The following is a 230,027-nucleotide window of genomic DNA, read 5'->3' on the forward strand; positions in this document are numbered from 1 at the left end:
ATGGTGTATACCTTTGCCTCCTCATGGGTCTGCTTGAGGGTTTCTTCGTCCCACTCTATGACTTCCACCTGACCCCTCAGGAGTTCGACCAGAAAGTGCACAATGTGTCTTTCGCGTTTGAGCTGATGCAGGATGTTGGACTTGCTAAGCCTAAAGCAAGACCTGAAGGTATGTTATATCACTATCTCTCTCTTTGTATCGTATTCGTTTTCCTTATTACTGAGGGTTGTGCCCACTTCCATCAATCACATAATGGAGCCTTTGGTTCATCAAGATCCTACCGCATGACTCGTCCTTAGCCGTAAGCAACGCGCTTACGGTGCTATGACGTCCTAATCGCGAGCTAAAATGTAAAATTATGATACAGTGCTCGGCCAACAATTTGAACATAGATGCGATTGGCTGGCGAATGCCGGGTCCACAGGTTAGTTGATCAGTCAAAGCGGGTGCAAACCGTAGTTAATAAGTCAACCCTTGCTTTCTGGATTCGCCAACTTTCCTACATTATGCTGCAAGTTCAAAATGTTTGCCGGGCACTACAAGTAAATAACTAAATTTTAGAAATTCTTTAGTGCGCCTCTTGTGAAAGTCGAAAATTATAAGACTATTATTGTTTCAGATATCGTGAATCTCGATTTGAAGTCAACACTCAGAGTTTTGTATAATCTCTTCACGAAATACAAAAATATGGCCTAACTCCCAAGTCATTGTCTTGACAATATACTTGCTTTAATAATTGCTTTTAATTAAATTGACTTCACAAATGCACGTTAATTTTTACATTTGCACACAAACATAATAATCTGGGAGGCAGCATTGAACATGATCGTTTTATTTGTTTAATAGTCTACTATATTTAAACAAAGTGTGGTATAATGCAAAAATTTAAAGCGGTAGAAACACTAAACAAGATACAACTCTGCCTCCCGAACTATTTTATTTAATAATGTAACTATAGAATGCGTTAAAAATACACTCATGAGCAAATAAATTGCCCAGGATTCAGGAACCAAGTGAGCCAAGCCTGGCTGTGAGTCATAGTTGAACATACATTACAGGCCAGGGCTGAAATAAAGCGATTACTGGCCGAGTCATATTGGAAGGCCGAGGCGAAGCCGGGTCCTTTTAAACTAAAGGAGGTCGGTAATTGCTATTTCCGCCGAGACTTGTATAGTGCTTTATTTACCTCCATTTGCGATGAAACAATAAAAAACTTAAACACAAAAACCATACAGTCTGAAACACCAATTCGAACATGACGATCTTGTTTGAAAGAAAGTTAAATTTTTTTTAAAACAAAATATACATATAAGCAATTTCCATTACAGTCCTTTTGGAAATGCGACCAGTAAAGGCCCGGTTACAGTCCTCTACATTGAAATCCTTTCTTTTGTAAAGTAACATTTTACGAGCAAGTAGAGGTAAAACTACATTAAACTATATACTACTATCTGCTGGAAAAAGTTGGTATAGGTCTCTCTCTGTTACGTAATCCCATACTTTTATAGGCAACAAATTCAATGGGTGCTAACCATTTTGAGTCACCAACTCTACGACTTATGTCAACTGTCAACACCATTTGCAACATGCTGCAATGAAAGATCCTTAGGAAATTACTAAATTACTAAAGCCTGGTAATTTTTTGCTTAGGAGTGTACTTATAGTAAACAAACAAATATGTACAAGATTTGAAATCATCACAAAAATATGTAAGAGTAAGTCTTTGCATTTTGTGAAATTGATTTTAATTTAAAAGTTCATATTAAAATGCAGACATTTTTTTAGGCTTGCTATAATTATTATTTTTATGTGTCATCTATACTTTATAAAATACTAGGCGATGCCCGCGACTTTGTCCGCGTCAAAGCTATCTTTATATTATTATTATATGAGCTGTGAAAAGCTAGCAGACGGACAGACAGACACACTTTCACATTTGTCATCACATCACACTTAATATTATAAAGGCGAAAGTTGGTATGTGTGTGTGTGTATGTTTGTTACTCCTTCACGCAAAAACTACTGGACGGATTGGGCTGAAATTTAGAATGGAGATAGATCATACCCTGGATTAGCACATAGGCTACTTTTTATCCCAGAAAATCAAAGAGTTCCCACGGGATTTTTAAAAACCTACATCCACGTGAACGAAGTCGCGGGTATCAGCTAGTATGAAATAATATGGATTGTGATGTATCTAATTAACTGTAGTACTAATATTATTTTTATGTAACAAACTAACAGGCATAATGTTTTTTGTGTTTTACATAGATACCATAAAAATGTTGCAAGCCTAAGCCTAGTACTATTGTGTTCATAATAGACTAAAATTTGAGTATAATTAGATTTAAGAAGAAAATACTAACTTTAATTAATTATTTATTAACAACTAGTTCTGCTGCCCTGACTTCGCACGGGGGCCTATCTAACCTATTCCATAGACAAATATGAATATGTTAAGTATACTCATAGACATACGAATTTTCGCTTAGTATACTTAAATATCATAAACTTTCCTGGTGAATGTTCTGAATGACAACAAAATATGTATTAAATTGCTTATTGTGTATTGCTGTTCAGTTAGTTTTATTATATTACCGTAGAGTTCCCTAACTTCGTCTGCTTTTGACCGTTTTTTCAAATTTTCCGCCAATCGGATCTAAAAAAATCTGTTATGTCTGACAAACATCGTTTAATGGTAATAGTTCTTTTTATGTGTGTATGAAAGTGTACCTACTGTTTATAGTTTAGGCAAGTTAATGACCGTTAAAAAAATAGACGAAGTTAAGGCGAAATTCCAAACTTCATCTATGCATAGGAAATTAATTTTAAACATAATGCCAATTTTATCAAAAAAATATAAATAAGATAAAATTATTCAAAAGTCCAAATACACTATCTTAATGCCTTTTAATTTTATATATTTTATACTTTTATTTAGGTAGACGAAGTTAGGGCGTACTTTGTCCAAAATCGTTCTTAAATTCAGGGGTGGCACAAAGGTATCGTAAATAAAAATGAAATATGATGAATGAATTAAACACTTTAATCGTAGTAAACTTTAATCGTATAAAACTGTCTTTTTCTTAGGCATTCTAATGCTAAATCCAACATGTCTTGGCTGTGAGCAACTGTATATGATCGTTTTTTCTTTTTTACGAATTCTCGATTCATGTCTAGAGTTTTTGGATTACCTGTAAATAAAATTAAAATAATCGACTATTGCAAATATAAATTTATAGTGGTATATTTTGTAATCGTTAATTTTCTTCAAATACACTGGACAGCAAATAAACCGGGCCACCTGCTACCTTGGCAGTCTGATTCGATTTTCTCAAAAAGTATAAAACTTACAACTATCAAAATTATACCTGCAGAAAGTGCATTTTATGATAAATAAAATGAATGGAAATTCATTGGGATTAATCAATTAATTAAGTGTTTATTAAGGATTTTAGAAAGAAGAGTCGTTTTCCAGCCATATTAATCGTTAGTAATCATGAAATGAAAACAAAAATTAAAGCCAGAAACAAAAATAAAATTAAAAAAAAAGTTTTTGGTCAGTATTCAGTATTCCTTCCCCTTGCTCGGATAACTGCCAGCATCCTCGTATTCATCCACCTCACGAGCCTGACGATGAAATCTCGAGGATTGCATTCCGCTCCTCTTTAATTGCGATTCGCAGCTCTGGAAGCTCTCGGGAAAAATAAAATGATAGAGTTAAAACAGATATTTTAGCAGTATAAAAATATGTTTTCTTCATTATTATTATGTTAGATTTTCAATATGGCGTCGCTGGCGTCGTATGGTTTGACGTAGAACTGACAGCAGAAAGTTTTCGAGCTTCAAATTAACCATCATAGGAAAGACTTCCACATAATTGAATACATGTTTAAAACATAGACGTACAATTAAGTCTTTGGTTTAAAATTCTTCTCAATCTTTCGTATTGACAGCATTGACAGTTAATGTAATATTTTTGCGAAAACTATTTTATTTATTTTGTAGTGATCAATCTCCCGCGCCTAGTTTTAATGAAAACAGTAACAGACTCAATTTTGAACCCCTAAATCTGTTCTTAGAAATCATCTGATTTACTGGAAAAATATATTTAAGTATTAAAATATAGTCTCATTGACACATAATGAACTAAAATATGGATTTTTAATCACAATAATGAGTAAAAAAAAGAACTGTTGCCAATTTTTGCAAATTATATGGATAGTTTAACACAATTTTTTGTATTGAATAAAGCATAACTTCATTCAAAAATTTATGCGAAAATAAACTATGTTCTTTAACGAATCTTTTTATGTAGTTTTGATAACAATCCATTAATTTGATCTAACATAAAAATAATAATAAACATCACTCCAAATTGCAATAAGCAGCCACGCAATAAACAAAATAGTCTTTTTAAATATGATACATTAAATGTCAATACGAAAAATTGGTTTATTTTAAACATGTATTCAATTATGTGAAATTTTTTCCTATAATGGTAAATTTAGCGCTTGAAATCATAAAATTTTTGATTTTTGTGAGAGCGCGGCCTTATACAAGCGTGGGAATTGAGGAAGCTTAATATGTGATGACTTTGGCATAACGGCGGCAGATACCTCGGCCTTTGGTCTCAAATGTGTCTTGTTTCATTAAACTGATTTTACCTTATCATTATTATGTCAATTAATAAAGCTGAGCTTAAGATGCTGTCAAAATAAACGCTTTGCTTTACTCCACTACACTTTACTCTGTAGGTAAACGTCGAACCTTGTTCGTAACGGACCTTACGGATCGAATCGTTTACGGATGGAGCTATGGGAGCGCACTGTATTACTAACTCCAGAAACCCTATCCAATCCAATGGAGCCTGAGGCATTTAGTAGCATGAGAAAATAGGAGGCAGAGACAGTCAATACTAATAATAACTATTCAATGTTTTTATTGTTTCTAGATACCAGGATGTGGTACAAAACAAGATTCAGCATTTAACCCTATGCATGCAACTCAGGGATGCCCTCTTTGCAATGACTTAATCTGACAAATATCGAGGCCTTAAGGAAAACATGGAAGGTCATCCTTTGACTGAAAAAATGTTAATATCTCTTCAAAACCAACGTTATGGCATTTATCTCCCCTAAATTAGTGCTAAAAGTTTAAGGTAGGGTTAAACTGTATTTATATTTTCTCGGGATACCAAAAGAATGTTTTTAATTTATTCAATGATGTTATTAAAATTTTACCAAATAAACTTGGAGCAGGTATCCGGGCTCGAATCCGGCATTTCAGCTCATCCCATAAGTGTTCTATCGGATTCAAGTCAGGGTTTCGAGCTGACCAGTCCATTGTACGAATGTCCACGGCGTGTACATACTGGGCCACCACATGAGTAACATGAAGCCGTGCATTATGATGCATAAACTGACATATTCTGCCCGATATATCCTGCGTAAGGTACCACATGGTCAGTGAGGATTTCAGTAATTTATCAATGACATCAATCCACGTGTACAACCCCGTGGTTCGATGAAAACTTACGCTGTACGTGTGGTTAACGAGATGCCGCCCCAGATCATTACAGATCCTTCTCCATAAGCAAGTTTCCTCGATGCAACACTGAGAATAACGTTCTCCAGGGCAACGATATTCTCTCTGAGGTCGATCATCTCACTCTGGTCTCATCAGTGAAGAGTACATTACCCCACTGTCCTAACGTCCAGTCCCTATGCTCTCGAGTAAACTCAAGTCGTGCTTCACGGTGGGCTACCGTCAATGCTGCGCCTGTAGCAGAACAGAAGTTGGATATCGGGCGTCGGCATTCGTACAATGACTGTTCGACTGGTCAGCTCGAAGTCCGGACTTAAATCCGATAGAACACTTATGGGATGAGCTGAAAAGTCGGGTTCGAGCCCGGATAACTGCTCCAACAAGGCTTCCATAGCTGGAAATTGCAATTGAAGAGTATTGGAAGGCAATTCCTCGAGATTTCATCGTCAGGCTCGTGAGGTGGATGAATACGAGGATGCTGGCAGTTAGCCGAGCAAGGGGAGGGAATACTGAATACTGATCAAAAACTTTTTTTAATTTAATTTTTGTTTCTGGCTTTAATTTTTGTTTTCATTTCATGATTACTAACGATTAACATGGCTGGAAAAGGACTCTTCTTTGTAAAACCCTTAATAAACACATAATTAATTGATTAATCCTAATGAATTTCCATTCATTTTAATCATCATAAAATGCACTTTCAGCAGGTATAATTTTTATAGTTGTAAGTTTTTTACTTTTTGAGAAAATCGAATCAGACTTTCAAGGTAGCGGGTGGCCCGGTTTATTTGCTGTCCAGTGTATAAAAAGTGAGTTCATTTCTAGCACTTTTAGTTGGCGCATGTCTGTTACTAAAAGTTTTTTCTTATAAAATTTCTAGGTTTTGCCCGCGGCTTCGCTCGCATGAATTTTGGTTTATCATAAATCCCGCGGAAACCGTGGATTTCAGGATAAAATATACTCCTTCAGGAGTTCTCCTACATCACAAGTCTCAACTGTTTATCCTATTTGGCTGAAATTAGAAATGGAAATAAATTATACCCTGACTTAATACACAGGCTACTTTTTATCGTGATAAAGCCATGGTTCATGCGGAATCAATAAAAAAAAACAACATTCACGCAGGCAGCGCCGCAGGAAAAACCTAGTAACTTTATATTTAAAGAAACCTTTTATTATCAAACATTAATTTAAAACACCTTAAATGCGCCAGAAATCAACTCTTTTATCAACTTACTTTACATTTTGTTATGTAGGAAATACATAGTTATTTATACAATATACTTATGTACGTTTTGGTAATTATTCAGATACATAACAGTTTTAAATAGGTATAGAGGGTATAGAGTAAGAAAAAATACAGACCAGGTACTTTTTCATATAAGTAAAAAAAAAAAAAAGTTCTTATTATAATTTTGACGACCCTAAGGGCAGACGAAGTTAGAAAAACATCACATTACAGATTGTATCCTAACATTGTCTGCCCTAATATTTCTGTAGTTAACGAACATATCTGAATGATTTTTTTAATTTTGGTAATGGATTATATGAGTAAACTGTAGTAAAGATTTAAAAAACTTACCTCCAAGCAGTATTGAGTAATGACACAAATTTTCGGGGTCGGTGTGCCGATCACTACAATTACTGTTTCCATAAAAGGAAAAAAAATATTGAACTTTTTAAATTTTAGCCGATGTTAGGCTAAGTTGAAGTTAGGAGACTCTACGGTATTAAATGATTGATAATGTGCCCTACTAATTAATCGATTGAATATACTTAAATTAACTTTTTAACTGTTGTTTTATTGCAAAACTATGAAGTTTTTGAATGATTTATCTGATCTTATCTTATAGTTTTTGTCAGGTACTTGTAGGCTTAATAGGTAGGTAGTTCCTGAGATTAGTTGGCGAGTGGTAGTGGTATCTTACGCTGCTTGATGTTTTTAATTAACTCTGCCTTCTCTATAACCTGTATCGGGCAAGAACCTCAGCGATAGACACCCTAGCTGTCCAGTTTATGTGGAATATCCTGCTATACATCCACATTTCAAAGGCTACGATCTTTTTCCGCAAGACCTCCACAAGGGTCGACGCCTCACAACTATATATAAAACTACGGGCGCAATGTAGCATTGTAGGAGTCCTATAGGTACATAGTTTTGAAGAAAGTTCACGACCACGAACAATTTTCTTCATCTTCATAAAAGATGTCAGAGCAGTGTTAGTATTACTTACATATATAGTCATGTATCTGAATATAATGACAATTTTGCATTGTATTGGTGCACCCATGTTAAAATCACAAGCTGAGATTGGTTGTTTCTACCCATTAAATCCATGGGGTTGAAGTCACATAGTCATCTTCTAGTAATATAAATGTGGAGTTTTGTTTCCTTTCTTTTGTTTGGGGTGTGTACTGTGTAGTGATCTAAGATTTTTACGCAATAAAATAATAAAGTATCCAAGCACAGCTCAAGGAATACTATTTATTGTTTGCCTACATTATAAATATGCCCAGTTTATTCATTTCTGGAGGGTAAATATAAAAATAATACTTCAATTCATACAGTTAATATTACAAGAAAATTGCTAAAAATCATCTAAAAATAATGTTTTTAATTTTTAGTTTTTACAAGTTTATAACCTTAAAACTTTCACAATGACAGCTTACTGGTCTGTGTTGACAGCAACATGACATTTATTCACAGAGTGTAAATCGTTATTTTTTTCAACTGGCTTTCCGGCTCTGGGGTTTAACTTTTTGAGAATGATTATATATTGCTTTATTAATACAGTAGAAAGTATTATTTATTTTGGTCTAGGTCTAATATATAGGTGTTTGTAACTAAAGCTTGTTTTGTCTGAGATAGTCAGTTCTCATGCTCAAAAAGATAGAGTCCAGAACCGTAGAGCCAATTAAAAAAAAAAGATAAATACTCTGTGAATAAATGTCATATTGCTGTCATCTGTCAAGAAAACCTATAGGGTACTTTACTTCTCATAGACCTAGAAATACACTATTTGGTAGGTATAAAAAAAATTTAGGTGGGTCATATAGCAGCTGTCGCCAGTTGAACACGGAAAGGAAAATATACAAGCACAGCCGATCGTCATAGGAATGCCTTAGAATTTCGTTCTTTTTTTGTTGATAAAAGTAAGTAAGTAGGTAAAAATAAAGCAAAAACACAAGTATAGCAAACAAACTAATTTTATTTTTTTATATAACACAAGGTTACAGCTCAAAAGACGTTAGGTATATGTATATACCAACATTTTGTCACACTTGTTACGAGAACATGTCAATTTATTGCAACCTTACTATAATCTATTTTTCCTTCAATGATTTAAAAAGTAAACAAGTAGTTTCTTGCTGAAGTGCGTAAGATGCGCACTATACCCGGCTCATTGGACTTTGTTACCGCGAACTGAATGGACTCATAGACTCAAAAACCTCCTCTAATAAACTCCAGAAGGTCTAAAGTGCCTTCGAAAAGGTTTCTGCGATTTGTTTACCTTTTAAGTCAGCGAAGGAAAGGTAAAGTATAACAAGATTAAACAATTTCGGTATTGAATTGATTAATATTATTTTTTAAGTATAAATCCTGCCGTCTACTCCATGATTACTGGAAGATGACGCTATAATTCAATACCGCTATTTATAATCTCTTGGAAAAAAATCACTATCACAGTAATTCAATAATATACTTTCCTTATTGCACAGGTACATACATATTTTCAGACACACTGTTGAAAAAATGGTTTATCAAAATGTATATGTATATTGAAGCGTCAGGCATATGGGTTCCAGCTACAATAAATTTAAAACTCTTAACGTAATTGACGTTTCTTATTTATTATGAACTTAGGCATATTATAGAAGTCAAATGCCGCATTTATACATTCGGTCGGACACAGATGCAGACCGTATAATCGCCTCTCGTCACTCGCCACTCGTCAATCGACTCATGACGTTTGCGCCGGGTGAAGGGTACTGGCGCAATTGCTAAGACGAATGCGGAGTTTTCTGCGTTTTTTTGACGCCGATCAACACAAATGTATAAATGCGGGGATACAATTTTTTTTTAAATATATTATGCGGGGATACATTTTTTTTAAATATATTAATATGTTTTAGTTTTATTGACCTCAAAAAGAATCTCTACAGGGGTCAATTACAAACCTCGTTCAAGGTCTCAAAAAATAAAGCTATAAATTATTAATTTATTTCTTTACATAAAAAATCAGCAAAAGTAACAATAAATAGCTGCCAATAATATTTGTTTTTCTTTTCTAAAGTAACAGTAGCTATAAATATACTTATCTACTATTAAACTAAGTATAAATTATATTTAACTATTACGAACTAAGTATAAAAAATATGATGCGCTTAAAATTAATTAATAATTCGAAAATAGAGATTATTGTGGTAGGTAAATAATGTTTTAGGAAAGTATTGCTATATTGAAGTTGATAAGTTGTAGAATTTGTTTTCGCTGATAGTGAGTAGATATTATATTATAATGATATTGCCTCTGTGATCTTAATTGACTCTTATTGTTTATTAAAAAACCTACGTATTTTTTATTATTAAATTGTTTTTGTTGTGTTTAGAATGTAGAGGTCAACGCGCTGTGGTTTTTTTTTATAGGAAATTAGAGGGCATTTGATTTACATAAGTTTGCAATAAAGTGACACTGTGTAACTTTATAGAAAAAAAAACTATTAAGAGGGCTCCCTCCGTCACTCGCTTCTACTCGCTTCATGCAATCGTAGTTCCAATTTCATTTGAATATTAAGCAACCAAAGTCCATGAAATTTTGCAGACATATTCTAGAAACTAATATCTATGTCTGTGGTTTTCCAGATTTCTGTTAAAATATTCGGTTTCAAAGTTACGCGGTCTTAAAAATTTACATACAAATCTTTGAGCCCCTGTAATTTTAAAACTACATATTTTTAGAAAAATCTAAAACACCACAGACACAGATATTAGTTTCTAGAATATATCTGCAAAATTTCATGGACTTTGGTTGCTTAATATTCAAATGAAATTGGAACTACGATTGTATGAAGCGAGTGGAAGCAAGTGACGGAGAGAGCCCTGTTAAATGGATTGAAAAGTACAAAAAAAAAAGGTATTTTTACCGAAAGATTCCTAATCCTAAACAAAATTGTGATTACAAAAAATAAAGCTACCTGAGCTCAAAAAAATGATTTAAAGAACTGTTTTTTACTAATACAAAAATGTGTCTATGTTAATATTAATTTTTTGGAGTATTACAAAAGTCGTCATTTAACATTAAGTCTTAAAATTACCATCCAAGTACCTACATTTCTTTGTAATATTAAACTAGGTAACATATCGTCAAAATGCTACGTCTCTGTAAAAGATTCCGCGTTCACTACAAAACATGTAGGTACCTAATTATTGCACGATGAACGAACATACGAAATTAATTGGTTGCAGGTTGATTTCATCCAAAGATCCATGGGCACACCTTCCAACAGATAAAACCTACATCAAATGAAGGGTTTTTGTTTGTACTTAATCAAATTTTTGTTTATTTCAATAGTAGAATAGTAATATAAGTGACCGTTTCACTTAATAAAATCAAAAATAGGCCAAAAACCATTGCGCTCTCGATTCTGAGCTGCCATACCTACTATAAAATCCATACACTCTAGCTTTTGGCATCTGTATTATAACAATTCTGGGTGAGTCTAAAATGCCCATAAATCATTATTGGATAAAGTAGCAAAAGTGACAAAATATATTTAAAAAAAATAATATGTTTTAATCGAGGATATTTAAAAGTTTTTAAAGCTGATAATGTTTCTTACATTTTTTGTGTTTCAGTGTGAAATTCAGGTTCAGCTGCTTATCTGATAAATCTTTACTGCAAAACAGGGTGAGGATGCAAAATAAACAAATTAACCTGTCCTATCTAAAATTAGTTATTTACTTAAAAATATACAGGTCTAAAGTACACGTTAACAACTTAATACATCAAGGCAGTAACTTAAGTATACATATAAATAATACGTGTTATGGAATGTTTATTAAAGTAAATATAATGTTAATTATACATTACTGAAAACATTTTATACAAACATGTATTTTGAAACTGCATAAAAATATCCAAACGTAATGTTTTAGGAAATAAAAGTTAATACTGAATTATCAACTAAAATTTGGGACACCTGCCGGGCGATTCAGAACACTCGATTCGGTAAGTTATCGTTCGATAAGATGTATTTTTCAATGGAAAGTACGTCTTATCGAACGGTAACTTACCGAATCGAGTGTTCTGAATCGCCCGGCAGGAGGCCTATATGGACGTTAATTGATAGTACCTACTGTTACTATTAGTATTACTTGTCTTGGTCAATAGTTTCGATGCTGCGTCATGTAAAGATTTCTTGCGATTCTTCTAAATTGGCATCACAAATTGGACACTGAGGTACCTTTACTACGTTAAATGATCTATCTCTACTGGTTATAGTTATTTTATCCTATTTGCTAAATTTTTAGAAAAATCTACATAAATACAGTTGCTTTTTATTACGCTTTCGCTATGAATATATAAGTAAGTATAACCGCAACATAAAATTGAAATCAAAAATATACATTTAGTAATTTTACACTTAGTAAATTTAGTTTAACTAAGTAACTACTTAAAACTGGTTTGCTTTTCAAAAAAAAGTTTTTTTTGCATGTAATTTTATAATTGAAACCTGTACAACCTATTTTTGCTGTATCAAAAAATTTAACGACTTATTATTTAAAATTGACGAACGACGAATCCAAAGCAAGTTGACTGTATGTTCTGCATACCTATAGGTTCTAGTATAAAAACTTAATTTATAGCCATCCTGTATTAAAGTATTTTGTTACTTACAATTGCCACTGAAGAGGTACTCGTTTTTATAAGGATTTTAACCTTATATAGGTAGTTCGACGACCTATTTCTTTTATATTTTCTATATTAAAAATGTATATTATATAGAAAGTATATATACGAGAATATAGACTATATTTGAGATTTCTATTCTAGTCTCGCGTTGACAAGTCAAGCATACCCTTTATTAATAGCCACTATTAATATCTAACTATACTATTTCTACCCAGTGTTTACCCACGTTTTACAATATCAACACTGAAGTGATGTGTAATTCTAGCAGACTACCTACTAAAAACTCTACAAAATACAATCAATTTCAGGATGATATTACTAATTTAGTTGATTTATGAGGTATCGATTAGTGATAATAATCTAACAGACTATGAATATTGTAAGTGCTACTTCATAACAATTTTCAGCGGAGTTAAACAGTAAAAGGGAAATAAGAAATAGGATTCCTTAATGTAGGCATAAAATTGTCTTATCTAACAATCGGGCATGGTGCAAGAAAATGGCCATTGACTACCTATACAAGACCGACAAACACTCAAAAATTATTTAAACATTTTTTGCGCTTCCTCAAAATTGGCATCACTCCTGCATATAGTATGCACTGCACTGGTTATAGTAATTTTATCCTATTCGCTAAATCTTTAGACAAATCCGAGACAAACATGTACTCAGTCGCGTCAGTATTGCGTATTATTCAAATTGCACATTACCGGAATGAAATAACGTCTTTTGAGTGATTTTGTTACTGCTATTCACAATGCCGCTGAATTTGTTTAAGGATTGAAGAATAGTCTTCTTGTATAGGAAATCAATGCCCATGGCTTAGTTTCTTGTCAACGCGGAACAAGATAAGTAATTAATTGAAATGCAAAAAGATTAAACAACAGAAAAAATATGAATAACGATAAAGATTTAGTTAAAAATAAGAAAAATACTACAAAAGAAACGAAAAAGTGCTTTAATTTTTAAAGCAGGCTGTAAAGTTGACAATGGGTTTGATTCAATGGTAGTCTTTTAGATATGAAACCAATTACCTTTATGTACTACGCACTAGACGGGTCGAACAGAACGAAAAATTTTACTAGCTGCAACTCACTTTTGCTTATAACTTGATGGCCAGGTGTCATACTAATAATTGAAATGTTATCGTCATCGATTGAGACATAATCATAAGCAGTTACTCGTAAAGTATCGTCCTCCAGCAAAACACCGCCATCGTCTCTAGCATTTGGACTAGGTTCTAGTGCCAGCGTCTCCTTTACTATCGAATATTCGAAATTCGGTGCTGCAAGCTATTTTTATTTTATAAATTATTATTTGTATATTATGTAAATATGATACATACATTTTGGGAACACACTCGTCATATACACACTATGTGTCAACTTCTATGTCAAAGTATGGTTCCCCCTAATATATAGAGAGCAGGGCTTTATGAAGTCATAAAGCTATCAAAATAATCAAGATATCATCATATTCTGTGGAATATGATTTTTGTTCGCAATTCCCGTCTAGTACGTAGTACATACCAGATGTCGTTGTATAAAAGTATGTGCAACGAATACATAACTCATAGGCAATACTTTTTATAAGTTAAAAGACGACAAGATAAACATCGCTACATTGATGTAAAAAATATAGCAAAATATTAGAAAATAAAGTTTAAACTTAAAGTTAAGTGGAAGTAACTAAAAACTAAAAAAAGTTAAACAACTCTTTCTAAAAAAAAAAACTGCGCAATACTTTAATGCGGCATGAAAAAATGTTTTTTAATACTAGAAAATCTTCTGCAATAACTACGTAAACTAATATATAAATAAGTAATACTTGAAAAGGGGCATGCAAAATAGTGGGTCCTCAATTTACAACGCATTTTTTAAATAACATTGTCATAAATAACGTTTAACTGCAGGCGTTTTGTCGTGGCTGGTTACCACTATCTGTTCGCACATTAAAGTAAACGCTATCTCAATTTAAAGTACACCATATGTACAACCGCACGCATCGAATAAATGTAACGCTGTCAAGTCAACGCTAATACGCTGGAAATATTCTAGCGTGTCGTTATTATCGTCACGCGTTTGAAGCATATCGGTTTCATAAACGAAAGAATAGAGAGAGATGGATAGAGCACTCCTAATACTTATCACTATCCCACTTCGACTTCCGAGCGAGAGTAAGAGGTACTTCACCACTGGGACTCGACCTCTCGCTCTAATTCATTAGTCGAAGTGAAATAGCGATAACTAGATATTTGCCTCAAGAGGGTATTAGGAGCGCCTGATCCATCTTTATTATACATTCATGCTCTAATCATACTAAATGTATGAAACCTATATGCCTTTGACGCGTCACGATACAACATGATACGCTGATATATTTCCAGATTTGTTATTAGTTTTAGTACTTTCGTTGCGAAAGCGTTACGTGCGCTTGCTGTAATGTGCGATCAGATTAAGTCTGAAACAAGACACAACGGAATACGCGTCTAATGTGGCTGGCTCCGAGAAGTCGTTAAACAAGGGACTTCATACGGGATCTGTCATTTCCTGTCTTGCCACACATTGTGTTTGTTTCAGCCTTAACAATATATGACGATGTAAATTAAGTACGTGCTACAAGTTCTTAGTGTTGAGATCGACAGACGTTGATGATTCTCTTCGGAAGGTAAGTTTAAGTTTGTCGTCCTCTTCGAGGTCTTCCTCAACGGAGACTTCGCGGCTTAGCGTGTGACCCAGCAATTTCGCCCGCCACGATTCTAGCCTCAGAACCTATAGTACAGAATATTGTGACTTTACCCCATGGAATCTTTTTAAAATCCATACTAATATTATGAATGCAAACGTAACTTTGTCTGTCTATCTGTCTGTTTCTTACATATTCAACTGAACTGCTGAACTGATCTTGGTGGAAGTCATACAGCCTAGCTTGCATGCTGGAGATGGATTGCTTTAATGTCGGAAAATCTAAAAGTTCCAATGGGATTTTTGAAAAACATTATTTACGTGGACGAAGTTCATTATATACACATCCTTGGCTATTAATTATCACATCTAATTGAAAGTGATGATGTGGCCTAAGATGGGACGCTGGTCAGTCTTGTACGTACTCTAACGTCTTAGGTACAACAAATTGTAAATTGCGATCTAGGGTAATTGCAAAAAATACTAAAATGTTTAGGTATTTAGTCTGTTCTGTAAGTCGAGTCTGACAGATTTGGAGATCAGGGATTTGGACCAAATGGTCATCTTATTAATTAATATAGATAATACTATAGAAATAGGTATGAAAATTTCACAAATGTGTAGAAATACAAAATATAACATAAGAACAGCTGTATAATCTTACAACTATTATGGCCCAAGAGCAGGTGGAAATCTTACCTTAGGAAGTTAGGTATCTAAATCTTGTTGTTACAATGGCAGGTGACTGAGGCGAACTGAATTAGCTGATAGATCAACCTAAAAAGTTGTGAACTAATACCCCCTTTTTACCAAACATCTTAACAATTCCTACAGGCTTTCGGGATTCTAAAAAAAACTGTTACACAAGACGACATTTCGACTATTTTACTATGAAACCCCTTGTTAAAAGCAACCAAGATAAACATTATAAATGCGAAAGTCTGTCTGTCTGTTTTCACGTGACGAACTTTGATAGAGAGATAGCTAGCACCCCAGAGACGGACGGACTACTTTTTATCGCAGAAAACCAATGAGTTGCCATGGAATTTAAAAGCTACACTCACGCGGACTAAGTCGTGGGCATCGTCTTGTACAACATAAAGAGTGCATTGGTGTTAATTAACGTCACACAAGCTTATTATACAACAACTAGGTATTTTTAAGGCCTGTCACTTCAATGACGCCGCGACAGAGCGGCAGATTATTGTACTATTAATACAATTCATAGTATACCATTAATGCTGCACTTGAATGAGGTTCGCTACATTTGCATATTACATTAATCTGAAACTCTGTCGCAGTGTTTCTGACGCTACAGATAGTTAACTCGAAAGTCCACGTTAAAGCCGATCGCATATTACGAAATGAATTGCTATGAACAGTTTTATTAGTAGTAATGGAATTGCGTGCTGATGATGTCATGTGCATTTCTCTGGCGTATTCGACTTTATCCCATTGAGTACCTTTCAATTGTAATGTGTGATCAGCATTATTATAGTTTAACAAAACACAAACATAAAACTGTGTGAAAGCTAATGTACCTGTTAATGCCGATTATAATTTCGGTTAGTACCAACACCCACAATCAACATTACAGTCAAAGTAATAATATACATATTATATATACAGGGTGTCCAAAAAGTCGTGGATCAAACGCAAAAGGACAGAAATTCTTCACTACCACCACGTGCCAGAACTACCCAGAACGCCTGTCTTGCAAGTAGTTCAGGTAGCGATATCTTTTCTAGGAAACAAAAGGATAAAGAAACTATGCCTCTCTTTCACACTAATCATCCTTCCTTATTTCAACAATGCAAATAGGAAGGATGATTAATGTGAAAGAGAGGCATGGTTTTTTTATCCTTTTGTTTCCTAGAAAAGATGAATTACTCGCAAGACGGGCGTTCTGGATAGTTCTGGCACGTGGTGGTAGTGAAGAGTTTCTGTCCTTTTCACAAATTTTAAGTGTGACAAGCACAGTGATCTTTCTAGCATTCCAACGTACAAAAAACTAGCAGTTTAAGTAGCAGCATGATAATCTTCAAAATTATTTTGAATTAAACTAATCTACTGAAATTTGCACCTTGATATGAATAAACGATTATAATACCAGAATTACGAATCAAGGAGTAATGTGTTATACTTCATTTGAATTGGCATTAAATCAGCAAATTTTTCTGATACAAGGTCACGTTTCTGTACTACATTTTTCTCACAGTGCGCTTTTAAAGTGACGTTTAATTTTTGGTAACGCTTTAAAAGTTTTGGAAAAAAATTAATTGCTCTTGTAATTTGGTATCCAGAGCCTCAATAGAAGGTTTGTAGTGCTGATACATTATCTAGTAATGACACAACATCGTTTGTTTTATTGTTTTTTGTCACACTTTTTTTTAATTAGTCTAATTGTAAGAGAATTTGGTATTTTGTTAAAAAACCCAAAAATATTCATAACTTTTAGGGCAATGTAAATAAGGCCATGCTGTAGAAAAAAAAAAGTTGGAAATGACTTCTTCTATCTCCCTATTGCGTTTGATCCACGACTTTTTGGACACCCTGTAAAATAAGCATGCGAATATTATAAGACACAAGAGACGGCCCGAAGATTTCTTGCGAAAAAAATATCGCAACGGGAAAGTAAGAAAAAAAAGAGATTTTTTGATAACTCTAGTGAAAACTTCTTCAGGCGCGTTAGGCAATTTAGGGATGGGTACAAGCTTCAAAGTTGCTTTAAGGTTTTAATCTTTAAGGTTATAATCAAAATTATACTGAAAACTAACTTTTAATCTAATTCTATTATGTAGGTACTGAAAATTGGTTTATTGGATGGAGATCAAAAATTAATTTTAACGACTGAGAAATAAAGCTTATATTTAATTTCAGAAAAATTAAAAGAGTTTAAATTCAAATCAGACATGGCAAAATACATGATTCGTTATCTGGTCAGTAAAAATCGAACTTTATTTTATATGAAATTTTTGCTACCAGTTTTACAGAAAAATTTCCACGGCTCTTAATGTGTTTTGGTGATTCGACACAACCGCCACTCGTCTAAGAACAAGAACAATCTGGCATCGAACCAATAGTTGACCTTAGTAACATTGCTCTTGGAATATGTCAATCGATAGATTTATTAGGTAGGTTCAAATATTTTTGATTTTTGAGGTCAATATCTCGACATGGTGACAAATATTGAGGTCAGATTGACCGCCTAGTGGCCATCACTCAACATACAAGAAATCTCACAGCCGTCTCTTATTCTATGAAAGAGCAAAATTGTACAACGATCAGACTAGCAACACAAGATCCCCTTTGCTGTGCTAAACTTTACTTGCATAAACTTTTACGTTTACCAGGATATTTTTTATTGAAGGAACTTGTTAGCAGTGCTTTTATAGTTAGGTTCATTCTTTTTGGCGGTTGTAGAATAAGTGAAATGCTAAAGCAGGTCCGTGCAGGTAAAGTTTATGGAAAGACAGTGACGGAAAATACAGTGTGGCCCTCGATAGCGTGCCACATCCTTTTATGGTCTAGTAACTAGACTTTTCGGGGTTTTACGTTGTCTAGGAGCATACTGTATATCATTGGACTAAAATACATCATTGCGACTTGGCTTGGACTAATTTTTCAACCGCCAAATAGGTCTGAACCCTATTGTTTCTAACGAAAGTAAACTTAGCAATGCAATGGGTGTTGAATAACCAAACCAATAAAAAACGACAATGAAGCATAATTCATACTACCTAACCTTCCTCTTTTAATGTTACCTAAACCGCTATGAGTAGTTAAAAAAAAACCATAAAAAACGAGACAACACAAATTCGATACTATTTTATACATTTTAGTTTGTTCAAATTTCGTTCACGGCACCAGAAAACCTTCCCTACATTCAACTTATTTCGGGTTTAAGTAGGTAAATCTACGGATTTCCTGTTGTTAGTTTTACACATATATCATTACAATTTTAAAATACTAACCAATCTAGAATTGCTCATTTATGATAAAAATACTAACATCTGGTGCTATCAATGGTTTATGTTTTCTCTGAAAATTATAAAATTTTGTATTATCATCACGGTGGTTAAGTATGTAATCTTGAATATAGGATTTCTAGTAAATTTAAGGGCCTGCGCAGAGGAGGGACTTTTGTCAGCGGAGGACAAAAATCCCGGAGGCGTAGATAAAATGTTCACCGAGAACTTGCCAGTTGGCACGGACTCAACGCACTGGTGTGCGATCAATTGTACGCAGGAAGTTATAGAAGCAAATATTTTGAGATTATGACGTTGTGTTGTAATTTACTTGAAGTTTAAGAAGAAGAGAAGACCTTTCCAAAGAGAGTTCTGGGTCCATTACTTTATTTCGGGTCGCGGACTCAACGCAGACTAAAATCCGCTGTGTGCGTTGATGCACCTTGGAACATTAGTCCTATTTTTTCGAGGACTCTCCCGTACTGTTGTGTGGTCTGGCATGTCGATGTCGTCGGTTACTTGAAGGAATTTTTCTGCGGGATATTTTTATCCCTTCGAGTTGAAGTTTTTAGCGATCTATTTGTCCCTCGTCTGTGTAGGCTATAAATTTACAGTGTAACGTCTGTCATTTTCTTTTGCCTTGTGTCAAAATATTTTCTGACACTTACAGAAACGCAACAATGGCCGCGTGCCTAGCGGAATTTTTGACGTGTCGATCTTAGTGATTAAAGAAAAACTTCTCTAAACGCCCGATATTCTGCATTAAAATCTATTGAAATCATATTGAAAGTAGCAACGTGTATAGAAAAACAAACAAGCCTCTAAAGTTCTGCAAAGGCCAACACACAAGATCGTAACATACTATGTAAATACTATCGGTGAGAACGATTTGGTAAGTCGTCGAAACACCTCCACGGCTCGGCGTCAGGCGTGGTGACGGGTGTAGGGTACTGTGCAAAGATAGGGTATCAGACACCGCATAAAAGTAACGCCAATATACATTTCTTTGACCGCCTTCGTAATACATCACAGATTAACTAAGATAGTTCGCATAAATTTTATGTACAATGCAAATTTTATGAAATAAGCCCCATTATGTTCACGAAGAATTAGTAATTTCATAGTGATTTATTTACAAAGCATGTATTTTTATACTTAGGTGCTGAACCACTGTGCCATTTAGTTGAAGCAACTGTTAACAATTTGTACAGATCTTTAGCAAAAAATGTACATTTCTTCACAAAGTTAAACATAAACTATACAAACTTTAAAATTGGATGAATAAACTTACAAATTAAATAACTTGGTATAAATTATAAAATTACAAAGTGTTTTGTCTATAATCCGAAATATTGTACAATTTCTTTTAAACGATCCAACGCCAAATAATCTCTAACGCTAACTGTCAAGCCTCGCGACTTTAAGTACCAGTCTTGAGCATAGTTTTTAAATTTGTAGAGCGGCTCTAAAATTTCAAGTTGTCAATTTTATAAAAAAAAAAATTCGTTCTTTTTTTAGAAATATAAAAAAAAGATGTAAATGCTCTAAATTTAGTTTAGAGAAAGGCATCAGAATCGACGTCTCTGTCACAACGTTTATATCAATTCGCGATTGAAAAATCAAATAGAGTATTATAACAAATAGGGAGTAAAGAAAAACAAATGATAGTACAAAGTGTATATAGTGTTAGTTCAACTAAACAGCACTTGGTTCTAAGCAAAGCAAGGCACGAGATGTTAGTTTCATGACTTTTGTGACACACTCTTAGTGCAATGGCGTGTTCCTTCTTATTAATAACTATATATTATTATTTCATTTGTATTCCTAAAAAGACGGTTTGTTATCAAAACTTTTTAACGACGTTCTTACGAGTAAGTCTCTTTCAATGATATATAACCGCACCCTTAGTAGTCATTAGAGTCATAAAGGATTCTATCAAAGAATAGAATCCTTTAATGCCGTCAATATGCATATCGTTTGACTGAGACGGTTTTTGAACTAACAGCGCAGTAAGGAGTGGCATTTGAAGTTATAGCACAGTTCACGACAATCAGGGAACTTCTAACAAAGCGTCGAGGCACCGACGTCACTGGCAGGCGTCAAAACATTTGATGCAGGTAGCCTTAAACTAGCCCTATTTTTCTTTGGTTTTACGTCACCATAGCCTAGTACATATTTGACACACTGTCGAGTCAGAATCAAAGCGAGAGTTCCTTCACTCTAGTTCATTCTGGTTAAGGGGTCATATTGAACACACAAGTTAAAAAATTACTATAAAAACAACAAATTTATATGATGGTTGGTTTCTTAAAATGGTTAACGCTCACAGACTTTTTTGTTTTTATCATTTCTATGGGATTACGTAACAGAGAGAGCGCTATATTAACTTCTTTCCGTGGACAAAGTAAAGCCCCTTAGATTGATCTTGCCCTATCGCAACGTGCAGCTACGAGTATCTCAGAAATCGTCTCAATCAAATGGCATGCCTATAATATCCACAAGATTCGTACTAAAGGATTGGTATACATATTATAAACTAATTGGTACGTTAATAATGAATCTTAAAAACTACAAAAGTTGAAACAAGATTTGTGCCTTGTAAAAAAAGGATTTGAGGGCAATTCTATGTTAAAGTTATTTTAAATATTCGACTTTTGGCAAAAGGAGATACGAAATGGTCAATTACAATCTCTAGTACTGATTTCAGCCTTCAATTTCGTTGATAATCCCTTTTTAATTACGGGATTTTACGGACGCACTGTATGCCGCACTAAAGCTGCGTGCCTGCATAGCTGCATGAAATGTATTATTATCAGTGTCATAATTAATATATTATACAAGAAATTATACGCGCTACGGACATACGCGACTGATGTACGCGTGAGAGGTCTTCAGTCCTTAAATCCCTCAATTAAAAATTTCGGTGACTTTCGGAAACAATAACTGAACGTTTTGTATATACTCTAAAATGATTGTTATATATGTATATTTTGAAACTAGTTTTTTTGGGTATGAAAGAAATGCTCAACGAAATTGAAGGGCTTTGATGTAGAACTGGGCAAATTGAATCTCATATTTATGTTTCATTTACCTATTAACCATATCTAAAACACTGAAATAGACTTATACAAGTAAGCTGGAAGAAGTATGCAATACAAAATGCCAGTTACTTTCTGTGCCGAAGCGCCCCACCAAGCCTGCAGAAAATTTGACTAGTGTCAAATGGTCTCCGCTCCGCGTACGCTCACATGACACCCACTGCTGCAACCAGCGTTAAAATGGCGAAAAACAAGTTGCTTCAAAAGCAGGTCGGACAATCGCAATTCCAGCGTACTTGTATTAGTAGAGATCAGTGTCTAAAAAGTTCGTGTTTTAGGTTGTTTGTCGTGTGTGGTTTACCTCGGCCTTAAGTTCAGTGACCTGGTCCTGCAGCTCACGTACCCTGTCCGAGTCATCCATACTGTTGTTGCTGCGGAGCTCACCCTCCGTTGCCATAACTTCATTCTGAAATACGCATTTGTTTTTTTTAATAATCCGATGATTGATTGACTGATTAAATGATTGATTGATTGATAGTTAAAATGCCTAGAGGATGCCTGAGACTTCAGCCGCGTTGATTTAGATTTTTAACCCGTGGGAACTCTTCTCTTATAAGGCCCATAAGTATATCGTACCAAATTCTATATTATAAACTAGTATTTCGCTCGGTGCGCTTTCTCAAAGCTCAGAGTCACTCAGCGGGCATTAAGGAATGGAGAAGATGCTTGGAGTTTTCCTACGTGATCAAATTCAGGAATGAAGAGATCCATAGAACCAGAGTTACCGACATAGCTCAACAAGTTACAAATCTGAAATGGCAATGGGTGGGGCATATAGCTTGAAAAAACGACACACACTGGAACGTCGAAAGATCCTCTACTAGGCTTTCCTTTTGATACAGGACTTGAGGGGTTGGTTCCTGGATGACTAAGTAACTAAAATAGTAAGTAAAGTAAATAGTAAATAAAATAGTAAAGTAGTAAGTAGCTAAAATGTATAACTTTACTATTTACAAAAATTTCTATATTCTTTATAATTCTTATACCGTGTTATGTTAAATATTTTTTTAACTAGCTGATGCCCGCGACTTCGTTCGTGTGGATGTAGGTTTTTTAAAATTCCCGTGGGAACTCTCTGATTTTCCGGGATAAAAAGAAGCCTATGTGCTAATCCAGGGTATAATCTATCTCCATTCTAAATTTCAGCCCAATCTGTCCAGTAGTTTTTGTGTGAAGGAGTAACAAACAAACACACACACATACAAACTTTCTCCTGTATAATATTAGTGTGAAGTGTGATTATTAAGAAGTTTTTATCTATACTTACTTTAATTTTATATTCCGAAATTTCATTTTCTAACTCGGCTATTCTTTGAGCGTCTTCCATATTACGAATGTTGGCTTGCATCGACTCATATTTGGCCTGTTGAGATAATAAATCGAAATATAACAAACGAAATGGCGCTTACTGTATAAACACCAAGATTTGTTTATTGTTAATTTTAATTTAACGTTCCCTATTGGTTTTTACACATTTATAGAGATACTATTTATAGCGTAAGATCGATATTTATCTTAAAATTTGTAGCACGCAGCGAGCTTGCGTGCAACCTCGTTAAAATAATATAAATCGATTATTTTAGAACATACTATATACCAAAATTGCGTTTGTGTGAATACGTCGGAAGAGTTTCCATCCTTATGTCGCCGACATTCCATCTACACGCACGAAATCTTTTGCGTCATCATTCCTCATACGCATGACTATGGTTTGGAATACTCTTCCGCGATCTGTGTTTCCTACCAATTACAATCCTTACAATGTACAATCTTTAAAACAAGAGTGAATAGGCACCTTCTAGGTAAATGGGTCCCATCTAAGACCACATCATCACTTTCTATCAGGTGTGATTCTGGTCAAGCGCTTGCCTATAATGAATAAAAAAAACCTGTGAACGTTCAAGCCTTTGTTAACCGACATGTAATATAAGTCTGGAGCCTGGAAGTCCGAAGATAGCCTGAAGCACCGACAGACGTAAGGTCCCTTTGCGTGTTCAGTGTTGCATGCGGAGTGTTCAGAAAGGTTGTTTGACCTCCTTTTACTACAATCGCACCGCAGGCCAACGTAAGCAATTTCACCCTCACCACGTAGGTTCCTGGTGCACTTAGACCGCCCCTTGTGCCAGATCTTTTCTTCCATTCTCTTCGGTGGTGTTCCCCATTACATTTCAACACGGGATTATAAGATCAGGTGACCCACCTGCCCACTATTTTTTTAAAGTCAGTACTTAAATCCTCAATAGCTCAACAGTTGAGGAGTGGACTGAATTCCGAAAGGCCGGCCGCGGCGGTTCAAACCCTACCCGTTGCATTATTGTCGTACCTACTCCTAGCACAAGCTTTACGCTTAGTTGGAGGGGAAAGGGGAACATTAGTCATGATTTAGCATGGCGATTGTTCTTTAAAAGAATGTAGTGAACGCACCTTGCTCTCGAGGTCAGAGTACTTGTGCTGGAATTCACGCTGTCTCGCCTGCAGCGCGCGCTCCCGCTGCAGCGCGGCGTCCAGCGCCTCCCGCAGCTCTCTCAGCTCCTCGTCCTGCCTGCGCAGCTGATTCGTCGACACTTGCACTTGCGTGCGCAGCTCCATTTCCTGAACCATTTATACTCTCTCAAAGATGTTCTATTTCACGAAGACCGTGAATTTCACACACACACACAGTAACACAATGTTATAGTGTGCGTGGCACTCAGTCTCGATCGTGACGCAGTTACGCACACAAATGCGTTAACGACTATCGCTACACTACTACAACATACTTGGTAGTAGTAGTTGGCGAAACCCCTTTTATTTACTGGACATTTTACTTTGTTACTGACTCTCTCAACTTGTTATTGTTTTAGATTATGTTTATTTAGTGTGACAAGATGTAAGAGCCCCTTTAAAAATCAGATTAAAAAAATTAATATGCTGGACATGAGAAAGTCTTAAAGCACCCACCTTAAGTCTGAGCTCCTTTAGCTCCGTCAGTGCCTCCACTTCTTTGATTTTTATGGTCATCAACTCCTCGTCAAGTTTCTGCATGTCCTGGGACCTGCCCTCCCATGCCCTTAAAAGTTTCTTTGGAGTTGCCATTATATCGGAGACCACGTTAGACTGGGCGGGCGGCGGCGGTACCTCCTGCCTGTGCTCCTGTTTGCAATTTTCAAATAATTTCATTTTCTTCCATTTGTTCGGGAATGGGTTCATTGTTAAAAAAAAATCTCTTCCAACACGACAGTTTAATGATTCATAGTGCAAAGAAAACTTAAAGTATTTGCATCTTTTTATTACCAATGTAATAAGAAAAGGACAGACTAAGCTAATTTAATTCAGAGCTGTCAAACCAGGTGACTTTAGCTGCCAGTCGTGAGCCTATTGTTTTGTAGCGTGCACTGGAATTTGATCTTTGAATGTGAAATTCGTTTTTCGTCCTTTTTTAGCAATATTAAAAACAAAGAGATGCAGATACTCTAAACTTAGTATAAAGAAACACAACGGAATCGGCAGCTGGTAGCAGGTATTGCTGGACAGTTACATACTGCTGATGAGAGATTTTATAGATCTCACTTATTTTTAATCCATTAAGGTGTCCTACTTAAAAATATTTAAATATCACGCAGTGAAGCAGCAATGCAGACCCGACCAATGTAAACTGCTATGGTTATCATTCAATGTTGAACACTGATTTGGCGAATCACCATCCAGGTGAAGAAAGTGCTTGATTCCGGCATCTACTTTGCTTATCACACAGCAGAGAATTATTAGACTACGTTGGAAAAATATTATTAAGAGCATGTTATAAGAAAGAAGCCACGATCCTCAGTGACGCAAAGGGGAGGATTTGAATTTTAATAACTAAGTTTACTAACAATTCTGGACATTTACCTGTAAATGCTTTTGCCAAGTCTCGGACAGTTCTGTGACGCGTTGTCGCAAATCTTTGAGGGAAAGATTCGCTTCGGCTTCGCGCAGTTTAACGGCAATCAATTCGTCCTATTGACAGAAACATTAATTTTAGTATGAATTAAGTCAATATAGACAAATATATTTATTTAGCCACAATCAGAAATGTATAATAAAGATGGATCAAGAGCTTCTAACACCTACTTAAAGCAAATACCTACTTATCGCTATTCCACTTTGTCTGCTTAGCGAGAAAGCGAGAGGTTGGACACTACTCGTAGCTGAACTCTCGCTTTAATTTGTTAGTCGAAGTGGGATAGCGTTAAGTGTTCCATCCATGGATAGGTATATGGTAGATCTATAGATTCCTAACAAGAAATGACCAAGCATTACAATAAAACTGTAACTTTTCCATTCTATAACTGGTTGAAGCCTGTTTCTGTGATATCTGGTTCCTTATTTGGAAATGAGAAATATGTTGCAGTTATTATTATTATAGTAGTGGTCTATACTTATAATAAAACTCCGCAGCGTCGAGTCTGGCTCACTCATATTCGCATTGTTAATAAACGACAAAGCTAACCTGCAAGTGGGCGACGTTGTTATCAACCCGCTGTTTGTTAAGAATCTTGTTCTCGTTATCTAGTTCCGCTATTCTCGCATTGAGCTACCTTTCGGTGGCTTGTCGCTCCGCAGCGTCAAGTCTCGTTCGAAAACGTTCACGTTAGAAACAAAGAGCAAGCCCTTCATCCTTAAAGTTGTTAATAAACGACAAAAGTAACCTGCAAGTGGGCGACGTTGTTATCAACCCGCTGTTTGTTAAGAATCTTGTTCTCGTTATCTAGTTCCGCTATTCTCGCATTGAGCTACCTTTCGGTGGCTTGTCGCTCCGCAGCGTCAAGTCTCGTTCGAAAACGTTCACGTTAGAAACAAAGAGCAAGCCCTTCATCCTTAAAGTTGTTAATAAACGACAAAAGTAACCTGCAAGTGGGCGACGTTGTTATCAACCCGCTGTTTGTTAAGAATCTTGTTCTCGTTATCTAGTTCCGCTATTCTCGCATTGAGCTACCTTTCGGTGGCTTGTCGCTCCGCAGCGTCAAGTCTCGTTCGAAAACGTTCACGTTAGAAACAAAGAGCAAGCCCTTCATCCTTAAAGTTGTTAATAAACGACAAAAGTAACCTGCAAGTGGGCGACGTTGTTATCAACCCGCTGTTTTCTCAGAATCTTGTTTTCGTTTTCAAGTTCAGCTATTCTAGCATTGAGCTCTCTTTCTGTAGCTTGCCGCTCCGCAGCATCGAGTCTGGCACGCACGAGTTCGCGTTGGAGGCAACGCGCAAGCTCTTCGCCTTTCACGTTGTTGCCTTCTGTCCCCTCGAGAGACGATTGCCTCGAATTATTCTGGAAAAAAGTTCCTGGATAACTTCACCACTCTGTTATGACATATAAAAAGAAGTACGCCATGAAAGTTAAATATAACCAAGTTTCATCTAAATATATAAAAGGAAGAGGTGACTGATTCACTGACTGACTGATCGAGCAACGTACAGCTCAAACTAGTGGACGGATCGGGCTGAAATTTGGCGCGCAGATAACTTTTATGACATAGACATACGTTAAGAAAAGAGTTTTGAAAATTCAAACCCTAAGGGGATAAAATAGGGCCTTGGAATTTCATTTAGTTATATTTACCTCAGCAATTGTCATCTCCAAGCTGCGAATCTCATCTTGTGCGACCGCCAGTCTCTGCTGCGCGTCCATGTTTGCCCGTCGCAAAGCTTGCACCTCGCGGGCCAAAGCGAACGTCTCCTCTTCTCCCTCTGCTCTATCCACTTGACCCTTCACCAGCCTCTCCGCTAGGGCAGAACTCTCCTTTTCCAACAATTCTACTCTCTGCTTGAGCAAACGGTTCTCTTGACGAAGACACTGTAGACAAAAAGCCGTTCATCGTATAGGTACGCAAAAGGGTCAAACAAACATACTTTCATTTTTACTCAAATGCGGCGAAGTCCAAAAGAAGGGATGTATGCATGTCCGTTATTTTGTCTGCTCGTAACTACTCAACGGCTCTATCGATTTTGATAAACGATACGTCGATAGATACGTCTTGATATCGCAAGTGTCACTGATTACATAAAATGCTTAAAAAACAAAATGATGAATTTTAAATGCGCTTTACTGTGCGAGCTAAAAGAGATGCAATGCAAACCGCAGTCGGGGTTTTTAAAAACTTTTTAGATACATAATTAGATAAATAAGAATAATTTCGTATAACTTACTCTGAGTACAGCGATATCTCCCTGCTCCTTAGTCTTAATAACCGTGTATTCCTTTTCTAACTTCTTCATTTTCTTAGGGTTAACTTTGATAGAGTAGGCTAGATTCATAAAAGCGTCTTGATCCGCTTCAGCTTTCAATGGTAACTCCTTCTGTATGCACTGTGATCAAAATTATTATCATTGCGATAAAACTGATAACTGTTATCATTATTCGAAACACATGTGTCATTCATAAACACGTTTGTTTAGAATGTTTATTATTAATAACTAGCTCTTACCCGCGGCTTCGCTCGTGTGACTCAAGGTTTTAATAATACTTGAGGTTTACTACAATATTTTTTGGTGCAACGCCTAAGTTATTTTATCATGTGTTATAACATGCTATCCTGCGGGAACTATTTGTTTTTTGAAAGGAAAAGTAGTCTATTTTACTTTTTTCCTCGAATCCTATCCCGTGGGAACTGTATCTTTTTTTTTTCGGGAAAAAGTAGCCTTTACTACGTAACTATCACTTGCAAGGTCTTCAACTATGTTTATGCAAAAAATGACTTCAATTCATAGCTCTGTTGTGCCGTTATTGAATGACAAATGCGTGAAAAGTAGTATGCTATAATATTTTGTTTTCGGGCGAAAAACTTGCATTTATTACTTATTAAGTTCTCAGCTATGTCTGTGCAAAAAATGTTGCCAATGCGTTGCTGTTGCAGCGTTATTGAACGACAAATGCGTGAAAGATAGCGTGCTATCCCACGGGAACTGTTTGTTTTTTCCGGGGGAAAATAGCCTATATCACTCGTTAAATCTTCAATTATGTCTGTGCAAAAAATGTCGTCAATCCGTAACTCTATTGCGACGTTATTGAACGACGACAAATGCGTGAAAGATAGTGTGCTATCCCGTGGGAACTGTTTGTTTTTCCGGGATAAAAAGTAGCCTATGTCCTTCCCCGGGAAATATTCTAAGTCAGTACCAAATTTCATTAAAATCGGTTCAGCGGTTTAGCCGTGAAAGCGTAGCAGATAGACAGACAGACAGACACAATTTCGTATTTATAATATTAAGTATGGATAATCCATCCTAATATTACAAATGCAAAAGTATGTCTATCAGACAGACTAGCATCCCACGGCCAATCCATTAAACCGATTTTTACTAAAGGTACAGACATAACTTGCATCCAAGGAGGACATAGGCTATTTTTATTTTTTTATTCATTACTAGGGGATGCCCGCGGCTACGCCCGCGTGGATTTCGATTTTTTTAGATCCCATGGGAACTCTTTGATTTTCCGGGATAAAAAGTAGCCTATGTCCTTCCCCGGAATGTATTCCAAGTCTGTACCAAATTTCATTAAAATCGGTTCAGCGGTTGGGCCGTGAAAACGTAGCAGACAGACAGACAGACACACTTTCGCATTTATAATATTAGTATGGATTATAGGTAAGTGCTTGACGACAATCACACCTGATGGAAAGTAATTATGTGGCCTAAGATGGAACACGTTTACCTAGAAGATGCCTGTTAAGTCTTCTCAAAACATCAAAGAATTTCCACTGGATTTTAAAAACCTAAATCCACGTGGACGAAATCGCAGACATCATCTACTTGGTAAAGTGATAGCTGGCATCCTGGAGATTGACATAGGCTTCTTTTATCTCGGAAATCAAAGAGAACCTACGGGATTTAAATAAAGCGGACCTAATCTCATCAAAAGAAAACCCTGACTCTAACACCCAGCCCAAATCCTTGGACCTAGAAAGTTGAAATTTTGCACAGTGGTTCCGCGTATAATGTAGACTAGGTATTGTAGTGGATTTTTCGACATTCCTACAGAAGCGCAGTCGCGGGCGGTCACTAAAAAACAAATAATATTCTAAGCTTACTTTCAGGATATTTTCCATATCGAGGGACAAAAGGTCTTCCTTGCCCAGAGTGAGCAGCGCGAGGGCAACTTTGAACACAATTTCTATGCCCTCCGACAGGAAGACGTCCATAATGCGGCACGCAAGAGGAAGCGATAGGGTTGTCGTGAACAGCGTCAGGAACCAGCTACTGGCGTACAATGATGTACTGAAGTTCTGTGGACAAATCATACAATCATTAAAAAACAAAAATAAAATTGTGCATCTACATCAGCTATACCTATGTAATAAATGTTGGAGTATGTCTGTTTGCCTGTTACCTTTTTCTCCTGTTTTTGTGTTTTTCACAGTGACTCCTTTTTATCCAGATAAATCAGATTTCTCACAAGATTTTTAAAGGCCAAAAATTCAATTCACTTCAGGCCGATGATCTAAGTCAGAGAATCATAATAAATTCGATCAGGAGAACAATTTTATTAATGTGTATACTGACCTGCGACTGGAAATGCACGTGTAAATCAGGGATCAGCTCTTGAACGAGGTTTTCCAGCTGGAACATGCAAAGGCCCAGCTCAGCCATGCTAGGCTTGAACATATCTCGCATACGGTGATGCTGCATGATCTTCAGCAACACTGCAAAAGCTTCCTCCTCGGGCATCTGTTGACAAAGTTACACCTTTATCACATGGGTATTGTTACATTACGTATATATGGTTATAGTTAAAGACCTGGAGAGTGACATAGGCTACTTTTTATTACGGAATATAAAAGAGTTCCCATGGGATTTTCAAAAACCTAAATCCACGCGAATGAAGTCTCGGGCATCAGCCAGTCATTTATAACTATCATAATCACAATCTTCTCGAAGAGCCTCAATAGCTCAACAATTAAGGTGCGGACTGAATTCTGAAAGGTCTCCGGTTCAAATACTAAGGAACATCGTACATGCCTAAGAGTTCTCCACAATGTTCTTAAAGGTGTGTGAATCCCTTCTTATTCTGAGAAGAACGATGCTCAGTAGTGAGCCGGCAATAGGTCGATCATGATGAAATGATGATATTTACCTGCATGAGCAACAATCCAACAATGAACCCTGATCCCTGGCAATACCCAACTTCTCTGTCGTGGAGCGAATAGGCCTTCATCACATTAAACAGCGATTCCTGGCCCAGGCCGTCCTTCTCTTTGAAGAAATCATGCTCCGGGTATGTACGCGCAATGTCACGACGAATCACTTTTTCACAGGCTGATTTCGCCTGTACAAGAAACCATTACAAACTTAAGAAATAGTTTTGAACCGAGCCTCTACAGGTGTCTGTACTGACTCGCGGGAAAGAATAACAATTACACCTGTCACTTTAGAGTTTAGAGATTTACACAACACAAGTGTAAATTAAAAATTTATAACACCCCCGACAAGTGACGGTTACAGTAACTAGAAAAAAGCTGATAACTTTCAAACGGCTGAACCGATTTTCTTGGATGATAGCTAAGAACACTCTCGATCAAGACACCTTTCAAACAAAAAAAACTAAATTAAAATCGGTTCATTCGTTTAGGCGCTACGATGCCACAGACAGATACACAGATACACACGTCAAACTTATAACACCCCTCTTTTTGGGTCGGGGGTTAAAAATTAACCACAATGTCAATTTGTATTGATTGTATTGAATTGTATTTTTTTCTTTAATTTTATCTATCTAACAAATAAACCTGATGTTATGACAGTTTATCGAGCGGTTGTGAAACAGGCGCTAAGTAAATAAAATTAATATATAGTCTATAGATTTAAAATAGCACAACAGTTATCGTTTTTAACCGGATCTATGTCTGTGATCGTTATATTAATATCGTCTTATTTTCTGGTTTTGTTCACTAACCTTAATGTAAGTGGCATAAAGCTTCTTGTCCGGCGATGAATCAACCCCAGCCAAAAGTTGCCAAACTATACCCCTGAAGTGATGGGGTACTCCTTGCCGCACCATATCGCGGACGAACTGGTTGCGGCGTCGCCACTCCGACTCCCAGTTGCTGACGAGTCTTCCCCATTGAGTCCACAAGTCCTCCTCACCATTGCTCCCCAATCTAGCTTCTTCGGGGCTGTGACTTGTGGCTGGGGGTGTCAAACGAGGTTGTTTAACCAGGTGGCCAAACATTGTTTTTTTTATAATCCTAATCACACTGATATTAACAAGTGTAAATTAAGAATTTATAACCCCCCCGACAAGTGAACGTTACAGTAACTAGAAAAGAGCTGATAACTTTCAAACGGCTGAACCGATTTTCTTGGATTATAGCTAAGAACACTCTTGATCAAGCCACCTTTCAAACAAAAAAAAACTAAATTAAAATCGGTTCATTCGTTTAGGAGCTACGATCGCGTCAAACTTATAAAACCCTTTTTTATTGGGTCGGGGGTTAAAAAGAAAGACAAAGTGGTCAGGAAAGCAGTTATCTCTTTAAGAGATCTCTACCAGTGACACATGGCAGTGCCAGAGGTTGTAAAGTGAGTAGAATAGGTACAACAAAGATAAGCTAAATATGTATTCATGAAAAAAAGCTTAATAGATAGTACTATTCAATCCCTCCACTCCTCTTTATCTTAAATAACGATTTGAGTACCTATGTGATACACACTCCGTTTCGCTTCGTTCTCAAAATAATCTACGGCTGAAAATACCTACACACTCCTCGTCCTAATATGCTAACACTCGTATTCACAAACGTTACCATGAGGTCTCATAGTGGGCTCGAACGCATAGGGTACAGAAATCTTATTCATAAACAACACTTGAGGGTCGGCCGACACTATGCGTCCGTCAAGACGAGCGCTCAGGAAAAGTAGCTCGCTAGCTATTTTAAGCTGCGTACAGACCGGCCCAACGAACGCCCTACGATGGATATTTATCGTTCGCTAGCGTTGGCTTCCGCACGCGCGTTGGAGTTCGTTAATACATCCATATACATTTAGAGCTCGAACGAACGTTCGTTGGCACTTGATTCCGGTTCTTTTCTCTTTCATTCGCAATTTAATCATGGACGACGACGACATCATTATAATTGCTAGTTTTATAAACCAAAACGAGTTAGCAAGAACAAGAAAAAATAAACGATAAGAAATATCCAAGTAATTATCAAATTGGACGTCTACACGCTACGCACTCTTGCTTCAACTGAGCGTTCGTTCGTTGGCCTTCGGCGACCGTCCAAACAGAGTTCGATCAAATAGCTCGATTTCTTTGATGTTACCGCCACGCTTCGGATCGCCGGCACACGCCAACGAGCGATCGTTGGCATTCGCTAAGCCGTCCAGATTGCAGCAACGAAGGTCAACGAAACCCGTTCGTTGGCGTTCGTTTGGCCGGTCTGTACGCAGCATTAACCTACGCATAGCAAACGTCAAACAGTAGTCAAACTAATAACAGGTACCTACCTAATATAGGTTATGTTTGATTGTTTTTGCGTTTTTTAAGGGTAAGTACTTACTTACCCCATTTTCGGTCAAGATATACTGTAAGGACATGCTAGGAATTTAATTTGTAATGTAAAGAAGACAACGAAACTAGATTTTTAATACAGCTAAAAGAAAGAAGATATAAAACCTTATCAACTACAAATTAATAAATTGTCTTGAGTAATGTCAGTGGATTTTTTTGTGACGTTTGTATCTATTATCTGACCTGTCAGTCGACTCGAGTGAAGTTGCGACACAACGGTAACCAATCACAGCGGTCCATTTAATGCTATACGTCCGCGTAGCAAAGAGTCCTTTAAGTATTGTTTATGAAATAAATAGCTTGGCATAACGAACGCAAAGCAAAACATCGTACTTAGCATAGCATTGCTGCTTCCCTCAAGCAAGTAACGTTTGTGAATACGGGTGTAAATCATTGTCTATTTTCAAAACGAAACTGAAACTATTCTATTTATCCTCAATTTGAAGTGTTTAAATTATTATTACATACATACATACATTATGTGTATTTAATTTATTTAATTAGTACACCCCTTCCACTTTCTTTAATTTTTATTATATCCTTTACTCTAAGGTTGCCTGGAAGAGATCGCTATTTTAGCATTAGCGAAAAGGTCGCATATTGTACAAAAATCTATATTTTTAATACATTTCTATGTTTTGGTGTACAATAAAGAATATTTTGCTTTTACTTTATGTTACTATTTAGACTTTATTTAGATAAATATATCGCAATGTTCGCTTAGCAATAACTGAGCCTTAAAGTATATAATAGCAATAATTATGTGTTAGTATAGGTAGTATAGTTATAAGTATAAGTTATAAATAGTACCTATATTTGAAGAGCATTACAAGTTTAACAATTATTTGACACGAACAAAGTTTTACAATCGCAGTAGCTGCACTAGTTTCACTAAAGACCTCGGTAATCACGCATGTTACAACATTATAAATTGTATTATTGCATTATACGGGTATTTAGTTTGTATAATAATGATAGCTCACCCAAAACAAAAGTTAGAAAATGAATTGAATTGTTCCATCTTATTACATCACGAATGTTTTCACGATTTCAATTGAAACAAGTATAAATGTTCTATGAAACATTTCTCATCGGAAATAGCGTGACAGCAGTTGCAATAAAAGTGCAATAATTTCAACCGTTCCATAAAAGTAGATATATTAAATGTAATTAATTAAAATTTAACTACAGAGTTATTGTCACTTGTTCCACTGTTAATTAACTTAACCTTATTAGCGTAGAGGTTGAGATATCGGTTTGCTAATCAGAGGGCGCGAGGTTCGATCCCGCGGGCACGCAACGCAAACTTGTCGCAATTATGTGCTACTAGCTGATGCCCGCGACTTCGTTCGCGTGGATGTAGTTTTTTAAAAATCCCGTGGTAACTCTTTGATGTTTCGGGATAAAAAGTAGCCTATGTGCTAATCCAGAGTATAATCTATCTCCATCATAAATTTCAGCCCAATCCGTCCAGTAGTTTTTGCGTGAAGGAGTAATAAACATACACATACACACACACATAAAAACTTTCGCCTTTATAATATTAGTGTGATGTATAACTAGCTTTATTGGTGAAGAAAAACACGGTGAGAAAAGCATTTCTGAGAGTTCTCCATTATGCTCTCAAAGGTGTGCGAAGTTTACCAATCTGCACTTGGGCAGCGTGGAATACCAAACCTTTCTTATTCTGAGATGGGGTTCTGATGATGATAATGGTGAATACTATACTTAGTTAATTATAGATTATTTAATACAGTCTAGCAAAAAACTTTCGCTAGTGCTTTTGCTAGCATGAATATTTAATTAGCTAAGTGTATTTGCTCTCGTCTCCGAAGTAGTATAAAAAATCATAATGAGCCAAAATGTCCAGTGGTCTGCAATAACTTCTGCACTTTCATACGGAAGTTTTTTCTTAATATATGTATGTGAGTTAGCCCAAACAGTATTTCTGTGTGCTGTGTACCTACCTATTCATAACGTAACTCGGGCACTACTCGTCAAATTAAAATTGCTTTAGTGGAAAATCTCTTTGTAAAGCCTTTGAGCTGGGGCTTCAAAATTTAAATATTGAATCACATTAAAAATGTGCGCCGTAAAACACAGCTAGCATAACCCTATTCAAACCCTAAGAGCAGGGCCGGCTCGGAACAGTTTTGCTGGTGACATTCTTCTCCTTACGCACTCAAATCCGTGAAAATACGGATATAAAAAACTCAAACCGAAGTTGTAAACACAAATCCGATCTCTGATCCAAATCCAAGCTATCCAGTAAACATTTTGACATATTTACGTCATATTTCCGATTTGAATCCGAGGCACATCCGAGATATTTTCACGGATGACGGAGAGAACTCGGATGATGGAAGTCAGAGCTGGTACGTTAGCTACCATACAAATAGTTCTAAGACTACCTCGGAACGTATTTTTACGGATTCGGATCAGATGCAGTGCGTAATCGCCCTTCTTTTGTATAATTTTATTTTTAAATATTTTATATTTCAAAAAACTCAAACTGAAACCGAGAAAGTAGAAAAAGTATCATAATAATTAGTGTACTAGCAGGAGCGCAGCGAGCTATCTTTTTAATAACATGAATAAGAATAAGAGCTACATTATAATAGTAATATATCTGAGATGTGAAAATTGCATGGCACTCGCAAGCTGATAAATTTCGAGCGGTGCGAGCGTTAAGGTTTTTAGATATTTGTGTTAAATAGAAAAAAAAGTGTTATACCTAAACTAAAGCGAGTTACATTCATAATTGCACAAGTGCGCGAAGCGAGCGTAATTTTTTTCTTGCTTTAAGAGGCTTAGCGTTTCGGTACGATGCCGTGTAGAAACCAAAGGTGTATAAGTTTAATAAAACACTTTCAGGTTAGCCCACTTCCATCTTAGACTGCATCATCACTTACCACCAGGTGAGATTGCAGTCAAACGTTTACTTGTAGGCTAATCTGAATAATAATAAAAAATCGCCTTCTGTATATCTTTCGCCTTTTCGCCTGTCGCCTTTCATTCGCATCGTTATGTTAGCAAAATTTTATTATTAAATTTTCTAAGGGAGATTCTGAGGCTTGCTATTGGAAAATATCGAACATCAATATTATTCACCATGCAATCATATATTACTCAAAAGTTATAAAAAAACTAATATAGAAAAGGGCGCCAATCCTAGGCAACATTTGATAGGAACACTTACCTAATATATTTTCTATGACACTCGAGATTAAAAATTCCAAAACACTTTTACTCGATTCACTTTTTGAACTCATCTCAAGTTATAAAGTAAGGCTAAAACGTATAACCACATTATCCTAAATCTTTACTATCGCCGTGTAATGAGATAAAGATAACGGGTCGTATACAATAACGAAAGTGGCACAACTCAAATGATTTAATATTTTAAGCTTGAATTAGGTCAGTTGGATAGCTAAAATCTGTTTTCAATTTTGATGGTGATGTTATTTTCAATAACAAGTGTAAATTAAAAATTTATAACACCCCCCGACAAGTGAAGGTTACAGTAACTAGAAAAGAGCTGATAACTTTCAAACGGCTGAACCGATTTTCTTGAATTATAGCTAAGAACACTCTCGATCAAGCCACCTTTCAAACAAAAAAAAACTAAATTAAAATCGATTCATTTGTTTAGGAGCTACGATGCCACAGACAGATACACAGATACACAGATACACAGATACACACATCAAACTTATAACACCCCTCTTTTTGGATCGGGGGTTAAAACTGACATTTTTTAAAAATAAATAAGACCAGCGTTGATATTGCAAAAACAAGAAAACTTATAACACACACGAACAATGAAAAGAAAGTTACAATATATATTTGCATATATTATAACAAACTATAAACCGCGATGTTATGTAATAGGAGCCTTTTGTGAAAAAAATAATTTGACTGGCATAATATGTTTTAATTACAGATTTGTTATAATTTAATATAAAGTTTTGAGTTACACCACTTTCGTTACATAATATACATATTATGCGACGTATCTATGAGTCTAACTAGACATAGGTATGAACAGTTTTCGAACGTAGTAAATTTATTTTGCAAGCAATGCAATTCTAAAATTGCGCATAAAAGTAAATGTAAGGTAATAAGTAAATATAAGAAACGCAACGCATGTCGCAAGGCTCACACTAAATGCAAGTATTTATGTCGATACCTAAACTTAAACGAGTCAAATGACGGCGTAGATATCTAAACTTGAATTAACGTGTCATAACATGGTCATAACTATACTAGAGTACGCTTTGCACATGGTAGTAAAAATTTTTGAATCTAAAATTTATCCGATCTAAACACATAGCAAGCGAGAGCGTGGCGTTTCATACGTAAGAATATGAACCAGGATTTTTAAGTATATGAAATTTAGCTAAATAAAGTTATCAAGTTTTTTTCTATGGTATCAGTTATCATCAGTACTGTTTTTGCTAGCATTCTAATTACACCCTGTATCGTAAATAATAATAACAACGCGCAGATTCGTGGCCAGGGTTCTTATTTTATTTAATTATTTATTTAAACATCTCTATTGCTTAATATTATGACAAAGAATACAAGTGTAAATTAAAAATTTATAACAGCCCCCGACAAGTGAAGGTCAGTAACTAAAAAAGAGCTGATAACTTTCAAAGGGCTGAACCGATGTTTTTATATTATAGCTAAGAACCCTCTCTATCAAGACACCTTTCAAACAAAAAACAAAATTAAAATCGGTTCATTAGTTTAGGAGCTACGATACCACAGACAGATACAGATACACACGTCAAACTTATAACACCCCTCTTTTTGGGTCGGGAGTTAAAAATACAGGAGGGACTTAAAAACAAAGGGCAACCTTATCACTACTATATTATGATCTCTTCCAGGTAACCCATATTTAAGAACTTATAGAATTGTAAGACAAGGAGTCGCAATGCAACTATACAATTAAATACATAGGTATACACAAACATACACTCTAATAGGTACATAGTATAACATACGTTATATATACATATATTATATAAATATATATTATGATAACATAGGTATATATCTTATTTTGTGATGCCAACTATAAATCGCAATGTTTGAAACTATGAATGTTTAAACCAATGCTCACCTGAGCTGAGTGACACTTGTGACGTGTTCGAGCTCTTGCGACTGTGCCCTTTTATCAATGAGGGGGACTTGACGTCCGCCTCGATCCTTCTGTTCTCTTCCTCCAGTTTGGCTAGCAGCGTCAGCTCGGGAGAGACAACCACCCCAGACACGGGTGTGGAGCAGCCTGTCAATGCACACAAACACGTATCACATCACATCATACAAACAAACATTTGATTCGAAAACAGAATCCTGGATGGATTCTGTTACAGGTCTTTCAAAGAATGAATTTTTTTATAAATATTTATAACCTGACATGAAAATTGGTAATTATTTAGGCTCACAACATCTCGGGCAGCATGTGTTTAAGTATATGACACGGTTATAATTAATATATTTTGTCAATGTGTTCATGTTTCTTGTTATTTGTACACTTTGTTAAAGAGAGCCCTACTTTCTTATTGGCATCCTCATGTGACAATTTTATTACATATATCGTAATTCGTAAATACTTAGAGGAAAGGGGCACACGATCAATCGATCAATGATCTGTCAACCGTATATTTACTTTTCGCAACCCTCTTCAAATTTCACGTAGGTATATATGTATTTTGTTTTCTTGTAGGTGCTTGAAGAACGATGATAATATACCTACCTACCTATACTATAGGAGTATTTCTCATTTTTTTTATAAAAATCATAAAATGTTCATAAGATTGTTACGCAGAGTCAACTTTTTAAATGTAAAAACTTTATACTTGCGAATGGATTTAATATGATTAATCAGTAACTAAAACTAAAATCTAAGGTAAATTCTAAAAATACATCGCTTGTTGTCCATTTTAGTTGGTGGGTGAAACTGTAAGCGGTGGTTAGGTTATGTAGGTTACGGAGTTAAATGCAATGCAGGCGTTTATATAAAGTGCAAGGTTTGAAGTGGAATGAGAATTTCTGTCTTCCTTCTTTCTCGAACATGTATATTATTAGGTAGAAGAGAGAGAAAAAATATATTGAAGCAACCTCGATAAATGCTAAAATAATGTTGATAGCGAACTACCAGGCATGACAAAAAAACTGCTTTTAAAAAATAAATTTCGTATTCTACCAAAGGCAAATTTTAAAACTATTTGATAAATTAAATTAAATACGCTTTTGAATCTTAAAATTACGTCATTATACTCAGAAGCAAAATGCTTTTATGCAAACTTTTAAGTATCTACTCGTTCCACCATTATTCCTCTCAGTGTGCAAAAGTCTATAAAATAATTAAATAAACCTTAAAACAATAAAATTGTACTCGCAGGTACTTTGGCAACATCTAATGATGATCATAAAAATATAACTGTGAAACTAATTTACTAACAATTCACAAAATAAAGTCGTCTAGTCTTATGTTAAAGACTCCAACTAGACTATTACAATCTCTATTTGCAGTATTTGGACTCTTATCTGTTTTCCTAGATCGCGTTATACATATATACAAGTCCGGATAAGCAGTCAGGCAGACCGAAATCCTCACAATCGTTAGTATGTTAGTAATCAAACAAACCGTCAGGAAATCCGACAGGCGAGTCAGTGCTACCAGCAGGAGAACGGCTGGCAGCAGCGGCTTCCCCGGCTTCCACGTCCACCTTCATGTTGAACCCGCGGCCATTAAGTGGTGAATATCGGCCATGTGCCCGCCCGCGATCAAGTCTCTCTGCTACAATCCAACTTCGTCAGACCCACAGGTTCACAGATTGTGACTTTCAGAAGGCCCTCTTAAGAGCCGGAAGCACTAGACGCTAATCATAGTTCATAGATTTCATAAAACGTAAACTGATTGAAAACTCCTATTACAATGTGAAGGATTATTTAACTGGTAAGAAAGCTTGGGAACGAGTTGCCAAACAGCTTGGATAGTTCTAATAAGTACAAGTGATTTTGTAAAGTGGTGATTAAAAAAAAAGAATACCCGTCTGAGTTTTTTGTAGGCTCTTCTCAGACTTGGGCGCGTTTGGAACCCTCATAGCTTTAGTTTTAAGTTAACGTTCTTAATTATCACCACTACATCATTGTTTGACAATTAGTGTACAGAAGTACCCAATTTTAATAAATGACTTTGGCTTTGTCCCGGAATGTTAGTTCTGTATCTTTATTTATAAAAGGAGTTAATTAAGAGATTGGTATATAAGGTATGGATTGAGCCAGTGGGTCTAGAAATTTTAGGTTTTGTATGTTTTTATAGATCGGTTAAGAATTTTATAAAATTCCACACGAGAGAAAAAAGTTATTTAAAATCTATCTGCATATTCGTAGATCTTTTAGATTAAGTACATACTTTTATTAGTCTCTAGAAATGTTTGCGGTAAATATTAGTTTTTTCAATAAGTATAAGAAATCTGTATCTTGCTATTTTAATGAACGAATGACTATTTTCTTAAGCATTATTTTAACGTAACGTCAGGGAGAAAACTGTTTTGACTGTTAGGGGTTCTATCGTATTCCAGGAGGTCTCAGAGGCAATTAATTAGCAGAGACACCCTTATCAATTTACCATTTCTATGTTCTTTTTATCTTGAATTCATAAATTTCATGAATTGAAAAATCTTCTTATTATTATAATTATGCTTGTTTGGGGTTGCAGCCAGCTCAATTAAAAATAATCTCCTCTATGAATCATTGTAGTACTTATGTGGCTGTATACCTACCTACATAATAAATATATAACTCCAAGTGATTTATGAATGACAACTCTAATGTTCAACGAAAACTATTACTATACCTATGGTAAATTCTATTTCGGTTCATATTTACTAAGCCAATACCAAAAATGAGATATTTTAAAAGTGCACCCATGCATTTGGAGAGCGTTTAACATATGTATGATAAAATGGTATGATGTAAGGATTCAGAAGCACAATCACCGTTGGTAAATGAAGGTACGTATAGTTGAAAAAATAACAAACTGGCATGCCAAATGGACATAAAAAGGGCGCGTCAAAAGCAAACTATGTATTTATTTGGTATTTATAATACGACTCCTGAACGTCATTTGTTCTGATCATCAGCAACAAATATTGGTGCCTAAAGTTGCCTTCAAATTACAAAAATATAATATATATATTTTATTATATTCCGTAGTTTGAAATCAACTTTATAGCAAAAAATATATTTCTATCTAATTTAACGGCAGTGGTCTCTCCGTCACTCGCTTTATAACACAATCGTAGTTTGGTAATCATTTGTATATTAACCTATCAAACTTGATGTAATTTTGTAGAAATTAATACCTTTATGACTGTGGTTTTCCAGGTTTCCGTAAAATAACTATAGTTTTATAATTACACGGCTTTAAAAATTTGTATGTAAATCCTTTAGACGAGTAACTTTAAAACTGATTGTAACGGAAATCTGGAAAAGCATAGACGTTCCCAGAACGTATCTACTTATGGAGTTTGATTATTTAGTATTAAAATGAGAGCCAAACTACGTTAGTTTAGAGCGCGCAACAAATAAACCCCTATTAAGTTCTGATTCAAATAAGTACTTACAGAGATGTTTAAGTGGATACTAATTAAGCCGTCGGAGCAAGCCTTTCTCCGGGGAAATTACACGGTTTAAAATGCTAGACATTCAAATTCCCACAAATTCCCGTGGCATTTTCAATGCCAGATCATGCACAGCACGGGAGAGCATAACAGACTCGTAATAATTTTAACGCGGGACAAAATTGCCGAGGGATTTGGAGATACACGATGAGATCGTATTTCGCGTTTGTTTAAACGGAACCGTGTAGGTGAAAGTTGCAATACGCGCGGCAGTCTGCCGACCACTAACCATGAAGGCCGGCCGTCACATCGGCATCGCAGCAAGCGCGCGCACCATCCTAATTCCCAAATGATATAATAAAACGTTAACAGTATACCTATGACTAACAATAATAATGAACCCACTTTACACTACATTTTAGGGAATGATTTCGTAAAGTATTCTTTTGTTACAATTCGAGCCATTGCATTGAATAGTTTTTTAGCTCATTGGCATATAAAATACTTAACATTATTTAAGTTTCAAAAGTGACCGCAAAATAAGTTTAAAACAAAAAAGCTTTTTAAGTAATTTTTTTTTATTTATCAATAAAAACCGGCTAAGTGCGAGTCAGACTCGCGCACTAAGGGTTCCGTACTCGGGTATTTTTCCAACATTTTGCATGATAAAACAAAAACTATGATACATAAAAATAAATGAAAATCTGTTTTAGAATGTGCAGGTAAAGCCCTTTCATATGATACCCCACTTGGTTAGTTATCTTACTTTGAAAATTGAAACACATTTAATTTTTTTTTCTGTGATGTAACCACAAATTCACGGTTTTCGGATTTATTCCTTTACTTGTGCTATAAGACCTACCTACCTGCCAAATTTTATGATTCTAGGTCAACGGGAAGTACCCTATAGGTTTTCTTGACAGACACGACGGACGGACAGACGGACGGACAGACAGACAGACAGACACACAGACAGATTCCTTTACTTGTGCTATAAGACCTACCTACCTGCCAAATTTCATGATTCTATGTCAACGGCAAGTACCCTATAGGTTTTCTTGACAGACACGACGGACGGACGGACAGACGGATAGACAGACAGACAGACAGTCAACAGAGTGGTCCTATAAGGGTTCTGTTTTTCTTTTTGAGGAGATACGGAACCCTAAAAACACTGAAAATTATTAGTGATAAAAACAAAATATATACGCTGAACACGACTATCCTATTACATATAATTATGTTAAATAAGGTAGTTTCAGTACCCGCCTTGTTGTGTATTTTTGAAAAGTAGTCATAAAAACAAAGCGAGCCAAAAGCTGCACTGCTATCATGGCTTATCAGAGAGATCCAATATCCACCTCCCACCTCCATCAGACACTCAATGAAGTCATACCTAAATACCTAATGCCATCCAAATTACACGTGTCTGCATACTTTTAACTTAATTAACCTTATAAACCTTAGTAAACAAATTTCGACGGAATAACAACATACAAATAGCAACCTATGAAAAGCTTCAAAAATAGATACTGCTCATTAATCAAAACTGAACTATAATATTATCTAAGTGAGCTACCTGTACGCTTCAAAATATGTGAAGACAATGCAGGTACTTTGTAACTATTGTAGTTAGGTATCAATCTTTTACGTTTACAGCGCTTACAATATTTTTTTACGTTTGCTTTGTATATTATTCTTTTTTATTTTTAAAGAAAGTCTGAAAACTAGATCATTAAGTAAAAAAATATAGGGAATATTAAACAAATTTCAATTATTATAAGTTCGACATTTCAAATGCGCCGGCGCCATATTTATGTGGCCATCGTATTTTGTAGATAAAAACTTTTAGAACAAACAACTTTTTCGCTCGGATTGCATTTTACTGTTTTAATTTTTGAAGAAAACCTTTAAAAGTGTATGAATCACGTAAAAAATAAGCAGAATAGTAAAGAAATTTCCAAGTTAATAATATGTTGTTATAAAGACAATATGGCGTACTAGGCAGATTTTAAAGATGGCAATGGTTTTCACGTTCGAAGCAAAATTACTATCAATAATATCTTCTTCTTCTTTGTCGTTACACTCTTGGCAGAGCGGTCGTGGTCATCATGAAGTGACGTTTTGGGGGGCAGATGTTACACGCCTCACGAGCATTCGCCACTTCTCCCATTATCAATAATATACTGATAGTTTAATCTACACTGTACAATTTTTCGGGAGATTTTTTAATTAAGTAATGGATGGTAATAAATGTGACATTTTTTAGTCTTTTCTTCTTGGTTTAAAGGATGATTGGATAATAATCTAACTTCGAAAAGTGCACGTGCACTGACAAATAATCTCACACGGTTAACAAGTAACCATGAAAGTTTATATTCGATTCTATTTTAATATAATTTCTAATTTACTTACCGCAACGGAAACAGTTTATGAATTGCATAAGATGCGGCATTGCAAGTTTTTCTACACTCAAATTTAAAGAAAAAGTGTGCCACTCGGCGCTAATTAGAATAATCAGTAGCCGCGATGACGGAACAACCCTCGACTGAATTCAGTTATAGTACATAACAGGTTAAAATTGCGATCGGGACGAAATGCCCCGCACACCCGCACATCCCCCCGCCATTGCCATCTTAACCTATCGCGTAATATTGCATTTGATTGGTTTTCCTATGTTACATTTGAAATATTTAGATGAATCTTGAACTAAAATTGATTATAATAATTTCCTTTGCATTTTCCAAATGTAAAATTTGAAATAAATAGGTGTAATTTTTTATTTTTAGTTCTGAAATAGGTATTTACTCGTACATATTAAAACAGGATACGGAAAAAAGTTGTAAAGAGTACCTATCTACTAAATATTAAATGCAAAAGAACGGAACGTGTTACTATTTAGGTACCTGCCTGCTGGAACTTAGGTTTTTATAAGCAACTAGCTGATGCCCGCGACTTCGTTCGCGTGGATGTAGTTTTTTTTAAAATCCCGTGGGAACTCTTTTATTTTCCGGGAAAAAAGTAGCCTATGTGCTAATCCAGAGTATAATCTATCTCCATTCTAAATTTCAGCCCAATCCGTCCAGTAGTTTTTGCGTGAAGGAGTAACAAACATACACACACACACATACAAACTTTCGCCTTTATAATATTAGTGTGACTACTTAGTTAATGTCTGGCATGCGTTGCAATGATTCGCGCGCAACTTATTCTTATTGTGCGTTGATGTTACGTTGTCAGCAGCCTTTACGCAAGTCCCAACAACAACTGTACAAGGCTGAGTTAACAATCGGATTAACGATGAGCAATTGAAAATAAACAGGCAGCCAAACATTAATTTTCAATATGAGAATATTCTATACGAATACTACGAATTTTCCTCAATGGAAATTTAAAAACGATTGATTCCCGACTTCAAAAGTTCCGTTCAACTTTTTAAAATTAATGATTTTAAATATCGGCTTCTCGGTGCTTTTGAGTCTGCTAATATGAGAACATATAATATGAATTTGGCTTCAATAAGTAGATTCGTGGGTGTGACCAGACGGGGCGTAAGTATAACACTAAACATTCATTTATTGGAAAGTATTTCCAGGTCATTGGTCTATTATTTAGTAGGTTAAATTAAAATTGTAAGGATATTTTTGGTAAAAACTCAAAGTTAGAATATAGGTTAGTATCTAAAAACTATTCATAAATAATGTTCAACGACAATGTTAGTTCTAAGGCGCAACGCACACCGGCCGAGTGAAGTGCATTCTTTCTTCTTTCTTTTCTTTCTTTTTTCTTCTTATGTGTGTGTGTATTTTTCGAACCGCGTTTTTTGATTTAGTATGTATAGAACATAGGTGCAAAACTCAGGGTTAATGCATTGCCTATGATGCAGTATTATTCCCGCGGCACCTAACTACGCAACGTTCGTAGATTTCTAGCGTCAGTCAGATATTTTATTTACGAATACATTGCGAATATTAAATATTAAACAGGTTTTTTACAGGTTTTTTTTGTAATATCTTATCAGTAATCATCAGTAGATACAGTCACCTGTCTTCGTTTTTGCTAGCTTTCTAATTACATCCTGCAGGTATATATTTTTATATTTTTAACCATTATGTGTTTTGGTGCAAAAGACGGCCTCGCGCAATGCGCCCAATAGCGCCCTTTCAGTTTACCTCCAGTTTTGTTTCCAGTATACCAATTCCAACCGTATGTATTTAAAGCTAATTTTAAGCTATTTTCTATTAGATTCAGCTCTAATCCACTCTGTTTGTATGCGCTGCTCCTAAGATTGTCTTGATTTCATAAGGCAATGATGGTGAGATGGTAGGTAGTTCAGAGTTCCGCGTTGTAAAGTGCCACCAATACCAAAGTGACGGATTCGATTTAAAGCTACCTATGAGAGTGTGTGTTTATGTTGACCTATGTACGTCATTGTATAGGCATTGCGACTCCCCGTCTTACTGTTCTGCCTGGAAGAGGTCGCTGTAGTGATAAGGTCGCCTTTTGTTTTTGAGTCTATCCTATATTTTATAACTTTATTTATAATATACTAAACAATAAATAAATAAACTAATTACAAGGAAGTATATACTTGCCTAATTTCTTCACAAATAACTCCGAAAATATAGACTTTATTTGTCTACTAGCCGATGCCCGCGACTTCGCCCGCGTGAATTTAGGTTTTTTGAAATCCCGTGGGAACTCTTTGATTTTCCGGGATAAAAAGTAGCCTATGTGCTAATCCAGGATATTATCTATGTCCATATTGAATTTCAGCCAAATCCGTACAGTGGTTTTTGCGTGAAGGAGTAACAAACATACACACACACACACACACACACATAGCACACACATACAAACTTTCGCCTTTATAATATTAGTGTGATGTGATTGCGTATTGCAACTCAACGGTTAGAGAATATAAGAGAGAAATATATAACGGTTAACCGTATTACCCGACAAACGGTTTACCTTTTGCAACGTATGATTTAACACGCATCGAGATAGCATTGAGCTAGGAATTCCATACTCTCAATCCATATCCTATTATTGTTATAAATGCGAAAGTGTGTCTGTCTGTTTGCTACCTTTTCACGGCTCAACAATTTAATCGATTCTGACGAAATTTGATACAGAGTTAGCTTATATCCCGGAGACGGACATAGGCTACTTTTTATCCCAGAAAATCAAACAGTTTCCGCGGGATTCCTAAAGACCCATCCGCTTAACCGATTTGTATGAAATTTGGTACCGAGGTAGCTTGCGTCCCTGTCATTGACATGGGCAACTCTTTATCCCGGAAAATCAAACAGTTCCCACGGGATCTTTAAAATCCTAAATCCACGCGGACGTAGTCGCGGGCATCCTCTAGTCTAATATATTATCACTTCAACTGCTAAGCTGCAATATCACTCTGTACCCGACATAAACATGTAATACATTCTGAAGTTGCAGCATGACGGTTCGCGCAGGTCATAAACAAACAAAGAGAAGATTAAATGCACAAACCCGGCTGAGATCTGTCTTGTACAAGGCGCAGTCGTACGCCTCGTGTTCAGATTGAACTACTTATTTTGCGCGCACTAAACAATGCAAAATTGTACAGTCAGCAACAAAAATTTTTGTGTGTGGATCCATACGTACAAAAAACAGTGAATTCATACATACAGTCTGTCTGTCTGCTAGCTTTTCACGGCCCATCCATTTAACAGATTTTGTCATTATTTGATACAGAGATAGCTTGCATCCAGAGGAAGGATATAGGCTAATCGGAGTGAGGACGCCCCGAACACCCGCACAGCCACCGCGCTAACCCGATGCGGCATAGCAAGGATGATGTGCGGGTGTGCGGGGCGTCTCCCCGCCTCATACCCTGATTGCCATCTCGACCTGTCGCGTACTATAGTGACACTCGCACTAGATGGTTGAGCCGTTGAGTAGACAACACCACTACATACAGATCAATCGCACAACCCTCTTTTTGGGTTTCGCGGCAGTCGGGTAAAGAGATTGGCCAGAAAAGTGCATGGAACTGATTGTAAGAGTCATGTTTTAACATTTGAACAACTATACATCGTCATGCGTATCGCAGCAGGATTTCATTTGAGAGCACTTTTGGCATACGCTCCAATCAACTCCATATTATGCCACTTCGAACTCGTTTCAATTAATAGGTACTTTGGTGCAGTACATTGACCTTACCTTTTTTACCTTAATTAAGTCTTCATTTCGACGAGTAGAGTAAGTACTTAATCTACATTATTAACCGCCTAACTTATGTAAAACACTAGCTGATGGCCTCGACTTCGTCTGTGTGGATTTAGGTTTTTCGAAATCCCGTGGGAACTCTTTGATTTTCCGGGGAAAAAGTACCCTAAGTGCTAATCCAGGATTTTATCTATCTCTATTCCAAATTTCAGCCAAATCAGTCTAATAATTTTCCCCCTTCCAGGTTAGACCGGATCATCAGTCATCACTTACCAGCGGGTGAGATTGCAGTCAAGGGCTAACATGTAATCAAATAAAAAAATACTTTCATACTTAGTTGCGCAGTTATCTTCTATCTAAATTTAATAAAAGAAAACGTTGATTGGCTGACTGATGGATCACAGCTCAAACTATAGGACCGACCGGGTGTGGCATACAGGTATCTATTATGACATCTACTAAGAAAAAATTTGGAAATTCATCCCATAAGGGAGTAAAATAGGGGTTTGAAATTTGTGAAGTCCACGCGGACGAAGTCGCGGGTTTAAGCTAGTTTAGTGATAGGTACATTTATTTATTTGTTTGCCCATGTTGCTGGTATGAATTCAACTCTCAACTCGTCCGTGTTGCGGCCTCTTAAAATAATTATTTTGTTGAAAAGGTTTTCCCCAGCAGCGTGACTATTGCTGGCGAAAAAACGTGGTCTTTTTTTACGGCTGCACTTTGTATAAAATATTCACAAGCACGTCTAGTCTGACTGAAGGACTTCTCTGAGGTGAAAAAATCGTAAAGAATTTGAAGTGACCTAAACATTAACGGTCTTTCCATCAGTGTGGGACCACCTCCAACCCGTTGGACGCTATCTTTGTATCTATATATGTGGATGGATGAGGAAGGCAAAGGATCGTGTGTGGTGGCGCGCTCTTGGGAAGGTTTATGCCCAGCAGTGGTTGCAAACAGGCTGATTTATTGATTGATTGAAACATTAACACTGAAATTCATAGTCAAGATAGGGGCATCTTTAGAGGGCGATTCAAACGACGTGTGTCCTATTCAATGCATTAAGGTTGTGTATGATGTCGTCTGTATATGCTCGCTCCCAGCGCTTTCCTTACAATAATAGTTCGGTTCACATTTGAAACCAATCTTTTAAACGTTCCTAAACAAAATGTTCAAATATTATTATCGTTGGTCAACTGTACAAACTGCAATCTAAGTTTTTTCTTGAATTCATGTGTTTATTGTTTCCTCGCAAATGGGAGAAAAGTACTACACAAGTCTCGGCCGAAAGAGCAATTAGCACCCAAGTGTAGTTTTAAAAGACTGGGTTGTCACGTCATACTTTCAAAATCACTCGTCCTTCCGTTACTCGGCCGTAAAGGGCTTCATTTACAGCCTGAACAGTGATGTACTATTAATTAACTCTATATAATTTACACGTACTATAGCTAACCAGACAGGGATCAAAGCATATACTCTCGGAAAACGACGATATACACTATCGGAAATTCCATCTAACACTAGCAAGGCACTTTAGTTTCATGAAAGTCTAGACAATTCATGCTAATATTATAAACGCGAAAGTGTGTCTGTCTGTCTGTCTGTCTGCTACCTTTTCACGGCCCAACAGTTAGACCGATTCTGACGAAAGGTACAGAGTTAGCTTATATCCCGGGGACAGACATAGGCTACTTTTATCCCCTAAAATCAAAGAGTTCCCACGGGATTCCTACATAGTACAGACCCATCCGCTCAACCGATCTGTATGAAAGGTACCGAGGTAGCTTGTGTCTATGTTATTTGATATAGGCAACTCTTTATCCCGGAAAATCAGACAGTTCCCACGGGATCTTTAAAAATCCACGCGGACGAATTCGCGGGTATCCTCTAGTAATCAATATTTGTTCGCCAAAGGACAAAAGCGGAACCAGGATTGAATCTAAACTATCGAGTGCAATATTCTAAAAAGCTTGGAGAGTTTATTAAAAAGCCAAGACAAATAAAATGAAAAAAAAAAAACATTCTCGTAGTACTTCATAGTCTATTGTCATAATAGTGTCAATGATAGGGCATAGGCCTCCTCTTAATTCAAAAGGTTTGGACCGAATCCAATTGTCTCATTGCCAATCAATGAAATTTCATCCAGTCCATAAGATGCATAGAAAAATGAATTGTATAGAAGCTTTAGTTTCCACCACGTAATTGAGGGGCATACCAACACACTTTGTATTTTTAATCAAGTAATGATTAGTATGCATGTTTTTTGTATGTAGGCCCATATCGAAATATATAAAATGTAAGAATGCGGCCACAAACCTAAAGTTATATGAAGTCGAAGGCACCAAAATACCGTGTTGTGATCCTCTTTATTTATAAAAGATTCAATACACTCGAGTCGGGGGCTATTTTAGACACATCTTGATATTCTTGAGTGTTCTCGGATATATGGAACAAGTTGGTCTGTACTTATCTTGTTCGTATGTTTACTTATGAACTTGCGGATGCTCTATATTTTTATATGTGTTCAATTTAACCGCTCAAACTCATATGTAAGTAAGTAAGAATGAAAAGTAGCTTACTACAGTGTTCAGCCTCAAGTAATTCTAATACTTTCAAGGTTTATCAAACTTCAATTGATAAAAGAAGAATCTAGAGATAGCAAGTTGAAGTGTATAATCAATGTCTTTGAACGCTAAGCTGTATCCACTACAAATAAACTTGCAGTAAGCTCTGGCAAAATAATTTTCAATGAGTGAATACGCGAACAAGTCACTCTCTGAAAGTTTTAATTTTTTTTTATTCAGACACAAGTTAGCATTTGACTTCAATCTCACCAGGTGGTAAGCGATGATACAGTCTAAGATGGAAGCGGGCTAACCTGGAAGGGGTGTGGCAGTTCTTTATTATACCCAACACTTTTCGTTTCTACACGGGCTCGCATCAGAACTATAAATCGCTTGGCAGCACGGCTTTGCCGGTAGGGTGGTAACTAGCCACGGCCGAAGTCTCCCACCAGACCAGACCAGAGATTAAAAAAGTACAAAATTTCAAGCCCCTGTCAGGAATCGAACGCGGGAGCCTCCACTAATAAGGCTACAGCACTCAGAAAGAGAAACGTCAGAAAAGTGTTGCGAGTGTATGCCACAGTGCGAGGGACTTACCAGAACTACTTATGCAAGTTTTATCGTTAGTGGGCATTTCGTTTAGCTCTTAATTTACATAATTCTTGAAAAGGAATTGAAAACTACACAATCATAGTTCTTTTACGGACTATGATTATACATATAGGTTCTCAGTTTTTATTTGTATAGCCGTTTAAGCATAAAACAGTGAAAGAATTTCTAATATATTTGGAAATAATAGAAGCGCAAACGACACAACACGAGAAAATCAAACCAACAATAGAAATCAATGCATCAAGGCTTACCGAACTTTATAAAATAGGCTTATGAACCGACCGCGCACTGAGGGTTCCGTACTCGGGTATTTTTTTTTCGACAGTTTGCATGATAAATCTAAAACTATTAGGCATTTAAAGGCCCTCATATGATAGCCCATTTTGTATAGCCTATATCTTACTTTGAAAATTGTAAATACTAATTTATTTGTTCATGAACACATATTTTTTTTGTGATGTAACCACAAATTCGCGGTTTTCAGATTTTTCCTTTACTTGTGCTATAAGACCTACCTTTCTGCCAAATTTCAAGATTTTATGTCAACGGGAACTACCCCATAGGTTTTCTTGACAGACGCGACAGACGGACAGATAGGCAGACAAGGAAGTGTTCCTATAAGGGTTCCGTTTTTCCCTTTGAAGTACGGAACCCTAAAAAAGCGGTGAAGTGCGTTTCGAGCCACTCGTTGTTAGGGTTCCGTAGTTGTCCGTCACAATATTGTACTACTATTTTTACTCGACTAACACATTTTAGTAATTTTCAATAAACATGCGACTCTAATTAGTTACTCTATAATTAATTTATAAGTTGGTCGACTATTACTCGTTAATTTGTAAAGCCTACTGAGCTGAGATAGTTTACCTTTTAACTTCCTTATAATATAATAATACATATATACTAGGTACTTTATCTAAAAGCAAATATATATTTTAGCCTACAGCAACCATTTAACTGGCAGGGTGGAAGAGGACTTGACTTACAAAAATTGGCACTAGATAAATTAATAAACGGATGCCTGAATCGAAAAATGTTTTTCACCTACCCGCAATATTTTTGAAAGACCTATGCTATATCATGAGATAGACGAGGAATAAAAATTCGTCTCCACATTAAGTGTAGGGGAAGTAGGTACCTATACAAAATAGTTTTTTTTCAAGTTTTTATTTTACCACTTTGTGGGCGTGGTTAATATATATTTATATCATGCCGATTTACAGCTTTCTAGTACTAAAAGTGTCTGAGCTAAGCCACGGACGGACGGACAGACGGACACAGCGAAACTATAAGGATTACTTGTTGACTACGGAACCCTAAACAATGGTTTAACAGACCGACAGTACAATACAAGAATGCATTGACTTCTATATGTTACAATATAAGTACAATTGAAAAGCGAGCAAATAATAATTCATAATAATTATTCCACTTAAAGAATAACTTACCTTTAATTAGAGTAAAAGTCGGTGTAAACGTCACGGTCGGCACCGACTCGAACATTAACTGAAAAAAAAAAAAAAACAATTATTTATAGCAATTACAGTAAGTTTTACAGCTGAAGCTACATTTTCCTGTAAAGGGACCGATATTTAATTAGTTTTGCGAAGTATTTAATTGTAAAAGAGGTGTGGTTCACATTAATATGGTCAACCTATTTTTCGCCCACTTCCGAGTATTTTTTTTTAATTCACAGACTAGCGATAGGCTGCAAATCAGACCTGAGATTAAGATGGAGGGCGCTTGCCTAGAAGATGCCGATTGACTCTTGGCTTGAAGGTACTCATATTAAGTGGAAGGGAAAGCTGATTCCGGGTCTTCAATCAGGATGAGTAGATTTTAGGTCATAGTCTGCCACGCACACACTAGAGAAGATTATAGAGACCTCTCAAACAAGAAGATGCTGATCTCATCATTTAAAAGATGCTGTTAGAAGCTGTGATAGCCTAGTGGTTAGAACGTCAGGCTCCTAATCGGAAGTCGGGGGTTCGATCCCGGGCACGCACTTCTAACTTATCAGATATGTGCGTTTTAAGCAATTAAATATCACTTGCTTTAACGGTGAAGAAAAACATCGTGAGGAAACCTGCATGCCTGAGAGTTCTCCCTGGTTCTCATGTCTAAAATCTGCCAATCCGCATTGGGCTAGCGTTGCAGACTGTGGCCTAACCCTTCGCACTCTGAGAAGAGACCTGTTCTCAGTAGTGCGCCGGCAATGGGTTGATCATCTTCATCATCATCTCATACATACAAGTTTTCTTATGATGTTTTCCTTTAAATCAAGTGATATATGCTTTTAAAACGCACATAACTCCAAAAAGTTAGTTGATCCCGGGTACGCACGCACGTTCGAACACCAGACCTGCCAAATAGACGGCCGACGTCTTAATCACTAGACTATAACCGCTACCTACTGCTACCGGTAGGTACTGGTTTTAGATAATTAGGTATAATAATTATTTATATATCGATAGAGATTATGGTATTGTGGACAGAAAATATCGGTACGTAACATGTTTTTCAGAGACAAATAAAATATAATATCTTCAATGTTTAGGGTTTACAAAGTATTAAATAAATCTAAATAGACTATTGCGATCATGGCTTCACAATTTCATAAGTATATTAGATGGGTTTTTATTCTAAGATATTAGAGCTCTGAAATAGTAATAGTAGATTATGCAACATGGGGATAATGGAATGTCTTACGTCACGGGCACCTGGATAAATCCCAAGCGAACGAGGGATTTTAGAGTAACTCCCGAGTGCAGCGAGGGTGCTACATCTAGAATCCTGAGTGAAGCGCGGGGTTTAGGGGCGCCCAAGACTAAGACAGCATTATCCCCAAGTTATATACTCTGCTTTTCACACCTCGCAATAAAATCAAAATCTTCTTATGCTTATATAGACCTATCTGCTACCTATTATATGCTACCTATCTGTCTTTAGAAATATCTGGGAGCAAATCGTTTATTACACTTTGAGCACTTTTGAACACTTAATAGTTTCCGGAGTTAGATTATTGCTGCCATCATCGTCATCATTCGACATTTTAATTTCAAGTTAAATAAATAATTTATTTCAATAACACCATAATATAACGTTTCGCACAAGATTTTGCAGATATGTTTTGAAGGAAATTTTCAATATTCTTTAATCTATGGTTTGTGAAAGAGACGCCATCACTCATCAAAGCAAAATAGAAAATTTAAACCGCGCGTGTGAGAGGGACACCATCATACGTCGAAGCGAGATAGTTGATAACTTTATTTTTTTATGATAACTAAAAACTTTTTAGACGCTACATTACGCCCCATGGGCTTTCCATACAACATTACTGCCCGGCTAATTCATAGGAATGTAATGACGTATATTACCTTTAGAATAAGAGGTCAGTAATAAGGCATTCTGGAGCGAGTGGTGTGAAAAACAATTTAAACTTAAAATGAAAAGAGAGTGATTTTCTATTTTCGTATACTTTTTGCACCTAATTTGAATGTTAAAGTCTGAAAAATACAGCTCGCAAAGAGCGTCTGCGAGGCAATTTAAAAACCTTGTTTCTTTCTTCTCTCTTCTCTCTGGGCTTGTTTCCGCACTTAAACGCTTTATACAAGTCTAAATTAAAAATTTATAACACCCTCGACAAGTGAAGGTTACAGTAACTAGAAAAGAGCTGATAATTTTCAAATGGCTGGACCTAGGATGCCACAGACAGGTACACAGATACACACGTCAAACTTATAACACCCCTCTTCTTGGGTCGAGGGTTAAAAAGCTAAGATTCCAGGTAATTAACTCATTAATCTCTTGCCGACACTAAACCTTTATGCGAAAATATTTCATTAATTTATTTCATGCCTGCGAAAAATACGGCAGTGGTATGACAAGCTGATTCCCTGTTTTTTGGACGAACGTTACCCAAATGAATAAATACTCGTGTATTTGTTTGGGCGTTTCTCTTTGTTGACATGTGGGTTTGAACTTGAAGGTTGACATTAACCTTTTGCTATATAAAGCGACTCATACACTGTGTACAGTATACCAAGCAATACACGAAGCAATCAATACTGGTTTTTCGTCATGATCGACTATTTGAAATGCAAACAAGAGATTTCATAATAAAGCTCAACTTTACAAGATTTTCCACACACACACACACATAAAGCTCATTTCAGGAAATTTAACTGAATGAATTAAATCTGATTGAACAAAATTTCATGGACTTTGGTTGCTTATTATTCAAATGAAATTGGAACTAAGATTGTATGAAACGAGTGACGGAGAGAGCCCTCTTAATAACTCAAAATTTAAAAAACCCCCGACACAAAAACCTCTATAAGAAAATTAGAAAAGAGCTGATATTTTTCAACCCGATTTTTTTCAATTATAGCTAAGAACACTCTCGATCAAGTCACCTTTCAAACAAAAAAAAAACTAAATTAAATTCGGTTCATTCGTTTAAGAGCTACGATGCCACAGACAGATAAACAGATACACAGATACACACTTCAAACTTATAACACCCCTCTTTTTGGGTCGGGGGTTCAAAAAGACCACCGCCAAACGCTGCGATAGGCCGAATTATTATTTTGCTTTTAACTATCAATATTATGGTTTGCAGTTTAATTAACTGTGCATATGAAAATAAAATATATGATTGACACAAAAGATTCGTTTATTCGCCGGACATAAAATTGTGTACATCCACAGTACACAAGTACAAAGGTTTGGAAAATATTAATTAGCCTTTACGGTAAATCATTGACCGCCTCGCAGCACTTTTTAATTGTTCTGATATTTCGCATGGAAGATTTTGCTTCATAATTAATTAGCACGTTATGAATTTTTTTAAACTAATAATGATTTTTGTCAATAAGATATTTTTGTTGTATTAAATTATGAGCTCTTTTGATGACCCATATAATCACAAGAGTACAAAATCAACTATAGTGACGATGCACTACTTAAACTTAGGCTGAAATCTATAGAGAACACATAGACTTTGCTCAGATCTTCGAGCCTTGAAACTTTAGCTACATACTTTTAGAGCAATCTAGAAAACCACAGGCCCAGATATTCGTTTTAGAATATATCTGCATATTGTAGACTTTAGTTACTTAACATTCAAATGAGAATCAAACTACGATTGTATGGAGTAAGTGACGGAGAAACCTCTGTTAAGACAGTGTTAAAACGAGACAAACTTATACCTCTGTATAAATCTGTCTGTGTGTGATTTGTCTAATTCAAAGTGCGCTCTATAGATTTTAACTTAGGCCGCGTATATACCTGTATGTTTTACTTACGAAAGTAATTTACATGATTGACTTACGACTTTACAGTGTTAACACTTTGATAAGTACATTTACCTTAGTTTTGTTGTCAATTAATTACGTAAGCTACTTGTGTGAGTAAAACTTACAGGTGTAATCGCGGAATTAGTCTAATATGGTGCTAAGATAGATACACAGCATGTAAGATAGTGATGACGTGATGCGAGAGTTATAGGTTTATAGAGGGTGTAACGAGAACACTAGCAATAACTTAGCTTATTATACTACCTAAACACAATCAAATGCCAATATCCATTTGCCTTATCTCGTAGTTTTAGTGATTTAGAATTTTTCAAACCCGCATTGTATAGCGTGCAAAACTCGGGTCAATGCCCGACCTACGACGCGGCATTGACTTCGAGTGACCTATTTGCGGAACGTCCGTTGACCTCTAGCGTCAGTCAGAAGTTTTCTTTGCAACATATTGTGAACTTTTAAAAAATACAGGTTTTTTTGTTGTAATTTGTTTTATGGTATCTTATTAGTAATCATCAGTACTATAACCTGTCTTCGTTTTTGCTAGCGTTCTGGATACACCCTGTTATAATGTGTTGGTGTAAGACAGTGACTAGCTGCGGTGGAAACATCACCAGTCATCACTAAAGTTAGGTATAGGTAAGTTATAGGTAATACCAAAGCATATAATATTGGTATGACGAACATAGATTTGGATTGGGTTTGACGACTAATATCTCTGACTAGCGACCGCCCGCGGATTCGCTCTATTAAAATATCCTGTTACAATTATGAAAAATACGGCCTTATTTTCCTTGTCTATATTATCAAGGAAACTTTTGTGCTAAATTTCGGCTTTCTAAATCCAAACGTTTGGGTTGGGCATTGATGAGTCAGTCAGTGAGTGAGTCAGGGCTTCTCTTTTTATGTTAATTATTATGTTTTGATTTTTTTAGGGTTCCGTACCTCGAAAGGAAAAAAGGAACCCTATAAGGGATCACTTTGTTGTCTGTCCGTCTGTCGTGTCTGTCAAGAAAAGAAAGAAAAGAAACATAGTCTAGTTCCGATAGAGCATAAGTCGATTGCACTGGGTACAATGTTCTATAAGTCAGTAACGAGATGGGTGGCACTTTGGAGTTCCGAACTAAGCCCGTAACTACATTCAGCAAAATAATATAATTAAGTCCTAGCTCGTTGGATCCTGTTATTATTATCATACATCACTTATAAACTATACCTGTTACAAAATGGTCAAACTGCTGGACACAATACAAACAACGGTGAAGCGTTTTTGTGCGTTCAAGTCGAGGGCAACTCCACGTGGGTAGCGTGACTCATATACTAGTTTCCATCATCGACTCGACGGGTCACACTCGTTTGCCTTGTAGATGAAATAATAAACTTCTAAGCGATAATTCACTTTTAAAGCTATGCCTATAGAAATGTAGCCTTTTTTACCCGACTACGGCAAAGCCAAAAGGAAGGGTAATGATTTTAGCAGTCTATGTATGTATGTATGTTTGTATCCAGATTTTGTGTCTTCCACCGTAGCGCCTAAACTACTGGGCCGATTTTGATGAATGATGTGTCAATTGATTCGTTGTGAAGGTCCGGATGACATAGGCTTCATCAAAACACATTGTTACCTCAAAAAAGTGGAGTCTCTAAAAATTTGTTTTTGCTTTTGCATCGAGAGGGATGTCGAATGAAAGAGGAGAAAATTTTGAGTTCATGAATATACGTAGATGTACCTACTACAACATTAAAATATACTTACCAAACGACAGAAAAACAATCCTCAATCTAATAATAATTAGGTAGGCATATTGTAATTTTTTCAGTTTAGCACACGAAAACTTTAGCAGTTGTTTAAGTTCAGTAAAATTCATAAATATTGAGTAGGTATTAATATAAATTGATGAGTTGATAGCTTGAAGGTGGGTATAGCAGGTAGGTACTACATACGAATAGAGGTCAATGCTTGAATGTACTTTTGGCTTATTAAGTAATTAATTTAATTATAATAGATTTTATACAAAGAATGTCTTAGGTTAAGTTTTACTATTTAGAAGTTTTAGATTAAGCATGTTGAGTTAGCCTGTAAGTGAGTATACGTTGATAGTCCTAAGTTTATATAAGTCGTCATAATTACTTTTCTTTGTATACCGTTGGCTTCCTATTAAATTAAAAAAAAAATGTAATTTATGAAATAACAAGGTGCATCAAAATAATGATTTGTTACGAACATAATTTTCTTACAGGGAATTTAATTGTAGCGCACTCGAAACAAACGTAGTTTGGTTTTTAATTGACTTCAAAAAAGGAGGAGGTTCTCTTTTTGAATGTATGTTTTTTTTTTGAATGTGGAGTCACAAACAATAATATGAAGAGTAGACGGTTCGGTAACGGCTCCGAAAAATGTTAATATAGAACTGCACTAACTCTTGTATATATGTATACAATAAAATCATTTAATAAGTAATAAATTAAATTATTTTTACTTTTTAGTGTTTGTGGTTATTGAAGTTGGTTTTTATTTTTAGGGTTCTGTACCTCAAAAGAAAAAACGGAACCCTTATAGGATCAGTTTGCTGTCTGTCTGTCTGTCTGTCCCCCCTCCGTGTCTGTCAAGAAAACATCATTTAAATATTTCAGATTAGACAGAGATAGCGATAATAGCATTACGACGTCACTCCGTGCTAATGCCACAGTAGCTTTCTGCGGTTTCAGACAAATTTTCGTTTTGCGAGAAAGGGATAGAAGACCCTCCCACTCCAAAATGCCTGTAGTAAAATACGCAATTGTTTCTAGAACATATCTACATTGATTGCCTGATTGATTACATAATTGAGTTTGATTGGTTAATATTCATATTAGAATCAAACTAAGTTTGTGTGGAGAGCGCCGGGGAGTGCGCTAGGGAAACCTCTCTTGAGTGATACTTTTTTGCCACTAGGATTTTGTTAAGATTACGTATTATTCTATAACGGATATACATGGTTACTGGTTAAACTTGGTAGATTAAAAAAGTTAAAAGCTTATAAATTCAATCTTAGATAAAATCAATAGAGTACCTATTACAAGGTCATACTAGATCACCCTTTAACTTTATGATGTTGTAATGACTGGTTTGAATGAATTACACTAGCAGAGTAGGTATGAGTATGTAAACAGTGTGGTATGCGACAATGCTGACTCACTTCAGACAATACAACGATCAGCTTGAAGTAAGATTTCGGCAAATCTGTCCTATTAATTATTATTTTTAACCCCCGACCCAAAAAGAGGGGTGTTATAAGTTTAACGTGTTTCTGTGTATCTGTGTATCTGTCTGTGGCATCGTAGCGCCTAAACGAATGAACCGATTGTAATTAACTTTTTTTGTTTGAAAGGTGGCTTGATCGAGAGTGTTCTTAGCTATAATTCAAAAAAATTGCTTCAGCCGTTTAAGAGTTATCAGCTCTTTTCTAGTTTTCTTGTAGAAAAGAAGGTTAGATAACCGTTAGGTTCATAATATTATGTCAATTGACAAATGTCAAGCTGTCAAGATGGACGTTGCCTAGATACATAATTATTCATTTGAAAATGATGTTTTGGAAAACTCAGATACTTTGGATCGTAGGCGCGGAATAGTCCAAGGAAATCGGTTCAGCCGTTTGAAAGTTATCAGGTCTTTTCTAGTTACTGTAACCTTCACTTGTCGGGGGTGTTATAAATTTTTAATCTACACTTGTTATTAACTAAATATATGAACTTCACTGCAATCACACCAAATAGTAGGTAAATGATGATGTAGCTAAGGTAAGGCGTAGGTAGGCACCTAGAAGATACCTATTCACTTTTCTATTGAAGGTCTCAATATTGTAGTTGACGGGTAAAATAGAAGCCGGAAAGGTATCCAAATTCTAGCAGTGATATAAGAAACGAGGAAGTAAATCACTTCGTACCTAAAAGTTGAAGTTATTTCTCTTACCATTGTACGGAACTCTTCGTGGGATAGTCGGACTCGCACTTAGCCGATTTTTTTATCACTACGCTGCATCTTTTAATTTAGGTCTACAATCATTTTACATATGCATTTACACATGCATATAAATAAATAAAAACATTTGCTAAGCGATAAGGAAGTAGTATATAGTCGTTATTTATTGCAACTAATGATATCGCAAGTGCAACAAAATGTAGGTTTTTCTTTCATGCAATATTTTACCTACATTTCTATAACTAACACAGGCCTTAGGCATCGTTCGTTAAGGTATCCCTCTGGAGAAATAAACTGCAGGATCCAAGCTACCTCTGCACCTACCTACCTACCAAGCAGACAATACTCACAACTTCGTCCGCCTGGATTAATTTATTTTAAACCCGTGGGAACTCTTTGGTTTTCCGGGATAAAAAGTAACCTTTGTACCTTCTTTTACAAGTTTCTGGTTTTCCATGGATTCGGATTTTTTTTCAGTAACGACCTTTTCATTTAAAGAGCACCTTCTTTAAGTTAAGATTATTTTAGGATTAAATCAATACAGAATATGTTCTTACACTGCATGCACTAGAACATGCCTTAATTATCACAGTTACCGCCACATCTCGTCTATAGAGATCGCAGTCATAACACGGGCGAGTACATCGACCTAAAACCACACTCCATCCCTCTTACACTCGGATGCGAAAACTATTTCCATCTCGTTCCGACCAATTAATTTTTCGTGTGGCATAGCTTTTTCTCTGATAGTACGTATTTCCGCACGCCTGGCTCTGTTATTCTTTGGTACTGATCACGCAACCTTTCCTACCAACGAACGTAATAATACCGTTCGTTCTGATTTGTCAGTGGAATGCACCTCTACTAGTAAATAGAGTGATATAAACTGAGGGAACTCTCGGTTTGATCCTGAATCGACGATACGTCAAATATTAGGCTATAGCGACGTTAAATCTAAGAAAAATAGGGCTATGTTAGGCCTACTTGCGTCAAATGTACCTACTAACATTTGACGCTTGCCAGTGACGTCGAAGCCTCAACGTTTTATTAGAAGTTCCCTAACTGTCGTGAACTGTGCCTCTACCAATTTCTTAGGATTCCGTATCTCACAAGGAAAAAAAACCCTTATAGGATCACTTTGTTGTCTGTCCGTCTGTCGTGTTGTCAAGAAAACCTATAGGCTACTTCCCGTTGACTTAGAATCATGTTTGGCAGGTAGGTAGGTCTTATAGCACAAGTAAAGGAAAAACCGTGAATTTGTGGTAACATCCCAAAAAAAATGTGTTCATGAACAAATAATTAATATTTTCAATTTTCAAAGTAAGATAACTATACCTAGTGGGGTATTATACGAAAGGGCTTTACCTGTACATTTTTATTTATTTTTATGCATAATAGTTGCGAATGTAGTAGGTATGCAAAATTTCGGAAAAATACCCGAGTACGGAACCCTCAGTGCACGAGTCTGACTCACATTTGGCCGGTTTTTTTGTCAGCAGGAGTCAAGACTTTGTATTTACTACACAATGGTCGTTGTTGTGCGGCAGAAATAGAGGTGTGATAGCCTAGTGGCAATGGTTAAGACGTCCACCTTGCATTCGGGAGATCGGGGGTTCTATCCCGGCACGCACCTCTAACTTTTCTGAGGTTTAACATGATTTTTAAACAATCAAATATCACTTGTTTTAACAGTTAAGGAAAACATCGTGAGGAAACCTGCTTGCATGAGAGTTATCCATAATGTTCTCAAAGGTATGTGAAGTCTGCCAGTCCATACCTGGAGATTGTGGTAACCTTTGGCTCTACCCTTATCAGTCTGAGAGGAGACCCGTGCTCAGTAGTGAGCCGGCGATGGGTTGATCAAGATGATGATAATATTGTGTTACAATAATTAAAACTTTTTAAATAGTAAAACAACAATGTTGTTAAATTATAACTTATCAATCAACAGATAAATTATAAATATAGAAAGAATATTGAATAAGGTTGTAATTATTATTTGGAAAAAATCTCAATTCTCACAAATTATTATGGTTTAAGTAATTTAAATACAATTAAAAAGAAATTTTCCTTAGTTGAATTTGAAAGTGTTGGTTAATTTAAGAGATTTGTCTAAATAGTAAATTAATTAATAGGCTTTTTACTAATGCCCATAATAGAGACTCCGAGTAGGTATATTGTGTTAACAAATTAATTACACTATTGCATGTTAACCAAGTATTGAGATCTAAAGGTCAACATGATTTCAATATTAACTAGTAAATGCCTAGCACACAATGCATGCCTCTCAATTTGTTTGAACAACTATTCGGTGATCAACTATGCAGCTCCTGGGAATGCACATCTAACTTTTTGGAGTTATATTAATTTTGAGAAATTAAAACTCACTTGCTTTAGCATTGAAGTAAAACATGCCTCTCCAAAATCTCTCTGAAAGTTACAATAGGTATATGCAGACTGTCATTCCACACTTGGTCAGCATGATGGACAATGGCTTGCATCCTTTTCATTTTGGGAGGAGATCTATACTCAGTAGTGGCCTGGCGATGAATTCAGAGGATAATGATAATGAAACTTAGGTGTATTTAAAAAAAAAATATTTAGAGTTCTTGTTTCAAATAAACACAGGCGCATTTTGGCTCGTCAATTCATCTTGTTTGTGAACTGAACACCGATGTAAATACTGATATCATGGGACAGATAATAATGGGCTAATAATATGAGTGCTGCATGTTTTTGGATCTAGAACCTTAGTAACCACTAGGACTTGGATGTTACATATTACTTAAGTATTTATATTATGAGTCATAGTTTTTTTTATGATTTTGTAAATAACACTCTTTTTGTCACGGTTATTTCAAGATATGTTTTAAGTATAATTTTGTCATGGTGCATGAAAATTTAATGGTGCATGGTGCATTAAGTGATATCAGATGCTTATTTTATTATGGAATATAAGAACAATACTGTGATCCCAAATATGACAATTGTACTAATAGTCACTATAAAAAAAAACAATAAGAAGAAGAATAGAAATGTCTTATACTGTACATTTTTATTAATTACAGTATAATATACTGTAAAATTTCTGATAAATCCTATTATCATCATCGTTAACAGAAAGATTTCCACTGCTTGATGTAAGTATCTAGCTGTAGGGAAGTTCAGATGCTGCAGTTTTGCTCCATATGTAACCATATGCGGCTTCTTGTGTTATTAAAATTTGTAATCTGTACACCAAGTATTGGAGATCACACTGCGCTTGCTGGTGTCAGGTCATTATTCTAAATATTGACTTACAAAATTCAACAAAGTACATTTAGTAGATAGAAAACAGAGAATGAACTTGGGAAAGAGCACAGGAAAACACAGAGTACAGAAAAACTCAACGGCCAGGCTTCCTAGAAAAGTATCTCCAGTTGTGATTATGATTGATGATCAAACTTCAATAAGTGAGAGTTCTTTGAAATCAATCATTTCTCATTAATCGTAAAATAGTAATAGTATAGTATAGTAGTAAAATAGTAATCAATCATTTCTCATTAATAATAAAATAGTAATAGAAAATAACATCCTCAAGAAACAAAATATCACTTTGGCCCCCTTGTAACACAGATAACTATTTTATCATATTATTAGCAAGCTTTAAAATACATTGAAAAATAAAAAGGTTTGTGTCTGATAAATAGAGAATGTAGAGATTCATGAATCACATAGTATGTCATTAAATTATATACTTAACTAGCTGATGCCCGCGACTTCGTTCGCGTGGATGTAGGTTTTTTAAAATCCCGTGGGAACTCTTTGATTTTCCAGGATAAAAAGTAGCCTATGTGCTAATCCAGGGTATAATCTATCTCCATTCTATCCCAATCCGTTCAGTAGTTTTTGCGTGAAGGAGTAACAAACATACACACACACATACAAACATTCGCCTTATAATATTAGTGTGAAGTGTGATGATAAATAGCCCCAATACTAAGTACTCTCAGCTATTAATGTTTATTGTATTAAGAAATTAGAAATAGATCACCTATTCATTTTATTAACATTAAATGTGGCTAAATTTAATTTTTCTTTATAATCACAAAATAAACGAATTGCTTGTCCTACAAATTATAAGGATGTTTAACTTAATAATTACTTATTAAATTATTATTATGTTTAGTTTCGTCAGGAGATTAAAATTAATATTTTTGAGCCTACTGAGTTCTTACTCTACCAATGCTCTACCATTAGAAATTTATTCCAACAAAAGCGTTGGAATAAATTTCTAACAGGGTACTGTTACTTTCGCAACTAACTTCGTGTAACGAGAAAATACCTGTCGATCACAAAAAAAAAATCACAAGCGTAATATCTAAATGAATACTTACATCCCGTTGCTTGTGCACGAAATTTTGAGGTATCAAAAACACTACTTTTCACTTCTTTTAGGTACAAAAATTAAAAATATTGGATCCGCCCAGCTGGCAGAATTCTGAACATACCATAGAGTAGATAAATAATCAGACTAGTGTCAATTATTGTCATAGAGAGCAATGAACTGTCAAAACATAGAGTAAACATAATACTGTTTTCGGGTAAATTTAAAATAGATAGACACAAAAACAAAGTACCTGCTTATTTAAAAACGTTGAGTATTTAATTGTATTAAAGTATTTATTTTGTGTTATGTTAACTTTCTAACTTCTAGCGAGTAGAGACATCTATTTTAAAAAGGAAAAGTAGCAAATATTCAAACATCCAACGTTGCTAGAAGATGGCAGTACTTTCGACAATAGTTGTTGCTTGTAGAGTTTATATGGACGGAACATTGTATAGGTAGAGCACGAAAGAAAAACTATACTTTAGAGGTGGTAGAGTAGAAATCCAAAAGGCACTAGGAATAAAAGTGTTTGATAAATACCTACTTTTTATTATTTTGATTTCGATTACCTACTTATGAAAGTATGCTAATTGCTTACATAGATAATAAATACTTAATAACTAATACAGCAACCTCTACTTACATTACACATATTTCGTCTCTACATAATATTATTATTAGGTACTTACTTAGTAGGTATAAAACGAAATGATAGAATAATTTTAATGCGATGGTAACAGATCACTTCAGATAGGTGTCAAACATTGTGAGTTGAGCTGCTATGTACTTACGAGTATCCTACTGTAGGAAGACGATTCAATGCACTGGCTCTACCATAGGCTCGGGCTAGCTCTTCCAACATCAATGGGCTCTACAGTGCCACGTGTCTGACCGTCTGTCCGTCTGTTGTGTCTGTCAAGAAAACCTATAGGATACTTCCCGTTGACCCAGAATCATGAAAGGCAGTTAAGAAGGTCTTATAGCACAAGTAAAGCAAAGGCGTACCGCCAAGCGATTTAGCCTCCTTAGTCTTCAAATAAAAATCTAGAAAACAGTAAGAAAAGGCTCTTTGGTATATACTATGTACCTACACAGCATCGTCTTTTTTGCATGTAAATTATGCCTTTGTCAGCAACATGGCGCTACATCGATTCAAATGCAAATTGGGAATCGACCCCCGTTCCGTCATTCCTTCAACGCCATACACCCTTAATTACCGACTTGGTCGATAAGAGTCAGTCACTGTCTAATTCACTCAGCCTTTTTTGTCGCTTCTTGCATTCTCCTTACAAAGGAAAGGTTTTGCGCTTTTGACGGATGAAAAATGTTCCGAGGAGCCAAAATTGTAAATCTACGTCCGCGATGGTTTGTTTTTAACGCCCGTCGCAAACAGAGGGCTGGATATAACTTTAATGTGTGCACTGTGTAGGTTTCTGTTTCTGTATATCTGCGTGTCTTTCTGCGGCATCGTAGCTCAAGCTCAAACGAATGGACTTTTTTGAATGTGGTTTATTTAATTCGAAAGCCCGTTTAATCGAGATGATTCCTATCTTTGTTTGATAAAAATCTGTTCAATTGTTCGAGGATCATCAGCTGTTGTCTTATTCTTTAGATCGTATCGAATCGCAGCAATCCAGTCATACAAATTATATTAATATTACTTATACTTGTCTTATAGATTTGATCCCGTCTACAGTGGAACTTTGATCTGTCGAGGATGATCTTTTTAATTTATGTTTTAGTTCAGTTTTGTGTTTGGGTCAGGCGTAAAAATTTTGGTTGTATAAATCACACACCGTACATTCTGAGAGATAATATAATATTTTTGGAATTGTGTGATTTTTATATTACGAGACCCGAGATACGCGATAAGGATCAGCTGATAATAATCAGGAAAATTCGTAATATTGTCTTACATTGTAAATAAATAAATATCCCTTCCCAAGACTGCGCCACCACATACTTATAAGATCCTCCGCCTTCCTCATCCACCCAATCACCGATACCTTCTTAAGGTCGTCAGTCCAGTAAATATACCTACCTAAGTGTAACTTTCTATAGCAAACACAATTTTCGGTCTATATACAAAAGCTTTCTTGAATAGACAAATATTTCACCAAGCCCCATTAATTTTGTCAAGTTAATGAAAACTTTACCCCCGAAACTGGCCGATAGTCGTCTGCAACTTAATTACAGCCAAAGTTTATGAACATGTAAATTAATTTAGGCTCTATCTGGCCAAGACGGCATCCAAAACTTCTGGTAGTGTCATAATCATTTAACAAGTTATCCGTCAAATATTTGGAAAACGTTTCTATGAATAGCATTAAAATCCCCCGACAATATTATACATAAGTACCTACTTCAAAATATGCAGAATAATTAACTGAACCACGTAAGTTTCAGTTTTCAAAAACCCAGAAGGAACACTATGTTTTTCCGGAATTAAAAGCAGCCTAATTAATTATATTTAACAAAATAGTTTAAATAATTATGGTCAATTTTGTTAGTTACTTTTAATCATAATTCGTGACGAACTAAGAAGTGCTAAATAAGTATACACGATTGTACCTATTTAGAGTTAAAAATAAAAATAAATTTCAAAGTCAAAGTCAAAATCATTTAATCAAAGTAGATACAATTGTACTCCTTTTGATGATCGGAATTGTTAAATTTGTACGATGTAGTGGTGATAATTAATTAAGTAACTTAAAACTAAAGCTACGAGGGTTCCAAACGCGCCCAAGTCTGAGAAGAGCCCACAATAAACTGGAGACATAACTTAATCAAGCAACAAAAAAATTTTTTTTATCATTTACATAATAAAAAGTCGGTCAGATTTCATAGTCTGCTATTCATAACTTTGCCAAGTCCAACAAATAGTGTTAGCGTGGTAAAAATGGTGCAAGTAAAAAGTTTAAAAGTGTCTCGGAAGGGGTAATTGCGTTGTTGGCAGCCCTGGCTGGTGCAGAGAGCGCACAACTCGCAGAGTGAATATAAATCAGAGTTTAGCGAGCACTGATAAGCCGCGCTCAGCCGACTGTAGTCAAATAACCTGATGACCTCCGTGCTATGTGGTGGAACTCGCACTTTCTACATCACTTTGTTTTTACGACGTTTTATTTAATCTCTTTCTCTCTCTCTGCGTTGTACGACGAATCCATTCTCCATTAATCGCAATATACTAGCAGTGGTTTTGTTGGAATAATAATGCTGCGGCAAACGGTACGTATCGTCTCATTTTAAACGATTTTACAGGATATAGGAAAAATTGTCTGTCTGTCAGTATAAGTAGGTACTTTTAGGTAGGTACGAAAAAATGACAAGAGAAATCGAAATTGTTAATTTTAGTGAAATCATCAAAAAGAGTAAGGAAATGCTATGCATGTTGCTAATAATAATTAGTCAATTAAATAATTATTCACAGTCGATCGTCTTGACGGCCTCCCTGGCGCAGTGATCACCATCATCATCAGCCTGTGGCCGTCCACAGTTGGACATAGGTCTTCCCTATAGAGCGCCACCACACCCGGTCCTCAGCCTTCCTCATCCAGCCACTTCCCGCCAGTCGCTTTATATCGTCGGTCCATCGTGCTGGAGGGCGTCCCATACTACGCTTGCTTAAACGCGGTCTCCACTCAAGGACTTTCTAGCTCCAACGGCCATCGCCTCTACGACAGGCATGGCCTGCCCACTGCCACTTCAGCTTGCTAGTGATAAGCGCTGTCGTCTTATCAGTGGGAGGTCCCGGGTTCGATACCCGGCGGGGATTTGAAATTTTATAATTTCTAAATTTCTGGTCTGATCTGGTGGGAAGCTTCGGCCGCGGCTAGTTACCTACATACCGGCAAAGCCACTGTGTGCTGTGCCCCTTCCACGTTAGCTCGCTTCCATCTTAGACTGCATCTTCACTTACCACGAGGTGAGATTGCAGTCAAGAGCAAACTTGTATCTGAATAAAAAAAACGATAAACCTTTTTTCCTGCGAGTTAGGCTTGCTCTTGACCACAATCATGCATAATAAAGAGCAATGATGAGAGGTTGGAGAAGATGCCTTTGCCTATGCATCCTTACCTTGCAGTACCTACCTATATACGTTTTATTGGCAGGAAACACGGACGCAGGAAAAGCATTCCACGTTTTATCTATACTTCTACAATGTGATTCGTATTTCATTAGGCAATCCATTCCCGGAATGTTCAGTTATACATAAACCGTAATTGATAAAAATATTTTCATCGGGTCAACACGACCATGAATATATAGGTTGATCTCAGACTAAAGGTACTTAGGATTGATAAATAATCTAGAATCCGAAGCTTGGTGAAAAAATTCTATACTTTGTATCGATCAAGTATGAATAGGTACTTTAATCTGCAATCTGTATCGGTATTTCATGTTTTGGGTGGATAGTACCACTGCAACTAACAGCTCGGCTCGGCTGTTAACCTCAGGATTTGGGAGTTGGAATCTGAAAGTCATATATTAATGTTATATTATCATAGAATTGGCCATACGTGTGCGAAGTTCCAAGAGAATTGGTTCTCTAGAAATAATTGAAAAATCCGTCGCAAGATTTAAATGAAATCACAACGAAAGTGAAGCTAAACAAAACTGTTAATACGGTTGAACGGAAAAAGGGAAACATTTCATGATCACTGAAGTTGCGTCAGTTATTTGAACAGATACATTCACGTGGAATAACACAGACGATATTGAATGTCTGAAATAAAAATAGAATAATGCATGTGAACTCGATTGTTTCTCGCTGCTCTTATCATATTCAGATTTCAGAGGACGCGATCGTATTTAAATGTTTATTGGCAACTCAAGGTGAAACCATTTTAACCCCCGATCTGAAAAGAGGGGTGGAATAAGTTTGACGTGTGTATCTGTGTACCTGTCTGTGGCATCGTAGCTCCTAAACTAATGAACCGATTTTGATTTAGTTTTTTTTGTTTGAAAGGTGGCTCGATCGAGAGTGTTCTTAGCTATAATCCAAGAAAATCGGTTCAGCCGTTTGAAAGTTATCAGCTCTTTTTTGAACTGTAACCTTCACTTATCGGGGGTGTTATAAATTTTTAATTTTCACTTGTATCCATTACAGCACTACTAAAAGCACGTTGGACTTGCGATGGCCGATTCGTTTTTAAAGTAACTTAATTTTCGTCATTTCAGCGCTGATAACAGCAGTGATCTGTTAGCATACTCGGAACTAAATGTTAGAAGATGATGTTATTCAACACTTAATCAATACGAGAACAATACCTACTATACAAATGTTACCTACAATTTTAATTTCCGGTAATTACGCTCGGTGGGCGTAATTGGCACAAAAATAACCAGTCATTTGTTACTTCAGCTAGTCTATCTGCGCCAGTAGGTAAGTATCAAAGTAAGAGTCTACGTTGAGATTTGAGTACCACTTACCCAAGCCAAAGTAGGTACAGTGCGCAAAGGGTACCTAGCTGAAGTCAACTACGTTAGATACCTTCCTATTTTTATTTATTCCATCACAAGTTAGCCTTAGACTGCAATTTCTGCTGGTAGTAATTAATATATGGCAGATATGGCAGATTTTTATTAAACCGACAAGGGATCGCCACCTCTTACTATGCTAAGTAAAGAGAATCGAAAATGTACAAGTGTAAATTAAAAATTTATAACACCCCCGACAAGTGAAGGTTACAGTAACTAGAAAGGAGCTGATACCTTTCAAACGGCTGAACCGATTTTCTTGGATTATAGCTAAGAACACTCTAGATCAAACCACCTTTCAAACAAAAATAATTAAATTAAAATCGATTCATTAGTTTAGGAGCTACGATGCCATAGACAGATACATAGATACACAGATACACAGATACACACGTCAAACTTATAACACCCCTCTTTTTGGGTCGGGGAAAACTTCAAAGTCATGTCAGTAACATGCTAATTATTATTTTATTAGTATTTACAATTTGCTTCTTCACAATTGCTTATTACTGTCGAATTTTGGAAATATCAAGTACCTATAGGTACCTACTCACGATAGTCGGATTTCCTCCTTATACTTAGCTCCAATTTTTTTCATAGTTTAACTTTTCGCTTTTGCCGACAGTCGCCATTCGCCATTGACTGTCCATTTTTGTTTCAATTATGTTGACTCTACAATGCACAGTCGCACGTTCCTTAACAGGGCTCTCTCCGTCACTCGTTTCATACAATCGTAGTTCCAATTTCATTTGAATATTCCATCCATGAAATTTTGCAGACATATTCTAGAAACTAATATCTATGTCTGTGGTTTTCCAGATTTCTGTTAAAATATTCGGTTTCAAAGTTACGCGGTCTTAAAATTTTCATACAAATCTTTGAGCCCCTGTAATTTTAAAACTACATATTTTTAGAAAAATCTAAAACACCACAGATACAGATATTAGTTTCTAGAATATGTCTGCAAAATTTCATGGACTTTGGTTGCTTAATATTCAAATGAAATTGGAACTACGATTGTATGAAGCGAGTGACGGAGAGAGCCCTGTTAACCTTTATGAATTATAATAATAACGCTTCTTTCATGGTCATCATGGCGAAGTAAGAGATTAATTATTTATTATTGGTATAGTTATATTATAACTAAACAGAATAATAAATTAATTAAAATATCCCCTTGTTTTTCATCCTCTTTTATATTTGCTCTTTGAGCTTCGCAGCTTTGCGCTATCCGTTTTCTTAACAAATAAACAATACGAAGTGAATTTTATCAAGACAGACGAAGAACTTTCATTACTGTAATAAAAAAACCGGTCAAGTGCAAGTCAGACTCGCGCACTGAGGGTTCCGTACTCGTGTATTTTTTCCGACATTTTGCACGATAAATCAAAAACTATTATGTATAAAATTAAATAAAAAATCTGTTTTAGGATGTACAGGTAATGCCCTTTCATATAATACCCCACTTGGTATAGTTATCTTATTTTGAAAATTGAAACACATTTTAATTTTTTTTTATGATGTAACCACAAATTCAGATTTATCAACCACAGATTTATTCCTGTACTTGTGCTATAAGACCTACCTACCTACCAAATTTCATGATTCTAGGTCAACGGGAAGTACCCTATAGGTTTCTTGACAGACACGACGGACAGACAGACCGACAACAAAGTGATCCTATAAGGGTTCCGTTTTTCCTTTTGAGGTACGGAACCCTAAAAAACCGGTCAAGTGCAAGTCGCACTCTAAGGGTTCCGTACCATCTACAAGATATTATAATACTACGTCGGTCCGTCGGTGTTTCTATAAGTGTTACGTTTTTCACTTTTGAGTACGGAACACTAAAACAATAATTATTTTACGGCGCGCAAAGAGTGCCCTGTCTGAAAAGGATACCTACGACAATAAGATCTGGCAGGTTTATTAGAAACCTGATATATTAAAACGTAAAAAGGGAAACCTAGCTAATACTGAAGTGCAAAAGCCTAATTTGATATTCTTGTAATAATTTTATTCTCTCATTTATTAATTTCTCTCATCTTACCTTATTTTTAAAAAATGTTCACAAAACTAAAATAACAGAAATAACAAAAACAAAATAACAGAAGCAACAAACAATAAAATAACAAAAAACAACATAAAAAATTACAGAAACAACAAAAAATTAAATAACAGAAACAACAGAAAACTAAAGTAACGGAAAAAAATATATATAATATTATTATTAGAAATATCATTAGTAAGTTCTCCAGTTGTTCCGCTAAGGGCTATAACAGACACGAAGCGTTTAGAATCAGTGATCGGCTACTACTACTAGTTTCTTATATGATGGTGAAGTAATAGGTAGGTAGATAATCTATAAGACTAATTAGGACCTCCTAAATCAATGAAAACTACAAGGTATTGTTTGCCCAAAATATAAAGACTTACTTACCTTCTTATATTTTTAAACTAGCTGATGCCCGCAGCTTCGCCCGCGTGGATTGGTCAGATCCCCTGCAGCATCAGGATTGAGGAGTTGCACTCCAAATTTTTTATGAAACAATGTCGCAAAGTTCCTCTATCGATTAAAAAAGAAATGACGCAAATCGGTTCAGAAATCTCGGAGATTTCGGTGTACATAGGTAGAAAAACACAACTCCCTTTTTTGAAAGTCGGTTAAAAAATAGCCTATGTTACTCCCTGGTTAATTCTCTACTTGTCTGTGAAAATCCCGTCAAAATCGGTTCAGCCGTTCCAAAGATTAGCCTTTTCAAATAGACAGACAGACAGACAGACAGACAGACAAAAATTTTAAAAACGTGTGATTCAGTGTTGGTATCGTTCAAATAACCATATGAGCTTAATATGAGGTAGTTATTTCGAAATTACAGACAGACACTCCAATTTTATTTATTAGTATAGATTCGTTTAAACAATTTGTTCCAGGATCTATCCAGATCGAATGGAAAATAAAGTCTTATACTTTGTTTCACTCTGTTACGTATGCAAAGTGATTTATTATTCCGTAAGGTAAAGGTAGACTTGCATTGTATTGGTTTGTGCCCTGTTTCTAGGGGATAGAACAAGATTTGCATTTTTATTGATGGCTTTCCACTCGTAATTCAGATTCGAGTGTCGATTTTTACTCTTTATAGTTTATTTGTTTCGCTTGATTGCGATATTCTCTCCTTGTGGTGCCATGGGACTTTATTGTCTGAGTCTTCGCTATTCCCACCGGCACACCCGATTAATTCAGTAAGATTTTTTCCCAGTAGTTGAACTGCGTCTAAATCCTTTTAACAGAGGACTTTCCATCACTCGCTCTACACAAACGTAGCTTGATTTTAATACGAATATAAACCAAAGTTATGAAATCTTAGAAAATAATAACTGTGATTTATAATTTTTTATATTTAAGTGTTTTTAGTATTTCTGAATATTGTTATTAATTATTATTTCATCATTATTAAATTCTTCAGAAATCACACTAATATTATAAAGGCGAAAGTTTGTATGTGTGTGTGTGTGTGTGTGTGTGTGTGTGTGTGTGTGTGTGTGTGTGTGTGTGTGTGTGTGTATGTGTGTGTGTGTGTGTATGTTTGTTACTCCTTCACGCAAAAACCACTGGACGGATTTGGCTGAAATTTGGAAAGGAGATAGATAATATCCTGGATTAGCACATAGGCTAATTTTTATCCCGGAAAATCAAAGAGTTCCCACGGGATTTCGAAAAACCTAAATCCACGCGGGCGAAGTCGCGGGCATCGGCTAGTATACTATATAATAACTGTGTCTGTTTTTTTTATAATATAATAAAATAGCGAGCAAACGAGCAGGCGGGTTAGCAAAAATGTTGTAACGGAAATCTGGAAAACCACACATACAGATTAGTTTCTAGAATGTATATACTTTTCAATGAATTTGATTGGTTGATACTTAAATGACAGCCAAAGTACTTTTGTTTGGAGTGTACTACTCCCCCTTAGTAGTTGAACCACTGGTGCCAAATAGTTGAACTTGTGCCTACTGCGTTACTTTTATGATTGTAGTACTCGTAACATACTTACGCATTTATATCAAAATACTAAATAGATGATACCCTCGACTTTATCTACCTAAGTATATGTGTTTTTTGAAACTGTATTTTCGAATAGTTGCTGACCGCGAATTTGCCAGGAACTCCTTGATTTTCCGTAATAAATAATAGCTTATTATAATATCACTCTCCAGATCTTTAACGATACCCTCGCAAAAAATCACGTCGATCCGTTGCTCCGTTGAAGGATAAAACAACAAACCAACACTCATTCGCATTTAATAATAATATGGGTAGCGATATTAGATACATAATAATATGTCTGTTCACACTTTTTACCCGATTGCGGCAAAGCCAAAAGAAAGGGTAATGATTTTAGCAGTCTATGTACCTATGTATGTAAGTATGTATGTATGTTTGTATACAGATTCTGTGTGTTCCACCGTAGCGAGTAAACTACTGGATCGATTTTGATGAATCAGGTGTCAATTGAATCGTTGTAAAAGTTCGGATGACATACGCTATATTTTATGTGAAAAAAAAATTAACTCAAAAAGAGTGGGGGGTCTCTAAATTTTTTTTGTGCTATTGTTTTGAGTAGGATGTAAAATGAAAGAGGAGAAAATTCTGAGTTCATAAATATAAATGTCCTACAACATTATTTAATTCTAATATTTCAGCGTGGCAATGGGCAGGTCATGTCTGTCGCAGAACCGACGGCCGATGGGGCAGACGTGTTCTGGAGTGGAGACCGCGTACCGGTAAGCGCAGTGTGGGACGACCTCCTGCCCGCTGGACCGATGACCTTAAGAAGGTGGCGGGGAGCGGGTGGATGAGGAAGGCGGAGGACCGTGTTTGGTGGCGCGCTCTTGGAAAGGTCTATGTCCAGCAGTGGACGCATACAGGCTGATGGATGGATGGATGGATTTCAGCGTTTATTAATTACGATGATCGCAGTCGGGTTTTAGCTAAATAAACTCAATATCATTAAAAGCAATAATTATTTTCTGTATAAACGAGATTACTGCTCCGTCTACCAATACTTCTTCTTAGTAACGAGAATCCGGATGCTCGGTTAAATTAGTGGAATAGTTTCAGCAAACATTTTTCTTCATTTTGCAGAGCTGCTGAAATCTTTATTTCAACTCTTCAGGGTGAACTGCTTTACTGTGGCAGCGAGGATTTGATTTACCTATATATAATATCTAAATGTTACTTCTAAAATCGATCAAGTGCGAGACGGATTTGCAGACGAAGGGTTCCGTACCATCGTATAAGATACTAGCCGATGCCCGCGGCTTCGCCCGCGTGGATTTAGGTTTTTTGAAATCCCGTGGAAACGCTTTGATTTTCCGGGATAAAAAGTAGCCTATGTGCTAATCCAGGATATTATCTATCTCCATTCCAAATTTCAGCCAAATCCGTCTGGTAGTTTTTGCGTGAAGGAGTAACAAACATACACACACACACACACACACACACACACACACATACAAACTTTCGGCTTTATAATATTAGTGTGATAACTCTATGAACTTTTATACACGAGTACGATAAAGTCTAAAGGAAGAGTTATGATTTTGATGGACTATTTGGAGGTCTCCAATTTTTTTAAATTTGCATGGCGGCCATTTTGAAATTGGCCATCATGGTTTTTTTTTGTCATATGTTATGGGCAATAGAAATATACAGTATACACTCATATTTGTTCTTTAAACGTATTGAGTTTGATTAGTTAGTATTCAAATGGGAGCCAAATTGCGTTTGTTAGGAGCGCACTACTAATAAACCGCTCCTAAATGCATCCGAATAAGAATGTGATGGTATTGCAATAATGCGCCCGGAAATTACAGTTTCCTCGGACATAGCTTTTCAAATTCTTGACAGGTCCAAGGCGAAATCTTACTCAAGCACCTTTACAATTCGTGCTATCTCTGAAAACGAGATATTCTAGAACTTAAATAATAATTTATGCAGTCTTGATACAGAATGTAGCGTTTTATTATCTTTACATAGTATAAAATAAAGTCGCTTTCCGCTTTCTGTATGTACGCTTTTTTTTTTTTTTTTATTTAAAATATTACAATAAAACTTAAAGCTAGCCTTATCTAATTACTATACAAATCATGCCCGCGTGGAATGGTGCCAAGAATACTGGCTGCATTTCCGCGTTGGACAGCCAGGCTGATCCGTTGCGCAAAAAATGAGCCAGCCCTTCTGTCACCCGATGAGGCTATTAAACGCGGTGAAATGTCTCGTAAAAATTTCTTTGCACTAAGACTCCATGGCCCCAGGGTCTCCACGGCAAACGGAACAAAAATGTAACTCTCAATAAGAGAGGTACGCTTAGATTTTTTAAATTACGCAACGGATTTTGATGCAGTGTTCACCATTAGATAGAGTGATTCAAGAGGAAGGTTTATATGTACAGATCAATAGTGTTTTGTATTAATTTGTACAACTCTAAACACCTGTGTAAAGCGGAGTGGGAAGTAATCAAATAAAGTTAGAACCCCTAGTTTGCAATTTCAATTGCTAATGTAAAAATACCATAACTATTTTTGTCTCTGTTTGATCCTGTGTCGACGATAAAAATTCTAGCTATGGTGACGTGAAATCATAGAAAAATAGGACTTTTTTGGGGGTTGCCAGTGACTTCGACGTTTTGTCGTGAACTGGGCTGATATTAAAGGTTATTTGTGCGACGCTGGGGCATGACAACAACTATCTAGTGTCTAAATTCACAACATTTACTCGTAATATTAAAGCCGTTAGTGATACTGTTTCTTTGTTGACCACCATATAATGGTCGACTCCAACGCAAGTAGATTAAAGAGAGAGGAAAAAGTACTAATTTCTCTGTGAGTCGTATTCCTCATTGTTGAGGATCGTGGCCCCTTTTCAGTAGTCCTAATCATAGAATGGTTGGTAGGAGTTTTCCTGGGATAATATTACAGTGAGTTCCCAGATCCTTTAGCAAACAATTCTATTAAGAGAACGTGATTTCAACTTAGTTTTTATAATAGTTGATATTTTTTTTATTCAGATACAAGTTAACGCTTGACTGCAATCTCACCTTGATGATGCAGTCTAAGATGGAAGCGGGTTAACCTAGAAGGGGTATGGCAGTTTTTATTAAACCCATGCCCCATTGGTTTCTACACAACATCGTACCAACCTAGCGGCAGGGCTTTGCCGGAAGGGTGGTAACTAGCCACAGGCCAAACCAGAAACTAAGAAATTATAAAATTCTAAGTCCCTGACGGGAATCGAACCCGGGCATCCCACTAATAGGGCCAGTTCGCTTACCACTGAGCCACGAAAGTCGTCAAATTCTTCAGGTCGTTAAGTCCATATTATTATTATCATGTGATAATAAATATAAAAACCTATTCAATCTATAAGATGGCATCCTAATCTCGTTAAGGATCACCCCTTTGACCAACGGTCTTCTTTTTATTAAACGTAGTTTATAAAATGAGAACGAGGTTAACAAGTTTCAATTTGAAAAGAGGAGATTTTAATGGGTTTATTCAGCCAAAATAGAGCGTTCGCCATCTGTGTGTATTCAGTAAAAGACACCTTTCATCCAAACCAGTTCTATTAGAGGACATCGCTGATCCATAATTGAAATTCATATAAACTAAATGGACGAATTTCCAAAGCAAAACCGGCTCCGAGTTGTAAGAGAAACTCCCTGATTATTCGTGTATATATAAAAATTAACGTTTGTCTGTTTATATGTGTAAAAGTCGCAAGAATGTGTTTTGCTGTACCTATTGCTTCAGAAAAGTTTTTTTATTATTATATCTCTATTGTTTATTATTAGATACCATTATTGTCTCAAAGAGTTACGTGTATTTAACAATAAAAAATTCATATAAAAAATCTTATTTCCAAGAATATAGCTCGCTGAAACAAAGTCTTTATGGGTTTCATACCAAATTTCACATTGAAATGGTTCAGTCTTCAATTTCGTACAAAGACATCCACCACAAAAACACCAACTCGACCGTAAAAATTTTTGTTTCTGAATTTTTTTAGGACACACTGTTTCTTTTATATAACGGGTAACTTTTATATTATGTTGTATGAAAAACTCTGACGCTATGCAGTAAATAGTAAAAAGGTAAATTTTATTCACTAGTGTGCAAATATTGTGAGGACAGCGATAGACAGCGGTTGCCCTGCCATGCTAATGAAAAAACGCTGGATATTGATCGAAAGTTTATGGGTAAACAATTAAAAACTTGAAGTTAAAACGCACATAACTGAAAAGTTAGTTGTGCGTGCCCGGGATCGAACCCCCGACTTCCGATTACAAGGCGGACGTTCTAACCACTAAGCTATCACAGCTTTTTTTTTAATGATAAAATTTCCAACATTGAATATACAAGTAGTGGCTTTTGTGATGCCGTAGTAGGACCTACGCTTTTCCCACCATTTGAAATGGGTCATGGGATAAAATAAATCCACAAGGATGACGTTGTATATAAGCAAGTTTAATTAATATTAGAGAAAGTAATTAAGTCTTCGTAGCATTATTACTCGTCCGATAAGTTGCCCAATATTATTGAAGAATTAATTATTATTTTTGATTAACGTGGTGAGTCTAGATCATATTATTATAGCCTTCATTGATTTTTACACTAAGCTGAGTTTATTACGTTATCCCTTTGATGTTAAGTCCCCTTGTCGATATACCTACTCATATAAGTTTATAATATACAAAATATAAATTGTACTTTGGATTTGATGGCTGTCAATAACAAAACATTTCGAGGTAGCCAATTAATTTCCCCTAACCGTGCTGTGTGAAAATATTAGGTACATAGATATCATTAGGAACAAAATCCACGTCAGAACCGGATTGTCTGGATTATGTAGGGTGCCTAGGGTGTTGCTAGGTTTCATGCGAGGGGGTTGATCAAAGGGAACGCATGCTGGGGTCGTAAATGCGTAATTTAGAAACGGTATAAAAGGCGAGAGTTTAATGTTATGACCCATTCCAGCTACAGTCGCGGTGGCAAACGAACGTTCAAACGGCCCGGGGCTAGATATATGCCTCGGGCCAATCATATTAAACCCAGACTATTGATCTGCTTTACAATTTTCAACTGCACCGATCTCCTTTACCGTTGGCATTACAGAGTTAAAAGGATTAAGTTCAGGCTCATCAAATATTTGTTTTCGACGAGATATGAAATGAACAAGTACATCAAATGAAACGCTGCAGGATAAATAAACATCCAACCAAACAACAACAACAATAAAGGAAAGCTGGAATCGCCACGGCCAAATTTAAATTCATGAAGAATCAAATATCAACCGTCAAAAACATAAAATAAAAGGTATTCACAGAAAGGAGATCATTCTAGCTCCATACATTTTTGGGCCTTTTCTGAAAGTGCCGGCCAACGAAAAAAAATGGTACGGATCGTTAGAACTAGCCATTTGGAGTAATAGTTAATATGGCAGAAAAGTTGTAGGATTGCTCTGAACCAAGATATACAGGGTCGAAGATTCGTCATTTTCATACATTTTATTGATTTCTAAAAGTGCTGGGAAACATAAAATAATGTTAGATATTGCTAAAACTAATGATTTGAAGCAATTAGTCATTATGACCCGAAGGCTGTGGGGCCATTATATGTCGTGTTATACAAGGTATACAAAAAATGAATATACTTTGTATAATTAATTGTAACCGATTTTATGATTTTGTTACTGTTTTGATTGTTTTATATGAATATGAATACACGTACAATTATTTTGACTCCCACGAAGTGCTGGATCAGCTGCAATGTGGACAAAATTCGTTTATACATACCCTGATTGTATGCGGCCTTGTAATACTAGGTGATCTCATCCAGCCATCTCCCAAACTTCTGCCACTGGGAATTGGGATATCTCCGGCGAGCTCTGTGATGAATGCACCATTTGGTTATACGTACTGTTCACCATACTTGCTACGGGCTTGCTTCAGTCGATAGCTGCCCAAAGCAACCTGCGTCAATTCTTCTGTGAATCTAGGAAAGTCATTGAACTGAGGATGTTGGCTTCCATAGCCTGGAAATGAGCTCTCCTTCTATTATAATTACATATTGTTTGTGATAACAAGTTCTGCTGAACTGTTTTGCTCACTGACCGTTCATGGATTACGTCAAGAAAATCACGTGCATGCACGTTGTTGTCTATGAGAACATGATAACCGTTCAGCAATGCTGACAAAATCCTGAAATTATCGATCATGTTACTTAATGTCCGGTTACAAATCCTGAATAACCCTGAGTAAACAAAAATCTCTTCCAAAGCGGTCGTTAATCATTTACATTATCCAGCAGCAAATGGTAAAAAGTCTAGATTTATTGGCTTGGTCAGTAGTTAGCTGGGTTTTTTACTGATGTTTTGTTACTGGCATTTGTGCCACATAACTGCACACCTCAAGAAAGAAAGATTACCTCAAGATTGTTTATGGTATCTCTAAAACCATGGACTAAGATAAAAATCCAGTAAAAATCTTCTATATCATTTAAGGTATCATTTAAAAGTTGCTGCAGCGTGTAGATTATTGTTCCATATCAACAAATAGTGGTTTCGGCTTTTAGTGGTTTCGGAACTTGTGGTTAGGGTATGATTTTCACTGGAAAAAGTAATTAGTGCTTTTCTGAAGATATATGTACATGCCTGTATCTGTCTGTACATGCCCTTTATAGATAGCATTTCTTTCTTGAGGCATGCGGTTATGTGACACAAATGCTAGAAACAAAACATTTAAATGAAACCCAGCTAATTACTGACCAAACCAATAAATCTAAGCTTGTTACCATTTGCCGCTGGATGGTGGAAGTGATGAACAATTGCTTTAAAAGAGATTTTTGTTTGCTCAGGATTGATCAGAGTGACCGGGCATTAAGTAACGTGATCGATTATTTCAGGATCGCGGTAACATAGCTGTTTAACAGCTATCATGTTCTGATAGACAATAAAGTGTACTACAGATTTCCTTGACAAAATCCATGAACTGGTCAATGCGCAAAACAGTTTAGCAGAACTTGTTATCACACACAAAAATTATAATAGAAGAAGAGCTCATTTCTAGGCTATGGAAGCCGACTTCCTCCGTTCAATGACTTTCCTAGATTCACAGAAGAATCGACGCAGGTTGCTTTGGGCAGCTATCGACTGAAGCAAGCCCGTAGTTACTATGGTGAACAGTACTTATAACCAAATGGTGCATTCATCACAGAGCTCGCCGGAGATATCCCAGTGGCAGAAGTTTGGGAGATGGCTGGATGAGATCACCTAGTATTACAAGGCCGCATACAATCCAGGTATGTATAAACGAATTTTGTCCACATTGCAGCTGATCCAGCACTTCGTGGGAGTCAAAATAATTGTACGTGTATTCAAATTCGTATAAAACAATCAGAACAGTAACAAAATCATAAAATCGGTTACAATTAATTATACAAAGTGTATTCATTTTTTGTATACCTTGTATAACACGACATATAATGGCCCCACAGCCTTCGGGTCATAATGACAATTGCTTCAAATCATTAGTTCTAGCAATATCTAACAATATTTTATGTTTCCCAGCACTTTTAGAAATCAATAAAATGTATGAAAATGACGAATCTTCGACCCTGTATATCTTGGTTCAGAACAATCCTACAACTTTTCTGCCATATTAACTATTACTCCAAATGGCTAGTTCTAACGATCCGTACCATTTTTTTTCGTTGGCCGGCACTTTCAGAAAAGGCCCAAAAATAATGATCTCCTTTAAATGAAACAAACAATATCCGGGGCAAAAGATGAAATTGATATCATTTCCCGAAACGCTGAAACTCATACCTGGATAACTACTAAAAACCAAGAAAGACAACATCAAAAGGTACAATTTCTTTTTAACACATTTTTATTTACATTTATATAATAATAATAATCATTGAGTTCATAAATCAGGTTCACTCAGCGATTTGAAAAAGTTCTATTTTTTAAATTAAATTAAACTTCCATAACTGTAAAAGACATCTGAAACTGAATTTAATAAAAGCGGACACATCTGCGAATTTGTTTATTCGAACTGTTTAAGAGATAATTTGTTTTTAAGAATTCATATATTACTGTGTCTTTCATTATTATGTTTCATCCTTTGACACCATGATGAACCAGATTTTTTGAATTGTTTATTCAAATTGAATTATTTTTTATTACTTGTCAAAAACCTAATCGACCAGAATACATAATATTAAAGTAAGGATTATTATTAAATATTCTTGAAAATGATGACTATTTGTAAAACATGGAATTTTTCTTTTTCAAATTTTTTACCACACAAATGTGAATTTTAGCCAAGCACTTATTACAAGTTCTTGCGTAGCGAGATTAATTTTAAGATCTGTTTGTAACGAAACTCATTGCTCAAAAATACCATAATCGTTCAGAAAAAAGGAAAATTCTATAGTACCACATGGAAACCAACCTGTAAACATTCTGTAAATGGAAATTGGATTTTAATAATATGCAAGAACATTTTTATGAAGTACTGGACAGAGTTGTATACATTTGCATCAAAATACCAATACAATATCAAAAAGACCAATATCAAATAAACATGTTTAAAAATTCAATATAATATTATTTGAATTTAATAATTCTCACTAAAAGTAAAATATGAACTTCTTTATAACCAGTAACTGTTATTGTAAAATTATCTATCACAACAATATGCAGATCTTGAGCCTATTGTTAAATGTTTAAATTCATTTTCATAGCAATTTTAATATACAACTGCGCAATTTTTCCCATTCGGTTTTGTTTTATAAATTCGATTTAATTTTTATAATATTAGACAGTTTACAATAATTTAGACAGTTCTGGACCAACTTATTGCTAAATTTATCAATGCTTTTTTAAGAATTTTATCAATACATACTCTTGATGCAACTCTTGACGCAATAAGTAGGTATCCTGCTTCTAAAAAAATCTAAATTCCTATCACATTAACAATGCGTTGGTCTTCTTGATAGCACACATTTTAGTATTTAAAATATAACTCAGTTCTAATAATGTTCAAAAGCACTGATTTTACATTTGTTTTTAACTTAAGCATACCCGTATGTATTATTGTATCACAAAACTTTTGCACTCATTTCATGTTTACTTAATTTTAATAAAATAAATATTGTAATCGCATTTATTCACATCGAATCACAGATGTTATAAGGGTAGAAAACATAATTTCTTAATGCACCATTCCACCATGTTACGTACTTTCATTAATTTTCAGAACAGTCTAGTTCTGCGCAAGATGACAAAAAGTTCACATTGCACTGGCGAATTGTAAAATGGTCAATTTTTATAGTTACCCCTACAAAAGGCACGTTCAGAGCTCCCAAACTTTTCGCTAAGATTTTGTATGTATGGTTGGACGTTGCAAAGCGAAATGTCCCAAAATGAGTTTAAAATTGACGGCCCTCATTTTGGGGCGTTTCATTCGCCAGTAATAATCATATGACCTATGCATGCATTATGCGGGACCCTTTACAAATCATAGATTATGATAATAATAATAAACGCATTTAACCAGAAAATGTTTTTCATTTTCCTTCCCAAGAGATCCCGAACGATTACGAAAAAGCTGCATTAATAATTGCTGCAATTTTAGTTGCTGTGATTGGCCAATTTTATGGCATTATTTAAATAACAGCCAATAGTGAGAGAGTTTTGGGCAGTGAGGGTAACCTCGCTCATCTTTCCGCAAGATTTTGTGTCATATGAACAGTGTACGAAGCTGCACGCACTCGTGAAAAACTACGTACAAATTGCGTCCTGTAATTTAAATGCCAATGAATTGCGGGAAAATTCACGCGGTGTCATTTCGCAGTGTGCAGTGTAGGTCAACCCTAAGAGGTGACTGCGATCATCACCCTGTAGCTATTATTCTACTACATAATTAGGCCTCTGAAGGCTAGCACCGTAGAACTGACAACAATTGTGTAAATCGTCGCAATCGCTTGATTGCCAGCACTCTCAGTATTGCCTGAAATGCGCAGTTGCAGCAACAAACACATACATTCCACTGACCTCTACTACTACAAGTGTTGTAAAGTTATATTAAATTCTGATGCCCATTATAAATGAAATAAAATATCGTTTTAGTGGCGATATAAAATTTTAGTAAGTATTTGTTGTTCAAGTACAGTTTATACTGAAATTACCAATGGAAATTATACACAAGTTTCAGTTTCTAATATAAAGCCATTTTTGACATATAGCGTCAAATTCAATCTGCACTTTGTATGAGAGCCGCCTGAAATAAAGATTTTGTTATTTTTCAGACAATTTTTTTTACAAATTATGTGAAGTAATTACGTACAGTAGTTCAGAAGTTATAAGGTTTTGACAGACGGACAGCCGAACAAGTGCAATTTCACTCAAGTAGACTCGGAAACCTTGCTTGACTCGGTCAATAAGTAGATCAACTCTAGGAAATTGTTGCACGCGAGTTAGCATAGCGTTATTATTTTCTCTAAAAAAAATACTGATACGCTAGAAAGCACAAACTCATTGCATTTCCGAGTTAGGATTTGTTATTTTCCGTTATAAAAATTCAGTCACCATTATATTTTATGAAAGAGTTTCTGTAGGTACAAGTACTTCTTTCTAGAGTATGGGTCAGAGTACGATTAAAATACTGGGTTACGAAGTTAGGCATTATTATCTTTCTCCGCGTCATATTACTCAGTAGGTACCGATGATTTTGACTACTTTCAATTAATTACATTATTTTAGAGGGTTTTTTTGGATAATAATGCGGTTTGCTCTTAGGAGTTAGACAGATCCTTTAGCATAACGGTTGAAGATTAGACGACTAAATATGTAATTTTATTTTTTATAGCTAGCTACTTATAACTAGCTTTTGTCCGTTACTTTGTGTGTGTATAGATAGATAGATAGAACACTTTATTGCACACAAACACATATAAAGTAACAAAACAGAAAGAAGAAAACAGAAAAAACAATTGTGTGCAAAGGCGGCCTTATTGCTTGGAGCAATCTCTACCAGGCAACCTTTGCTGAAAGGAGAAGCTAAGCTAGTGTTTGTCTGTGTATTTAATTCTCGCGATGAAAAGTACGAGCAGCTTGAGTCCTTTACTTGGTCATGTACTTTCCGTAATTCCCCTGAAAATCAGTAAGTAAATCCATTGTGAAAATTACGGACAAACAGGCAAACCCGACCGACAGTAAATGACATAATATAGTATAATAATAACAGTAAATAACCTGGATGTATTAAGCATTATTTCGAACTACAGACAGTTTACAGACAGATACTTTAATTTCGTTTATTTATTACTATGGATTTTTAACTGGATTTTACGGGCCCGAATGACTTTCTCCGGGATACAACTTATACCGTAGTTAAACGGATGACCCTTAAAAAGCTAGTACAGACATACAGACACACTTTTGTATTTATAATACATATTAGTATGGACGAAATATAGTTTTACTATATTTCGACATTTTACTATCTATATTTGTATTGTCTATTTCACTCAATGGAATATTATATCTCAAACAAAAGCATCTATGACTCTTATCATTTGATGTAGTTATTTTTTATTTGTTTGGCACAGAATTCGGACCTACTAATACAGCCGGAAAATCAGCGCTTTTCCGGGCTTATATTATGCTTAGCACTGTCCTATTTTCTGGCAGCTGAACCACTATTATCTTTTTAGTTATCTTTGTGCATTTTTTGTTCATGAACTACTAAACTGTACCTATATGTGCCTGTACCCTGTAAAAGCAACGTAAATATCGTAGGGAAGTGATCAAAACTGGGGTTTGGTCAAATACCTTGATTCGCAACACTTTGATATTATTCGCATGGCATCCTTCAGTAACACAGTAGCAGCAACTAAGGAAAGGATTAGGTGAATTATCTGAATAGGTTCATGGGTTATACAGCTGTTTATGCTAACAAGAGACATGAGACCCTCGTCGTCCGCACGTGTGGACACACCTATTACAATACCAGTTTTATTTATCAAATCCTCACATCTGGCTGATGAGAACGCATTAAGCTGGCTCTGCACCCTCAGTCTGCATTATACTAAGTTAAAAAGGGTGCCTGGATGGATGGTCGATAAATAATGCTTAAACCCTAAAATGGATTTCAAGGTCTCAAGCTTAGTACTTAGTACAAAGGGGGTCTATTCAGATTCACCCCGATGTGCGCTTAAAATCCAAGGACACTTTCGACCCTTCGTTACAGTTACACATTTTATTATGTATGTTCAACTTTAGCGCATTCAAGGATAAAATGACCGGCCAAGTGCGAATCAGACTCGCACACAGAGGGTTCCGTACCCGGGTATTTATTCCGACATTTTGCACGATTGATCAAAAACTATTAGACATAAAAATAAAGACGGACAGACGGAAAGACGGACAGACAGACAGACAACAAAGTGATCCTATAAGGGTTCTGTTTTTTCTTTTGAGGTGAGGAACCCTAAAATTAATTATTGTATTGCAGCTTAATATCCAGTTTTACGTTTTGTTGCGCTCACTTAATGTGAGTTTCGAAGTAGGTAGGTACAATGGTGTCAATAAAATATTTTATGTCCTCAGAAATCCTTGTGTATCCTCTACTAAAGTTGTGGGTAATAGAAATTGTACAAGAATTATTTATTGTATGACTTGCATGCCCTAGTTTCAGTTTATATCATGTTCTCAGTTTTAATGCAAAGATTAATGTCTTGGAATACAACTGTTAATTTGAAAATGTAGCAGTATTTTGTCGTATGTGTCTCTTTTCTCATTAAATAGGTGCGTGATGACCACAATCTTCAATGTAGTAGAGAAAATAGGAAATAATTTATAGACTACTACTATAATATTATGATGTCCGCGTGGATATAGGTTTTAAAAATCCCTTAGAAATTCTTTAATTTCCTGGCATAAAAATTAGTCTTTGGCGGTCTCAAAATGCAAGCTATCGGTGTATCCGTGTACCATAGTTCATTAAAATTAGTTGAAGGGATGGACCGTGAAAACAGACAGAAATACATATATATTTATAATATTTTAAATTAATTAATTCTATAAACTAGAAACACGATTCTGTTAGATCAGTATCTAACATTTGCTTTTTGTATTAAGTTATTATACCTACATACAAAATATACAAAAAATACTAATAGTACTTTGGAAAAAATACAAGTAAACAGTTCCAACGGAATGGGCTTAGGGGAATGGTAATGGTAAAATAGGTAGGTATATTTCTTCCTGTCTTTTGATGTTGTTTTGATTACCTACCGTGAGTAAAACGAAAAAGCTGAAATACCCAAAGTTTATACCTGATAAAAATAACAAAAAAATCCTCAAAGAAATCATTTCCCTTTCAAATTCAATTACAAGAGTAGGTATCTAAATTAACGGAATGTAAGCCAAGGAAGGTGGTAAATTTTACTTCTGAAGTTGCTAATTAAAACTCTGGTTTTTACTGTGTTTTGTTGTACGTACGGGCTTAACAGCGACACCGGATGGGGGTGGCAAGTATTGAAACTCTTCCGACGAGGGGAGCCCTACGGCTCAAAGGAAAGCCTTTCTAGGGGTGCCTTCCACGAAGCCGAACCACATCTTAAATATTCGTCTACGGAAGAATTGATTTACAAATTACCATGGATGCCTACGCAGCGTAATTTATATTGTAACTGAGTGTTGTCCATGACTTCATCCGTGTGGATATAACTTATCTTTATCTTAATTTGAATTTGAAAATGATATTGAATATCCCAGCCAAATCGGTTCAGTTATTGTTGTATGATTGAGTACTTTCCACCTATTACGATTCATGAGAAGTAGCCCGCTCACAGACAGACGTATGGACAGTGGAGGCTTAGTAGTAGAGTTCCGTAAGCATCCTTTGTATACGGAACCCTATTAAGTACGTTAGAACGTTGCTGACAATAAATTTTGTAAATAAGTTGTAGGTAGTTAGTAAAAAGTAGAGCTTATAATTCTGTGGTAGGTACTAACTACTCGGTACAAACACTTCGATTCGTATCGAAAGCGGCCTCAAAATAGCTGTTCTGTTTGGTGGCCATTTACTAACAAGTCATGGCTAAAGAAGTTTTACTTCAAACAAATTTTAAAAACAAGATTTTCATACAGACCAATGTAGCGTCCGCAAAACTTCCATATTGTAATACTTGGCACAATTTCGAATTGCGTTATTATTATTGTGTTTTTGTGCTAGTTTTCACCGTTCATTGTGTTGAAGATTTGTCCATTGAGGCAAATGGCGTTCATCCTTTTATTCTTTTTACTAAGCATAGTAATAGGGACATATTTTTTTCTACTTTCTTACCTCGTAATACTTGACTACTACTAGTTTTTGCTGAATAGCATCAATAAATTTCAGATGTTAATATTGAATATTAATTATTAACAATATTCTGTAAAACATATATGAAAATCTTCAGTTAGACTTTAAGATATGTGAGTAATTATTTTAAATAGGTTCTTTCAGTAGGTGTTACCTATAAATTGACCAACTGCATAAACTAGCACATATGCGTACGTTAATTGTACACGCTATCACTACTTTATCCCACACATTTTGTTTCTCAGAAATTAAGAGGGCTCTCTCCGTCACTCGTTTCATACAATCGTAGTTCCAATTTCATTTGAATATTAAGCAACCAAAGTCCATGAAAAGCAGACATATTCTAGAAACTAATATCTATGTCTGTGGTTTTCCAGATTTCTGTTAAAATATTCGGTTTCAAAGTTACGCGGTCTTAAAAAATTTCATACAAATCTTTGAGCCCCTGTAATTTTAAAACTACATATTTTTAGAAAAATCTAAAACACCATAGACACAGATATTAGTTTCTAGAATATGTCTGCAAAATTTCATGGACTTTGGTTGCTTAATATTCAAATGAAATTGGAACTACGATTGTATGAAACGAGTGACGGAGAGAGCCCTGTTAAGGAAGGTCTCGCGGCAGTGGGATGCAGCTCTATTAAATAAGTTTTACCTACTACTTTTACCATACTTACGATTCGTAAGTATAGTACAAGTGGTAACTAGGGATGTTATGGATATATAATTTCGGATCCGGATATGGATATGGATATTGGTAAAAAATAATATCGGTTTCGGTTTCGGTTATGGATATTAAATTATTTCGGATTATCCGATAGTTTCGGTTACGGATATTATTTTTTTAAGGAACTGTAAAATGTGAACTGATGAAGGTGTCGCATTCCAGCGGAGTGCACAGTTAATTCGTACGAGTGTAGTATTTAGTTAGACTCCGCCCTATCCGAAACTATCCAAAACTTTTATTACGAATTCAGTTACGGTTACGGATATTTTTTTTATTTCGGATATCCGATAGTTTCGGTTACGGATATGGATATCCATAACAACACTAGTGGTAACTCATAATACGTACTACAAGTAACTCATAACCTATGAGTTCTTTGTAGTAGGAGTAACTCGTAAGTTATGAGTTAAAATAATTTACTCAGCTACCTCATAAAGAGCTTAAATGATTTTCACCTGCTTCGTGAGTTGTGAGCGATTCCCAATTTCCGATAGACGTGATGCAATCTTTTTTCGTCAATCACGAACCAATCACGTTTATTTTATGTAGGCCTGTTTTAGGGGATCGTACCCAAAAGTGTCAGTCAGTCTGTCAGCCTATCCATCCGCACGGATCTCCAGATTGTTTTTAACCCCGACCCAAAAAGTCTTATAAGTTTGACGTGTGTATCTGTGTATCTGTCTCTGGCATCGTAGCTCCTAAACTAATGAACCGATTTTAATTTGTTTTTTTGTTTGAAAGATGGCTTGATCGAGAGTGTTCTTAGCTATAATCCAAGAAAATCGGTTCAGCCGTTTGATAGTTATCAGCTGTTTTCTAGTTACTGTAACCTTCACTTGTCGCGGGGGTGTTATAAATTATTAATTTACACTTGTTTCGTTTTTTCTATGACATTTGGCCAATATACACCAGCCGTTATCTAAAAACTATAAAAGTTTTTGTGAGGATAGCGAGCTCACGCTATTCTACATTATTATCAACTAGCCGATGCCCGCGACTTCGGCCGCGTGGATTTAGGTTTTTCAAAATCCCGTGGGAACCCTTTGATTTTCCGGGATAAAAAGTAGCCTATGAGCTAATCCAGGATATTATCTATCTTCATTCCAAATTTCAGCCAAATCCGTCCAGTAGTTTTTACGTGAAGGAGTAACAAACATACACACACACACACACATACAAACTTTCGCCTTTATAATATTAGTGTGATAAAGTAAAACTGAAAACTATTTCTTTTGCCTTTCTATTACCTACTGTTTAGTAAAAAAATAAGTATTCCTGCAAATTAAAATACCGTAGATGGTTTGAATTACAGATTTGAATGTTACAATAATTATCGAATATTTAATTGGAAATACGACTAAATTATATTTTATTAGCATAAAATAAGCCGGGTTTTATTTTTTTATTTTTAGCTTACGGGATGTCATTATTTGGAGTTCATTGAGTTAGAACCCAATAATATTACCGATTTTTTCTTCAAAAATAATGAAATGGGGCACTATATTTTCTTACGGGTCTATTTCAAATATTAAACTAGTCAGGAATTTGGAATTTCTTTACGTTATGTACCCCATGTCTACTATGTTTTTAACAATACATACCGAAACCGCCAATAATATAAATAAATATATTTTTTAAACTGTGACCGTAACAGTTAGTCATGTGTACAGAACCCTATAATAGAGCGACAGCTGACTCGTTTTGGCCGGTTTTTTACAGGCTCATTTGGAACGTCAAATCTATCTATTTGTAATGTCTGTCACCGGGTTGATTCGCAGATTCTACTAAGGATAAATTTAAGTACTTATTTTTTAGGCTACATGCTGTTAGTTGGTCTTACTAAATAACTTGGTACCTAATATAACACGCAACAATGTGAAATCGGCGATGGTGCCAGTCAGAGGACGCCGTGCATCAGCGTTAGACCAAATACCTACCCATCATAATAAAACATTCATCGAATGTGGAATGATCTTTGTAAATAGGAAATTGTTCCCTGAATTCATAAACTTTTTGCATTGACTTTGTTTCTTGGAAACATCTTCGCTTATCTTGGTGCTTGAAACTTGGTAATTGGAGTGCTTCTCAATTTGCGATCGACACGATACAGGCTTCTTTCGCCGTGGGAAATAACTCTTTTTCAACGAAAGGAATTCAAAGGAAGGCAAAAACCTTACGTAACTTGGAGAACTGCGTAGACGTTTTTGAAGTTTTAAAATAATAAATGATTACGAGGGGTCTCTCTGTCACTCGCTCCATACAAACGTAGTTTGTCTCTCATTGGAATACTAACCTATTATACTCAATGGAATTTTGTAGAAACGTTCCGGGAACTAATATCTATGTCTGTGGTTTTCCAGATTTCCGTAAAATATTCGGTTTCAAAGTTACGCGGTCTTAAAAATTCACATACAAATCTTTGAGCCCCTGTAATTTTAAAAGTACATATTTTTAGAAAAATCTAAAACACCACAGGCACAGATATTAGTTTCTAGAATATGTCTGCAAACTTTCATGGACTTTGGTTGCTTGACGGGCGAGGGAGATGTTGAGGATGGGAATCGTGGAGATGGAATTGCCCTCCCTGTGAGGCCTAGCCTTCGAAAGGATTTGTTGATCCATCATTCAAAAGTCCTCCCGAGGGCTAGAACTTGCGGGGCGGTCTATTGCTCACAGTTTCGGCCTCGGTTGAGTCGGTTGGTTGGCTTGCTGTGGTTCCGGCATGACTAACGGCGTAACCCACCCTCTGCTCTCTGCTGTCTGCTGTGGCGTAAATCCGCTTGCGGAGTAACGAGTCGTTGTTGGTCCCTTGTGCTCCGTCGTTAGCCGTGGGATGGAACTTCGTGAGGATTTTAGTCGGTAGGAGTCCGACATAACCACTGTGCTCCCCCGTAGACAGTGGTATCCTTGATGGGTTTTCCTCACAAAATAAAGACGTGTTTATTAGGTACGAACTAACAGCATTTATAATGAAATCTTACATGCTATTGTTTGGGCGTTTGTGCACTCATTCGTATTCGTTTTCGTAGAAATACGATCTGAAGTGGCCGGCTGCAAAACGTGCATATTATGCTTGTGCACTCATTTGATTCGTATTATGAAGGACTCGTATATAAAATATGAGCCAAATTAATGCACAAGCTTATATTCAATCGAATCGAATACGAATCAAAAACGCCTAACCTTCGTAAGTTTGTATCAACTTTTTTCCAATTCTATGCGTAGTTTGCATACTCATCAAATACATCAATTTATTGAGGAGTTGCTTTATGTTACAGTTAGTATGTGAACATGTTTCGTTCAAACTATGAACTCGTACATAACATTACATGTCGTAGATTAAATTTCTAGCGAAAAGCAAAGTCCGGTATGCATGGTCTACAACCAGCGAGTTTTATGAGGCCTATTATAACTCATATTTCAGGTATAATCTGCTTCCTTTGAGTTCGCCCTGTAGGATTATACGGGAACAGGCGGTTATTAAGTGTATACTTCTGTGCTTCTATTATTTTATTCAAATCTGTTTCGGAATTTGTTACAAAGGTAATAACCACAGGAAGGCTTAAAACCGTAATCTACCGGTCTGTGAAGGCTGGCTGGCAGGTTGCTTTTTATATTAATTGTACTTTCATCAGCTATTTTGTCTTTGAAACCTTTTCACGCACAATTTTTTTAAGTGAAAACATCTTTAGGTGCATTGGGTGATTTTGGGAACTTCATGAAGAAACTTGCATGCCTGAGTTTTTCATGATATTCTCAAAGGTATGTCTACCAATCCGCACTAGACCAGCATGGTAGACTATGACCAAGAGGCAGGAACCTTGTCATTCTAAGAGAAGACCCGTTCTCAGTAGTGGGCTGGCAATGGAATTAGTTTGTATGGATATGGGTGTCTCATTTTTACAAATGCTCGTTACGCCAACAAAATACAAAAATATAGAGAGTAGGTAAGTACGACAAAAGGGTTACACAAAAGGTGTATGAAATATTCATGCAAAGGATGAATATATGTTTTGTGCGAGATGTTTTAAAACTACGAGTAGGTGTGTACTTTAACACACTATACATATAGTACGCGACAGGTTGGGATGGCGATCGGGGTATGAGGCGAGGGGATGCCCCGCAAACTCGCACGTCACCCGCGCTATCCCGCACTGGATTAGCGCGGGGGCAGTGTGTAGGGCGTTCCCACCCCGATTGCCATCTCGACCTGTCGTGTACTATACAATAGATGACACCAATGACACGAACGCGCCATAGCCCCTTGTTACGCAGGCATAGTCAGGCCGCAACGCTAGACGTGCCTGCTAACCGTTCCCACAGTCGCCGCGTAACCTGACGCCTGACGCGGCGAAATTGAGGATCACCATTCACCATACGCGAGGACTGGGCACGGATACATATTAAACCAATGATATTAGATATCATTGTATTAAACACATCACAATAAGCTTTAGAAGCCTCCGCCACAAATCGGCAGAGCAATTAGGGTTATTTTATGTAATAACTAGCTGATACCCGCGACTTCGTTCGCGTGGATATAGGTTTCTTAAAATTCCCGTGGGTACTCTTTGATTTTCCGGTATAAAAAGTAGCCTATGTGCTAATCCAGGGTATAATCTATCTCCATTCTAAATTTCCATTCGAAATTTAGAATGGAGATAGATCACATGGAATCGTGTTATTGCGTGAAGGAGTAACAAACATACACACACACACACACACACATACAAACTTTCTCCTATATAATATTAGTGTGATTAGTTTATAATATGTAAATTTTTAGTAATAAAATTAGGATAAGGAACTGGTGTTTTCTTTCGCACCCCCTGCAGCCGCCCTAATGTAACTCCCTAGTAAACACTATGTGGTTTGAATCTCTATTTTTTTTAAATACAAATAGCGAGCAAACGAGCAGGCGGGTCACCTGATGTGAAGTGATAATATTTGCAGCGCCGGAGGAACCGCAAGTGCGCAAGAATTTGACGAATGATGCAGCAACGGTGGTAGCTGCATCATTCCAGGATTCCGTTCCGTTTAACGGACCCAATGGAAACAAGTTTTACACTATCGGAGGGATAGGAAGAATTAAGTGTGCTTTTTTATTGTGTTGTGATTTAACAGATGAACATGACTTGAGTTATGGATCTACTAGAGAGTAACATAGAGCTACTTTTTATTTCGTGAAATCAGAGTTCACACGAGAGTTTCAAAAATCTTTAAAAACCTAAATCCATTCCCTAGTAAATAATAATAAGGTGCCTACATACAGAGAGACATGCAGCTATATAACGATAGGTAAATTATCATTAGGTAAGGTAGCTAGGCGACACATGCATTAATATGGAACTCAATAATACAAACTAAACTTAGTTGCAATATTCTATGCACATGCCGTTCAATTAAACCCCCGCTGCAAGCGTCCCTACAAGGCGGCTTCGCCCTTGCCTCCCCTACGCTAAGGGGTCCGTGGGGTGCAACTCTACTCTCTAGCACCCTAGTCCCGACTCCCTACGTACGTTCACGAGTCCGATCCGCGAACGCAGTCTCGGTAAAACCGTCCTCGCGTGAGCACCTTCCCAAGTGGTCGAATGCAATGAGTTCGGTTAAAGTTTATTTCGTCTGTAAAATATAACAGTGCGAAATGTATGCTGAGTTTTCACGGAAAAGGTGAGCGGACTATTATTTTTTCATTTGTATGTTTTTGCAAGGCGACCAAAGTTCTTTGCGAAGTGTTTTGTTTACCGCGCGATTGTTCGCTGTGCGTTTTTTTTGGTAAGCACCTAGGTATATTGGGGTGGCTTCAAATTGTCGGGGTTTATTTTTTATTACTTTTTGTATCAGTAGAAAAAATTAATTATTTTTATCGAATTAAAAACAAATGGGAAAAATAGAATTATTAACTATTTTAAGTTCATAAAGTGACTTTAGGTTTTCCTACATTTATTGTTTACAAATTTAATTTTGATTTATGCAATTAACCGAAATACAGTATTTCCACTTAATTAATTTGATTTAATTAATATTGTTTCATTCAAAAAGTAATGAAACACCTTGAAACTGCTCCAATATATTATTTAATTTAGCAGAGGTCCTAGTGTAACTTTTCAGGATGAAAACATGACGCTTTTCTGTCAAAGTACCTATTTAGACATAGAGATGTCAAGGGTATTGTCATTGTACAAGATGATGACGTCATGGAGTCTGGAGATGTACCATAGAATTAATTCTTACATCCTTGGTGGTTATTATGGTTTACGCCAACACCTCTGTAACAAAAGTTAAATCCAGAGTTTTGTATGGTAAAAATCATTTTAAAAAATCGGTCAAGTGCGAGTCGGTCTCGCACACGGAGGGCTCCGTACCATCGTACAAAGAAATAACAATTTTTAAAATTTTTATGGCAACAATTTTGAGATTTTTTGTATTTGTTGTAATAGCGGCAATAGAAATACACATTTTGTGAAAACTTCAACTCTCTACTTATTACGGTTCACGAGATACAGCGCACTGACAGACAGACGGATGGACAGCGGGGTTTTAGTAATAGGATCCCGTTGGCACTCTTCGAGTACGGGACCCTAAAAATATCAAATAATTAATTAAATGAGTATCTTTACAAAAGAAGTTAGGTATAATAATTGTGGGAAGGCGCGAGGAACTTTAAATTGGACAACACCCGTCTTAAGGCACTGCTTTGAACTCTCGACGAGCGCTGGGAAGGAAAACTTTACGTAATTCTGTTGTTTTTTGTTTTCTTTTACCTAATTAGGATAAAAGGATTATTTTCATAAGGTGAAATAAAAGCCTACGGATCGATTTTTCAGTTCTCATAATTGTATTTTGAAAATCAGTGAAATAGTGCGCTTGCATGGGCAATAATTGTTACTCGGCAACACGTATGGATCAATCTGAAGCAATAAATGGAACAATCTGGAGAAATTATTTCGCATAGCATTGCTGAAATTTTCAGGTATTGCTGGGTATTGCTGTAAATTGCTTCATGTGGTCGTGATGTCATAACTGACTAAATGACGTGTAAGCGTAGGCGTACCTTAAAATGTATTTCTCTGTAATCAGCAGCCCAGTGGTTAAGATGTCCCCCTTCTACTCGGGAGATCATGGGTTCGATTCCGGGCACACATCTCTAACACCCTAGAGTTAGGTACGTTTCAAGCAATTAAATATCACTTGCTTTAACGGTGAAGGAAAACATCGTGAGGAAACCTGCATGTGTGTGAAATCTGCCAATCGGTACTCGGTCAGCATCACAGGCCCTTCTCATTCTGAGATGAGACCCGTGCTCAGTAGTGAGCCGGCAATGGTAATGATCATGATGATGTTGATAATGATGATAACAGTATTAAACTCAAATAATAATTAGGTACGTTGTCGTCTTTTGGCAAATAACTTTTAAACACACTTTTTCGAAGCGGCGCGGTAATTAAACAATATTATTATGTAAATGCGATTTTTTATGCTAATGTTTGTTGTGATTATATCGCGTTAGACTAAAGAATGTGGCCTAAAATTTGACGTTTATTAATCAGTGTTCAGATGTATTCAGACGGGCCTTATGGTCTAAGGTTCGGTATAGGGCCTTAACCAAATCTACCTATCTTTTAACCAATTGAACACACCGCGAATGGATTACTAAGGCTACACAATAAAAGTTAGAGTAAATAGGTTTTTTAAAAACAGGAAGTATAGGAACAGGACAGTATAGGAATTAGATAGAAAATATCACGATTAAACTTAAAGGTAGCCTTACTTATCGTACAAATCAAGCCCACGTAGAATGGTGCTAAGAATTTACATTTCGCCGCACTTTTATAATCATTCGAAACATCCGATACTTTTATAATTATCATGATATGACAATAAGTACTTGGCACATGTCCGTCTCAGAGATGCAAGCTGTCTGTCAATTATGAAAAGCTGCTCCGGTTAGGTTGTGAGAAACAAGTGTAAATTAAAAATTTATAACACCCCCGACAAAGTATCTGAGTTTTCCAAAACATCATAAATAATTATGTATCAAGGCAACGTCCATCTTGACAGCTTGACATATTATGTCAATTGACATAATATTATGAACCTAACGGTTATGTAACCTTCTTTTCTACAAGAAAACTAGAAAAGAGCTGATAACTCTTAAACGGCTGCACCAATTTTTTTGGATTATAGCTAAGAACACTCTCGATCAAGCCACCTTTCAAACAAAAAAAAGTAAATTAAAATCGGTTCATTCGTTTAGGCGCTACGATGCCACAGACAGATACACAGATACACAGATACACAGATACATAGATACACAGATACACAGACACACAGATACACAGATACACACGTCAAACTTATAACACCCCTCTTTTTGGGTCGGGGGTTAATAAAAAGATGGTGGACAGACAAATATACATAGTTTCTCATTATTAATATTAGATAGTATGGAAATATAGATTAAAAACATACACCGAAGCTCATTTGCCGAAAGCTTGCCTAACAGAAACTTCCTTCGACGCTACTCAGACTTGTGAAGTAGGCACTTGAAAATTATTGGATACTTCACTTACAGAAAGGCACTTGCGACGCTTCTCAATTGGCAGCATATTGGTTTGTGAAGCCAATGACAGCTTTCCTAAATTCATTTAAATGCAATATAATTTACAATAATTATTATTTCAACTTACTTATATTAGGATTAATAATAATTTAATCCTAGATAAATGATATTCAATAGTCAAAATATTATCTCGAAATAATATCTTCTTCAATCTTTATAGTCTCTAAGACCGGCAGACAGATTTTGAGAAAGCTCAACGTGATCTTTGAGAAACGGAATTCACACAAACGAAGTCGTAGAAATAAGCTAGACTCATGTAAAAAGCAAGCAGTAGGTATCTATTCTATACTAATAAATGAAATTGAAGTGACTGTCTGTTTGAACGGGCTAATCTTTGGAATGGCTAAACCTATTTTGACGGGACTTTCACAGACAAGTAGAGGATAAACCCAGGAGTAACATAGGTTACATTTTTAACCGATATGTACACTGATATCTCCGAGATTTCTGAACCGATTTGCGTAATTTTTTTTTAATCGATAAAGGAACTTTGGACATTATTCCATAAAAAATTTGGATTCCAACTTTTCAATTCTGATTCTGCAGGAGATCTGATCAATCCACGCGGGCGAAGCTGCAGGTTTCATCTAGTTGAATTATAAAACTCACGCTGTTTTGATTCCGAAAGGGGCGTTTCTTATACAATAGGAGCCAAAGTAAATAAAGGATTACTTATTTTGAATATAACAATTTTGTCTGTACCTAATAATGAATATTAGGTCCAGAGAGTTGTCATAGTACTAGAGCAACAATGGCCTGTAAAATGGTCTTCGCCTGATTGGTGGTAGGTTACAGTTTAGTAGTCAAGTTTTTTCATCAGTGTGCGGTACTTATTTTTACATTGTCTATTGAGCCGTTTTGAAACGACATTTCTGTCATAAATCATATCATAAATGCGAAAGTATGTTCGTTTGTTTTTTATTTGTATTGAAATGTTAAAGTATAACTTAAAGCTAGCACGTCGTAAGTGCAACGGAGCAATGGACTGATGTGTTTTTTTGCAGTTTTGCTTGTGGTTATAGTTAAAGACCTTAACCTTTTAACCCGGAATTATTCTTTATTCCGGAAAATCTATCTGAATCCACGCACACGAAGTTTCGGGTATCAGCGTGTTTTATATATCCAGAAATTGTGCACGTTTTTTGATTGTTTAGTTATTGGTACATAAATAGATCATGGTCAGTTTGTTATGTGCCAACCCTACGGCCAATCGACAGCCCAACGAAAAATGATAGCGCAGCATTCTGCTAACTCGAGACCACGTCGGCACACCTGCGCTGACATCACCGGCTTGCATTCCCACACATTTGGTCTTTTCACAGGAACTCCGTACCAAACATTTTTTTTTAAATTATGAGATAGGCTTACGCTTGACGACAGTTTCAGCCATTTGTACTGCGGCTCCCGTCATTCTTAAAATTTGTCAATAATCGCACATTATTGCGTTTTGACGATTCAAAAGCATTTGTAAAAGTCTACTTGAATAAAAATCTATTATTCTATTCTATTAAAATGGCTCTAAGAATCGGTTGCTCCATTACCCAACTCAATGAATATTATTGTAATAAAAAGAGGCCTACAAGTCTATACTAATAGTAGATGGAGTCTACAATACTTTGTAGAACTTTCTCGATATAAAAGAAGCTTTTCGCCCAGCAGGAAGACGTAAATGGACCATTACTTTTCTTTTCTGTGCTTAAATTCTTGCTCGTACAGAATAGTTTAAAATAAAAATAGAAACCGTTAAGTGTTACTTTGGCTACCGTTTTGGGGGTTCTCATAATAATCACTTACTAAAAACCTATTGTTTTAAAGGAATAAGTTAATTAAATAGGTGCATCTTTATAAGTAATGCTTTCGTCTTCATCCGCATCCGGAGACTTCTTCAAAGTGACATTGGAATTCTATTTTCCGGCATAAAAGTATGTGGTTTATGTTACTCTCTAGTAGGTATCTAGGCCTAAAATTACGTCAATCCGCAGCTCCGTTGCAGCGTAATTAAAGAACAAACCAACAAACCGAAGATCGAACCAGATAGCACCGTAAAGTTTCCATAGGATTTTAGAAAAAATATTAATCCACGTGGACGAGGCAACGGATAGGTACTTTCTTTTTTGAACATTAGGTATAGCTTACATCTTCGAGACGGATATAGACTAATTTTGTCTTGGGAAATAAAAAACGATTCCCACAGAATTTAATACTAAATCTACGTGAACGATGAAACATTATTGATAAAAACACTATTATAACTTATGAGTAGATGGAATGACACACATGTAATCCTTCGTGGTTTTTCGCTATATCAGACTTGTTCAACATACTATATGCTGATAATTCAAAAAAAGGTAACGGGTACCTTCTTTCTAGTCTTATCTAGAGTCTAGATATATCTTATTTCCTGGAGACGGATATAGACTACTTTTTGTCTAATATCTGAATCCATGCGCCTGAAGTCACGGGCATCATGCTGTATATTTTAATATGACTGTAGAGATATATAAAGGCGTGCTCATTCAGGAGTTATATTTAAGACAATTGGGTGGCACAGTAGGACTCTCTCATAAATTTTAAACTCTGGAAAAAACAACACTTATTTACCCATATTGAAACTGTTGGGAAATCCACAACGCCGGACAGTCGAATAATTTACGTTTCCGTTTTATTAAGTCACTTCCTATATGCATTTTTATCCCCCACTGACAGATTCCAACAAATAACAATTTCATCCTCATGAAATTCCTCGGTAACTTACGAGACCACTAGAAAAGATTCAAATAAAACATCCAAACATAAAGCGAATAACTTTTATCATACTAAGTATTGTAGTACTCGGAAATCGCGGTTTTATTAAATATCAATTTGATCTTAATGTTGCCCAAGTATTTATTTATAATATGTATAAAATATGTAGGTAATTAATCGCCAAAACATAGTTTTTTCTGGTCCATAATTTTGATCTGTATTTATTCCTTGTTGTGTTTATTTTAGAACGTTGGTATTTATTCAACCTAACGATTATTTGTATAAATGTTGGTTAAACTATTTTATTTGTTGCGGTATTGCCACTTTTACGAGCGCTTTTACAACGAGTAGAGGAAGGAATATTTGTTTTAGTCACTTTTTAATAAATACTTAAATATATAATTGTAAGTAAGTATAGTAAAATATAAAACCAGCAATAACAGCATACTGCTTGGTAATTTCTTTGTTTCGGTACAGGAATGCCAAATCGCTTGGCAGCACGGTGGTAGGGTGATAACTATCCACAGCCGAAGCCTCCCACCATACCAGACCAGATTTAATTTAGAAAATATAAATTTCCTGATTGCCGCTGCCAAGTATTGAACCCCAGTCCTACAGAGCTCATCACTATGCTAGGGTAGTCGTCAAAGCTTTGTTTTTTTCTGGCCTCTGAACTAAATAATACTTTGTAGGTGTGGTGCAGTGTATACGCGGCATTACAGCATTCAGTGATTATAGAGAGATTTTGAGGTCATGCTGCAAATTGCTACCACAGTGCGCCACCTGCCTGCAATCTGCATCTTTTATCTTTTTTTTGTGTAACATCATCTGGCATTGCAAAAATGTTAGAGACTTTTCTAATATTTTCTCCGTGCACAAAAAAAGCACAAAATGGGAGCATCATTCATCAAAATGATAACAAAAGCAAAAACATTATAAAGCATAGAGTACTTTTTTGAGCATTGAATTTGGAATTAAACCTAACTAAACGTATGCGTATTCTCCATGAAGCTCGAGTAGTATCAGTTTAGATTATAAATTAATCGTATTATATTTTATGCAAACTAGCACATGATATTCACAGAAATTTTAAACTACCATTATAACGTAAGATGTGTTCAGGGAACTTTTCAGAACAAAATTAGTTCTGAAAAGTTTTACTAATTAGTAGATTTTGTGATTTAAATTTCGCATAAATTATAAAAAACCACTCATTTTCGCTTCTTGCTCAGGCAAACCAAATTTTACTGTATTAATTTGGAACAGTCATGAGTTTATTTAGTTCAAAGTTTAAAAGAAAGTGAACTTATCAAACAACTTATTATTATGTCAAGTATTATTTTGAATGATATTATGAAATAATGATAAGAAACAAAAACCAGGAACTTTAGTTTTAAGTTTACTTAATTAATTATCACCACAAATTATAATTATTATAAGTATTACAAAGTAAACAATTATTAACAAATGTAGAATGACCCCTATTTTAAATAAATGACTTTGACTTTGACTACTTATGATGATGAACACTAGCTGCACTAGGAGCATGATATGTTTTGACAGAGATACCTATTCTTTAGATATTTCTCAGTCCAAATCATGTCATGCGATAACGCAATGTCACAACACGAGAGAGAGAAATGTATTGAACTGATTATGCTTACTCTGAAAAAACCATAAACATTAACCGGTTAAATACAAGTGATAACAACATTCGCTGTACAAGTAGTAGAGTAAATCGATATTTAGCTAGCTGCTACATAAAGCGAAACTACAATCGTTTAAACATTAGTGACTAAAACTATCGTGTAAAACGACAAAGCCACAACACAGAATTCGCGACAGTAAAGTTGCTCATATTCGTATTATCTAGATAAAAGCGAGCCTCAATTTCACCACAGATTTTGTGAGAGCATTAAAGACACGAACACATCACTGTGTTGTGTTGAGAGACGCGGCAGAAGACGATCTGAGTCATGCATTATTAAGGACATGCTTTCTATGTTGTAGAAACTTAGAACCACTTACTATTTAACTTTGTATGGGCCGCTACATAAATTTTATTATTCTACACCGACATGCCTTGAACAAAGACGTTAATACTTTATAGAATGTTGATTTTCTATAATAACAATATTAAAGACCTCTTATTTCAATTCTTTAACGTTATTATCAGCTTATATCAGTATATATTTGTGAAACCTAACCACACTGTAAGGTTATTTATGCTGATTTAATGAACCTAAGTATACTGATTTAAAAAAATACAAATTAAACAGTATTCTACTTGAACACTGATTCAATAAGGCTAGGCTTAAGCTAAATAAATAAAATTATTTCTAAATAAATTTTTACATCATAAACCAATTGTTATACATTCTTGATAACTGTCAAAGGTGACTTTTAAAAATAGATTTTCAATTTTTTATAACTACTACTACTACTACTAAATACTCCGTTGCAGCCAAGTTGTAGCGCTCCAGCACCGGTGTTGATGCTCGTAGCGCATTGCCATAAGACAATCGTTGTGCTTAACTGCGTCTCGACACATCACTACAGAAGGTAATGTGTTTGCACCTTAAAACTAGCAAATTCCAACTACGTAAAGACTTTGTATGGAATGGCTAGCGGCACGTTTCCGCTTTGCGAAATATTATGAACAGCGTGGGAAATAATAAACAGGATAGAGTTACCTTTCACGTTTAATTTTTATACTAAGGTTAACCTGAAAGGAAAAGCCTTTGTGCCCACATGATTTTATTATGAGTTAACTTATAGCATAATTTTGCTCATGTTTTAAACCTGAACTAAACGTGAGTTTGGGAAGAAATTTTAATCTTTATAATTCTTGATTATAAAGGTTGATCTTGAGGTTAGTGTACAGTTGGCGCATTATATAGTTTGCGTTGGTTAAGCTACATTGCCCCAAACCGGTAAATAGCTTTTGGTGTATTTTGTTTTGTTTCAATTTCGACCAAATAAAATGCAGTCACAAAGTAACCATCACTATCTCACTGCTGAGCTCATGTCTCCTCTCAGAACATGTAGGGCTTAGGTCATAGTCCGCCACGCTATCTAACTGCTGAGTACACATATTAAAATATGTTTTCAAATTTTGAAAACATTATGAAGAACTCTCATACGTGCAGGTTTCTTCACAATGTTTCCTTTCACCGTTAAAGCAAGTGATATAAAAAACCGCTCCGAAAAATGAGAGGCCCGGGATCGAACCCGCAACCTCCCAATTATGAGGCGGAGGTCTATACTCGTAGACTATCTCGTAGGTTTTTCAAAAGTATATTCATTTTTATACACTATAGTGATCTAATTATAATACAATTTATTGTTCGTCGAATATTAAATAATAATGATATCGTACAGCTGAATTTGGAGGCATTAAATGTTTCCGAAATGTCATTTAACTGATGTGCAATTATCGTTCATGAATCACTATTGGTAGATCGTAATTGCCCCGAAATTTTCGAGCTTTCTGTGTTTTTGTATGATGCGTGTAATTGATTGACATTATAATTAAATGCCCTTTAGCTACCGATTGCATTATAGTGCTCTTATATTATTTACTTCATTGAAATTTGAAGTTTACCTTTAGAACTTTTAAGAGGCTAGAACTACAGAAACTATCAATTTAAATCGTTAAATAGTTTGAAGCACTCTCAAATATTGAAATGCTTAAAAACGTAATTAATACTTGCTGTCTGATTTTTAACCCCCGACCCAAAAAGAGGGGTGTTATAAGTTTGACGTGTGTATCTGTGTGTCTGTGTATCTGTGTATCTGTGTATCTGTCTGTGGCATCGTAGCGCCTAAACGAATGAACCGATTTTAATTTACTTTTTTTTGTTTGAAAGGTGACTTGATCGAGAGTGTTCTTAGCTATAATCCAAAAAAATTGGTTCAGCCGTTTAAAAGTTATCAGCTTCTAGGTTCTAGTTTTCTTGTAGAAAAGAAGGTTAGGTTCATAATAATAAAGTGTCAATTGACAAATGTCAAGCTGTCAAGATGGACGTTGCCTAGAGATACATAATTATTTATTTGAAAATGATGTTTTGGAAAACTCAGATACTTTGGATTGTAGGCGCGGAATAGTCCAAGAAAATCGGTTCAGCCGTTTGAAAGTTATCAGCTCTTTTCTAGTTACTGAAACCTTCACTGGTCGGGGGTGTTGAAAATTTTTAAGAATAAGAATAAGAATAAGAAGTGTTTATTTGCTAGAATATGGTATAATATACAAGTACATTGGTCTTAAATATTATGTGGAACCGCATATTCTTAATTTACACTTGTTACAGATTTTGTTATTTTTTTCTATACAACAAATATGTCAAACACAGTCATTCAGTAGCACTTGGAAATAGGAATAGAATGATTTTGATTCAAATAAACTTTTACAAGTTTACTCGTAGGTAATTATTGTCAACGGCAAAACTATGAGCGATGACCTATTTCAGTATTTTTATGTATTTTATTGAGTCATTCTATATGGAAGTTGAATCTAGAGAACTACTAGATATTCTAAGTATATGCTGTACTTGGAACTTTGATAAACAAATTGCGCAAATGATCTTACCAATTTATTATCTGACTCTCGGTTTAACTACTGATTTTAGTTGCGTGATTATATTTAATTGCCACCCTTTTACTATCACTGGACCCAATTCTGCATAATTGTACAGATAGATAAACACAATGGTGTTCAAATACAATAGGACACAATTTGATAATCGATAAATAGTTTTCAAATTGGCTTAAAGTGAGCTAAATATTCAAATATTGAATATGACAGCGTGAACGAACATAATGTGATATTTAATAACTGAATAGTAAATTACATGATTATCGTTTTATCTATATAATCGAATATTTTTAAAACCTATCCTGTATGTTATGTCGAGTGATGTGTAAGTCTGTTCAGTAGTTTCAGCGTTAGAATTAAAAATAGGTATCGTAAGCTGATGGATATTGATGTTCCCACTAGTTCAACGGTTGAACTAATCAGTTGAACTAGTGGAAACGAGCGAATATGTTGACGGCTAGTTAATGGGTATAAAATTCATGAAGGTACTTTGATTCCTACCTAATGTCAGCACAGTTTGGCAGTTTTATAGGCACGAAATAAAATCTCAGTTGGTAGTGAAAAACAAGCAATGGCGCGGAAAACATAAAAACGGACGGTATCCCATAAAACGTCACTAGCTTTCGGTTTTGCCATTTCGTATCCACCTCTTACTTAGGTAATAATAATATCATAAGTCTTATTATGTTATAGGCATTGTTATAAAGCATAGTTCAAACTGCGCTTCTAGGAATTATCATTCGATAAGAAGAGTTACTAACAAGTCTGTTAACACTTAACTTTAACCAATTAAATTAGCATAAATCGCAATAGGACCATGATTGGTTCGTATTGGATATCATGCGTTTCATACAACATTGACCGCTGCCGTGATTGGTCGACTCAAAGTAATAGTTACGAAGTTACAATTAAATTAAAAATACAATTAAATTAAAAATGCGTGCGGTAGTGTATAATATTATGCATCGCCATCCGTGGTACAGGATTCAATACGCTATAATGGAGCATACGGAATATTTCTCGTTCTGTCGTTCACTGTTTTTAACCCCCGACCCAAAAAGAGGGGTGTTATAAGTTTGACGTGTGTATCTGTGTATCTGTGTGTCTGTGTATCTGTGTGTCTGTGTATCTGTGTATCTGTGTATCTGTGTATCTGTGTATCTGTGTATCTGTCTGTGGCATCGTAGCGCCTAAACCAATGAACCGATTTTAATTTAGTTTTTTTTGTTTGAAAGGTGGCTTGATCGAGAGTGTTCTTAGCTATAATCTAAAAAAATTGGTTCAGCAGTTTAAGAGTTATCAGCTCTTTTCTAGTTTTCTTGTAGAAAAGAAGGTTAGTTAACCGTTAGGTTCTTAATATTATGTCAATAGACAAATGTCAAGCTGTCAAGATGGACGTTGCCTAAATACATAATTATTTATTTGAAAATGATGTTTTGGAAAACTCAAATACTTTGGATCGTCGGGGGTGTTATAAATTTTTAATTTACACTTGTAGTACAATAATAGCTTTAGTAGCCCAATAACATGCCCTATACACGTACGCTTAATATACTCCAAGTTTCCATCATGTTTCTAGCATTATTATGCACCATGCATCCCACCACAGGTAGGTCCCTATTTCTGTTACCCTTCAACTAAATTAAAGGTAAATAAAAAACGGGTCATAAAAAACGGGTCAAGTGCGAGTCAGGCCTCGCTCTTTTAGGATTCCGTACATAATAATGAAGATCATATTTTAGGTGTATGAAATATTTAGAGCGAGCTAGACGATCGCAATAAACCGTGAAAGAAAAACCCAAAAAATGTTCGTTTATTTTAGTCACAACTTACAAACTATTTTAAATCGTTGTTTTCAGTATTTGTTGTTTAAATACAGTATATGCTTCATAATGTACCGAAATTGCATATTGCTAACTAGTTTAGTTTTTGAGATAGCCCCCGTCACAAAAATGTTCTAAAACTGACAACTTTGATGGCCATCAATGCCCATTTCGTTGTTTTTTAAGTTTGAAAATAAAACCAAACCACCAACACCCAAAATTTCGGGTTTGTAACTCATTTCATCTATGAACTAGAGACCTGTGACATGATCCGGAAAGACGGACGGACAGACAGTGCTCCGTTTTTACCCTTGGGTACGGATCCCTAAAAATTAACTCTACTAGCTGCTAGCTGAAACACGTAAATCCTTCTGACCTTGACCCTGACGGAGAGACGGACAAATTGAAATTCAATTTCAAAATATTTTTGTTCAATTAGATGAATTAGATTTACAAGTACTTTTGAATCTCAACAGACAGACAACAAAGTGATCCTATAAGGGTTCCGTTTTTCCTTCTGAGGTACGGAACTCTAAAAATGTACGTCAGTCATTGTATATTTATTAAGTTTGAACAGAAGGACAACGTTTGTTATATGTTGTTATTTATGTAAGTATACCTATTTACATCCGAAAAGTAGATTTTTAGGTATATCATTACATTAGGACGTGAAATCATAATATTATGACGACATTTTTTACCGGTCGTGCTTGAGTAGGTATATTTGAATTTGCACATAAGAGAATAAAACACTAAGTCACGTTAAGAACGTCACAGTTAGTGAACAGCTTGTCTAAAAGTTGGTTCATCCATTCATATCAATAGAATCTCTTTTCTAAAGGCAAGAATTTGCGAACAAAGACTCTAAACTCAATAATCCCGAAGCCGGGTGAAAATATACAAAGTTATTACACCGTATATTTGTAAGTAAAATGATTTGCGGTTCGAGTGTTTTTCAGCTTCAGCCAATTGACTTTCAAATATGTGTTCGATGAATTTCAATATGAAATGGGAAATGAAATGGGTTATTAAGTTACTTTATCGTCGATCGCTCTCAGTCTCCAGTCTAGTTTGCGATAACAATTACGATACTTGTAAGTACCTACTATATTAAATTAAATTTTATACAGTCTCCAATTAATATTATAAATGCAAAAGTATGTCTCTCTATCTGACTGATTATCCCTTAGCTTTTCATAGCCTATCTGCTTAAGAGATTTTGACGAAATTTGGTATAAATATGTCTTGCATCCCAGAGAGGTTAGGCCGCTTTTTATTCCGAAAAAATCAAAGAGTTCCCACGGGATTTTTAAAAGCTTAAATATACGTGGACAAGTCGTGGGCATTATTTAGTCCAATAATACAAGAGGTAATATACGTTATCGTTGATCAAACCATTTGTATGCGACCAGTGAAACTCGCCACACAAACAATGAAGCTCAGCAAAATGGAATACGTTTTTGAAACCTCTGGCACTCGAAATGCTCTCTTTGTCGATAAATATATATGTTTCCTCATATGCAAGCATGTGTTTTAGAACGAAAATGTGTTTAAATCTCCTAAACTTATACTAGTAACGCCTACTTATGTTACTAACGCTGCTGTTATTTCGGGCACATCATGCGACGAGGGAATGATAGCTTGGACAAACTTATTACTGGCAACAGAGGGCAAAAGATCGAGAGGCCGCTCACCAACCAGATGGGTAGACCATCTGACGGACTCCAAGTGCCACACAATTGCAAGACTAGCCGATAGAAGCCGATGGAGCAATTAATCCACACGAGGTTGCAAGCACACAAGGACCACGAGCTTCAGAAATGAAGGAACGACTAGTGAGAGAAGGATACTTAAACTGCCTACGAAATAAGTGCGCCAAGTATGGATTCATAGTACGCGAGAACACTTTCATTTCACACAAAGGGTACTTTGCAGTTTATGTAGAATATGCATGCTTCGCTCTGTTGCATTCAGATTCACGTTTCCACCATATATTCAGTATTAGGCGAGAATTGTGTAACTACAGCGTGCAATATTAAATTTTCGCCTAAAATCACAGCACTTTGACTACTACTCGACCAATAAAGTTTTGAGTAACTTTCCTTCCTCGAGTTTCGTACCTGAAGTTAATTACATACTTACTTACATGATATATGATCATAATATTATGATTTCAGTTTCGATTTCTATAGCTATTGTTTTTTTAGTCCAGTACCTTAGATATTTAATAGGAAAGTGCAACATCCACATAAAATCAAGAGAGTTTCAGGATGTCAAGTGGAATTATGTACAACAATATTATGTAGTTTAAATACCTAAAGAATTAAATTAAAAAAAAATTAATCCTGAACTGAGTGGGTTTCTGTTGGTGTCATAACAACAATTAAAAAATCCAAGGGCCAGCCAATGGGCTGGCTCGTTTTTGCGTAAAGGATCAGCCTGGCTGACCAGCGCAAAAATGCAGCTAGTATTCTTGACACCATTCCACGCGGACATGATTTTTACAGTAAGATAAGGCTGGCTTTAAGTTTTTTTGTAACTGTTGCTTTACAAAATAAGAAAAAAACAAGGATAGCGAGTTTTAAAATGTCAGCTATCTGCTAACTAAAAATAAAAGAAACCGAGGTAGGAAATTTCCAAATGACGGCTACGAAATTAAAAATAATTAAAACTAGAGGATGCCCGCGACTTCTTCCGCGTGGATTTAGATTTTTAAAGATCCCGTGGAGACTGTTTGATTTTCCGGGATAAAAAGTAGTCTACGTCCGTCCCCGGGACATAAACTGACTCTGCACCAAACGCCAGAATCGGTTCAACTGTCGGGCCGTGAAAAGGTAGCAGACAGACAGACAGACAGAGAGACACACTTTCGCCTTTATAATATTAGTATGGATGACATATCTTGTACAATGATACGGAATCCTTCATCTGCGATTAAAGTACCAATAGAACGACTCTTGAAGAAGGCTCTTAGAATAGTACATTATTACATATCAAGTAGATAATTTTAAAAAAAATCCATAAAACCCTGACTGCGATTTGCACTGCATCATTTTAGACCGCACATCAAAGCTCATAAAATCCGCCATTTAGATTTTTTAAGTAATTTATGCACCCACTACCCAGTGACACTCAAGAAAAATCTAATGACGTTTAATTTATCAAAATCGCTTCAGCCGTTCAGTAGTTATGAACAGACATACCTACGTACAGGGCAAACACTACCCTGCCACCTTTATATTTATAGATGTTAAGTTCTATTCAAAATATATACCAATTTACTCTCTGATAACTAATTCCGCGCCAAATCTGTGTATAGAATCAATTAACTAGTGGAAATCATTGTTACAATACATATAGGTATAGGTGTACAGTATACACCCAAGCTTCACAAAACGTATTGGTTTGGCTTGCGTAAATCAGTAATGGTCAAACCTCTAAGCTCAATGTAAAACCGTAAGACTATTTATCGTTCAATATTTCACTCGGTATCACAATGTTGTTATAGGGTTGTGACCTTCACAATTTTTTTTTCGTAACGGACTTTATTTTCATATTTTGTTCTATAATATTTAATATCAACCGTTTTCTTAAAGCTAACTTAGGACCGATATTTTAACCGTCAAATAACTTTTATTGGAGGAATGAATTTGAGGTTTTGACAGTTTTTGTGTAGGGAACCTGTCAAAACGTCAAAATCCCTCAAATAAAAGTTAATTGACGATTGAAAAATCGGCCCTTAGCTCATCAACTTTCTATCTATAGAGATGGGCATTATTGCTACTTTTAAATCACTTCCATTTTGTGAAATTATTATTATTATTAAGTGATTTTTCAAGGAAAGTGATTTTTTCTATTTTTGATCATTAGCTACATTGTTTTGACTAGAAACTATGACTAAGATTAATCTCACTGACTTTTCGTGGATGGATTTTCACGAAAAGTGAATTTTCGCGCTTATAGATTGTAAATGCTAAAATTCACTTTCTATGAAATGCAACATACGCTCGTTGCATTATTCCAAAAAGAATACAACAAATTAAGCCTATCACGACTATTGAGATTGTAGCTAGCAATGATTGATGCAGCTTTTGTAAATCGACCAGCTGAGCAGTAATCCAAGCTGTAACAGCAAACACGTGACAAGCCTATTTATCGACTGCACAGCTCACGACAGTTATGGAACTGTAAAAAAATTCGAGGCTTCGACGTCACTGGCAGTCGTCATTTGTTACTATATTTGACTCTAGGTAGCTTATGAATCGCCTGTTTTTCTTTGATTTTACGTCACACATAGCCTAATATTTAACATTTTGTCGATTCAGGATCTAACCGAGAGTTGTCTCACTCCAGTTCATTCTGGCTATAGTTCCGGACAACAAGATCAAATATTCCATTTCCACACACAACTAGAGTATCTGCCGTGACGCAGCCCTGCGCTACGGTATTACACAGAGGGTCAAAGCTAAGAGAATTGCAAATGTATGGAGTTCCATTTGGCGTGGTAGTATGGGTGCCGCTTGCGAGTTGCCAAGCCGGTGCCTCTATTAGTACGAAACTCGCAACTAATTTATGATTTTGCAACTCGTCGTGTTTGTTTGTACTAATTATACTTGTGAACTAGTTTTTTTCGTTAGTAAATTTAAATGCGTGTCGTAATTAACTGACATTAGGGGTGATTTATTTTTGGCCGAGCCCCTGCAAATATGTGAAATTGTGAAAAGCATGATTGTGTTTTACAGTGGAGTATTTTAACAGTCCTTAAGACGTCGCGTCGGTCTCTTATTCAGGGGATCGGCGGTTCGATTCCGAGCACGCATAAGTATCTAACTTATCGGAGTTATGTGCGTTTTAAGCTAAAAACTAATATCACTTGGTTTAACAGTGAAGGAAAACATTGTGAGGAAACTTGCATGTCTGATCGTTCTTCAAAATGTTCTCAAAGGTGCGTTAAGTATGCCTATACACACTTGGTCAGCGTGGTGGATTATGGCCAAAATGCGTCTCATTCTGAGAGAGCACCCGTGTTCTGTAGTGGACTGGCGAATCGTTGACGGTGATAACGATGATGATTGGGGTGTGTACCTGCTTAAAAGACCGCGACGATCCGTGCCCTAATGTATCTACTGAAAATTGCAAGGCTGACTCTTTGATCTGTCAACGAACCATAACCTAAGCCGTTTCGGGCTGAATCTTGAAATTTTGTCAGCAGATTTTTTTATATGACCTAGACACAAAGAAATAATTTTTGTGAAATTTCCTTCTCTAAGAGAGTCAAGTAAGATAAGCTGTCTGCAATGATTATTTAAATGAACTTCATTTAATTTCAATAAATAGACAGATTTTGGTCTACCTACCAATACACATTACATTTGGGTGTATCAAACATAAGTACTTAATTAGGTATTCATTTGGCTTTTGACGAACCACCGCAATTACGTTTATGTAGCGTCAACTTCAAAACATGACGGCTCTATGTAATTATGGTATCACAGGTATCACGAATCCAATTTTCGAAATGCAACCTATGTATATTTAATGAACACGGTTTATTCTAAAGGTACTCACAAACAACGGGACGATCATCAAAACACATATTATTCTCTCTTCTGAAGTGGAATCCATAACAATGGAAATAGTACTTTTAGAAAAATAATGGGTTGCGGTCCAGAATGTTGCGAAGTAAAGAGACGGATGGGAGAAGAGATACTGAAGCTCATTTCAGATTATGGAATGTTATATAATATATAATATAAATTATATCCCGCGATTGACGTTCACACTATGAGATATATATTTTAACCACTTCAATTGCGACCGTCATGAATTGACAGCGACTGACGTCTCTTCGAACAAATTTAATAATGCGACGTGCGGCAGATGTAATTTATATCCTTGACGATCGGTCGACAAAATATCTAAAGTTTGGGATGTAATATATTATACTACATCTCAGTGTGAACAGTTCAATTTCAAAGTAGTGTGAGCGATATTGATTTATACGTCATGATCTAATGTATATTATATTATGTTCCGTAGTTTGAAATGAGCTTTACATGTTGCTTACATGTGACCAAAATGTTAATGTTGAAATGGATGTGTGGTGTGACAAGAATGTGTAAGATAAGGATTGATAATAAGGGGAAGTTTGAAAGTAAGTCAATCAGTACCATTGGCTGCCCAAAAAACGATGTCGTCCCACCCAAATGGACGTACGAGAAACTTCGTTGGTTGAATTGGTTTAGTCAAAATGCAAAATTAATTGGTATAAGAAGTTGAAAATGAGTCCGAATAACAGAGATAGATGGAGGAGTTTTTTAGAGTAGGTAAGTGGTTCACTAATTTCATAGCCTGTATTTGACGTGAAGCCTCGACGTTTTGTTACAACTTACAAGTTTAATAACTGTCGTGAATCATGACTTTAGTTCATCATCATGATTAATTCATCGCCGGCTCACTTCAGAGCACGGGTCTTCTTTCAGAAAGAGAAGTGTTTTGACCGTAGTCCACCACGCTGGCTAAGTGCGGATTGGCAGACTTCACACATCTTTGAGTACATTATGTAGAACTCTCGAGCATACGAAAACGCACATAACTCCGAAAAATTAGAGGTACGTGCCCGTGATCGAACCCCCGACCTCCAATTAGGAGGTGGACGTCCTAAAAACTAGACTTTCTTTACCTTAAATACTCAGTCTAATTTATTTACTGGTATTTTTTTATTTTACTTTAATTTTTAACTGAGAAAACGTGGAGTTATAGAACAAGATAGGTTTATTGGTACAAATGTCACTGAGCAAACACAATAGTTTAGTTTCTAAATTCACTCCAAACTTTCTTTGAGTTGTAAATCAGAGATATAACGAGCATTCATTGAGGAAAACATGAACGTAAATTTAGCCTAAATATTTGTTCAAAGTTGTGAAGAAGGCAAAGGTTATTCAATATTTTTCTATTCAAAGTTTATTGATCTTTTCCGAATCGAACCTAATTTAATACCTACTCAATATCTTATCGTTTAAAATCTAGTTTCGAACCCATTTGGGTCCTTATAAAGATATTTACTCATATATTATTTATTTTATTTTAAAACTAGCCTTTATCGTTCATCGGTATGTTATAATTTGTAGTGTTATAGAATTGAGACGCTATAGACGAGTAGCTATCTACAAATATTAGTGTAGTTTAAATCTAAAACTAGATATTTTTACGAAATTTTGACAAACTCCAGACATAGATATAAGTTCCAAAAACGTGTCTACAAAATTTCATTGTGTTCGATTGGTCAATATTCCAATGAGAATCGATCTACGTTTATATAGAGCGAGTAGTAGATGCTTTTGACGATTCAAAAGAACTTGTAAAAGTCTAATTGAATAAAAATATTTTGAATTTGAATTTGAATTTGAGTAACGGAGAGCCCGTGCGTTGTTTAAACCAAAATTTACTTTTGAGATTTTGCACTTAATATACAAGTGTAAATTAAAAATTTATAACACCCCCGACAAGTGAAGGTTACAGTAACTAGAAATGAGCTGATAACTTTCAAACGGCTGGACCGATTTTCTTGGATTATAGCTAAGAACACTCTCGATCAAGCCACCTTTCAAACAAAAAAAAAGTAAATTGAAATCGGTTCATTAGTTTAGGAGCTACGATGCCACAGACAGATACACAGATACACACGTCAAACTTATAACACCCCTCTTTTTGGGTCGAGGGTTAAAAATACAGTTAAATTATCACGTACTGTCTAGTAATGATTTTAGCTCGGCCTGGTCTTGACTTGGCTCGTTACTTCTTATCAAAGGAACCGCAACGAAACTCTATTTAATATAAGGGGGGAATAAGGTTGAGTAAATTTTAACGAACTCATTTGATGAAGATCATGTCAGGAATCCCTAATTACTTACTACAATCTTTGAATAAAATGCTAGATTAGTTGAATATAAAATGTTGTTGGAGTGCATTTAAATAAACAAACATATTTTCTGGGAAAGGTATTTACAATTTGTTGATACCTAGGCACTATAAGATTTAACTAGGATTTTAATAAAATCGGTAGGCAGTCCATTCTAGAGACTAACTCTACGTCGCTACTACGCACGTATATATATGTTCATGTACGAAATTGACGCCTAGCCAATTATTTGTTCCTTTCTTTGAGAGTGGTTTCACAGCCCATCAGTTTAACAGTTTTTGATGAAATTTACGACACGTTTACAACGATAGCTCGCATTCCGGGAAAGGATGCTTGCTAGGTACTTTTTGTCCCCAAAAATCAAAATTTTCCTACGATTTAAAAAAACCTTAATTCCACACCGAAGAAGTTTCAAGCATCATCTATTTGGTACAAAAAGCTTGCATCCTGGAGACGGATACCTTTAGTCTACTTTTTATAGGCCAAAATAGAGAATCTTTATTATGTATTATGCGCTTATGTTTTTCCGCTGTGAAGAGATCGTTGTATAATAAGACCAATTCTAACGACAACAGAGTTGTAGAATGCGGAGAGTAGGTACGAGTACTTAGGTAAGATCGCCCCGAGAAGTTCCTCTTTAAATAGCTTAAGAGGGCTCTCTCCGTCACTCGCTTCATACAATCGTAGTTCCAATTTCATTTGAATATTAAGCAACCAAAGTCCACGAAATTTTGCAGACGTAGTCTGGAAACTAATATCTTTGTCTGTGGTTTTCCAGATTTCTGCTAAAATATTCGGTTTCAAAGTTACGCGGTTTCTAGAATATGTCTGCAAAATTTTATGGACTTTGGTTGCTTGATATTCAAATGAAATTAGAACTACGATTGTATGGACTAAGTGACGGAGAGAGCTCTGTTAATAAACTTACGCTTGGCTGCAATGTCAGATAGAAGTGTTAAATCAACATTGCTGGACTGTGCCAATTTCAAAGATAATATTTTGAAGGAGGAGAAAAGGTATGAACGTTCCGTAGGTAAATATTTTTATAATTTCTAAATAGAAAAAAAAAAACAAAGTCAGAGTTTATTTTTACATGTGAAATATAAACTTCTAAACATGTAAAATAACGTAAATATAATGTGTCTTTTATGTATTTCTTTTTAGCTTATGCTCGTGACATTGGAAGCTCTTTGATTTTTTCTTCATTTTGAAACATTTTATGTTTTTTCATTTTGAAACATTTTATATTTTTTCATTTTAAAACATTTTATATATTTCTTTTTGAATAAGAAGGTATGTAATAATGTTATGCCCCTACTAATAGTCTAGTGTATATGACTACACACCATTGTGGGTAGTCATGTACATTATATCCTGTGGATGATTGGTGTTGGTGATGATAGAAATAAAACGTCTGATCATGTGGAGCGTATATGGCGTGTAATAATCGAGAATGAATATTAATATTATGTAATGTAATGTAATGTGCAACATAAGCAGTTTTGGATCAAGCTGGTGTTACACCGAGCTTACGGTTGGAGACACACCAAGCCTACACTACAATCCAAAGGCTTTCCATCTTTGCATTATGATATTACTCACTAGTTTACTATTTTAATATTAGTTTACTGTTAGTCACTGCAAGGGAGATAATCTACCCGTAACTTACATAGTAACGTGAGTGAATAACATACGGGAAACTAAGTGGGATATTCATATTATGCACACCACTCTGGGTAATCATATAGGTATAACATTCACTATATCCCAAGGTTTTCCATCTTTGCATTATGATATTACCCACAGATGTAATCGTAGTCACTGCAAGGGAGATAATACCTAACTTATATAGGACCTGAGTAAGTAACATAGGGGAAGCTACGTGGGGTATACATATTATGCACACCACTCTGGGTAATCATATAGGTACAACATTCACTATATCCAAAGGTTTTCCATTTTTGCATTATGATATTACTCACAGATGTAATCGTAGTCACTGCAAGGGAGGTAATACCTAACTTACATAGAACCTTAGTAAGTAACATACGGCGAGCCACGTGGGATATACATATTATGCATAATGAACCGCAAACCTGCCCGTTACCGAATGTACTCGTAAATGTTAACAAAATGATATTTGAAATTCTATTATAACTGCCATGCTGCAATAATTCAGTAGCTTTCATATACAGGTAAGTGGCACCTGTTTCAGACACGCCCGCGTTAAAAAGTACCAGCAGTAGTTTTGACATCCTTTCTAAGATTGTATGCGTCATAGAGATGTTTCATAATTTTGAGAAATGTAACATACAGATACATATGATTTGTAGTCAACATAATCATCAATCAACCCATTGCTGGCCCAGTACCGAGCCTAGCTCCCCCTCTTAGAAAGAAAAGGAAAATTTCATTTTTGAATTTTTTATAATTTGTTGTTAAAGTGACAATAGGAACTCGTGAAAATTTCAACTCTGTGCGTTTGGTTCACGAGATACAGCCATGCTGACAGACAGACGGACGGTCAGACGGCACCCTTTGGGTACCGAACCCTAAAAGTTTGCTTCACTAGTCGGAGATAATAAAAAAAATTACGCGCACTAAATTACAGTCATTTGATGGTTCCAGTCTAATTCAAAATTAAAACAAATATGGCATTTTAATACCGTAAGCTTGTATCTAAAGGTCGTTATGGTCGTCCGAGGTATAAAACGCTTGGTTTCCTGGAAAATAAAAAGAGACACACTTAAAAGTACGGCTCGTCCCCGGGCAAACTGAAACACCGGGTAATGGGTTCGTTCAGCCTTAATTATTAAAAGAACGGTGCTTTGCTTGTTCCAAAAACCTGTACTAATATTTAGCCATTTCAAAATGGTTACATTTGCATTGGCCAACCAAATTAGTATAGCTTTGGTTGGCTTTTAGCTCAATTTCGTTCTAATTTTTGTTTTACTATCGGATAGATAAGAATTTGGTCAAAAAATATTTGACTATTCTCTATGGAAGGAAAGAAGATAGTATAGCGCTCTCTCTGTTACGCCCTTACAAATTATAGAGACAAAAATCTCAGTGGGCGTTAATCATGTTGAGATACCAACCAACCACAAATATGTTTTCAAAAACATTCGAAATTCAATTTTAAAATATCTTCAAAAACATTCGAAGTTCAATAAACCATTACTTTATTAAGTAGGTACCTATTATAAAATATTTATGTATTAGGTAATACGTACTGTGGGGACTCGTTTATTTTCTGAGATAATATTTCGAGGAAATCGAGAGTAACATACAGACAGGCAGGCGCACTCGTGTATTTATAACTAGCTGATACCCGCGACTTCGTTCGCGTGGATGTAGGTTTTTTAAAATTCCCGTGGGAACTCTTTGATTTTCCGGGATAAAAGTAGCCTATGTCCTAATCCAGGGTATAATCTATCTCCATTCTAAATTTCAGCCTAATCCGTCCAGTAGTTTTTGCGTGAAGGAGTAACAAACATACATACACACACACACACATACAAACTTTCTCCTTTATAATATTAGTGTGATATTAGTATGCATCTTTTTTAGTACTTCTTTATAGAGGGTGTAACCAGAACGCTAGCAATAACTTAGCGTTATTATTATACTACCTAAACACAATCCAATAGGCCTTAATAAATAAATTGCCTTATTTTGTAGTTTTAGTGGATGTATAGGTTGTATATTGAATAGGATATATGTATGTATAGCCAAATTTGCCCTACCTACGACGCAGCATTGACTCCGAGTGGTCTACTTACACAACTTTCGTTGACCTCTAGAGTCAGTCAGATGTTTTATTTGCAATATATTATGAACTCTTGAAAATTGTAAGATTTTTATTTTTTTTCGCGTTTTTTGCTAATATCTTATCGGTAATCATCAGTATTATCACGTGTCTTCGTTTTTGCTAGTGTTCTGGTTACAACCTGTAAGTATATTCACCTTGGCTGTAACATTGTAGTGTTTGGGATTTTATGCAGTTTTTGTAGGAATATAACTGAATGTCAGCGCTTTAGCTGAGAGCTCTACAATTAATGCGCTTTTATTTCATATCGCGCCGTAACGCTGCTATTTCGTTTGCTTTTTATTACATTCTCAACAGCTAAGGTACTTAGTACTCTTTTTGTTTGCATCTGAAATAAAATTAGATTTATAAATCCTACTATCTATCCTACATATAGAAAAACCGGCCAAGTGCAAATCAGACTCGCGCACCGAGGGTTCCGTACTATGGTCGTATTTTTTGTATTCGTATTTCGACATTTTGTACGATAAGCAAAAAACTGTTACCCATAAAATAAATGGAAATCTGTTTTATAATTTACAGGGTAAAACCTTTTCATATTATGATACCCCACTTAATATAGTAATCTTACTTTGAAAGTTGAAAATACTAATTATGTATTTGTTCATGAACACATTTTTTTTAATGATGTAACCACAAATTCGTGGTTTTCGGGTTTTGCTCCTTATTTGTACTATAAGCCAAACCTACCTGCCAATTTCATGATTCTAGGTTAACGGGAATTACCCTATAGGATTCTTTACAGACAAACAGCAGACAACGAAGTGATCCTATAAGGGTTCTTTTTTCTCCTTTTGAGGTATGGAACCCTAAAAACACGTCCTGACTGATAAACTGATCTATCAACACACTTCATAAACCTACCACTGGGATGACACCTGTCAATATTTTAACAGTCTCTTTTGTTTAAGGGCCATAGCAGACACGATGCTTTTAGTATCAGCGATCGGCATATGGTTGCTTATCGGAAGCTTTATGCTGCGATCGAGCTTTCCACTCGTACAATCCAGTCGCAGCGATCATTGATCTATATATTATTTCAATTCAATCAGCGATCGAATGCAAAAATTGTCGAACGCTAATGCTAAATCATCGCGTCTGCTATGGCCCTTAGGAAAAACTCGTGGCTCTACTGACTTGCTTTTGTTGAAGATTCGCGAACACATAAAGCGAACCGCCTCTTACCCTACCTACTACTTTATTACTATAGTTTATTATCCGAAAAATTCGTTCAGAGATAATGTCCTACCCTTTTTAACATTTCGTCTATAGTTCACTTCATTTTAGTTTCGGCCTCGATTGGGTCAAATTCGGGGCAAGCTGAATATTGGACCCATTTATGTCACAATTGGCGCCTTATTTTAGTCTGACTGTTACATTAATAAAACGTAAAAGACTACTTACAAGTGGGTTAGGCGAGTTTAGGATGGGTAAAAATTTCATGGTCGCGTCACCAACATGCTTAAAGTTAATATGTTATTAATATTCGCAGTACCAATAGATGTTAAAATTAAATTTTTGAATTAAGAAATTTTAATTTTTAATCACAAATTAAGTATTACAATTTTTTTATTTTGAAAAGGATTTTTAAGACTAAAGAATTTCACCAAGCATTTAAACTCCGTTTAAACGCTGTAATGCTGTCCCTTCTTGGTACATACACGATATGTTGTCATGTTAATATAGTATTATATGGTTTACTTTATGTAACTATTAGTATTAGGTTTATGATATACACCACCTCCCACTGTCCATTTGTTCGATTTCTCCCTAGCATTAAGGTTGTCTGGAAGAGATCGCTATTTAGCGATAAGAACGCCTTTTTGTATCTACATTTAACTTTTCTTTTTTGTAACCTGTTATTTGTGTTTTGTGGTGCAATAAAGTATATACAGACATACATTGTAATAATGCCCCTTTTTTGCATATGACCTACACAATTCTCAAAAAGCAGAGATATAAAGAATATTTAACTAAACCATGGTTTATTGTTTGGTGAATTTAGGCATAAAGTTCCTCTTAATTTTATCATCAACATGATTGTGCCATCAGACATCAATTTGTTTAATGGATATTCTGCACGAGTGTAGTTGTAATGATAATGATGATTAGCAGTTTTGATCGATGAGGCCATTTGGCTGATGAATACAAACGTAATCTGAATCTAACGCTTCTGTATTTGTGCAGAATCGTTATAGAATTTGTGGCGACATTTTGTTTTACAGCCTGTTTATTAAAATTTTTATTGTTAGTTATTGAAAATTGGAATCGGATTCATACTCGGCTGAGTTTGTTGTGGGCTCTTCACAGACCTGGGCGCGTTTGAAACCCTCGTAGCTTTAGTTTTAAGTTCACGTAATTAATTATCACCACTATCATTTTACAATTCTGGCCATCAAAAGGTGCATATACTTTGAATAAATGATTTTGAGTTTATTATAAGTGAAAAATTTATAATTGAAAACGCTGTTCATCATTCATGATGTACAGCTATCATAATTATAGGTGGTTCATCTAAAATTAAACCAATAACAATGTTGTGGTACTCTAATTCCTTCCTTCATATTTCTTTTATTTTCAGGAAGTTATTACGTGTTGGATACAAGTCCCACACAACCTTTAACAGTCATTTTTGTTTGTGATTGAGATAATATTTATTTTTTAACGGGTAAGAGGTGATTGCTATAAAGAAAGGTTGCCTTTTCATCAGTATTGTATCAGGATGCGTAACGATAGATGTGACTGAAATCCGGTTCAAGGCTCTACAAACTCAAACCTCATTTACTTCACTCGATCTTTCAGGCAACATCTTTTTTCATAAAAATAAACCAAACTAAGTTTTTTTTTTTATTCAGATACTGTAAAGTACAGTACTGTTCCAACATACTAAAAGATTGAGTACTGTTTCCGTTAAAAAATTAATTCAAGGATATATTTTTCTATGGAGCAATTATATCTAATCATTTCTAACAATTCATGACGAATTTAGACTAAGACACAAAAAAGACTATAAAAATACCAAACTCATAGTATATTTTTAATTTCTAAGTAACGTGCTTCGAAAAATCGCAAATTTTTGGATGAATTATTTTTTAATAAGGGGTCTTAACTCTCGTTACGCATCCCAACAGTGAAATAATTGGTAGCCAATGCTAAGACAGCCTTATTATTGCGAAGTTTTCTTCTTGTATTTTACAGATGTTCTGTAAGGCTTATAGTTGCTGTGATAATGATGATAAAAGTCGCTGATATTAATCAGCCACCACCACCCTCTTTGTGATGAACAGAAAGAGCTGACTGAATCACAATACGCTTCTATGCCGATTAGAACATTTTTATTTAAATGTAAATTAAAGTTATAAACCCAAACAAAAGCAGGTTTGAGTAGACTCCTATTAAGTGTAAAGAATACCCGAACGGAGCTATTAAGGATGTGCTTTAGGGTGTGACTAGTAGCACAGCCTGTAGTACATCCTGTACACTGTACACACACACACACACACATACACACACACATGCACGCACCCACACACCGAACGAATACTAATGTACATAATAGTTGTTTTACGAATACGAATGAATCCAGGAAAACGAATGAATCCACAAACACCATTAGTGCCCTTAGCGTATCGGCTCAGTCGAATTATGAAATAGTGATCAGTGATCACGTTTCACACTGGATGGCACCGTTATCGGCACGGTGATGTCAAATAGTGGTGCCGATTCATTTCCAGTCAATGTGAACACACCCTATCACTTACGAGAATTAAGTACATATGTTGTACGAAACGTACTAGAAGTAGTTCGTTTGAGTGAGAGTATTTGATAACTGAGAGAGCACTTTTCATTCCACTCATATCCGTTTTTTACTTTTAAGTAAATATGTAACAAGTGTGTTTGAAGTATAAAGTAAATGTTTTGTTTTTATATGTAGTGGTTTGTAAGGAGTTTTTAAAGAGCCGCTAAGCGAAGTGCTTTTTTTATTTTCTTTTGCTAACGTGCCGTTTGCATTATTTTGCTTCATTTTCATATTATTATCAAATTAATTTCATCCATACTAATATTATTAATGCGAAAATATGTCTATCGGCTAGCTTTTCATGGTCCATTTAGGGTTTAATAAAATAAGGCTACTTATGTCCCGGAAAATATAACAGTTCCAACAGAAATTAAAAAAAACTTAATCCATCTGGACAAAGTCGCGAGCATCGCCTATTTGGTAGGTACAGAGATTGCTTATAGCATCCTGGAGACGGACATAAGCTACTTTTTATCCTGGAAAAGAGTTCCGTTCCCACGTTTATTAAAAAAAACCCTTAATCTACGTGGACAGAGTCATAGGCATCATTTAGGTGGGTACATAAATATTTATGTTATTATTATCACAATAAGTGGAAAAACATTTTTACAGGAAGAAATTAATTGAACTACGAATAAAAAGAGGGCTCAAAATGTTTTCATTGGAGGCCTAAGTTATCTCGCTGCGTCCTTATGCGTGAAATAAATTCATAACAATCTCGGAGATAATAAAACAAGTAGACATCTTGAAGAGTTTCCTTAAATTTTGTAAGGCGTTGTTTTTTTTTGTCACCATTCTTTCAGTTGTAATGTTTACATACATATAAAACAAAGTCGTTTCCCGCCGTCTGTCCCTATGTACGTTTAGATCTTTTAAACTTCGTAATGGATTGCAATGCGGTTTACATCAATAAATAGAGTGATACAAGAGGAAGGTGTATACGATTATTTCTCGGCGCCACTTCACTCTATCTGTGAACTTTGTAAATGCCCAATTTTGATATTTATTTCGAAATTTAATTTTCCTTTGTACTTGTCACATTTAATTTTTCCATTAATTATAATAATTTCAATTTAATTGTATGCTAAACAATTGCATTAACTGCTTCGAAAGTAAAAAGAATAAAATTGGGCGTATAGGTTTATTACAGCCAAGTTTTGCAAACAGTAGGTACCTAAGTACCTACGATAGCTTAGAAATTTTTAAATACCTAGCTTGAGAAAGTGCGCGAGAGGTTTTAAATTATTTACACATTTTGAAATTCCAACGGAAAATCCCTGTGCAGTACTTTTATTATGCTTCCTCTTGTATATTCTGTTTTGCTAGGGTCGCCAAACATTTTCATTGGGCGACAAAAATCCTATTTAGACTATTTTTAATGGAAAAAATTGAATATCACAAAATATGTATTTCTATTGTCGCTATAACAACAAGTACCTACCTAATGAAAATTTCACCAAACAAATTAAAAAATTAAATTAATTCTTGTACGGAGCCCGCCCTTCGTGTGCGAATCCTTTTTTATTTTTTATTCAGATACAAGTTAGCCCTTGACTGCAATCCCACCTGGTGGTAAGTGATGATGCAGTCTAAGATGGAAGCGGGCTAACCTGGAAGGGGTATGGCTGTTTTTCATTAAACCTATAAGTACCCTTTGGTTTCTACTCGGCATCGTACCGGAACGACTTAGCCTGTAGGTCCGACTCGCACTTGACCGATTTTTAAAAGTGATATTCACTTTTAAAAATCGGTCAAGTGCGAGTCAAGCCATGGTAAAATCATTACCCTTTCCAGTCCCACTCCAAAGCGTAAAGCTAGTACTAAGACTGAAATCTATAAAGCGCACTTTGACTTTGCTCTGACTTAAGATTGAGTTAAAACGAGACAGATTTATGTGAGAGATATAGCTCTGTCTCGTTTTAACTCTGTCTTAAGTCTAAGCAAAGGCAGAGCGCGCTCTATAGATGTCTCTCTAAGAGTGGGTACACATAGTGCAACGGGTGGGGTTTGAACCGCCGACCTTCCGGAATTCAGTCTGATATTGAGCTGTTGAGGCGCATTGAATTATTTTCTCTATTCGTAAATAGAGCTCGACTTTTTCTCTTTTGTTGGTGTGTGCTCGAATAGTTTATCGAACGTATAAAAAAAGCTATCGTGAATGACAAAACTTGTTTGTGTTTTCTAAAAGAAAGGATAGTTTTCCGAATACCTATATCTATTCGTAGTAAAAACAACGGCAGGTAACATACGAGTCGTAAAACTGACAATGCTTTTATGAATCATTTTATCTAAAGACGGGATTTTAGCAGTCTGGTACATAATATTTAGAATTCGATAAATGAGGTGCCATTGGCTTCGTATGTTTCGCATGTCATAGTGTCTTATACTAAAAAACCAGCCAACTGTGTGTCGGACTCGCAAACGAAGGGTTCCGTAACCATTACCATCGTACAAGAAATCACATTATTAATTTTGTTCTGTGATGTAACAACAAATTCACGGTTTTTGAATTTTTCCCTTTAGTTGTGCTATAAGAGATTGCTACCTGCCAAATTTCATGCTTCTAAGTCAACTTAGATTGCTACCTGCCAAATTTCATGCTTCTAAGTCAACTTAGAAGCATGAAATTTGGCAGGTAGCAATCTCTACGGTATAAGGATACTTCCTGTTGACAGGAAGTATCCTTATAGGTTTTGATTCCATTGACGGGTCTTGACTCTTGACAGACAGACATACCTACAGATCTTTTCTCTGGAAATACGAAGCCAATATTGACCTCAAACTCTGGCGCATGATTAAAAATGTGGGAGATGTTGTGGTTATGGGATACCAGAAAGAAGTGAAGCTGTATTCTGTCTCGCTCACTCATATACGCAATGTGCACCCCAACCAATGAGGTCGGTTCAACATTGTTTTAGTTCGTGATATCTATTTTACTTTTTGTCATTTATGTCCCGTCCCAATCCCAAAAACTGTTCAATATTCAACAACAACCTACTGAAAAACTATTAGAATTTTAGCAGCCAGGCAAATCAAATGAATCCATAATAAATCGAATAGAATTTAATACATGTAACAACCCTAGGATTTATAATATTATGGTTACGATATCCCATTCGCAAAGTTGAGAGCATCGACAGAAATAGGAGAACGTGCCCTATTGTCTAATGTGGTCTGCGGACACAATTGTTCTATATTGGTAAGAATTGTCTGTTTGGAAATACAGTTGTACTAATAACTGTAAACTGTTTCTACCAGCTATATTTTTGTATTATAATCCATACTAATATTTTTTAATATTACAAAATGCGAAATTGTGTCTGTCTGTCTGTCAGTCTGCTAGCTTTTCACGGCCCAACAATTTAATCGATTTTGATGAAATTTGGTACAGAGATAGCTTGCATCCTGGAAACTAACACAGACAACTATTATTTTGGAAAATCAAAGGGTTCCTACAATATCTTTAATAAACCTACATGAATTTCGGAGACTTCGAATACGGTGCCAATGCGAGCGATAAAAGCATTTTTTTTTTAAATTTTTATGTTAGTTATTATGTAGTGCAAGTTTTGAGGCATGTAAGCAATTGTAACCAAACGAAACAAAAAATACAGAATAATATTTTATTTGATGTCAAAATTACATAGTTCGTAGTTCTCTTTACGGTTTAGTTCGTAGAATATTCTATGTTAGACTAACAATAAAGAGATTTGACTTTCAATACGACTGTATGAAAAGATAAAGTTCTCAAGAAAATCACTTTGATGTTATGTAAGTGGCTTGTTTTGTTAGGCTGTTGTTTAAGGGGGTTCGAGGGGAGGGGGGAAAATTGTTTTCCGCCCACCTTAGTATCATAGCTCGTCTATCTCGTTAACCTACACGGAGACGGCGTTATCTTAAAAAAACCGGTCAAGTGCGATTCAGACTCGCGCACCGAGGGTTCCGTAATCGGGTATTTTTCCGACATTTTGCACGATAAATCAAAAACTATTAAGCATAAAAATAAATAAAAATCTGTTTTAGAGTGTACAAGTAAAGTCATTTCATATGATACCCCGATTCGTATAGTTATCTTACTTTGAAAATTGAAACACTTTTTTAATTTTCAAGGATATAACATTATAATACCAACATAACAATATAGGATTCTATAATACCCTTTTTAATTATTTTTTGTGTGATGTAACCACAAATTCACGGTTTGCGGATTTTTTTCCGTGGTGTGTGGTCATTCATAAAGTTGTTTGTCAATTCGTTTGAAATTTCAAATTCACATGCATCCTATGCTGTTGGATCGTTTGCTTTGCAACGAACTAACCTGATATTCCAAGAAATTGAACATACATTTTGTTGAAAATCGAAGTAGGTACATCTAGATAACGTCTACTACAGTCTGCGATCATATACGTTGTACTGAATGAACTATACGAGTGTTGAGTACCTACCTATTATTTTCTTATAAAATGTTCTTATAAGGTGAAATCATATTATATGTATATTATTATATTACAAGTGGAAATTAAAAATTTATAACACCCCCGACAAGTGAAGGTTACAGTAAGAACTAGAAAAGAGCTGATAACTTTCAAACGGCTGAACCGATTTTCTCGGATTATAGCTAAGAACACTCTCGATCAAGCCACCTTTCAAACAAAAAAAACTAAATTAATATCGGTTCATTAGTTTAGGAGCTACGATGCCACAGACAGATACACAGATACACACGTCAAACTTATAACACCCCTCTTTTTGGGTCGGGGGTTAAAAAAATGGTTATATGTATGGGTCGTGAAAAGCTAGCAGGCAGAATTCTTACCCATTCATTATAATATTAGTCCATGGATAAAAAAATATTAGTGATATTGAAGGTTGAGTACCATAACATTATCGCTTTATCAGGATCTTCCAAATTTTGACACTTCAATTTAGAAAGCCATAGGACTATGAACTTGAACTTCTTACACCAGTACGAAGCTACAGGCTTAATATTATATAAATAATTTCAATACGATGTCATCCTGAGAAAAAGAGTCTAAACACACCGACAGATGGACAACAAAGTGATATTTCATCGCTTAAGAGATCCATTATAACGTAGGCGTAGGGAGGCCTTAAGGAAAAGTAGGTAGACATTGAACCTTTCGCAGGAAATGTTTTATTTTTTGATATACATTAGCAGTAGTGCTTGTGCTGCACATAGATGATATAATAATACTATTTACATAGTACGAGGTATGAGATTCGGCACTAAAAATATTCTATCATTTTGTATGGCACGCTATATCTAGCATACTATGTAAATAGTAGGTATTGTCAATGGTGTCACATACATTAATTAATGTACTTAACAAATTATTGATAAGAATTAGCGTTCTTATCAATAATTCGGTAAGTACATTAATTAATGTAATAGTTACAATTTCTTTGCAATGAATTACTTAACCTACATTTAAATCTATTTTCGGGGTATCGTGATTAAGGTAGGTACAGAAACTTTTTGGCAGAACTATTTTTTATAACATTTAATGCCGCGTTGACACGATATGAGGGAATTCCAACCATATAACCACACATGGATAATTGCACGCTGAGAATTTTTTGACCCCGTTCACACGACGACCGCCCGTTTTTTTTGTAGAATAAATCTTATCGAATAAGTACATATACTATTCTCGTTATAGATTTGTACTGATTATATAGGTCAGAAGTTCATCAAAGAAGTATATGGTTATAAAAATAAATATTCAATTATCTTTACGTATAGAACGAAAGCTCCATCTACAATATTTGAATATAAGCCGATTGTTAAACCAGAGGAAAATTTTGGGAGAGGCTGTGCAAATTATTTGCTCATCCCCACAACAAAGACAGCCTAAGTCAACCATGTGCTCGCGGAAAGTGACAAAGACATATGTAAGATTAGCGTGAAATAACAATACGCTCGTCGCTCACAGACCACAGTCACTCAGCCGGCGATTGGAGTTTCTCTACGTGATGAAATCTAGTATCTGCAGGACAAAAAAAAAAATAAGTTTAATGTCTACGCATCGATCACACTAATATTATAAAGGCGAAAGTTTGTGTGTATGAGTGTGTGGGTATTTTTGTTACTCCTTCACGCAAAAACTACTGGACGAATTGGGCTGAAATTTAGAATGGAGATAGATTATACCCTGGATTAGCACATAGGTTACTTTTGATCCCAGAAAATCAAAGAGTTGCCACGGGATTTTTAAAAAACCTACATCCATGCGAACGAAGTCGCGGGCATCAGCTAGTAGTCAATAGAATTTGCAAAAGTCTCTTGACTTTGTCAATGACGATGACGTAAGATTCAAGCGTATTTTTGCGGACGGAATTGTATGGGAAAGGCTAATCCATATACATCGATGTGTCTACGTTATCTTGTTTTGATTTTCTGTATATATGCGTGTGCAATAAAGATTTCTAAATAAATAAATAAAAAATCCTACCTAATTACAATGCATCTTCAGATTTTAGACGGGTTAGTCGACATAGGACCTATTTGCAAAATGATAGTTCCTTAAAAAGTCCTGTTCGGGGATTTCTCTAACGTTATTTTTTTTTTTAAATTAACTAATATATTATGATTGCTGAATTAGGTATGCGAAATGCGACAGGAAAATGTAAAAAACGCCAAAGTTGATTAAAAACATAATAACCAAATTTCTATGCAAATAGGTGAGCAATTTTTTGTTCCACTTTATTATATAAAACAAAAATATGTATGAAATAAAGTGGGAAGTCCCGGATGTCATTTATATAGGAGAAGTTTTAAATTTTGGAATTGATAAAAGAGTAGTATGAATAATTTGACTTGGACTTAAAGATAAAATAATAGGAGAAATAGTACTTTTGGATTTTAGTTTATGTCAGTGAACTATCAGTGACCTAACTCTCGTGTTGATCCAGAATCTACGAGTAGTCTATGGGTGACGGAAAGTAAAGAAAAATAGGTGATTTATACATTAAATATAAGTAACATTTGACACAGGTAGCCCAAAAGTAGCCCTATTTTTAACCCCCGACCCAAAACGAGAGGTGTTATAAGTTTGACGTTTGTATCTGTGTATCTGTGTATCCGTGTATCTGTCTGTGGCATCGTAGGTCCTAAACTAATGAACCGATTTTAATTTAGTTTTTTTTTTGTTTGAAAGTTGGCTTGATCGAGAGTGTTCTTAGCTATAATCCAAGAAAATCGGTTCAGACGTTTGAAAGTTATCAGCTCTTTTCTAGTTACTGTAACCTTCACTTGTCGGGGGTGTTATAAATTTTTAATTTACACTTGTTCTAAGATAATATTACGCCACCATAGCCTAATATTTGACATTTCGTCGATTCAGGATCGAACTGAGAGTTTCCTTACTTTCACTCACTCTAGAGTTCACTCTGACCGTGGCACCGTCGCTTGTGACTTCTGTTTTGTTTTCTGAACAATAAGCTGAGTTTAACAAAAAGGCTTGGTTCTACTCCACTCCATTTGTTTGCGCTGTCCCTAATAATCATCGAGGAATTTAAATTCCGCTACAGCGATTCGCAACTTTGCTTTGCAACCAAACTTGCTCCCACGATACCAACTTAGCAAGATAGATAAATTTACGAACGAAACTTCTATTTCGATAGTTCAGCCAAGGATAAGTTTCAATTCTTGAACGTGATAAGATTTTATCTGCTTGTAAATTTTCTAGTGGTAAAGCCATTTTGTTGGGATTAAAAATATGATTAATATTTTTTTTTTTGTGACTCTCTAATAAATAATTAATCTGTATTAATTTAAATAGCTATTTTGTAATTTGAAGGCTCACTTGCTCTTAATATTAGAAAATTAATATTCTTTGTTTGAAAAATTATTATGAAATTTTTACAAACAAAAAAAATATATATTATTTACAATAATCGATTTCTAGAATAGAAAAAAAACTTATAAAATTTTGAAATTTAAAAAATTACACTATTGATTAATTTTTCAATAATTTGCTGCAATTTTGGTGGTAGTTCCAAAAAGAGTCATGAATAGAGACACTAAGTCATGAATCTGCATAATATTATTAACCTTTATATATTTTTATTATAGCAAGTCAAGTGCAATTGAAATCAATATCGATTGGGTTTTATCAAAGCGCAGTGAGTAATACATTATTCAATTACAGCCCATGCATTTTAGCCTCTTTCTCTATACCCATAGGGACTATTAATAAATGGGTGGGTTATTCTTTCCATTCAGTTCGTTGTACCATCATTAATCTCAATACATTCAAAGGGCACGGCCTTTGATCTTCCTAATATAATTTCCATAGTGATTCTATGTTCTCTACGTATCAAAGTAACCCTACATTTCCACTAGCCTGAACGGTAAACAAAGACCACGTTATAAAACAAAGTCTGTTAACATATTATATGACACATAAGTATAATATGATTTACAACTTTTTGTTATTGCATTAAACTTTTACAAGTACCTACTTTTGAATAGTTAAATGCATCTACCACTGGTTCGGTATGCCTTTCCTAACAATGATAAAAATAATAAATCTGTATGGTACAGCACGCAGCACTCCTTCCTCTCACTGCTAAGCATGCGCATGCAGCATATAAGAAAGAGTATCCACCAAGCAAGCATCAAGTACTACCACGCAACACCACAAAAATCCACCAGAATACACTCGACTCAGGAGACGTAGGCCTTACAAGTATTACCTTAGACTTTATTAGTAGTATTGTAGACCTTACAAGTTACAATGCATGTATTGTAAGGTCTACATCTCCTGAGGATGCTCCTTGTAAAGCAACGTCTGTTTCTATACTATGTTTACAACTTATTGACTACGTCATAAGACTGTTTATCAATCATAATCAATTAGTGGAAACTAACGGTAATAATAAACGTTACGTTGCGTTAAAGTTTACGTTATCATCTCAACCCATTGCCGGCCTATTCCTGAGCATGATACACCTACTTATATCTTATTCTAATCCCTTGAGAATGAAAAGGATCTAAAATGTTAGCCAACTGCAAATCAGACTTCTATTACTTCTGAAAATTATTATATGTACTCTTAGACGTGTTTGTTTCTTCATAATGTTATTCTTAAAGCAAACGCGTTTAAGCAAACGTAGTATGGGACGCCCTCCAGCACGATGGACCGACGATATAAAGCGGCTGGCGGGAAGTGGCTGGATGAGGAAGACCTGTGTCCAACAGTAGACGTCCACAGGCTGATGATGATGATGATCCTTAAAGCAAGTGACTTGCCTTTACACAAGTTCAAAAAATCTATTAAAACTATGCTCCCGAGAAAAACATATTATACGATCGAAGATTATGTAAATGATAGAAGAGCGTGGATTTGACCTGTAGCTCGCTCCAGCAATGCGCGGGACTTCAATTACTTTTATACATGGCATAATATTGTGTATCAAATCTTTCAAAAGAGCAACCGCCGAGTTTCTTGCTGGTTCTTCTCGGTAGGAAAGGCATTTCGAACCAATGGTAGGTAGATGCTTTTGACGATTCGAAAGAACTTGTAAAAGTCTGATTGAGTAAAAATATTTTGAATTTGGATTAGAATTTGACATTTAATTGCTAACATACACGCCGAAAAGTTTAGGTCACGTACATTGTAATACAGAAATGGAGGAGCCCCACTTGTATCATGTTGCTCGAGTATTGTGGTGTCTGCGGTTGTGAAGTAGAACTCTGTGTGAAATGCGTTTGCATTTAGCGGTAGTGTACGTTTAAAGTAGGTAGAATTTTTATTTATACAAACAGCAACAAATAGCTATTAGATTGAATGATCACACACGAATTTGGTAAGATACATGTTTGGTTTAATGGCTCACCATCAGTAACTTGGCCCTCTTGCACAAGGATACTATCTACTGTCACTTTTTGACAACCCGATTATGCTCTTGGAAAAAGTGATAGCATCACTGTTTTTGTGCAAAAAAAAAAAAAAACTTTAGCTGTAAGCACAGTGTATATAGTTCGTGCTCGATGATGAGTAAGACAGAAGATGAAAATTCACGAGAGTAGGAGAGATAGCGCTCTACAAATGTGAACCAAGAATCCCAGTTTTAAGTCCTCACATAAGATATGTATATAACTTATCTACTCCTCTTTTATCTTAGCGCATTATTGTCATTATATTAGAGAAAATTTAGTCAATCCTACTAATATTATAGACGCGAAAGTATGTATGAATGGATGTTTGTTACTTTATCACACAAAAAGTACTAGACGGATTTGCCTGAAATTTTGAATGGAGGAGTAATTAGATTATACCCTGGATTAACACATAGGCTACTTTTTATCCAGAAAAATCAGTGATTTCCCACGGGATTTTTAAAAACCTATATCCACTGGAACGAAGTAGCGGGCATCAGCTAGTCAAGTATAATTTTATTTTGGTATGGAAGCGGTGAGTTTGGTGAAATATTTCGATACACTAACTATTCTATCATGAATTTCGAACTTTGCGATAATTTCCAGCGTACATTTATTGCCGAATCTCTTTGGACAGGTGCTATGCCTAATATGCGTAACTGGTTTAGTTTGAATTGTGTTTGTTGTTTATGTAACACACCTTTGTCTCGTCATTATAAGCCACTAGCCGATGCCCGCGACTTCACCCGCGTGAATTTAGGTTTTTTGAAATCCCGTAGGAACTCTTTGATTTTCCGGGATAAAAAGTAGCCTATGTGCTAATCCAGGATATTATCTATCTCCATTCTGAATTTCAGCCAAATCCGTCCAGTGGTTTTTGCGTGAAGGAGTAACAAACATACACACAAACACACACACACACACACATACAAACTTTCGCCTTTATAATATTAGTGTGATTGTCGTCTTATAGGTGATGGACTGCTGGATACAATCTTGCAGGGATTTCGATAGAATATGGCTTTGTAACGTTTGTGTCTAGCAATTTCCAACTACCTTACCTTACCTAATAGGTACGAGTTAGAGTGCATGTCTACTATCGAGATTTTTTCTCTCTGTGACTCTTCTCATTTTTTTTTAGTTCAATTTGCTTAAGTAGTTCTTGATTGTAATAACTTATTGTTGAAGGTATTTATCGGAAAACCATTATAACTCACAGTCATGTCTAATAACTTTATGACCATTCGTGCTACGTTTCTTTTGTATCAGTGGAGTTTATTCTAGGGTACGAGACCTCATTTCACTTGGTGTTGTAGACAATCTCAATAACACGAAAAAAGACATCAAAATTATTAATTTTAATGTAGGTTATACTACAAAGCGCGTTAGGCAAATAGTGAATAGGTTAAATACCAGCCTATTATAATATTAAGTATTTTTTCATACAATAATTTGCATCGGAACTGCCCAAGAGGACAAATTGTTAGTAATATTGGCAAATTACCAAATGTGCTTTAGTGTTCAATGATAACTAGTAAATTCGTGTAACTTATTTATGTTCATTATGATACAAGTGTAAATTAAAAATTTATAACACCTCCGACGATCCAAAGTATCTGAGTTTTCCAAAACATCATTTTCAAATGAATAATTATGTCTCTAGGCAACGTCCATCTTGACAGCTTGACATTTGTCAATTGACATAATATTATGAACCTAACGGTTATCTAACCTTCTTTTCTACAAGAAAACTAGAAAAGAGCTGAAAACTTTTAAACGGCTGAACCAATTTTTTTGGATTATAGCTAAGAACACTCTCGATCAAGCCACCTTTCAAACAAAAAAAACTAAATTAAAATCGGTTCATTCGTTTAGGCGCTACGATGCCACAGACAGATACACAGATACACAGATACACAGATACACAGACACACAGATACACACGTCAAACTTATAACACCCCTCTTTTTGGGTCGGGGGTTAAAAATATGATGAATGACGACAACACCATGATGAATTAGCTGCGTAGGACCTATCTACTTTATCCACAAACTAATTAAAAGAGGCACGAAAGAGGAGTTGGTGATCCTTGCACATTCGTCATTAATTTAAGCAAAATTGGGTCAAACGCGAATTTTTAGAGTTCATAGCACGTACCTACTCCCGAAGTCTCATTTGCAAATGTCACTCTGTAGGAATTCTAAGGTGGGTATATCAATGATATGCCTACTTCTAGCGCATTGCGTATTTAGACCACGTGTTGAGATTCGCACGGCAAGCTTTGAGCCTTCCTTCACGATATGCCTTAGATGGATCACGTGACGACTGACGTGGAAATTAAGTAGGTAGGTACCTAAATCGAATAAAACCTTGTCGTAAAGATTTATGAACGAGGTTTCTTGTTTCATGAACTTGCATGAAGTTTAGTGCATCGAAGTAGGAAGTACTAACAGGGTCTTGGACTGTAGTAATAAAATGATGTGATGTTTTGTATAGCGGTGGTTTATGGCGCTAGGATTCATTATTAAATAGAGTAAATAAACAACAAGCATGATTTTTTCTTTATTTTTCAAATAAGTAATTAATTATTACTAACGTGACGCTCTACGAAAGGCGATCGATGACGTCACAAAGCGATAAACGACAATTATTTTCAATTTTTAATATAAAAATAGAGTAATTTCTGCGTGAAAATATTTTCAGCGGCTGCATTTTAGTAATGTAGACGATAGGCTGAGATATTTTTCATAAAACAGTCCAAAAACCTATTTTTATTTAGCGAATATTTTATTTTGTTATCTTTGCACTGAGATCATCAGCAAATGGAGGTGGCTGAGCAATATTCAATTTATCTACCTTTATTCCGAGATGACCTAAGAGCAATAGCAGAAATATTCTGGAAGAGAAGGATCACAATTATAAAACAACTAGAGGATGCCTGCGACTTCGTCCGCATGGATTTAGATTTTTATAGATCCCGTGGGAACTGTTTGATTTTCCGGGATAAAAGATTGCCTATTTCGATTACAGGGATATTCGATACAGGCAAACATACAAATCGGTTAAGCGGATGTGTCTTTAGGAATCCCGCGGGAATTCTTTGATTTTCCGGTATAAAAAGTAGCCTATGTCCGCCCCCGGGATATAAGCTAACCCTGTACCAAATTTCGTCAGAATCGGTTACACTGTTGGGCCGTGAAAAGGTAGCAGACAGACAGACACACTTTCGCAATCATAAAATTAGTATGGATGGATGGCATTAACATTATAAGAAATTCACTTTAAATATTATAATCAGATATATAATGAAATGGGAAATTGTTAATAACTTATTTTATCTGTGCTACTGGATCGATTATTCTGGAATACCCGAAGTAATTGTCTCAATATCCCGCTAATTAGCCAAACTATTCCAGACCCAATGTAAGGAAAATGTTAACACGGACGAGATAATATTATATTACTCTATTATCTACCGTCGTAGAACATTCTGCCTAGTTATAGTTTAATTTAAACATCAATATCTCAACTAGGAGTGCACATAAGTGCAAAGTGCGCGCTAAAACCCGATGGTTCAAAGTTTAGCATTTTAGCTATGTGTTTAGTGGCTATACCCACTTTTAGCACAATATTCCTTCCTTTGTTGGAAATCAAACGGAAAGTTATTTTTATTTTCTCTTTGTTTGATATATAGGTAGTCAAAGGCTAAATATATCAGATATAAACGAGTTATACCTACTGCCTCGAGTCGAGGTTCTAAATGGGACAATATCACAGTAATTGATATGGACTAGCAATATTTTCCAATCACGCTATAATTTATATGGGTTTCTTTTAACTTTAATAGTATTTTGAAATCATTAATTAATAAAGTAATTTCAATTCCTTTCTGAGAACATTTCGAAAGAAAAGTGTTTCAGCCTGGAGAAGGATTTAAAGAAGTTACTTCGATTATTTGTGAGGGTGTTAAAAAAGTGGCGAAGCTGTTTGGTCATAATTATTGTATATAATATAATTTCACTCTATCACCCATATATATACATATATATGTGTGATAGAGTGAAATTGAGTTATTATAGCCTATTTAATCAATATTTTATATAAACTTTTAATTCGAAACTGCACTGTTAATACTATCAGTGCATAATCCTATAATAAACATGCTTCTTAGTTTATTTTCGTGGGTTATGTGGTGGCCACCCATTCAGTGCATATGTATTGTTGCTTAGCCTTGAAAATCTTTTGATATACGGCATTTCAACAAGTCATTTTGCTTTTCTTTTTCCCGTCAGCGACGGGACTAAAAGAAATTTTTCATACAAATGTGAAATGTAACAGCCTGTTAAGCGGACCTTTGACTCCAGTAAGCAGGGCAAAGGTCCCTTTTGCCGGCCTTTGCAGAACAATTTATTTGATGACGTTTTGTTTAAGAGTGAACAGCTTTAATTATAAAATATACTTTTTTAAATCTTTTATTGTTGTGTATTATCTATAAAAACTTATCCTGTCTAACAACTGATCTACTCGTATAACCTACAACCTAAACCACAGGGGGTTTTTTATGATTTTACTGTTTAAAACTGCCGCTTTGAAGCCGCTGGGATTAGAAACTTATTAAAAATTCGATAAATTCCTGACGTTAGTAGGTACTTTAAATTGTATTGTATCGATGGAACTTGGTACATAAGTATTTTAGCTTTTGGTTAAAAATAATTATTATACGTGATTTACGGCGTTTTTAAAATCCGGGTAAGATTTTCGGGATAAAATAAGGGATGAAAGTTTGTATGAAAGTGGGGCAAAAATGAAGAAGTACCTACCTGTTTCAGGTTTTTTTTTAAATTCCGGCCTGTTATTAATTCTCAAAAATACAACTCGAGTGAAGCCGTGGCGGGCCGGCTAGTTATAGTTAAATTGCTTGATGCATTTTAAATAGTTTGTAATAAAACTTTTGAATAATGGGTTACCATAAGCAATTGTACCTATTGCAATCGAATTTCAAGACACATTTTGGACTTCACCTTTCTATCGATAAACTTTTATGGAGACTTTTTATGAACATTGCAACTTGTTAGTGCTTGTTATTAACTTACATCGTTATGCAGGCCATACGTTAACTTCGTAAAAAAAACCGATTATAAGTTCATAAAATCCACCGGCACCGACCTACTTTTGCTGGTTACTCGATTAGTTTTTTATTTCAAACGGTATAAGTTATCGGTCGTGGCTAGTGCTAGTTACTAATAGTAGAAAAATGCATACTCTACCGTTAATAAGCTAAACCGTCAGGCCCTGTTACTATTACTGATAAATAATAAATACACAGGGTAACTTCTAATTCCTTCAGGTTCAAAATGTTGAATTCCTAAAATGTTGAATTTGCAAAATGTTGAACTTCGGAGTTGCAAAATGTTACAGTAATTCTCATAATGTTGAATTCGCAAAATGTTGAGTCCTAAAATGTTGAATCTTAAAACAATTGAATCGGGCTAAGTGCGAGTCAGACTCGCGCACTGAGGGTTCCGTACTCGGGTAATTTTACGACATTTTGCACGATAGATCAAAAACTATCAAGCCTAAAAATAAATAAAAACCTGTTTTAGAATATATCTTACATTGAAAATTTATTTAGTATCTGTGTATCTGTCTGTGGCATCGTAGCTCCTAAACTAATGAACCGATTTTAATTTAGTTTTTTTTTTGTTTGAAAGGTGGCTTGAGAGTGTTCTTAGTTATAATCCAAGAAAATCAGTTCAGCCGTTTTAAAGTTAGCAGCTCTTATCTAGTTACTGTAACCTTCACTTGTCGGGGGTGTTATGCATTTTTAATTTACACTTGTTTTCTATAGTTATGTTATAGGTATACAGCATTTTGTTCGCTAGAAACGACTTTGTTCCACATGAAATAGTGTCATGAACATGATATTAATTCTCTGTGGTAGATAGATACGTAAAATTTAGGTGCTTCAGCAATTTTGGAGGAAAATTCAGATGAGATTTTTTTAACGCTGGGTAGTTACGTGGACGTTGCATTCTAGCCAAAATTGTTCGGTTTTAAAAGCCTTAATTGCTTACAAAAAAGTGTCTCCAAAGCCAGACTATTTTAGGTGGGGCCAATTTAATTTGATGTGTGTTTTTTGAAAAAGTAATTCGCATACTATTGTAATCTGTTGTACAGTGTACAACAGTATGCCGCGACGCGCGGCAGTGACGTACGCGCGTCGCAGCTGGAGAGAATATCGTGCGGGGCGCTGACGCGACGCGCAGTTCAGCTGCAGTTCAGTTCGAGTGCGTGGGCACCTTTATGCTCGTCTTTTATAAGTCAACATCAAATGTGATGTTTCTGAAATCGAACCATGGTGTAATTGTTTTTCTTCTAAAGGAAAATATGTTTCGCATACCTACCTATTAATAATATTAAAAACATCTTAAATTGTAAAAATATTTGTGCAAATAAAGAATTTTAAATTTGGGTAAAAGAGGTCATGGTACAGACATAATATAAAAGGACAAACTGGCTGATTAAAAGAGCTTAAAAGCCTATTGGGCCTAGAAAAGATTTTGCATGGAAATTTTCCTAGTAACGTGTAGGTACCTACACTACTACTACAAAACTACTAAAAAAGTATTTTCAAAATTACTAGCCGAGTGAAACCAGGATGGGTTAGCTAGTTAATATTAACATCAGTAACCATCAGATAGCTACTCCAACTGCAATTAATACTGGAGCACGTTTGTAGTGTGCATATTTACTGCCTAGTGCCTCTGATGTCGAAAAGACAACAACGCTCTTGTTTATTTCGGTTTACATCCATTAGTTCTGCTCCCTCGTGTCAACCACAAAGCTGTTTGCACCTTTGCATCGAGGGGATAAAAGCCCCAGTTCAACGCTGCGCACGGACACGCTACCCACGTGTATTAGGCTTGCTTTCTATTAAAACGCAGGTGGTGTCATCCACTACAGCCCATTTACAAGCTGTGTACGAATCATACAAATAGTTATCTTACAGTGATATCCCCCTTTGCATCGAGGGGATAAAAGCCCCAGTTCAACACTACACACGGACACGCTACCCACGTGTATTAGGCTTGCTTTCTATTAAAACGCAGGTGGTGTCATCCACTGCAGCTCATGTACAACCTGTGTACAAATCATGTAAATAGTTATCTTTCAGTGATATCCACCTTTGCATCGAGGGGATAAAAGCCCCAGTTCAACGCTACGCACAGACACGCTACTTACGTGTATTAGCCTTGCTTTCTACTAAAACGCAGGTGGTGTCATCCACTACAGCCCATTTACAAGCTGTGTACGAATCATACGAATAGTTATCGTACAGTGATATCCCCCTTTGCATCGAGGGGATAAAAGCCCCAGTTCAACGCTACGCACAGACACGCTACGCACATGTATTAGCCTTGCTTTCTACTAAAACGCAGGTGGTGTCATCCACTACAGCCCATTTACAAGCTGTGTACGAATCATACGAATAGTTATCGTACAGTGATATCCCCCTTTGCATCGAGGGGATAAAAGCCCCAGTTCAACGCTACGCACATGTATTAGCCTTGCTTTCTACTAAAACGCAGGTGGTGTCATCCACTACAGCCCATTTACAAGCTGTGTACGAATCATACGAATAGTTATCGTACAGTGATATCCCCCTTTGCATCGAGGGGATAAAAGCCCCAGTTCAACGCTACGCACGGACACGCTACGCACGTATATTAAGGCTTGCTTTCTATTAAAACGCAGGTGGTGTCATCCACTGCAGCTCATGTACAACCTGTGTACAAATCATGTAAATAGTTATCTTTCAGTGATATCCACCTTTGCATCGAGGGGATAAAAGCCCCAGTTCAACGCTACGCACGGACACGCTACGCACGGACACGTTACGCACGTGTATTAGGCTTGCTTTCTATTAAAATGCAGGTGGTGTCATCCACTCTCTGAACTCTACTAATAAAAGTACGCTGCTGGACCAACGATTGCTGACTGATTTTAAAGCAACTTGATTTTCGACATTTTGGCGCTGATAGCATCAGTGAGCGTCATGTGAGCGTGCTAGCAAGGTTCACCGAGCACGAATTATACACGGAAAGTAAGTAACATGTCTATCATATAAAATGTGTATTGGATTTTTTTCCGAGCCCTTCCAACACCTAGGCATGTAGAAACTGCCGAAACTTAAAATTTAAACATTTGAGTGTAGAAAATTAATAGATATGAAAGCGCATTACTTATGAAACCATTAGATACATTACCAAGAAGGATATTTAATTTACATCCATTTAGAATTTAAAATACACTCATTTAGTGCTAGACTCAAACTGCCTTTGACGTGGAGGAGTCGACGGCACGTTCGTGTTTCGTTTGCATCAATGATTAGTGGTTTAGCTCCCTCGTGTCAACCGCAATGTTGCTAGCACCTTCGTCACTTGGGTTAGAATATTCTAGTTATATCACCACTAACGAAATTCGTAATTGAAGTAATAATGTAGTAGTAATTGAAGCAGTTATAGCCTAGTGGTTAAAACTTCAGCCTCCTAATTGGGGGGTCCGGGATATCCCGGGCATGCACTTTTCAGAGGTATGTGCGCTTAAAAAATTAACTACCACTTGCTTTTATATATCTATGTTAATATTATAAAGAGATAAAGTTTGAACCGATTTTGAAAATTCTTTCACCAGTAGAAAGCTGCATTATTCCTGAGTGATATAGACTAAATTTTATTTTCAAAAATTAGAGGTCCCTAAAAAAATTACAATAAGCTACCCGTGCGAAGACAGGGTGGGTTATTTGATAAGGTGGAGAAAAATATCGTGAGGAAACCTGTAGGACTAAGAGCTCTCCGCAATATTATCAAAGGTGTGCAATCTGGCAACCTGCATTTGCCCAGCGCGCAGCGTGGTGAACTATGGCCCTTCTCTCTGAGAGAAACCCTTACAATTTTACAACTAGAATTAAAATAGATATCAACTAGTACAATAAAAATTTGAAAAAAAAAAATAGAGTACCTGTTCGCATTTTAAATTCGCTTTAGTTTAGAAAAAAAAACCGGCCAAGTGCGAATCCGACTCACACACCGAGAGTTCCGTACTCGGGTGTTTTTTCCGATATTTTGCACGAATAATCAAAAACTATTATGCATAATGTACAGGTAAATCCCTTTCATATTATGATAGTCCACTTAGTATAGTTATCTTACTTTGAAAATTGAGAAACTATTTATTTGTTCATGAACACATTTTTTTTGTGATCTAACTATAAGTTCACGGTTTTCGGATTTTTTCCTTTATTTGTGTCATAAGATCTACTGACCTGTCAAATTTCATGATTCTAGGTTAAAGGAAAGTACTATAGGTTTTCTTGACAGACACAACAGACGGACAGATAGACAGACAGACAGACAGACAGACAACAAAGTGATCCTATAAGGGTCCGTTTTTCGTTTTTAGGTACGGAACCCAAAAAACATCAGAATCGACGCCAACGTCAGATTTATTTAAATCTAGAATCAAATTGGAAGTTTGTCGATATTTCAGCTGTAATTAGAATTTAAATTCAAGTTAGGTGTCGACTCGGTCGCCTTTGTCTTCACAAAGTCAGCGCAATGCTCTTGCTCGCTTCGGTCTGCTTCAATTAGTGGTTTAGTTTCCTCAACGTTGTTTACACCTTCGTCATTCTAATACTTTTGTTATCTGGTTATACCAGTGTGACCTAGTTATACTACTTGAACTAGCTGGTTCCTTGCTCACTTTTAGAGTTTTGTACCTGAAGGCTGCTAACGGGACCCTATTACTAAGCCTCCGCATCCGTCTATCTGTCTGTCGGAGTTAGTCATGCTTATGTCAACTAAATACATGAGTATAGCCGTAATAAATAATCTATGCTTATACTGGAAATCACTCACGACAATGTATGTGAATACAACGTTAAATTTATTTTAATCTGGAATCAAACTGGAAGTTTGTCGATATTTCAGCTGTAATTAGAATTTAAATTCAAGTTAGGTGTCGACTCGGTCGCCTTTGTCTTCACAAAGTCAGCACAATGCTCTTGCTCGCTTCGGTCTGCTTCAATTAGTGGTTTAGTTTCCTCAACGTTGTTTACACCTTCGTCATTCTAATACTTTTGTTATCTGGTTATACCAGTGTGACCTAGTTATACTACTTGAACTAGCTGGTTCCTTGCTCACTTTTAGAGTTTTGTACCTGAAGGCTGCTAACGGGACCCTATTACTAAGCCTCCGCATCCGTCCATCTATCTGTCTGTCGGAGTTAGTCATGCTTATGTCAACTAAATACATGAGTATAGCCGTAATAAATAATCTATGCTTATACTGGAAATCACTCACGACAATGTATGTGAATACAACGTTAAATTTATTATAATCTGGAATCAAACTGGAAGTTTGTCGATATTTCAGCTGTAATTAGAATTTAAATTCAAGTTAGGTGTCGACTCGGTCGCCTTTGTCTTCACAAAGTCAGCACAATGCTCGTGCTCGCTTCGGTCTGCTTCAATTAGTGGTTTAGTTTCCTCAACGTTGTTTACACCTTCGTCATTATATTACTTTTGTTACACCAGAGTGAACTAGTTATTCTACTTGAGCTAGCCTGTTCCTTCCTCGCTTTTAGGGTTCCGTACCTGAATTATGCCAATGGGATCCTATTATTAAGCCTCCGTATCGGTCGGTCTGTCGGAGCTAGTTAGACTTACGTCGCCTATGTCATACATGAGTATAGCCGTAATAATGGAAATCCCTCACGATAGTTTAAACGCTTAAAAGTTTGTGCATAAAATGTTAAATTTGTTTTAATCAGGAATCAAACTGGAAAGTCGATATTACAGCGAATTTCAAAATGCTAAGCAAAAAAATTTGAAAGTATATCTATAGTTATATATATATATATATACATAGATATTTTGTACCAATCGTACGGAACCCTACGTATGTGAGTCTGACTCACACTTGACCGGTTTTGCAATCGGACTACAAGGCATTTTACATGTGGTTTAGGTATTTTTAGTGACCCCTATGTGATCATATTTTGAGTTTTTCATTTATTTTGATGCCACAGATGTTCTCAATATGTTCACAGACCTGACCTACTAACAAGAACATAATTACAGGAACTTATTAAGGTAACTGACATTATCTTAAGAGAGCGATAAATTATTCTAGAACTACACTCGGGTTATAAATTACAATGTTATTAAAGTTAACCAAAATTTCATTAAGAGGGCTCTCTCCGTCACTCGTTTCATACAATCGTAGTTCCAATTTCATTTGAATATTAAGCAACCAAAGTCCATGAAATGCAGACATATTCTAGAAACTAATATCTATGTCTGTGGTTTTCCAGATATCTGTTAAAATATTCGGTTTCAAAGTTACGCGGTCTTAAAAAATTTCATACAAATCTTTGAGCCCCTGTAATTTTAAAACTACATATTTTTAGAAAAATCTAAAACACCACAGACACAGATATTAGTTTCTAGAATATGTCTGCAAAATTTCATGGACTTTGGTTGCTTAGTATTCAAATGAAATTGGAACTACGATTGTATGAAACGAGTGACGGAGAGAGCCCTGTTAAATATTTCAGGTGCAATTACGTCTCGACCACGTTCATGTAGTCTGTGCTAAATGCTCCTGCAGTAAAGCAGTGCGCAAGGCTGTATTTTATCTTTTCGGTCCACATTAACAGTGATGTTATAAACTCCTCTTCTTTTTAGGGTTCAGTACCTCAAAATGAAAAACGGCACCCTTATAGGGTCACTTTGTTGTCTGTCTATCCGTCTGTCGTTTCTGTAAAAAATCCTATAGGGTACTTCCCGTTGACCTAGAATCATGTTCGGTAGGTAGGTAGGTCTTATAGCACAAGTAAATATATTCATAATATTTTAAATCAAATATTTGTAAAACGCAACCGCCGAATTACTCATACTTGATGAGTCTTCTTGGCAGGAAACGCATTCAGAATCAGTAGTAGATTCTGTACCAGTACATTTGAAAATTCAAAAACACTTGTAAAATGTATTTGAATAAAATTATTTCAATTCTATTCCTGGATATTTAATAGGCTCTAAATAGAAATCTATCTCAATCACTCCTTTATCTGTTTCCGACTACGTAAGCCTAGCATTAAACTTACGAGATTTAATCATAATATCAAGTTAAAGAACTTTTAAGTAGGTAACTAAAATGATCTTAAGCCATTAAAAAAGTTCGGGTAGTTGGTTCTCGTTATGAAAGGGGTGATAAAAAATAGATGCTCCACAGCGAGAAAACTTAAGTGAATTCGCTTAAACTCTTAATCGACTCATTCAAACGACATAAATTTTGTGCTTTTTAACCCCCGACCCAAAAAGAGGGGTGTAATAAGTTTGACGTGTGTATTTGAGTATCTGTCTGTGGCATCGTAGCTCCTGAACTAATGAACCGATTTTAATTTAGTTTCTTTTGTTTGAAAGGTGGCTTGATCGAGAGTGTTCTTAGCTATGATTCAAGAAAATCGGTTCAGCCGTTTGAAAGTTATCAGCTCTTATCTAGTTACTGTTACTTGTCGGGGTGTTATAAATTTTTAATATACACTTGTTGTATACTTAGAATAAGTGGCTACGCTTTTATAACCTTTGAGGTGAAAAATTGGCAAATAGGGTGACGTACGCAAATTAAGGAATTAATAAGCTAACGGCATAAAGTAAAAAGTAAAACCAAGTAAAAAAGTATGTGTTTAATTAATTATTTATTAAAGTAATGTATAGGTATCTAAAGTGCTAAATGGAGTTAAGGAGTTTGTTAATTAGTTCTACTTATGCCTTGCCGGAGTGTTTCGGAAGCTGTTATGCAAAAATTTTGGAACAAGTTTGCTAAATTAGTGCAACTTGTTTATGTTTATTTGTAACAAATTGAAAACTTGTCAATCACAAGTATTTGATATTTTGAAATTGTTTTTGGACGCAGGAACTACACGCGCGGATAAGTACGAGTAACTTATATCCAATCTGCGCGACCCTACTTTATAGGAAGAACTAGGAAGGCCTAGTTCGTGCATGTATGTATTTAAGACGAAACATTCGTATGAAGTTATCAGATTATAATTGAAGTATTGTTGTTAAAGGATTGATTATTGAAAAATCTATACCAAGACCCACAGGATTAAGCTGACACATTTTTCAAAACTGAAAATGCGTGCGATATAGTCTGCCACATCGATCGCAACGAAAAATATTGCATGTCAGCAGAGGTCAGTGCTGACATGACCTTCTGTGCCTTGTGGGTCGACCTCAGATATAAATATTGTCCATTTTGGAACAAACTTAGGGAGTCCCTTTAGAACGTTTTCCTTAACATTAAATATTAGAAACGATCTGTCGAATTTATTTATATGAATCACTGATCGCCGAAAAAACAACACACAAATGTTTTACTATTATGACTTCGGATCCCGACCTTCGTTTTTATTTCACCAAATGTATTTTATTTGAAAGGGTATATAAATCAGACTAGGACGCTTTAGGATAATCTGTTTATTCGTTTTTCATTCTTTGGCTTTGAATATCGGGTTATTATGATTAAATAGTGGTACGACATCAAAGGTTTCTCAGGGAGCTGCTGGATTCAGGCGGCGCAAGAGTGGAAGCAATGGAGATCTGACGCTTGACAATGAAGATGATAATGATGAGGGGTACACTATACAGTCGAATGACTTCGTAGTAGAGCACTTTGTGGCACTTGTTAAAAAAAAAACTGACCAAGTGCGAGATGGACTCACACATGAAGAGTTCCGTACCATCGTACCAGAGGTGCTCGGCAGGAAATATTGCATGCACATCGAACTTTAGAATGCTTTGTCTCTGTCATTGAGACCGACAAAACGTCACACAGACGTACGAATGACAGAGACGACGCTCTACGAAGCCGAAATCTCTTGCTAAAGTTCGATATGCAATATTTCTAATACTGTAGATAAATAAAACTTTTGTGTGCAACACTGCAAGTAAATGACGGAGAGTGCCATCTTGATTTGATTTAATTTGTTCTTGAACATGTTTTATTTGTCATGTAACCACAAATTCAAGAATAATGGATTTATTCGCTTATTTTCTTGGATTTTCCTTCTTTTTAGTTTTGCCAAAAGACATTGCTACCTCCAAACATTTCATGATTCTATGTGAACGGGAAGTATCCTAGAGGTTTTGATACAGGGAACGAAATGATCCTTTAAGGGTTCTTTTTTTCCCTAAAAACTATGTGATGGCAATGCTGGATCTAGAAAACTTGGAAACTAGAGCTTCAGCCAAAAAACATGAAAAGTGCCTTTCATTGATTGCAGATTGAAAGGAGTGCAAATAACGGGCCATTTTTAGTGCAATCACTCTTCGATTTGTTAAAACCGAGTGTAAACTGTAAATTCAATTTTTCATACTGAAATTGCATAGTTTAGTCGAGGAGATTGTGGTTGTTATTTAACATGTCATGTTTTTGACATATTGTGAAACATTAAATTCCTTTTTACTGTATTACAATTTAAATGAAGGAAATTGTTTTCTAAGGTTGTGTACAGGTGGTGCAAAAATGAGTGAACGACCCGATGGTTGATAAAGGACTAACTTTTATTTCATGTCACATTGGTATACATAATGTGCTTATAAACTATTGTTACACTGTACAGTTTAAAATATACCTACATCTTTCACGTTTTATTTTTAAAAAATAGAAAGTAATAGTAATAATCATAATTACCATTTCAATCCAAAGCCGGGCAAACTCCTGAGCACTTTTCTTCCCTCGGCATGACAAGAGTGTATGCCGTCCTCTATAGCCACCACACTTTGGAGAACTCTTAAGCGTGCAGGTTTCCTCACGATGTTTTTGTTCACCGTTATATTTTAAGTTATATTTAATGCTTCAAACACACTTAACTCCAAGAAGTTAGAGGTGCGTGCCCGGGATCAAACCACAGAAACCTCCTGCATTCCTGAAGGCCCTCTAATTTCCTACGGTATTATCGCTTGTTTATAGTTTATGTGTTCACTTATAATTAGTTATCTATGCATTTTCCTTCTCAGATCAAGGCGCGAATGTGATCCTCGTAACTTTAGTTTTAAGTGTACGTTATTAATATCACCATCATATCATTATCTTACAAATTCTACAAATGACAATCAAAGAAGAGTACAAAAAATGATGCCCAACTTGAACAAACGATTTGACTTTGAGTTTAAAAGCAAACAATGTTACGGAACCACATTAACATTGCTTCTAGAATTAAAAGTAGAACCATCCATATAGAGTTAAAAAAATTACGGGCTTCATACACAAGCGCCAAATAAACTTTATCTAACAAACAAATGACATCAATGACATGAATGAAATGATTTATCTATGACAGTTTTTGTATTGGGAATCTGTTGAAATGTCTTTATTCGTTGGATAAAGTTTATCTGGTGGTTGTGAAACATTAGAAGTGAAACTGTATGAAGACGTTCATTGCGAAATATGCCTTGGAGTTCATTATGGCTCATAATATTATTTTAGCTGTTGTCGTCGAGGCACACTACCCTCGTATAATATAACTCTGGTGTGTTGTTATCAACATTCTGATTAGTGTCAATAGCCCTGTTATGTTGATAACAATCTCTTGGCCTATTTTGTTGACCCGGACATTTGGTGGCTATCGCGATTTTAAACGACATCTCTTCGAAAACATTTTGATATTACGTTAAAAGTGATATCAGACGGATAGGAGTGCTTATTCACTCGAGCGATTTTTTCATTTTATTTGTCACTTTTGATTCATTTTGTGTTCAAATGTTTCATTTTGAGTGAAATAGCTGAATGAAAGGCAAAAAAAACCGGCCAAGTGCGAGTCAGACTCGCGCACCGAGGGTTCCATATCTACTCGAGAATTTTTTTCGACGTTTTGCACGATAAATCAAAAATTATTATGCTTAAATATAAATAAAAATCTGTTTCAGAATGTAGAGGTAAAGCCCTTTCATATGATACCCCACTTGGTATAGTTATCTTACATTGAAAATTTAAACACATTTTAATATTTTTTTAATTATGTAACATCCCGTCGTATTTATTCCTTTAGTTGTACTATAAGATATACTACGTACCTGCCAAATTTCACAAATTTCATGACTCTAGGTCAACGGGAAGTACCCTATAGGTTTTTTGACAGACACGACGAACGGACGGACGGACGGACGGACAGACGGACGGACGGACAGGTTGACTGACAGACAGACAACAAAGTTATCCTATAAGGGTTTCGTTTTTCCTTTTGAGGCACGGAACCCTAAAAATAATAAAACAATGAACCGTCTGATATCACCATAAACGCTACATCTAATGATGTTTTAATCAAAGCATCACCTACACCACCACCAATTTATCGTTTGAAAAATTACAAAGCGTATGAAATCCGTTCTCGCCCCTAAGTAGTATAAAAATAATTTAAATTAAATAATAGAATACATAAGTACGCTAAATATGTAATTCATTAGTCTTTACCTCATTTTTTTTTTGATAATTTGTGCATTTTCTAAACCCACATGACGTCATTTTTTGTACTTAAAATATATTAAATTATATTGAAGGCGAAATAAAACTTAAAGCTAGCCTTATCTAATTACTATACAAATCGTGCCCGCGTGGAATGGTGCCAAGAATACTGGCTGCATTTCCGCGTTGGACAGCCAGGCTGATCCGTTGCGCAAAAAATGAGCCAGCCCTTCTGTCACCCGATGAGGCTATTAAACGCGGTGAAATGACTCGTAAAAATTTCTTTGCACTAGGCGAAATTACTAAGAGCTGGGAAATCTGTTCTAGTTGGCAGTCTTCTCTTAAAGTGGGCTCTACACTCGCGGCGCGAACGGCCGCGAGAGCCCCCGACAACTGCGAATCACGAGTGTAGATGTTTTTCACGCCTTCGCGTTCGCGCATCGCGCCTTTCCCCGATCAGTGCCGGTTTTTGGTTCGCGACAAAGGAATTGTGGCGCGCGAACGTGAACGCATCGTCAACGTCGCGAACAAGACTGTGAAGATTTGCGAATGCGGAGGGACACAGTTCACGCGTGGATCGCGGAATACATTCACAGCGTGAAATAACGGCGCAACTTCACATGCGAGTGTAGAGCCGGCTTTAGACGCATGTGACATATCCTAACTCTTTTATAAATGCCTACTTACATGGGCTTCATCCATCACATCGAGTAAAACAAGTGTAAATTAAAAATTTTCAACACCCCCGACAAATCATTTTCAAATAAATAATTATGTATATCTAGGCAACGTCCATCTTGACAGCTTGACATTTGTCAATTGACACTTGAATATTATGAACCTAAGGGTTATCTAACCTTCTTTTCTACAAGAAAACTATAAAATAGCTGATAACTTTTAAACGGCTGAACCAATTTTTTTGGATTATAGCTAAGAACACTCTCGATCAAGCCACCTTTCAAACAAAAAAAAGTAAATTAAAATCGGTTCATTCGTTTAGGCGCTACGATGCCACAGACAGATACACAGATACACAGACACACAGATACACAGATACACACGTCAAACTTATAACACCCCTCTTTTTGGGTCGGGGGTTAATGATCGCAGCCATGATCTCCGATCGATTAGATGCGATCAGTCCCGAGTGGTCCCGATCAGAAAATGTTTTATGAACACTTCATTGAACCCAGACAACGATTTCTAAAACTTTTTAATCGACCTTTTAAACAACCTTTCGCGCAGACTATTATTCTCGCGGTTATGAAAGCAATTATTGGATTTCTTCGATTTACTTTATACAATTTCACCTTTAACTTGTTGAATAGAGTTTTAAAATGTAATTGTGAATCGTGCAAATGCTTTGTGAATTTGGAGCGAAGAACAAAGTTTAAGAACAGGTATGAATACCTAGATATTGTAGCTAATTATGCTAAACTAAACTAAAATGACAGGTGTAAATATATTGCTATCCCTCCTATAATGTTCCCTTCGGAAAAGGATAGTATATAACTATCAATTAAATGTAGCCAATCAATTTAATAAGCCATATTATGGCTAATTCCGTTGTACATAATCTCTAACCCAAACTAAATTGACAATGTTTCATTATTTTTCTCAGCTAGTCCATAAAAGGAACATTATACGCCAAACCAAACTATCCACGCCATGTAAGGAAGCCGTTTTATTAATTTATGTCATTTAAAGTTTCCGTTTTGGTACAGATATTTATCCACAAAATATCTCAAGGAGGGTTGATTTAGGGTTCCGTACCCCAAAAGGAAAAACGGAACCCTTATAAAATCACTTTGTTGTCCGTCTGTCTGTCCGTCCGATCATCCGTCCGTCCATCGTGTCTGTCAAGAAAACCTATAGGGTACTTCTCGTTGACCTTGAATCATAAAATTTGGCAGTAGGTAGGTGTTATAGCACAAGTAAAGGAATAAATCTTGAATTTGTGGTTACATCACAGAAAAAAAATGTGTTTCAATTTTCAAACCAACCAAGTGCCAAGTGGGGTAGGTACCTGTAGGTATATTCTAAAACAGATTTTTATTTGTCCGATTATGGAACCCTCAGCGCGCGAGTCTGACTCGCACTTGACCGGTTTTTTTTAGTGCAAAACGGATGATTTATATGAAAATTATATCAATCCATAATTTTTTATCTTTGATACTGCATTGCCGTTTCGTTTATTCATATTTTAAATGACTTTTAAAAACACGTAGCGGTTCTCAATTCGATTAAAATAAATAAAAAGGCACGTCATGTTATTGTTGTGAATTCATAAAGCGTAAATATTGTTCAAAAATGATTGCTTTCCGAATTCAAACCGAATAATAAAAAGTTAAAAACACCTTGCGAAGAAAAGCAGTCACAGTTCACACAAAATTATAATATGTTGGAAAAATTTATATTTTAAAGTTTTGAACAAACGGGATGGTTCAAAAGCCTTGCTAACACCAGATGCAAAAACTTGCGAGATAGTTGGAATAGAGATAGATATTATCCAGGATTAGCACATAGGCTACTTTTTATCCCGAAAAATCAAAGAGTTCCCACGGGATTTCGAAAAACCTAAATCCACGCAGACAAAGTCGCGGGCATCATCTAGTTATTATTATGTTTCAGATTATTATTATAGACGAAACTCATCGTTCGCCAAATTTAAAGGTGCATGGAACAAAGCGTCTTAAAGGATAAATGGAAGGTTAAAAATTATCGAATTAGTATGTCGACCTAAATGGGGATTTTACTCGAGACTCACCCTTAATCTTCTCGTCGTGAACTAAATCCTGAGCCATTTCCTTATAACGGCCCTATTATTAAACCGATCGTCCCTCGTACACGCGTCGATCACGATTAGGCCCTGGGACTTAATGCTTTACTCGCTACATTGATCATTGACGGACTCCTAACAGGGACAAAGGGAATTTAGTATCAAAGGACTGACGTATGAATGATTAAAGACTACATTCGCAATGTTTATTCGCTGAAATATTAGACAGAATCCCAATAGTTGTGTATTTTTACTATTCACAGGTTCGCAGTTGAATACTTCTACGTCTGAAAGAAATGTAACTATATTTATTATCACTACTGTTCTGGACTACAGTAGCTAGGCCATTATGTTAAGGAAAAGTGCTACAAAATACGAATCCTTTTAAATGGCCATCAGACTTAACAAATGATCACTTAGATCGCAGGCAATTTTAACGACATTCCGCGAATTTATTTGTCTTCCCCAGTCCTTCGCAAATGCCAGCTCAGAGTGGCCCTCAGAATGTTTCATGATTATATTTCAATTATACTCACAACTATCTGACCCGGCATGACTTCGCTCGGTAGAATTTCTGAAAATCATTCCTTAAGTGAGAATCTGTTTAATTTTTAGACTAGTGCTTCGCTGCCATCAGACCTGCTGGTTCCTAAATGTTGATGCAGCCTGAGGTTAAGTACTTGCCTGGAAGATACGTACGTACGTAGGTACGTTGTGTAGATATTATAAGTATGTATATGTATTATATCCCTCGATTGCACTGGGTAAACAAAGTTGACCCAAGTCGGTAAATGGATGGGTTACTAATTTGGGAGATTTGGTGGAGAATTTGACTGCTCATCTCAAAAGCGTCACGATTTCAGACGTACATTTTGCATATAATCCAATCAAATCCAATCTATATGGCTGTATGCGTCCCATTGCTGGAAATAGGTATTTTCAAGAGCGCACTACCAAACACGGCCTTCTGCCTGCCTCATCCACCCGCTCCTCGCCACCTTCTTCAGGTCATCGGTGCAGTGGGTTGGAGGTCGTCCTACACTGTGCTTGCACATAATTCTAGGTAGTAATTGTTGACATGTAGGTAGGTCAGAAATTTAAATAAGAACTGAATGACGGTACAGTCAAAGGCCTTAAGTCGTTTAGCACCTTAATGATCATATTCGCGTGGCACGGTTATCCATATGCGTTAGGTGTGTTGTGTTGTTGTTTGTTGTGTTATAGAAAAGGGTCAAAAGTGCGGCAGGTTTTTGATGCAATAATTTCGCGGAATTGCTACTCAAATTCTGAGGCCAACAGTACTTATAGAAATTCGAATAAGGACGGAATACGTGGCAACAAATTAAGCTCAATAAATGCAACGGTGCGGTGGTCGGCTTAATTTTGGTTGGATTCATCGTGTCAACGGATTTTGCGCCGACACCATTAGCGTCGCGTATCCGGACGTGTAGTGGTGATTTAATCATGCATTAACTCGGATGAAAATGTATTGCATGATTAATATCACCACAATATTAACTTATCTAAATTGTGCTCGATTGTTGTTATTCATCCAGAAATTGATGTTGTTTAAGACCACAGTGTTGAATCTCATATATTTTGGTGCATAATTCGAATAAAAATAGATTCAAAATAATGTTCCTTTTCAGTAAATCAAGCTGATTAAATACAATTATCCGGATTTATTTCAGTTGGATGCATCATGCTACATCGGATTTAATGGCAATTTAATTATGCATAGTCTCGTGGATGGATTATTTTATCGGTTAGCCTAAAGTCCTGTGTATTGATTTACTGAAATAATTAAAAGATTTATTATATACGATTAAAACGAGTCGCAGGGAGTCGCTGGATTCAGGCGGTGCAAGGCCGTGGCATATGGAAGTTACTTGTTAAGTTCTTACCTACTGACTTCTAATACTTAACGTAACAAGTGTAAATTAAAAATTTATAACACCCCCGACAAGTGAAGGTTACAGTAACTAGAAAAGAGCTGATAACTTTCAAACGGCTGAAACGATTTTCTGGGATTATAGCTAAGAACACTCTCAGTCAAGCCACCTTTCAAACAAAAAAAAAAAAAAACAAAAAAGACAGATGTACAGATACACACGTCAAACTTGTAATACCCCTCTTTTTGGGTCGGGGGTTAAAAAATTACCAACGTTAGGATGTAATAGAGTTTCAAGTTCAAGTTTGTTTATAATATTCAAGAATTTTTGCACGTTTGACTAGTCTGTATAAATCGTTGACTGCATAAATCTTTGACTGTTCCCAATTTTTTTTCCCAACAATTTTCTTTTTCACGAGGTTGTTTTTAGAACTGCTATCAAAAGAAACCATTCGTTATTAGAATTGTTTTCTAAAATAGTACATTGATTTTAAAGCCACCGAGGGTAAGTATGAATTTTTTGAACTTTTTTCAAAATAATAATGTAATTGAGATACATCAAATGTTTTTAAATAAGAAGACAAAGATATTTCGATAGTCAATTAGTTTCATCTGATACATCAATCTTTAGTTGGGCCAATGATAACGTATTTGGCATTCAAACAGTAAAACTTCACGGAAACGGAATTGCGGATAATTAAGTAGTTCTACTAATACATCTTGATTCTGGACGAGCGAGCTTTAAGAAATAGCTCTTAGAAATACAAAAGAACAAAAATAATTTATTGCTGAACTCCACGCTTTATTTAAAGGCTCCAAGCTAGTACCTTTGTTGTCTTTGATATTACAATTTTCTCAAAGTCAGCCTGACTGCCTCCAACCTATTAATATCTTTTACCGCAAAGTATGTGATGGCAATTAATCTGATTTGGTGGTAACCAGAAATGCTCTTCAAATAACATAGCCCTAAATGTAGGCCAACCACGACACGAGACGCTTTGGAAATTACAGTATAAAATTATATACTTTCGTTATAATAATTTGTTTTAATCTTTAAAAGCTACGTAGGTATACCTCTTATTGCCTTGCTAATCCAAGAGTTTCATTATCTAAGAATCCAATTTAACTTTTACAAAACTTGTTTTCTAAAGTGAAAACTAGAGGATGCAATTCTTCCACTCGTATTTGTCACTTTGTTGCGTTAATTATTTTTTTATGAAATCGAGATTTAAGTTACTTAAATCGATTAATGATACTGGAGGAAAAACGAAATCAACAAAAAAAAAACAAATAAGTAACTGTTTTTAGAGTTCCGTACCTCAAAAAGAAAAACGGAACCCTTAGAGGATTACTTTGTTGTCTATCTGTCCGTCCGCCCGTCGGTCTGTCCGTCTGTCCGTCCGTCCGACCGTCGTGTCGATCAAGAAAACCTATAGGGTACTTCTTGTTGACCTAGAATCATTAAATTTGGCAGGTAGGTAGGTCTTATAGCACAAGTACAGGAATGAATCTGAAAACTGCGAATTTGTGGTTACATCATTTAAAAAAAATATATGTTTCAATTTTCAAAGTAAGATAACTATACCAAGTGGGGTATCATATGAAAGGCTTTTACTTGTACATTCTAAAACAGATTTTTATTTATTTTTATGTAAAATAGTTTTTGATTTATCGTGCAAAATGTTGGAAAAAATACCCGAGTACGGAAACCTCAGTGCGCGAGTTTGACTCGCACTTGGCCGGTTTTATTTTACTAATAAAATAAAAATTATTTTTTAAGATTATTCTTACAGAAAATGAACTTAATTTAAAAATACAGTACTTACCTAAGTTAAAAACACAATAATTTAACAACAATATTTAGAAATTATTAAAATTACATTAAGTTGAATATTGAATTTCAAGTCAAACCGCAAATATTCCAGTTCAAAGTGATCAGTTTGACCAAATGGCATATTTATAGATACATATAAGGCAGTACCACTACTACGTAACCACTCAGACACTCCAAGACCTACCTACTCTACATACGTTTTACGTTGATGGAGCACCGGAGTATCCTCAGGAGGTGTTGAATCTACGAGGCAGAGTTACTTATACATTTTGCATGCTTTACGGAATAAATTCATCGGGGCTTTGTAAAATAAGTAGAGTAAGTAGACCACGGCGAACCTCTTAAAAAAAGTGACTATTGAAAGAGCAAATAAGGTACTTATTTTATTAAAAAAAAAAACAATAATATATGTTATTTATATTATTTAGGGGTCCGTACCTCAAAAGGAAAAACGGAACTCTTATAAGACCACTTTGTTGTCTATCTGTCTGTGTACGTAGCTCTTATAGCACAAGTAAAGAAAAATATCGGAAAACTGTGAATTTGTGGTTACAGCACAGAAGAAAAAAATTAAAATGTGTTTCAATTTTCAAAGTAAGATAACTATACCGAGTGGGTTATGAAATGGGGACTTGTAAAATCTAAAACAGATTTTTATTTATTTTTAAGTATTTGTTTATATTTATTTATAAGTTTTTGGTTTAACGTGCGAAATGTTGGAAAAAATACCTGAGTACGGAACCCTCGGTGCGCGAGTCTGACTCGCACTTGGCTGGGTTTTTTTTAGATTGGTTCGTCTGTTACGTATACACAGAGTTCGTTGATTAGAACCATTATAAAATAATAATATATAATAATAATAATAATAATAAGCCTTTTATTTTCTCTCTTCATTTCACATTTGATCATTTTACAATATAATTTATACTAGTCGTTATGAACAATATCATATTAAACAATTATAACTAATCTTACAGTCATTAATATTTTTAGATAAACAAAAAATTACAAAAACTAAATTACATTTTTAAAATAATATAAAGTAATATAAGTACCTAAAGTTATTATTGATATTGTTTAAAATTACATATTAATTCAATTTATTTTACTAAGTCTTATTAATTATTCCTATTCAGTAATTACTGTTTATAATATGTACAATAAAATTGATTACTAATCTTACAATAATTTACATTCTTTTTATAAACAAAAATTTATCTATGTCAAATTACATTATTCAATTCAATTTATCTAAAAAAAAAATCTAAAATAATAATACGATAAAATTATTTTTATTTAAGACACTTTTACTTTATTTATGACTTGAATCAGAGTGTACTTGTATTTAGATCAAAACGGGTTTTTGTTTAGACCATTAATCATAATATAAAACTAAAGGCCCGCAGCAAAGTTTACCTTGTTATTTAACTGGAGTCCTTTGTAATTGAAATTATGGGCGGCCATTGAGACTTCACAAACAACTCCCGAAATAAAGGCCTTGTTTGAATTGCGGTTACTCATGAGAAAAACTCTGATAAGAAGAAGTTTCCATTCTTCGCGGATTTTGAAATTGTTTAAAGTACTAATAGTTATAAACTAAAATAAGCTCTTCATTTCAGATAGAAATCCAGCAAGTATACATGTATAATAATATATAAAATAATGTTTAAATAATAGAAAAAATAAAATTATTTCCTAATACATCTATTTTACTTTTTTAATGTCAAATGAATATCAATTTGCCTTAAGTAATATAAAACAAAGTTGCAATCGGAGTCAACTTGTGTAATTGTTTCTAACTTTGAAACTTGTTTGTGGGTCTCAGCTGCGAGCGGGTGCGTCCTGCAGGATGGCCATGGCGAGCGCGGATCCACCGTTGTGGGCACGATGGGCATGCCCACAACCCTATAGACCCTAGACTTGTGATGTCACAACTTTACGATCTATTGGGGTACATAGGTTGATGATATTATATCCAATACTATAACAAAATAAATAACAAGTGTAAATTAAAAATTTATAACTCCACCGACGATCCAAAGTATTTGAGTTTTCCAAAACATCATTTTCAAATAAATAATTATGTATTTAGGCAACGTCCATCTTGACAGCTTGACATTTGTCTATTGACATAATATTATGAACCTAACGGTTATCTAACCTTCTTTTCTACAAGAAAACTAGAAAAGAGCTGATAACTCTTAAACGGCTGAACCAATTTTTTTTAGATTATAGCTAAGAACACTCTCGATCAAGCCACCTTTCAAACAAAAAAAACTAAATTAAAATCGGTTCATTCGTTTAGGCGCTACGATGCCACAGACAGATACACAGATACACAGATACACAGATACACAGACACACAGATACACAGACACACAGATACAAAGATACACACGTCAAACTTATAACACCCCTCTTTTTGGGTCGGGGGTTAAAAACTTATAACACCCCTCTTTTTGGGTCGGGGGTTAAAAAGCAATAAGTCTTGAAAAACAACTTATAATTATTAACTAGTGTCGCCCCACAGCTTTGCCCACGTAAAACTTGTAGATACACTGTAAATCTTGGTCAGGGCGTCATATATTTTGTAAATATCCTCTTTTTAGGAATGCACTATGTCGATCATGAATGAGTTCATACTCCGACTCGCCGATTTTCGTTTGGCTATGCCCACAACCTCATTTGAGGTCTGGATCCGCTGCACCATGCCATACTCTCTCACCCGCTCGTACATGAGCCGCCCGCTAAGAGTATTTGACGAGGAAGGTTTAACAGAAATCGCTCGTTACTCGCTCCATACAGATTACAGACGTAGTTTCATTCTCATTTGAATATTAAGTTTTGTAGACACTTAGAAACTAATAACTATGTCTGTAGTTTGCTAGGTTTCCGCAAAATGTCAGGTTTTAGCGACACTGATGTTTAGCTCGCGGTATTTTAAAACAAAATATTTTAACGGTAACCTAGAAAATCAGTGACATACCTAAGTACCTATAGTTCGCGACAGGTCGACATGGGGAATCGGGATGGGGAAGCCCCACGCACCCAACTATCTTCCGCGCTAGCCCGGTCCGTGATAGCGCGAGTGATGTGCAGTTGTGCAGGGCTCCCTTCTTACCCTGATTGCCACCTCGACCTGTCGCGTAGGTATACATATTATTTCCTAATACGTAGGTAGGTACGTTATTGATTGATATCCAAACTACGTTTGTTTGAAGGGCACTACGAATAAACCTCTCTCAGAAGTATAACACATTCTACGGTCTATCTAATATAATTTACATTGTAATCATCATCATCATCAGCCTGTGGATGTCCACTGTTGGACATAGGCCTTCCCTATAGAGCGCCACCACACCCGGTCCTCAGCCTTCCTCATCCAGCCACTTTACACAATTTACATTGTATAGTGGGTAATATTTACAAAACATTTCTCTCTTTCTTTCATCAATTTGACATTCGAAACAAGTGTAAATTTAAAATTTATAACACCTCCGACAAGTGAAGGTTACAGTAACTAGAAAAGAGCTGATAACTTTTAAACGGCTGAACTGATTTTCTTGGATTATAATAGCTAAGAGCATTCTTGATCAAGCCACCTTTCAAACAAAAAAAACTTAATTAAAATCGGTTCATTAGTTTAGGAGCTACGATGCCACAGACAGATACACAGTCAAACGTGTAACACCCCTCTTTTTGGGTCGGGGGTTAAAAATAAAAGCACTTAGATATAAATATTCTACCGCTATACAAAGGTTTTTAAGTAGTATGAGGATTATGTAGAATATTAAGCCGGGGCGAGCTAGTTAGTCACAATATCCGCATTGACAATCGTCAATTTTGAAGGCGACTGCATTTGCTATTGCATTGAATTTACCTCCTGAGTTCTTTAAATCTCCGTTGCTTGTTAGCTAACGAACATTTTCAGGCTCGTTTTTAATGACTGAAAAAAAGGTTCACAAAACCTTTTATTTTTTATTAGGATTTATATTATTTAGCCCTATAATAATTTACTTTTTTGTGTGTCACTTATTGATATACTTTATTCACATATAGTTTGTTGGTAAAATAATCAAAAATAATGTAGTACAGTTCAGCCTGCTTCACAGCTCTGAGTTCTAGCTATTTGGAACCATGTTGACAAATCCGCGTGTTTTCCATTGGCCGTGCAAATACGCCCTTCGCGCGGCACGCTATTTCGGCGTCCGTCAGACATATTAAATTATTTTAATAATTTAATTATTGTAAGTATTTTAGTAAAGTGGGAAATGTATACTCGGTAAATGTATAGTTCAGTAGTATACTAAATACTGTTAAATAACTTTACTTAAATCTTTTTTTCGTGCAATATACATGAAGAAAAGATTGTAAGTTATGGACAAAAGATGTCACCAAGGTTTTTGGTTCGGTTTTTAAGATTAAGATAGATTTTTGGTTTAGATAAAGTATAGTGTATGAAACTCTACATAACTAAGTATTAAAAACTCACACTCGTGTTTTGAAAATCCCTGTCATGCAATCGTTTCATAAACTACTTAGTATTTTAAACTAATTAGGTAAAGATAGGTACCTATTACAAAAGATAACACTCCTAATTTTCCCTCAATATTTTTGTTTTGCTATTCTCGCTGGTTCGCTTTATCGCCATTACAATGACGTCACAATGCTCAAAGGAATTGAGACCAGTGCGAGGTCCACTACGGACAGCACCAATAACAGATTCTGCATAATAATGTAATCACAATATTGCATACAGAATAAATGTGAACGGTATATACCAAACGGCCACCCTACAAGATAAAGTTGAAAACTAAAACCCGACTGCGAACGTCTTAATAAACGCTGAAATATTATAGTAAAATTGTTTTTCTGTCGCTTGGTACACATATTTTAATGTTGTAGTATATTTATATATTTATGAACGCCTCCTCATGAATTTTTTCCTCTTTCATTTGACACCACACTCGATACAATAACAAAAAATATTTTGGAGACCCCCACCTTTTTCATGTAACATCCGTTAGAACAATTTTTTTCGTATAAAATGTAGCCTATGTCACCCGGACCTCTACGACGAATCGATTGACACCTCATTCAACAAAATCCGCCCAGTAGTTTAGGCGGTACGGTGTAACACACAGAATCTGGATACAAACATACATACATACACACAAACATACATACATAGACACATACATAGACTGCTAAAATTATAACCCTCCCGTCGGGTAAAAAATATGCAAGAACTACTAAACTTATAAAATACCAAGGACTGCTTAGCCGCTACTAAGTAGGTGTCCTTTATCATATCGCTTTGGTGCATACGCTGCCTGCATCCGTTTCCTGTTATTACACCCTAAGGATTCCAATGCATATCTATACTAATAAATAAAATTGGAGTGTCTGTCTGTAATTTCGAAATAACTACCGCATATTAAGGTCATATGGTTATTTGAACGATACTATAACCGAATCACACGTTTTAAAAATTTTTGTCTGTCTGTCTGTCTGTCTGTCTGTCTGTCTGTTTGAAAAGGCTAATCTTGGGAACGTCTGAACCGATTTTGACGGGATTTTCACAGACAAGTAGAGAATTGACCAGGGAGTAACATAGGCTACTTTTTTAACCGACTTTCAAAAAGGGAGTTGTGTTTTTCTAGCTATGTACACCGAAATCTCCGAGATTTCTGAACCGATTTGCGTCATTTCTTTTTTAATCGATAGAGGAACTTTGCGACATTGTTTCATAAAAAATTTGGAGTCAAACTCCTCAATCCTGATGCTGCAGGGGATCTGACCAATCCACGCGGGCGAAGCTGCGGGCATCAGCTAGTCATTACTATAATTACAATTCCTTATTCTTACTGAATGCATGATTGTGATATGAAAGCACAATGAAATTACAAAAACATGAGGTGTCTTGATATTTATTTGGAATTCAACCTTTATTATTAACAGGGCTCTCTCCGTCACTCGTTTCATATAATAGTAGTTCCAATTTCATTTGAATATTAAGCAACCAAAGTCCATGAAATTTTGCAGAGATATTCTAGAAACTAATATTTATGTCTGTGGTTTTCCAGATTTCTGTTAAAATATTCGGTTTCAAAGTTACGCGGTCTTAAAAATTTTCATACAAATCTTTGAGCCCCTGTAATTTTAAAACTACATATTTTTAGAAAAATCTAAAACACCACAGACACAGATATTAGTATCTATCTATCTAAAATCTAACTAAAACAAAATTCTGTTCCTCTCTTTATATATCTGTTGTGATGTTCAAATGAACAGCAAATTGGTTCAACATCAAGTGCACCCTTTAAAATATACCAGTGCTTTCAATAAATGAAAAATCAAATGCGTAAAAATTGTATCGATTTAGGTAGGTACTTGTTATACAGATACGGGATCAAAACAATTTTTGTTATAAAATATTTGTAAAATTTTGTGAAGATCGCTTCAGCATATTGTGATGTAGAATTAAAACCATCGTTAAATAATAAAACAGTAAACAATGGAATTTTGAGTTTTGATTTTTACAACGAATATTCAGAAAATGATTGTAGAAATAGAAACGTTTTTTACTCAAAGAAGGCTATATTATTTCCTTATATTTATTTTATAGTTATTTTTTAGTATTATTTTGTATCTATTTTTAATAAATATAAAAAAGAAGAAGACCAAAGACTTTTCTTTGTGGATGGATGGATGGAGGTGGATGGATTGCGTGAATATGTGCGTAAAAGGGGTGGAAAATGCGTTGGCGTATGACAGAAGTGAGTGAAAGAAAAAGACATATTGTTGTGCCGAGATAAAGGACAAGAACGTTATATTCCACATTTTTTTTTATCCTACAACTTTCGTAATATTAGCTTATAATAGCCGTGTGTTGGATTTATAAAAGACGTGTGGTATTGTACCTAGATCCTATTGTTTGCAGATACGTAGATTATGCATTCAATGTGCATCACTGCTTTCCGTCTTTAATCCTCTCAACTCTCAAGAGTCCCACTTATGGCTGGTTTACACATTGCATGTTAGCGTGTGAGCGTGCCTTACATCAGTACCTATTCTTACCTGACTTTGCCAAGTACAGTACCCGACAGGAAAGAATGCACATCCAACTTTAGAAACAGTTTCCGCCTTTGTAGAGCGTCGTCTCTGTCACGCATACCTATGTGACGTTTCAACAACAGGGAAAACGCTCTACAGAAACGTTATCTCTTCGTTGTGCAATTTTTTCCGCCGGGCACTGTACTTAGTAAGTGCAGCTGATAGGTGCGGGTGAAGTGATTAGTAAAACAACGTCTACTCTTAATATGTTTTGATTTATACTTGCTAACTAAAATCTTTTGGCTTTTCACTTGTCACCTGCATCTGCACTAAACGAAGTTTAAAATATGAGGCCTTAGATACTAGTAGGTACTGGCATTGTTTTGGTATGACCTACTTAGTCAGCCACTGTCATGTCCAAAAGTTAGTCGGCAACTCGCGCACTAGTTTTTGCTCGCCTTTAGCTCCCCTACCACAAGATTGATGTATGGCTTTGACAGTGGCTATCGCCTATTATCATGACAACTATTTATCATCGTACCGGTTCGGCCGAATCGATGTTTTGACTTGCGAGACGACGGCAGTAACTCTCGCTATGTACACAAGGCATTAGATGATACATTAGGTATTATAAAACTACGTATTTTGTACAAGTACAAAACTTTTCTATTTGGTTGATTAGATAATTATAAACTTACCTACTCGTATACAATACAACATAAATAAAATGATTATCTTGAACGAGTAGGTACTAAACTTACTTAGGTACTTTCTGTGTGGATGATTTGAATTTACTTTGCAATTGTATAGCCACTATGCAATCCATAGGTACCTACTAATATTATAAATGCGAAAGCGTATGTCTGTCTGTGTGCTAGCTGTTCACGGCTTATCCGTTTGACCGATTTTTAACCCCCGACCCAAAAATAGGGGTGTTATAAGTTTGACGTGTGTATCTGTGTATTTGTCTATGGCATCGTAGCTCCTAAACTAATGAACCGATTTTAATTAAGTTTTTTTTTGTTTGAAAGGTGGCTTGATCAAGAGTGGTCTTAGCTATAATCCATGAAAATCGATTCAGCCGTTTCAAAGTTATCAGCTCTTTTCCAGTTACTGTAACCTTCACTTGTCGGGGATGTTATAAATTTTTAATTTACACTTGTGACAATATTTGTTAGATGATAGCTTGCATCCTGAGGATGGACATACTCGTGGGATATTTTTCATCCCAGAAAATCAACGAATTCTTAAATGTAAATCCATACGGATGAAGTAGCGGGCATCATCAAAAAGTTTATTTCGATTTATTGTAACTGGCAAGCCGGGTTCCGTACAGTTTTCAATAAGCTTCAAACATCGTCCTACATACGATAGCGCATGTTATCGTGTACCAACATTGTTTTATGAGTGCACTCCATAAACAAGCACTACCACAGTTCATACATGAATACTAGTTAACTGGAAAATGAGAGCTTTTGAATTTAATAAAGTATGAAAATCAATCACCCAATGCTCTTGAATAATTATGTTATTGTTAGCCAATTAGGGTTGCCAGGCCACCTGCGAACAGAGTTTTAATTTAAACCAGCGGATATTCGGAGAATGTGCCTAATGCATTGTTTTAGTAGTTTAAAACTATCTTCGCATTATCATCGCTTTTCTAATGAAACTGGTTGAGGCACATCGATTGGACGGTTTCATATTCTATAACGGATAGAGGTAGAAACGTTTTATTAGGAATATTTAAATTTTCTAATCTATACTTATAATCCATACTAATATTATAAATGCGAAAGTGTGTATGTCTGTCTGTCTGTCTGCTACGCTTTCAGGGCTCAACCGCTGCCGCTTAGGGTTTTAACGAAATTTTGTACAGACTTAGAATACATTCCGGGGAAGGACATAGGCTACTATTTATCACGGAAAAACAAACAGTTCCCGCGGGATTCCTAAAGACTCATCCGCTTGACCGATTTGTATGAAATTTGGTATCGAGGTAGCTTGCGTCCCTGTAATTGACATAAGCAACTTTTTATCCCGGAAAATCAAACAGTTCCCAAGGGATCTTTAAAAACCTAAATTCACGCGAACGAAGTCGCGGGCATCCTCTAGTCATTAATAAAAATACAATGGTTTTAGATTATGTTCGTCACATTACGGCAAGCTGAACTTAGGATCAAAGTGTAGTAGATGTACTAATAACACCGCGTCTTAATAGGTACCCGTGCGAGACATCAGGACTTAAAAAAACAAGGTAACAACCCTGCAAACAGCTGACGGCGGAAATAAATTCTTACAAATCTCCCAATGTTAGATTTGTTTGACGATTCAAAAGTACTTGTAAAAGTTTAATTAAATAGAAATATTTTGAATTGTGTCGGTGCATTTGAAAGACCGTTTGAACGCGTATCAAGTAGCAGAGACAACCAAAGAATCTATGGCACTTATTTGGTACTACGTACTTAGCTCATATTTTGTCATTTTACATGATAAATTTGTTTTATTAATTACATGATTTAATTATTATTATTACATTAAAAAATTACATGATTTATCAATATTATGTATATAGTAGGTATATCGAAGCCGGATACATGAGCTAGTAAATAATATAAATAAATAAATAAGCCCTAGACCAACGAGGCAGTTAGTTATATAATGTTAATAATATGAACGTACTCTCTTAGATCACATCCAGTAGGTATTCTAGTTCTCGTTTTGCTCACAAAATAGGTCAAACCAGGATTTAACTTGTGGCAGAACTTTAGCGACCGCTCTACCAATTTGTTTATACAAAGTGAAATAAAATGGATAATACGGATAATTCCCTACCAATAATATCAAACTAGAATAATGATTATACCTACCTACTTTTTTATTTGTTGACATAAAATATATTATTATATTATATTATAGTAAAATATATTATTATTATATATTTGTCATCTGCTTTAATAGGTATTTTGTGATGTTTTTCCAATGGAAGAGTATTTATTTATTTATTTATTTATTTATGTGCCAACAAGGCACATACACTCAAAAAGTGCTCAGCAAAAAACACATTAACAAAAGGGTAGCTTGTCTCTACCGAAGAAATCTCTTTTGACCCCTAGAATGTGGTAAAAACCAAATTCTTTTTTATTTTATATTATATATCTAACAATCATACTTAATTGCTGTACTTATACAATACGATAACTAAGTATAGAAAACTAATATACGACAAATAGGTACTTTCGAAGTAGACTTTACGACAAAAATCCGATATTTCTTTTCATTTATTAGGTTTACCAACAGTTTATAACGTCTAAATTAATTACAATTTTAATTTACAATTTTTATGTAAGGTTTTAATTATTATCAGCTAATTTAAGAAAAGGAAATGTTGTTGAAGAAAAATAATATGATCTATCGATGATTGTAAAGACAATACAAAAATAATGTAACTTTATATTTATAATTATATTTAAATATTTTCGCGATAACATAAACCTTCAAAAGCTAATATTTTTACTGACAAATGGACGCGGCACGCAAAAAGCTGTGTTTTCAAATCATCAACGTTATTAAAATGTTACCTTTATTATTATAGATCTTGTATTGTTTTTATACAAAAATAAATGGCTATTCAATCCCTTATGTAATACAAAGTTATAAATTACATTATTCTTTTTCATAATAGGTCGACTAGATTTTTCCGCGACTTAGTCCGCGTGGACTACACATATTTCAAACCCCTATTTTAGCCCCTTAGGGATTGAATTTTCAAAAATTCTTTCTCAGCGGATGTCTACGTCATAATAGCTACTTGCATGCCAAACATCACGATCTGTCCAGTAGTTTCAGCTGTGCGTTGATAGATTAGTTAGTCAGTCAGTCAGACTTTCGTGTTTTGTTTTTAACCCCCGACCCAAAAAGAGGGGTGTTATAAGTTAGACGTGTGTATCTGTGTATCTGTCTGTGGTATCGTAGCTCCTAAACTAATGAACCAATTTTAATTTAGTTTTTTTTGTTTGAAAAGTGGCTTGATCGAGAGTGTTCTTAGCTATAATCCAAGAAAATTGGTTCAGCCGTTTGAAAGTTATCAGCTCTTTTCTAGTTACTGTAACCTTCACTTGTCGGGGGTGTTATAAATTTACACTTGTTAGATTTGCAACCACACAAAACAATGTTCTGGTAATTTTAGCACAACTAGTGCTCGCCTCTTTTATCGGCAAATTATTCTGTGACAAAGATATTATGTCGCACTGTATACGTATTTTGGTTAACAAGTATATCGCTAATCTCGTCACCATTATATTAGTGACCCCGTTTGGGGTCAAATCCCCATTTCCAATCCGACCCCAGCATTTTACGCAGCTGTCTGCAACGTGGAATCCCTGTAGGTATTTGGTACAATGGTCCATACATTGACATACTTATGGAATAGAAGTACTTAAGAACTTATGTTTAGAGCTCGTAATGCTGCTGCGTCCATCGTTCACATCTGTGCGTTACCCCTCTGATATTACGTTCAAAAGATTCACAAATGATTACGATGTTTTTGGAGGTAAGCGTGTTGGGGCTATTTGGGGTACTGTTTTATTAAATTTTACTATCTGTTAACGGATTCGTGATTCGTAAGTAGGTACTTGTGCTTATAACAACAAAACAAGCTGTCTGATCCTTGCTTCGTACGGATGGGTTTACCTACTAATTATTCAACCTATACCTATAGGTATAGATACGTATACGTTCGTATGTATACGTTTCGCGATCTGTGTTTCGTTCCAATTATAATCTGGGTATCTTTAAAACAAGAGTGAATAAGCATCTTCTAGGTACACGCGTCACATCTTAGGCTACATCATTACTTTTCACCTGGTGTGATTGTTGTCAAGCGTGCGCCTATAATGAATAAAAAACGTGCTAACTGTGAAAGTGCTGTAAATAGATATTACATAATTAACAGGGCTCTCTCCGTCACCCGTTTCATACAATCATAGTTCCAATTTCATTTGAATATTAAGCAACCAAAGTCCATGAAATTTTGCAGACATATTCTAAAAACTAATATCTGTGTCTGTGGTGTTTTAGATTTTTCTAAAAATATGTAGTTTTAAAATTACAGGGGCTCAAAGATTTGTAAGAAAATTTTTAAGACCGTGTAACTTTGAAACCGAATATTTTAACAGACTATAGCATAATTAATTTTCCGCTATATCAACTGATATTATTTATCATTTTGTGTTTTGACTATAAAATTTAGTATTGTCAAATGAATCTATTGGTACATATCTTATTAATAATTTCGTTCTTCAAAACGAATATATAAACCGATCAAGGTAGACACAGCTGTGTTAGGAAATAAAAATAGATTGTCCTGGAGATTGAGAGACCCAAATCTGTACATAAAACGGAACACAGTCTCTGGATATCGTGCAAATCATTGCGGCCTCTCTCGGAAACATGATTGCATACACAGACACGTAAGCTGTCGGTGGTTATTATCAGTAGCATCTGAGAATAATTATTGCTAACCATAGGCGGAAAATTATTCTAATCTACATGCTATAGTACCGGCTTAACGAGATTCGGGGTTCGTATGGTAATGGTTATCAGTTTGCGTAGAGAAGATTCTAGTAGATCGTTGGTTTATAATTATTTTGTGACTATTTGAATAAGATAAGATTTGAATGAGATATATTTGAAGAGATATTATAGAATACTAGCCGATGCCCGCGACTTCGCCCGCGTGGATTTAGGTTTTTTGAAATCCCATGATTCCCCTCTTTGATTTTCCGGGATTAAGAGTAGCCTATGTGCTAATCCAAGATATTATCTATCTCCATTCCAAATTTCAGCCAAATCCGTCCAGTAGTTTTTGCTTTAAGGAGTAACAAACATACACACACACACACACACATACAAACTTTCGCCTTTATAATATTAGTGTGATTCTGTGACGATATATATACCCAAAAAAAGTACAGTCAAGCCACGCCCACATCCAGAAGACTCAATTGACAACCAGATTTTTGTATACCTACTTACTACCTGGCTATTCATACAATTGTAGATTGTAGTCAGTTTAGTGCACCTACTTAATAACAAGTGTAAATTAAAAATTTATAACACCCCCGACGATCCAAAGTATTTGAGTTTTCCAAAACATCATTTTCAAATAAATAATTATGTATTTAGGCAACGTCCATCTTGACAGCTTGACATTTGTCTATTGACATAATATTATGAACCTAACGGTTATCTAACCTTCTTTTCTACAAGAAAACTAGAAAAGAGCTGATAACTCTTAAACGGCTGAACCAGTTTTTTTAGATTATAGCTAAGAACATTCTCGATCAAGCCACCTTTCAAACAAAAAAACTAAATTAAAATCGGTTCATTCGTTTAGGCGCTACGGTGCCACAGACAGATACACAGATACACAGACACACAAACACACAGATACATAGATAAACACGTCAAACTTATAATACCCCTCTTTTTGTGTCGGGGGTTAAAAACAACCGGTCAAGTACGAGTCAGATTCGCGCACCGAGGATTCCGTACTCCGAGGATTTTTTTCCCACATAACCCATTCGGTATAGTTAACTTACTTTGAAATTTCAAAGCCCCGAATATCCCCCTTTTTAAATTGGATTTTTGTTTATGTCAATGATGTTGGGCACTATTATATAATAGTTACTGAAACAATCGATTGTGACAAACAGACAGACGGACGAATGGAGACAGTCACACCATAAGTGTTCCATTTTTACCATTTTAGTACGAAACCCTCAGTTACTTATTGAAAAGACAATAAAGAGATCAACATCTTACGCTTTATATTTACATCTTTGAGATCATAAGTACAGATTTAGTAATCCAATTAAAATACGGATGAAACGAGAATATCCTTTGAACAAATTGTTCAATAAGAGATCTTGTTATGACACGACCGCATTTGCGGAACATAGCAATTCTCGATGAGCTGAATCGGCTATTCGTATAAGGTTCTTTTACACTATGCTACGATTTACATAATCATTTTATTTTACTGACAGATAGAAAACTTTGATTATCAACTCCTTGTTCAACATAGCAACAGAAAAAACACACTTGTTTTTTCTGTTTTCTTCTTTCTGTTCTGATCCTTTACATGTGTTTTTGTGTGCAATAAAGTGTTCTATCTATCTATCTTTTTTTTAATTGGTCCATGTCCAGCATGTCGTATCTTTGTGTTCCAAAACGGTGGGTAATGGGATATTTTGCTTAAATTAGCAACTATTGCTTAGCTAAAATTCTTTATTTAGACGACAATCGACATCGCTAGAACAGTTGTGAGCGTTATGGCCTTTTAAGTGAGAGCCAATTATGGCTAAAGGCACTGGTTGGTCTGGTAGGCAACCAATTAACGATAAGGTCTTTTCTTCTTGGTCGTATATATACATAGCTGTAGGTCGTATCCGCAATTAAGTACTTTCCTCGCCTGGTACCTAACCATAATTCTCTACTCTGTTCGGTGCTCATACCTGGCAAGCCGCGGCAGTCCTGCACCGGGACTATGATTTCTAGGGTTCCGTACCCCAAAAGGAAAAATGGAACCCTTATAGGATCACTTTGACGTCTGTCTGTCTGTCCGTCCGTCCGACGTGTCTGTCAAGAAACCTGTAGGGTACTTCCCGTTGACCTAGAATCATGACATTTGGCAGGTAGGTAGATCACAAGTACAGGAATAAATCTGAAAACTGCGAATTTGTGCTTACATCATTAAAAAAAAATTAAAATGTGTTTCAATTTTCAAAGCAAGATAACTATACCAAGTGGGGTATCATATGAAAGGGCTTTACCTGTACAATCAAAAAAAAAAATTTTTTTAATGCATAATAGTTTTTGATTTATCGTGCAAAATGTTGGAAAAACTGAGGGTTCCGTACTCGGGGTACGGAACCCTCAGTGCGCGAATCTGACTCGCACTTGGCCGGTTTTTATTTACCAAATTATTTTGTGTAAATACCCCTTTACTTCAGGCCGTATTCAAGGAAGCTAAGGGAAATCAATTTGTGGAAACGCTTAATAAAATAAAGGGAAAAGTTGACTACAAATTTTCTCCCAAGATAAATAAACGATCAACCCTTTTTGAGCCATGGGATTTTTTATTTGGATTAACTATTAGCTACTCATGTTTTAGGGGAGACTATGATCAAACTTTGTAGTTTAAGAGGGCTCTCTCCGTCACTCACTTCTACTCGCTTCATACAATCGTAGTTCCTATTTCATTTGAATATTAAGCAACCAAAGTCCATGAAATTTTGCAGACATATTCTAGAAACTAATATCTATGTCTGTGGTTTTCCATATTTCTGTTAAAATATTCGGTTTCAAAGTTACGCGGTCTTAAAAATTTACATACAAATCTTTGAGGCCCTGTAATTTTAAAACTACATATTTTTAGAAAAATCTAAAACACCACAGACACAGATATTAGTTTCTAGAATATGTCTGCAAAATTTCATGGACTTTGGTTGCTTAATATTCAAATGAAATTGGAACTACGATTGTATGAAGCGAGTGGAAGCAAGTGACGGAGAGAGCCCTGTTAAGTGATTCTGCTGTCGTCGTCATTGTCAACTGACAGACGTCCACTGCTGGATATATTATATAAGTAGGTCTTTTGTGTAGGGTTTTTACATTCCACGGTTGTGAGCTTCTTGAATCCAGCTTTATGTGTTAAGTAAAATTTCGTTTTATTATAATTACTGCTATGAAAAGCTAGTTTTTTCTTTTAAAACAACGCTTGCATAAATTATAATAATTATGAAAAATACCTCGGTATATTTTATTATAGCATAAAGTATTAGACATTACTTGCGAAAGCTCATTTTCCGGTTACAAACAATGAAATAAATTTCAAGTAGAAATATTTCAAAGAAAAGCAATAAATTTAATAGTAGGTACAAGTGACCCCGTTCTCCCCGGATAAATTTATCTGGCTTCATCCTTCCCCGCTTCCCTTAGTCTCACTGTAAGTGACGTTAAGACCGAATGTTTAAGGTATTTCTTAAGAAAAGTGTGGATATTTCATTGGTGTTTAACGCCTTTTTAATAGAACAACGGTGAGCCGTTCGTTAGTGTTAGAATAAAGAATGGAAATAAGGATTCATAAAGATACTATTTTAAAAGGATGATACGAAAATACATTTTGTACTAGGTGAGAACTCTTTGATTTTTCTATGTCACTCTCCAGGTCTTGACCTGTATTCGTGAAAAAAATATTTCGATCCATTGCTCTGTCGCGGCATGATTGAAGGACAAACGAACACACCTTCGTATTTATAGTACCTACGAGTACTTTATTTACTCTTTTGTAACCAGGGGAAGCTCTACTCTCTTCCTTTCAAAGTGGATATTGCTGGATGTTGGATAGGTTTACAACATTATGTTCCTCCAGTGCCTATTTGGTATTTACCTACTCTATACTGAGAGAAAAAATTTAAATGAAAAAAAATGAATTGTGTGTAACTTATTTGCATTACCGTTAGAAGGTTGTGCCATAAGTATTTTAAAAATATTGATTGTGCAGGATCATATATGTTGTCTTTTAATAACAAATTAATTGTCCTATTTTAAAATTGTCTTATGAAATTCAAATCTATTTTTATTTTATTTTATTTTTATTAATTAGGTTCACTTACAGCTACTTACATTATACATTTAAAATAGTACTTAGTCTAAGCTTACTTACTAAATGTAGTCGCTATTTACAAGTGAACACAACATTCACCACAACAAGTTCACAAAAAAACAATCAAATCATTTGTTTCCAAAAAAACATTGTGGTATTGTTCTATGAGAATTCAACATTTTTAACCTGAATGCTTGGTTAGATCTAATTTTTTAAATATAGAATGACATCTGTAATAGTAACATTTGAGATCAAAAGTGGTTGTCGTTGCATCGTTGTGGATAAGAAAATAAAGATAGCAGTCAAAATGCAATAACTAGAATATTCCTCAGCTTTTCTTTGAATGCACACGTATGTAGATCGTAAGTGCCAGAGTTCATAGACGTCGGAAGTATACTTCATAACGAAGTGCTTTGTACGCAGTATTGGAATGTCCGTTGCAAAACACGGGCCTTGTGGTTCAATAGGTACATTTCAAAGGCTCGAGAGTAAGTTTTCGGGCAAAATAAACATTTGCATGGCAAATCAGAGGAGTACCAATCGTTAGTTTCCTCAAACGTTTCGAGTGGAACGTTGCTTCAAAAATCTCGTCACTAGAGCGAATAAATTTTATATTACGTCCGAGAAAATAAGATAAACTCGAAAGGTGCGATTTAGATGAGTTTGGGTCATAATCTACCACGCTGGTCAAGTATGGCTTGGCAGACTTCATACCCCTTTGACAACACTATGTAGAACTCTTAAACAGTGCGTGTTCCACCACTGATTTTCAGGAAGGGTCTAATAATAATAATAATAATAATAAACATTTATTTCGGACTATTTCATCCATATAGTGTTAGTAACAGGGTCTTATGAACTATGTTAGTGATTAAATTAAATTAAATTAAATCAAATCAAGTCAAATTAAATTAAATCAAACCAAATCAAATTAAATTAAATTAAACTAGATTAAATTAAATTAAATTAAAATAAATTAAATCAAATTAAATTCAACTAAACTAAATTACATTATTATTAATTATTGTCAAATTAGGCTCAATTCATGTAGCTTCGGGACCACTGGGTAAGCGCTGGGTCCAAAGGATAGTGCCACAGACTTACCTACGTTTTGACAAAACGTTTCACTCAAGGCACAGTAAATTGCTATGATAGTCTAGTGTAGTATAGTTAGTTAAGACGTCTGTCTAATATTAGAGAGGTTAGGAGTTCAATCCTGGGCAGGCACCTGTAACTTTTAGGAGTTATGTGCGTTTGAAGCAACTTCACTTGCTTTAACGCTGAAGGAAAATAATAGTGAGGAAACCTGCATGCCTGAGAGTTCTCTATAATAATATCAAGGCTGTGAGAAGTCTGTTAATCTACAATTGACCAGCATGGCAGACTATGGCCTTATCATTCTTAGAGAGTCCTCTAGTAGTAGGATGGTGATGTTTGTGCCATGATATATATAAAATTAACCAATACAATCGATTGTATCCACTCTAGCAATTAAGCCGCTCCACCTCATCACCTAATCACCCCCTAATCAATTAATTTAACCTAATTAATCGTGATTTGTCAAACAGCGTATACACAGCTTTATGCATATTAGAACATTTTAATCAACCAAAACAATCAGTCAGTTTGTTAAAATCGCTTTGAGCCACGCAAACAAATCATTTTAGTCAGTAATCAATGAAAATTAATATTTATTCTGAGTTTTCATACTTTCTAATGGCTTCTAATATTATTAACTACATGATGCCCGCGTCTACATCGCGTGGATTTAAGTTTTATAGAGAAAGGACACACTTTCGCATTTATAGCATTAGAATGGACCAGCCTGGCATGCGTTGCAATGCAACTTACGCGCCACTTATTGTACGTTGACGGTACTGCTTCAGAAAATTTTCTGTAAGTCCCAACAACTGTGCAAAGTTTCAATTCAATCGGATGAATGCTGCGCGAACGCACAGGTAACGAATAGAAAAAAATACAAACATTATTTTTAGTAGAAATCCTTGCAGAAATAGAATTGTTTTTTTGTTTTTCATGGCAAAGTTAAAATATAGCCAGCATAAAAGCGGCCTCATAAACGTCAACATAGAGAAAATGGTTTGTGAAATTGGATTGCTGATATTTTAGATAGGTAATGGAATTTTATTTAGTGTAAAAATATTGAGTACCTACCTACTATCTAAACAACTTTATCTGAGTGGGAATTATTTCTTTTTATCCAATTTTCGGGTTTTCCGTGGGACTTAAATGTTTTCCTGGGTAACAATAAGGGGTCTAAATATCCGGTGTGCAAACTATTTCTTTATCAAACGTAAAGGTACTTCGGATCGGTGTCAGCTGATACTATCAGGGTATGGTGATACATCCGTCATATTGAATTTTTACAAAAAAAAAATATTATAGCTCGATACTCGAGATGATGTAAGGATTCTAACGATACCCATACATACGAATCTGTTCAAGCATTTAGAAGTTATGGCGGGATAAAGAAACACATACATACGTACACCCTGAAAACATTACACTCCTTTTTTTGGGTAGTCGTGTAAAAATACAAATGGTTTTATGCTCATGGTTTGAAAGGCATAAATTGTGTTCAAAGCCGCTACGTCACCACCTTTGTAGATAAAGGAAGTTTATTCCCCAGGCGCTACTTTTTACTGTCCATTGATAGTCGAGGTCACTGACATCGATATATCAAACAGAGTAACAATGGCATACCTATTTGTCGACTTTCTTTTAGTGATATTATAAGGATCCTATACACCTTTTACATGGTTTAGATTTACAGGTTAAACAAATTGATGGTGATTTGTAAGAAGGGTGAATATATTTGTCATTTCTTTACGAATTTTTCACTCCTATTTTTATAAGAATGAAATGTGTTTTTTTCTACGGTACGGTCGCAGAGTTTACGTGCATAACGATTTCGAACAAAAGTTTATAGATATTTCACTACAGCAACGAAATTGTTTGAAAAGTCACCTGTTATATAAAAGAAGTCGGTTTACTGCGAGACTTTGAAAGAAAACTTTTACCTATAATGAGGGATTTTGCTCCTTCACCTGTTCTGTAGATATATTTTTCTAGATATACGTACCTATGTATTACTGTATAGGTTCTTTTATAGCACCGTCCCTTCGTGTACGGTGCAGGGTCTTAGTAAAAGGACCCTATTACTAAGACTCCGCTGTCCGTCCGTCCGTCTGTCAGCAGGCTATATCTCGTAAACCATAATGTGTATTTTTATTCCCGCTATAACAATTAATACTAAAAATATAAAAAAGCCCTTCCTGTGCGAGTCCAACTCGCACTTTTCAGTTACGCTGTATAAAATTTTAAAATATGAAAAAATATATTTCAATTACAGGACTTTATCACAAAAAAAAGGAACGAAACAAAGCAATATAATAGCTGTAGAATAAATTTTCCGTTAATTAGCAGTAATTGTGTTGAGAATCGGCTTTTGATCTTGAAATATAAATGAAACAGGTCTCGAAACCAGATCTATTAGACCTTAGGGACTAACTACACTTATTCGGCTCAATTCCGCTTTTGTCCACAGAAAACACTAGTTTTGTATGGAGATGTGTAGGTACGCATCCATTCAGCTATCCACGCTTATTCAGCTTTCGCGGCAAAAAGGCATAAAATGAGGACAAGTATGTTTTTATCATCCGCATGCTAATGCCAGTGTTCAGCACTGTTTCGCCAAGTGCAGCGCTGTTTCGCGGCGTACAGCGCTGTTACGTCGCATTCAGTGCTATGCAAGCTGCAATTTCAACGTCGAGGACAGTCGAACAGTGTTATTATACACGGCGGAAAAACGCTGTACATGGTGGAACAGCGTTGAACATTGGCGTTAGCATGCTAACAGGCGTACGCGGCTGATAGAAGCGGAACTGTATAATGGTGTGTGTTCAGCGAAACGCGAATGGAGGTGAATAAATGTAGTAACTCCCTTAATATTAATTCATTCGAGTAATTCCATGGCTAAAGTGATTTATGCCTTTCAATACCAACACCAATTTTAGGGTCTTTTCATTGAAGATAATATTATTTCAAATGATATTAAACAGCATAAAAGCCTGCATTGCCACGTGTACATTAAGAGTCTTGAATCTATTTTTACCACTTTGACAAAACTGAAAAGGTTAGGGATGGTTACTGTTAGTAAGTTACCTTTAAAACTACCTACCAAAAAAAATCCTTACGTTACGTTACGTTAAAAAGGTAACGTTATAGAATAGAATAGAATAGATTTTTATTCAAATAAACTTTTACAAGTGCTTTTGAATCGTCAAATAATTTACCACTGGTTCGGAATGCCGGTTCGTTAATAGTAGCAGTATACCATTACATTTAACTTTATATTTTTATCGATACTTAGTGGTAAATTCCCATTTCGTGTCGAGCGAAGATGTTACTTTGTACAATACATCGTAAGATAGAGATATTCGTAATTACTGGTATAAGCAGTGTTATTTTTGCCGGTATTAATAATGGTATCATGATAACGTTAATGAATGTATCGGTACCGTTATTTTTATATAAGTGCGAATCCGGAAACGAACCCCTGGCCACTAAGTAGGTATAATGTTTAAGCAATATCACATGATTTAACGGTGAAGGAAAACATCGTAAGGAAACCTGTATACCTGACAGTTCTCCATAATCATCTGGTGTATGAAGTCTGCCAAACCGCACTTGGCTAGCCGGGTGGACTTTCCTTTCGAGTGGAGACTTGTGGTCAGTAGACCACAAGTCCAATCCACAAGACCATCAGTGTGGACTAGTGGACTGACGATGGGTTAATCATGATGATGGTGACATTAATTTCCACCGTCTAAAGCCTAGAGATCGTAGTCAAGTATAAAGTTTTATAAGTTTACGCTTAAGTTAAGCTATTATTTTCGTTGTTTATTAGTAGTCGTAACTTTTTTATATCATTTCTGAACGAAGAACTTTCGCAAAGCCAGTAAGTATAACTTGGTTTAATCTTCACATCCATAATTTCCCCACGTACCAACCTTAAGTAGGAGGAAAACCCCGGTTTATTTGGCACGTGACCGGCTAATTACTTATACGATGCGATAAACTTGTCGGCCGATTCGTGTCAACTAAAGTCGGCCATTTGCGACGGCTGAACGTCGGCCAATTCGCCTGTAATACGTACGTTGGTTGTGTACAGCGTAATTTCATGGTTATTGTGTTAAGATTGGCTAATTCTGAGACTCTGGAAGACTTTAATACAATGCTATATGACCTTAGAGTCTTTTAAGATTGATATAATCATCATTATGAACCGACAGAGTTGTCTCATGTATGGACTTCCAAACGCCACGGTCTTGCGCCGCCTGAATCCAGCGGCTCCCTCCGACTCGTTTGGCGCCAAAAAATGTGACAAAAACGTGAAATCAAAAACTATTAATGCATAAAAAATCTGTTTTGGAATGTATAGGTAAATCCCTTTCATATGATACCCCACTTGGTATAGTTACCTTACTTTGTAAACTGAAAATACTAATTATTATTTGTTCATGACCACATATTTAATTTGTGATATAACCACCAATTCACGGTTTTCGGACTTTTCCCTTTACTCGTGCTATAAGACCTACTTACCTGCAAAATTTCATAATTCTAGGGGGAAGTACCTTATAGGTTTTTTTGACAGACATGACAGACGGACAGACAGACAGACAACAAAGTGATTCTACAATGGTTCCTTTTTTACTTCTGAGCTACGGAACCTTAAAAAGAACACTACTGAGAAGGTACTTTATTTAGGGACCGTATAATTATTTGAAATTCTACAATTTGCTGGCATTATGTAATATAGGACAATCGTATTGGCCTGACGATTAAGGCTTTATTGCAGTTGAACTCAGTAATACTTACACTTGTTTGAGCCAAGCTCAAAATGCAAGAGCACGGATTAACACGGCAATAGGAAACGTTCGATCGCATGCAATGCTAATCCATTCGGCTTTCCTGCGAAATCCTTTTGGTTTTTGTTTGTACAACCCGACCGACGCATCCGATGTATACCTAAAGCAAACCCCTTTTGGAAAACTGCAATTTTCCTACTAAAAAAATTACCTATCAACCAATTTCTAGGTCTATATTGTTACTATTTTTGCCCGTTGTTTCCTACCTTACAAAACTTTATAAAATTTTATCCATTTATTTGAAAGTTTATGCTAAAAGTTCTTTTTATTAATGCAGGAAACCTACATGCAAAACTTTTAGTTTCTATACCCAGTCAGATACTTTTATATTATCAGTTAGTCTCTCCCAGTATATTAGATAGATTTGCCAATTTTTATTTTGTTCTGTTACAAATTCGTGCGATATCACATTCCGGTAAGTGATAACGCAGTCTAAAATGCAAGCGGGCTAACTTTGAATGGTATGCCATGAGGTAACCCATACCCCTTATCAGTTTCAACGTAGTATTGTACCGAAACTTTAAATTGCTTAGTGGTACGGCAGTAGCAGCCACGGCCGAAGCCTCCCACTAGACCAGACAAAAGACAATTTAAAAAATATAATTTCCCCGATTGTCCTGCCAGGAATCGAGTCTTGGACTTCTCACTTATAAGACTACAACGTTCACCACTGCGCAAGAGGTCGTCAAAATAATACATATAACCACTTGAAATTGTAGTCTAGCACAGTGTTCCGCAAACTTTTTGTGTTCAAGGTACACCTAGGAAAACGAAAAAAAATTGAGGTACACCACAAATTAATAAACAGTTTTTAAGTAACATTAATCAACTTTTATTATTAATCAACAAACTTAAACTTTAAATTTCAGAAAAGGTATTTAATGCGAAACATGAGACTGTTTAATTGAGCATAGACGGTCTTTTGGAGTAATCGCTGACAAGGCTGCTCTCATTTCTTCGTCGATCGTCCTGAGGCGTTCCCTTTTTTTGGTTTTTATTGTGGTAAGAGTCGAAAATCCTAATTCACTCAAATAGGTCGTTGCAAACGGCAAAAGTATTGCTTACTTACCCTTACTTACTTACTAAAAATAATTTTATAAGTTAACCACGGCACACCAACTAATGATCACGGTACACCAGTGTGCCGCGGCACACACTTTGCGGAACACTGGTCTAGCACAACCCTGTCGCCAACAAAGAAGGAAGCAATTATTACAAAATTATTTCGGGCAAGATCTAAAAGGAATTTCCTTTATCCAGTTACGCGCGGTTCGAGGAAATGTCCCATCAAATTACAGTTACGTCGACTACAGCTCATTGAGGATTCGGTTGAGCAGCGATGCGTCGATAGGCCTAGCGTACTGCAACGGTATACCCTGCATTATTCATGCACCGATCTCCCTGATAAATATTCATACTAATATTCGTGGCGGCAAATAATAATAGAATTCCGGAGATTTATGCCGAGAGGGACCGCGCTGGATCTTCGGAGTCATCCTCGCATACTGATTGGCGCGCGTCAAATGGTATTTCACAGCTGGATTCTTTTTGTTTGTGGAATGAATGGAGAAAATTTCGCTCCATTCGGGGTTACTCTACATTGCCTTCACTTTATATTTGATTTTTATTGAGATTTGAAAAGATTGTTCCCTGAATCAAATCGTCGTCCTCCTGACTCCCACATTTTTAGGGTTCCGTATATCAGAGAAAAAAAGGAGCTCTTGGAGGATTATTTCTTTGTCTGTCTGTCTACTTTCCACTGATCAAGAGTCATGAAAGGCAGGTAGCAATGTCTTATAGCACAAGTAAAGTGAAAAATCCGACAACCTTGAGTTTGTGAATATATCCCAAAAAATATATATTTAAAAGTGGAAAGAATGGACTCAAATTTCACGAGAATAATCGTACTAATATTATAAACGTGAAAGTTTGTATGTATGGATGGATGGATGTTTGTTACTCTTTTACGAAAAAAACTACTGGACGGATTTGGCTAAAGTTTGGAATGGAGATAGATTATAATCTATCCCTGGATTGACACATAGGCTAGTTTTTATTCCGGAAAATCAAGGAGTTCCTACGGGAATTTTAAAAACCTATATCCACGTAGTATATAAATAAAGGGCATCGTCAACAAACATGCGTAATTATTCCCTCAACATGAAAGAGCATAGAAAAACTTTCCGGAATTTTCCAGAGTCCCGAATAGAAATGTGATTTGTCTGACGAATAGGTAGGTAGTTGTGGCGATCAAGGGATTAGCTCCGTTTAGACGACGACATTTTAGTCGCATACCGTATACGAGATTTTGTCGAATTGAACAGTGACAGTAAAATATATACTTACACACGTTACCTTTACTTGTGCTAAAAGACATTGCTACATGCCGTATTTCATGATTATAGAGGAACGAAAAGTACCTAGGTTTCGAATCTCAATTGGTCTTGTTTGGTCTTGACAGACACGACGGACAACCAACAAAGTGATCCTATGAGGATTCCCTTTTCACTGGAGATATGGAACCGTAAAATCGGATGGAATGGTGATCGTGTAAACGACCCCCGTTTCATCCAACTTCTTTATACGAGAATAAAAATCGAATCGAATAGCCGCCATGTAAACGTAACAGTTGGGTATAACGTCGATCCAATACGAAATTACGGGGGCACTTTCCAATTGTGTTGTATCGGATTTTATGTAGGCATGTGTACAATCAAACGCTACTCTAAATAAACAATTTCGTATGGGACAAAAGGCGTTTTGTACCCGTTTGGTTGGGCGCTATTCGATTGGCAGGAAGCTGTGATGCAGCGACGGGCCAAGCTACTGCTATTATTTCATGCCTATAGTACGCGACAGGTCGAGATGGCAATTGGGGTGGGTCGCCGCACACCCGCACTGCCCCCGCGCTCTCGTTGCGGGACAGCGCGGGTGAAGCGGGTCGCGTACTATAAGATGGTACTAGGTTCTGCTATAATTTCATGACTTTTGTACTTTTATAAATTTTTACAATAATAATGTTTTATTAGAAACTGTAATAAAATCACTACCCATAATATTATAAACACTATGAAAAATGCGAAAATATGTTTGTTTGTTGTTCTGTTGGTTTATTGGTTTGTCCTTCAATCACGTTGCAACGGAGCAACGCACTAACGTGATTGTGTATAGGTATAGTGTAAGACCTGGAAAGTGGAAAGGCTACTTTTTAATCCCTAAAAATCAAACAGTGCCCACGGGATTTTTGAAAACATAATCCACGCGCACGACGCGCGAAGTCGCGGATATTAGAAGCAGCAGATGTTTTGTATGATCTTTATTTTATGATATAAGTCCCTACAAGATACTTAGCCCAATAGCGCACTAGCGGCCTGGCAGCGCGGCCTGGCCGCAGGGGTTGCGATTTGAAACGCGGCCAAAACCGCAGCTACGATCGTCACTTGCACATACAGCGCGCTTTAAAATGGACGTTGAGGAAATAGCAATGCGTTTGTATCTCATAAGTAAGAAGCGGAAAAAGAAAAGGAAAAATTTTGGGTTCATCCCTTGCTACGTGAAAGGCGAATAAAGGGATTATTTCATACTTATTTCACCGACCTTCAGCAATATGATGACAAGTTCTTTAATTATTTTCGGATGAGCAAGTCTTCGTTTGAAGAACTGATAAGAAAATAAAGTTCATCAATCACCGGGTAATCATCAATCGCGATGATCACAAATCACGCTGTAGGTCCACAATACGTGCGGCCGCCGCGGCTAGTGCGCGCACACTGGTGTTTAACTACAATGCAATTGCTGCGGCTCGGTGTGGCCGCTACAATTGTACGTATAAATTGTAAGTTGTAGCCGTACTTTTGTGGAGATACAAAAGCATTGCTATTTCCTCAACGTCCATTTTGAAGCGCGCTGTATGTGCAACTGACGATCGTAGCCGCGGTTTTGGCCGCGTTTGCAAATCTCAACCCCTGCGGCCGGGCCGCGCGTCGTGGCCGCGCTGCCAGGCCGCTAGTGCGCTATTGGGCTCAGTTTACTATAGTGGTGATGCAAATTATAAAATTTTACCGGGAATTGAAGTCCAGATCCTAAGGTTTTAAGACCACAGCGCTCACAACTACGCGAAGGTACGTCGAAATATAATATGAAACAGAATTATTTTACCTATTTTATTACAAAAACAAAACGTATTCACGTGGCGTAACAGTTGCGTTATGTAAGGTTGACAAATGTGTTGACTCATGGGATTAAGGTTATTTTTAAATGTCACGATCGGACTTTTTTGGCGACATTACGTAGCCTTACATGTAGCGTTTCGCTTAGTACCTTAAGCTTAGAGTCGTTTACTTTTATTAATACGTTTACGGTTGTCCACAATTACACCTGACTGTATCCTTACCTAGTAATTCATGACGCAGTCGTGTGTATGAGATTCTTTCCACATTGGGTGATTCCCAGTAGATAGGTGAAGTAGGAAAACCTCCTCTACCTACTTATTTCTGAGGTGTATGAAGTTTCACACTGGTTGTTTTTACAATATGTAAGGTTAATAAATGCTACCCTGTCTAAATATACGTACATGAAGAACTTTTATCCTTCTGAGGTGACTTTCACATGTAGGATGTATAGCTACGGTATGGTATGTATAGGTAAATAGGTAAGGTGGGAAGAATTTTTGTACTTGAGGGTGCATGAGCCCTCATTCATACTCAATTACCTCATTCAAAATCTCTGTGGAGTCTCCATAAATACATCACATAATCATCAATAATTTATCGGTTGAATTATTTATGATTTTCATTTTATAAATGTCATGCATTTAATCATTTAATAAAATTCATAGCAGTTAGATTAGGCTTTTTGTTTTGCGTTAATTGAAATAAAAATAATAATTGCATCACGATTGTATGCAAAAGTCAATATCAGAGTAATTGTTGAACCGACAATATTTCATGCAATTAGAAAATTTGGATGATGAATCTCATATAAATTCAAATTGCTTTTTTATTTGATTGTAGTGGTATCTCATAGTCTTTTTACACGCTATCTATATCCATACCGATATTTTGAATGCTTAGTACACATACATACATCCGTCTGTCTGACATACTTTAGCATTTACTTTGCAACGAAGGTTTTTTTAATTCTGTGGGATTTTTGATTTTTGGAAATCATAAGTAGCCGTCTTCGGGATGCAAGCTAACTTTTTTACCAAATTTCTCAAGATCGGTTATGCTGATGAGCTGTATAGCAGACAAAGAGACATCTTTATCCAACCAGTCGTTCAGGATTTGCAATTTTAGGTAAGACCTTAAAGTTATAAAAACAAAATATAAATTAAAATTATTGGAGCATATTTATAAAAAAAATTGGTCTCCAAAATTGCAAAAAAAATATGGTTCCTTAACACTAAGCGCCATAAGTCAACATTTTGAAAATTGGCTCAAGACATTATTTTGGTACTAGGCATTTTAGAGGTAACTCCACCTTGTTAATATATAACTCTACCCACGAAAAGCTGAAGTTAGTAAGGGATCTCTTTGTTACATAATCCTATATAAATGACAGAGACAAAATTTTCAGAGGGATGACGTAACAGAGAGAGCCTAAGGCCTCATTCGCACGAGAGCTTTTTTAACGTCCGTTAAAAAGCGTTCAAATAGAAGAAATGTATTTCCAAGTATCTGTTCACACGTCAACGCTTTTTTAACGCGCACTTTGTATTTGCAGCGGAACGCCGGGTTTTAACGCAACGCTTTTTTAACGCTCGTGCGAATTAGGGCTTATACTAACTTCTTTCCCTGAATAGAGTACAGAAAGGTACTCGTATATAAATGATTATAATAGATGCACGTTAGTAAACATTCAATGTACAGGAAATCAACGCTTGTTCAAGGAAATCCATACCAAAATGTAAGCCGTTAGAGCACGTTAATTGTCGTTGCTTGAACGAAAGCAGTGGTTAAATGAACCGTTAATACATTCATGCTACGATACCGCTCGATCATATTTTATTTAGGCGTTACATCGTTTATGTGATTGCCTCATATTTTCCGGCAAACGCTATAGAGCTTCGTTTTTATCATCCCTTTTACCTAAATAAAGATATAGTAGTAAGCTGTGGTAGTAAGAGTTTCCCTTCTTCCACGAAAATATCGACCCTTATAAGTCATACATAAATAAGTATATGAACTAACATTATGTGAAAATGTTTCTGTCTTTTAGCTGTATTTTAAAGTCCATCCATATAACCGATTTTGATGAAAGGTAAAGAGATAGTTTGGAAGGCGTTGGATACAGGTTTGTTGTTGCGAAAAATCAAAGAGTTTCTCAGTATTTTAAGACCTTTGACTGTACAATAGTTAGCGCGGTTCATACAAAATAGCATTGCGATGCATGCTGGCCATTACTCATTAGCAAGTAGCAATATTATGAAAGCTTGTTTTCCTTCCATTAAAGTTCTGAAGTAAATGTAGGTAGCCTACAGGTGCTCCCGGTGAAAAACTTTTGATGCGAACCACGAATCGCACCGCTACTGTAATAACACCAATTAGTACGGTTGTGTTTTGTTTCCCCTCTTTAACTCCGCATAGCAAACGTAGAGTCAAAATCGGAATTTGAGATGTTTCAAGCTCTTAGTTTGAATACAAATGAAGCGTAGACGGTACTTAAATTTCGAATTTAAATAACTAAAAGTTATTTAAATTCGAAATTTCGAAAATTAAAATACATTAGTTAAAAATTCGGTCAAGTGCAAATCGGAATCGCACGCGAAGGGTTCCGTACCATCGTACACACTAAACACTTTTCATGGCAACAGACGGACGGATGGATGGACAGCGAGGTCTTACTCATAAGGTCCCGTTAGCACCTATTTTTTTGTATTTATTTTTTGTATTCCGGCAACCTTACTTAAAATACGTACCTACCTAGTGAAAATTACGAAGCAAAATTTCACCAAATTTGAAAATTATCACATTTGATTCCACTTTATTGCTAAATTTCGCGCGTGTGCAGTCTAGCCTGAGCTAAGCCGCTTAAGAGTGCGTTAGCAAGAACACCCTTAAAATAATATACAAGTGTAAATTAAAAATTTATAACACCCCCGTCAAGTGAAGCTTACAGTAACTAGAAAAGAGCTGATAACTTTCAATCGGCTGAACCGATTTTCTTGGATTATAGCTAAGAACACTTTCGATTAAGCCACCTTTCAAACAAAAAAAAACTTAATTGAAATCGGTTCATTAGTTTAGGAGCTACGATGCCATAGACAGATACACAGATACACACCTCAAACTTATAACACCCCTCTTTTTAGGTCGGGGGTTAAAAATTCCCAGTAATACCCATACCTGCTCATCATGATCACTACCGCAAAGTCTACCTTTATTCGCACGGTTTATGTAAATCGCCAGATACCTCATTTATATGAATGGAGTGATATTTCGCAATCCTTCATTATAACATGGAATTGATTCGTTCTCGCCAGCTGTCCTCTGAACCATTCTACCCAAGCTCATAATGACGTTGTTTATTTATTGCGAATCCGTAATATTGTTAGTTTAACAGGGCTCTCTCCGTCACTCGCTTCATACAATCGTAGTTCCAATTTCATTTCAATATTAAGCAACCAAAGTCCATGAAATTTTGCAGATATATTCTAGAAACTAATATCTGTGTCTGTGGTGTTTTAGATTTTTCTAAAAATATGTAGTTAAATTACAGGGGCTCAAAGATTTGTATGTAAATTTTTAAGACCGCGTAACTTTGAAACCGAATATTTTAACAGAAATCTGGAAAACCACAGACATAGATATTAGTTTCTAGAATATGTCTGCCAAATTTCATGGACTTTGGTTGCTTAATATTCAAATGAAATTAGAACTACGTTTGTATGAAGCGAGTGACGGAGAGACCCCACGTACGTACGTGGATTTTCAATTAATTCATACGAATGTAAGGAAAACATAAAGTTAAAATGCGATCTCACCTGTTGATGAGTGACGATGAATTCCTATGGCTGAAAATAATAATTTATCTGTAGCCTGGAGGTAAAATACTTAGCAACGTTATTTGTCAAAAAACCGGCCAAGTGCGAGTCAGACTCGCTCACCGAGGGTTCCGTACTCGGGTATTTTTCCAACATTTTTTACGATAAATCAATCTCGTTCAAACCAATTTTCGGTGAAAGTTTGCATGGTACATTTTACCACATTGTCTTTCGCGCAAACTATTCAGTTTAGTAAAAAATGATATTAGAAACCTCAATATCAGTTTTGAATACCTATCTATAAATACCACACACGTATGTGTTTGATGAAAAAAAAATTTTTAGTTTTAGTTCTATGTAAGTATGGGGAACCCCAAAAAAATTTTTTTTTCTATTATTCTGTGAAAATCTTAATGCATTTCACAGAATACATGTACTTAATAAGTTTCAACAGTATAGTTCTTATAGTTTCGGAAAAAAGTGGCTGTGATATACGGACGGACAGACAGACAGACATTACGAATCTACAAATAATAAAAATGTACCTTTGGTGAGTTTTACATGCAACAAGTTACTAAGTTACTTATCTAAAGATTAAAGATAGATTGAATTTTGAAGTCAGACATTTGAAACATTGATATTTGGCGAAAAAGACTATATTCACAATTTTTACAAATAACGGCGTTACCGATAGATCGTTGCAGATGGAAACGGTCTAATCAGGAAGAGATATTTAACAGGGCTCTCTCCGTCACTCGTTTCCACTCGTTTCATACAATCGTAGTTCCAATTTCATTTGAATGTTAAGCAACCAAAGTCCATGAAATTTTGCAGACATATTCTAGAAACTAATATCTGTGTCTGTGGTGTTTTAGATTTTTCTAAAAATATGTAGTTTTAAAATTACAGGGGCTCAATGATTTGTATGAAAATTTTAAGACCGCGTAACTTTGAAACCGAATATTTTAACAGAAATCTGGAAAACCACAGACATAGATATTAGTTTCTAGAATATATGTGCAAAATTTCATGGACTTTGGTTGCTTAATATTCAAATGAAATCGGAACTACGATTGTATGAAACGAGTGGAAACGAGTGACGGAGAGAGCCCTCTTAAATCATAGTTTTATGGTTTGTATATGGCATAGAAGGCTTCAACTTTAAAAGCTTCATCACATTCAAAGGCATCAGACTTCAAAACAATTAAAGAATTATGAATGTTAAAATCTTTTCTGTCGGTTACAAACTCTGGCAGGTTTGAAAACAAGATTAATTGGCTGTTTGGGAAGGAGATAGCTCATAGGTACTCTGAATAAATACAAAAACTACTCTTTATTCCGGAAAATCAAAGAATTCACGAAGGGTTTTTAAAAACCTGCTTATACCCACACGGATTAATTCGCGGGCATTACTTATCTAGAAATTCATAAGAACCATTCTCAATTAATTAGCACGGATACGAGGAAAATATAAATAAATCATAATATTAATATTATATTTCAAATTGGATTTCGTTATTTATATTTCATTTTTAAACCGTACTTATTTTCATTAAAGTCGCGTAACGATTGGAATGATATTTTATTGTTCCACTGTTCCGGAATTTTTCCGTAATTCATTTAAAGAATATAATATTTTTAACTGGAAACTTCGTAACTTTTTATTCCATTTTAAAATGATTTAATTATTCTTGTTCAAACCGGTTATTTACGTACTCATTTGTGATATTTCAATTATTATTGCTATTAGGTCTCGAAATTGTTACTACAGTGTTACTTGCTTTGTGGCATTCATCTTTGCTTTTTTATATTTTAAGTAGGTAATTTTATATAATTGTCTATAGCTCTGAAACGTTGGGTGTGTATTACCACTTTTTTATGACTCCACATATGACCTTCGAGCATTTTTCTCACATTGTGTGAAAAATCTTCTAAGACCAGGGCGCGTTTGGAACCCTCGTAGCTTTAGTTTTAAGTTTACGTCATTACATTATTAACTTGCAAATTCCACAATTGAAAATGAAAAGGTTTTGCACTGTTACCTAATTTAAATGAATGTTTTAAGTTAAATATGCAAAGGGAAAATAATAGATAGTATGAATTGTCCTACTGACGATTATCTATGGGCAAAACCGTCTCTATGGTAAACATAGTGCAGTTTGCGTCTACCAATCTAGTTCAGATGAATGTAGGCTTAGCCAATAGCTTTGTTCTGTCAACAGTATCCCATTCAAAGGTAAATGAATCAATGTAAATATGTCTTGTAAATGTAAATACGTGTGATGCAAATAACGTGTGAATCAACCGTTGATTTTGAAAGAGCCACCCCTAGAATCAATGTAGGGTATGAAATACTCCAGAGTGAACTACATTATTTTATTCCTCTTTATAGACTCTTATTAAAACTGAATTACAAGTGTAAATTAAAAATTTATGACACCCCCGACAAGTGAAGGTTACATTAATAACTAGAACAGAGCTGATAAATTTCAAACGGCTGAACCGATTTTCTTGGATTATAGCTAAGAACACTCGATCAAGGCATCTTTCAAACAAAAAAAACTAAATTAAAATCAGTTCATTAGTTTAGGAGCTACGCTGCCACCGACAGATATACAGATACACACGTCAAACTTATTGCACCCCTCTTTTTGGGTCGGGGGTTAGGAACAAATCCCTTCTTTGTATACTTACCTACTACTCAGACTTAAAACAAATCTAAGTAGTCAAAAGATCTTTCAGATTTCTAAGACTTATGGATCGGATGAGAAAAAGTGATAGCACTCCCAAGAGCTTGAACTTTTATAAACATACATAGATATCAAACATATCTAAACTAGCTGGCAACCCCGGTTTCGTCCAAGTGAAATTATTTGAAAATCAATAAAGGGGCGGAATTTCCAAAAATCCTGGAACACGTACTATTTCATTTTTAACCGAAACTCCGAACAATTTTTCGAGGGTTTAACTTGAAAAGTGGCCTACATGCGCTAAAGCACGGGCACTCGTTCAGGACACTCTTTGCTCGGTGTCTGAGCAGAAGAATCCAGGAGGGGTACAGACTAAGTTTCTCTTCTTTTTTTCACTCTTGATAGAGTAGTAGCACCTAGTCGTCACTGCAGTGCTGTGGCACGCTTGACAATGCGTTTCCATACCTCTCTGATGACTGCCTTCCTTGTGCACGTCTAAGGGGACGACTACGATCTACCACGTGCTCTGGTGCCCTCTACTCTTACTTGAACTACTAGAAGTTCAATGGAGACATCATCACGTCTAGATATGTGACCTAAGAAAGTGAGAATGGAAGCACGTACAGTAGGAGACAGACGCTGCTTGATGTCTAATTTCTAAATCTCTCGTTGTTTGGTCTGGTTGGAGGCGTCGGCCGTGGCTAATTACCACCCTACCCGCAAATCCGTGCCACTAAGCGATTTAGCGTTCCGGTACGATGCCGTGTAGAAACCAAAGGAGTATGGATTGAATAAAAAACTGCCATACCCCTTCCAGGTTAGCCCGCTTTTGATGCAGCCTAAGATGGAAGCGTGCTAACCTTACCACCAGGTAAGATTGCAGTCAAGAGCTAACTTGTATCTGGATTTTTAAAAAAATCTTTCGAAAACTCTGTATTAAGAATTTGTGGTTACAGATACGAGTTACCTACTCGTATCTGTAACCACAAATTCTTAATACGAGGAAATAAATAGTAACCTAAATAATAGGTTAGGTACGAGAAAATAAATCTCACGTGATACATCAAGATCAAAACCGTCATTACGCGAAGCGATTTGCTCGGGACGTCAACATTTTTATCTATTTGAAAAAAGTAAGGTTTGATACCAAAGATCGTAGTATTATGTCTACACGTAATGTATGCCAAACTTTACGTATATAAATGTTATTTTTATGTTTAATATTTCTGGTTTTTGACACCACTCATTGCCATACTAGGTATATCTACATATATTACCTAGTATGGCAACGTAGTATTAGGTACCTCTTAGACCCATTACGCGCGGTCAAATAGTTGCGCAGCAACTCAGTCGCAGCGACCTTTAGAATCTATTATTTATATGGAAGTTTATTATTTATATATTATCGTGTATATGCAAACGCAGTCGCCGCAACTCTGTGCGCATACGCACGCCGGCTTCCAGATAAATTCCTACGAATCAAGGCTGACGTTTCAAGATGAAACATCTATACATATAATAAAATTGTAGAAAAGCGGTGTCTGTACAATGGAAATATATAAAAAAAAGTAGCAGGGGTTGTTATTATATCGATGCCGAACCCGAAATTGTAATTAATTTTTTGTTTGTTTGTCTGTTTGTCTGTGTGTTTACGCTAATATCAGAAACGGCTTATTCGATTTAGATACGGTTTTCACTAATATATTGAAGTAAGCTTCACTTAACATTTAGTGTTTATTTCATGTCAATCGGTTCATAAATAAAAAAGTTATGTCAATTTAAAGAATCACGCTGCCCGAAAAGTCACTATTCCACGCGAACGAAGTCGCGGGCACAGCTAGTCATACCTATAATTTCAACTTTATGTGTCAAATACACGCCAAAAGTACGATTTTAGTCCTTATTTCAAAGGCGAACCGTATTTTTGACATGACAGTTGACCCATACAGTTTACATGGCGCGTGAGAAGTCATTTTGCTCAGACTATACCGGATTTCTGCAGTGCGAATGTAAATACAACAAATAGCGACCTGTCAAATCTATACTAATAAATAAAATTGGAGTGTCTGTCTGTAATTTCGAAATAACTACCTCATATTAAGCTCATATGGTTATTTGAACGATACCATAACTGAATCACACGTTTTTAAAATTTTTGTCTGTCTGTCTGTCTGTCTGTCTGTCTGTCTGTCTGTCTGTTTGAAAAGGCTAATCTTTGGAACGGCTGAACCGATTTTGACGGGACTTTCACAGGCAAGTAGAGGATTGACCAGGGAGTAACATAGGCTACTTTTTTAACCGACTTTCAAAAAGGGAGTTGTGTTTTTCTACCTATGTACACCGAAATCTCCGAGATTTCTGAACCGATTTGCGTCATTTCTTTTTTAATCGATAGAGGAACTTTGCGACATTGTTTCATAAAAAATTTGGAGTCCAACTCCTCAATCCTGATGCTGCAGGGGATCTGACCAATCCACGCGGGCGAAGCTGCGGGCATCAGCTAGTATTTAATGTTGTTGGTGCAAACTCACGGTAAGAACAACTAACAGAACGCGTTCTCTCAAGCTTCGCAACATTCTGTTGATGAGAAAACCACGAGAAAGTGTGGTCACAGTATAAGGAGACACAGTAGTCCGACGCCTTTGATCTCATGGTAAATGTTCTGGCGTTACTATGGAGATCCCGGGTCGCTCGTCCCCCGACTTACCACACGATTGCTCTGTATAGTCGGCTTTACCGAACCTCTGGTAGGTAATAACATACCGTCCTTACTCTCTGGCGTAGTCGCACTGATTTTACTTGGGAAGTACACGGAAAATCACTATATCTGTCAGGAGTAGATTCCAAGTAGCGACGTTCTCGTGACAAAGGAAGCGTTCGGCGAAATGTAATAAAGTAAATGTTTAATCAAATAAATAACAAGACAAGAGTAATTTTTATTTGGGAAAACCCCGAATTCGGCTTTATCACGAAATGTTTTCGCTAAGCGTAACTCACAAAAAATCGGCCAAGCGCGAGTCGAACTCGCACACGAAGGGTTCCGTACCGCTTTGCAAGAATACCACTTTTAATTCTTTTTTAATTTTCTTGGCAGCTGTTTTGAATTTTTTATTATTTGTGTGATAGCGGCAATAGAAATACACTGTAAAAAATTCTGCCTATTATGGTTCAAACGCTGACAGACAGACAGACGTACGGACAGTGGAGGTTTGGTGATAAGATAAAAGGTTAGGAATTACGAGCGTTATGTAGGTAGGTATGATTCGACAGAAAATCAAATACAAATGAGCCGCTGGATTCAGGCAGCGCAGAACTGTGTTGTGTGGAATTTCCTAGAAGAGACCTTTATGTCCAGCACTCGAGGTACAGGTACTCGAGAAAAGTAAAAAAATTTTTTTATTGTATAAGTACCATTAAGTATAACTAACAGTAAGGAACATTAATAAAATTGTAAAAGAAGAGGCTTAATGTTAAGAAGAGATCTCTTCTAGGCAACCTGGAGTAGGTATTAAGTACGAAAATATCTGATTAGGGAGTACGAGTATGTAAACAACAACACTGTCTACATCTGTGGGTAAACTAAGTAAACAAAAGATTGAATAAAGTCATCATAAACAGCACTCTACTGATACTATAGGAAAAATAGCATATTTTGGACCTAACCCTAAATTATAGTAGGACTTGGCAGACATTCATTTCTAGTGCTTAAATAATGTTTTATACAAAGTTTCATTGATGTAAAAATTATGTACAAATTTTGACGTAAAACGCTTATATTTATTTATTAACGGTCTTATTTTACCTGTACCTACTATGAGCCATATAGTACGCATTTCAGTGAGAAGCTAAGAAAAACTGAAGTATAAAAATTTGATTTTAAAGATAAAAATATATTGCAACGTAAACCGAGAAGGCTACTACTTAATTAATTAATTTTCAATTCCACAGCAGTGGTTGCGTTAATCTTAATTATCATTTTGTCATAATTCGCTTAGTGCTTGACAAAACCCAAAACTTAGCGGAGAATTTTTCACTCCGCTTATTCATTATATTCTCAACGCAGGCTGCCCGCATTATCAAATAATGAACGAAATTTAATCTTGTAATAGTCGGAAAAACTCGCAAAATCCGTATTTAACCGTCGTCGCAAGCTGTCAGCCTGAATGATTGCTGAACTTTTTATTGGAGTTTGGACATCATTTCACGAACCACAACACTTTTTACTGCGGGCCAGAGCTTCAGATGTTTATGAAACGCATAATAATATATTTCCTATTTGAAGGGGAAACACATCTTTATGTACTATAAATTTATTTATCTACAAGCATAGTTTTTGTCGTTTTATTTGACAAAATATCTTACTACAATATAGAGTTTACAATAAAATATACTTATATATACTTACTGGTTACAATATACAATAGCTGTAAGTACACGACAGGTTAAGATGGCAAACGGGTTAGCGCGGGGGCTGTGCGGGTGTACGGGGCGTTCCCATTCCGTTTGCCATTTCAACCTTTCGCGCACTATACATTTTAGCGTTTAACAGGGCTCTTCTCCGTCACTTACTCCATACAATCGTAGTTCCAATTTCATTTGAATATTAAGCAACCAAAGTCCATGAAATTTTGCAGACATATTCTAGAAACTAATATCTGTGCCTGTGGTGTTTTAGATTTTTCTAAAAATAAGTGTAGTTTTAAAATTACAGGGCTCAAAGATTTGTATGTGAATTTTTAAGACCGCGTAACTTTGAAACCGAATATTTTAACAGAAATTTGGAAAACCACAGGCATAGATATTAGTTCTCGGAACGTTTCCACAAAATTCCATTGAGTATGATTGGTTAGTATTCCAATGAGAGACGAACTACGTTTGTATGGAGCGAGTGACGGAGAAACCCCTGAGATATCCGAAAGTAATAATAAATAATCGACTAATCATCTCATCTGAGTCTAGCCAGTTATTAATACTTTAATACCTACTCTTTATTTCGTTTTTGTAAAAATTCGCTTTTATTTTTCTTTTGAATTTTTTTTATTTCACAATTTTAAGTGGCCCCACTGTACTATAATATGCTATGCCCAGTTAAAATGCTACTGTTTACTAAGCTATTACACTGATCGCGAGCAATTTGCTCTTATCCATTGAGGAGTGTTGTTCTCCATCTCCGAAGATATTCATTAGATCTTCACCAAATTTATATGGGACCACCTGAACAGTATAACCTTTCAAACAAAAAAAAATCCAAATCGGTCCAGGGGTCTTCGAGTAATCGGGGAACATACATAAAAAATAAAAATAAATAAAAAAGATTCCGATGAATTGAGAACCTCCTCCTTTTTTGGAAGTCGGTTAAAAACTGTACAGTATCCGATAGATTTATTTTACGAACGGACTCATGATATTAATAAATTCTGACTATGCATTGTTTTACAGGCATACAATTTGAGATTATTTTTATTATCCAAATCGATCCCGTGAACCTGCCTAAAATACAGATATTAAAATATCTAGACCCAAATTAAAAATTATTCATTTAAAATACACATTTTTATGTTTTAAAATTAAAGGCCTTTCATAAAAAATGAATAACAAGGAACGGCATTGTATGGTTGCAGGTTTTAATGAGGCGTAAAGAATTCTGTTCGAATAATTATGTATAAAATGCAATTAAGCAATACATTTTTCACTGTGTTTCCTTAATAAACTCGTGGGGCGAAAAGTGTGTTATTAACGCTATGGCCTTCGTTGTTGTCAACTCGTAGTAGTCCATAGCTGGACATAGGTCTTTTGTAGGGACTTTTAAACGCCATGGTCTTCCGCCGCCTGGATTAAGTGACTTCCTGCAACTATTTTGACGTCGTCCATCCACCTGGTGGTGAATCTACCAACACAGGGCTTTCGGGTTCAAGGTCCTCACTCCAGCATCTTGGAACCCAAGGTCTATCGATTCTTAGAACTAACGCTTGATAGTAGGAACCAAATAATTGATAGATGCATATCATGATGGTTAACAGATTAACCATCGCCTGCGTTCAGAAAAATTACGTATACTAAAAGATAAAATAGTAATATTCACATAATATAGAGCATAATTTGTGTTTCGTTATATTTCTCGTAATAACACAACAAATAAAAAAAAATTGCAGTTAGTGGGGAGATGAACAAAAATTAAAATTAAAACTATAAAAATATAACAGTGGTTTTTTTTTGGTTTTGCAAATTAATTGCAGTAACTAGTAGATCGGTACCTACCTAAAATAAAGGAAATTAAAACCATTATTGTTTAGTTTTAAGTAAGGTTTTGCGGTTCCGGGATCTTGCTCTATTAAACTTCAATTTGATAAACGATAAAGTAACAAGTATAAATTAAAAATTTATAACACGCCCGACAAATGAAGTGAACTCGAAAAGAGTGATAACTTTCAAACGGCTGAACCGATTTTCTTGGATTATAGCTAAGAACACTCTCGATCAAGCACCTATCAAACAAAAAAAAACTAAATCAAAATCGGTTCATTAGTTTAGGAGCTGCGATGCCATAGACAGATATACAGATACACACGTCAAACTTATAACACCCCTCTTTTTGGGTCGGGGGTTAATGAAAATACTATATAATCGTCTTAGATACTTTAAATCTATTGAGCCGTTTTGGGACGGGTTTAATAACTTCAAAATTGCGTCACCGACATGTTAGTTTAAATCGTGCCCGGAGTGCCGATGATGATAAAAACTACTAATGTAGTTCTTACTGGTGTTACTACAATTAATTTGCAAACCCAAAAAAAACCACTGTTATACGTATATTTTACAGTTTCAATTTTCATTTTCGTTCATCTCCCCACAACCAGCAGTGGATCTTGGACCATATGGATAAGCTACGGTTATCTTTCAAAAACTGTCTCTCCTGATTTACATCTGATATCCAAATGATAAGCCGGCCTGGGCGTCAAAGTAAAAAATTCAACGTGTATTAATGCTCCGCGAGAGTTTAATTAAAAAAGCGATTGCGCGAGTACTTTCCACGAGTTAAAAATTAATAGCGCGACCGTATCAAAACGATTGCTGTACGAATTTGAGCAATATCCGGAGTCCAGACGCATCATAAAAATATCGCCGCCCGCCCGAACGAACTGCAATTACATTAGCCAATATTCATCAAACATATTACGGTGGTGCAGTTTGTATCAAACTAACAACGTATTTTTTTTAGGGTTCCGTACTTCAAAAGGAACCCTTGTAGGATTACTTCGTTGTCTGTATATCTGTCTGTCCGTCTGTGTTTGTGTGTCTGTTTGCCAAGAAAAGGAAATCTATAGATTCAATCTCATGAATGTCTGCAGTACTCGATGCACGTTCTAACTTGAGCTTGGTAGGTACAAGGTAAAAAGCTTTTCCAGCGTAAAGTACTTACCGCTTGACTTGTTGAGAATGCCAGCAGTTTTTGCCTTTGATTCGATGCATTGTCCAAAATTGTAGGTATTGTAAGTTGTGTAGAATAGTTTCAAACATCCAAAAGCGCTTTAACAGGGCTCTCTCCGTCACTCGTTTCCACTCGTTTCATACAATCGTAGTTCCAATTTCATTTGAATGTTAAGCAACCAAAGTCCATGAAATTTTGCAGACATATTCTAGAAACTAATATCTGTGTCTGTGGTGTTTTAGATTTTTCTAAAAATATGTAGTTTTAAAATTACAGGGGCTAAAAGATTTGTATGAAAATTTTAAGACCGCGTAACTTTGAAACCGAATATTTTAACAGAAATCTGGAAAACCACAGACATAGATATTAGTTTCTAGAATATACGTGCAAAATTTCATGGACTTTGGTTGCTTAATATTCAAATGAAATTGGAACTACGATTGTATGAAACGAGTGGAAACGAGTGACGGAGAGAGCCCTCTTAAATGTCGTGAAATTTCTAGCAACGGGGAATGTTTTCGATCTATCATTTTAATCTGTCTTCATAGAGGATCGGAAAAAGCGTAGCCCAAGCCGCTAGAAAAAGGTTTTTATCGAAACCCACACGTTCGTCTGTGGTTGCAACTTTCCTCCCAAAATACGAGATCTTTATGCGTGGCTACTTATTTCAATTCAAATTTCATTTCAATTTCTTTCAAAAGTCAAGTTGATAATGGATGCTTAGGTCTGATTTAGTTTACATATTGCATGCGCCGTGCTTTGCCTTGGCTGTGAAATTTTTCAATACATTTGCGTTCGCACATCAAGAGATTGTTCAAAAACTTGATGATGCATGCGACTTCGTCCGCGTAAATTTAGGTTTTTGTATAAATCCCGTGGAAACTCTATGATTTTCCGGCACAAAAATTAACTTTTGTTCGTCCCCGGGATGCAAGCTATCTCTGTACCTTTCGTCAAAATCAGTTAAACAGTTGGGCCCGGAAAACTAGCAGACTGACTGACTCACTTTCGCATTTTTTAACCCCCGACCCAAAAAGAGGGGTGTTATAAGTTTGAAGTGTGTATCTGTGTATCTGTGTGCCTGTGTATCTGTGTGTCTGTGTATCTGTGTATCTGTGTATCTGTGTATCTGTGTATCTGTCTGTGGCATCGTAGCGCCTAAACGAATGAACCGATTTTAATTTAGTTTTTTTTGTTTGAAAGGTGGCTTGATCGAGAGTGTTCTTAGCTATAATCTAAAAAAATTGGTTCAGCCGTTTAAGAGTTATGAGCTCTTTTCTAGTTTTCTTGTAGAAAAGAAGGTTAGATAACCGTTAGGTTCTTAATATTATGTCAATAGACAAATGTCAAGCTGTTAAGATGGACGTTGCCTAAATACATAATTATTTATTTGAAAATGATGTTTTGGAAAAATCAAATACTTTGGATCGTCGGGGGTGTTATAAATTTTTTATTTACACTTGTTTTTAGTATGCGGTGAAGAGCTAATAAAAAAAATAAGTTTAGAAAAATAGATTTAAAAAAGCTGTAATATTATAAATAGAGCACGGTACTCGTACTTACGAGTATGATATAGAGATAATATTATTAAAACGGTAATATACAAGTGTAAATTAAAAATTTGTAACACCCCCGACAAGTGAAGGTTACAGAAACTAGAAAAGAACTGATAACTTTCAAACGGCTGAACCGATTTTCTTGAATTATAGCTAAGAACACTCTCGATCAAGCCACCTTTCAAACAAAAAAAACTTAATTAAAATCGGTTCATTAGTTTAGGAGCTACGATGCCACAGACAGATACACAGATGCATAGATACACAATACACGGACACACAGATACACAGATACACACGTCAAACTTATAACACCCCTCTTTTTGGGTCGGGGGTTAAAAATTACAGATTTATGAACAGCCTCGCTTGCTCACATCAAGTACACCCGTACTACAGCCGTACACCGATGCGGTTCTTTGATAAAACCAGCATAACAGCGATAACTAAAACCTATGGGGTAAATTTTCAAGTAATTAATTCAAATGTATGCAAAAATATCGCTGTGGGTATGCGTAAAATATTGATGTGTTGTTTTGTTTTTCTGTATCGTTCACTCTGGTTTTTAGGGTTCCGTACCTGAAAAGGAAAAACGGAACCCTCATAGGATCACTTTGTTGTCTGTCTGTCTATCTGTCTGTCTCTCCGTCGTGTCTGTCAAGAAACCTATAGGGTACTTCCCGTTGACCTAGAATCATGATATTTGGTAAGTAGGTAGTTCTTATAGCACAAGTACAGAAATAAATCTGAACCACGAATTTGTGGTTACATCATTAAAAAAAATTAAAATGTGTTTTAATTTTCAAAGTAAGATAACTATACCAAGTGGGGTATCATATGAAAGGGCTTTACTTGTACATTCTAAAACAGATTTTTATTTATTTTTATGTATGATAGTTTTTGATTTATCGTGCAAAATGTTGGAAAAAATTTCCGAGTATGGAACCCTCAGTCCGCGAGTCTGACTCGCACTTGGCCGGTTTTTTTTACATTACATAAAATATTCTGTTTCGCAATAATATAATAATAAATAGCTGCTTTACAATTTGGTGTGATTACAGACATTGAATAAAAAGCGATTGGGTTTGAAGTTTGCACCTTGCTCTATTTATATTAAAGCTTCTTTTAATGTATTTTTCCAAACAGGATTTTTTTACTACCTTAACTGCATACTAATATGATAAAGGCGAAAGTGAGTCTGTCAGTCTGTCTACTCGCTTTTCCTGTGCATACTGCCAAAAGAGCGCTGCTGAACGTGTTTTTTTCCTTTGATAGCGCTTGTCGCTCTGATAAATTAGTGTGAGAAAGTTGTCGCCATAGTGTGCAAAGTCAATTGAATCAATTGTTATTATATTTATCTCTTACATTGATTTGAAAATTTCATATATTAATAGTACCTTTATTGTGCGATAAAAGTCTATAGCTGATCGCTTTCTCGTCGGCGGTGGGACAAGTGGCTAATATGGACTAGTAGATTTTTTTGTAACACAAACTATCAGATATCTACAGGCGGGTTAAAAAAATTTCAAAATTCAAAATTCAAATTATTTTTATTCAATTAAACTTTTACAAGTGCTTTTGAATCGTCAAAATAATCTACCACTGGTTCGGAATGCTGTTCCTACCGAGAAGAACCAGCAAGAAACTCGGCGGTTGCTCTTTTCAAATGTACAATTTACAATAATATGCCATACTATATACTGTATACTGTTAGGCTGCCATGGTACTATAGTAGACCTTAGAAGTAGAATTTAAAGTCTACAACGAGTTCAGTTAGTACACTTCGGTGCGATTGAGCAGCGAAACTTTTAAAATACACCTATACTCGTATAAAAATAAATAAAGTAGTTTAGTGAAAGAGCAAGTTTCAGGTGAAAGGTTTCGTGGTTTCTTATGGAGGGAAAAATTTTCACAAACTTTGTTTGTGTTTCTATTTAGAGGGATATATTATGGGAGCATATTATTTAGAATATAACGCCGATACATGGTGACAAATTTACTATGCGGTAAATATGCTGTGGGATGCATCATTACGTGCGCGTATGAGTGTATAATTTGTAATAAATGCTGTAAGTATGGAGCATTTTCATAGCGCAGCACACAATGGTACTAGAATGCTATTGTAAAAGCGTAGGGGGTCTACGAAACCTTTGCAGTATGAAAGCTTTTGTAGTAAAGATGGATTATTTCAATGTTATCATGTGAAAAATCATGCATTTTTTTTTGCATTTGCATTTTCACTTTCATTGCATTGTTAATACTTACTGTCTTACTCAAAGTAGTCTGTTTCGGTGAGAAACCCCCTGTACAATTTCGGCACTATTGACCCTGATCATAATTCTCAGTTATATGTAATGCTACATGTAAGTGTTGAAAATAAATAAACTAATAATAATAAATTGATGAAGTATACAGTTGTCAGTACGAAAATTGAAAAATCACTTTCCCTACACAGATAAAATCCGGTCTGTTTTATAAGAAAAAGTATTTCGAAGAGGTACCTCAATCGCTCGTCTTGCTACAAATGGACGAATGAAAAAAAGGGCATTGATAAGGCTGCCTTTTCCCGTTAGATTAAGCGCCGCTATTTATTTTCAGTAATCGCTGTCAACTATTGCTATTGTACTGAAAAATATGGAATTGTAAAAGAATTTCTTGAAGCGTTATCGCGTTTTTTTTATGTTTTTGAGTTTTGATTTTGAAGATTTTAAGTTTTGATGGCTAACATTTTATAGCGTTGCGACAATCATTTTCATGGGCCATCACGCTTATCTATGATAGCCTAGTGGTTAAGACTCCTAGTTCCTAATCAGAGGTCAGGGATGCGCTCCCTGGCACGCACCTCTAACTTTTAGGAGTTAAGGGCGCTTTAAATAATTAAAGGCCTCGCAAGCTCAACGGTTGAGGAGCGAACTGAATTCCGAAAGGTCGGCGGTTCAAACCCCACCCGTTGCACTATTGTCGTACCCACTCCTGGCACAAGCTTTACGCTTAATTGGAAGGGAAAGGGGAGTATTAGTCATGATTAGCATGGCTAATATTCTTTAAAAAACAAAAAAAAATATCCCTTGCTTAAACGGCGAAGGAAAACACCGCGAGGAAACCTGCATGCCTGAGAGTTCTTCACAATGTTTTCAAATTCTGAGAGGAGACCTGTGCCCTGTAGTGAGCTGGCCATGGGTTAATCATGATAATGATGATGATAATGCTTATCAGCAATGTTTTAATACTAGACATCACTCGCAACTTCATCTGTGTGGGTATAGATTTGGATCAGTCCCTCGGGAACTCTTTGATTTTCCGAGATAAAAACTAAATGTGTTAAGTTAGCAAACACACCGACCAAAAAATGTATTAATTTAAGAATGACATAAAATTAAAGTTGAAAATAAGCATAAAACGGAAGGGATCAAAAGAGGATCAAATTAAATTATTTTTATAGGGCGTTTACAAATGAAATTATAAAAATATTCCTCCCAGAATGGATAATCTGGTAGACCCTCCGTCAAAATCCTTTTGTTATCTTTGAGTTATTTTTCAGGGAGTTTGAATTTCACAGACAAAGCGCGGCGCATATTTCAGGGCACGTAATCTCGTTTTAGTTCGCGAGGCTTAGGCAAGTTTTTTTCCGTTGAACGCGTTAATTCCGCTTGATGTATAGCATTTGGACCTTCAGTTTTTAGCAGCAATTACATTCGTAATGGCCTCTGATACTTAATAGGGTAATTTGTAATAAAATTTGGATGTTTTTGTGCGATTGCGAATTTCATTGTTTATTTTTGCATATTTTGCTTTATTACATACATTTTATTCTTTTTAATTTTTTTTAAGCCTAGCAGTCTTTTTTGTTTGTTGGCTTGTCCTTCAATCCCACCGCAACGGAACTACGAATTGGTGTGATTTTTATAAAGACCTAAATCCACGTGGACGAAGTATGCCCATCAGCTGCTAGCTGTAGCAGCTGCTACTCTGCGCACGTATTATTTCGGCACCATTACTTACCACCAGGTGAAATTGCAGTCATGGGCTAACTTAGGTATATATAAAAAAACCGGCCAAGTGTGAGTCAGACTCGCGCACTGAGGGTTATTTTCTTACATTTTGCACGATAAATCAAAAACTATCATACATAAAAATAAATAAAAATCTGTTTTAGAATGTACAGGTAAAGCCCTTTCATAATATGATACCCCACTTGGTATCTTACTTTGAAAATTGAAACACGTTTTAAATTTTTTTTAATGATGTAACCGCAAATTCGGGGTTTTCAGATTTATTCCTGTACTTGTGCTATAAGACCTACCTACCTGCCAAATGTCATGATTCTAGGTCAACGGGAAGTACCCTATAGGTTTCTTGACAGACACGACGGACAGACGGATAGACAGACATGTACAAACAACAAAGTGATCCTATAAGGGTTCCGTTTTTCCTTTTGAGGTACGGAACCCTAAAAAGCTAAAATAAATTCTTAGGTATTAAGCATACCACAGTGCTATCGCGTGTTTCTTCCAAACTTACGCATTTAGGGCACAACATGAAAATCATTTATTGATATAACAAGTGTAAATTAAAAATTTATAACACCCCCGACGATCCAAAGTATTTGAGTTTTCCAAAACATCATTTTCAAATAAATAATTATGTATTTAGGCAACGTCCATCTTAACAGCTTGACATTTGTCTATTGACATAATATTATGAACCTAACGGTTATCTAACCTTCTTTTCTACAAGAAAACTAGAAAAGAGCTGATAACTCTTAAACGGCTGAACCAATTTTTTTAGATTATAGCTAAGAACACTCTCGATCAAGCCACCTTTCAAACAAAAAAAAGTAAATTAAAATCGGTTCATTCGTTTAGGCGCTACGATGCCACAGACAGATACACAGATACACAGATACACACGTCAAACTTATAACACCCCTCTTTTTGGGTCGGGGGTTAAAAACATCGAAGGTATCTACAACTATTAGTTACCATTCACAATAGATTTCGATCAAACTGGTCCCTTAGTAGGTTAAAAGGGCCAAGTTCATTATTGTAGGGGTAAATTTTGCCTCGTCATGTACAATATAAACTTCTGAAGTAGGCACCCCAGCAGTTTACTTCAAGTTTGTTCTACTTAAAAAATTGTTTTTTTATTTCAGAGAATTTGCATCTTTTTCTACAAAAGTCATAATAAAAGGACCGAAAACCCTAATTTAATTTAGAACAGCTGTCAAGCCTTGTGATTTTAAAATTTATTTTCCATTCCTTTTACGCAAAATCAAAAAGAAAAGGATGGAGATTGAGAACTCTAGTTTAGAGGAAAAAAACGGAATCGACGCCAATATGTTCCGACTTTAGTAATATAGGGTCCCGTTGGCTCCCTTTGGATACGGAACCCTATAAAGTGATATCTCGAGGGAGTCATGATTCTCAAAGCTGAGGAACCGAACGTAAGATGAGATTTTGCAAATATAATATCCTACAGTTAGGCATAAGTATATTATTTAGTAGGCACATCATGTACATCTTTTAGATTGAACGCAGAGAGTGTTTTTAATCCATATCTCCAGGGAAATACGTTGATCTTAGGAAATTAAATATCTCGGAAATTTGATGTCGAAAAAATCAAATGTTATATTACGATATTCGGGTAGGCATCTAAATCCCGTGACCTTGTCCACGTGGATATAAGTCCATGATTACATATTAAAATAAAAAATCGCGTAGATAGATATAATGTAAAAATGTTTCCCGAAGATAAAAGTTTTATAAATCATTTCTTGTATAGTTATCCACATGCCTGCGACAGTTCTATTAAACATCGCCCTTTGTACTATGCCCACGTATTTAAATGGAGGTACTATACATCATCCATCCATCCATCATGGGATGACCTCCAGCCCGCTGGACCGATGACCTTAAAAAGGTGGCGGGAAGAGTGTGGATGGAGACGTATATCATACTTAGATCATACTAAAAAATACATGAAAGGTCCAAATAATTCGTTTTACTTTGAAATTTTTTACATTCTCAATGCAAAGAATATTGTTTAAATATTCATACCTACCCATTTTGTGTTCCGAAATTCTAAGTATTTAATGGTAATGGCGAAGAGTAATGTGCTGTTAAAATAATAAAGATGTTGTTTTAACATAAAGTTAAACGCAAAAGATAATAGCAATTTTTTTAAACATATCTCTTTTAATATTTAATATGAAAAAGTAATCCCGCAAATGTTTACCTAAGCGAAATCTTAACTAGCGAAAACAAATATTTATTTTTCTCATCCATTGAAGGTTTTCTACGAAAAATCATTTTTAACATCACTCAGAGAAGCAGCAATGTAGAACCAACCTATGTCAAATGAACTCTGTGGTTATCACTCATCGCTGGACACTGAGTTAGCGAATCAGTATGCTGTTCTATAGATGAGACTGTGCTAATAAATTATAAGTTAAGCTTTCTCGTGAGTTTAATGTATAAATAAGGGTGAAAACCACATTCAAATCTTAAAATTATACCTAAGTGAATTTACATAAACAAAAGCGGTTTGCGAGTTTTTTTAAACTATATAAGTACTAAGTACTACATTTCAGTACAGTTTCATTTTTTTTTGTTTCAGATTCACCAAGATAATACTCATAATATGGGGTATTTCGTTGACCTGCGTTGGAGCGGCCACCATGTGCCCAAGCGAATGCATCTGCCGCACCACTTTCAACCCAGAGGTCGGGAGCGGGCACTGTGTCGAATGTACGCGGGGTGACATGCGGTCGATTCCCGTCGAGTTTATCGACCATAAAGCAGACAAAGTCATTATATCTGCACCGACAAATCGGCCTAACTATCTCACGATCGGGCCTATATTCACTCAACCGACGCCATTCGTCAATCTACGGGAACTCCACATCGTCAACTCTAATGTCCCCTCAATAGGCCAGTATTCGTTTTGGGGACTGCAAAACCTGAGGCTCATCAATCTCACGCATAACAACCTCACCAGTATCGGAGCAGACAACTTTCGTGGTCTCATAAACCTCACGGAACTACATCTCGATTACAACAATATTGAACAAATGCCAAGTGAGACATTCCGGCACCTGACTGCTTTGAAGACCCTAAACCTGGCGCATAATCAAATTTCGACCCTCGTACCGCGGCTGTTCCGGATGTTAGCAAAGTTGTGGTATCTCGATTTGAGTGACAACCCATTAGCGGACCTTAATCCAGAAGTTTTCAAAGACATTCAACACTTGCGAATATTTAAATGTCGGCGATGTCTCTTGCGAAGGATCAATACTCAAATCTACCATTTAGTTCCGCATTTGGATGAGTTAGACCTGGGGGAAAATCTGTTTAAGTACTTGACGTCGGACGAGTTTATCAGTTTAAAAAAACTTAAGAAGCTTAAATTGGATGGCAATCAACTATCAGTAATTGTGGATAATATGTTTGGAAAGAATCGGGAATTACGAACGCTTTCATTGGCACGCAACCGTCTCGCCCTGCTGGCGCCCGCTGCTCTCACTAATTTAAGCGCACTTGTCCATCTGGATATAAGTCACAACAAAATTGATAGGTTTCACTTGCAAACGTTTGCCCCCGTGGTGGATTCCTTAAAAACTATCAACTTTAGTGGTAATAATTTACCGCTTAACGAAATTGCAATTGTTCTCCAAATATTACCAGAAATTCACGGCGTCGGTTTAGCCAATCTGTCACTAAAAGAAATACCTCCAAATTTCTTTACGTACAACGAGCATTTGATTGCTTTAGATATTTCTTGGAACAAGATAACTACCTTTCCATATAAACTTCTTACTAAGACAAAATTTCTGCAAAGGCTCGACATATCACGAAACAGACTTCAAACTCTAGGAGAAGATGATCTACAACGGCTAGAAGCTATAGCGCAAATCGATTTATCGAAGAATCACTGGAGATGCGATCAATGCTCAGCGGGTACTATGTTAGTTTTCATGGCGACCACTGTGTTAAATGCAACCATACGGCGACTGAAATGTCATTCACCTCTAAGACTTCACGGTGTTTCTTTTGGGGAGCTTACTTTCGATGGTCTGGAACAATGTGGTACTACGCATGAAGCGCAAATGAGTGTAATAGCGGGGTTGATGCTTTTGTGCGTAGCTATTCTGGCCGCTGTTACCACTGCATTGTGCTGTTCGAGACGTCGTGCGGCGCATTACTACACAAACGAGGAGAAGCGGAGAGAACATGAGCATGATCATCCCGAGGAGCTGCTCGGGCGAACGGATTTAGGAAGCGTTGCGACTATTCACGCACCCTACCACTTGGTGACGAAGGGCAGCTAACATCGTGCTCCCACTCCGCAGGCTCTGAGGCGCGTGCGTCGCGAACCTTTCCGGGCCCCCGCTCCTTCCGGCTCAGCTGCTTACGATTCCGCCCCGCTTCACTACCTTCCTACGAACTTGCTGCAAGTGTCGACAAAAGACATCATGTGATACGATGACGATTATGTATAAGATAAAGGACAATTTAATACTGAATATTCTAATTAATTGTAAGTTTCAAATTAAATAAGATATAGGCATATGTTTTAGACTTACGAAGATATATTTTTCTACACGTACAATTTTACATAAATACTTCTAAAATGTATATAAAATTATAAAAAATACCTTTTTAGTGGTACTGGACGTTCGTAAATTTTGCTTCTTGTATTAAAGTTGCTAGAACTATAAAAAATACATATTGATAGTTTCGTGAAACGTTAAATAATAATTAGTCAGTTCATGATGATAATTAAAAATTTTCACAAGGTTTTTTATTTTTTAAAAGTTACTGTAATAAAATAATTTGAATTAATACAAAAATAACTTAAATATGTGAATGTAATGATAAATTGAAGAGACCATCATCAATAAAAAATTCAAAAAGTGATTATTCAGGTCCAAACTATTTAAAATGGGTATTTGATATACAGGCGGTAATCAGAACGCAAGCAAATATTACTATACTACCTGAACACAATCCAATACCAATAGCCATTTGCCCTAATATTTTTGTAGTTTTAGTAGTTTTCCCAGAAATCGACACCGCGCGCCTATCTACGCAACGTTCATTGACCTCAAGTGTCAGTCCGATGTTTTATTTGCAATACATTGCAAACTTTTAAAAAATACAGGATTTGCTTTTTTGCGTTTTTTTGTGACATCATATCATTTATCATCAGTGCTATCACTTTTCTTCGTTTTTGTTAGCGTTTTAATTATTCCCTGTATTTATTGTCGTTAATATACGATATTACTTGCAAGCTATCATTATAATTTTAAACACAAATAAATTATACTCATGTGAGTATGATTGACTTTAGTTGCTACCGGTAGGCTTTAGTTGATACCGGTATAGGTTCTGAATTGCATCGCTTCCCATGTCATGATTCTCCATTTTGAGGTTAGTTGCATTACAGAAGCATTCCACCACAGTCGTTTCATTCTCTTTTTATTATTGCTAATTATGAAAATTAAATTAATAATTATATATTTGTAAATATGAAAAAGTATTTATACTTATATGAGAAATTTTTATATTCTGATCCTGAAATAATTAAGAATTTACAAAAGCGAGCTTTAGATATTGGGGGTGAACATCACTGATTTTAACTTACCATTAAAAAATTGCTGGATCAGATTTCAATGCTGAATACGTTTATTCAATTTTTGAAAAATAACTAAATTATCCTAACTTTATTTTTAGTGTACATGTGACGCACGGCATTGCCATGCGTTTTATTATTCGTAACGTAAGCATAGTGTTTAAATACACAATTCATACTATCAAAACAAAATAAACTTTGTAAAATCAAAGTAAAAAAAAAGAATTGATTACACATTTTAATAAACATATAACAAAAATCGAATAAACCGTGTATCACAGTTATTACAAACGAATTATTTACCAACAGCATCCATTGCTACAATTTCAAAGTAATTACGAAAAAGTTGAAGATCGCTTGCGTGATTTGTATCTGAGAATATGAACTTACCAAAGTAAAATTACCTGTCGCTAACCTCAGAAAGGGCGTCATTTTCTAAAATATATTAGTCGAACTAAATTCTGTAAATCATGACTTAGGTAACTATTACCAAGTTATAGATAAAAAATCTGAAAGCAATCTATGTATAAAGACAAGGTATAGTATATGCCTTGCTCTGTATGAAACTGAAACCCTTTTTTCTGGCAAAAGTTTAAGGACCCTTAAAATAAAGAATAGAGACTTTCCTCTCATATGGAACGAGTACAGATTACTTATACGTTTCTTAACTCAAAGTTTCGATGCTACATTTCTTCTATTCTATTAATATATTTTTATAATAATATATTTGCTCACAATTCACAAGAAGGTGTTTAATTTAAAATTATTCCAAAAATATTTTTATCTTGCTGATCACAGTAACCTTGCACCATTCAATTGAAATATTATTATTACTCTGAAATTACAGCAAAGTGATCATAAAAGTGTTTTTTTAATACAAGGCACATTTTAGAATTAAACTCTTGACTAGGATTACGGTCTAAGAAAGTTATAAATATAATGAAGATAAAATACCTTCTTTGCTCACTAAAATGAATTATGTAAAAAGTTTTATTATTATTGCTTGAGTTTTTATAGAATGCTTAGGTGGCGAAGTGCCAAAATAGATATAGCCAAATAATAAGTTTGTAATATAATTACTACTAATAGAAAGATATAATTTTTATTTCCAAACCTATCGGTATTACGTACTTGTCTGTCGGAAAACGTAATTTATTTTTATCGCATTCCAATCACTATTTTAAACTGAATAATATGATGATATAACGAAGAGTTTTACCCATCATTAAAAATTACCTATTATTTTTCTTTGAAATATCCGGAATCCATGTTGAGTTTAGCCTTACATTTTCCATATGTTGTGACTTAGAGATACCCTCGCTTCCGGTCCCCGCTGGGGTTTTTTTCTATATTATCGTATATAAGCACCAGCGGAAGTCTCGGTGGTTGCTTTTTTCAAAAGATCAATTAATATTTTTAGCTACAACCATTTATATTAGTTGGTAATGCCAGACCCACGTATTGCTGAAGTGAGTCAAATCTACGTCTCTTATCATTAAGATGTAATTACTTGCTCCGTCCTAAACGTTGGAGGTATAAAAAAAAACACTTAAAGAAGGTATGAGTATTATCGAAGGAGGAATCAAAAGACTGGACTTGAAGCTGTCCCTGGATCAGTATGTTCTGCGGGTTCATCATTAAATTACTTGGAAAATCCATACTAATAAATAAATGCGAAAGTGTATCTGTCTGTCTGTCTGTCTGCTACGTTTTCATGGCCCAACCTCTGAACCGATTTTAATGAAATTTGGTACAGACTTGGGATACATCCCGGGGAAGGACATAGGCTACTTTTATCCCGGAAAATCAAAGAGTTCCTACGGGATTTAAAAAAATCCACGCGGGTGAAGCCGCGAGCATCCCCTGGTATTAATTAAATTATGATTAGACTAGCTACAGGTACAACTGGAATCGAGAATATATGCAGCGAAATTGTTATTGTCAAAGGCTCTCTTGTATTGTGTAAATTGTGATTCTAATGCTTTACTGAATTGTAGTTATATTATTATTATTATATTTAAAATGGTATAAAGATTAAGTTGGCTCCAAAATCATTGAAATTATTTACAACTTCCAAGGTTAGATTAACTAAGACGTTTTAGTATTAAAGTCGATATCTATCTATAATTATGAAAACTAAATAAGGATATTCAATTCGCAATGCTCGCAGTAAAACATGTGATATTCGTGTTTTTATTTATTAATTCTAGAATGAAATGTAGTTAGAGTTCGTGCTTTCGGCTAAATTAATAATATTATAAACGCTATCGCACTGTCAGAAATTGTATCTTGTTTATCCTAAATTAATATCAAAGACTGCGATTATAATCAAACTTATTGCTTGTGCAGTACAACAAAACGTAGGTACATAAATGGTTAAGATCACATTAATATTTGTTTATAAAATAAATCTGTTATGTGCATTAATTTGATTCAGCATTAGGGAGCGCCATATAGGTATTCCGAAATTAAATATCAAGATCTCGCATTAGATTAATCTAGTGTCCAAAATAGCGCGCGATCTTGCAAGATTTGCAAGATTACAAGATTTTCCGTAACTATTCAAGGTAAAAACTGAATTGCCGCGCAAAAGTGAATCTGCCAAAAATGTTTAAGATTGCCCAAAAAACTTTTTGGAAAGAAGGCTTTAAAAAGTCTCCATAACAAATATGAATGATGAATGACCTGAATGGATGGTTGCGGAGGAGATGAGCTTTATCAAACTAATCAATCCTGGAAAAAAAAATTGGTTGTCTGTAAAGTCGGTTTACTGACGATAGTTGAACGTGACAACAAAGGCCGATTGTGCTTCTTTGTCGCTCGTTCCGCGCTCTCGCTTGCACTTCAAGCCTTACATGGAACGCCTCAGAGCGAGGTAACGCCGCATGAGTCATGTTTTTTCGTGCGTGCAGCCGGCTCTATCGAATTATAAGACGTTGTCACGTCAAAAATCAAAACATAAAATATAAGACATACTATCCAACCGTAAGTATATGCGCTAAAGATGTTTACAAGTTTGAAGTTTAATAAAAATAGTTGCTATTTTATGAACAGAATTTCTTTATATTATATTTCTTCAAATGAATGTCCCACGTTGTTCCGAATTTGCAATGGAACGCCGATACAGCTAGAGATTGATTTGTACTGTTTGTTGTGAATCTACCATTCGATGCGATCTTGTTACAATATGGCGACACAGACAGACTTGTAGCGTGTATTTGTAAATCAATCAAACTCTTGGTTCAATTGTGCTCCATTTTTAGGGTTCCGTACCTTAAAAGGAAAAACGGAACCCTTATAGGATCACTTTGCTGTCTGTCTGTCAAGAAACCTATAGGGTACTTCCCGTTGACCTAGAATCATGAAATTTGGCAGGTAGGTAGATCTTATAGCACAAGTACAGGAATAAATCTGAAAACCCCGAATTTGTGGTTACACCATGTAAATTTTTTTTTAAATGTGTTTCAATTTTCAAAGTAAGATAACTTTACCAAGTGGGATATCATATGAAAGGGCTTCACCTGAACATTCTAAAACAGACTTTTATTTATTTTTATGCATAATAGTTTTTGATTTATCGTGCAAAATGTTGGAAAAAATACCCGAGTACGGAACCCTCAGTACGCGAGTCTGACTCGCACTTGGCCTGCTTTTTATTCAAAATGGCTGACTTGTAATGTAACACTCAAAGGGAATTCGCGGAAAAACTGACAGCGCGGAGCACGCGGTGCTCGATGCAATTGATACATTACAATAACGTTACAAGTCAGTCTTCGGTTTGATTTACAAAAACTCGATACATTACACCAAAATATTACAAGTCAATCTCCAAATTACAAGGATTTGAATGGAATAATTTGAGAGTTTATTAACAATAATTATTATATGTATATCAATTGTAATATTAGACAAAATAATTTCGCTGCGAAAATACAACCATTAAAATTTCACGCTGAAAACCATATTTTGCTATAAATACTATTATTATAAATATTTTCAAATATAGTTTATTATTTTATATTATTTATTTAAAATATTATTTTTAGTTCATTTATTTTTTCATTGGAAAAGCTATTGCTATACTGTGTAATTTGATAATTTCGAATTGATATTTCCAGAATTGAAATATGCTACAGAGTAAAAGTGTGTAATACCGTAGGTTTTTTTTATGATTGTAAGTTATATAAGACAAAACGAAAAACATAAAATGAAAAAAAAAACTATTAGAAGTAGGTACCTACTAAGTATAATTAGATTTTAATTTATACGATATTGCTGATTTATCCTAAGATCATCTTGTTTTTAAAACAAATATAATATTATTACCTATCATTAATTAATTACATAGTTTATATCAGTTTTGCATTGATTAGGTTAGTATTATCTCACCGTGGCTGTAATCGGACGAAGTAAATGATTTTGCTATGGTCGAAATGAACGATAGAAATCCAAGTAAGAAATTCATAAATAACATTTTTTTACATTATTATGTTGCATTGCTTTATGCATTTCAATTTGTTAATTTTATATTATCGACACCACTTCATCATATTTTTTAAAGATCTTGGAACCTCATTGACTTTCTTAGGATTGGTTTTAGCCAGGTATTTAGTATAATATGAATTACTAAATTTTAAGTACTTAACAACTTTCAAAGCCCTCAAATATAATATTATGTCCTTCAGTGCTTTTACATGAGTCAAAGTTTGTTTACATTACTTCAGACTTTGGTCACGTTATCAGAAGCACTATATCAGGTACTATCAAAAACATAAACACACAAACAACACAGACAAAAAAAAACCATCACTCATTTATCTTATTCTGAACAGTGGAAACGAGACATTCACTGTAGATACGAATACAGTCGAAAAAAACATGCAATTAAACTTCTTCAGAGGTGTAACCGGAACAAAATTTGCCTCATTTATAACAGTCCGCCTCTGTGGGTAATTTTGTATAACGGTTCCTCACTGACTACTTACTGAATCATGAACTGAGTATCACTTTTCTAAAAATATAATTAATTAGCCTACCTTTTGTAATTTTAAGAATAGTCACGCAGCTATTACGTTTTCAAAGAAATAAGTTAGTATATTATATTATAGTTTAATTAAAATTATATTTAATTTAACTGCGACGAAAATTGAAGAGCCCAGTTTTTAAAATGATAAGTTATTTTTGCTTCTTAACTATGCGAGAAGCTTTTATGCTATTGTTAATGTATTTACTCCAAATTAACTTTTATGTCACCGCTATCAAAATCTATAAAGCAAACTTTTACTGTTTCAAAAATATTAACTTACAGTTATTTGCGTGTTAAACGATGTAGTGATATTCGTTAGCGTACTAGTGCAGTAATATAATTAAAATGACTACCAAACAGAACTGCTGTTTTGAGGTCACCATCTTACATCTATTTATTTTAAAGTTTCAGGAATTAGTACCATGAATAAAAACTCTATTTTTTTCTTGATAATAACACTATGAAACATCTTGATAATCATTTTCAATTGGTGGAATGGAAATGAAAAAGGCGCGCAAGCCTTTGCCACAACGCTCGCTATGTTGAAATATTTTCATTAGGTGCTATTCCTGTAATGTTTGAGTTATCTTAAATTGAAATTTTTACATTTTATGCAATGAAAATCTTTAATCTGAAGAAATATGAAAACGTATGAGAAGTTTATTTGTGGATAGATTCATGGAATATAATAATACCGTGAGGTTTCTTTCCGAAAATTGTAGTTTTTAAGCTATTATTAATAAATAATATACGTACGATTAAGTTATGCAATTATTGTTTTATTGTAATGATACACATGCGTATTGAAAACTACCGAAGTTATTTAAAACCCTCATTTTCGGCTTGGATATCATAATTCGCGCTTTGAATGAAATTTTTATTAAACTATACCTACCTACTCGCAACATGAAATTAGTCCGCTGGTTGCGGAATTATTTAATAATATTTCTGGTACAAAATGCATTCTTTGATTAATATTCCCAAGAATACGATGTTTCTTGTACAAATAGCAATAATGTACGTATATTAGCCAACATGCAATAAAGCGATTAGTATTTTGTCATTACTTTCGCAGTAAAAGATTCGCGATAGTCATATTTACTTACTTCATTTTCGATTTAATTTTTAAACTCTGAAATACTTACATTCTAACTCCATCGATTCTAATATAAGTGTATTATTATTTTAATTAAATAAGTAATTATTATTATTAGTTTTTAATTATTACTATATATTTTATTTTATTAATTAACTTTTGTATAAATGATACAGATTACAGTTACGGTGAATATTTGGATTTATAATTTTAAAAATATATTTTAGTAACCAAAATAGAACTAATTCACGACAGATTTATGTTTACTTTTATAGATACCTGTTTAATAAAGATGGACTTTATCAATTGGCAAGATTAATTAAAAAGTCAGGGTTTACGTGTCATATAAAAGATAGTTAATTGCTGTAACGCATAAGCACTCTTATGATCAGAGAGCTGTATTAATTACAGATTATTAACAATATTATTTATTCTGTATCATATAAACATACATAAAAATAATAATCCATAGAGTAGAACATTAAATATAATTACCATGATATAATATTACCTGTACAATACACTATATAATATAATAATCATAATCAATTATGAATAATGTAATCATACAATGTAAGACGAACACCAAATACCTTAGATATAAATAAAAGTAGTACATTTAGCGATGTTTTAAAACGAAAGGGCCACAAATCAAAAAAAAATCAAAATCTCTTTATATACCCAGCCAGCCAGCGTCTATACCCAGCCAGCCTGTGTTAATACCCAGCCAGCTTGCGCCTAGACCCACCCAGCCGATGCCCAGCCATCTAGTGTTTCAGACCTTACTAATTCCTATTGGTGCTTAACTGGGAATATGTGTCTAATGAGGTTTTAAAAGCATTTTTAGGGTTCCGTACCTCAAAAGGAAAACCGGAACCCTTATAGGATCACTTTGCTGTCTGTCTCTCTGTCCATCCGTGCGTCCGTCCGTCCGTCCGTCTTGTCTGTCAAGAAAACCTAAAGGGTATTTCAGGTTGACCTAGAAGCATGAAATTTGGCTGATAGGTAGGTCTTATAGCACAAGTAAAGGAATAAATCTGAAAACCGTGAATTTGTGGTTACATCATTAAAAAAAAAATTAAAATGTGTTTAAATTTTCCAAGTAAGATAACTATACCAAATCATATGAAAGGACTTTACCTGTACATTCTAAAACAGATTTTTTAAGCATAATAGTGTTGGATTTATCATGCAAATTGTCGAAATAATACCCGAGTTCGGAACCCTCGGTGCGCGAGTCTGATTCGCACTTGGCCGGTTTTTTTTTGTTAAGAACATATTATTTTCATAATACCTAAATACTAACATCAGAAGCATATTTTTTGGGTCAATTTTAAAATTTCAATTATATTATTCATCAAATCTGCGTCGAAATTTTCCAATAAAACATTTCCACTTTATCGTTTTATTCAAAATATTCATTGGAATTTGATTTTTTTTTTCAAAAGGAACTTATATAATCCTACCGGTCTCTAGGTGATAGTTATAACTACGGTTAAAGCTAAAAAAGGTAGAGCTACGCATGTAACCATTATAATATGATACATGAGCATTAAGTGTGGGTATTCTAAAATATCAGACAAACAACTAAATTGAAATTTTGAATTGGCTCTCTTGAAAAAAAACTAAATTTCGACTTGAGGCTCTTTCATTTCAAAGCAGAGATGTGTCAGATACAAAAGTTACAGAAATCGAATCTTCAAACTTGTAAGATACATAGATAATTATATACCTATATTTTCTCCCTAAAACCTTGGATTAAGGATTCACCGAATACGTAGGTTTATTTCTGTACAGCTACCTGAATCTTTAGAAGAATTGAGAAAAATATCTGCTTCTTTAACTATTTTATTTTATACATATTGTTATATACTCTGTGTATAAAATATCATATTACTTATATATTATATAAACATACATAAAAATTAATAATCCATTGAGTAGAATAATAAAGATATTTAAAATAATATATTACCTGTACATTACAATGACATAATCATATTCAATTATAAATAATGTAATCATACATAGACATAAACACTGTAAGACGAACACCAAATAATTTAGATATAAATAAAATCGGTACATAATGTGTCAGATACAAAAGATATAGAAATCAAATATTCATACTATTGTAAAATGCATAGATTAATAGATATTTTTTCCTGAAAATGTTGGATTAAGGAAAAACATAATGAAGATTCTTTAATAGGTTTTGAAGCAAAATATTTACAGTAAGCAAATAGGTAGATCTTACTGTACAGTTATCCCGAATCTTTAAACAAATTGAGAAAAATACTAATTTGTAGATTTCATTTCATCAATAATAATTATTATATTTGTTTATACTGAACAGTATCACGGAACTAAATACATTAAATACATTATTTTTACAAAGAAACTACTAACAATGCATCCGAATAAAAATTTATCTTTTAGATAAATTTAGTTTTAGATATTAGTTTTTCTTATTTAAACTTAAATTACAAAATGAGCCAGCGAAACAGTAGTCTATGTAAATGCGTGTTGATTGTAAGTATTCTACTTTTGTTTGGCTTAGCTTTTCAAAATGAATTATGGAAAAATAATTGCTGATTATGTGCGATCTGTATCACACTCAGTATAAAATATTTTCTCAATTTGGGCGAATTGCACGTCTCCTATTGTATAATAAATTTCCGATAGTTGTAAGTTCAATAATGGCAAACACACGTACGTGTCTTAAATTCAATGAAAATATTTAATTATATAAAGGGATGGTTTATTTTTAAGTAGGTCAACACAAATTGCATGAATGGTGATGATAGGCAAAAAAAAGATTTCTCTTTTTTTGAGGTGCTGGGGTTTTTTTAAATTTTTGTTTCTATAAACTATGTTAAATCGCAACTGTAGCTATATTATATCATAAAGGATACTCTTAACTATAAGTGTCCATATTATTTAATATCATAGCATTTCAATTTGGTTGCTGATTAATTAATTATTTTTTATGTAATTAATTTTATTAGCTACTACAACTTTGACAAAATGAAATAAAAAAAGGGTGGTTGTGAGAAAATTAGATTAGAATTTCACTTTTTTATTTCTGGGTAATTTGAGTAAGATTTAGATTTTGTCCAAATTAAAAGTTCTCAGTTTTGCCTTTGTTAATTGATTGCAGCGTTTTTGTGAATCTTTCTGTCAATATTAACAACAAACGTTGAATGATATATTTTTATCTTGACTAAAATTTTGTCTCTTTTCGGATAAGTTTTATAGTAGGTATCTAATGGTATTAGTTTAATAATATCTAAATATTTTTCTTAATTGAGCAAAATAGTTTATAACACGTTATGAAAACGTGTAATTTGTGATTTTATTGTTAGAAGAGATTTTTATTTGTAATCGTGTGGACCACACTTACCTTTTTACTATATTTTTATGGTTTGTTTTTATCGAGACTTATTGTAGAACTATCACTCCACTTTTTGTCGTTATACACTTTTGATTCCAACTTTTGAATAAAACTAAATGTAATTGCTTAAGTTATTTATGAATTTGAACTCTTAATTATGTAATAAATATTTCCAAATTGTACAAATATATTTCTAAAACTGAAAAACGATCATTAATACCAGAAAACTAAAACTAAGTAGTGATATCCTTTTAATTACTTACTGCAGAATTTGTTATTGTCTTAGTAATTATGTGATAGTACTACATATCTCTATATATGCACTATAATTCTAGAAATAGGAAATATATTATTTAGATATTAGAACGATATTATTAGACTTAGATTAAGAGTGTAACCATAATAAAAAGAAGATAATTTATATATATTTATTGAAAATACGTATGAGTTCAAAATGCCTCTTTGCATTTTGAGGGTATTCAGAATTAAAAAATCAGAATAAATACAGGTACTACAGGTACACAACTATGTATTTTGCTTTTTCTATAGGTGTCGAAAAATGATAAGTCGACAGTGAAAATAGTTTCAGTGATTTAAATTTTTGACTAGAAATTGTATTGAAATACGAAAATTTTCTAGTGGTTTTGTGACAACTGTAGTTACGTGCATATGACATCTGTTCTGTTTTGTACATTCTGAATATTTTTTCAAAATTTAAACGGGTTTTTGTACTTATTATTTACTTATACAACTTTATTTTTTGTTAATGAGAAACCTGAAAATACATTGTTTGCGCAGAGTCAGTTACCTTACAATATTATGCGATATTTTTAATATGCAATATATTATGCAATATTTTTTATATATTATTTTTGTTCCGGAAATGTGTAAAAATTAATCTCTACGCCCGCACCGGGTGACACTTGGTGGCTATAAAAATATGCATATTATTTTATAGCTGTTTCGGCTTTTCTATTAATAAAAAATAATGTTGTAATATTATTATATCTTTAGAATAAGTATTTTGGTTATGTTTAGAAAAAAGTGACCGAACTTGTCACTCTTGAGTTTTTTGTAATCATGCACCGAGTCAAGTACAGAATATACATGTTGGCGCATTTAATGTCGTTCAATATTGTAAAAAAATCGATGTTGTAGTGAATGGATTCTTTTGGCGTTATATTACTGTGTCTAAATATTTCGTAGATGATCTACCAGATTTATATGAAAGTGTTCTAAATTATTTAAAATATATATTTTATCTTTATAGGTAGGTACAGATAACAAAAATGTGTACACATAACTTCTTCGTTATAGAATATAAAATTATGTATAATAGAGGTTTAATGTGAATATAATTATTGTAAAGATACAAATATACAGGGCCAAAAGACACTCAGGGCAAAATTATTAACTAAGTTTATTCGTAGTTTGTTTATGTGACTTGGTGCAGTCTAAGTGATGCCAACTTTGACGAAAACTTTGTTAGCATGGAGACGTGGAGTCACGGATGGGGAGAAATATTTATTTAGAGTAGAAACTCATTAATATCCAAAGACTTAAGTTACCGTGTTCTGCCTTTGGTACTCTAGGCAGTTTTAAAGTTTTCGTTTTTGGTTCAGCATACCTATAGTATGTACACAAGTCTGTAATATTATGTCGTCATAGATCAGTAATGCATATTTAGGTATAGGTGGTGTAAAAAAAAAAAAATTTCAACTACGGAAACAAAAGATTTATAAATTAATTTAAGGCTCGACTGAATTTAATATCTTAAACTGTATTGGAAAAAAATATTGTAGCGATTATTAAATGTAATAGAATAATTCAGGAGTTTGACGTGTGGTAAATCCCTGTCCAGTTTCTGAAATGCTGATCAGTGATCAAATTGGTGAATTTGAAAAAGCATTTTTCTATGGTGTGCGATAATATTACGATCACCAGCGACGGCCGTTTCTGGATCCCATCAACAAAGTGAGTCACTTCTCCACTTTGAGAGCTATTTATTTCATTCAATCAGTTGATTTGATCAGCCTTTCAGAACCTATATATATATATATAAAAAATCTCTTTATTTTAGTTCGTCATAGTAAGATTTCTTTTATTTTATATTGGAAAGTACGAATATATTAATGTGAGGCCAAACGAGATTCTTCTGCGAACATCTGGTTGCTTAGAAATTCCAATGTTGGCTATTATTAGTACGTGTACACATAGAACATTTATTAAAAATATCTATATGTGATTTTGACAATGCCGTGTTGTAGGTTATACTGGAAGCCCTTCTTTTTATCGATGTTAAAAATCTGTAACTCTGTCTAATCCATCTGCCACGTGAATATTATTAATATTTGAGCATCAAATCAAAATATTTTGCATTTTCACTAGTTACGGAAAAATAATGTAAAGTTTGGCTACCTTGCACTATTTTTGTGAAATATCCGAAGTAGGTACTAAACAAAAGACATCCGAACTCAGCGTTAAACATTTTCTCGATGAGTATATTCTTGGATTCAAATCGGAGTAGTGCACAAGCCTCTGAAAGTAGATAACTTTTTTTTGTATCGTGACTTTTCTGATATTATTAGTATTGATCACGTATTGATTGATTAACTTATTCAAGTCACTATACGTCCACTAGGCGTACCGTACTATACTTAGGGAACGGTGGCATATCGTACTGGAAGATCAAAATATGTGATCGGTCACGGTGGATATTAGCAATACAGTGAACCCCCGGTAGCCCGGCCCCTGTCTAATCCGGCACCTCATGCTACTTTGATCTGATAAACACAATGCTAAAGTATAATAACGAAATAACATTATAAAAAATTTCATACAAAATTTAAAAAAAAATGCCAAAGTTTTACTACCCTAACGTGCCCTAACTCACTTAGATTGTTGGCCATCTTTAAATAAGCGGAGGCAACGATCTTTGTGAGTTAGAGCACGTTAGGGTCATGAAAACTTTGACATAAAAAAAAATATATGGAAATTTTTATAATTTATTTTTTTCCGTCATTATACTTCAGCATTGTATTTATCAGATCAAAGTAGCATGGGTACGTGTCGTCATTATATAATAACTAGCTGACGCCCGCGACTTCGTTCGCGTGGATGTAGGTTTTTTGAAATTCCCGTGGGAACTCTTTGATTTTCCGGGATTAAAAGTAGCCTATGTGCTAATCCAGGGTATAATCTATCTCCATTCTAAATTTCAGCCCAATCCGTCCAGTAGTTTTTGCGTGAAGGAGTAACAAACATACACACACACACACACACACACACACACACACACACACACACACACACACACATACAAACTTTCTCCTTTATAATATTAGTGTGATTACTAAACGCCCTGTAGAATGTTATCATTGGATCTGTAATTTTTCGGATTACAAGGTACTCTTTTGTAAACTATAGGTGGTCTTAGGCAGTACTGTATAATCCGACAAATTCGATACCTAATTTGAAACTGCCCTGCAAAACGCTCGCAAAACGTTTGTCGAATTATCAGGGGTCCACTGTATCTCCATCAAAGCTGAGCAAACAGTTGAGCATATCCTGAATGAGTGCTCGTGCTTCAGTGTTCTTCCTGCACGCAGAAATTAAAACCTGGAAGTGGAATCCCCTCTTATGTGGTGAACGTTCAGGACCAGGTTAAATTATAATTTTAATCAGAAACCCAGTAAAGGTATATCATTAATATGCAATTTATTATCTTAAATTGTTGACCCATCTTAATATGTAGAACTAATCTTTCATGTTTTACATTTGCATTTTAATGTCATGGATGAGTTAAAAATTGTAGATATTTATCATGAAAATTATGGCAGCACATGTAAAACAACTTCTTTTTTATTTGTTCTGATTATAATCGGAACTCACTGCATTATATTATTTTGATCTGATATTTATTGTAAAATGGGTTCAAAACTTTAAAAAAAAATTTATCAAAGGTGGTGGAAAACCTGTCAGGTTCAGCTTTTTCAATCCTATATAAAATACATTTTACATGTAAAATGAGGTGACTTTGTGCATACTTTATGATAATCATTAAAAAAAAAGATTCCGACGAATTGAGAACCTTCTCCTTTTCTTGAAGTCGGTTAAAAATTCCCATAACTAAAAAATTATAATTTTGATTGTTTGTTTATATTTGCACCTTTTAAGTTATTTAGACGACTAAATATAATTTAGTAAATAAAATATTGTAGCATTACTAGACTTGTATTTGAAAATGAAATTGTCCATATTTTACCTTGTATGTATTTGATCGTGTCTTGTACTATCAGAATATGAAATAAAAAATATAGACTATTATATTGTAGTGGTTCCGTAACATAAGTATCTCTTTTATATTGTGTTTAGGATTTAATCCTATCAATAAAGCTACCAGGAAACATGTTTCTCTTTTATTTATGAAACCTTACTTATCACAAATTATTTTTCTAAAAGATTGGCCAAGATTACGTGCCGCTAAAAGTGTATCAATAAATAGAATTAAAGTTTCTGCCCGTGATATAGAAATAACAATAAACTCCTATGGATCAGATAATTAATTTAACTTTGCCAAAACCCGGGCTAAAAAAAATCTTTAAAAAAAAATTGTCTGTCTATAAGTAGATTGTTTGGTTAAATTTTATTCAAATAAGAACCGAACTGAGTTTGTTTGGAGTGAACTCCTCTAACTTTCAAATGAGTCAAAGGGCGTTGAGAAAAGATTGATGGTTTACCTATTTATGAGGGTTGAAAATTGGTCTTAAAAATTAAGCCCCTACTTATTTTTAAAGACTTAAAGTAAATTACGAGTTAATGTTCGAGATCCCTTCGAAGTCAAATAGGGTAAGTATATTGCCACAACAGTTTTAATGAAATTAATTTAGCAAATTGAATTAGAAATAAGGCTTAAAGCTTTTTATCCTTATCGTTTTTAGAGAGCTACTAGAGTACTTACGTCATGATTATTATCATCATCTCAACCCATTGCCAGCTCACTACTGAGAATTTTCTCAGAATGAGTAGGGTCACAGTCCACTACGCTGGCCAAGTGCCGATTGGCAGACTTCACACATCTATGAGTACATTATAAACTCTCTGCTATGCAGGATTCTGCAGGACTTTTTTCACCATTAAAGCACGTTATATTTAATTGCTTAAATCGCGTAGGTATTGTATAGCTCCGAAAAGTGAGAGGTGCGTGCCCAGACCGCCCAAATAGGGGGCCTAAGTTTTTAACAACAAAATTATCACTGTCTGTCCGTTTGTCTGCCGTGTCTGCAAAGAAGCCTATAGAGTAATTCCCGTTGATTAACAATCATGAAATTTGGTAGGTAGGTCTTATAGCATATGTGAAGGGCAAAATCCGAAAACCGTGAATTTTTGCTTAAGTACATTAAAAAAACTGTTATTTTTTTGTATGATGGTACGTAACCTTTCGTGAGCTAGTCCGACTCGCACTTGGGCAGTTTTTAAGAACAAGTAAAGCCATTATCCTGTTTTTCGTTTATGAAAAAACAAATGAGATAAAGAGCAAATCGTAAATCGATGCATGCCAAAGCGTGTGACGCGAGCGTATTAGCATAAAGAGCGACTAACGACATCCCTACGTGACTGTGACACTCTTCAAATATAATATTATATTAATAACACAAACGTTACAAAATAATACACGATTTTCAATTTCACTCAAAGGCTGGTTTATTCCCGATGGTCCCCAAATCGTATAATTTGCAAAATTTCAGTCTATTTTTGTAACAATTTTTCGCTAAAAGCGGTTTTGGAGTGGATAAGACTTCAGCATTCTTTTTGGGACGTCACGTATTCGATCCCGGGAACGCACCTCCAACTACTTTATACTCGGCTGAGTTTGTTGTGGGCTCTTCTCAGACTTGAGCGCGTTTGGAACCCTCGTAGCTTGAATTATAAGTTTACATTAATTATAACCACTATTATATATCATCTTACAAGCCTAACAATTCTGGCTATCAAAAGGAGTACAATTAATTACCTATGTTCCTTTACAATTACTAGGTACCTAAACATTCACTTACTTACGCTAGAAAAAACTCTATTTCCCAAGAAGAAATATGAAAAATGTGCAAGGAGATTTTCTAATAGGTACCTACCTAGTTGGGTATTGTAAGTAGTTGCTACGTATTATAGATCTTTTATAATAAAATCACAAGTGTAAGAAGACAAGACAAGTGAAGGTTACAGTAACTAGAAAAGAGCTGATAACTTTCAAACGGCTGAACCGATTTTTTTGGAATATGAATCTAAGAACGCTACCTTTCAAACAAAAAAAAAACTAAATTAAAATCGGTTCATTAGTTTAGGAGCTACGATACCACAGACAGATACACAGATACACACGTCAAACTTATAACACCCCCTTTTTGGGTCGGCAGTTAAAAAAATGTCGTTAGAGTGTTGGCACGTGATGTGTGATCGTTCATCAATATCGACGGACTATATTATTATGTTGGCGTAACAAACAAACTTTGGTGTATGTTCAATATAATATCTTATGTGTTCGAAGGCGAAGTGTCTCGGGGCTAAATCTCTTTAGGAAAGATGATGGCGTTCGCGGTTGTGACGCTGATCACAAAAGTTTATTATTATTCCTTTAAGCTCTTTATTCATTTATTTCATAGCTGTTGCCCACGACATCGTCCGCTTGGGCTACACAAATTTCAAGCTCCTATTTTACTTTTTAGGGCTCCGTAACTCAAAAGAAAAAACGGAACCCTTATAGGATCACTGTGTTGTCTGTCTGTCTGTATGTCTGTCGTCTGTCTGTCCGTCCGTCCGTCCGTCCTTCGTTCCTTTATTTTAGCGGACCGGGTATTGAACCTGAAATTTTTCATTTATGTACAAAACGAATACCTATTTATACCAGACTCAGAGACTAAAATTTAGCATTAAAGGTATGCATAATAAAGATTTCCTCTTGTCCTGCATACTTAATGCATAGGAGAAAATTCGCCTCTCACTAATCCTTTATGAGGAAAATGGGAACTCCCTCATCTACATACATGCTTTAATACACGTAGGTACATTAACATAAGCATGATTTAAAAATGACTAGTCCGCTTAAAATAATTTTCGTGGAATATCAAATTTGCACATCATATTACTTACCTCCTTATCGCAAATCCTTTTACGACACAAGGGAACCATTTCGGCAAAGGGATATGCTTTGAAAACGTTTAAGTCCTTTGATGCAAGAAATTGGGAATCAGCTTATTAATGTTATACTCGTACATTGGAATAAATTAGTATCAATAGAAAGGCTGTTTCAAAATCGTGTTCGATTAGCGAAAAAAATATTTAGGAATTTCCTTAACGTGTTGGTACAAACACTATCATAAAAAATTATAAAAAAACAAAAGAAGTTGTACAAAACAATAATAAAAATGATTTTCAAAGAGTCTCTACGAGTGCCTAATGCCTATATTATGTTAACATAAGAAATGAAATGAATTTATTTCATATAGGACATTATGTGCACCTTATGATAAGTCAAGACTCTACCACTGGTTCGGAATGAAGATTCTACTGAGAAGAGCCGAGAAGAAACCCAGTAGTTGTTCTTTTTTAACAACAAAATATTACAATATGCACTTAAATCTATGCTTCTGTGCGACAACAGATAAGCTATGTAAAATCAATCTTGTACACCAAAATATTCAGGGCTTATCTGGCAAAGAACATGAGATAGAACTATTTATTAAAAAATTTGATATTGACATCTTATGCCTCACTGAGCATTGGCTCAATAGTTATCAATTAATAGTAAATTTAAAACATTATCAATTGTCAAGTGCGTTCTCTAGAAAGAAAGCTATACGCGGAGGGTCTTTAATATTAACCCGCAACAATATCAATTATAAAGAACGGAAAGACATTGTTAATCTTTCATTGGAACGCACTATTGAGCTGTCCTGTGTTGAGCTGGAGCGCTATATTGTCGTCTGCGTGTACCGACCCCCCTCAGGTGACTTTGTTCTGTTTGAGGACGTTATGGAAGAGGCCTTGAGGCGGATATGTAGGTCATCAAAAAAGATATTAGTTTGTGGAGACTTCAATATTGATATTTTGCTTCACACTTCTTTTACTGACAGATTACTCAATTTATTTAAAAGCTTTAATTTACAGAAAATTTTCAATGAACCAACACGGATAACTGCAAATTCAGCCACTTGTATAGATAACATTTTCTGTGACTGTAAGATTGTCGCAAAATCGATCATGACGAATCTAAGATCCGATCACTGTGGACAAATGATATCTGTTCCCAGTGATAATCAAGACATAACAAAGTTAATAAAGTATAGGCCAGTAACCACTAAAAAGGTAGAGCAGTTCAAACTAAAGGTTTTAACTGCTTTACCTAAACTTGACTTTACTCAGGGTGGTCCGGATGAACACTATAATGCTTTTTTTGATCTCATAAACTCTCAATTTAATTCTACCTTTAAAATTGTAGAAAAAAAACTGTTTAAAAATCTTAAATTTAGTGACTGGGCTACTGTTGGCATCTATAAAAGTAGAAATAAGTTGTTCGACTTGTATGCAGAAAAACAATATAACTACACTCCCACATTTGTTGAATATGTAAAAAATTATTCAAAATTATTCAAAAAGGTTTGCATACAAGCAAAGTCACTCTGCATAAAGCAAAAAATTATTAATTCTGATAGTAAAATTAAAGCAGCTTGGGATATCATCACGGATGAAACTGGGAAACAAAAAGTGCATAACAATAAATTGGAGCTAAAAATTAATAACCGTATTATTGACTCCAATATTGAAATTGCAAATACATTTGAGAATTTTTTCCAGAACATTCCAGTCATCACTACTAGTTCCCTTAGCTCTTCACCAACAGAAGCCTATGATCTTCTCAGGGCCAATGTCACTGAATGCGGTGTGTTGTTTAGGTTTGAATACGTTACTCCATATGACATTGTTAAAGTGTTCAAATCTTTACAAAGCAAAAAAACCGGAGATCTGTGGGGAATATCAGTAAAAATAATTAACAATATTATTGATATTATTGCGCCATATCTAGCCTTAATTTTTAATGAGTCTGTGGATACAGGCGCTTTTCCAGATCTCATGAAATGTAGTAAATTGATACCTCTTTTTAAATCGGGTAGCAAAAGTGACCCAAACAATTACAGGCCAATTTCAATTTTGCCAACACTGAGCAAGATATTTGAGAAAATCATGCTCAACCAACTGCTTCAGCATTTCAATTTTAATAAGCTACTCCATTCTGAACAGTATGGCTTCACTAAAGGTCGATCAACAACCGACGCGGCCGCAATGCTGTTAAAGCATATATTCAATGCGTGGGAGGGGTCACAGAATGCCATTGGTATTTTCTGTGATTTATCCAAGGCATTTGATTGCGTTGAGCACGAGACTCTTTTAGTTAAATTGAGCCACTATGGAATCAAAGACACTGCGCTTGGTCTCATTGCGTCCTATCTTAGTGATCGTATTCAAACAGTATGTGTGAATGATGTGAAGTCATCCGGATCAGCCTCACTAATGGGTGTTCCTCAAGGCTCTATTCTAGGTCCTTTCATGTTCTTAGTATACATAAACGATTTACCATATGTAGTCCAAAATATTTGCGATATCGTACTATTTGCTGACGATACGTCTTTGATTTTTAAAGTCGATAGAAATAAGGACAATTTTGACGATATAAATGGTGCCATATCTCAGGTAACTCACTGGTTTACTGTAAATAATCTACTTTTAAATGCAAAAAAAACTAAGTGTATTGAATTCGCACTGCCCAATACCAAGAACACAAGTAACATTAATTTAAGGATAAATAATGATATTTTGAAAATAGAAGAGACTACTACATTTTTGGGGATAACCTTAGATGCGAAGCTGCAATGGGGCACCCATATATCAACTCTTGCTGGCAAACTAAGCTCTGCTGCTTACGCGGTTAGAAAGATTCGACAATTAACTGACGTGGAGACCGCAAAGATAGTATATTTTGCTTATTTTCATAGTATTATGTCTTATGGAATCTTAATATGGGGTAGAGCGGCAGATATTGGGAGAATTTTTGTATTACAAAAAAGGGCAATACGCGCAATTTATAACTTAAAACCACGCGATTCACTTCGAGAAAAATTTAAGGAAATAGGTATCCTTACCGTAGCCTCTCAATATATTTACAACAACATAATTTTTGTAAGACAAAATATTCTTAGTTACAAGAGGGTTGGCGATCTACACAACAGGCTGACTAGACACCGTAACAGGCTTGCGACTCCTACGCTCCGTCTCAGGAAGGTCCAAAAGTCATTTGTGGGAATGGGTATAATCTTCTATAACAAAATTCCTCAGTCAATTTTGGACTTGCCTTTACACAGGTTCAAAAAATCTATTAAAAATATGCTCTTGAGAAAAGCATATTATACTATCGAAGATTATGTAAATGATAAAAAAGCGTGGATTTGAACTTCGATTCGCTCCAGCAATGCGCAGGACTTCAATTGCTTTTATACATGGCATAATATTGTATATCAAATCTTTGAAAAGAGCAACCGCCGAGTTTCTTGCTGGTTCTTCTCGGTAGGAAAGGCATTCCGAACCAGTGGTAGATGCTTTTGACGATTCGAAAGAACTTGTAAAAGTCTAATTGAATAAAAACATTTTGAATTTGAATTTGAATTTGAAATATACAATAAATTGTAACTATTAGCACTCCAATCTAGTAACACTCCAATGTGAGCTGCTCGATGATAAGCCGACCGTTTCCATGCAACCACTCCACTCCGTGCTTACCCCCCGTCCACACACTGCTCTACTCGCGCAATTAATCGCGACGCCGAAGCACTAGGTCACTAGGCAACGCGATGGACGTCGAAACTGTAGCAGCGTGCGCGCTATTGCATACTTACCGACAAAATAGGGAGCGATGGGCGTGAACGAGGAACATGCGAGCAACGCGGCCACACTACGTCTCTGCCTCCGTTCCTCGCTCCTTCCCGTGCCACACAGGCAGTGTGTGAACGGGGGTTACATAGAGTATAAGCGCATTATCTTCACAATTGTGGGTATCTAGAGCCTTTTACTTTGCTTGGCACGTCTGTAGAGGCTGGCAAGAGCAGTCAACCGAAAACGTAATTCAATAGTTTCAATTGAGTCAGAAGCGCAATGATAAAACCATCTATCATATAAACCCATCCTCTTATATAATTGGCCTATTAATAAAATGGAAGAGCTTCGAAAAATTGGAACGAAAAATGTAGTCCAACTAACAGTGACACGGGAAATTTTAGCCAATGTTATATCAGCATTATATGACCCACTTTAGTTTTCGCTATTTCAGTCCAATACCTTCAAATGTCTAGGATAGTTGGATGTAGAGAAAATTGAAATAGAACTGTTGAAAACTGGCACCCGGTTACGATATTTTTATACAATACCAAAATACTTAAGCTGATCCACTGAAATGGACATTCACAAGCACGCTGGAAGACGTGTCCATGGAATTAGGAAGTACTAATTGGGATTGTGCCCAATTGTCAAAAATAAATTATTTCTTGGTTATTATGAAATAGCCCTACTTCTAAAATTTATAAAATCTACGTCCACTGTTAGTTTTAAGTTTGTTACATATTTTAAATTATCGTTATACTCGTAACTAAAAAATTACGAATTTATGACATCACATCTATTTATTTCACAAAGCGCTTTTTTTGATAAAAAGTTGCTGTTTTGACTAGTATGGCATCATCCCTATTCTTACTACGAGGTACTATAGTTACAGCACGTTACTGTGGAGGTTCCCGTGGCCGTAGTGGAGCGGTTCAAGAGAGGTAACAGTTGTCACAAGTACCTAGGCGAATCACTGAGCTCTCGCGTCACGTCATCACATACCCCCCGCATCTTTCCGCTACCGCAGGAACTTACCTACTCAGTTATGCGTTATGCCTGTAGTAGGAGTCAAAGTGAATTAGAGTGAAGAAACTCACAGTTTGGTCCTGAATCAACAATAGTTAAATATTAGGCTACGGTGACGTAAAATCAAAGAAAGATAGGGCTACTTTGATGCAGGTATCAAATGTACTAACATTTGACATCTACCAGTGACGTCGAAACCTTGACGTCTTGTTAGAAGTTCCCTAAAGTGTCGTGAACTGTGATTTAGTTCCGAGTAGTTAAAATGACGCTTCACTACTGCAATCAGCGCCAAAATGG

The 230,027-nt window shown here is 35.5% G+C and overlaps 3 protein-coding genes and 3 long non-coding RNA genes across 11 annotated transcripts in view; 3 read left to right on the forward strand and 3 right to left on the reverse strand.

The window, feature by feature from the left end:
• LOC123880624 (beta-parvin) overlaps positions 1–738 on the forward strand; it is an 8,110-nt gene extending 7,372 nt beyond the window's left edge. Inside the window, exons 7-8 of the mRNA XM_045928832.1 lie at positions 1–168; positions 620–738. The exon at positions 1–168 is cut by the window's left edge and continues 76 nt beyond it. Coding sequence (XP_045784788.1) covers positions 1–168; positions 620–696 — 245 coding nt within the window. The 3' untranslated portion in view covers positions 697–738. The remainder of the gene's footprint in view (positions 169–619) is intronic.
• An 11,255-nt stretch (positions 739–11,993) lies between these two features.
• Positions 11,994–65,503, reverse strand: LOC123880620 (ecotropic viral integration site 5 ortholog). 5 transcript variants are annotated; one of them, XM_045928825.1, is made up of 18 exons: positions 65,403–65,503; positions 53,205–53,262; positions 40,396–40,548; positions 38,866–39,030; positions 32,118–32,350; positions 31,299–31,490; positions 30,728–30,892; positions 30,256–30,450; positions 28,373–28,531; positions 27,786–28,019; positions 27,276–27,494; positions 26,078–26,185; positions 25,151–25,342; positions 24,635–24,802; positions 23,478–23,573; positions 22,512–22,616; positions 19,119–19,185; positions 15,107–15,231 (listed from the first exon to the last, which is right to left on the reverse strand). In XM_045928825.1, the coding sequence occupies exons 2-17, from the start codon at positions 53,257–53,259 to the stop codon at positions 19,123–19,125; spliced, it is 2,502 nt and encodes an 833-aa protein (XP_045784781.1). In that variant the 5' UTR covers positions 53,260–53,262; positions 65,403–65,503; the 3' UTR covers positions 15,107–15,231; positions 19,119–19,122. The 5 variants fall into 5 exon arrangements, with proteins under 5 accessions (XP_045784780.1, XP_045784778.1, XP_045784782.1 ...); XM_045928824.1 differs by lacking the exon at positions 19,119–19,185 and having other exon boundaries at positions 11,994–15,231; positions 40,429–40,548; XM_045928822.1 differs by lacking the exon at positions 19,119–19,185 and having other exon boundaries at positions 11,994–15,231.
• LOC123880629 lies at positions 58,531–65,215 on the forward strand. Its single transcript, XR_006799303.1, has 3 exons — positions 58,531–58,685; positions 59,154–59,158; positions 65,204–65,215. It is a non-coding gene; the product is annotated as an uncharacterized LOC123880629 (long non-coding RNA).
• Positions 65,504–85,965: 20,462 nt separating the features above from the next.
• LOC123880627 lies at positions 85,966–107,906 on the reverse strand. 2 transcript variants are annotated; one of them, XR_006799301.1, is made up of 4 exons: positions 107,895–107,906; positions 96,934–97,061; positions 88,669–88,672; positions 85,966–85,976 (listed from the first exon to the last, which is right to left on the reverse strand). It is a non-coding gene; the product is annotated as an uncharacterized LOC123880627 (long non-coding RNA). The 2 variants fall into 2 exon arrangements; XR_006799300.1 differs by lacking the exons at positions 85,966–85,976; positions 88,669–88,672 and adding an exon at positions 90,149–90,159.
• LOC123880621 (leucine-rich repeat-containing protein 15-like) lies at positions 95,591–207,289 on the forward strand. The gene is made up of 2 exons (XM_045928827.1): positions 95,591–95,704; positions 205,251–207,289. The coding sequence occupies exons 1-2, from the start codon at positions 95,679–95,681 to the stop codon at positions 206,959–206,961; spliced, it is 1,737 nt and encodes a 578-aa protein (XP_045784783.1). The 5' UTR covers positions 95,591–95,678; the 3' UTR covers positions 206,962–207,289.
• On the reverse strand, positions 181,334–202,988 carry LOC123880628. The gene is made up of 3 exons (XR_006799302.1): positions 202,943–202,988; positions 188,340–188,342; positions 181,334–181,358 (listed from the first exon to the last, which is right to left on the reverse strand). It is a non-coding gene; the product is annotated as an uncharacterized LOC123880628 (long non-coding RNA).
• Positions 207,290–230,027: the final 22,738 nt, after the last annotated feature.

This window comes from Maniola jurtina, chromosome Z (genome assembly GCF_905333055.1).
Source record: "Maniola jurtina chromosome Z, ilManJurt1.1, whole genome shotgun sequence".
Lineage (NCBI taxonomy): Eukaryota > Metazoa > Arthropoda > Insecta > Lepidoptera > Nymphalidae > Maniola > Maniola jurtina.

Coding starts and splice junctions, on each gene's coding strand:
- LOC123880620 (XM_045928822.1), bottom strand. CDS start 53,259: ATGTTCGAGTCGGTGCCGACCGTGACGTTTACACCGACTTTTACTCTA. Junction 27,495..27,785: donor TGGAGATGACAATTGCTGAG/GTAAATATAACT, acceptor ACTTTTTTCCAG/AATAATTCGAGGCAATCGTC. Junction 23,574..24,634: donor ACTCTGACCTCGAGAGCAAG/GTGCGTTCACTA, acceptor TTATCTCAACAG/GCCAAATATGAGTCGATGCA.
- LOC123880621 (XM_045928827.1), top strand. CDS start 95,679: ATGTATGCTGAGTTTTCACGGAAAAG. Junction 95,705..205,250: donor GCTGAGTTTTCACGGAAAAG/GTGAGCGGACTA, acceptor TTTTTGTTTCAG/ATTCACCAAGATAATACTCA.